Here is a 288358-nt window from a genome sequence, read left to right as displayed (position 1 = left end):
TTTATCATGCTAGTACCACAGGGTTAGTTATATTGGTTCCAATTTTTCATGCTAGTACCACAGGGTTAGTTATACAGGTTCCAATTTATCATGCTAGAACCACAGGGTTAGTTATATTGGTTCCAATTTATCATGCTAGTACCACAGGGTTAGTTATATTGGTTCCAGTTTATCATGCTAGTACTATAGGGTTAGTTATATAGGTTCCAATTTATCATGCTAGTACCACAGGGTTAATTATATTGATTCCAATTTATCATGCCAGTACTATAGGGTTAGTTATATTGGTTCCAAATCATCATGCTAGTAACACAGGATTAGTTATATTGATTCCAATTCATCATGCTAGTACCACAGGGTTATTTATATTGGTTCCAATTTATCATGCTAGTACCATAGGGTTAGTTATATTGGTTCCTTTCATCATGCTAGTACCACAGGGTTAGTTATATTGGTTCCAATTTATCATGCTAGTACTATAGGGTTAGTTATATTGGTTCCAATTCATCATGCTAGTACCACAGGGTTAGTTATATTGATTCCAATTCATCATGCTAGTACCACAGGGTTAGTTATATTGATTCCAATTCATCATGCTAGTACCACAGGGTTATTTATATTGGTTCCAATTTATCATGCTAGTACTATAGGGTTAGTTATATTGGTTCCAATTCATCATGTTAGTACCACAGGGTTAGTTATATTGGTTCCAATTCATCATGCTAGTACCACAGGGTTAGTTATATTGGTTCCAATTCATCATGCTAGTACCACAGGGTTATTTATATTGGTTCCAATTTATCATGCTAGTACTATAGGGTTAGTTATATTGGTTCCAATTCATCATGTTAATACCACAGGGTTAGTTATATTGGTTCCAATTCATCATGCTAGTACCACAGGCTTAGTTATATTGGTTCCAATTCATCATGCTAGTACCACAGGGTTAGTTATATTGGTTCCAGTTTATCATGCTAGTACTATAGGGCTAGTTATATAGGTTCCAATTTATCATGCTAGTACCACAGGGTCAATTATATTGATTCCAGCTTATCATGCCAGTACTATAGGGTTAGTTATATTGGTTCCAATTCATCGTGCTAGTACCACAGGGTTAGTTATATTGATTCCAATTCATCATGCTAGTACCACAGGGTTAGTTATATTGATTCCAATTCATCATGCTAGTACCACAGGGTTATTTATATTGGTTCCAATTTATCATGCTAGTACTATAGGGTTAGTTATATTGGTTCCAATTCATCATGCTAGTACCACAGGGTTATTTATATTGGTTCCAATTTATCATGCTAGTACTATAGGGTTAGTTTTATTGGTTCCTTTCATCATGCTAGTACCACAGGGTTAGTTATATTGGTTCCAATTTATCATGCTAGTACTATAGGGTTAGTTATATTGGTTCCAATTCATCATGCTAGTACCACAGGGTTAGTTATATTGGTTCCAATTCATCATGCTAGTACCACAGGGTTAATTATATTGATTCCAGTTTATCATGCCAGTACTATAGGGTTAGTTATATTGGTTCCAATTCATCGTGCTAGTACCACAGGGTTAGTTATATTGATTCCAATTCATCATGCTAGTACCACAGGGTTAGTTATATTGATTCCAATTCATCATGCTAGTACCACAGGGTTATTTATATTGGTTCCAATTTATCATGCTAGTACTATAGGGTTAGTTATATTGGTTCCAATTCATCATGCTAGTACCACAGGGTTAGTTATATTGATTCCAATTCATCATGCTAGTACCACAGGGTTATTTATATTGGTTCCAATTTATCATGCTTGTACTATAGGGTTAGTTTTATTGGTTCCTTTCATCATGCTAGTACCACAGGGTTGGTTATATTGGTTCCAATTTATCATGCTAGTACTATAGGGTTAGTTATATTGGTTCCAATTCATCATGCTAGTACCACAGGGTTAGTTATATTGGTTCCAATTGATCATGCTAGTACCACAGGGTTATTTATATTGGTTCCAATTCATCATGCTTGTACCACAGGGTTATTTATATTGGTTCCAATTTATCATGCTTGTACCACAGGGTTAGTTATATTGATTCCAATTCATCATGCTAGTACTGTAGGGTTAGTTATATTGGTTCCAATTCATCATGCTAGTACCACAGGGTTAGTTATATTGGTTCCAGTTTATCATGCTAGTACTATAGGGTTAGTTATATTGGTTCCAATTCATCATGGTAGTACCACAGGGTTAGTTATATTGGTTCCAATTCATCATGCTAGTACCACAGGGTTATTTATGTTGGTTCCAATTCACCATGCTAGTACCACAGGATTAGTTATATAGGTTCCAATTTATCATTCTAGAACCACAGGGTTAGTTATACTGGTTCCAATTTATCATGCTAGTACCACAGGATTAGTTATATTGGTTCCAGTTTATCATGCTAGTACTATAGGGTTAGTTATATAGGTTCCAATTTATCATGCTAGTACCACAGGGGTATTGGTTCCAATTCATCATGCTAGTACCACAGGGTTAGTTATATTGGTTCCAATTCATCATGCTAGTACCACAGGGTTATTTATATTGGTTCCAATTCATCATGCTTGTACCACATGGTTATTTATATTGGTTCCAATTTATCATGCTTGTACCACAGGGTTATTTATATTGGTTCCAATTTATCATGCTAGTACTATAGGGTTAGTTATATTGGTTCCTTTCATCATGCTAGTACCACAGGGTTAGTTATATTGGTTCCAATTTATCATGCTAGTACTATAGGGTTAGTTATATTAGTTCCAATTTATCATGCTAGTACTATAGGGTTAGTTATATTGGTTCCAATTCATCATGCTAGTACCACAGGGTTATTTATATTGGTTCCAATTTATCATGCTAGTACTATAGGGTTAGTTTTATTGGTTCCTTTCATCATGTTAGTACCACAGGGTTAGTTATATTGGTTCCAATTTATCATGCTAGTACTATAGGGTTAGTTATATTGGTTCCAATTCATCATGCTAGTACCACAGGGTTAGTTATATTGGTTCCAATTCATCATGCTAGTACCACAGGGTTAATTATATTGATTCCAGTTTATCATGCCAGTACTATAGGGTTAGTTATATTGGTTCCAATTCATCGTGCTAGTACCACAGGGTTAGTTATATTGATTCCAATTCATCATGCTAGTACCACAGGGTTATTTATATTGGTTCCAGTTTATCATGCTAGTACTATTGGGCTAGTTATATAGGTTCCAATTTATCATGCTAGTACCACAGGGTTAATTATATTGATTCCAATTTATCATGCCAGTACTATAGGGTTAGTTATATTGGTTCCAATTCATCATGCTAGTACCACAGGGTTAGTTATATTGGTTCCAGTTGATCATGCTAGTACTATAGGGCTAGTTATATAGGTTCCAATTTGTCATGCTAGTACCACAGGGTTAATTATATTGATTCCAATTTATCATGCCAGTACTATAGGTTTAGTTATATTGGTTCCAATTCATCATGCTAGTACCACAGGGTTATTTATATTGGTTCCAATTTATCATGCTAGTACTATAGGGTTAGTTATATTGGTTCCAATTCATCATGTTAGTACCACAGGGTTAGTTATATTGGTTCCAATTCATCATGCTAGTACCACAGGGTTAGTTATATTGGTTCCAATTCATCATGCTAGTACCACAGGGTTATTTATATTGGTTCCAATTTATCATGCTAGTACTATAGGGTTAGTTTCATTGGTTCCTTTCATCATGCTAGTACCACAGGGTTGGTTATATTGGTTCCAATTTATCATGCTAGTACTATAGGGTTAGTTATATTGGTTCCAATTCATCATGCTAGTACCACAGGGTTAGTTATATTGGTTCCAATTCATCATGCTAGTACCACAGGGTTATTTATATTGGTTCCAATTCATCATGCTTGTACCACAGGGTTATTTATATTGGTTCCAATTTATCATGCTTCTACCACAGGGTTAGTTATATTGATTCCAATTCATCATGCTAGTACTATAGGGTTAGTTATATTGGTTCCAATTCATCATGCTAGTACCACAGGGTTAGTTATTGGTTCCAGTTTATCATGCTAGTACTATAGGGTTAGTTATATTGGTTCCAATTCATCATGCTAGTACCACAGGGTTAGTTATATTGGTTCCAGTTTATCATGCTAGTACTATAGGGTTAGTTATATTGGTTCCAATTCATCATGCTAGTACCACAGGATTAGTTATATAGGTTCCAATTTATCATGCTAGAACCACAGGGTTAGTTATATTGGTTCCAATTTATCATGCTAGTACCACAGGGTTAGTTATATTGGTTCCAGTTTATCATGCTAGTACTATAGGGTTAGTTATATAGGTTCCAATTTATCATGCTAGTACCACAGGGGTATTGGTTCCAATTCATCATGCTAGTACCACAGGGTTAATTATATTGATTCCAGTTTATGATGCCAATACTATAGGGTTAGTTATATTGGTTCCAATTCATCATGCTAGTACCACAGGGTTAGTTATATTGATTCCAATTCATCATGCTAGTACCACAGGGTTATTTATATTGGTTCCAATTTATCATGCTAGTACTATAGGGTTAGTTATATTGGTTCCTTTCATCATGCTTGTATCACAGGGTTAGTTATATTGGTTCCAATTTATCATGCTAGTACTATAGGGTTAGTTATATTGGTTCCAGTTCATCATGGTAGTACCACAGGGTTAGTTATATTGGTTCCAATTCATCATCCTAGTACTATAGGGTTATTTATATTGGTTCCAATTCATCATGCTAGTACCACAGGGTTATTTATATTGGTTCCAATTTATCATGCTTGTACCACAGGGTTAGTTATATTTTTTCCAATTCATCATGCTAGTACTGCAGGGTTAGTTATATTGGTTCCAATTCATCATGCTAGTACCACATGGTTAGTTATATTGGTTCCAATTCATCATGCTAGTACCACAGGGTTATTTATGTTGGTTCCAATTCCCCATGCTAGTACCACAGGGTTAGTTATATTGGTTCCAATTCATCATGCTATTACTATTGGGTTAGTTATATTGGTTCCAATTCATCATGCTAGTACCACATGGTTAGTTATATTGGTTCCAATTCATCATGCTAGTACCACAGGGTTATTTATGTTGGTTCCAATTCACCATGCTAGTACCACAGGGTTAGTTATGTTGGTTCCAATTCACCATGCTAGTACTATAGGGTTAGTTATATTGGTTCCAATTCATCATGCTAGTACCACAGGGTTATTTATATTGGTTCCAGTTTATCATGCTAGTACTATTGGGCTAGTTATATAGGTTCCAATTTATCATGCTAGTACCACAGGGTTAATTATATTGATTCCAATTTATCATGCCAGTACTATAGGGTTAGTTATATTGGTTCCAATTCATCATGCTAGTACCACAGGGTTAGTTATATTGGTTCCAGTTTATCATGCTAGTACTATAGGGCTAGTTATATAGGTTCCAATTTATCATGCTAGTACCACAGGGTTAATTATATTGATTCCAATTTATCATGCCAGTACTATAGGTTTAGTTATATTGGTTCCAATTCATCATGCTAGTACCACAGGGTTAGTTATATTGATTCCAATTCATCATGCTAGTACCACAGGGTTAGTTATATTGATTCCAATTTATCATGCTAGTACCACAGGGTTATTTATATTGGTTCCAATTTATCATGCTAGTACTATAGGGTTAGTTATATTGGTTCCAATCATGCTAATTCCTCATGTGGGACTTCATGGTGCTAATTCCTCATGTTGGACTTCATGGTGCTAATTCCTCATGTGGGACTTCATGGTGCTAATTCCTCATGTGGGACTTCGCGGTGCTAATTCCTCATGTGGGACTTCGCGGTGCTAATTCCTCATGTGGGACTTCACGGTATGCAAACAACAAAAGTGGTAACATCTTATTCCATTCATTCTTGTTGTCATTACAGAACTTCCGCAACATTGACTTGAACGTCCCGTTAAAATGTTCCACCATTCCATTCGCTTGTGGGTGATAAGGCGTTGTTGTAACTCCATGGATACCCACTAGTTCATACAACTGTTTCAATAAGGTGCTAGTTAAGTTGGTCCCTTTGTCTGTTAAGATGACCCTTGGAAAACCAACACGGCTAAACAGCTCAATCAGTGCTATAGCTACACTCATTGCCTCCATATCCTTCAAAGGAAAAGCTTCGGGATACCTCGTTGCATCATCAGCCACAGTCAGAATGTATTTGTGTCCAGACTTCATTCTAGATAACGGTCCTACAATATCCATTGCAATTTTTGAGAACGGTTATTATCACTGGTGGGCAACCCATTGGTGCTTTGTCACCTGCAGTCCATTTTGCTGTCATCTGGCATTCATGACATGATGCACAATATCTTTTTACATTGGAAAACATTTCAGGCTAAAAGAACGATTGGAGAATTACCATTTTTCACAATCTTGCTGGTACAACAATTTGCTCCCCTCCATGCAAACCATCACCAGATTGCTATTTCCACTGCAAAATATCATTCTTCCACAAGAATGTCATTGGCTCCTCCTCAGCCTCTTCACGAGTAGCAAAGGACTTCTCTCTAATACTTTGCAGTGAAATATCCACAATCTGTAGTTTTGAAAACATGTCCGCATTCATTGCTGTATGTTTGTCAAGGATGCTGATCAGTATCTTTTGTCTCGATGCTCTTGTTGACAACTTCATTCTTATCCTCATCCTCACATTGGTCAGTATTTTCCACAGTCCTCTCATTGTCGAGTCCTTTTACCATTGACTTCATAAAAACAAATGACCCATTCTTGCTATATATATCCATCCCCAATAGGGCTTCAGTGGCAAAATTTGAAACAAGACCCACTTGTGTGTATAATGTAACTTTGTGACCTTCCAGCTTGCAAATCTTGTCAACACGATCGTCTCTTATCAAGGTCATATCAGAGCCAGTGTCCTTCGCAAACATGATCTCGCATCCATTTACACACATAGAGCTGGGTACTATGACAAATTTTGTAGTTGTATTTCTAGACATGATATCATATGTACTATGGTATACCGTAGTTATATTGGTGACCAACATTTTAATCATCTGGGGCTGAAGTTTGACACTTTTCTTTTCAAAATTTCCATCTGTCAATAGGTGGAAAAAATATCTTTGTTTGCTTTTATCGATCATTACCATTCTACCTCTGTTTGCATTTTTTGCCTCAGGCTCAACCAATTTGGGTATGTGAGAAAGCTTGCAAGTAGCTTCCCACGGGTCATTGGTTCGTTCCGGGGATTTCCAAATGTTTTTCCTCCACCAGTTATACTGTCCACCATGTATAGCCTATCATGCACTAAAAACATGGTATTAAACCGAAAACAATAACAACAACAACGTTTACACAATGAACAAGAAAACCTTTAGCGGACATAAGAAATTGCATAAAATTCATTTAGAAAACAACTGCTATAGTGAAATCTTAAGATGGTTTTGCAATCTTACAAAGAAATACATGACACATTGATATGTACATGAACTTAACACATTAACATATACATGAACTTAACACATTGACATATACATGAACTTAACACAGTGACATATACATGAACTTAACACATTAACATATACATGAACTTAACACATTGACATATACATGAACTTAACACAGTGACATATACATGAACTTAACACATTAACATATACATGAACTTAACACAGTGACATATACATGAACTTAACACATTGACATATACATGAACTTAACACAGTGACATATACATGAACTTAACACATTGACATATACATGAACTTAACACATTAACATATACATGAACTTAACACATTGACATATACATGAACTTAACACAGTGACATATACATGAACTTAACACATTGACATATACATGAACTTAACACATTGACATATACATGAACTTAATGCATTGACATATGCTAGTAAAAACACCTAAAACTTAAATTTTCTTTTTCTACATCCAGAATTTTAATGAGCTGAATTTGGCTCAAAGATCTTTCACAAGATCCTATTCGGCCACCAAGTTACGTTGCATAACATGTCTCAGATATGTGATTAAAGGATCATATATATAATTTTATTTGTAATGTTCAGAATAAATTGGTGACAAATACACCTGTTTTGTAGAAAGAAATAATAGTTTGAATTTTTGTCAAGAAAATTACAGCATGCTGTTAATAGCATTGAATTACTTGGGAAGTTTGATTCATTCCTTACTGTCAGAAACTTCCAAAGTATGGGTACGATGAAAAAGTACCCTGGTACATACCACAACTGCACACCTCTTCTATACTGTGTATGTGTGTGTGTGTGTGTAAATATGTAATTGATCATGCATAACATTAAGTTTCTCATGATACTCATTCATATTTATTCCTTTTACTTGCAGGAGTGGAAGGAACTGTATTAGCAAACCGCCAATTCATCATTTTTCTCTCTACAATTGTTATAACATTGCCACTTTCACTGTACAGAAACATTGCCAAGCTAAGCAAGGTACATGTTATGTTTAGTTTTGTCAGCCTGTTTAAACAAGAAACAAGTTAATTTTCACTACACCAGAAATCAGTTGTGTTAGGCAAAATGTAAGGGATGCCTAATTTATGTAGTATGATTTACCTGCAAGGTTGGGGTGGAGGGCAGTTTTGGATGTGTTTGTTTGATAAAAATAATAATTTAATAATAACTAAGACTCTTCAAAAACTTGACTTGGTAGACATGAAAAGAATATTGTCAGGATAATTTCATACATTTTTGTGTTGACTGTGTACAGTAACTATGTCAATATGTCACCATTTACAATAACTAGGAATGGGCTTGGAATAGTTGTCATGGAAACAGTTATCAGAAGTTTACGATTGATATTGCAGCATTTTGATGATATTTTATCTCGATGGAAATTCATGTTCTTCATTCACCTGTCATTCCTAACCCTAACCCTCCTCTCCCACATTTCTCAAACTTTGCACCATCTAACCTTTCTTTTTGTAAGCTATGGATTTAACTGTTTTGGAATTAGCATAATAATAAAATATATCCTGCCCTATGTTCATCAATTTTAAGCTGAAGAAAAGTCATCACAGTGTGTCTAAAAAATGACAGCCAATATAACCAATCCTGCCTTGACATTGAAAAGTACGTCACTTGTTGAACGGTGTTGATGATTGTATTCTGAAAGAAGTTTATCTCACAATGGATTTTATTCATTTCAAACAGTTGAAAGTTTTCCACAGTGGTCTTGAACTATGGATTTGGATTCATGGGTTTTACATTATACTGATCAGCAGAACACGTTAAGTATTTGAATAATGGGAGGTTTACTAAATTTACAACTGTTTGATGGAAATCAAGCCTATCTTGAGGATAGAAAATACGGTTTTATGGGACACAAAAAACAATAATAAAACATAAGTCTTTATTTCTATGCTTTTGTAGCATATTTGGGTATATTTGAGACACATTTATAGTCTGGAGTTTGGAAGGAGGGTTGGATGGCCCAAAAATCAGGACTTTGGAAGGAGGGTCGGATGGCAAAAAAATCAGGATTTTGGAAGGAGGCTCGGATGGCCAGGAAAATGTTTCTGCTGATAATAGGTTTCAACACATCAGAATGAATCCTCACACCTTTCCAAATCAATCTCTCACCTTTCCATTTACTATAATGATAACCATTTATGGTTCTACTCAGTAATTACAATTCATATCAGAATCAATCCTCTCATCTTTCCATTCTACTATTATCATAACCAGTTCTCGTTCTACTCAGTAGTTATGATGCATACCAGAATCAATCCTCTCATCTTTCCATTTACTATCATGATAACCAGTTATCATTCTACTCAGTAGTTATGATGCATACAAGAATGAATCCTCTCATCTTTCCATTTACTATTATGATAACCAGTTATCATTCTACTCAGTAGTTACGATGTATTTCAGAATCAGTCCTCTCACATTTCCATTTACTATTAACAATTATTATCGTTCTACTCAGTAGTTACGATGCATACCAGAATCAATCCTCTCACCTTTCCATTTGCTTTTATGATTGTTCTAGTTAGTAATTATGATGCATATTAGATTTTTATGTGGCTTCATCATTTTGAAATCATCAAAAAGCAAAAATTCCTTCTTGAGAAAATTGTCATGCTTTAGTTAGGCATGCCTAAAGAAGCTTTCAAACTTCCTAATTAGGAATGCCTAAAGAAGCTTTCAAACTTCCTAATTAGGAATGCCTAAAAAAGCCTTTAAAATTACCAGTATAAGAATACCTTGAAAAAATACCTCACTTGGAATTACTTAGAAAGCTTCGAAAATACCTGTATAGGAATACCTCAGAAAGCTTCCAGAAGACCTAACTAGGTATGCCTTAAGAAGTTCCAAAATACATAAAGATGCTTACAAAATAACGGGTGATTTCATCATTATGCAATTTCCACTTTTCCTGCATGATTTTATTTTATTTAAATAAAAATGTTGGAATTACCATGAATTTTATAATTCTTTAACTGTCTTATTTTTTTAAAGTTAGCTTGCTAATATATATATATATATATATATATATATATATATATATATATATATATATATATATATATATATATATATTGTTGATTAGGTAGTCAGATGTATAATATAGTATAAAATGAATATTTATGTGATTTGAGATTTATTGAGACTGATTTGTAGACTATTATTACACAATCTAATGCTGTAACACATATTTTTCAGTGGACATATTTTATATTTTTCAATGGGCATATCTTATATTTTTCAATGGGCATTTCTTATATTTTTCAATGGACATTTTTTATATTTTTAAGTGGGCATTTTTATATTTTTCAGTGGACATTTTTATATTTTTCAATGGACATTATGAATATTTTTAAGTAGGCATTTTTATATTTTTCAGTGGATGTTTTTATATTTTTCAATGGAAATTTTATATATTTTTCAGTGGACATTTTTTGTATTTTTCAGTGGACATTTTTATATTTTTCAGTGGACTTTTTATATTTTTCAGTGGACATTTTTTTTATTTTTCAGTGATCATTTTTTATATTTATCAGTGGACATTTTTATATTTTTCAATGGACATTTTTTACAGTAGGCATTTTTAGATTTACCAAAGGACATTTTTTTTCCAGTGGACATTTTTTATATTTTTCAGTGGACATTTTTAATATTTTTCTGTGGGCATTTTGTTTTATTTTTCATTGGACATTTTTTACATTTTTCAGTGGACATTTTTTATTTTTTCAGTGGACATTTTAAAATTTTTCAATAGACATTGTATTATTTGTTAGTAGGCATTTTTACATTTTTCAGTGGACATTTTTTTTTGTAATTTTTAGTGGACAATCTTTTAGATTTTTTAGTGGGCATTTTTTATATTTTTTAGTGGACATTTTTTATATTTTTCAGTGGACATTTTTTTTATATTTTTCAGTGGGCATTTGTGTCATTAGTGCTGGTTTTATTCATCCTAATCTGTATATGTATAAAGCTGGGAACTTTTGCCAAAGATATGTAAGTATGCACTCTATTTATACCTTATATGTATGTATATTGTGAGTATGCACTCTGTTTATACCTTATATTTATGTATATTGTGAGTATGCACTCTGTTTATACCTTATATTTATGTATATTGTGTGCATGCACTCTATTTATACCTTATATATATGTATATTGTGAGTATGCACTCTGTTTATACCTTATATTTATGTATATTGTGTGTATGCACTCTATTTATACCTTATATTTATGTATATTGTGAGTTCACTATATTTATACCTTATATATATGTATATTGTGAGTATGTATTCTATTTATACCTTATATTTATGTATATTGTGAGTTCACTCTATTTATACCTTATATTTATATATATTGTGAGTACTATGCACTGTGTTTATACCTTATATTTATGTATATTGTGAGTATGCATTCTGTTTATATATATTGTGAGTATGCACTCTGTTTATACCTTATATTTATGTATATTGTGAGTATGCACTCTATTTATACCTTATATATATGTATATTGTGAGTATGTATTCTATTTATACCTTATATTTATGTATATTGTGAGTTCACTCTATTTATACCTTATATTTATGTATATTGTGAGTTCATTCTATTTATACCTTATATTTATGTATATTGTGAGTTCACTCTTTATAATTTATATTTATGTATATTGTGAGTATGCACTCTATTTATACCTTATATTTATGTATATTGTGAGTTTACTCTATTTATACCTTATGTTTATGTATATTGTGAGTTCATTCTATTTATACCTTATATTTATGTATATTGTGAGTTCACTCTATTTATAATTTATATTTATGTATATTGTGAGTATGCACTCTATTTATACCTTATATTTATGTATATTGTGAGTTCACTCTATTGATACCTTATATTTATGTATATTGTGAGTTCACTCTATTTATACCTTATATTTATGTATATTGTGAGTTCACTCTATTTATACTTTATATTTATGTATATTGTGAGTTTACTCTATTTATACCTTATATTTATGTATATTGCAAGTTCATTCTATTTATACCTTATATTTATGTATATTGTGAGTTCACTCTATTTATACTTTATATTTATGTATATTGTGAGTTTACTCTATTTATACCTTATATGTATGTATATTGTGAGTTCACTCTATTTATACCTTATATTTATGTATATTGTGAGTTCACTCTATTTATACTAAAATATGTTGCTTATATGTTCAGGGATTTCACTATATTTTGCGAATTTCATGGGTGATTCTGTTCAGGTATGTATAGGATCATAGGAAGATGCAGTATCATTGTATACTGGTTTGTTGTTTTTGTTTTTACCTTGCTTTTATGGGTTAGGTATATGGCATTGTAAATTGATGTTCTTTTATGATTGCTTTTTTTTCATTATCCAAAATTACAAAATTAGTTTCAGATTTGTTTAAATCAGATTACAAAGAATTGAAAGTTCTCAATGAAATCATATTTACAAAATGTAATTGGACAGAATTTTGAAAAAAACAACACTACCTTGTTTTGCTACACAATATTCACATTTCAGTGTAGACTCAATTATAATCCTGTTAGTTTACTGTTTTCAGACCCCCAACACCAAATGCTTGGAGCTTTGCGAACAAAGATGTAACACAAGCAATAGGAATTATGGCTTTTGGTAAGTCTTTGATTTTGTTCTTGACTTTGAGAATGAGATGAGAATAAATGGTGTTTTGCGTTTGACAAATATAGCTTGTATTCCTAAAAACTGCAACAAACTTGATGAGCTTACTAAAATTAGTAAGAAAGTATATATCCACTAGCATTTCATTAAGAGTTTGTCAAGGGAGGCAACTCAAATTTAGGTAACTGATTATACCTGTTTGTGTGTGTGTGTGTGTGATATTCGGATTTTTAATGTAGCTTTAGCAATTTTTCAGTCATATCCTACGATGTCTGCAATGTGGCAGTTTATAGTGATGTCTAGCACTGGGGCATCATGCTGCAGAGATGTAGCTTGATGTCCCACCCATCCTGACACCACCTGACCAGTCCTAACACTAACTTCTTACTGTTCAGCCAATCACTGGAAACCTCATTTGCATATGTACCACCCTTGATAGTAGCCTTTAACATCAGGCTAAATCAGTAGATTACATTTTTATTTCTAGAATTCTATGAAATTAAACAATGGCTACCTATGGCAACAGTGTCTAAATATTAGCATAATTAATCATTTTAGTCTTTTAAATGTATGATATTTCAAAACATGGAATCATTGTAACATTTGTCTCTTATCGTCAGCATGAAGCCAAACAGGAATTTGTTCTACGATTAAGGAAATTGTTATCAATAACTTATTTAATTTTATTACCCCATCAAGTCTTGAAAGCCATAGTCTAATTGATAAGTGTCATTTACTGTACTACAGCCTATATGTGCCATAGTCTAATTGATAAGTGTAATTTTGTACTACCGCCTATATGTGCCATAGTCTAATTGATAAGTGTCATTTACTGTACTACAGCCTATATGTGCCATAGTCTAATTGATAAGTGTCATTTACTGTACTACAGCCTATATGTGCCATAGTTTAATTGATAAGTGTCATTTACTGTACTACAGCCTATATGTGCCATAGTCTAATTGACAAGTGTCTTTTACTGTACTACAGCCTATATGTGCCATGGTCTAATTGATAAGTGTCATTTACTGTACTACAGCCTATATGTGCCATCACAGCACTTTCCTGATTCATGCATCCCTCGAGAATCCTGCTAAGGAGCGGTGGAACTTTGTTACCCACGTCAGCGTCCTGTTCTGCATGGTGGTCATGCTGGTATTTGGTCTCGTCGGATATGCCTCATTCACAGGATACACTCAAGGTACATTCAGTCAGTCCACCCAGTCATGTTTACCTCACTATGGGGTCATCATTGTTTATAATATCGTTGCCAAAGAAAATTTGATTTGCTATAATGACTATAATTTAGGCATTCTTTCAAAATTGGGATGCTTGTAATAGATTTATTTTAAGGGTTTCAAAGGCAGCTATGGTAGAGGTTTAACTGTTTTTTGATGATGAAAATTGTGATTTGATGACATACAGGTTAAATATTCTGATTCTATTTTTATATTTCATTATCAACAAAATTAAAATTTAAGGACTGATTTTTATGTTGTGTTTTTTTCTTTTTAACTACAGCTTCTAATGAAATAATCAGCTTCCCTGTAATATTCATGTATACTGTAGTTTATATGTAAAGTTAGTGCATGTCTGACAACAAAACCATGCAGTGATCAACAAAAATCGAGGGAGCTGAAGATTATAAATTTTACTCTAATAATTTTTCATTTTGCATACAAAAAATATTTTTGTCATAGTTTGATTTTCATTATCCATACAAAGAATATATTTGTCCTTGTTTATTTATCTGGGTAAAGAGGGAATCTGACAATATGGATTAAATTACAGACTCAGTGCATGTTCATGCTTTTATTCATAGAGTGACAGAAATAATAGATCTGAAGTGTGCATTTCTTAAATGGACTTGGAGTGAGAGAAATAATAGATTTGGAGTGTGCATTTCTTAAATGGACTTAGAGTGAGATAAATAATAGATTTGGAGTGTGCATTTCTTAAATGGACTTGGAGTGAGAGAAATAATAGATTTGGAGTGTGCATTTCTTAAATGGACTTGGAGTGAGATAAATAATAGATCTGGGGTGTGCATTTCTTAAATGGACTTGGAGTGAGAGAAATAATACATTTGGAGTGTGCATTTCTTAAATGGACTTGGAGTGAGATAAATAATAGATTTGGAGTGTGCATTTCTTAAATGGACTTGGAGTGAGAGAAATAATAGATTTAGAGTGTGCATTTCTTAAATGGACTTGGAGTGAGATAAATAATAGATCTGGAGTGTGCATTTCTTAAATGGAATGTAAAACCATCAAATAACCCATAAACCAATGGATGTTAAAATTACTGTGACATTTATAAGCTATAGAAAGTTGAGGAATAACACTATGTACCTGATTGATAAGGTAAAGGAAAAATGCTATTGAAAGGATGTTGATGATACTAAGAGTACTAAAACATTGTTTGGAAGTGTCTAAAACAGCTGAACCCGTCCAGTATTTGTCATTTTCCCCCATGAATAAATAGAATTACTTATCAGCAGCTATATTTGTGGTATGCTGGCAGATTTACCGTTGCCTTTTTATGGTGTTTATAAGTTGAAATAAATTCTTTAAATCTGAAGACAAAAAATACATGCATAAACATAATGCAAATCATTGTTAGTATCTATATTTGTAATTTAAAAATTCATTTTGCTTCATTGTGCCTTGTTTGAAATGGTCAGTTTTGGCAGTCAAATATAGGAGAAACTGCCATGTTGCCCATTGTCCAGGTAAAATGGGCAGAATATTATCTGCTAGTGACCTTGTCAGGAAGCATCTATTAGGCAGATGATGACATATCAATTTCTGTAAATGGTAAAATTCATCTAAAAGAGTTAAAATTCCTGATGATAAATATTTTTCAGTAGCTAATTGTTGTTGGTTTCATGTAAATTTTCAGCAAACAAGTATAACTGGTGTAGGAAGAATCAGGGAAAACCCCTGGCAAGCTTTCTCACATACCCACATTGGCTCAACCCAAGACTCAGACTTGATATTTTCAATAAGCGGAGTATACATAACATTCTCGGGACTGAATGGTAATGGTCAATACATTCTTAAAATTGGTCAATACATTCTTAAAATTGATGCACCATTAATAACATTGAAATTGTGTGTGTGTGTGATTTTGATTTTTGACTTAACTTTAACCATTTTTCAGTCATATCGCTATGATATCTGCAGTGTGGCAGTTTATAGTGATATCTAGCACTGGGGCATGATGCCGCAGACATGTAGCATCATGTCCCACCAAGTCACATTATCCTGACACCAGGCCAACTAGTCCTAACACTAACCTCTTAACAATGAGCGCCAAGTGAGGCAGATGCTAATACCATATTTATAAGTCTTGGTATGACTCTGCCGGGGTTCGAACTCATAACTTCCCACATTCGAGGTGGATGCTCTAACCACTAGGCCACTGGAATGGTCCTAACAATGAAATAGCTATATTATAAAAATTGTTTGAAAAGCAAAAAGCTATGCAGGTCTGTGAAATTTGTGAAACTTTCTGTTTCTTATGGTATAATCAGGATAAAGACAATATCACCAATGCTGAACAGAACTCACCAAATTAACAGATCATTGGCTACAAGAAAGAGATAATGGTTCTTTGACTGAGATTGTTTTCATTGACGTCAAGAAACTCTTTGATCTCATTGATCATGAAAATACGGGTTTCATAATTTTTCTTTAAACTGCTTTAAATCACACTTAAACCAAATGTTTCAGCAAGTGACCACTGGCAATATTAGCTCACAGACTCATGCTGTTCTTTCAGGGGTCTCTCAGGGTTCTGTTTTAGACCCTGTCCTCTCTCTTATTTATGTAATTAGCCGAGACCCTCTCCTCTCTTTTATTTATGTAATTAGCCTTCCTCATTAAATGATGAATTCACAAATATAGATTTGTTTGTAGATAATGGAACCTTGAATACATCTTGTTCTGATAATGAAGTTTCCAAAACAAGATTAGACTCTGACTTTATTAGATAGAGTTCAAAGTTGGGCATAACAAAATATGATGGTAATTAATGAAGGCAAAGGAAAATGTATGATTTGGGAACATCACAAAAACTATTGTATTTTGGGAACCCATAATTATCTCTTTCAACAAATAATCATCAGTTAAAAAATGTCAAACATGAAAAGCTTGTTGGTGTGTCTGTAGATAATAATTTACAATGGGATGACCATCTTGATAAGCTTAATCAAACACTGTCGTCCAAAATTACTCTGCTCTGCAAAAACAAGAAATATGTACATAGAAAAACTCACATTCTGTACTACAGTTCATATATTCTTCCAGCAATGGATTATTGTTAAAGAGGTCCCGAGTGGCCAAGTGGTCAGAAGCACTCTCCATTTCAGATCACTCCCATCTGACCTATGTCTGTGTGGATTCGAGTCTCGGATTTGGCTAATGTGGGTATGTGAGAAAGCTTGCCAATAGCTTCTCGTGGGTTGGTGGTTCTTTCCGGGGTTTTCCCGGGTTTGCATTGTAAGGACTTCAAAGAATGAAATAATGATTACATTTTTAAGCACACAAGAAGTGTTTATCAGTTTTTTTTTAAAAACTAAAACTGTTCAAAAAACATATATGCTCAAATGAGTGATTTTTGGAGTAACTGTGCAAGTCTGATTTTTGAAGTACCTGTATGAGTCAGAATTTTTAGAGTAATTGTTCGGGTCTGATCTTTGGAATTCCTTTACGAGTCTGATTTTTGGAGTACCTGAACAAGATATGAATTAAGTGTAGTATTTGCTTGCCCTCTTGTTTGCTTTATATAGCCCCTTTCGATTTTAAAAATGAAAAGCATTAGTGACATAAAATATGCATTAAATTTATAATTCCACCAGAGGGTCCTTGACAGTTTAAACCAGTTGCATTTTTTGAAACCATTCATTCTACATCACAGACCTGCTCAAATGACTAGTCCATATTTTTTATTCTATCTGTAATGTATTTTATGATCGTAACAGATTTTGTGGGAGTTTTTTTTTTATGAAGACCTGTATTGTAGTTTATGATCGTGACAGATTTTGTGGGAGTTTTTTTTAATGAAGACTTTTACCTTTAGGGTTCTTTCTTGGCAATAGGTTCTAAAATTGCACATCACTTAAAGTCAGTTCCTATGTGGTTTTGCTGGTTCTTCTTGCCTTGACAGACATGCTTTGGTTAGACAGACATACTTTGATTAGACAGACATGCTTTGGTTAGACAGATGTGCTTTGGTTAGACAGACATGCCTTGGTTAGACAAACATGCTTTTGTTAGACAGATATGCTTTGGTTAGACAGATGTGCTTTGGTTAGACAGACATGCTTTGGTTAGACAAACATGCTTTTGTTAGACATGCTTTGGTTAGGCATACATGCTTTGGTAAGACATACATGTTTTTGTTAGACAGACATGCTTTTGTTAGACAGACATGCTTTGGTTAGATATATATGCTTTGGTTAGGCATACATGCTTTGGTTAGACATACATGCTTTTGTTAGACATGCATGCTTTTGTTAGACATGCTTTGGTTAGACATATATTATTTGGTAAGACACATACTTTGGTAAGACATACATGTTTTTGTTAGACAGTCATGCTTTGGTTAGACATATATGCCTTTGTTAGACAGACATGCTTTGGTAAAGACGTATGCTTTTGTTAGACAGACATGCTTTTGTTAGACTGAGGAAAGAATTTAAACTCTTGGGCACCATTCTCATTCCCAAACTCTGCCCTTGTGTCTCAGCAAATGTTTAAAATAAATAGCAAACTGTGTGTTATCCCTTTATTAATGGCTGAACATTTATGTGTGTCATCTCTATCTCTATATAAATAATTAAATTAGCAAACTGTGTGTTATCCCTATATTAATGTTTGAAATAGCAAACTGTGTTATCCCTAAATTAATGTTTGAAATAGCAAACTGTGTTATCCCTATATTAATATTTAAAATAGCAAACTGTGTGTTATGTCTATATTAATGTTTAAAATAGCAAACTGTGTATTATCCTTTATTAATGTTTGAAATAGCAAACTGTGTTATCCCTATATTAATATTTAAAATAGCAAACTGTGTTATCCCTATATTAATATTTAAAATAGCAAACTGTGTGTTATGTCTATATTAATCTTTAAAATAGCAAACTATGTATTACCCCTTTATTAATGTTTGAAATAGCAAACTGTGTGTTATCCCTATATTAATGTTCAAAATAGCAAACTGTGTGTTATCCCTATATTAATGTTTAAAATAGCAAACTGTGTATTATCCTTTATTAATGTTTGAAATAGCAAACTGTGTTATCCCTATATTAATGTTTAAAATAGCAAACTGTGTATTATCCCTTTATTAATGTTTGAAATAGCAAACTGTGTTATCCCTATATTAATGTTCAAATAGCAAACTGTATTATCCCTTTATTAATGTTTGAAATAGCAAACTTTGTGTTATCCCTATATTAATGCTTGAAATAGCACACTGTGATCCCTATATTAATGTTTGAAATAGCAAAGTGTGTGTTATCCCTATATTAATGTTTGAAATAGCAAAGGGTGTGTTATCCCTATATTAATGTTTGAAATAGCAAAGTGTGTGTTCTCCCTATATTAATGTTTGAAATAGCAAAGTGTGTGTTATCCCTATATTAATGTTTGAAATAGCACACTGTGATCCCTATATTAATGTTTGAAATAGCAAAGTGTGTGTTATGCCTATATTAATGTTTTATATAGCATACTGTGAGATCCAATTATCAATTACTGAAATAGCAAACTGTGAGATCCCACTATTAATGTTTGAAATAGCACACTGTGATCTATTTTTATGTTTGAAATAGCACACTGTGATATTCCTATATTAATGGCTACACTTTCTTGGTGTATATTGCAGGAGACCTGCTGGAGAATTATTGCCATGAAGACAATCTGATGTCTGCAGCTCGATTCATTTTTGCTGTTACTGTAATGCTAACATATCCCACTGAATGTTTTGTAACTAGAGAGGTAGGTTACATGTAACTGGAGGTATACTACATAAACTGTAACCTGAGAGTGTTTTACACTGTACATGTAAGTGGAGAGATATGTTACAGGTTTTGGCAAATTTTAATATTTGCTGTATCATTCTGAAAATGCTTCGTAACTAGGGCTCGGGGATCCTGAAATCACTGTATTTGCATTACGTGCAGGGCATATACTCTGATGAAAATGCTTTGTAACTAGAGATCAGAGATCCTGAAATCACTATTTGCTGGACATGCCTCATATATGCTCTGAGCAATGAGACACTGGTCATTAGGTATCTCAAATATCATCATATCAAATCATAATTGATTTGTTTATCCAATTAACTATCAAATAAATGCTTTAAGTAACAAAAATGTCAAGGTCACTAGGTCTAATTTTACAGATTGTTTCTTTGTGTTACATTCAATAATTATTTTTCACCAAAGAATTTTAATGTGCTTTAAAATCGTGAGAGAACTCATTCACTATTAAGCCAATAAAGCCATGTGACCAACCATAACTGCCATTTCTCATACTCAAAATTCGCCAGTTCTTTGTCTATGTCTACATTGCTAAATCATCTGAAGTTGATAAATTATAAAAACTCATTGTTGCCTACATCAATATCAGAGCCTTTACCTAAGTTAATGAAGCTTTCATAGTAGTGATTCTAATAGTGAAAACTTCAGAAAGTACTGAACGAAATCCGTGGCCTCCATTTTGGAGAGTGGAGAATCTGACCCAGTTACTTTAAAGAGCAGATTATGACTTGAGCTTAAACAACCACCAAGTGATTTGACATAATGGTCATTCACATCAATGAATGAAGTATTGAATAGGGGTTTTTCGCTAAAGGTGGTGCTATGAAAATCACCTCAAAATGGCTAATGTTGAAATGCACTCCCATGAGAATTGGGTAGAGGTATCCAAACATGCTTCCATGTGAATCGGGTAGAGGCATCCAAACATGCTTCCATGTGAATCAGGTAGAGGCATCCAATCATGCTTCCATGTGACTCAGGTAGAGGCATCCGAAGATGCTTCCATATGAATCAGGTAGAGGCATCCAAAGACGCTTCCATGTGAATCAGGCAGAGGCATCCAAACATGCTTCCATGTGACTCAGGTAGAGGCATCCAAATGTGCTTCCATGTGACTCAGGTAGAGGCATCCAAACTTGCTTCCATGTGAATCAGGTTTGAGGCATCCAAACATGCTTCTATGTGAATCAGGTAGAGGTATCCAAACATGCTTCTATGTGACTCAGGTAGAGGTATCCAAACGTGCTTCTATGTGACTCAGGTAGAGGCATCCAAACATGCTTCCATGTGACTCAGGTAGAGGCATCCAAATGTGCTTCCATGTGACTCAGGTAGAGGCATCCGAACGTGCTTCCATATGAATCAGGTAGAGGCATCCAAACATGCTTCCATGTGAATCAGGTAGAGGCATCCAAACATGCTTACATGTGAGTCAGGCAGAGGCATCCAAACATGCTTCCATATGAATCAGGTAGAGGCATCCAAATGTGCTTACATGTGAATCAGGTAGAGGCATCCAAACATGCTTCCATATGAATCAGGTAGAGGCATCCAAACATGCTTACATGTAAATCAGGTAGAGGCATCCAAACATGCTTCCATATGAATCAGGTAGAGGCATCCGAAGATGCTTCCATATGAATCAGGTAGAGGCATCCAAAGACGCTTCCATGTGAATCAGGCAGAGGCATCCAAAGATGCTTCCATATGAATCAGGTAGAGGCATCCAAACATGCTTACATGTGAATCAAGTAGAGGCATCCAAACATGCTTCCATGTGAATCAGGTAGAGGCATCCAAACATGCTTCCATGTGAATCAGGTCGAGGCATCCAAACATGCTTACATGTGAATCAGGTAGAGGCATCCAAACATGCTTCCATGTGAATCAGGTCGAGGCATCCAAACATGCTTCCATGTGAATCAGGTAGAGGCATCCAAACATGCTTCCATGTGAATCAGGTAGAGGCATCCAAAGACGCTTCCATGTGAATCAGGCAGAGGCATCCAAAGATGCTTCCATATGAATCAGGTAGAGGCATCCAAACATGCTTCCTTGTGAATCAGGTAGAGGCATCCAAACATGCTTACATGTGAATCAGGTAGAGGCATCCAAACATGCTTCCATGTGAATCAGGTAGAGGCATCCAAAGACGCTTCCATGTGAATCAGGCAGAGGCATCCAAAGATGCTTCCATATGAATCAGGTAGAGGCATCCAAACATGCTTCCATGTGAATCAGGTAGAGGCATCCAATCATGCTTACATGTGAGTCAGGCAGAGGCATCCAAACGTGCTTCCATATGAATCAGGTAGAGGCATCCAAACATGCTTCCATGTGAATCAGGTAGAGGCATCCAAACATGCTTACATGTGAATCAGGTAGAGGCATCCAAACGTGCTTCCATGTGACTCAGGTAGAGGCATCCAAACATGCTTACATGTGAATCAGGTAGAGGCATCCAAACATGCTTCCTTGTGAATCAGGTAGAGGTATCCAAACGTGCTTACATGTGAATCGGGTAGAGGCATCCAAACATGCTTCCATGTGAATCAGGTAGAGGCATCCAAACATGCTTACATGTGAATCAGGCAGAGGCATCCAAACGTACTTCCATGTGACTCAGGTAGAGGCATCCAAACATGCTTCCTTGTGAATTGGGTAGAGGCATCCAAACATGCTTCCATGTGAATCAGGTAGAGGCATCCAAACGTGCTTCCATGTGACTCAGGTAGAGGCATCCAAACATGCTTCCTTGTGAATTGGGTAGAGGCATCCAAACATGCTTCCATGTAAATCAGGTAGAGGCATCCAAACATGCTTCCATGTGAATCAGGTAGAGGCATCCAAACATGCTTACATGTGAATCAGGTAGAGGCGTCCAAACGTGCTTCCATGTGACTCAGGTAGAGGCATCCAAACATGCTTACATGTGAATCAGGTAGAGGCATCCAAACATGCTTCCATGTGACTCAGGTAGAGGCATCTAAATGTGCTTCCATGTGACTCAGGTAGAGGCATCCGAACGTGCTTCCATATGAATCAGGTAGAGGCATCCAAACATGCTTCCATATGAATCAGGTAGAGGCATCCAAACATGCTTCCATGTGAATCAGGTAGAGGCATCCAAACATGCTTCCATGTGAATCAGGTAGAGGCATCCAAAAGCTCTTCCATGAGAATGAAGTAGAGTCGTGCAAAAGTGCTTTCATTAGGTAAAGGGAAACTGTCAGATATGAGTGAAAGTTTATCTGTAGGAAGAATTTACTGAAGAAATAAAGCCACAGCTTGAAAATACAATATACAAATGTTCATGCATTTTATTACTGTTTTGGTCCAATTTTTTTAAATTAAAGCGAAACCCATAGTCACACATCCTACGACTTTGCATGTGTTACAAAGGGACCACTCTTCATCTTCAAAATTACATTTTCAATAAAGGATGCTCTGGAATATTTTAGTTCAAGCATTAATTAATTTTTAAAATAATATATTTCAGTTAATTCTTTGGTTTAAAAAAGACCGAGCCACAGTAGGTCAGTTGGTAAAGCATTACAATTGTAATCTAAGGTTTGCGGTGTGGATACTGCCAAGACCAGTTATAGTCAGCTGCTGTGATGTGGGAAGGGCACTTAGTTCCAATTTCCCCAGGATGATGTTGCCAATCGGGTGTAAAGCATGACATTGGGAAGGGCACTTAGTTCCAATTTCCCCAGGATGATGTTGCCAATCGGGTGTAAAGCATGACATTGGGAAGGGCACTTAGTTCCAATTTCCCCAGGATGATGTTGCCAATCGGGTGTAAAGCACGACATTGGGAAGGGCACTTAGTTCCAATTTCCCCAGGATGATGTTGCCAATCGGGTGTAAAGCATGACATTGGGAAGGGCACGTAGTTCCAATTTCCCCAGGATGATGTTGCCAATCGGGTGTAAAGCATGACATTGGGAAGGGCACTTAGTTCCAATTTCCCCAGGATGATGTTGCCAATCATGTGTAAAGCATGACATTGGGAAGGGCACTTAGTTCCAATTTCCCCAAGATGATGTTGCCAATCATGTGTAAAGCATGACATTGGGAAGGGCACTTAGTTCCAATTCCCCCAGGATGATGTTGCTAATCGGGTGTAAAGCATGACATTGGGAAGGTCACTTAGTTCCAATATCATCTAGGATGATGTTGTCAATCGTGTGTAAAGCATGACATTGGGAAGGGCACTTAGTTCCAATTTCCCCAGGATGATGTTGCCAATCGGGTGTAAAGCATGACATTGGGAAGGGCACTTAGTTCCAATATCATCTAGGATGATGTTGTCAATCGTGTGTAAAGCATGACATTGGGAAGGGCACTTGAAATAGCAAACTGTTTGCATTTCAGTCGTGTGTAAAGCGTGACATTGGGAAGGGCACTTAGTTCCAATTTCCCCAGGATGATGTTTCCAATCATGTGTAAAGCATGACATTGAACCAATCAAAAGAAAGAAAAAATTACATGGTTTCAACAACTGAAAGACATCATCTCATGGTCTGTCAATGCCATGTGGCCTAATGCTCAACAGTTGATTAACTAGTCATATGACTTGAGTAAATATTTTACTAATTACTATATCAACTCCAATTTCATGTGTTCATTATTTTTTAATTTTTGATTGATTTTTAATACTGCAGACTATCAGGATGTCTATAAATGTGTCCATATGGCTGTGACGACCCTGGCAATATGAAATAATTCAAGAGCCCTTGGGTCAAGATACATGATTCAGAAAGGGAAATAAATCAAATTGTGAGTCTCAGCAAAAAAATAAAAATAAAAATTGGGTCTTCTGTTTTGATATCCATTTTATATTTGGTTTCATTCATTGCAGTCCTTCAAAATTCTAGTTTTTGAACCGCAAGAAAAGCCATCATGCCAGGGTCAGTATTCTGAGTAAAATGACAGCCATAAGTCTGCCAAACTTGTAAGAGTTTTGGAAATAATTTTTTTATTTATTATTCTTGTATGCACTTTTTATTTATTATTCTTGTAGGCTTATCTAACTTCAAATATTGTGTGGTTGTCAATGCAGCCAGATGGGTTAGAAGGTAAGGGAGTAGGGAAGAAGGGGACACAGAAGAATTTATTTTATTTTCTAAGCGCCCAGAAAGTCATAACTCAAATACAGTATCGATTTATTTATTACATTTACATTTGCAGGTTATAGAACACGCTTTATTTCCAAGTTCCCAGCCAGCTCCACTTTGGCGCCACATAGTGGTTAGCTTGGTAATCGTCTTAACAAATGCAGCTCTCTCCATGACAACAGACTGTCTGGGAATTGTCCTGGAACTTAATGTAAGTAGTGACATAGAATTAATGTGTGTAGTGACATGTAGTTCCATGCATTCATAAAATTTGAATTTGTTGCCATTCTTTTCCACTAGAAATAAATATGCAAATCTCTAATTATAAATTATTATATATCACCATAAATGCTTGCATTTACATTAAAAAAAAAATTTTGCTGATAGTATGAAGTCGGCACTTTCCATTTAACTTGTTACAATATTCTTTCATATAGACAATCCAAATTTGACAATTTTGAGCTAAGTTAGAACATAAATAATGCATCAAGAAAACTATTTCCACATCTTAGTTTAAGAGGACAATTTAATGGGATTCTTTCCTTAATTCCTTTTTTAACGTTTTCCCTTAATACTTTTCTTAAAATATGGATGATTTTCATGTCAGATATGTACTAGCTAGGAAAAAGTCAAATGTGACAAGAATCGGCTATATCGTTCATTGTACAAGAAGACACAGGCTGATAAATAAAGCTAATGCAATGTATATAGTAGAAACACTATTCCAAGTTGGTAAACCACCATATATTTCCTCAAGTAAAAATAAGATCAGTGAGAGTGCCCTTCACGCTGAACAGTTCGTTCATTAGTCAGTCTCATTCTCTTCAATGGATTTAGCATTGGGGTCATCCTGCAGCAAGGTGGAATCCTAAACTTCAAGGCTTTGTCTCTCTGGTCCCAGACATCTGGGCCATTGATGTGCACTATCAGTCAGTTGGGAGGTTTTTGGGGCCTATACTTACTGCCATCCAGCCCCAAGTCTTGCTACTGAAGATAATACCGCAAAGTGATTCTCATTGCCCCTTTCATCATGCGTAATCTTACTGAAGTGGTATACTCTGACTAAATGACATACTTTTACTGAAGTGGCATACTCTTACTGAAATGGCATACTCTGACTGAAGTGACACTCTCTTACTGAAGTGGCATACTCTTACTGAAGTGACATACTCTTACTGAAGTGACATACTCTTACTGAGGTGGCATACTCTTAAAGAAGTGGCATATGTTTACTTGACTTACATACTCTCACTGAAATGGCATACTCTGAAGTGACATAGTCTTACTGAAGTAGCATACTCCCACTGAAATGGCATACTCTTAATGAAGTGACACACTCTCACTAAAGTGGCATTCTCTTACTGAAGTGACATACTCTGACTGAAATGGCATACTCTGACTGAAGTGACATACTCTGACTAAACTGGCATACTTTTACTGAAGTGACATACTCTAACTGAAGTGGCATACTCTGACTAAATAACATACTTTTACTGAAGTGGCATACTGACTGAAGTGATATACACTGACTGAAGTGATATACACTGACTCAAGTGGCATACTCTTACTGAAGTGACATACTCGCACAGAAGTAGCATACTCTTACTGAAGTGGCATTCTTTTACTGAAGTGACATACTCTGACTGAAGTGTCATACTCTGACTGAAGTGGCACACTCTGACTAAATGGCATACTTTTACTGAAGTGGCATACTGACTTAAGTGGCATACTCTGAATGAAGTGACATACTCTTACTGAAGTGGCATACTCTGACTGAAGTGGCATACTCTTACTGAAGTGGCATACTCTGACTGAAGTGTCATGCTGTGACTGACATGGCATACACTGACTGAAGTGGCATAATCTGACTAAATGGCATACTTTTACTGAAGTGACATACTCGCACAGAAGTAGCATACTCTTACTGAAGTGGCATTCTTTTACTGAAGTGACATACTCTGACTGAAGTGTCATACTCTGACTGAAGTGGCACACTCTGACTAAATGGCATACTTTTACTGAAGTGGCATACTGACTTAAGTGGCATACTCTTAATGAAGTGACATACTGACTGAAGTGGCATACTCTGACTGAAGTGGCATACGCTGACTGAAGTGACATACTCTTATTGAAGTGGCATACTCTGACTGAAGTGGCATACTTTGACTGACATGTCATACTCTTACTAAAGTGGCTTTGTTATGTATATTTGATTTAATTTATTTGTTGATTTATTTGAATTGTTTGTCTTTTTTAATTGTTTTATATTCCGTTACATGCTATTATATTGTAACTTTATCTACTGTATTTGATATTTGTTCAGAATTCAGTTCAGTTCTGACTGATCTTTTTTATACCTTTTGACGTAAACAACTTTATAGAGACATTGTATCTAATGCTGACCTAGTTCCAGACCTTAATTCAGACATCAGTGACAGTTGGAGTAAATAACTTTTTTAAAAATTTTAAAATTCTTTCCCCAGAGTAAAAAACCATTGATTTCAGTTAAGGACATACTGGGAGTATGTGACAAATAACATGTTTATTGTTACAAACTTTTGGTTTTCCCAGTAGGATGAACACTTGACCTCCATCCAGGAATTTATTTTGCATTGTAGTTAGACTTATTACTAATGTTTTGAGAAGGAATTGTAATTAGTGCCTTAGAACTGGAGACGTCCAGTTGTTTTATGTTGTGTCCATTTGGGCTAATTATTTTATTTTCTTCAAATTATTGTGAAGGAAAGTGATTCTTTCCCTTGGAAATACTAGTGCTCTAAATTAGTTCTTGGATAAGGACGTTTATCAAAATTTGTACAGAATGAAAAAGACTGGAATAATATTTTCTGTGATTCAGCAAGAGACTGTTGACACTGCAGCACTTCACAGGTTACAACAGATGTCATCATCTTCATTTTGGGTTTCGTTGGGATTCGAACTCACTTATGTTTTGTAAGAGCCTAAACATTTAACAGCATTGTCTTACTGAAGTGGCATACTCTTACTGAAGGGCATACTCTGACTAAAGTGGCATAATTTTCCTGAAGGGCATACTCTGACTGAAGTGGCATATTCTGAAGGACATACTCTGACTGAAGTGGCATACTTTTACTGAAGGGCATACTCTTACTGAAATGGCATACTCTGACTGAAGTGGCATACTTTTACTGAAGGGCATACTCTGACTGATTTGGCATACTTTTACTGAAGGGCATACTTTGACTGAAGTGGCATACTCTGAAGTACATACTCTGATTTGGCATACTTTTACTGAAGGGCGTACTTTTACTGAAGGACATACTCTGACTGAAGGGCATACTTTTACTGAAGTGGCATACTTTTACTGAAGATGATACTTGGACTGAAGTGGCATACTCTGAAGGGCATACTTGGACTGAAGTGGCATACTCTGAAGGGCATACTCTGACTGAAGTGGCATACTCTGAAGTACATACTCTGATTTGGCATACTTTTACTAAAGGGCATACTTTTGCTGTAGTGGCATACTTTTACTGAAGGGCATACTTTGAAGTGGCATACTCTGAAGGACATACTCTGACTGAAGTGGCATAATTTTCCTGAAGGGTATACTCTGACTGAAGGGCATATTCTGACTAAAGTGGCATAATTTTACTGAAGGGTATACTCTGACTGAAGGGCATACTCTGACTGAAGTGGCCTACTCTGAAGGGCATACTCTGACTGAAGTGGCATACTCTTAATGAAATGGTATACTTTACTGAAGTGATGTACTCTGACTGAAACAGTCTGAAGTCTCAAATGGTCAGATATGTGTCATGAAGATCACAGCTCATCAGATTAGAGTGATCTCTGCAAGCCTTAAATGTAAATGTAGCATTTTGAACAGAGACATAATAGAATACAGCTGTTGGCTGGCATGTCATGAACAAGTTGTTATCTTCATAAGCACAGACAAGAGTTGAATCTGGTGGGTCTGGTGTCTGTGGCCATGATAATCACCAGGCCCAGTTTATGTCCACATGTCTTATTATAGGTATCGGTTTAGCGCTTTCATGGATTTGCCATGATAGGCTATATATGGTTGCCAGTATTAAAGGTGGAGGAAGAACCTGGAAAGAACCAAAGACTCTCGAGAAGCTACTGGCAAGCTTTCTCACATACCCACATTGGCAGAATCCGAGACTCGAACATACGCAGACAGAGGTGAGATGGTAGTGATCCGTAACGGAGAGCGCTTTAGGCCACTCGGCCACTCTGGGCCCCATCAATGGAAGTAAAAGTTCTTTAGGATAAATGGAATCAATCAAAACTTGCCTCTACTTACTCTTGCCTAACACTTTATTTATGGGGTTTTATTGGGGTGGGGGTCATTTCTTGACTATGCTTATATTATTGTGCAAGATTTAATTACTTCAGGTGGTTCTGTATTTATCTATGTCGTAGATGAGAAGATACATTTGTATATAATTCTCTTGATGAATTATTGTTTGGTTTTATGATAGAGGCTTTCATCTGTATTTACTGTAAAATAGTAGCAGCAATCCATGTTAAATATGGTGTTATCTAACCCAATGGGGGATGTTACATATGGTGTTATGTAACACAGTGGGGGATGTTACATATGGTGTTATGTAACACAGTGGGGCATGTTACATATGGTGTTATGTAACACAGTGGAGGATGTTACATATGGTGTTATGTAACACAGTGGGGGATGTTACATATGGTATTATGTAACACAGTGGGGCATGTTACATATGGTGTTATGTAACACAGTGGGGGATGTTACATATAGTGTTATGTAACACAGTGGGAGGATGTTACATATGGTGTTATGTAACACAGCAGGTCATGTTACATATGGTGTTATGTAACACAGTGGGGGATGTTACATTCAGCAGTTTAGGCAGATAAGCAGTTGAAATAAAGAAACCTATTATTGGTGGGAAATGGTGTGTTTGTAGACATACAATAAATCACTGATAGCTATTATTGGTGGGAAATGGTGTGTTTGTAGACATACATTAAATCACTGATAGCTATTATTGGTGGGAAATGGTGTGTTTGTAGACATACAATAAATCACTGATAGATATTATTGGTGGGAATTGGTGTGTTTGTAGACATACAATAACTCACTGATAGCTATTATTGGTGGGAAATAGTGTGTTTGTAGACATGCAATAAATCACTGATAGCTATTTTTGGTGGGAAATGGTGTGTTTGTAGACAAACAATAAATCACTGATAGCTGTTATTGGTGGGAAATGGTGTGTTTGTAGACATACAATAAATCACCGATAGCCAGTTTCTCATTATAGCCAAACACTGAGATTTGTGACTGTTTATTGCAAACTTTGTAACTCTTTAAGTAGGTATAAAGTACGTAAAATTGACTTAAGTAGTTACATTACATGTTAGAATTGATTAGCTCGTAAGGAAATATTTCACAAGTAATTTCTACTTAAGATATCATTTTTGGAAATTGTAGTACTCATTGAAATCTTACTAAGGAGTGTGAATGGAGAGTGGCTATATGGCTGTAATTTGATTATAGAATTGTGCATTTTGATTTTTGTTTGAGTTAGGTAAATGTCTGCATTTAACACCATATGTTACCTCAGCATAATTAGTCTAGAAAAGCCTTCAGGGAATGCTTCTCTGAGGTCTGCTAAGGTCAGATCAACTAGGGTCATTCATAGTGTAGGAGAGAGTCAGTCTGTCAATTAGCATGTGGAACTGGAAGGTCTCATGTGGATTAAATGTTACATCAGATTAGGCACTCTAGGGGTTGCTTTGCCTATATTTTTTTAAAACATGGACTTATCTTTTGTGATTTGTGGAACGTTGTACAGAAGATTTTATTAAGTTACTGATTTAAGAATGTGTTATTTCTTCTTCTTCATAAAACGGTATTAGACCACAAATTATCTTACAGCCAGAGAACCAGTCTACTGGTGGGAAAATACAAACTAGAGTAATATTTATTCTGAGATACACCATTTACTTGTAAATGGATTTAAGATTTTTCCATTATACATTTCCATTATATTTCCATTATACATTTCCATTATATTTCCATTATACATTTCCTAGATTTTAATGTATATAGTATAGTTGACAACAAACTATTTACTTTTATTTTGATATCCTGTATTTAATTTCCTACTGGCAAAATAGCATCTGAACTCTTGGTGTGAGGCTAGGTCATTAGGTGCAGACAAGAAAAATGTTATGAAACATCAATATTTCAAGACTGAAGACAATTTCTCAAACTCTAATGAATTGAGCATGCATGGTTTGTATGCAAACCTTACAAAGAAGTTTATTTTTTATTATATATTAATACTAGGTTCCATGAGAAAGAAATTAGTGGCCAAATTTCTAAATTAGTATTTGAAAAGCAATCACTTGATTAAATAAGGACTTCAAGTGGACATAGTAAATATCATGCATTCTCTGTTCAGGAGGGACCATTGAAACCTAGTGGCAGAAGGATTTTACCCTTTCTTCCTTTACTCCCACCCTTTCTTCCTTCACACCGAACACACACATATCGTCTACTTTGGCCCATTTACATTCAACTGCAATTCTTATGCAATGACCTGAATTACAGATATAGTTTTAGCACTATGCCTTCATTTGATAATGGTAATAATAACAACAACAACAACAATAATAATAATAACATTAATAATAATAATAAACAGTTTTACAAAGATGAAACTCATCTTTAAATAATTGTTAACAATGTTTGAAGTTATAATAGCTTTCTGAAAGCTGATATAACACTTACCCCACCCCTCTCTTCACACTAGAAGTCTCATTTCAACCATCTACTTGCTACCTATAAATTAGCATAGTTTTTTTAATTCATTTAATTTTTTTTATATTTTAGGGTGTGCTAGCAGCCTGTCCACTAGCATTCATCATACCACCAGTGTGTGTGATGCGCTTGCGCCAAGAACCCATATTCTCCAAGTCAAACATTATCCCCATCCTGATTGCCACCTTTGGTACCCTGGTGGCCATAATAGGGTTCATCATGGCTATCTACAACTTCTCTGAGGGGTCACAGTGTAGCCATGGAAAGGAGATGGAATACTGCTTGATGGAGTCTCTAGCGGATCCTAACATGACAACTCCAGCATCAAACTTTACTCTCAGAACTTAATATAAGCCAGCTCTGGTCACTGTTCTTTGGATGTCTGTAGTCCATAAAATGTTCCAAAAAAGAAGGAACTTATATTATTGCAGGACCATGCTGAAGTATGTGTTATGACATTTTAGCCTAGAAAAAAAAATTGTCATTGTGTTAATGTTTTGAGTGGATGTTTAAATATAAAAAATAATACAGTTTACCTTGCCCACCTGACACATGTCACTCAAACAAGTAACTCAACATAATGGTCAATATTGCTTTTGTCTTGTGTATTTGGACCCCTCAGATAATTTTAAAAGTGGTCATATTACTTGTCAGGGCAGCAGGACAAGTATATCTTCATGATGGTGAGAATTGCTTCCTTTTTTTTTTAATTGGACCTATTATGTAATTTTATCAGCAATCTCATGACTTGTCAGGGCAGCTGGTCAAGTATATATTCATGATGGTCAAGGTTGCTTGTGTTTGTGTATTAATCTGTCACATAATTTTATAAGATTGGAAACACCCAACACTTGTCAGGGCATCTGGTTGAGTACATTTTCATAATGGTCAAAATTGGTGTTGTCATCAGTATTGGCACCAATCACAGAATTCTTAGGGCCTCTCATTGAGCTGTGTGTCACCATGGCAGTAGACATAATCATCAGGAAGATCAGCTTCCAAAGCAGCATGCTGTTGGTGCCAACATAATCCTACTGGATTGCCAGAAAACATAATAGTAATTTGCAGAAGTAAGATATATTTGGACTTCCATCTATCATTTCCACCTGTGAGTGTCACATCTAAATTGAAATATCTATGTATATGATTTGCTGTGAATATTCTTTTTGGGGACTTTATTTTCCATAGCTATGATCATCATCTTTGGTCTTTGCTAAGCAGATGTGTTACCTATGTAGTATACTGTACAAGTGTATCATGTTGCAGGCAATCATTGCCATATACTGTACAAGTGTACCTTGTTACAGGTGATACTGCCATATACTGTACAAGTGTACCATGTTAAGGTGATACTGCCATATTGTACAAGTGTACCATGTTAAGGTGATACTGCCATATACTGTACAAGTTTATCATGTTGCAGGCAATCATTGCCATATACTGTACAAGTGTACCTTGTTACAGGTGATGCTGCCATATACTGTACAAGTGTACCATGTTACAGGTGATCATTGTCATATACTGTACAAGTGTACCTTGTTACAGGTGATACTGCCATATACTGTACAAGTGTATCATGTTACAGGTGATCGTTGCCATATAATGTACAAGTGTACCATGTTATAGGTGATACTGCCATATACTGTACAAGTATATCATGTTGCAGGTGATACTGCGATATACTGTACAAGTGGATCATGTTGTATTTGATACTGTCATATATTGTCCAAGTGTATCATGTAACAGGTGATACTGCCATAGTGTCCAAGTGTACCTTGTTACAGGTGATACTGCCATATACTGTACAAGTGTATCATGTTACAGGTGATCATTGCCATATAATGTACAAGTGTACCATGTTATAGGTGATACTGCCATATACTGTACAAGTATATCATGTTGCAGGTGATACTGCGATATACTGTACAAGTGGATCATGTTGTATTTGATACTGTCATATATTGTCCAAGTGTATCATGTAACAGGTGATACTGCCATAGTGTCCAAGTGTACCATGTTACAGGTGATACTGCCATATACTCTACAAGTGGATCATGTTACAGGTGATCATTGCCATATACTGTACAAGTGAATCTTGTTACAGATGATACTACCATATACTATACAAGTGGATCATGTTACAGGTGATACTGCCATATACTGTACAAGTGGATCATGTTACATGTGATGCTGTCATATACTGTACAAGTGGATTATGTTGCAGGTGATACTGTCATATACTACTGTACAAGTGGATCATGTTACATGTGATACTGTCATATACTGTACAAGTGGATTATGTTGCAGGTGATACTGCCATAGTGTCCAAGTTTATGTTACAGGTGATACTGCCATATACTGTACAAGCCTCCCAGTTTCTAGGCAATACTGTCATACTGTACAAGTGTACTATGTTATAAATAATGGCACATTATGCTGTATAGGTTAACCACCAATACCATCTTCTTCTGTACAAGGCAATACCGCCTTATACTATATTAGTGTACCATGTTGTAGGTGATACTGCCTTGTACTGTATAATGTCACATGATCTACCACATTGTGCCATGTCTACCACAATATAAGTAGTCCTACCTTATACTGTGTAAGTCTACCACATTATAGGCAATACTGCCTTATGCCATGTGAGTCTACCACATTATAGGCAATACTGCCTTATGCCATGTGAGTCTACCACTTTGCCTTTACATGTATGGTACATTGTATATAAAATTATATTAGAATGGATTATTATAAGTCAAGAACTGAAATTAAATGAACAATTTTCTTCAGTAATGTCAGAATTAAAATGTGTTATACTCAATACTGGAATCCATGACTGTTAATTACAGGTGTTCTGTAATAAGGGACAACTAAGGGACTTTATTGCCAGGGATCTGTGATATATAATAAGTAACTATTGAGGGACTTTAAAGTCAGAGATCTGATATATTATAAGGGACTGTTTCTTAGGGACTTCATAGCTTAGGGGCTTCATTGTGGGGTCAAAGGAATAATAGAGTTTGTCTTGCATTTTATTACATTACTTGAAATCTTAAGTCCAATCTTATCTTTAAGCAATGTTTTTGAAAATCCCCTCTATTGTATTTCCTGCACTTTTTTCAGAGAGGGACATTCAGTTCATATCTGAAAAATTCTGCAACAGTGAATGGTAAATTTGAATCCTATCACTTTTGATACACTTAAGCTTCTGTCCTGGTATATAATTCTGATAAAAACTTTTTTTCCAAACAAAAATCTACATGTTTTTCCATAACAGTCTTTCAGTGGCCAACTGTGTTGAGTTTTTTTTTGTTTTGCTTGCCATGCATAGGCAAGACATAGAGATCATTTGAATCCATATTTTTTGTTTATTTACTTTCTTTGACACTGTTGTGTAGAGTCATAAAACTTAATGGGTGTATTCTTCATAGAGGGTACTGCTCACCATGGCAAAAGTAGGTTGCAGCATCCAGCTGTCTACATTACAGTGAATGAATAAAGTTTTCACATTGAGCTCCATTTCACATTGGCACTGTTGTATGTAAGTCCTAAAACTAGCAGAGTTTATTACTGAAGGGTATTACTCATGAGCTAATGTAGGTCACAATTGTCCACATTTAATGCTCCAATAATTTCATTACATTTGTAGTTAGCTCAGTTTCTCTAACATTGTTTTATGTCCAGCCAAGAACATTGATATGTATGTTTATTTTGAACAGTATTACTAAAACCATGGGACAAAAATAGGTCACAGTGAATTTTTACGCTCTAGCTTTTACATGAAGCTTTTGCATTGAGCTTAGCACATTGACACTGTTGTATGGATATATGAAAATTGATGGGTGTATTTAACTTGGAGGGTAATTCACATCAAAGCAAAAGTAGGTCATGTGGGCCTATTTTTAACACTTTATTGATACGTTAAGTTTTTGCATTGAGCGTGGTTTCTTTTATGCTGTTTTATGCGCAGTCATGAAACTGTGATTATATTCATTTTGGAGGTACTACTCACTGCTGGCAAAGTAGGCCACAGTTGCTATTCATGCAGTAGCCACTCTTTAGGGATTTTGGATTATGCCACAATGACATAGTAATCAGTGGATTGGCTGGAATCAGAAGGTGATTTTTTTTAGAAAATGGCTGTGAATACTTAGAAATGACAACTAATACCACCCAGGCAGGATAATTGTTTTTTTTTTAAATAATGCAAAAACTCCTGCTTTAAAAGTTAAGACTGCAGTATTGACACTTGTGAATGGCTTAGTTTAGCTTACTGCCTTTAAGTGTTCACAGTACAAAGTTTATGTAAATGATCTTCATGTCAAATGTGGCATCACTAAAAAGAGCAGAAGTTTACAAGAATTGCTCATAGCGCACATCACAAAACATTTATAAATAAAGCTGGTATAAAATTATTTAAACTTTAGAATTTCCTTAAAATGATTTGTTTGTTAGCAGAACCTTTGATTAATGGCACTTTATTTTAAATAAACTGTTTTAAGTTTGTGAGCCACTGCAAAGTTTTGTGGTCATTGTAAAAGGTATCCAATGCACATGGTCCTTTATCAGTTCTATCATATGTTACAGTTGGATACAATCACTCCAGTTCTGCGTGTATAAAACTATCAGACATATTCAACAAAAGTTTGTCTTACAAACTGTCAGACATACTCAGCAAAAGTTTGTCTTACAAACTGCCAGACATATTCAACAAAAGTTTGTCTTACAAACTGTCAGACATATTCAACAAAAGTGCATCTTACAAACTGTCAAACATATTCAACAAAAGTGTCTTACAAACTGACAGATTTATTCAACAAAAGTGTCTTACAAACTGACAGACATATTTAAGAAAAGTGTCTTACAAACTGACAGACTTATTCAACAAAAGTGTGTCTTACAAACTGTCAAACATATTCAACAAAAGTGTGTCTTACAAGCTGACAGACTTATTCAACAAAAGTGTCTTACAAACTGACAGACATATTTAACAAAAGTGTCTTACAAATTAACAGACTTATTCAACAAAAATCTTAAAAATTGTCAGACATATTCAAAAAAAGTAATTGTTACAAACTGTCAAGACATATTCAACAAAAGTAATTGTTACAAACTGTCAAGACATATTCAACAAAAGTAATTCTTACAAACTGTCAGGCATATTCAACAAAAGTGTGTCTTACAAACTGACAGACTTATTCAACAAAAGTGTCTGACTGACAGACATATTCAACAAAAAACAGCTTACAAACTGAATTCTATCATAACAAAAGGCAAAGGACATAAAACAGTTACAAGGTGAGCAAGGTTGATTATTATTTTCAGCAAGGTTGATCATTATTTTCAGCAAGGTTGATTATTATTTTCAGCAAGGTTGATCATTATTTTCAGCAAGGTTGATCATTATTTTCAGCAAAGTTGATCATTATTTTCAGCAAAGTTGATCATTATTTTCAGCAAGGTTGATCATTATTTTCAGCAAGGTTGATCATTATTTTCAGCAAAGTTGATCATTATTTTCAGCAAGGTTGATCATTATTTTCATTATTCTTAAGAGGCCATACATTTAATCACACAGTAATAGAAATTCTAAACAATTTTTTTTCTTTTTTTTCTTCTTCTAAATCTTGAAAAGTTGTAAAATCCTGCATTACTGCCCAGATTTCACGTTGATAATAAGTTATGAATTGCCCAAATTTTGTTTTCCCATTAGAACACAGAGTTTGAATAGCGTGTTGTTCAAATTTTGTCCTCTTAGAAATATGTGATTCAAGTACTAGAGTTATACAAAGGTCTCTAAGATTGTTTAAATATTTATGCTTTTACTGTCATGGACAATTTGATATTGTGAACGTCATAGGTGTGTGATTAAGTGTTGCAATTTATTTAAACCTGTATTTATATGTCTACCTGATTGTGTATACTTGTATGTACATCAGCTGAAGGAAAAGAACATATATGTAAATTACATATTGGGATCAGCTATAAGTGTTATTGTTTAAAAATAACACTTAAACCATTGTTAGAAAATAGCTTATTATTATTTATTGTAAAACTGTTAATATTCATAAGAAAATGACTATAGTTTATTTATTTTCAGAGAAAAATTTTAATTTAGCATTTTGCCAAAATATCAGTATGTTTTATCCAGTATAATGGAGATGAATGCTTTTCATTTTGGATTTCTTCTGCTCATTATTTAGTAAGAAGGCAATAACGTGACCAACTAGTTTGTACGCCTAAAATGAACATGATCAAATTATTTAGTCATTTCTGAATATGAAAAATTCATTATATTTTTTAACTATTTTAGTGGATTTACAAAAAGATATTTGTGTGGATAGGAGTCTAGACTCTTGTATTCCTCACTGGTAGATTTTTTGGCATGAAGTCTTGTTGAATAATGGCTTGTACCAATTGTGAAATCCACATGAAAATTAGAGTCTCAAGACTAAAGCTAAGTTGACAGTTTTTGAAACTAAAGAAATAGTTTGAATTTGGGATAACTTTTTAATAAAGTATGAATTTATTTGTGAATTTTTGTGGAAGCTTTACTGTTTCTTCATGAGCTAACTTGAAAAGACTGGTACATAGCATTTTTTGGCCCCACCATGAATCTCATTGTGTCAGTGTGATACAGTTGTCTGTCTATCTTTCTGTCTGTCTGTTTGTTCACCAATCTGTCCAGTAAAGTTCTTTGGTTTGGTCACAGGCACTTGGGTGGGGCACTCAAGTTTCATAAATCAATTTCTAAATTTTAATAAAATATAGCTGAGTTTGATCTCTGTTCTCTAGTATTATATCATATATGCAACTTAAGATTTTAAAGTTTAAAAAAACCCACTCATTAGTCCTCAGTTGTTTCATTAGTTTTTTTAAATAAATTTAATTGAATCCAGTTCAACTCTGTGTAGTAGTTTTGTCTATATACATGTATCATTTGTGATCTTGATAAAGTTGTATTCTACCTAGGAATTGAAAAATGAAATATATTTTAAAATATCTATCAAGTATTTTTCTGTTTTAATATTTATTAACCGAATGTAGTCTTTTTGAACTACTGCCCATTAAATGTGAAAAGTACCATGACAGATTTAAAAATATGTAAACTTATTTAAGATGAAATGTAAATTCAAACATGGGCATTTGCATTAAAAATATTTAAATTTTAAAATTATAAAAAGAGTTCTTTCTTATTGTCATTTTTAAGCATGTGATAAAAATGGACGTTTGATTGAGACAGCCAAAAGCAGGGATTATCCTCTCAAGGGGTCAAACAGAAATTTATCAGGGGTGGGGTGGGGGAGAAACATGTAGTGGTCAGCCATTAAGTTTCATTGGTGTGTACCAAAACATGTTTAGAGGTTAAATCAAAAGATCTGATGAAGTAGGATGCAAGTGCTCTCCCTTGTCACTATGTGCAGGCGCCATGTATCCTCTCTATTCATAGTAGTCAACCATTTGACCTCAGTTGTCAGCTAGTTGTCCTCAGTTGTCAGCTAGTTGTCCTCAGTTGTCAGCCAGTTGTCCTCAGTTGTCAGCCAGTTGTCCTCAGTTGAAGCCAGTTGTCAGCCAGTTGTCCTCAGTTGTCAGCCAGTTGTCCTCAGTTGTCAGCTAGTTGACCTCATCAGCCAATTGACCTCGGGTGTCAGCCAGCTGACCTCAGGTGTCAGCCAATCAGAGTTTGGTATATGTGCTGTTACATCTACTGAGTAACATTATGTGGCAATGTCTCCAGTGTACGTTTGATGTTTGTAATCTGTTAAAGTATAGGGTGAAAATGATACCCTTAAAAGCCTGGAAGACTTGTACAACAATATGTCCTAGAATAAATTAAAAACCATTCAGTTCATAATTGTCTGCATCTTGAAAATTAGAAGAAAAGTGATTTTTGATCATTCAAGGGATGTCAAACAGACTATACAGTAAAATATATTGGGTTAAGGTTCTTGAGTGTTAAACATTTACAGCATTGTGGCTTGATGATCAGTCAAGGTCCAGTTCATAATGTTAGCAAACAAAAACCACAATAATGACCAAAACCATTGTTCTTCTGACCTCAGAAAAAAGGATGCCCACCCACCCACCAATAGCTATTCTGATGTTTGAGGTTAATTTGAGAAATGATTTTTTTGAGAGAAGAAAAGAAAAATCAGACTGGAATCTTTTTAATGTAAAATGACATTTCCTTTCTTACTTTTCTTGTTTACAGCTACCCACCCACCCACCAATAGCTATTCTGATGTTTGAGGTTAATTTGAGAAATGGATATTTTTTTGAGAGAAGAAAAGAAAAATCAGACTGGAATCTTTTTAATGTAAAATGACATTTCCTTTCTTACTTTTCTTGTTTACAGCTACGATGGTAAACAGAGTCACAATGTAACATCTTTATTACTTTTTCTCTGTCTTCCAAGGCATTAGTTTTCCAGCAAAAATGGACATTTTTTAGTAATTGCTTTAATGTTATATTCACTCATTTATCTTTCCATCTCCCACATGGACCGGAGACCAATCATACAGAATCATCAGAATCCAGTTGAGTCTTCCCAAAATAGATAGGGGTTGTCCGCATCACAACTTAGCTGCACCAGAATTTTCATGGGGTTATGATTATATCTATGATGACTTTGAGTTTCTGATTCTTTCACTGCTGTTATTTGAAAGAAACTTGTATCTTGTTTACAGGAGAATGGCTGCAGGAAGCTCAAGTTTACATACACTGGCAAAAAAAGTTTACATTAGCCATTAGCCACTCAAGTTTACATACACTAGCCACTCAGTTTTACATGCACTAGCCACTCATTTTTACATGCACTAGCCACTCAAGTTTACATGCACTATCCACTCAATTTTACATGCAATAGCCACTCAAGTTTACATGCACTAGCCACTCAAGTTTACATACACTAGCCACTCAAGTTTACATGCACTAGCCACTCAATTTTACATGCACAAGCCACTCAAGTTTACATGCACTAGCCACTCAAGTTTACATACAGTGGCAAAAAAAGTTTACATTAGCCATTAGCCACTCAAGTTTACATACATTAGCCACTCATTTTTACATGCACCAGCCACTCAAGTTTACATGCACTAGCCCCTCATTTTACATGCACAAGCCATTCATTTTTACATGCACTAGCCACTCAAGTTTACATGCACTAGCCACTCAAGTTTACATACATTAGCCACTCATTTTTACATGCACCAGCCACTCAAGTTTACATCCACTAGCCACTCAAGTTTACATGCACTATCCACTCAATTTTACATGCACTAGCCACTCAAGTTTACATGCACTAGCCACTCAAGTTTACATACACTAGCCACTCAAGTTTACATACACTAGCCCCTCATTTTACATGCACAAGCCACTCAATTTTATTGGCACTATCCACTCAATTTTACATGCAATAGCCACTCAAGTTTACATGCACTATCCACTCAAGTTTACATGCACTAGCCACTCAAGTTTACATGCAATAGCCACTCAAGTTTACATGCACTAGCCACTCAATTTTACAGGCACTAGCCACTCAATTTTACATGCAATAGCCACTCAAGTTTACATGCACTAGCCACTCAAGTTTACATACACTAGCCACTCAATTTTACATACACTAGCCACTCAAGTTTACATTATCTAGCCACTCAAGTTACATACACTAACCACTCAAGGTTACATGTACTAGTCACTCAGGTTTTCATGCATTAACCACTAAAGTTTACATGTAATAGCCACTCAATTTTACATAAACTTACCACTCAAGTTTACATTAGCCATTAGCCACTCAAGTTGACATACACTTGCCACTCAAGTTTACATTAGCCTTTAGTCGCTCAAGTTTACATGCACTAGCCAGTAAAGTTTACATTAGCTATTTGTCACTCAAGTTTACATCAACCATTAGTCACTCGAGTTGACATGCACTAGCCAATAAAGTTTACATTAGCCATTAACCACTCAAGTTTACATACACTAGCAAATGTAGTTGTTCCAGTCCAACAGAGTAGTGATTTAAGATAATGACGTACAATCAGATTGTAATGACTTTGGTTCAACCAGTATTCAAAATTCTGAAATGTATAGGAATTTGGATATTAAATTTTCAGATCTACAGCCACAGTTAAAGAATGATGTAAAGCAGCTAATATGTGAACATGAGCAGTTCCAAGCTGTTCCAGCTCAAACAAACAAAATCTACCATGATGTTGAATTTATATATTCCATGCCTGTAAAACAACACCTTACAGGATGAATCCTCTGAAGCAAAAATGTTTGAGAAAGGAAGCTGAATGACTTTATTAAACCAAGCAAAAGTAACTGGAGTTCGCTGTGTAGTCTTGTGCCGAAACCAAATAAGTCTTTCTATATGTGCACTGACTACAGAAAAGTGAAATGTTAGCAAAACAGACTAATTTCCAATACCAAGAATCGATGACTGTATTGAAAGAATTAGAAATGCAAAACATGTCACGAAGTTTGACCTGTTAAAAGGATTATGGCAGATTATACTTAAGGATCGAGCACAATAAAGTTCGGCCTTTGCAACTTTAGATAGACTCATTAAAAAGTGATGCCATTGGTATGAAAAATTGTTCCTCTACATCCCAACGCTTAATGAACATGAAAAAATCTGCTATTGATGGCTGTGATGGCGCATATCGACGAAGTCATTATTTACGGCGATTCCTGGAAAGATCAAATGGAAACTATCTTCGTACGCTTGAGTGAGGGAGATTTAACAATTAATTTAAGTAAAAGTGAGTTTTGCCGAACCTGTGTCATGTTTTTGAGGCATATTGTGGGACTTGGTCAAGTTAAACCTGTAGAAACTAAGGTTAAAGCAATCTCTGAATTCCCTCCGCTTGTAAGTAAAAAGCAACTGATGTGATTTTTGGGTATGGCTGGCTATTATCGGATATTCTGCTCAAATTTTTCCGTAATTGCTGAGCCCCTGACCAATTAAAAAGTAAAACGACCAAGTTTTATTGGTCTGACATATGTCAGGAGGCGTTCGATAAATTAAAGGCCATACTTAAAATTGCGCCACTTCTTTCAGCTCCATATTTGAACCAGCCGTTTAAAATGTCTGATGATGCAGGTGATGTAGGGGTTGGTGACGTATTAACTCAGGAAGTTAACATGAGTAGTGAATAGGGGCACCCTAGCCTCAATGGAAATTAGCATTACAGGACCCCTTGGGCAAACCTAGCCTCAATGGAAATTTAACATGGGAAAAAATCATGGGCAAACCTAGCCTCAAGGGAAATTGAACATGGGAAAAAATCATGGGCAACTCTAGCCTCAAGGGGAATTGAAAATGGAACAGGGTCGGGACCCTATTTTAATATGGTCCCGACCTGATGGGTCTATGGAAAGGGAACAGGCGAAAATTGAAACAGGGAGGGTCTCTATTTTTTGTTTTTAAAAAAAATAAAAAAATAAAATAAAAATAAAAAAATAAAAAAGGGTAGGCAATTGAAAATCGATCTTTTTTCGAGAGATGTGGGTGGCCCTGAAAAGGGCCTTTGGATCTATGTTAATATGCCCTTAACATAAAGGGCATCTGTGGCATCTTCTTGTCCTCAAGCTGCGTCTTACTGCAGGGCCATAAATCAGAGTCCTCTTGAGGCATCCTTGTCTTTCCACATACACTCTTCGTATCCACAGACTCGTCTCTGACTTGTGGACAACTGTCCACTTGGATCGGACATACATTAGCATGTCCGTCCTGAACATCATCGAAGGAACAAGGGTGGATGATTCGACTGTGGTCCACATCTTGAGGCGCCGAGAACAGGTGAATCAATGCAGTGAACTGCGCTTATTTATAGGTAGAGGAAGGATTGAAACGAATTGAGTTCATTGACCAATCCAAACACGTGTTACATAATTCAGTCAGCCCGCATCCAATCTGAAGAGAGCAGTCTGTGACGTCACGTGGTCTATATAGATTCGCTAGCGCCTGTGTGCAGTCAATCTATGCGACGGTGATTCAACATGACGGAAACTCAGAAAACGATCCATTGGGGTGCACCAGCAGTGGAGACCACCCAAGGGAACCCGGACTTACTTTCAGAAGAGGTAAATTGGGATTTTGTGGATTTTCTTACCTCGCAAGAATTTGTTCCGGAACCTTCGTCACCTTCTTCATTACCGCACGTGGAAAATTTTAGACAGAGACAGAAAGAAGAATTGGAGAAATTTATACAACGACAAAAGGAAGCGGAACAAGCTTTTCTCCTACAGCAACAGCAGCAAGAAGAAGAGGTAAGAAAAAAACAACAACAACAAGTAGCAGCAAAGAAACAAGAGGGTGAAAATCAAACGGTCACGGTATTGTCAGACATTTTAGCGGAGTTAAGAAGTCTGAAACAAATGTATCAGACATCTTTATCATGACCGAAGAGAATACGACCTTCCTGAGCTAAACACTCCAACCCTGTGACTATGCCTATCGTGCCATCCTTAGTGATTTCAACCAAATCATCATCATCAACATTACGCAGTCCAGAAGTAGGCCTTGGCCGTGGCAAAGGCTTAAGGCAGTTAAAGTTGATTGCTTAAACTCACCCCTACACCAAAAAAAGATGTTATTGGTGGACGAGCTTCGCAGCAGAAAAACTAGTCTTGTCCGAATTCACAACCCTCAAGACCAGATGTGTTTAGCCAGGGCCATCGTGGTGGGACGAACCTATGTCAACAAGAACGACACGGTAGAATGGAAAAGAGCCTGGAAAACTATTCGTCAATCGGACCGAGCCAAACAACGAAACGAAGCAGAACTCCTGTTACGACAAGCTGGCTTGCCCAAAGACAAACCCTGTGGCATTCCTGAAATGCAAAAATTGCAAGATGCCCTAGCTCCACGCTACACCTTGAAAGTGCATCCTCAAGAAATGCGTGGGCCTCTGTTGTTTCGAGGGAAAGACTTTAAGGATGGAAAATACATTCACGTCTATCATCACGATGACCATTTCGATACCATTACCACTATCACTGGATTACTGGGATACAGTTATTACTGTGAGAAATGTGACTATGGCTATAACAATCGAGAGCAACACAAGCATTGTGGATCGAAATGCTCAGGATGTTTGGCCTCTCCACCCTGTCAGAGCGAAGGACAAAAACCAGTGCATTGTTTTACTTGTCTGCGCACGTTTGTCAGCCCTACATGTTACCAACAGCATTTGAAGACGCAAGGATCACAGAAGAAATGTGCTTGTCAGCTGCTGAGATTGTGCCCCACGTGTGGACAAGGCCTATGTACCAATAGTGCCAAGGGACACGTATGTTCAGGAAAGAAAAATGTCACATTTGTCACCACATCGTGGACTTGGAACACGAATGCTACGTGCAAAAATACCAACCCCCACCAGAGAAAGAGGATGGACACAAGAAGAAAGGCAATTTCATCTTTTTCGATTTCGAATGCATGCAAGAGACCGGCATTCACATTCCTAATTTCTGCGTGGCTCATCGAGCGTGCGAGAAGTGCATTCAAGAACCTATCTTCAGTCATTGCCCTCACTGCAGCAAGATTCCTGGAGGGCGTGAAAAAATCTTTCGGGGACCGAACACGCTAGCCGATTTCGCCCGATGGGTCTTAGACCCCATCGACAAGACGTGGAGCCAAGAGGACATCGAACGTTACGGAGATTGTCATCGTCATGCCACAGTGGTGGCTCACAATTTCTCCGGATACGATGGACAGTTTCTTTTGAGGTACTATACGGAACATGGCACCGAACGTCCTAAAGTGATTTTGAACGGAGCCAAAATCATTTTCATGCAAGTGGGACAAGTACAGTTTAAAGATTCGATGAGTTACTTAGTCATGCCTTTGAGTCGAATGCCTAAAACGTTTGGAATGACAGAAATGGCTAAAGGGTACTTTCCACACTTTTTCAATACGGAAGCCAATCAACACGCCGTTCTACCCCATTTGCCTGAGGCTCACTAATACGACCCCGACAACATGCGTACCGAACAACGAGAAGATTTATACGCTTGGTACCAGGCTCACGCCTCGGACCCTTTCGACTTTCAGGAAGAAATGCTAAAGTATTGTCGTTCCGACGTGGACATTTTACGGCGTTGCTGTGGAAAATTTCGAGAACTGTTCATGGAACACGGAGGGGTCGATCCTTTGAAAGAAGCTTGCACCATTGCTAAAGGGTGTTCCTTAGTGTACCGCCAACGATTCATGCCTGAAAACACCGTGGCTGTCATCAGTCCTCAAACGACCAACTATGTGAAACGTCAATACTCGGTCAAAGCCCTACGCTGGTTACATTACTTGTGCGACAAGGAAGACAAGTGGATTCAGCATGCCCGCAACGGAGGGGGCGAAAAGACCATCGGAACGCATTCGGTCGATGGTTGGGACTTAGAAAACCCCAAGATCGTGTACGAGTTCAACGGTTGCTTATTTCACGGATGTCCCGTCTGTTACCCTGACCGTAGCACTAAAAATCAGTTTTTACAACGAACCATGGAAGACTTGTACCAGGCCACTTGTCAGCGACGCCTAAAGTTAGAACAGGAAGGATACCAAGTGGTGGAAATGTGGGAACACGAATACGATCGCCGTTTGAAAACCGATCCCGAGTTTAAACGCCTCGTGGAAAGTTACCAGTTCATGGACCCTCTGAACCCGAGGGATAGTTTGTACCGAGTAAGGACCAATGCCACCTGTTTGCTGTACCAAGCTGACGAAGAGAAAGGAGAAGAAATGAAATACTTGGACGTGTGTTCGCTGTATCCCTACGTGTGCAAATATTGTCGCTTTCCTGCAGGATACCCACAATTGTTCACCGAACACATCGACCTGAAAAACATTCGACAATACGAAGGCTTGATCAAGTGCAAAGTTTGGCCTCCCACGAACCTATACCATCCCGTGTTACCTCACCATTGTCAAGGCAAACTGATGTTTCCTTTGTGCCGTACTTGTGCGGAAACGTGCAACCAAGATCAACCTTGCCATCACACCCAGGAAGAACGGGCATTGACGGGGACGTGGGTCAGCGTAGAATTGTTCAAAGCTTTGGACATGGGATACCAACTGTTAGAAGTGTACGAAATTTGCCACTTTCCCAAGACACAACAATACCACAAGGGTGACCCCACACAGAAAGGCATTTTCGCAGACTACGTGGATGCCTTTTTGAAACTGAAGCAAGAAGCCATCGGCTATCCGTCCTGGTGTCACACTCCCGAAGACCAAAGACAATTCAAAGAGAAATACCGGGAACAAGAAGGCATCACTTTATACCACATCGAGAAAAACGAAGACAGGCGATCGTTTGCCAAAGTGATGTTAAATTGCTTGTGGGGTAAAATGGCACAACGACCGTGTTTACCCAAGACGGAATATTTGACAGAACCTTCCCGCTATTTCCAGATGATTCACGACAAAACCAAATTCATGAAACACGTGGACGTCGTTCGAGAGAATTTGATCTTGGTCAATTATGAAGAAGATCTGGACTTTGTACAAGACGACCCCTTTGGAAATGTCATCATTGCGGCTTACGTGACAGCTCATGCTCGCTTAGAATTGTACGAAGCTTTAGAACTGTTAGGGGAACGTGTTCTGTACTTTGACACGGACAGTTGCATTTACATCCATCACCCGAGTCAACATCACCCTAACATCGAAGGAGACCGTTTAGGAACCTGGACAGACGAGCATCCCGACGACAAGATTCTAAGTTTCGTCAGTGGCGGTCCAAAAGATTACGGCTACGAATACCGGGACAAACAAGGAGAAGTGCACACGAAGTGTAAAGTGAAAGGATTGACTCTGAATTGTCGTACCAGTCGTGTGGTCAATTTTGGGGTATTGAAAGAAGCCTTGCAGTCTAGAGAAGATGAACACTTTAAAGTGATCACCTATTAACCCAACAAGATTGTACGTTTACCCACTCACCACATCGTCAGTCGACCCTTGGAAAAAGTCTATCAAATCGTGTACCAGAAGCGAGTGCGACTGCCCAACCACTTTACTTTGCATTATGGACATGTTGGTATACAACATTGGTTGTAAGTGGATAGCCACCCACCAGAAGGATGACTTCGCCACAGCAAGAATCGAGTGACAAACACGATGAGAACTCCAAGTTCAAACCCTACCATTTTCCGGTTTTCTTGTCTGACTATTGCGATTGTGCCCGTCGATTGGACACGTTTCAAGCATGGCCTACGGATAGGAAAGGATTACCTTCTTCGCATGTTTTAGCTAGAACAGGATTCGTCTACTTGGGACCTGAGTCAGGATTGGGATACGAAATGCAGTGTTTCGCTTGCGGACTGAAGTTACGAATGGATCTATGTATCTATAAAGACTCAGCTATTCTGGAACATACTCGATGGTCTCCGCACTGCCCTTACCTTTCTATAGCCTTTCCACCCATGACATTACGGTACAATGATGACGGTACCATAGAAACGGTACCTTCCAAAACAAGACATAAAAAAGGAACGATGTACAAGCTTGAGACTGCATTGCGACTAGTATAAAAAGGGGCTATGGTCAAGATCGATAGTTCATTGTGACTACCAAGACCAAGCGTACAAGATGAATACTTTCAGAGAAACACAAAACAAGTTCAGACAGGTACACTTCAAGTGTGGGACTTCTGAAGTGGAATGCGATTGTGAGCCTTGCGATGGGAACGATACTGTACGCTGTGACATTAGCGATGCCGTAAAGCATCGTGGGAACTTTGTTCTCACTAAACCTATCATGGAAAGTGATGCTGTGCGTGTCAAACCTGAGGGATGCGAAAGCGATGCCACTCGTCCTCTTGGACACTTTACTGGGTTTCGTTTTAAAGGTTAATGTTCACCTTCATGTCTACCTCCCTACGGATGTCATCCAGCCCTGAGCAAACTCCTATCCATGTCACCCAACCCTCATCGAAACGAACCTGTGAAAGACGAATATTCGTTCCCTGTGCGTTTGTCGGAATACTGCGACTTTGAAAATCGTCTTCAATCGTTCAAAGGAAAATGGCCTAAGTATCTGGGAGGACCGACCCCCGAAGAATTAGTCAGAGCCGGATTGTTCTACTTGGGCGAAGGAGATAAAGTCAAGTGCTTCAGTTGCGGTGTGTCACTTCATCACTGGGAACCGCAAGATTCGGCCTACGTAGAACATGCTCGATGGTCACCGAATTGTCATTACTTACCCTTAGTGGGACCGAGACATTGAAGTAACTTCTTACCATAATCTGTTTATGGATACTTTACAAGAGAACATTCGTGCTTTGCCTGTGGAGTTGAGAGAACGCATTTACCGAGAGCTGGTCAAAATACAAGTGAAACGTAAAGAACAGTTGCATCCGTTACGTCACCGGTGTTTGAACCACTGGTACCTGAATGCTATGCAAGGACTGATTGAGTTGAAAGTGTTCCATTGGACAGACATTGATCAACGACCCCCTGGTTATAAAAAGAATTGGTTTGGTATGGATGATTCTATCTACTACATTGTAAACGTACTGGATCCAATTCCAGAGGAAGAGTTAATGAATTACCAACATCTTTTACGCAATGTCAACTTAGTGAAAGAGGAAACTTCTGAACGAATTGTAATGTGTAGATTAGTGATGAAACGATTTAGATTCGACAATGAATTAAAACCATGTCTGTGCAAACGGTACATTTCTTGTGTCAGACAAAAGAGGATTTAGTATGACGTATTCATGGATACTTTACAAGAGAACATTCGTGCTTTGCCTGTGGAGTTGAGAGAACGCATTTACCGAGAGCTGGTCAAAATACAAGTCAAACGTAAAGAACAGTTGCATCCGTTACGTCACCAGATCTTTAACCACTGGTACCTGAATGGTATAAGAGGACTGATTCGTCAGAAATTGTTTCAGTGGTCAGACCTTGTTCAATACTTCCAGGGCCCCGATGATCCACGTGTTGATCATTTTGGTTACTTCGAGATTCACCTAGTGCAACGCATTGAGGAAGACAAGTTAAAGGATTACCAACATATTTTACGTGGAATCTACTTAGCGGAAGAGGAAACTTCTAAACAAACTCTGACGTTTAGGTTACAGTATGCAAGATTTAGATTCCCTACTGAAGAACGAAGATCTCCGGCTAGAAAGTACGGGTATTGTTTCCGAAACAAAGAGACTATAAAAACAGGCTGCCATGCCACGACTTATGTCACATGTAATTGAACAGATTCCGTGGAAGGAACTCAGTGACCATATTCAAACCGTGGATCATTACCATCAATTATTACAAGAACTGTAGCCATTCAATTTGGGTCGACAAGTGGTGTGTGTCTTAGTGACTTGTTTTCTGGGATTTCGTTTACCAGCCGATTCCTTGTGGACTCTTTACGAACAGTATTTACCACCCCATTCAACATGAAAGTGGTGCCTTTAAATGTTCACGAGAGACTCCTTTCGCTCAAAGCCTTACGTTTTCATCTGGATACTTCTCGACCTCTACGGGAAAAAAAGATTCGTCAACTTTTAGCTACCCAAGACGTGCATGACGATGTGTGTGTAGCTTGTGACTTACACCCTCATTGGATAGATGTCCGTGCCTGGAAAAAATGGGATTTTGAGGCTTGGACCCAAGAAGTGGCCCAGTATGCTCGAGAGTTGTGATCCTTCCTTTCAACGTCCAAAGAAAAAAGTTACTTTTCAACCTGTGTTAGAGACAGTACCAGAAGAACCCGTCACCCAGGACAGGACTGTCGTGGACAGGCCTGAAAGACCCTTTCGGGAGGACACTTGTGTGACTTTACCCCCTATAGAACTGGTCAGAACATTACCCAAAACATGTTGTACAGACACTTGTTTCTATTACACGTTGATGGTTATCATGTGCCTTTTATCGTTGTACTTAAGCCTTTGGCTTTTATGTATTTTTGTCATTCGTATTCATGTTTAAAACATTCAATAAACGTGTCCTGAAAAAAGTATATAAACTCTCGTCTTGTTTGTTTTCGTGTCACAAGTGACATTCCTAACACTGTGGCTACCTCTGCTGTCTCTGCTCCCTCTTCGTCTACTGTCAAAGTCATCGACGAACACTTAGATCGTGCCAGTTGGGATTCTTTGTATCTTCGCCATCCCTTTAACATGCTCATTGCTGGACCTAGCGGTTCAGGCAAAACCGAATTCGTCAAACGTTTGATCGAACATAAACATCATTTGATCGATCGACCACCTCAACGCATCGTGTGGTGTTAGAAAGAATGGCAATCGGCGTACAGCCTCTTGCGAGAAAGTCAAGGAGATTTCATCGTGTTTATGGAAGGCATTCCTAAAGAAGACGACGGAATCGTCTCTGACTCCCGTCAAACCCATTTGGTCATTTTCGACGACATGTTAGGAGAAGACGAAGAAGAAATTAAACTGGTTTACGCGCAAAGGGCATCATCGTAATGCCAGTGTCGTTTACATCACTCAAAATTTGTTTCAACAAAGTAAAGCCCATCGCATCATCAGTCTCAATGCGCATTACGTGGTCTTGTTTAAAAGCCCTCGAGACAAATCGCAAGTGCAAGTCTTAGCCAAACAGTTAGGGACACCTTGGCTGACTCAGGCGTACGACGATGCCACTCAAACTCCACACGCCTATTTACTCATCGATTTGAAACCTTCGACCCCCGAGGATTTGCGATTTCGTACCCACTTGTTTCACCACTAGTGCCAAGACGGAGGGCCTGTCCTGTACACGTCTCCGTCCTCGACTTAACTTCACTCCACAAAAAATCTATAAAAACCTCAGACGCTTTGCGTCTGTCTCACACAGCGTCAACATGACGTCCCTTCAATCGCATCTTCCCGTCAAATTGATTCGTGCCTTGTATGGCATCAGTCGAGAAAAAAATCCACAAATACGGGCTCGTGTCTTAGAAGCTAGTCTCAAAGAAGTCTTACGATGGTTCACGGTGACGGCACGTCAATTACTCCAAGGGATCATTCAGATTCCTCATCAAACCAAACGCTTTTTTGATCGAAACAAAGTCGCTTTGACCCAACTGGCCGATCCCCGCATCGACACTCAAACCAAAAAACAAATCATTTTGAAACCTGGAGGGAGCAGTACTCTAGGAGGGGTCATCATTCGCTCTCTCTTAAGATGGGATCCTAATGCCCCCAAAGTTCTCCCCAAGAAAAAAGTCAAACGAAGCTCCAAGAAGAAGAAAAAGACCAGGTCCCCAAGGAGACCCGTGTCTGCAAGAACTTCTCCAGTGGCGGGACCCTCCTCTTACCAGACACCACCCCGGAAAAAGAAAAGAAGCCCCCAGAAAAAGAAACAGAGAAAAAGTCCCCAGAAAAAAAAAGTCCACAGAAGAAAACTAATCGCAAGAGAGGCACTTCGGCCAGGACGCAACCTTACACTCGCAAACCACGACCTGCAAAGGCGGTGACCGCGTCTCCGGTAGCCTCAGGTTCATCCACTTCCCCGTTGATGTCACCAAGAACTGAAGAGTACTTGGAGACGTTGATCACACCAAGAATATCTCCGTTGATAACCCCAAAAACTTCCCCAGTGGCAGGTCCTTCCAATTTAGCGGCAGTGGCTGCTGCTCACAAAGTACCTTCTCCCAAAATCAAAGTTCAAGAGAGATCGGGCATGTTACAAAGTTTACTGGATTTGTCCAAGCAAGAACTGGCTCGATTTAGTCCGTTACGTACCTCTGCACGACGTGTCATGCCTGTCCTGAAGTTGATACATCGTAAAGACAACCAGTGGCGATGCGTTCCAGTATAAAAAAGGTGTGTGACCAAGTCGGGGTATCAGTGTTTTGGTGCTCCTGAAGATGTCACCCTTCAGAAAACATCCCTCTTCTAAACAATCCCAAGGAAAGAAAGGAAAGGACTGCCTCCACGTTTAGTCAAACACGGGGACATGTTATCTGTCCTGTCCAAAGCTTCTCCACCCCTATGAAAAAAACTCATTCAATCGGCCTCCAAAGAGGTCATCGATACCGTGTGCGAGTGTTGTTTGAACGTCTTGAAAGGCACGATCTCTTTGTCCAAACACCAGAAACAATGCTTAGGCAAACATCGTCACGTTCTTCGCCAAATGGTTCAAAAGAAAATTCCCATTCGTCAAAAGAAGAAGATGTTGGTCCAACGTGGAGGTATTTTACCCCTCTTGTTAGGTCCATTGTTGAAAGGAGTCTTGGGAACCATGTTGGGAGGACTGGTGGGAGCAAGATGAAAAGGCCCTCTGAAGTCCCAAGATCTCAGAATCGACCCCTGACAACCCCATGGAAGGACGAAAACTAGCTTTAGTGCCTTACAAACGATGGATGGAATACCATCGTTGGCAAGAACAACGCACCCCGTATTTACCTCCCAATCCCAATTTGAGCGAGATGTCCCAATTACAACAATAATTGCAGTCCTTGATGGATCGCCAAGATTTGTCCGAAACAGAAAAATCGCAAAAGTACGGTCAACTCTTGCAACGACTGCAACTCTTTCACCAAAAAGCTTTAGACGAAACAGCTCTACCCACTCTGAAAGATTTTAAGACCTTGATGAAAAGTCCAACACCGTTACCAGTACCACTACCACCACCACTACCAGTGACCAAGACAGGAAAAGGAGAAGAAGAAGAAGAGGAAGGGTTTCAAACTCCACCAGAAAAAGTACGCAAGTTAACAACACCACCTACCTCCAGAATTAAATGGATTAAAAGATGATGACCACCCCTTCTTCAAGAAAAAATATCCCCTGTTTCGACATCCTCCTCCTCCTCCTCGACACCTATTGCCGGTCGCACACGCAAAGCATTGCAATCCAAGAAAGTACCCCAAGAGAAAAAGAGTAGCATCTTCCAAGAGTGGGTGCCTTATTAACACACAAACAAAAAAATGGAAAAAGTGTTAGCCAGCATTTACTATGATCCCTCCCATCCTGCAGGTTACGCAGGAGTTCAAAAATTGTATCGTGCTGCCAAAACTCGACTGAAAAGTCTCCGTTTACCTCAAGTGCAACGATGGTTACAAGAACAAGCTACTTACACTTTACACAAACCCATTCGACGCAAGTTTTCCAGAAGTCGCACCCAAGTGGAAGGCATCGATTATCAATGGCAAGCCGATTTAGCCGATGTCTCTCATTTGGTCAGCTACAATCGTGGCTACAAATATTTGTTTTGTGTCATCGACGTCTTTTCGAAATTTGCCTGGGTCGTGCCCTTGACTTCCAAATCGAGCAGCGAGTTAGTGCGAGCCTGCAACGGGTGTTGAAACAAAGCGGTCGTCACCCTCTTCGATGGCAAACGGACAAAGGTACCGAATTTCTGAACCAAGCTTTCCAAAAAGAATTAAAGAAACGTGACATTCATTTTTTTACCACCGAGAATCCCGAAACCAAAGCCAGCATCGTGGAACGTTTTCAACGTACTTTGAAAGAACGCATGTGGAAATATTTTACGCATCACCACACTCTGAAGTACATCGACATCTTACCACACCTGGTGCAAGCGTACAACCAATCTTACCATCGAAGCATCGGACGTGCCCCGCAAGATGTGACTCCTGAGAACGAAGTGTTGGTGTTTGAGCACCTGTTTGTTACGTCCCCGACGAGGGCTGTCCCCAAGAAAAGTGGAGTGTTGGACGTAGGAGATTGGGTGCGCATTGGCAAAACCAAACGCACTTTCGACAAAGGTTACTTACCTAACTGGACGACCGAATTGTTTCGTGTCACTGGACGAGTGCATGGTCGTCATCCTGCCGTCTATAAATTGGAAGACATGAACGGAGAAGTACTCAAAGGAACGTTTTATTTGCCCGAGTTACAACGTGTCACCAATAAAGAAGACGACGTGTACGACATCGAAAGCATTCTCGAACGCAGAACCCGTAAAGTGGGCAAACGACGTGTCAAAGAAGTCAAAGTACGTTGGAAAGGATATCCACCCAGTTTCGATTCTTGGATCGACGCTTCGCAAGTCATCGACTATAAAAAGAAGTGACCATCATGCCCTTTCACACAGACGCAGCTACGTCGACCACTCCTTCACCCAGTTCTTCTCTGCAAGATTTACAAAAACAACCCTTGTGGGTGTGGTGTGGAGAACGTGTGCCTAAAACGCAAATCGTCTTTTTCTGCCAAATCTTCGTGGTGTATTGTGTCATCGGGGCAGCCATTGCCAATTTGAGTTTGCAACAAGGAGACAAACAATTGTGGACCATTTTATTAACCCGTAGCAGCAGTGACCCTTCTCCTCCTTTTTACGTTTATCACTTTAAAATTAACCCAGGCCATTATTTTAGTGGTCAACATCTGGTGGAGGCCATCGTTGACAAATTCCATGCAACATTTGACAAGGTTCTGACCGGACTAAGAAAACGTGTCACCATCGAGTACCATCAACTGTCTCACCGTCTACTCCTCAAATTTGAAAGTGAGGAAATACGTATTAAATTTTGCCCTGAATTGTATGACATTTTGGATGGAGACCTCAGTATGGTCACGGATAAGCAGACCAAACAAATTCACATCGCAGAGATTGACAACAACTTGCATTTTGCGAGGTATTTTCGTTTCCCGGTAGAACTGAACCAGGGACTGAATTTGATGTTTGTGTACTCCGATGTGGTGGAGTACAACGTGGTGGGACACACCTCCGTACCGTTACTGCGTGTCATTCCTTTCAAAGTGGATTCTGCCACGAACACTGACGAGAAAGGTGGAAACACTTATCACGTTCACCGCGAATTTGTACATCCTCACTATTTGCCTGTCAGTAAGTCTTATTTGGACACGGTCAACATTGCTATAAAAGGAGATCTGGGACAAAATATTGCATTCACCAAAGGAAAAGTCACGGTGAAACTCCATTTTCGAAAACGGTTCTCTAGCGACTCGTAAGTCATGTATCCAGTGTACCGAGGGGTTGCTCGACAGCGAGGACACGGTTTAGGAGATATGTTGAAATCGGCTTTTCGTTCGGTGGCTCCGGTGTTGAAACCGATGGTGACACGCGGATTGCATGCCTTGAAAGATGCGGCACTGACGCAAGGGAAAGAATTTCTCCAAAATGTCATCATCGACAAACAAAACCCTAAAGAAGCCTTCATGAGGGCAGGTAAAAATGTCTTGCTGCAAACGGGTAAAGACCTTTTGGGTCGACGAGAAACACCTATAAATGCCCTGCACGCTACCGAGTCAGGCATTCAGCAAGGACAAGGCAGAAAGAGACGACGAAGAAAACACCCTTTCACCAGACTTCACACGTCTAAAGCTAGAAAGGCAAAGAAAAGAAGAACCGTTCGAGACTTAGACGTTTTCGATTATTGAGACATAGCAACAAAAAAATGATGCACCGAGAGTCTTGCGCCTGTTCCAAGTCGGAACTGGATCTGTTTGCCATGCCCCCCCCCCCACCATGATGACGATGCAAGAATCCCAATGGGTGGAATTTCACCCCGTCTCCTCTTTGACAGATTCCGCTCCCATCGAGTTTGAAATCAAAGGTCAGCCCGAAGATTACATCGATCTGAATAGCAGTTACTTGTACTTGAAAGTCAAAGTTCTAGATAAGGATGATGGTGGAGTAGAAGACACTGAGAATATAGCTCCCGTCAACAATTTCATGCATTCCTTGTTCAGCTCAGTGGACTTGTACTTGAATAACAAACTGGTCAGCAGCAGCATGGATACTTACCCTTATCGTGCCTACTGGAAAATCTCTTGACGTACGGAATAGATGCCAAGAATACTCATCCCAATGCCTGTTTGCTATGGGAACCTGACGAAGCGAAGAAGTTTGACACAATAGATAAAAGCAATGACAGCTTTGAGGAAAGACGAAGCAAAATCTTAAATAAGAAGAGTTTAGAACTGATGGATCGTTTACATTTGGACATGTGGTTGCAAGAGAAATATTTGCTGAACGGGGTAAATGTTCGCTTGAGACTAAATCGTAGCAGTGCCGCTTTCCATTTGTTGGCTGATAGTACTGCCAAAAGCAAAATCGAGGAGGCCAAACTCTACTTACGACGCGTGGAAGTGTTACCTAAAGTGGGAAATGACATCAGTAACACGTTGAGCAGAACGACCGCCAAGTATCCCATACGACGCGTGGAAGTGAAAACGTTCACCATTCCCGCTCACCATCATTCCATGATCGAAGATCATCTGTTTCAAGGACTGTTACCCAAGCATTTAATCCTTGGTATGGTCCTGAATTCAGCCTTCAACGGAGACTTTACTAAAAATCCTTTCAACTTTCATCACTTTGACGTGAAGAAAATCGAAGTTAGTCGCGATGGCAAGACCTTGTGTACCCGGCCCTTTGAGCCTAACTTTGCCCAGAACAATTACTTGAGATCGTACTTGTCCTTGTACGAAGCCACTGGACAGTTAAGGACCAACACCAGTCACGGTATTTCGTACGACGATTATGCAGGAGGCTATGCTTTGTGGGCTTTTGATTTCACTCCAGACCAAGGCAGCGACGAGGGAAATTTCCACCCTATAAAATCTGGCCAGATTCGAGTGGAAATTCAGTTTGCAGACCCACCGGACGAGACAGTAAACGTCATTCTGTATGCAGAATTCGATAATACCATAGAAATCAACAGTTTGAGAGAAGTCATTCTAGATTATTAGAAGCCATGGAAGACTGTTATCCCTCTTTACCTAGTGGAGAAACTTTAGACATGGAATGTGAGGAGACCGTGGAAGGAGAAGAAGAATCCCAAGACAAAGAAGTTATCATGATGAAGTCGAGATGGCCAGAACAAGAAGCCCATTTAGTCTCCTGTTTTGCTACATTCCTGACAGATGTAATGAAAGAATTGATCAAGGAAGAGTGCTATGGATGTCACAACGATCATCCCAGTCAAATTCAACACGACAAATGTCTGATGTTGAGCCAAGAAGAAAAATTGGACGAATATCTGGACAAAGCTTGGGGTATCATCGAGATAGAATTCGTGTTGAACGAGTGGTATAAAGGCTTGGATAAACATTCTTCTCCTCCATTAACGTCTCTGGAGCGCCGTCGCATCGAGTCTCTCTTTGACCAGAATAAGAAGTCGGAGCCAAACGCCTTTTACTTGTCAGACATTTTCAAGCAAAAAGTCAGGATTGAATTGATGACTTATCATTACCTGTGAAGAAAAAAACAACACAAATCAATGGATACCTGGGAACTTTATTACCTTTTGAACCATAGTTCGTACACGGCTTCTTGGAATCCTGTCGTCTGTGCTAAAGATGAACTCCCTCATCGCAAACCTCAAGACCATCTAGCTTATGTGATCAACACGGACGACAGTCATCTCCCAGGAACCCACTGGGTAGCAGTCTACTTTCCTCAAGAAGGATGTGTGGAATATTTCGATTCGTACGGATTGCCTCCTTTGGAAGACGATATCATTGACTTTATGAGAAGAAATGCTCAGACCACCCGATTCAATAATGTGAAATTACAAGGCACAGATTCCTTGGTGTGTGGACAATATTGTGTGTATTTTCTGCATCATCGCAGCCTGGGCTATTCCTTAGAACATTTAGTGACTCATTTTGATCCTCGTTCTTCTTCTAGAAATGATGTGAAAGTAGATCAATGGTTTTGTGACCATTATGCTTATCTTTTGTCTCTAGCTAGGAAACGTAGTGTCCATCAATGGCCTAATGACTTCCAACAGTGGAAATCACAATTTCATTCACAACGTTGTCAGCCCTGTTTAAAGTAGAGTGTTAATTGAAAAAATGTTTGAGATTTGAAAAAAATGTTTGATGTTATATTGTTGGATTATTGTTAAAAATGTTAGAGTTGTTGGTTAGAGTTAAGTGATTTTGAATAAAAATGTTGTGTTTTTGAAAAAAAAATGCCTTTGTCTTTTGCTTGGCTATAAGAATGTTGATTCATGATTTGATTGCTTTGCGTATGTGAATAGTATATTGAAGTGATTAATGAAAATTTTTAAATTAGTAATAGGTAGTATAAAAAAGTGAGTGAGTGTTTCTTTTAGGTCCGCGCGTTGTTTGGTCATGATCTAGGTAAGATCAATTTTGTTTTAGAGGGATGTTTTCCTTCACGTCCGCGCTTTTAGTATAAATTGAAACTCGCTCGGCAGTCTAGCTACCCTTGTTGATTGATCAAGAGAATGAACATCAGACTAGCAAAACTGCTTGAACTCATGTACACCTGGAATATGCCAGGCGCATAGTGAATGAGCTGGCTGCAGAGGCCCTAGTAGAAGAGGGAAGGATGAAAGAGGAGGAGAGAAGAAACAAAGAAGAGGAGGAGAGAAGAAACAAAGAAGAGGAAGAAAAGGAGAGAGGAAATTTCAGAATCCCAGAGACAGAAGATTGGGGTTCTGAAGCCACTTATCCTGCCTCTGCTCTCCCCCCAAAAAGAGTGAAAGGAGACTGGGGAAGAAGATGTGTGTGTGGTGCCAGGCCTGGAAGGTGCCATCATTAACCAGGTGTCATGGAGTTCAAAAAACAAACAGCCCTTTTCAGGGCTACCCAAACCTTTAGAAAAGAAATAGTAATCGATTTTCCAATGTGTGTAGGTAGAGTAGTGTGAATATAAACACTGACTCTTTTTTCCTTGTGTGTGTGTGTGTGTGTGTGTGTGTGTGTGTTTGGTTGTAAGCGCTCACGTACGTTTGTGTGGATAGTAGATTAGGGGTTTCATTTTAATGCTTTGCGTGTGTGGATAGTAGATTTGGGGTTTGTTTATTGCTGCTTCACGTATGTGAATAGTAGATCATATGAAATGAGAAAAGTAGGGGGATGTTTTCCTTCACGTCCGCGCGTTTTAAGTGATAAACGAGGTAATATCAATTTTATGTTTTAGGGGATGTTTTCCATCACGTCCGCGCTTTCACTATAAGAACCCACAGTATTCGTCGTTCAAACCATTCTACAAAGAATAAAAAAGAAGATGGCATCAAACCAACTTGATAAAATGAAAACATTGCAAGACGTCCTGGACAATTTGGGCATGATGGAGCAAATGTTAGTGAGGTTAAACGAGGATCACTATTCTTATAGTCCCCATCGAGTGAAGATGGAGATCAACAATTTAAGAAAAGTAAAGGAAATGATAAGTGATCTGATGAAAGAAATAAAGGAGGAGAAGGAGGATGAAGAGGAAAGGATAAGGATGAGAGTATGGAACGAAAAAATTGAAAAGGAAAAAGAAAATGAGAAGAGGACGAAAGAAGAGGAGAAGAAGAAGAAAGAAGAGAAAAAGAAGGAAGAAAAGAAAGAAAAGAAGAGAAAGAGTGTAGGACAGAAAATAAGAAGCTGGTGGAGAAATAGAAGAAATTAAAAGAAGAAGAAGAAGAAACCCAAAGGCCCTTTTCAGGGCCACCCACATTTCTCGAAAAGAGATCGACTTTCAATTGCCTACCCTTTTTTATTTTTTTATTTTATTTTTATTTTATTTGTTTTATTTTTTTTAAAAAACAAAAAATAGAGACCCTCCCTGTTTCAATTTTCGCCTGTTCCCTTCCCATAGACCCATCAGATCAGGACCATATTAAAATAGGGTCCCGACCCTGTTCCATTTTCAATTCCCCTTGAGGCTAGAGTTGCCCATGATTTTTTCCCATGTTCAATTTCCCTTGAGGCTAGGTTTGCCCATGATTTTTTCCCATGTTAAATTTCCATTGAGGCTAGGTTTGCCCAAGGGGTCCTGTAATGCTAATTTCCATTGAGGCTAGGGTGCCCCTATTCACTACTAACACGGCTAGTATCATCTAAAAATTAAATAAACACATGAGAAATTATTCTACTATCGAGAAGAAATATTTGGCTTTGATGTTGGCTTTACAACACTTTGAAGTGTATATTAATTCTGCTCCGTCTCCAAATAGTGTATTCAGTGATCACTATCCCCTTTCATCAACAAAATGAAAATTAAAAATCAAAGATTGTTTAGATGGAGGTTGATGTTGCAAGAATACAGCATCGATATTCCACACATTCACGGTAAAGAAAATGTAATCGCAGATGCACTTTCACTTATATCGGAGTTCTATTGCTTTATTTTACATATTTTTGTATGCATCTTCCTGTGTCATAGAAAGTTTATTGAAAAATCTTTCGTTTCCAAAAGGAGGGGAGGTGTTCTATCTATCTATCTAACTGTCTGTCTGTCTGTCTATATGTCTCTGTCTATCTGTATGTGTGTGTGTAACTCATGGCACATGATATTTAGATAATTTTTCATTTTTATTCATGGCTGTAAATTGTACAGATTTGTTTTAGATTTTGCTTACTTTACAGAGTCTATTAATAGCGTAAAATTACATAGAATCTATAAATAGATGCTTATGTATGTGTTGACAATTACTAATAATAATTTTAATAATAAGACTTAATGACGACTTTGAGTTAACTTCCCATTGACTAATGGGGTTTGGGGGGTTCTAAAAGAATTCAGTAACTTACCATTGGTTGGGCTAGGTCGAGAAATTGAGTAGTAAGATCTGTTCGTGGGATACGTTGCGAAATATAGTCCTAATAGAAGTTGTATATAAGGAGAGAACTGAGCAATCAGATTCATTCCTATATTTGGAGTTATTTTCATTTTTTGTGTTCCTTTTGTAAGTCTGCAGACGTGTTGTATTTAGATATTATTCGAGAGAAAAAAAACATTTGTTTGGACTGTTCAGTGGAAAAAGAAAATGCTCATTATCTGGACTATAATATTATTTTGGAACTGTTGTGAATTCAAATTAGTTATGGACGACGCCATTTTTGCAATGTCACGATTCTTGGAGGACTAATAAATTTCTGGTTTTGAAATTTATACGGAACCTTTCATTCATTTGTACTTTCATAGAACTTTATCAGGATTTATTTTAGATTCACTGCACGATACTGTTCCTCTCAAATTTCCATTTATAACTTTGATAATTAAATTGTTTGCTAAGTTTTACAAAACATGTTGGTTTAGCTTCTTTATGTTACTTAGCTTGTGACCAAAGAGTCTTAGCAATATTGAATATTAGACTGCACCATTTTAGTTTAGATCATATTAATATCTTAAAATAATTTTTTGTGAATATTTTCATACTGGCTTGGGACGATCATATTATTATAAGAAGTTTTTTTTTAAAAAAAAACAATAAAAAAACGAAATCTTCATGTTGATGTGGCCATCTATTCCGAATGAGTGGCAACATCACGATTGTCAAGATACACGCTAGAATGATGGATCAATAACATTTCATTTGGGACAACTATACCTTGGGTAAATATGTATGTAACGTTTCATCGCAATCCTACGAGTAGTTATGGAGGAGTAGCGATATCAATCGTATTCCAATGGACGGACGGACAACGATAAAAGAGAATACGTCATCCCATAAGTATCATATGATCATCTGAGCTTTAAAAAACATCAAGCTGGTGAAAAAATTGTAGCAATACTACTACTATTACAACTGCTACTACTACTACTACTACTAATAATAATAATAATTATAATAATAATAACAACAACAACAACAACCAAAGACCAAAAATCAATGATTAATAATCATTCATATATTTATTCATAAAATTAAGGACAAGGTAATACATATAACCTTCTTGTTTATTACATCTTGACAAATACACTTTGGTCAATATTTTTAATGAACTCATGTACATTATTCCTTCCTCATACTTATGTTTTAACCATCTTGCTATTAGAACTGATCCTGCTTAATTCAATGTTATCAACATCGAATGTTATCTTTAAATCTGCAAATTTTTTTTTTGTTGCAACATTTGAGTATATATTTTATGTTTGCGAAAAACAAATGCTCATTTTTATTGTCTTTAGTTTATAATTCAATATAACCAGCTTTAACCACTCTTTAATCCCGTCCACATTTGTCAAGAAATATGTCTCTAGATTCCGACATTTTGCTTTCATGTTAAGCTCATCAATAGTGTATGTAACCTGTCTGAACGCGTTTTTAATTTAATGCACCTTATTTTTTAATACTAACAAGAATTCAATTTATGTTCTCTATGCTGTTTTCACCCTTTCGCAGTGCTCAAGACTATGACATTGCTCTGGTGAAAATTGATTCTTTGTAAACGATGCAGCCTCCTCTCACTGCGCTAGTGAATATTGATTTTGAGTTTTAACTCTTATACATCTATAGGAACTGATTGCACGTGGTGCTTTATTTTTTATTTTTTATTTTTTATATTTTTTAATATTTTTTTAGTCTTAGTGCTGCTTTTGCTTTCTATCTATATATACAGTGAACATCATATGGAAACTTTCTTGCACTTATCGTCTGGTCTGGATAAATCAGCGTCAAGTTATCGACTTTGAATCTCTTCGTGTCTGATGAAAACATACAGAAGGTCAGAGGTGCCAAATCCAGAATGGTACGTACCCTGTCAACGACACTGTTAACCGTGTTTGCGCGTTATGATTACATTAAACGCGGTTTTTGTTGTTGTTGTTGGGTTTAACGCCATTTTTCAGCACACAATAGTAGTGAAGGGGGCCACCCTAGCGACAATGGGAATTAGCATTACAGAGACCCCTGGGCCACTCTAGCGACAATGGAAATTTAACATGGAGAAAAATCGTGGGCCACTCTAGCGACAAGGGGAATTAACATGGGAAAAAACCCTGGGCTTGTCTAGCGACAAGGGAAATTTAACATGGGATTTTTTTTTTTTAAATTTTTTTTTAAAAAAAATTTTTTTTAAAAAGGGGTAGGCAATGGAAAGGCTATCTCTTTTCGAGAAATATGGCTGGCCCTGAAAAGGGCCTTTGGGTTTTCTTCTTCTAATTTCTTCTTTTCCTCCACCAAGTTCTTATTTTATCTCCTACACTCTTCTTCTCTTTCTTTTTTTTCTTCTCCTCTTCTTTCTTCTTCTCTTCCTCCTCTTCTTTCTTCCGCTTTTCATTTTCTTCTTCTTTTTCAATTTTTTCATTCCATTCTCTCATCCTTATCCTTTCCTCTTCATCCTCCTTTTCCTCCTTGATTTCTTTCAACAGATCACTAATGATTACCTTCATTTTTCGTAAATTGTTTATCTCCATCTTCACTCTATGGGGACTATATGAGTAGTGATCCTCGTTTAGGTTAACCAACATTTGCTCAAACATTCCTAAATTGTCCATGACGTTTTGCAATTTTTCCATTTTGTTAAGGTGGTTTGACGCCATCTTATTTGTATTCTTTGCAGAATGGTTTGAACAACTAATACTGTGGGTTCTTATACGAAAAGCGCGAACGTGAAGGAAAACATCCCCCTGAAACATAAAATGGATCTTACCTAGATTATGACCCAACATCGCGCGTACGTGAAGGAAAACATCCCCCTACTTTCTCATTTCATATAATATAACCCTAACTATACTCTCCACATTTGCTAAAAAACCCATAATCTACTATTCACACAAACATACCTTAGCTCTTACTAACACACCAACACACTAACTCATACCCTCACACTATCATAAAAAAGAGTTAGTGTTTATTTTTACACTACTCTACCTACACACATTGGCAAATTAATAGTTATTTCTTTTCTAGAGTATTGGGTAGCCCTGAAAAGGGCTGTTTTTTTAAACTCCAGATGCACCTATCTAATGGTTGCACCTTCCTGGCCTGGCGCCGCACACGCATCTTCTTCCCCAGTCTTCTTTCACCTTTCTTCTGGGGAGCGCAGAGGGAGGATGATTCGCTTCAGCACCCCAATCCTCTGTTTCAGGAATATTAAACGACATCCTCTCTTCTCTTTTCTTTTCCTCCTCTTCCCTCTGTCTTCTCTCCTCTTCTTCCTTCTTTATTCTTGCTTCTTCTACTATAGCCTCCGCTGATAGTTCATTTACTATCCGCCTGGCATATTCCAGGTGCATCTGGAGTTCTAACAGTTTCACTATTCTGCTAGTCATTCTTCTGGCTGTGTTGATCAATCAACAAGGGTAGCTGGACTGCCGAACGAGTTTCAATTTATACTGAAAGCGCGTACGTGAAGGAAAACATCCCCCTAAAAACATAAAATTCATCTTACCTAGATCATTAACCAGAACAACGCGCGGACCTAAAAGAAACACTCGCTCACTTTTTTATGCTACCCATCACTTCAATAGACTATCCACATACTCAAAGCAATCCAATCTAACCCCAAATATACACCTCAAGCAGCCCAAAAAAAACAAACTAACATCATTTTAATCTACTATCCACACCAACCTACTTTATCACTTACAATCACAATCACACAAACACATACCCTCAAAATTTTTAAGAAAGAGTTAGTGTTTATTTTCACACTACTCTACCTACACACATTGGCAAATTAATAGTTATTTCTTTTCTAGAGTATTGGGTAGCCCTGAAAAGGGCTGTTTTTTGTTTTGCTACGGCATTCTTTTTTTAGTTTCTAAGAATGCGATGTCCTCTGAGGATAGACTTTCTGGCAATAGGTCTGCTTCTTCGGAAAGAGAAGAAGAATTCTTTGGTGTCGATACGACAATCGACAAAGCCTCTGTCAGCTTCAGGTTGCTGCTGCTGTTGCTGTTGTTGCTGCTGCTGTTGCTGCTGTTGCTGCTGTCTCTGAAGTCTGTACTTCTCTGTCCATTCTTCTTTCTCCCTGTTCATTTCTTCTCTGAAGAGCTCTTCTATCAGGTCTTCAGTGATTTTTAACATTCTCACATTCTCTATTTCTTCTGGCTTCGGTATCAGACTGTGTCTGACCCTATGCAAATTCACGTAGGCTTCGTTGAGCTTAGCTAGTTTGGAGCACATCTTCTTAGGAGGATGAGTCGACAATGGATGGCTAGACTGGGAACAACCCCGGTTCTTAAAGTGAAAGCGCGGACGTGAAGGAAAACATCCCCCACACGGTTTTCGAGCCGCAACGTTCATGAGAGGGATAGTAAGAAATGAAAGAGCATCAATCCAACATTCTTCTAGCTAAACAAAAGACAAAGGCATTTTTTTCTAAACACAACATTTTTTATTCAAAAAATCACTTAACACTAAACAACAACATTTTTAACAATAATCCAACACTATAACATCAAACAATTTTTTTCAAATCACAAACATTTTTTTCTTCAAATACAATCTACTTTAAACAAGGCTGACAACGTTGTGAATGAAATTGTGATTTCCACTGTTGGAAATCATTAGGCCATTGATGGACACTACGTTTCCTAGCTTGAGACAAAAGATAAGCATAATGGTCACAAAACCATCGATCTACTTTCACATCGTTTCTAGCAGAAGAACGAGGATCGAAATGAGTCACTAAATGTTCTAAGGAATAGCCCAGGCTGCGATGATGCAGAAAATACACACAGTACTGTCCACACACCAAGGAATCTGTGCCTTGTAATTTCACGTTATTGAATCGGGTGGTTTGAGCATTTCTTCTCATAAAGTCGATGATATCGTCTTCCAAAGGGGGCAATCCGTACGAATCGAAATATTCCACACATCCTTCTTGAGGAAAGTAGACGGCTACCCAGTGGGTTCCTGGGAGATGACTGTCGTCCGTGTTGATCACGTAAGCTTGATGGTCTTTAGGTTTGCGATGAGGGAGTTCATCTTTAGCACAGACGACAGGATTCCAAGAAGCCGTATAAGAACTGTGGTTCAAAAGGTAATAAAGTTCCCAGGTATCCATTGTTTTGTGTTTGTTTTCTTCTTCACAGGTAATAATAAGTCGTCAATTCGATCCTGACTTTTTGCTTGAAAATGTCTGACGAATAAACGGTTATTCGTTCTGTTTCCTCACTCTGATTCAGGAGAGCTTCGATACGATGGATCTCTTGAGTGGTTAATGGTGGACAAGAATGTTCACGCAAGTCTTTATACCACTGGTGCAACACGTCTTTGTTCGAGATGAGACTCCAAGCTTCATCCAGATACTCGTCCAATTTTTCTTCTTGACTCAACATCAGGCATTTATCGTGTTGAATTTGACTGGGATGATCGTTTTGACATCCATAGCAATTTTTCTTGATCAATTCCGTCATTTTGTCGACCAAGTGTTTGGCAAAACAGGAGACTAAATGGGCTTCTTGTTCTGGCCATCTCGACTTCATCATGATATCTTCTTCGTCTTTGTCTTGAGATTCTTCTCCTTCCACGGTCTCCTCACATTCCGTCTCCAAAGTTTCTTCACTTTGTAAAGAGGGATAACAGTCTTCCATGGCTTTCTAATAATCTAGAATGACTTCTCTCAAACTGTTGATTTCTATGGTATTATCGAATTCTGCATACAGGATGACGTTCAACGTTGGATTATCATCACCGGAGTCTTTGATTGCAAACTGAATTTCCACACGAATCTGGCCGGATTTTATAGGGTGGAAATGTCCCTCGTCGCTGCCTTGGTCTGGAGTGAAATCGAAAGCCCACAAAGCATAACCTCCTGCATAATCCTCGTACGTAATGCCGTGACTGGTGTTGGTTCCTAACTGACCGGTGGCTTCGTACAGGGACAAGTACGACCTCAAGTAATTCTTCTCTTTAAACTTAGGTTCGAAAGGTCGGGTACACAAGGTCTTGCCATCTCGACTGACTTCGATCTTCGACACGTCAAAGTGTTTAAAGTAGAAAGGATTTTTAGTGATAGTTCCGTTGAAGGCTTCATTCTCGACGATACCAATGATTAAACGTTTGGGTAGTTGTCCTTGGAACAAATGATCTTCGATCATGGATCGCTGTCCCTTAGGAATGGTGAACGTTTTCACTTCCACACGTCGTATGGGATACTTGGCGGTCGTTCTGCTCAACGTCTGACTGATGTCGTTACCTACTTTAGGTAGCACTTCCACACGTCGCACGTAGAGTCTGGCTTCTTGGATTTTGGTTTTGTAATCGTCAGCACTAGCCAATAAATGGAAAGCGGTACTGCTCCGATTCAGTCTCAGGCGAACATTCACTCCGTTCAGCAAATATTTCTCTTGCAACCACATGTCCAAATGTAAACGATCCATCAGTTCTAAACTCTGTCCATCTTTGATTCTGTCTCTTCGTTCTACAAATCCCGCATTGTGTTCTTTGCCTGTATCAATTTCTAATAATTCAAACTGCTTTTCATCGTCAGCTTCCCATACTACACAGGCATTGAGATGAGTGTTCTTGGCATCTATTCCGTACGTCAAGAGATTTTCCAGGTAGGCACGATAAGGGTAAGTATCCATGCTGCTGCTGACCAGTTTGTTATTCAAGTACAAGTCCACTCCACTGAACAAGGAATGCATGAAATTGTTGACGGGAGCTACTGCTTCAGTGTCTATAGGACCTCCAGTCTTATCTACAACTTTGACTTTCAGGTACAAGTAACTGCTATTCAGATCGATGTAATCTTCGGGCTGTCCTTTGATTTCAAACTCGATGGGAGCGGAATCGGTCAGTGAGGAGACGGGGTGAAATTCCACCCACTGAGATTCTTGCATCGTCATCATGGTGGGGGGCATGGCAAACAGATCCAGTTCCGTCTTGGAACAAGCGCAAGACTCTCGGTGCATCATTTTTTTGTTCTGTGTCTCAATAATCGAAAACGTCTAAGTCTCGAACGGTTCTTCTTTTCTTGGCCTTTCTTGCTTGAAGTCTGGTGAAAGGGTGTTTTCTTCGTCGTCTCTTTCTGCCTTGTCCTTGCTGAATGCCTGACTCGGTAGCGTGCAGGGCATTTATAGGTGTGTCTCGTCGGCCTAAAATGTCTTTACCCGTTTGCAGCAGGACATTTTTGCCTGCCCTCATGAAGGCTTCTTTAGGGTTTTGTTTGTCGATGATGACATTTTGGAGAAATTCTTTGCCTTGTGTCAGTGCCGCATCTTTCAAGGCGTGCAATCCGCGTGTCACCATCGGTTTCAACACCGGGGCCACCGAACGAAAGGCTGATTTTAACATGTCTCCTAAACCGTGTCCTCGCTGTCGTGCAACCCCTCGGTACACTGGATACATGACTTACTTACGAATCGTGAGAAAACCGTTTTCGAAAATGGAGTTTCACCGTGACTTTTCCTTTGGTGAATGGAATATTTTGTCCCAAATCTCCTTTTATAGTAATGTTGACCGTGTCCAAATACGACTTGCTGACAGGCAAATAGTGAGGATGGACAAATTCGCGGTGGACGTGGTAAGTGTTTCCACCTTCCTCGTCAGCGTTTGCGGCAGAATCCACTTTGAAAGGAATGACACGCAGTAACGGTACGGAGGTGTGTCCCACCACGTTGTACTCCACTACATCGGAGTACACGAACATCAAATTCAGTCCTTGGTTCAGTTCTACCGGGGTACGAAAATACTTGGCAAAGGTCTCGTTGTCGGCAATGATTGGTAATTCGGGTTTTTGTTCTACTTTCTTCCTCAGCTCCATGTCTCCGCCCAACATGTCAAACAATTCAGAACAAAATAAGAAAGACATCATTTTACGCCCCTCAGGAAATTTTATCAGGAAGCGACGAGCTGTTTTGTGGTACTCAAGGGTGACGATACCTTTATTGGCACTTTCCAAAGCTTTCAGAAACACGCCATTAAACCTGGTGACTATGGTGCTGACCAAATGTTGGCCACTAAAATAATAGCCTGGGGGAATGAACAAGTGATAGGTGGTGTACTTTTGTGTACGGGTTTTCTTGTCATATTTGCTATGGGTATCCATCCACTGTTGCACTTGATCGTCATAAACTTCCACATCAAATTTATTTTGATTGGGAAGGACATTGAGGACTTGGGTCGGGTGAATCATTTCTACTAAAGCCACTTCCCAATGGGCTTCGTGATCTAAGGGAATGGCTTGAGGTAATTTGGCCGTGTAACAGCACAACGTGTTGTGGGGAAACACCTCCATGGAACTGTCACTGGGTAAGGTTAAGTAAAATTGGTTTTCGTGACTCATAATTCCAGAGTTCTGTGGCTGTCCGAGGGGTTAGTGGACGTCAGAGGCGTGTCTCCGCCCAAAATGGGGTTCTGGTTGTGGTTGTTGGAGTGGTGACTGACACTGGCACTGGACACAACGTTCCCGTTCGAGGAGAATTTCAGGGAGGGATTGGGAAGCAGGTAACCGATGCAACTGCTCAATAAAATGGTCCACAATTGTTTGTCTCCTTGTTGCAAACTTAAATTGGCGATGGCTGCCCCGATGACACAATACACCACGAAGATTTGGCAGAAAAAGACGATTTGCGTTTTAGGCACACGTTCTCCACACCACACCCACAAGGGTTGTTTTTGTAAATCTTGCACAGAAGAACTAGGGGAAGAAGGACTGGTCGACGTAGCTGCGTCTGCTGCTGTGTGAAAGGGCATGATGGTCACTTCTTCTTTTTATAGTCGATGACTTGCGAAGCGTCGATCCAAGAATCGAAACTGGGTGGATATCCTTTCCAACGTACTTTGACTTCTTTGACACGTCGTTTGCCCACTTTACGGGTTCTGCGTTCGAGAATGCTTTCGATGTCGTACACGTCGTCTTCTTTTTTGGTGACACGTTGTAACTCGGGCAAATAAAACGTTCCTTTGAGTACTTCTCCGTTCATGTCTTCCAATTTATAGACGGCAGGATGACGGCCATGCACTCGTCCAGTGACGCGAAACAATTCGGTCGTCCAGTTAGGTAAGTAACCTTTGTCGAAAGTGCGTTTGGTTTTGCCAATGCGCACCCAATCTCCTACGGTCAACTCTCCACTTTTCTTGGGGACAGCCCTCGTCGGGGACGTACCGAACAGGCGCTCGAACACCAGCACTTCGTTGTCGGGAGTCACGTCTTGCGGGGCACGTCCGATGCTTCGATGGTAAGATTGGTTGTACGCTTGCACCAGGTGCGGTAAGATGTCGATGTACTTCAGAGTGTGGTGATGCGTAAAATATTTCCACATGCGTTCTTTCAAAGTGCGTTGAAAACGTTCCACGATACTGGCTTTGGTTTCGGGATTCTCGGTGGTAAAAAAATGAATGTCACGTTTCTTTAATTCTTTTTGGAAAGCTTGGTTCAGAAATTCGGTGCCTTTGTCCGTTTGCCATCGAAGAGGGCGACGACCGCTTTGTTTCAACACCCGTTGCAGGGCTCGCACTAACTCGCTGCTGGATTTGGAAGTCAAGGGTACGACCCAGGCAAATTTTGAAAAGACGTCGATGACACAAAACAAATATTTGTAACCACGATTGTAGCTGGCCAAATGAGAGACATCGGCTAAATCGGCTTGCCATTGATGATCGATACCTTCCACTCGGGTGCGACTTCTGGCAAACTTGCGTCGAATGGGTTTGTGTAAAGTGTAGGTAGCTTGTTCTTGTAACCATCGTTGCACTTGAGGTAAACGGAGACTTTTCAGTCGCGTTTTGGCAGCACGATACAATTTTTGAACTCCTGCGTAACCTGCAGGATGCGAGGGATCGTAGTAAATGCTAGCTAAGACTTTTTCCATTTTTTGTGTTGATTGGCGTCTTAATAAGGCACCCACTCTTGGAAGAGGCTACTCTTTTTCTCTTGGGGTATTTTCTTGGATTGCAAGGCTTTGCGTGTGCGACCGGCAATAGGTGTCGAAGAGGAGGATGTCTGAGCAGGGGATATCGGTTCTTGTTTCACTTCTGTCTTCACTTCTGTCTTCACTTTCTTTTTCTCTTGTGAGGAAGAAGGGGTGGCCATCATCTTTTTAATCCATCCAATTCTGGAGGTAGGTGGTGTTGTTAACTTGCGTACTTTTTCTGGTGGAGTTTGAAATCCTTCTTCTTCTTCTTCTTTTCCTTTTTCTGTCTTGGTCACGGGTACTGGTGGTACTGGTACTGGTACTGGTGATGGTGCTGGACTTTTCATCAAGGTCTTAAAATCTTTCAAAGTGGGTAGAGCTGTTTCGTCTAAAGCTTTCTGGTGAAAGAGTTGCAGTCGTTGCAAGAGTTGACCGTACTTTTGCGATTTTTCTGTTTCGGACAAATCTTGGCGATCCAGCAAGGACTGCAATTCGTGTTGTAACTGGGACATCTCGCTCAAATTGGGATTGGGAGGTAAATGCGGGGTGCGTTGTTCTTGCCACCGATGGTATTCCATCCATCGTTTGTAAGGCACTAAAGCTAGTTTTCGTCCTTCCATGGGGTTGTCAGGGGTGAATTCTGAGATCTTGGGACTTCCGAAGGCCTTTTTATCTTGCTCCCATCAGTCCTCCCAACATGGTTCCCAAGACTCCTTTCAGTATGGGGCCTAACAAGAGAGGTAAAATGCCTCCACGTTGGACCAACATCTTCTTTTTCTGACGAATGGGAACTTTCTTTTGAACCATTTTTCGAAGAACGTGACGATGTTTGCCTAAGCATTGTTTCTGGTGTTTGGACAAAGGGATCGTGTCTTTCAAAACGTTCAAACAACATTCGCACACGGTATCGATGACCTCTTTGGAGGCTGTTTGAATGAGTTTTTTTCGTAGGGGTGGAGAAGCTTTGGACAGGACAGATAACAGGTCCCCATGTTTGGCTAAACGTGGTGGCAGTCCTTTCCTTTTCTTTCCTTGGGGTTTTCTGGAGGGTGACATCTTTGAGTCTTCAGGAGCACCAAAAAACACTGATATCCTACTCGGTCACAGGTCTTTTTTATACTGGAACGCGTCGCCATTGATTGTCTTTACGTCGTATCAGTTTGAGGACAGGCATGACACGTCGTGCAGGGGTACGTAACGGACTAAATCGAGCCAGTTCTTGCTTGGACAAATCCAGTAAACTTTGTAACATGCCCGATCTTTCTTGAACTTTGATTTTGGGAGAAGGTACTTTGTGAGCAGCAGCCACTGCCGCTAAATGGGAAGGTCCTGCCACTGGGGAAGTTCTTTTGGGGGTCATCAACGGAGAAGTTCTTGGTGTAATCAACGTCTCCAAGTACTCTTCAGTTCCTGGTGACATCAACGGAGAAGTGGACAAACGTGAGGCTGCCGGAGACGTTGTGGCAGGTCGTGGCTTGCGAGTGTAAGGTTGCGTCCTGGCCGAAGTGCCTCTCTTGCGACTAGTTTTCTTCTGTGGACTTTTCTTTTTCTGGGGACTTTTTCTCTGTTTCTTTTTCTGGGGGCTTCTTTTCTTTTTCCGGGGTGATGGTGGTGGTGTCTGGTAAGAGGAGGGTCCTGCCACTGGAGAAGTTATTCTTCTTGGGGACTTGGTCTTTTTCTTTTTCTTCTTGGGGCTTCGTTGAACTTTTGTCTTGGGGATAATTTTGGGGGCATTAGGATCCCATCTTAAGAGTGAGCGAATGATGACCCCTCCTAGAGTACCGCTCCCTCCAGGTTTCAAAATGATTTGTTTTTTGGTTTGAGTGTCGATGCGGGGATCGGCCAGTTGGACCAAAGCGACTTTGTTTCGATCGAAAAAGCGTTGGGTTTGATGAGGAATCTGAATGATTCCTTGGAGTATTTGACGTGCCGTCACCGTGAACCATCGTAAGACTTCTTTGAGACTAGCTTCTAAGACACGAGCTCGTGTTTGTGGATCTTTTTCTCGACTGATGCCATACAAGGCACGAATCAATTTGACGGGAAGATGCGACTGAAGGGACGTCATGTTCACACTGTGTGAGACAGACGAAAAAGGGTCTGAGGTTTTTATAGATTTTTTCATTGGGAGTGAAATGAAGTCGAGGACGGAGACGTGTACAGGACAGGCCCTCCGTCTTGGCACCAGTGGTGAAACAAGTGGGTACGAAATCGCAAATCCTCGGGGGTCGTAGGTTTCAAATCGACGAGTAAATAGGCGTGTGGAGTTTGAGTGGCATCGTCGTACGCCTGAGTCAGCCAAGGCGTTCCTAACTGTTTGGCTAAGACTTGCACTTGCGATTTATCTCGAGGACTTTTAAACAAGACCACGTAATGCGCATTGAGACTGATGGTACGATGGGCTTTACTTTGTTGAAACAAATTTTGGGTGATGTAAACGACACTGGCATTACGGTGATGCCCTTTGCGCGTAAACCACAATTTAATTTCTTCTTCGTCTTCTCCTAACATGTCGTCGAAAATGACCAAATGGGTTAGACGGGAGTCAGAGACGATGCCGTCGTCTTCTTTAGGAATGCCTTCCACAAACACGATGGAATCGCCTTGACTTTCTCGCAAAAGGCTGTACGCCGATTGCCACTCTTTGTAACACCACACGATCCGTTGAGGGGGCCGATCGATCAAATGATGTTTATGTTCGATCAAACGTTTGACGAATTCGGTTTTGCCAGAACCGCTAGGTCCAGCAATGAGCATGTTAAAGGGATGGCGAAGATACAAAGCCTCCCAACTGGCACGATCTAAGTGTTCGTCGATGACTTTGACAGTAGAGGAAGAGGGAGCAGAGACAGCAGAGGTAGCCATGGTGTGAGAAATGTCACTTGTGACACGAAAAACAAACAAGACAAGAGTTTATATACTTTTTCAGAACACGTTTATTGAATGTTTTTTTTCAAACATGAATACGAAAGACAAAAATACATACAACCCAAATAGTGATGTACAGGAATATAAAACACAGCAAAGCGATCAAAGTGGAATATAAACAAGTGTCTGTACAACATGTTTTGGGTAACGAAGATGTCCTAGGGACAGTGTGTAATGTTCTTACAGTCTCTACATGAGGTATTGTCACACAAGTGTCCTCCCGGAATGACCTTTCAGGCCTGTCCATGACAGTCCTGTCCTGAAGCGAGTGGTTGTTCTCGGTGACGGGTTCTTCTGGCACCGTCACTAACACGGGTTGAAAAGTAACTTTTTTCCTTGAACAACTCTTGTGCATACTGGGCCACTTCTTGGGTCCAAGCCTCAAAACCCCCCTTTTTCCAATCACGAACATCTGTCCAATGAGGGTGTAAGTCACAAGCTACACACACATCGTCATACACGTCTTGGGTAGCTAAAAGTTGACGAATCTTTTTTTCCTGTTGAGGTCGAGAAGTATCCAGATGAAAACGCAAGGCTTTGAACAAAAGGAGTTTTTCGTGACCATTTAAGGCCATGGAGGTGGTAAGTACTGATCGTAAAGAGTCCACAAGGAATCAGCTGGTAAACGAAATCCCAGAAAACAAGTCACTAAGACACACACCACTTGTCGTCCAAAATTGAATGGATACAGTTCTTGTAATAATCGATGGTAATGATCCACGGTTTGAATATGGTCATTGAGTTCCTTCCACGGAATCTGTTGGATGACATGTGACATAAACCGTGGCATGGCAGCCTCTTTTTATATTCTCTTTTTTTCGGATGCAATAGACGTACTTTCTAGCCAGAGATCTTCGTTCTCCAGGGAATCTAAATCTTGCATACTGTAACCGAAACGTCAGAGTTCGTTTAGGTGTTTCCTCTTCCTCTAAGTAGATTCCACGTAAAATATGTTGGTAATCCTTTAACTTGTCTTCCTCAATGTATTGCTGTAGGTGAATCTCGAAGTAACCATAATCATGAACATGTCGATCATTAGCGACCTCAAAGTGTTGAACAATGTCTGACCATTGAAAGAATTTCTGACGAATCAGTTCTCTTATACCATTCAAGTACCAGTGGTTAAAGATCTGGTGACGTATCGGATGCAATTGTTCTTTACGTTTCACTTGTATTTTGACCAGCTCTCGGTAAATCCTTTCTCTCAACTCCACAGGCAAAGCACGAATGTTCTCTTGTAAAGTATCCATGAATAGGTCATACTAAATCCTCTTTGGTCTGACACAAGAAATGTACTCTTTGCACAAACATGGTTTCACTTCAGTGTCGAATTTAAATCGTTGAGTCACTAATCTACACATGACAATTCGTTCAGAAGTTTCCTCTTTCACCAAGTTGACATTGTGTTCAAGATGTTGGTAATTCGTTAACTCTTCCTCTGGAATTCGATGCAGTACGTTTACAATGTAGTAGATAGAATCGTCAATACCAAACCATTCCTTTTTATAACCAGGAGGTCGTTGATCAATGTCTGTCCAATGGAACACTTTCAATTGAATCAGTCCTTGTATAGCCTTCAGGTACCAGTGGTTCAAACACCGGTGACGTATCGGATGCAATTGTTCTTTACGTTTCACTTGTATTTTGACCAGCTCTCGGTAAATGCGTTCTCTCAACTCCACAGGCAAAGCACGAATGTTCTCTTGTAAAGTATCCATGAACAGATGATTATGGTAAGAAGTTACTTCAATGTCTCGGTCCCACTAAAGGTAAGTAATGACAATTCGGTGACCATCGAGCATGTTCTACGTAGGCCGAATCTTGCGGTTCCCAGTGGTGAAGTGACACACCGCAACTGAAGCACTTGACTTTATCTCCTTCGCCCAAGTAGAAAAATCCGGCTCTGGCTAATTCTTCGGGGGTCGGTCCTCCCAGATACTTTGGCCATTTTCCTTTGAACGATTGAAGACGATTTTCAAAGTCGCAGTATTCCGACAAACGCACAGGAAACGAATATTCGTCTTTCACAGGTTCGTTTCGATAAGGGTTGGGTGACATGAACAGGAGTTTGCTCAGGGCTGGATGACATCCGTAGGGGGGTAGACGTGAAGGTGAACATTCCCCTTTAAACCCGGTAAAATGTCTAAGAGGACGAGTGGCATCGCTTTCGCATCCCTCAGGTTTGACACGCACAGCATCACTTTCCATGACAGGGGCAGTGAAAACAAAGTTCCCATGATGCTTTACGGCATCGCTCAGGTCACAACGTGCAGCATCGGGCCCATCGCAAGGCTCACAATCGCACTCGTCTGCAAACTCCGTTACGCAATTACAATGGTAACCACATGGACAATCGCAGTTTCCTTCCGGACATTTTCCGTCGCAATGCATGGGTCTTATCCATCCAGTATTAGTCACACTAGAGGAAGATACAACTTTTTTACAATCCCCAAACTGGAACGATGTCTTTTTCAAAGTATTCATCTTGTTCGCTCGGTCTTGGTAGTCCCAATGAACTATAGATCTTGCCTAGGGTTCCTTTTTTATATACAGACCAATACCGACGTGACCGTACGGTAAGGTGAAATGATTGGGAAGTCTCACTCGCTTCTGGTACACGATTTGATAGACTTTTTCCAAGGGCCGACTGACGATGTGGTGAGTGGGTAAACGTACAATCTTGTTCGGTTGGTGAGTGGTCACTTTAAAGTTTCCATCCTCTCCCGATCGCAAGGCTTCTTTCAATACCCCAAAGTTGACCACTCGACTGGTACGATAATTCAGAGTCAGTCCTTTCACTTTGCACGTCGTGTGCACTTCTCCTTGTTTGTCCCGGTATTCGTAGCCGTAATTTTTGGGACCGCCACTGACGAAACTTAGAATCTTGTCGTCGGGATGTTCGTCTGTCCAGGCTCCTAAACGGTCTCCTTCGATGTTAGGGTGATGTTGAATCGGGTAATGGATGTAAATGCAACTGTCCGTGTCAAAGTACAGGACGCGTTCCCCTAACAGTTCTAAAGCTTCGTACAATTTTAAGCGAGCATGGGCTGTCACGTAAGCCGCAATGATGACATTTCCAAAAGGGTCGTCTTGTACAAAGTCCAGATCTTCTTCGTAATTGACCAAGATCAAATTCTCTCGAACGATGTCCACGTGTTTCATGTATTTGGTTTTGTCGTGAATCATCTGGAAGTAGCGGGAAGGTTCTGTCAAATATTCCGTCTTGGGTAAACACGGTCGTTGTGCCATTTTACCCCACAAGCAATTTAACATCACTTTGGCAAACGATCGCCTGCCTTCGTTTTTTTCGATGTGGTCTAAAGAGATGCCTTCTTGTGCGTAGTATTTCTCTTTGAATTGTATTTGGTCTTCGGGAGTGTGACACCAGGAAGGATAGCCGCTAGCTTCTTGCTTCAGTTTCAAAAAGGCATCCACGTAGTCTGCGAAAATGCCTTTCTGCGTGGGGTCACCCTTGCGATACTGTTGTGTCTTGGGAAAGTGGCAAATTTCGTACACTTCTAACAGTTGGTATCCCATGTCCAGAGCTTTGAACAATTCCACGCTGACCCAGGTTCCCGTCAAGGCCCGTTCTTCCTGGCTGTGCTGACAAGGCTGGTCTTGGTTGCACGTTTCGGCACAAGTACGGCACAAGGGAAACATCAGTTTGCCTTGACAATGGTGAGGTAAGACGGGATGGTATAGGTTCGTGGGAGGCAAAACTTTGCACTTGATCAAGCCTTCGTATTGTCGAATGTTGACCAGGTCAATGTGTTCCGTCAGCAATCGCGGGTGCCCTACAGGAAAGCGACAATATTTGCACACGTAGGGATACAGCGAACACACGTCCAAGTATTTGATTTCTTCTCCTTTCTCTTCGTCGGCTTGGTACAGCAAACAGGTGGCATTGGTCCTTCCTCCGTACAAACTATCCCTCGGGTTCAGCGGGTCCATCAGCTTGTAACTTTCCACGAGACGTTTAAACTCGGGATCGGTTTTCATACGGTGATCGTACTCGTGTTCCCACATTTCCACCACTTGGTATCCTTCCTGTTCTAACTTTAGGCGTCGCTGACAAGTGTCCTGGTACAAGTCTTCCATGGTTCGTTGCAAAAACTGATTTTTAGTACCACGGTCAGGGTAACAGACGGGACATCCGTGAAATAAGCAACCGTTAAACTCGTACACGATCTTGGGGTTTTCTAAGTCCCAGCCATCGACCGAATACGTTCCGATGGTCTTTTCGCCCCCTCCGTTGCGAGCATGCTGAATCCACTTGTCTTCCTTGTCGCACAAGTAATGTAACCAACGTAGGGCTTTGACCGAGTATTGACGCTTGACAAAGTGGGTCGTTTGAGGACTGATGACAGCCACGGTGTTTTCAGGCATGAATCGTTGTCGATACACTAAGGAACACGCTTTGGCAATGGTGCAAGCTTCTTTCAAAGGATCGACCCCTCCGTGTTCCATGAACAGTTCTCGAAATTTTCCACAGCAACGTCGTAAAATGTCCACGTCGGAACGACAATACTTTAGCATTTCTTCCTGAAAGTCGAAAGGGTCCGAGGCGTGAGCCTGGTACCAAGCGTAGAAAGCTTCTCGTTGTTCGGTACGCATGTTGTCGGGGTCGTAATAGTGAGCCTCTGGTAAATGGGGTAGAACGGCGTGTTGATTGGCTTCCGTATTGAAAAAGTGTGGAAAGTACCCTTTAGCCATTTCTGTCATTCCAAACGTTTTAGGCATTCGACTCAAAGGCATGGCCAAATAGCTCATCGAATCTTTAAACTGCACTTGTCCCACTTGCATGAAAATGATTTTGGCTCCGTTCAAAGTGACTTTAGGACGTTCGGTGCCATGTTCCGTATAGTATCTGAGAAGAAACTGTCCATCGTATCCGGAGAAATTGTGAGCCATCACCGTGGCATGACGATGACAATCTCCGTAACGTTCGATGTCCTCTTGGCTCCACGTCTTGTCGACGGGGTCTAAGACCCATTGGGCAAAATCGGCTAACGTGTTAGGTCCCCGAAAGATTTTTTCACGCCCTCCGGGAATCTTGCTGCAGTGAGGGCAATGACTGAAGATAGGTTCTTGAATGCACTTCTCGCACGCTCGATGAGCCACGCAGAAATTAGGAATGTGAATGCCGGTCTCTTGCATGCATTCGAAATCGAAAAAGATGAAATTGCCTTTCTTCTTGTGACCGTCCTCTTTCTCTGGTGGGGGTTGGTATTTTTGCACGTAACATTGGTGTTCCAAGTCCACGATGTGGTGACAAATGTGACATTTCTTTTTTCCTGAACATACGTGTGCCTTGGTATTATTGGTACGTATGACTTGTTCACACGTAGGGCACAATCTCAGGAGTTGACAAGCGCATTTCTTCTGTGAACCTTGCGTTTTCAGATGTTGTTGGTAACAGGTAGGGCTGACAAACGTGCGCAGACAAGTGGAACAAGGCACTGGTTCTTCGCTCAGACAGGGTGAAGAGGCCAAACATCCTGAGCATTTCGATCCACAATGCTTGTGTTGCTCTCGATTGTTATAACCATGGTCACATTTCTCACAGTAATATCTGTATCTCAGGAATCCGGTGATACTGGTAATGGTATCGAAATGTTCATCGTGATGATAAAGGTGAATGTATTTTCCGTCCTTAAAATCTTGGCCTCGAAACAACAGAGGTCCGCGCACTTCTTGAGGGTGCACTTTCAAGGTGTATCGTGGAGCTAGGGTATCTTGCAATTTTTGCATCTCAGGAATGCCACAGGGTGTGTCTTTGGACAGTCCGGCTTGTTGTAACAGGAGTTCTGCTTCGCTTCGTTGTTTGGCTCGATCGGATCGTTGAATAGTTTTCCAGGTTCTTTTCCATTCTACCGTGTCGTTCTTGTTGGCATAGGTTCGTCCCACCACGATGGCACGAGCTAAACACATCTGGTCATGAGGGTTGTTAATTCGGACGAGACTCGTTTTGGTGTTGCGAAGGTCGTCCACCAATAACATCTTTTTGCGTCCTGTCCCTTGAGGAGGAGAGACGTGGGTCATGTCCAGTGTGGCTTTACCATCGGTGATGTCAAACTGATCATTAGATTGTTGTACGTGTTGAATCTTGTCCATGACTTTGGAAGCAGTCAATTCTGCAGGGGTGCTAAACTCGATCCAAACAGGGGATTTCAAACCGTCGTGTTGTATGGAAAGTCTCAAGCGATCGTCTTCTTTGGGTTGACATTGTCGCTTGAGTGCAGTGAGCAAAGAATCCCACACCTCGGTGATGAACACTTCTGCTTTCTCTAACGGCACTTGAGCCTTGAAATCTTTAAACTTCACCGTGTATTTGTAAGCCGTGGTTCTAAATTTTCTAGAGGAGCGCTTTTCCGTCTCTCGAATGGAATAGTACTTTTCAGGGTTGACTAAGGGTGGTGAACTTGGTTTAGAGGGTTCGGATTCTGGTTCACTCATGTCCTCTTCAAAATCACTGGCATGAATTTGTGCCAAGATCTCAGCCCTGGTACGAGGCGATAGATCACGTTTCTGCCTCTTACTTTCTTCTTTCTTCTCGAATGAATGGGATCGTTTCATCTTGAAAGCAAAAAGTCAAATGACTCAAGTTCAAACACCATAAACTACTTTATAGTCATAGCAGACCAGCGTATATAAAAGGGTGTGTGTCTTGTCCTTTCACTATTCATTTCACTCTCAAGCCGAGCACAACGATGGAAGAGACTGACCAGATGGAACGTTTCGTCAGAGCTTTGCGAGGGGTCATTAGAAAATTCTCTTCAGACCAGCCTACGGACTACTCTCCTTCCTTTAGAGATAAAAGTCAAGATACTTGCTATATCTGTCAGAAGAAAGGGCATTGGTCTTCAGAGTGTCCAGACCGTCAAAAAAGAAAAAAAACAGGGGATAAAAAAGACAAAAGTCAAGATACCTGTTATTATTGTAAAGAAAAAGGACATTGGTCTCCAGATTGCCCAAAAAAGAAACAAGAGGAGTCAGAAGAAAAGAGGAATTCTTCAGAAGAAGAGAGGGATTCTTCAGAGGAAGAGAGGGATTCTTCTGAGGAAGAAAGAAGACAGGTGAAGAAAAAGAAACAGGAGAAAAAAAGAAGAAGGGAAGAAAGCGAGGAGGAAGAAGAGGAAAAGAGTGTGACGGTGAAGAAATTCAAAAAACCGAGAGACTAAACAAGGAGAAAATTAATGAACTTTTTATTAAAGTGTTGTGTTATTAATTGTGAATTGGATTGTAAAAAATGGAGAAAAGAATAAATGAATGATATAAGGTAAGTGTCTTTGAGTTGTGATTTTAAAATAAGAAGCTACACTCACGCACTCATACACAGACACGTACTAAAAGGGTAACATGGGTGAGTTTTTTTTTTTTTGAGTTATTGGCAAATTGAAATTGTATTTCTTTTCGAGAAATGTGGGTGGCCCTGAAAAGGGCCTTTTTTCTTCATGGTGTAGGGGTGAGTTTAAGCAATCAATTTTAACTGCCTTAAGCCTTTGCCACGGCCAAGGCCTACTTCTGGACTGCGTAATGTTGATGATGATAATGATTGGGTTGAAATCACTAAGGGTGGTACGGTAGGCTTAGTCACAGGGTTGACATGTTTGGCTCGGGAAGGTCGTATTCTCTTCGGTCGTGATAAAGAAGTCTGATACATTTGTTTCAGACTTCTTAACTCCGCTAAAATGTCCAACAGTACCGTGACCGTTTGATTTTCACCCTCTTGTTTCTTTGCTGCTACTTCTTCTTGCTGTTGTTGCTGTTGTTTTTTTCTTACCTCTTCTTCTTGTTGCTGTAGGAGAAAAGCCTGTTCCGCTTCCTTTTGTCGTTGTATAAATTTCTCCAATTCTTCTTTCTGTCTCTGTCTAAAATTCTCCACTTGCGGTAATGAAGAAAGTAACGAAGGTTCCGGAACAAATTCTTGCGAGGAGAGAAAATCCACAAAATCCCAATTCACCTCTTCTGAAAGTAAGTCCGGGTTCCCTTGGGCAGTCTCCCCTGCTGGTGCACCCCACTGGATCGTTTTCTGAGTTTCCGTCATGTTGAATCACTGTCGCATAGATTGACTGCACACAAGCGCTAGCGAATCTATATTGACTACGTGACGTCACAGACTGCTCTCTTCGGATTGGATGCGAGCTGACTGAATTCTGTAACGCGTGTTCGGATTGGTAAATGAACTCAATCCGTTTCAATCCTTTCCGCCCCTATAAATAAGCGCCGTTCACTGCATTGATTCACCTATTCTAAGAGCCTCAACATGTGGACAGACGTTGAATCTTCAACCCTTGTGTCAACGATGATGTTCAGGACGGACATGCTCATGTATGTCCGATCCAAGTGGACCGTTGTCAACAGGACCGACACGAGCCTATGGATACGTAGAATTTACGTGGAGAGGCAAGGATGCCTGAAAAGAGTTTTAGTTTATGGACCTACCATTCGACGAAGCCTAAGAAGAAGAAGAAGATGTTGCAGATGCCCTTTATGTTAAGGGCATATTAACATAAACCCAAAGGCCCTTTTCAGGGCCAGCCATATTTCTCGAAAAGAGATAGCCTTTCCATTGCCTACCCCTTTTTAAAAAAAATTTTTTTTAAAAAAAAATTTAAAAAAAAAAAATCCCATGTTAAATTTCCCTTGTCGCTAGACAAGCCCAGGGTTTTTTCCCATGTTAATTCCCCTTGTCGCTAGAGTGGCCCACGATTTTTCTCCATGTTAAATTTCCATTGTCGCTAGAGTGGCCCAGGGGTCTCTGTAATGCTAATTCCCATTGTCGCTAGGGTGGCCCCCTTCACTACTCACAATAGGCTATACATGGCGGCCAGTATTAATGGTGGAGGAAGAACCCGGGAAAAACCGCGGAGAGAACCACCGACCCACGAGAAGCTACTGGCAGGCTTTCTCACATACCCACATTGGCCGAATCTGAGACTCGAACCCACGCAGACAGAGGTGAGATGGCAGTTATCCGTAACGGAGAGCGCTTTAGACCACTCGGCCACTCGGGGCCCAAACGCGTTTGTATGTATATTCTTGGATTCATGAGATCAAAAACTAGTTGGGGAAAAAAAACCGTTGCATATAATTTTTAAGACTTGATAAATGATAACTTTGCAACATCATACGTTTGTACTCATTCGCATCACATAAATTTAATTTGTTTCATCTTCTTATATGGCGTTGTTTAGCAGTGGTCCTCGTGTGACGTCAGAAATTATTATCTGAGTCATAGATAAAATAGAATGTAGCCCCAGCTTCGGACACAAAGATAATAATATGGCGGGCTAGTACCATTATTTAAATTATAAAATACCGTACTTAAATAAAAATAATAAAGCAAGTTAACTTCTAATCAACATAATGAAACAGTAATTAACGGCTTTGTAAATACTTGTCTTGCACCCCACCAACCTATAAGTTTGTTCTATTCTGTTCGTACGTGTCTTAAACACTATTTATAAACGTATTTTTGTGTGATTTAATGCAATATAATACTTAAGTACATAAACTATTATTTAAGATACATTTTAGAGTCGTTACAAAGTGTTCTGGTTTTATTGTACTTTCAACAATTTTAATATTTACTTTCTCATTTTTAATAATAGTAATACATTATTATAATTATTAGTATAATTTTTTTCGAATAAATTCAACTAATGTTAACGCAAACCACAAGATGTTAGAAGCACTAGGTACGAAATATCCCTGTTACGAAATGACGTGTACACCCCGCTCTCTCCCCCACCCCCCATTTCATTTTATTTAAGTATATGGTAACAAAGGATATGTGAAGTTATATTTTTTACGAGTCCAGGTCCTTACGTTTTTATAGACTTTTCATTTATTTGACATAATGACAATTAAATGATGAAGTAGCTTGTGCTCTAACATGGGGAAAATATATTTTCACTGTCGGTTAAATTCACGGGATTCTTCCTAGGTGTGTGTGGTGCTTGAGATTCAGTTTGAAAGGGTTAGTTTTTTTATATAGTTTTTTGTTACTCTATTCAAAATGGGATCGGTTAAACAGTTTATGTTATTAATATGGACTTAATTTTTTTTTTATTTCACCTCCAAAGATTTACAAAAGAATCGTACAAAGATCAAATTATAAAATCATTATTATTATTATTAGTAGTAGTAGTAGTAGTAGTAGTAGATGCAGTGTGTGTGTGTGTTGGATTTTTAACGTAGCTTTAACAATTCTTCAGTTATAATACTACCTACAGTGTGGCAATTTATAGTGATGTCTAGCACTGGGGCATCATGCTGCAGACATGTAGCATTTTGTCCAACCAGGTAACATTATCCTGACACCTGGCCGACCAGTCCTAACACTAACCTCTGAATGCTGAGCGCCAAGTGAGGCAGCTGCTAGTACCATTTTTATAAGTCTTTAATATGACTCGGCTGGGTTCAAACCCGCGAACTCCCTCATCCTCGGTGGACACTCTAACACTCCAACCTCCAACCCCAAACCTCTCGGGCAGCCACTATATTGGTCCAAAAGTTAATAAAATGTAACCAAAACATTTCCATAGGCGTAAAGGATTAGAATCTCACTCTTTCATACATAATGGCTACTCCATATTGGCTAATGCAGACTGCTATCTCATTTTCACTTGAATCCAAAAACGGAAGAGTACGTGTTACAAAAATCTTCACCTTATCGGTGACATATGACCCTTGACGTTACAGTATATCGGTTCAAACAGAGCTGAAAACATCTCATGCAATCTTAATTGACTAAAACATCTATTCTTGCACCTCTGACCATTACCTGGCGAATTGTCTTAAATCCATCGGAGATACAGATGTTTTGTTGTTGTTGTAGGGTTTAACGCCATTTTTCAGCACACGACAGGCTATACATGGCGGCCAGTATTAATGGTGGAGGAAGAACCCGAGAAAACCCCGGAAAGAACCACCGACCCACGACAAGCTGCTGGCAAGCTTTCTCACGTACCCACATTGGCCAAATCTGAGACTCGAACCCACGCAGAAAGAGGTGAGATGGCAGTGATCCGTAACGGAACGCTTTAGACCACTCGGCCACTCGGGGCCCCGATGTTTTGATTTCTAGTCCAAATTGTGATTTCTATCTCTACAAAACAATTGTTCATTAGATATCCCGTATATGCATATTTGAACGTAATTAGTACGGTCATAATACAGGAAGTTAACCTTTCTATACACACAAAAAAGAGCTTCAGCATGGAACCTAGAAAGATATCAAGATCGGTAGACGGATGTCAGTCCTTGTTGTCTAACCGTGACAATAACTTGTTGGGAGAGTCTGGAGTCTTTTTCAATTTTCATCTCTATTAACGGGGGGGGGGGGGGGGGGGGGTGCACACCCTCCCGCACAAACAGAGTGAAAGGCATACAAGACAAAGGTATGAGGGTTTAGAAAAAGAACATGCAGTAATCAGCACGCATTTACCACGCATTTACACACTAACTTCAAACCTGAACATTGACTACTGAGAGAGAGAGAGAGAGAGAGAGAGAGAGAGAGAGAGAGAGAGAGAGTCCAGTTGATTCTTATGAAAAGCCAATAGTTGCTCTTGTTATTGTTTTTGTTTTTATGTATCACTTTTTCCAACAAGATAAAACAGGTCAACCTGTGTTTGGCATATAAAACTATCTTCGAAATTTTAAGTTCTTAAATATTTTATTTCAAAACGTTTTCTTCTTTATAATGTATATATCTAGGAACAACTTGTCCCTCTGTCTACTCATGTCAGACAATAAAAGACACCAGTCCGGTCGAAGCAATAAAACAAACTGAAAGCAAATTAAGCATGGGAATGCCCAACTTTAAATAGGTTAGAGTTTCAAACCCACCCACCCACTTTTTCAAATGGGTTACTTGCGTAATTGTACCGAGGACATATCTTAAATCAGGCAAGAGACTTTAGGTGATCCATTAGTCTGAAACTCTTATATGAGCAAGGATATAAAGGGTTTGTTTAACTTACAGGTAGTGTTGTTGTTTTTGTTGTTGTAGGGTTTAACGCCATTTCTCAGCACATGGCGACCAGCATTAATGGTGGAGGAAGAACCCGAGAAAACCCCGGAAAGAACCACAGACCCACGAGATGCTACTGGCAAGCTTTCTCACATACCCACATTGGCTGAATCCGAGACTCGAACCCACGCAGACAGAGGTGAGATGGCAGTGATCTGTAGCGGAGAGCGCGTTAGACCACTCGGCCACTCGGGTTCCCAAACAGGAAGTGTATCAGCATTAAAAACCGGATGATACATGCAAAGTTGAAACGATTTTGAAGATCCCCCCACCGACCCCACTCCCACAGAAGAAAAAAAAAACGAAAGATGTGAAATGGAAAAGATATGATGAAACGTTCAGTAGCTGTGCACCAGCTGAAAATAGTATGCGAACGAACAAATCTATATCATCGAAGACAGTAATAAGGCAAATATAATAATCAAATAGGTTTGAGACTATAATTTGTTCTAGGCATGAATCGAACCTTCGCTCGTTTTCGCATGACACTTAGATCTGCAGAGTTGTTGTTGTTGTTATAGGGTTTAGCGCCATTTTTCAGCACAAGATAGCCTATGCATGGCGGCCATTATTAATGGTGGAGAAAGAACCCGGGAAAACCCCGGAAAAATCCACCTACCCACCAGAAGTTACCGGCAAGCTTTCTCACACATCCACGCAGGCAGAGGTGAGACGGCAGTGATCCGTGACGGAGAGCGCTTTATACCACTCGGGCACGTGGGGCCCCTTAGAACCGCAGAGCATATGTTGCTTTAAACATTGTCAGACCAGCAACGAAGACTTCCATTCTTCTCCCTAAAAGACCGAAACCTCTTTCTTGTGCGAGAGATCTCATCAGAAAAGAAAGGCGATGAGTTAAACCAATATCATACTAGTGTGGAATCATTCGCAACTTCGAGATCATTCCGACATGTCATCAGTCACTTCAGGCTGCTGAACGGGTCATTCGGAATCAAATGTAAGTAAATATCCGGTGTTTGAGTACTACCTTACTTGGCATTCTATACTGATTATATTTTTCAGGTCATGTTTCATTTGAATATAAATAGTTTTCATGCAAGAGTTTATATCTTATCATATGATTCAATTAAATATGTTTTTCATAATTGACAGGGCAACAAGGTCAAATCTAATCCATGTACACGGCACGTGCTGTCCGTTCCTTATGGCGATTGTTAGATTCGTAATACTGCAATATCTGTATTACATATTTTGAGTATTACGTATTAGCTACCGACAATTGGTTTATATAATAGTTTTAGAGCTTATCAGTTACCTTATGTACACTGGACACTTATTATGAACAGTCAACACCTTTTTTATACTTCTGATGGTCGACTACCTGTCACTAGCATTTTTCTACCGGTGAACTGAAATTCTGGTTGTACATATTTTTAAAATTGACATTGATAATGTTAAATTGTTGGTTCGTGCTATTTAAATATATTGTAAGTATGTGAACAGTGTTGAAGAAAGCAGGAGAGAGAGAGAGAGAGAGAGAGAGAGAGAGAGAGAGAGAGAACGGACCATTTGCTGGAAAGTCCATGTACGAAAAATAAAGCTCTCTACAAAAATAAAAAATACAAACGTAATAACCTCAAATCGAAGTCTCTTACCGACCGATATTTTCTCTAATTGGGTTAGCTCATTTTGTTACTGTATCTTTGTCGTTTGTTTTCAAATTTTGTATGTGTGTTTGTTTACCTTTCGGACACTCATTTGCGGTTGCACCCTCTCTGCTGCTGTCTTTTTATCCAAAGATGTTATCAAGACTTATACGATATCGATCGAGGATTATGCAAATTTATTGTTATCAATTCGCATGGAGTAGCTTGCGCTTTTGAAAAGAAATTTCTAAATGTAATCATATCCATGCCCCCACTATAGCATGTCTGGTGGATGTTTCGCAGAGTATGTATATCAACTCCATTAAACACAAAATATTGCAGTTATCTCTGGTCACTTTAGGTATTTGTGTATATCGCTAAGTAACATAAATCACGTCTGTATTGTTATGTCTGTCTCAAGAAAATATTCTAGCAGGACTTGATTGTCTGTCCAGCATCACATCATCATATACTACCAAATTATTGATAAATCCATCATAATCTACAGATGAAGCTTCATCAATATCGTTAATAAAATATTGTCGCCATTTTCATAAAAATAAAAAGCATGCACTTTCAGTTAAGTGTGTAAAATGTGGTACAAGCTAATACAGATTTATCTCCCTGACACATTCAGGACACAAAGTATCTGGAGGTGATATCGCTGCTTCACTGGGAAAATTACCAGGAGCTCCATGGGCTAAGTATCCAGGAGAAAAACATCTTCCTGGATATAAGTATTGTGGTTTTGGAACCCGACCTGATATCCGACTTGACAAAGATCAACCAAGACATAGAGATTATCCAATAAATGCAATTGATAAAGCATGTTACATTCATGATGTAGCGTATAAAAATAAGGATTTGCATCAACGACATATTGCAGATGTGAAGTTAATTCACTCGTTAAATTCCATTTTAAAAAATCTCTCAGAGAAAAACTTGCCGGCTTCTTGGTAAAATCTGCGATGAAAAGTAAAACAGAATTAGGGGTTGGTAATTAATTAACCAATTATTATTATAATGGAATCAATTTATTATAGCCCAAGAGGATATTGGAAAGGTAGAGCAGCAATTGGTAAGCTTGCTGATGCAGCAAATATTACACCTTCTTTTGCTGAAAAATGGTTAGCACGACAGTCAATATGGCAAATATATCTACCACCACCTGAACAAATTCAGTACGCACATTTTGATGTCAGCACTCCAAATGACGTTCATCAGACAGATATTTTATTTTTATCACACGATACCGTTAAAATTAGTAAACGTCAATCACGGACATACAAATACGCGTTGACTGTCGTTGACGTGAAGGAATGTCTTGGTGCAGTATCATCTCTGATGAAAAATCATAACGTCAAAATTAGACAAGACATACCACAATTCATCGTGATCAAGCAATTGTTGAACGATTTAATCGAGCACTTGCTTAGCGGTTATTTGGATATCAGTATGCGAAAGAAATAATTCAGAATGACAAGAGATCTCGTGAATGGGTTGCAAGACTACCAAGTGCGATAGCTGCGTTAAATAATTAAATTACTCATGCGATTTCTATGAAACCTACCAAAGCGATCACAAGAAACAAATGCTATTACAACATGACGTTTCAAAACAACCAGTACTATGTAAGGTGATGTAAGATATTTGTATCAACCTGGTGAACTTGAAGGTGGTAAAATAAAGAACGACTGATCCTATTTGAGTGTGAAGACACATACAATTTCCAGCGTGGTAAGATCCATGGGTAGACCCGCAATCTATAAACAAGATTCAACTGCTCCTGAGAGGTCTTCAGTAATGGCGGCTATAGGTGGAAGCTAGTAAAGTGGGCTCTGTAGATTTTGGCAGTTATAAGTGGTTATTTTTACAGTGAAATGGTTCATACTTGTTGAGATTATGTGTGAATATTCAAGGAATGCAGGACATACAACATTATTGGTAGATCTTAATCAATTTTGAAAAAAAAATGTGTTTTTCCACTCAAAATTCAAAAATGATGGAATAGAGATGGAAGTTTAGTGGTACAGTTTTGAGACATTCCCTACCTAATCTGTTTGACTTATTTACTTAGTTCAGTGTAATTTGCCTTCAGTTGTAAGAATTGCTTGGCACGTGGTGAGTAATAAATGTCAGTGTCACAACTGAGTAGTGAGAAAAAATTAGTCCAAACAAGATTATCTACAAGTATGAGTGGAAAGAAAGATCAAGGCAAGCAACAAATAAAAACCAGATTACAGAGTGGCTTTCTAATGGAGACATCTGACACACGTATGAGTGAATCAACCTTGAGTACAATCAGCTGGACTTGGATGAAATAAAGCTAAGTCTCAGAGGGAGCATTTCAAAGGCAGATTTTACAATTGCTATTGCTGACTTGGTGAAAAAAGATGACCTAACAGAAATTGTTACAACTATTGTGAGGAAATTGTTAGAGAATGTGAAGGAAGATCTGAGAAAGGAGATAGTAGCAGAAAGTGAAAGGGTAGTAAAGGAGAGGACAGGAGAGTTGATGGATAGGGTGGATTCACTGGAATTTGAAAACCACCAATTGCTAGAAAAATTACAAGAAGCAAAGAGGGAAAATGATAAAATGAGGATTGATACGAAAGATTATGAGAGGAGATCAAAGCAAGCAAGTGCAGCTTCAAACCAATTCGAACAATATTCAAGGAAGCTGAACATAAAAGTTTTAGGGCTGGAGGAGGAGGAAAATGAAAGTCTGAGAGAGAGTATTCCGAAATTGGTGAAGAAAGTCACAAAAATTAATTTATATAACAGGGACATAGTGGCTGTGCATAGAATTCCAGGTCGACAGGGACAACCAAGGCCAGTGATTGTCAAATTTTGGAGTCTGGATTGTAAACTTCCAATTATCAAGAAGCGGAAGGATTTTCTGCAGTATAAAGGACTTAGACTGGTAGATGATGTAACCAGGCTGAATACTGAACTTATCAATAAATTATCTAGGCATCAAGAAATTGACAGTGCATGGTACTTTAATGGATCTGTGTATGGTAAAACCAAATCAGGAAAAAGGATAAAATTTGACATCTATGATGAAATTGATGAGAAAATTAGATTATAAGTGTAATATGCAATTCTGTGAACTTATGAAATTGACCGAATAGGTATGTGAACCTTCGTTTTTATACTCCTTTTTCTACTCTAATTTGTTTTAATATTTTGTTTATAAGACACTTCTTTCCCTCACCAATTTTATCCTTATTAATGTTTGTTTATTTGCTGGTCCACTGTCATATCTCTCCCTAATAAATTCTCTCACTAGTTTATAAATCATCTTTCACTCTTATACTCTCATATACACATTTACTCAGTTGTTTACTCACTTTTCTCAACATTACTCTTCCACAATAAATCTCTCAGTCTCACATTTTTTGCTCATACATTCAATCACCCACCACTTCCATGTATGCGATCTTTCACCCTTTCTTTTCCTTCCCTTTTACCCTTTCTTTCATTCATTAAGTTGTAATTTATATTCTTTTTAATCTGTGCCGTTTGGTTTACAAAACTGTCTTAGCTCCGGAAAGATCTGTCAGAGGTGCATAAGAGTTATCGCAAATGGAGTTGTTTCACTTGTTGTCCATAGTATACTGTATCAATGTTAAACGCAGCCAAAGCTACAGCATTTACTGTAACACCATGGATGATTTTATTATGGATGTTTGTATTCTGTGTGAGTGTGAGTGTGAAAGCCATGCATATGATAAACTCAATGTGATAATTACTTCATAAATTCCTGTACAAGAATATGTATGTGTACAATTTCCGCTGTTTTCATGGATAATAACATAAAAATTATATCTATTAATGTTAGAGGCCTGCAAGGTTCAGTCTTAAAACGAAGGGATATTTTCCACTGGGTAAAACAAAAAGAATGTATCTATAATATGCTTGCAAGAAACTCAGAGTACAAAGAACGATGAAATATATTGGGCAGCTGAATGGGGATACAAATGTATATTTAGCCACTGCTCTAGTAAGAGTGCTGGGGTTGCAATATTTTTTAGAAATACTTTTGAATTTATAATTCATAGAGAAAGATGTGACAGTCAAGGGAGATTTATTATTTTAGATATTACAATTAATGGCAACAGAATAACCCTCGTGAATTTGTATGGTTATAATGATGATAATCCTAGCTTTTTTAGAAAGTTAAAGGAGGAGACTTTATTTTTTTGAGAACTCATCAATTATAATGTGCGGAGACTGGAATACTGTTCAAGACTTAGATTTGGATACTTGTAATATTTTACATGACAAACACCAACAGTCTAGGTCAGCGATTCAAGACCTGAAAAACGAATTGGAATTAATTGATCCCTGGCGAAATTCCAACCAAGACTTAAAGATGTATACCTGGAGGCAAAAATCTCCCTTGAAACAAAGTAGACTAGATTACTTTCTTGTATCGGATGACATTCATATGAATACAGCTGATGAATGTATCTTACCAGGGTACAAGACTGATCATTCAGCTATTGTTCTGAGTGTGGCGTTTTCAACGTTTCCAAGGGGAAAAGGATATTGGAAATTTAATACCCAACTGTTGAGGAACATTGAGTATACTGATTTGGTCAAAAAGTGTATAACTCACACTGTAAATGAATATTATGTAGGGGGAAATAAAGATGACTCTCTCCATGTTTCTCTTTCCTGTAACGACCAAATGTTCTTTGAAATTTTGAAAATGAAAATAAGATCTGAAACTATATGTTATTCTATTAGGAAATCAAAAGAGAAACGGGAAAAATTAAAGAAAATTGAGCAGGAAATAATAGGAATTCAGGGGGGACTGTCAAATAACATAAATGGGAAAATTCTGGAAAATTTAGAGAGAAAAAAAGCAGAATTAGAGGAATCTAGGAAAAAATACATGGAAGGTATTATATTAAGATCTAAAGCTAGATGGTATGAATTTGGGGAAAAAAGCACAAAGTACTTTTTAACAAAGAAACTGTTAATAAGACAATAAAGGAAATTATTTTAGATGATGGGACAAATATGTCTGACCAAATAGGTATTTTAGAAGCACAAAAACAGTTTTATATGGAATTGTTCAAAAGTAGAATTGCTCAGCTTGATGACGAGGCTACTCAAGAAACTCGAAATATATTTTTTAATCACAATATTAAACTTAGTCGAGAGGAAAGAGAATCATGCGAGGGTCTGCTTACAATTAATGAATTCGGTATGTCTCTAAAACGGATGGAAAATGGAAAAAGTCCTGGCTCGGATGGATTCACTGTAGAGTTCTATAAATTCTTTTGGAAGTCTCTGGGGGGATTTATATGTAGATCAATAAATTACGGATATACTGTAGAAAAACTTTCAGATTTTCAGACTCAAGGAGTCATCACATGTCTACCAAAGGAGGAAAAAGACAGAAGATATTTTAAAAACTGGAGACCTATATCACTTTTAAATACTGATTATAAGATTGCTTCGGGAGCAATTGCAGCTAGGATTAAAAAGGTTCTTCCATCAATAATCAGCGATACTCAGAAAGGATATATGAAGGGTAGATTCATTGGAGAAAACACCAGACTATTATATGATATCATGGACCAATTTGAGAATGAAAACAGATATGGTTTATTATTGTTAATAGATTTCGAAAAAGCCTTTGACTCAATTAACTGGATCTTTGTGGCAGAAGCTCTACAATCTTTTAATTTTGGTGATTCCATTTGTAAGTGGTTTAAACTGTTTTGTAATGACTCTAATAGTTGTTATAAATAATGGACATATGTCATCTTTTTTTAGACTTGAAAGAGGATGTCGTCAAGGAGATCCCCTTGGACCTTATTTGTTTATCATTGGGGTTGAGATTTTAGCTATAACTTTAAAGCAAAACGTGGATGTACGGGGAGTAATCTTTGACGCCAGTGAACATAAATTGGGTCAGTATGCCGATGACGCTTTTATTCTTCTTGATGGATCTAGTTTTTCTCTTGAAGCAACTATGAATATCTTGCAAGGTTTTTCTCCATTATCGGGACTTAAATGTAACATAACAAAAACAAAAGCTATTTGGATTGGAAACAGGAAATTTTCTAATGAAAGAATATGTCCCGAAATGGGCCTAACTTGGTCCTCTTCTAACTTTACACTCCTTGGCATAGAATTTTCTCCAGATTTACAACAGATGGTGGAAATTAATTATATGAAGAAACTAACAAAGGCAAAACGAATAGAGGCAAGCTGGAGTCAAAGACATCTGTCAATAGTTGGTAAAGTAATTGTTGTAAAGACTCTTGCTCTGCCCATATTCATACATCTTTTTTCAGCACTTCCTAACCCATCAGCAAATGTTGAAGCAGAACTAAATCGCACGTTATTTAAATTTGTATGGGATGGAAAAGTAGAGAGAATAAAACGTGATATACTAGTTTCCCCAGAAAACGAGGGAGGACTAAATATGATACACATATTTTCATTCATTAGGTATATTAAGATAAGATGGGTTAAAAGATTGCTGGAAAAGGAAAATGGAACGTGGTAGAACTTAGTCAATACAACTATACTCAGAAATAAAAAGGATATCTGGAATTTAGGGAGAAGGAAATTAGAAGAATTTACTAAGTTCATTAAAAACAGTTTTTGGAGAGATGTAATTTTGGCAGTATCTAAATGGAAAGAAGAACCTCAAAGTCCTAACGAGTATCTATCCAGGAGTATTTTAAATTTGTCCCCCCTAAAATGATCTATCAATACAAATCCTGGACAGAAGCTGGTTTTGAAATTCTGAACGATCTAGTAGATGATCACGGTAATTTAATACCTTTTGAGATAATAAAACAAAAAACTGGAAGCGATGATTTCTTGAAATACTTCTCCTTAATATCCAGAATTCCTAAAGCATGGAAAGATGCCATAAAAAACCACCTAGTACATAATAATTTTGATAAGCAGGAGGATAAAGTAACGAACTTGCAAAAACAATATTCACTCAAGTTTGTTTACAAAGATCTTTTACAGGAAGCTAAAAGGCAACACACTGCGAAGCAAGAAACTTGGATGCAAGTATTTAATAAAAATATAAGTAGTGAGGAGTGGTCTGATATATATACCGGGCAAAATGCTGTACCAAGGATACCAAGTTGATCTCTTTTAACTTTAAATTAATCCATAGAATAATCGCTACTAATGATTTTCTTAACATATTTGGGAGAAGGAAATTAGAAGAATTTAGTAAGTTCATTAAAAACAGTTTTTGGAGAGATGTAATTTTGGCAGTATCTATATATATGTATGTATGTATGTATGTATGTATATATATATATATATATATATATATATATATATATATATATATATATATATATATATATATATATATATATATATATATGTATAATGATTCAGAAAAAGAATAAATATAGTTGGGTAATGAAAGGTTCTACAACTCTCTGTAACAAAACCTGCGTAAATGCATTCACTTACAATTATACGAGGAGGGAGTTTAGGACCAAAACCGTGTTTGAAGTGTGGTGTTGGGTTTAGAGGAGAAACACAGTTGTGTGTGCACAATATTATGATTTAAAAAAATAACACCGACAATGACAAGGTCATACAAAACGCTGAAGACTCTCTCGCCAGATTTTCAAAATGATTATTTAGACAAATAATATTATTTTACAAAATGGAGCAAAATAATTTTGTAAAACATCCCATCATCAAGAATTATGAAGCATCACGTGATATTATCATCAGGAGTTGTCGAATAATTGTGTTGTCATCCATACTGGTTATCTTAGATTTTGTGCTGGGAAGAAAAATTATCTCTATCAAAAATTTGTCTATGAATATTTCCACGGACTTGTCACATAATTAGGCAAAAAAATAACTTGGTTTTGCCTTAGAACAATTTGACTATTTGTCGTTGTACAGGCGTACAACGTTATCTAGGGTGAATAAGTGTTTTCCAGGTAAGCGACTGTACTAACATGTACCTTGCCGGAAATTAATTCTAACAATACTATCTTGCAATGAAAGATTACATGGTTTTAATTTTCCATGCTTATCTTGAAATACAACCACTTCGTTTGGATCTACATATGCAAGATTTAATAATTCAGGTATTTCATCACTAATCTGTTTACTTACATTATCATGGGTTATTCCGGTAGTTTTCTTCTTTTTTTCTTGACTTTCTTTTTTGTGTATAGAAGATCTTCCGTAAATATCTACCATAATACTTTAAGATCTGTTTAAAACGACGGTGGACGGTTATACCGTCTATTATATACTCGTGCACGACTTTATGAGGTGTTATTGTTAATGACGATACAGCGTTGAATACAGCAATTACTTCACGGCCACATATTGGCGGATCGGTTATTGTCTGTGTTGGTAATGTCGAATACCAGATTGGAGTACTATGAAGATGAGTGTTTTTCACTCTGACGACATATTTTTTATAAATTCTTTTGGTGATGCTAACATATACGAATCGAAATAAATATTTCTACGTGGATCAACGTATTCAACCCAATGAGTACCAGGGCGGGAACTTATATCGAAACAAAATGATACCTGTTTCAACATTGTTTGGTTGTTTTTGGTAATTGGTCAGGCATAAAAATACCGCTGAAGTTTTTTATATTTAATTTTTTTTCAGCATCAAGTAAATCAAAATTGGACAGAGGGCGGAGAAGCTTTACGTTGTCTCGGGGAGTCTTAAACCCTTTCCGTACCAATGAGAAGTTCCTGGTAGTCTTAGACCTCGACCTTGTTTTAAGAAGTATTTATTTCTTTTCCTCCTCCTTTCTTTAATGTCATCGCAGCAGCAGTTCCAGCAACACCAAGTGCAGCTGCTTTTGCAGCAGCTGGGGGTTCAGCGGCTATTAACGCTGGTATAGCTGAAAGAAGTGGAAATATATCACCGTCTTAGCTACGGCTTTAATAGCATCAGGAGAAAGATTAATTCTAACGCCAGTTTTTTATTGTTTGGCTTTATTGAAGTGCCTGAGTTGACGTTCTGCCAATGATATGTATTTGGACCACCTGTGATTTGTTCTTTTTTAGTGATATTTTTATTCCACAACTCCTTTTTGATACTGATTGTAGTTTTGTAATCTGACCAGGAGTCAGACTAACACTAACTAACATGATGATATGACATTATAATATCATGAGCGATTTAATTGCATGTTTCCTTCTGGGGCAACAATGACTCTCATTCGTCCACAAAAATCTTCAAGTAACATTGTTTTATCACTGAGTATAACAGCATTAGCGGATAGTCGAGCTACACGAGATCGAAAGCGTATATCAATGACAGATTGCCTAAATAAATCTAAATGTTATTATCGGTCGAGTCATACCAAAGACTTAGAAAAATGGTACTAACAGCTGCCTCGCTTGGCAATCAGCATTAAGAGGTTAGTGTTAGGACTGGTAGGCCTGGTGTCAGGATAATGTGACTGGGTGGGACATGATGCTACATGTCTACGGCATGATGCTCCCGTGCTAGATATCACTATAAACTGTCATACTGCAGACATCGTAGCGATATGACTGAAAAATTGTTAAAGCTACGTTAAAAAATGTTATTATGAAAAAGATTGCGTTGTGAAATCCCGAGATATTTGCAAACCAGAATCAACATTCTGATCACGCCCCATGAATGTCATCAACCGATGATAAGCACGTGCAAAATGATTTTAATCAAAATTCAGCAAAACTTCAGAAACTGAAAGTGTGTCAAACACCCTTGGATTTCTTTCTTGCGAAACTACTCGGCATTTTCCTGAAATGCGATGAATATATGTCGTAGGGCTGACAGTACCTGCTCTGATGCTATCTGCCATGTGAATAACCCAGCAACATTACTTGAATAATGTATGTGGTCATTGTCAACCATGATAATGTTGATTTACCACCCGGATTCATAAAAGAGAGCAACCGTTGTTCTTCGTCGATCGATGGAGTAATTACTGGCATCCACAGCGAAAGGTTTGTTAGTATTACTTTACCAGCATAGACTGCGTTGGGTCGCCAGATTGCATCATTTTCGGTCGCTTTTCTGGCAAGTACTACGGCATGTTTAGCTCCAAAAATAACTTTTCTAACATTTCTACAGAATCCAAATATATGCGATAGTGGAATCACACATTAAAAATTTTCTTCTCCGTTTGACATTGATCTGCGTGCGGCAAATCATAAGTTGAAATCGTCATTCATCGATGCAACTGTGTCCCCAGCTGCATTTAGTCTCACGTTGCTACTTTCGGGGTGATCAGTGGTATCCTTTACAAACATCAGTGACGGATCAGCTGATCTCGAATAATCATCGCTGTATCTTGCCAGACCCAGTATCGTCGTGGCAACGTCGACGTTTCCAGGCATGAATAAATATTGTTTCCGTCAATCATGTACATGGCGCTGTTAAATAATGCCATAACACCATTGTTAAAAAACCCCAGGTCGATCTAAAAGTCCGTACTCTGTATCATCTGCCTTTAAAAGTCTACCTTCGCTCTCAGTGAATGCCTCAGCGGGTAAGAAATATATACCTCTATTCTGAACCTGTAATTCGATTCTTCCACGTGCGTCATAAGAATAATATATATATATATATATATATATATATATATATATATATATATATATATATATATATATATATATATATATATATATATAATCACGCACAGACTCATCTTGGACAATTGGTGTGTCCATGTCAAATGCTGGATCAGATACACGTTTGAACATTTAATTATAATTGTTATCGTGTAACACGAAGACCACTCCGAGAAATTCCATTTTCTGCTATCAGACTAGCTTTTAGATATTGTTCTTTTTCTGACATGGGTACACCAGCCAACTCCGCTAATTTTTTTATTTGCAGCTTCATTTATTATTTTACTAACATTTGTAGGCATAATTTCGATGCTGACTAATCTGATTGCGGTTTTCGTTGTATTAATCGTGCTCTTCTATCCTTGATTGCTGAGAATGGTTTACTAGCAGCATCACCTATAGCACCAATACCTTTTTCACGAAAACATCAATAGCTTTCATTCCCAGTTGCTTTGCAAACGGTATTACGTTTGGGGTTATACTTCAAAACTGACCCTGAACAACATCCCCAGTCCATTTACGTAGGTAACTTTGTATGTCGGTGATCGCGAATTTATTACACAGACCGCAATTGGTCCACGCTGAGCATTATGTATGATTATCTTATTTTAGTTATTGTATCTAATTTAATCACTGTGATAATCATCAGCGATTTCATCGATGAGAGACTAATAAACATTAATATCTATGATATCGCCTGTGAATAATCTTTGACAAATATCAGCTGCTTCATAAATGATTTCTGGGGAATTATTACCGGCTCGTCTTCCGCCAATCAGAATTTCTAGTCGATCAACATCGGCAAGGGCATTGATGGGACATGGAGTAATAAGACCACTTCCTCGTGTAACAAGATCACTTCCAGCTGCTCCTTTTGCTTCTTTCTTATTTGCTGAACGTAATCCATCCCTCGTTCGTCTAATTCCTTCAAATTGCAAATCCTACTCTTCCTCAATACGAGGTGGTCTGAATGGCGACATTTTGGGGATAATATATCTCCGGGTAAGGATGTTCTTCTTGCTTCTTCAACTTGTTTCTCAAATTCTGCAAATTTAGCCTTATATTTACTAGTGATTGTAAATATACCATAGTAGTTTGAAAATACAAAAGGGACCCATTTTCACCCCGCTGAAATATCAGAGTTGATTGGATCTAATAATTTACCACGATCTGGATATTCTGTTGCGGCAATCGCTACTGCGTTTTCTCGAAGTATTCTACGGCCTTTTTCGATAAATCGGGTTGGTGGTTTTGTTTCTGTTTTGGCGTAACAAGATCACTTACATTACCGACCTCCTCATGGACTTTGTCAATACTCTCAAGTACTTTTTGTATTTCTTATTGTAATTGTGGTTGAACAGCAGCTATTTCACCCAGAAGTTCTTGCAGAATCTTTTTATTTTATTTTTAGGTTCTTTCTGCTATTTATCCAGTTGCTTTAGCGGTTTGCTCCAACGTAGGATGTTGACTTTTACTAGCCTTTGTAACTCATTCGGTACCCTTCGTAACTCATTCGGTACCCTTCGTAACATGTTTAAATAATTGTTATGCACCTTCTGCAAATTCAGCCTGAGAATTTTGACGAGCTTGTAGATCCTGCTTGACAGCATCACGAACAGGGATATATTTCTTAATTGACTCTAGTCGCTCTCGAGTTAATCTAGCTGTACGAGATAATAATAATAATAATAATAATAATAATAATAATGACCTTATTTAAAGAGGGTAATACAATTAGCTAAAAACTAATCTACCTTGAGGCCCTCATACAAAGGAATTCATTTATTTAAGCTGCATCTCTGAAGCCACTGGATATATTGGGTTTGGAAGAAGGAAATAGAGTGGGCATTTCTAATCTAAGATTCCGTTATTGATTGAATAATGATTTAATTACTACATACTAAAGCAGCAGACGACCACAAATGAGTGTCCAAAACGTAAGCAAACACAAATACACAATTTGAAAACAAACGACATAGATAAAGAAACAAAATGAGCTAACCCAATTAGAGAAAATCTGGGTCGGTTAGAGTCTTTGGTTTGAGGTTATTACGTTTGTATTTTTCATTTTCTTAGAAAGCTTTTTTTTTTCGTAAATGGACTTTCCAGCAAACGGTCTGTTCACCTCTCTGCTGCTAAGAACGTTTCCAATGTAAAGGTGAATGGGCAGAAATGACGATACATCGACTAACGTATTATTTTTAATTATTCAAATCACACAGTGCCAACTAAAGCAGTTGTAATAGATAACTTGCAGAATAAATTAATGGCTGAGAAATCGGGACTCGTGCTTTCTCTTTATTTTACAACAGGTCATACATACATACATACATACATACATACATACATACATACATACAGTTGTAATTAAGGCTGCCATATTGGTTCAATCACATACATACATACATACATACATACATACATACATACATATAGTTGTAATTAAGGCTGCCATATTGGTTCAATCATATACATACATACATACATACATACATACATACATACATACATACATACATACACAAACACAGACATACATACATACATACATACACACACATACATACATACACACATACACACACATACATACATACATACACACACACATACATACATACATACATATATATATATATATATATATATATATATATATATATATATATATATATATATATATATATATATATATATATATATATATATATATATATATATATATATATATGCTTTCTCTTTATTTGACAACAGGTCATACATACATACATACATACATAGTGTCGTACGTGTTAAATTCCCGTTTGGACAATTAAAAGAGGCTGTAAAAAGTGTTTTATATATATATATATATATATATATATATATATATATATATATATATATATATATATATATATATATATATATATATATATATATATATAAATCCCAAAATATACACTTGCTCTTGAAATATTGTAAATGTGAAGTTTAATCTCTTTCAGGAATGTAGGGTGTCGGAGGTTAGAGGCAACCATGACTGTCGTGACTTGCATTTCTGTAATCCTGGACGTCCTGATGGGAACAGTGTGGGAGAATAGCACATGCTAACTGCTTAGACATGTATACAACTCAGCAAACATTGTTTACTTCTTGTATTGAGATTTGCCAATAACTGTCCCAAGATGAGAACACTCGTCTTCCTTTGCTTTCTTCTTGGTAAGTAACTTCATTATTTGCAACTTATCTTTTTTTGGACAAAATAATTTGCTTCATGTCTTGTAAGCACCTGAAATTAAAGAGATCTCGTAAGCAGGTTTTACTTAGGTAACACATACTTTCAAATGAAGAAATCTTTGTAATGGACCTAACTCAGCTCTGAATTTGTTACACGTTTGTTACTTTCAAATTTTTGTACGAGATCTATTAAAAAAGAGCCGAAGACAAACGGATACAATTTCCTGTTATCTTCGCATTCAACTAAGCAGAGTTACCCCTCCCTCCTTTTAATATCGTGAGCTTTCGAAAGAAGTTGTCACCAGACAATATGAAAATTATTTGTTGGTTTTTGTTTGTTTGTTGTTTGCTTCGATCTTGTATTTCTGATCATCTTTACTATTCCACTTAGATACAGTGCGGAAGGTCGCGGGTTCGAACACATGCCGAGTCATAACAAAAACTTAAAAAATTACACTAGCAGCAGACCCGCTTGACGCTCAGCATTAAGAGGTTAATGTTAGGACTTGTCAGCCTGGTGTCAAGATAATGTGACTGGATGGGACATCTTGATACATGTCTGCGGCATAATGCCTCAGTGTTAGATATCACTATAAACTGTCACACTGCAGACATCGTAGCGATATGACTGAAACGTTCGTAAAGCTACATTAAAAATCCAACACGCACACACACACACATACACACTCTCTCTCTCTCTCTCTCTCGCGTGCCGGAAACAGTGATGAATGTGATACGAAAACGAGCTTTGAATATTACCGTATTTACAGTATATATTGGGACACGATAAATAATTTTTTTTTCTGTCCCAGAGCCTAAGAAACGAAATAAATTTGTATTGCTCCCCAATGCATGTTGCAATAAAACAGACAAACAAAACGCTTATTTTATAATAAAAAGAAAGAAACTAACCTTGTATTTTTATCACTGGTTCCTTTTTTTCAACATTAGCATTAAAGAATAAAATATATTGTAGCGTGTATTGCTCATGCCCGATAACACACGCCACGTTGTTAAATGACATGAACATTGAGAAACAAATTTTGTTTGGTTGTGCTCAAAGGTTTGAATATGTTATCCGACTGAAAACAGAATCCAACAGCATCGCAAACAAGAGGAAAATAATCAACCGATATATTGAAGACAACTGTCATTCATGAATGACACGGTGTTAGGTGCAACATAATCAAGATTGAATTATATCATGGTCCAGGTCTACTGTACGACAGTAATCCACAAATAAAAATCATTATTTGAAAACACATTCATTTACCAGCATGGGTTACATAAGTATCATTACTATTTGCCCGCAAACATCAATGCTCCTTTGTATTATTACTATAGATGGTCAGCACATAGAAGCCCGGGTGATAAATAACACAACTGACAGCGAGCAGTAAACTCCTCCTTTGAATTTACCGATGGGACATTAAATACAATGGTTTTTTTATATTACAAAGCAATCTAACCTCAGAAGCCAACTTTGGTTACTTTTCTTTTAACGTATTGCAAAGCAAGACGACATCGGAAGCCGACTATAGATTCTTTTAAGAGTGCCGATTGTTTGGGGGAATATACAAAGACGGCCGAGATATGGAAGCAAATGTTGGTTTCTTTTCACAGGTATTCACATGAATTTTGAAAATAAATTGAAACAATGGAACAAATTTTAAAGTGATGCTGTAACGTCGCCCTCTTAATAAGAGGGGTGGTTAATTGGATTTGGCTGACGTTATCTAGAGGATGACCTTCCTCGATAATATCGCCCGGTGGAAGTGGAAGGATAGAATTTAAACAGGGAACTGAGTAAGACTATTGTGAAGAAATGATGCAATACGAGCTCCCTTAGACAAGAAAAATAACAAATTTAATCAAAACAAAGTATTAGTGACAATTCCAATTCAACTTAAGTTATGTCAACAGAATTTAATAAGAGTGTCTAATTTGGATTTATTTATTTCTGAACTCGTCACTTCTTTTTTCGGACTTCCTTCTTCGGACTGTCCCGTCTCTCCCAAGAAAGCTGAATGCTGTTCTCTTTAAGAAATTGTGCGTCCTAGCATTAAAACCCTGTCTTTTCTTGCAAGACAGCGACTTGATCCCCTTTTCTTGTTTAACAAGGAAAGCACTATTCGTTTTAGGCTTCCTCTGAGTCAAACTACTCTCAGGAATTATAAGACTGAAGAATTTCGACCAAGGTAGTCACTTTAAATTCACATTACTTCTAAAGTGTACGCCTTAATTTATTCTGGCCAATCGTAAGCAGCGGTTCCTAAACTATCCCAAGATAATCATTTCTTTCGTCAGATTTTAGACAGCATAGAAGCTGTGAACTACGGTGCATATCAATTTCCCTTTGAAAATGATAATTGGACATGGGTTCCTATCAAGCGGTTATGGTTGGTAGCTCAAATGTTTACTTTCTCAGGACAGCGTTGCAATTCCCTGATAAAATCTCACTGGGTCATAAATGGTAGCCTTTTAAATTTAACACTGACACGGGGGGGGGGGGGAGACAACAAGAAAGGTCGAAGTGATCCTTCACAAAGACTTTTCTCCTTTAAATGTGATAAAATTTAATTCTCAATGCATTCAACTTTAAGGTTCAATACAATTCAAAATTCGACACTTTACAGACACAATATAATGCTTCGTGCACGGAAGTCGATGATGCAGCGTCGTCCAGATTATTTCGCAAACGAGAGATAAATCATCAAACGATATATTAAAGCGAACTGCCATTCACGTATGACACTGTGTTAGGTGAAAAATAACCAAGACTGAATTATATATTTTTAAAGTGACACAATATAGTGCTTCGTGCGCAGACATCGTTGCCCAGAAGATTTTGAGAAAAAAATATCATTTGATGAATTCGTGAAGGCCAGAAGAGAAGATGATTTTGCAGACAATATGATTATTAACGTGGATGAAATTCTAGTGTACTTTGATCGCATTCCTGGATGGACTGATGATAAGATGGGGGTCAAAAGTGTGAGAGTTAGCAAGACTGGTGCAGATTTGAAAAAACCCGACTTTAGTCCTTGCAGTTTCCGCTTCAGGTGATGTGTTGCCTCTAACAATTTTTCACTGTATGAGAAAGCTAAAATAAATATTCAAGCACTGAACGAATGGATTGTACGTGTGCAGGAGAACGGTTTCATTGATGAGATGTAGTGGATTAAAGAGTTTTGTGTCATGTACACAGTTTTATATTTTTTTAAAATAAAGTTTCAGCTGGAGTGCATTTTCCGACATGTAATTATTGAATGATTTAAGTGCACAAAAAAATAAAAAATACTTTTAAAATTCATTCATGATGTGCCAACAAATACGATGTCCCAACATATACGGTAAATACTGTAACAGGAATTAAGGTAGCAAACTAGGTGAGGGAAAATTTCCAATGCATGTGACTAATGGGAAATCACACATACTAAAATGGTATGAAGGGCAAGTCTCTTATCTTGTAGATTTGAAGAGTTTATAAACACGTGTAAATTTAATCTTTTGAATCCAGATCTTTGCACTGCTTATTTAAAATGATGTTTTACACTTTAGGAGCACGTGAAATTTACACGTGTTTCTGCATTTTGCCGCAAACGAATTATACATTAGAAATAAGAATGCAGATGTTCTCCACAAAAAAAAAAAATGTTACTATTAACTCGTTAAAAATTGAAATATATTCAAACATGGTGAAATCTGTTTCATATAACAGCATAGTTAACTCGCATGAGTAGTATAGTGTGGCGTGGTGTAAGGGGTACTCATGGAGGGGTAGTACCTCTGGTGGGGGGTAGCAGTCGTACTCCCTCGGGGGTAGCTAGTCCACCTTTGGTCTCCACTTTGCGCTGAACTCTCACCTGTGGCTCCAAGAATCTGTAGCATGCGCAGCGGCCACACCACGGGCAACGGCTTCTACTGGCCGGCCAAACCAGGCTTAGGGTAACCGATGGGTTCCAGACCCCCGGTGAGTCAGGGATTGTCACCCACTGCATGTGAAGACTGGAACCGGCGGACTGCGCGGAGGAACCACCAGCTGGTCAACGGGCAGAAAGGCGGACCCAGCAATGCGATGTGGAACGCTAAGAGCACGGCAAGACACGTAGGACGCATTGGTCATCCACTGCATCCAGTCTCCATTCTAGCCGTCTTGACTACGTCTTGCAACTGGACAAAGTGGAGCCTGGACGAGAGAGTGAGTCTGACGCAGCGCAACTCTTCCTCACTTTAATCCAGCTCATGCGCAAGTCATTTATGTCATCAGCCGTACCCAAGTCCTGCGGCGATGGGCGAACTGCGATGCGGCAGGTGTGGATGCACTGGCAGCAGTAGTGGCGGACCTGCACGCAGGCGGCTTAGGATATATGGTCGTCTTCCATTGATCTGAAGCTGAAATGGATTTCGGCAGCCGTCTGAGCGACAAAGCAGACCTCTTCATGATAGCGCTGCTTACCTCCATAGCCTGAGGATGGGGCTAGAAAAGGTGCCTTAAAAAAGCCTCCTTCATCTACCCCGACCAGCTTACCGCGGCTGGAGGGAATCCCATTCTTGCGGTCGAAACACAAAGAAAACCCCAAAAGTTCCACTCACTCTTGGTGCGTGGAACATACGCACTCTGTTGGATCGTGCAGAGGCTGACATACCAAAGAGAAGAACTGCCCTGATTGCAAGAGAACTTGCTCGCTACAAGATAGAGATAGCAGCCCTAAGTGAAACTGGTTTGGCCGACGAGGACCAACTGACTGAAGTTAGAGCTGGTTACACCTTTTTATGGAGTGGACGTGGCACCGATGAACGTTGGGAGTCTGGAGTTGGATTCGCTGTCAAGTCAAGTTTGGTGAATAAACTCTCCACCTTACCAAAGGGAATTAATGACCGGCTTATAATGCTGAAGCTACCCTTACATGGAAGAAAGCAAGCCACACTCATTAGTGCTTATTCACCAACCATGACCTACTCGGAGGAAGCCAAAGACAAGTTCTACCAGGATCTGGAAACTCTGATTGCTTCAGTACCAAAGTCAGACATGCTGATCATTCTTGGTGATTTTAACGCCAGAGTTGGCGCGCACCACATCTCGTGGAAGGGAGTTATTGGTAGACATGGAATTGGCAACTGCAACAGTAATGGACATCTGCTCTTGTGAATGTGCGCAACATTTGATCTCCTGGTCACAAACACCATCTTCCGTCTGCCTAACCGCAATAAAACAACTTGGATGCAGCCACGGTCTAAGCATTGGCACCAGATCGACTGCATTTAGTTGGTAGGAATGACAGGCAGGACGGCCGTGTGACCAAGGCCATGTGTGGTGCTGACTGCTGGACAGACCACAGGCTACTGATCTCCAAGATGAATCTAAAAATTAAACCTCCCATACGCCCACAGGGAATTAAAGTCCCTAAACGAGTCAACGTCTCCAGACTGAAAGTCTGCAACAATGAGCAAGCTCTGTCTGAAGCTCTGACAAGCCAGCTAGAAACCACAAACTCTGATACCAACGACGTTGAGAAATGCTGGAAGGCCTTCAAACATCTGTTGTACTCCACTGCATCTGAAGCCCTTGGCGTCACTGCGCGAAAGCACCAAGACTGGTTTGACGAGAACTGTGAAGAAATACAGTCCCTGCTAGAGGAGAAGCATCATCTCCATTGTGCATACAACATCGACCCCAAGTCCGCTGCAAAGAAAGATGCCTTCAGCAGAGTCCGCCAAGCTGTGCAGAAGAAACTACGCGAGATGCAGGACACATGGCTGAGCCGAAAGGCTGATAATATCCAGTCCTTTGCCGACAGACACGACATGAAGAATTTCTATAGTGCTCTTCGTGATGTTTATGGCCCAGTAACAGCAGGCACAGCCCCACTCTTGAGCTCCGATGGCAGCACTCTCCTAACCGAGAAGGAGAAGATACTGGATCGCTGGGCGGAACACTTTGACGGTATCCTCAACAGACTCTCTTCCATCAACAATGAAGCAATCAACCGTCTACCACAGGTGGAGATCAACGATAGGTTGGCTGACCCTCCAACAGTGCTGAAAACTCATAAGGCCATTGAGCTCCTGTCTAGTGGAAAAGCTCCAGGAGCAGACTCCATCCCAGCTGAGATCTACAAGTCTGGTGGGCCTAAGTTAGTGGGAAGACTAACAGAGATGTTCTGTGACATGTGGAAGATGAAACGCATACCCCAGGAATTCAGAGATGCATCCATCGTCCACCTTTACAAACGCAAAGGCAATCGCCAGTTCTGCGAGAACAATAGAGGAATCTCTCTACTCTGCATCGCCAGGATACTGCTGAACAGACTCACAGAACACCTTGATCATGGCCTACTGCCAGAAAGCCAGTGTGGCTTCAGAAAGGAGAGAGGCACCATCGACATGATCTTTGCTGCCAGGCAGTTGCAAGAAAAATGTTTTGAACAAAATGTCCAGCTATATACCACCTTCGTGGACCTGACTAAGGCATTCGACACTGTCAGCCGGTAAGGCCTTTGGAAGATCATGGCCAAATTTGGATGTCCAGAAGTCTCCATTGAAATGGTGAGACAGTTTCATGATGGCATGCTTGCCAGAGTCCAGGATCAGGGTAATTATTCCAAACCCTTTGCAGTTACGAATGGTGTGAAACAAGGATGCGTCTTGGCCCCCACTCTCTTCAGCCTCATGTTCTCCGCAATGCTGATGGATGCTTTCAAGGACAGCTATGTTGGAGTAGGTCTCAGATACCGTCTGGATGGGAAGTTGTTCAACCTGAGGAGGCTCCAAGCCAAAACCAAAGTCCAAGTTGAGAACATTCGCGACCTGCTGTTTGCAGATGACTGTGCCCTCAACTTCAGCACGGAGGCAGGTATGCAACAGAGCATGAACCTTTTTTCCACAGCGTGCTCCAACTTCGGACTCAGCATCTCTACCAGCAAGACTGAGGTTCTGCATCAGCCAGCTCCTGGAGAAGATTACATGGAACCATCCATCACTGCCAATGGCCATAAGCTCAAAAATATAGACAGGTTCACATACCTCGGCAGCACCCTCTCACAAGCAGTCCACATAGACGATGAGGTCAACACTAAGATTGCCAAAGCCAGCATAGCATTTGGCAGACTCCGCTCAAATGTCTGGGATAGGAGAGGCATCAAGCTTGCAACCAAACTCAAAGTCTACGCAGCGGTTGTTCTCCCCACCCTCCTCTATGCTTGCGAGACATGGACTGTGTATAGCCGTCATGTTAAAAAACTGAACCACTTCCATATGAGCTCCCTGAGGAAACTACTGAAAATCAGATGGCAGGACAAGGTACCAAACAAGGTGCTCACTATGGCCGGCATGACAAGCATCCACACCATGCTGTGCAAGGCACAACTCCGATGGGCTGGCCATGTTGTCCGCATGCCGGTAGAACGCCTACCTAAGAAGGTCTTTTATGGAGAGCTACAACAAGGCAAAAGATCTCACGGTGGTCATAAAAAGAGATACAAGGACACCCTCAAGGCTTCGCTGAAGAACCTAGGCATTGATCCTGATAGCTGGGAGAGTGTCGCTGCTAACCGATCTGCTTGGCGCAGTCAAGTCAACGCAGGTGCGGAAGCCTTTGAGCAGAAAAGACTGGTGGACGCAGCTGAAAAACGTGATCTGCGCAAATCCAGGAACATCAGGTCCGCAACTCCCGGTCTTGGGACTAACTGACCCAATATTAAGTAAAGTCAAAATGCCCGTGAACAAACACGAAATTAACATTAAGCGCCAGTTTGAAAGTTTCTATCATAACAGTTTAGCATGAGGCGACAGAATACACTCGAACCGAAATACCATATAATGTCATACATTTCATCTGTCGGTATGGATGTACCCACCATGTCGACCAATTATGCGCGTCGGGTAATTATGCGCAACGATACGTCATTTATATAAACATTTGACCACGTGTATTTTTCTGTGTGCTCAAACATCCATTTTGTATCAAGAAAAAAAAAACGCTCGCACTTTAACTAAGGAATATGATATTCATAAAATGTACAAAATTATACCAGGTATCAACTCGAAATGCATATGAAAATGTGATTTCTAAATGACAACATGAAGACCCCCCCCCCCATGACCTTCTTGAAACTGTAACCCAGAAAATCCTATTTACTATATATCTGTTAGAATCTTACAAATACATACATTATATAAAAGATGGAAATGTATACGTTACAACAATTCTGCATCTTAATCCAAGTTCCAATTTTGCACGAAGTTGTCCCACACGTACAAAATCATATGCTACCCAACCTGTCAACTTGCCGCTAGAACAGGATTCTCAAGAAATTCTGTGGCGTATAATCTGTTCCTTAACTCTTTTGTAATTTTTCCCCATAAACAAGATTTTGTAAACTCATTAAACCCTATTCATTTCTTTTTATCTTCTACATAATATCTTACTTTTTTCAATAAAATATTGAACTTTACTAAAAATTTTCTCATATGATCGGTTTTGTTTGATTAATATCTTTTGCCATTTATTGGCATTGTTACGTTGAATTTTGTAAAACTAGCTATAAATCTGACTTAATTACTCGACTGAACTGCTGACACAAACAGTCCAAAGTAATGTATTTCATTTCTATAGCCCCGATGGATAAACATTATAATTTTTCAAAGCTGTGCGCAGAATAGGCCGATATATCGCGAATCATGAAAACACGGGGATGGTATCCCGTGTGTCAAACACTCGTATGATTTTGAACAGATTATTCTGGTCACATTTGCCTCTTTTCAAATGGTAAGCATTGCAGTTATTTTAAGTTCGTCAATCGGTCGAATTCGGTATGCGTTTCGCTTCAATATTGATGACAGCATTGTGCGTGTCGGTGAATCGTGTGCGTGAAATAGTGAAATAGTGCAATTTTTTAGAGAAAATTTTAAAATAAAATTTCAATATTAAGATTTTTAACAAGCCCTTCTCGTGTATAAATTAATATACCAAGCGGAAGGCGTATGGCTTGTCCCTTCCTTTTCAGGTACAAATACCTCTTATGTCACGTGTTTAGGCTCGAATAAACAGTAACACAAGAAAGTGTGAAAACAACAAGCTTTGAAAAATACAATAATCTATTTCCCTGTAAAGTTCTGTAAAAATGAAAAAAAAAATTAACTTAACGGTTTTAAGAATCAAATCCAAAATGATCCAAGAATAATCCACGAATAAAATTTTTGAAGTCCGAATAACAAAATGTTCTAATGATTTAAAGTTCAAGTCCCGACTAAGAATCCAAGATGGAAGATGATGACGTATGCTGAAGTCTGTAGTGTTGATGTCTACAGTTCCTTGTAGAAACAAGAATTATCATTCCGGTTTTGGAAATTTGAATAAATTTTTATAAAAACCGTCTTTGTTCAACAATTTCACATGAGCACATGTATTGTACAGGAAGAGAAAGAATTAATCCTTTTGAATCCAAATAATTTGAAATAACTCCGGTCCAAGTAATTTGAAATAACCCCAAACAGCACAACATACAACTTCCAGTGTAACAGCCCAACTTCTACTGAAATCTCTCTCCAGAACAAAGGTTATATCGTACTCTAAAACGCACAAAGGGGTCACGTGATCATGTTCTAGAAGAACGTAGAAATTAGGTACTTGTTAAAGATCACGTCCACCCAGTGTGGCCCTGACGAAAACCAATCATTTTACTCTAATAAATAACAAATAAATAAAAATTGTTTTCATTTTAAACATGTAGTCCCATCATGACCTCGACAACAACCAATCATTTTAAAATAAAAATATAACTTGTTTACGTGGTTGCTACTAATTTTGAATTAAGGTCATGATCTAGAGCAACACATGGTTGTTTACAAACTAACAGTCAAGGTCAAATTATTTTCTGAAAAAAAAATGATCAGCTCTAGTGAATAAATTTACATTACAACAGAATGTAATGAAAAATAAAAAATTAAAACTGACAAACAATTAAATTGAAATAAATATATATATTAAATCAGATATAATTAAATCAAATATACATAATATACCAAACATTAAATATGAGAATATTTATAAGGTTGACAACGTTGTAAAGCAGTCGGTTAGTATCTTGAGATAACGTTGTAAAGCAATCACTTAGTATCTTATGACAATGTTGTAAAGCAATCGCACCTTGTGACAACGTTGTAAAACAATCATTTAGAACCTTGTGACAACGTTGTAAATCAGTCATTTAGTACCTCGTGAAAACATCGTAAAGCAATCATTTAGTACCTTGTGAGAACGTTGTAAAGCAATCACTTAGTACCTTGTGACAAGGTTGTAAAGTAATCACTTAGTACCTTGAGACAACGTTGTAAAGCAATCACTTAGTACCTTGTGGAAAGGTTGTAAAATAATCACTTAGTATCTTGAGACAACGTTGTAAAGCAATCATTTAGAACCTTGTAGCAACGTTGTAAAGCTTAGTACCATGTCATTTTGTCATCGATGTACACTACGTTTCTCGGCTAGGGTTGGCAATGAAAAACAGGGACGGTCGGCCGACCGGAAACACATTTTCTTTTTTGCCTTGCACGGTGAGACAAAATTCATCGTTACTAACGACGTTAGAATCAATTGCTACCCACCCACCCCGGTCAAATACAAACCGTTCAGTTCAATGAAGGATAATAAAACTGGAAAATGTGCGAGTGGTTTGGATAGTTGCTGTTTTTCAGCAAGTCTCGGATGAAAAAATCTAGCTGGAAAGACAAAATAATACTTCTAGATATTTCATGCAATCAAGAATCATGTGTATTCTTTCAGTGTTCATGTTTATATGAGATTTATTTTCTTAAATGACTTTACAAAAGGAGATACTAAAACCAGAATATCTTTTTCTGGTGACCCTTGAGACTGTAGATACGTGTGCCATCTAAACCTAAGTGTGAATGCTGCTCCAACGAGCCCTATGTGCCAAGCGACACTCAAGGTGGCTCAGACTTTGTCAAGGAATTATGTTTGTCTCAGTTTTATAATCAGTACCAATCAATACATTCGTAAAGTTGACTTTTAGTTCATAAATGAAACTTATAAAAATTTGAGTGTTTCCCCACTTATTATAGAAAAATGTATATTTTTCACCGACCGTGACCCGAACTTGCAATGTCCCTCTCCCATAACTGCAACCAAATTAACCCACGGAGGTACATTATATATTTAACTGCACCGTCAAAACAATCCAATATAAAAATATTAACCATTTTATTTTGGGCATGTTCACTTTCTATAAAATGGGTACAGTCTTACATTTGGGAGCTTGCTAGAACAACGGAGACTCAATGACGTAGTCGCGCATTGTGTAATATCATTCATTTTTTTCGAAACGAGAACACCTGATAATCGTGAAGCTACCTACCGGGTGGTAAAACCATAAAACTAGAATTTCTATACTGTGTTTTAGTTTGTTATGGTACCGCTATGTCGCATATGTCATCTGCCTCAGTGGATTCTCCATATCCCAGGAAATTTTTAGTGCTATGTCAGATTCGCAAACACCTAAAACACGCTGCTTATGATTTACTGGTAACTGCTTGAGGATTACTAGAAACACTAAAATAAATTCACAAACCTAAATACACATATATTTTACCGTAATGCCAATGTAAATAAATATATTATGATTTGTGTGTTTTGAATAATGATGAAAAAAAGCAAACTAAAATTCGATCTCAGTAATTTTTATAGAAATTATTAACATTTTTCTATGTATAGCATCATTCGTTTACTGAAGTCACTCGGTCGTATTTGATTGGATAGTGTTTACCTCGTTTTATCTGATATGCCTTTATTTACTTTAAAATACATAAGTATATGACATTTCCACAGAAAATATATAAATACACATTTTGGAATCTCACAATCATAATCCCACTCCTATACTTTAAGTTCTGACCGATCCGCGATTTATCATACCTGTCCAATCTTGTAAAATAAAGTACGATCAAGTGACGTCAGTACATGGATTGCGTCAGAAATGGGGTAAAAAGTAAATATCAAAATCTCTTAAATCAAAGGTTGCTTTGCTTATTATTATTAAAACAATTACAAATAATATCAGGCTGCGTATTTCGGTAACCTAGTAACCGCTTCACTTATGGGCATATACATAAAGGCCAAAGCAAAAGAAGAAGAAAATGCCTTATACGATTCGTTATTGCCAAGTTGTTTTTTCTCCCAATATAAATACATACATAAATACACTTGCATCGTTGTCTATAATTTGTAACACTCACATACACGAACAGTTTGGGTGATTCGTACCAGAGTTTCCATCGTAATTCGCTACCCCAAAGCGTAGTCTTCTCCAAGCGGAGTCATTTGCATTGATTCATTCCATTTGTTATGTATTAATATTATGTTTCTAATTTATTTCAGCTTGCATTGAAAATGCTGTCGCCGAGAAGAGCAGAAGGGGTGGGGGTGACCAGTGTTTTATATCGCTTTTGTTTGTGGTTGGGGATGGGTACTTTAAAAATTATGTCACAGTCGCGGTTTAGTGTTTTTGGTAGGTGGATATATGATGACCATATAAAGTTTACCGGGAGATATTTATTTTTGAGAGGATCCATCCTTTTGTCATTAGGACCATAAAAAGTAATTGTTTCAGGTGTTGTCCCAACACGCACAGTTTGCTGCTAATGTCTGGTCATAGGAACTGATCTGCGATAATCCTAATTTCATTTAGTTGATTATGTGTGAGAAGTGTGGGAATTTAATGTTCAAAACATGCATGGCTTGTGGGTCTCCATTACTTACAAAGTAAAATGTAATGCTAAAATATCCATATATTTACCATTTTAGGGGCTCTATGATCTCTAGTGTGAAATGTAATGATAACAATGTCCATATATTTGCCATTTTAGGGGCTCTCATTTCTATTCTGAAATGCATTGGTAAAAATGCAAACAGGTTGTTTTTCATTAATTAGTCTAATTTTGTGTTCCTTGTGTCCAATACCTTACTTAGAATAAGTGAAGTGGGGTAGCGCTTTATTACTTGCAGTTCAAAATCACATATATGTCCATACCATGTTATCGAGTATTGTTAAGCAAATGTTTTTCCTTGTTTGATTATTATTATTATTATTATTATTATTATTATTTCTTAAGTAGTAGCCCGCGCCCAGCAACAAGGCCATCCCGGTCATCACCCTGACGGCTCCATCATGTGCTTCAGTGACCAGGACTGCTCCTGCATTGAAGACTACGATAGCGTCTACTGTATATCGAATAGGTGTGAGTGCTTGGGTAGGTCTGCATTACACATGCGGGAATTTTATGTGGATTTATTGAGCAGCAAAAAATTAATTAGTACAGAATGAGAGAAAAAGATCAATCTAGCTGGTTGATTTCCTTTCTATTACAAAAATTTACCCAACATACCCTCCGAGTATTCACATTACGTCAGCACAGCTTTCTAGTTATTCTCCCCCCGCCCCCATCATAAAAGCCAGTATTACAAATATAAAAACACATTCTAGTTGTAATGTTTAATACTCAACCTGCATAATATCTACAATTTAAACAAAATTAATCAAGATTAAGCGGTCGGTGGATTCCATTACATACTAAGACGAGTTTCTCTTTCCCTCTCCCCTGTTACAGCAATGAATTTACCGCTTCGGGGGCCTAGTGGTTAGAGCGTCCGCCTCGGATGCGGAAAGTTGTTGTTGTTGTGGGGTTTAACGCCATTTTTCAGCACATGATAGGATATGCATGTCGGTCAGTAATAATGGTGAAGGAAGAACCCGGAAAGAACCACCGACCCACAAGAAGCTACTGACATCCTTTCTCAAATACCCACAATGGCCGAATCCTGATACTGGAAGTTTCGGGTTTGAACCTCGGCGGAGTCATACCGAAGACTTACAAAAATAGTACTAACAGTTGTCTCGCTTAGCGCTCAGCATCAAGAGGTTAGTGTTAGGACTGGTCGGACTGGTGTCAGGATAATGTGACTGGGTGGGACATCATGCTACATGTCTGCGGCATGATGCCACAGTGGTAGGCATCACTATAAACTGTCACACTGCAAACATCGCAGCGATATGACTGAAAAATTGTTAAAGCTACGTTAAAAATCTAAATCACACACACACACACGCATGCAGCAATGAATTTGAAGGGAAACATTTCTTGTCAGACAGGTCTACGTTAAACGTGGAAGCATTTTATGATGATCAGTGGACAAGAAAACATGAATGGCAGCTTAGAATACGAAATTAAAATCTATATAGCTGGTTAGATCTATTTCTGTAACAAGATCTTACGCCAACTCTGAAAGGTCACGTTTCATTCACGAAAGTTTTCATTGAAAAGACACACAAACAGACGTACGCGCGAGCTTTTAATATGGACACAAAAGAACAACGCAACATGGCTAATGTATTGTGATAAAGTACATCTTGTGGAAAATATCAACCAAACTTTTTTTTTATTTATGAGATAGAGCAATCTGTGTTCTTAATTTATTAGAAACAAGTTTCGCAGACCCGACCCCCTAGTCTCTCTCTCTCTCTCTCTGTGCGACAATTTTGCGTGATTGATAATGAAGAATGTGAAGGAAATCATTTTGTCAGTATTTCAAGACAGTGTGTAATTTATATTTCAGCAGTCCGCCTCGGGTGTGGGAGGTCGTGGGTTCAATCCCCGGCCAAGTCAGACCAATGACTTACAAAAATGGTACTAACAGCTGCCTCGCTTGGCGCTCAGCATTAAGAGGTTAGTGTTGGGACTGGTCGGCCTGATGTCAAGATAATGTTACTGGGTGGGACGTGATTATACGTGTCTGCGGCACGATGCCCCAGTGCTAGATATCATAATAAACTGCCACACCGCAGACATCGTAGCGATATGATTGAAACATTGCTAAAACTATGTTAAAAATCCAAATCACATCACATATATTGCAGCTGAATTAGGCAAGCGTCAAGCTACATCCGCTCATACTGCAGCATGTGACCAAGGCAACGCATGTACCTGCTCAGACGGATCCACAGGGCATTGTTCCAATGAAGGCAACTGTCACTGCCGTAAGTAACGTGTACTTGAGAACCCTTATTATAAATCCAATTGAAAAAATGAACAAAAGCACTTATACCGAACAAAGGAAGAGAGAATTAAAGATGGGATGGTATGGAGGCCTTTGAACTATTATTAATGTCAAAACAAACAAACAAGCAAAAAACTTGCATTTTGCAGAATTAACACCTCTTGCCAGAATGAACGTATCATCTATCAAAATAAATAGTGCCAAGTCGGGGTTATATGAAAGGATGAGAATAGTTGCTAGATGGATGATTATATATATATATATATATATATATATATATATATATATATAGAGAGAGAGAGAGAGAGAGAGAGAGAGAGAGAGAGACAGACAGACAGACAGACAGACAGACCAAGCGGGAATATTCAAGGTCTGTTTCAAAGGCATAGTATAGTTTAGGCTGACAGGAAAGCTATTGGAAAAATGTGCAAAAAGGTAAAGTAGATATGAGATTCTTAAATGGCCTTAAAACAGTTTATCTTTATCTGAATATCATCTGCAATTTTATATTTGTTTCAGGTCATCAATGAGCACTTGATAATCGGTATATAAAACCAAGTACTTTCCGGTAAGCAAAGGTGTAAAACTGGAACGAAATATTCTTTCTCGGGATTGATAAATAATTTTTCTATTCTTTTTAAATGTTTGGAGAATTGTAACCATAACGGATATTGAACTTGTTCTTATACACAAACCTCTGTATTGTTCCATCTTTTTTGTAAGGTCGTGTGGAAAATTTTCCCTATTCATCAATGGTTCAAACTGAAAAATCTACACGAGTATCGACTCAGTAAATTTGTATAGGTTTTGTGCTTTTCACGAGTACTAGATAGCTTCAAACAGATTATACAATGATTGATCAGTACAATGACCATAACATGAACTGTTTTACAGCCACCCACTGAAACATCCGAGAGAAGTTGCTTTCTCAAACTTCTTTAATATATTCCCTTAAGCGTCAAGTACAAAAAAGGATCATAACCCTTGAAGAAAAAAATCGTGCGAGCTCCAAGATTTGACAATATGCGCATCTTTCGACGATGAACATGATGTGTATTAAGTTTCACAGTGATACTTGTAACAAAAAATAAATTGCAATTCACGTTGGGTTCACAACATTCTCTCTCAGCATCAAGATAAATGGGAACAACTAGGGCAAAAATTGCGACGGGACGGTAATCCTTCGAAGTACGCGTGTTTAGACGATTCATACAAGATAAATATGTAATGGCTATATATTAAAAAAATCTGCTGCAAGACAAAAGGGCAATAAATCTAATGAAAATTGTGGGAGGAAAGTAAATTGTGAATTGTGAATATGCTTGTTCTCAAATAATGACCAGAGAATGTACAAGATTTCACAGCAATTCACTGAAACCCGAAACTAGCTGCGTTTTCAGTATTCTGCCAGACACAATACCAGCCCCGCCACCGTCAAAAGGGGAATAGCCCTTAATAAATGTATTGGAAGAAAATGAGTCGATGATATGCACATATTCAACTGATGTTTAAAAGGTATGGCGGCAATCTGTCAAATACTGCTCGATTAGTTTCATCAACAAGACAGATAGAAAGACGAACATAAGGACTGTAGAGCAGAATTCACAGCGTTCATGCATTTAAAAACTTCACTTTCAAGTACAGAATAATAGCTCCATTCCCTTATCTTTTACATTCTAAAAATGTCCGCGATTATTTGTACAGTACTAACACTTTCTGCGATTGGATATATACTTGTCACAATTTTAAAAAAAATCAATTATGCTAATAAATCCAGACTTGTTTTTCGCTACATCATGTAAGAGTATTTCATTATAACATGACGTCATTGAAGGCGAAGGCGTAGTGTTCGAGGCATCCGTGCGCACGTCATTGCAATATTCACTACAGTGAGATTATATCGATGAATAATTTGCATTTTTCATCAAGTGACAAATAGGCTCACCCAGAAGGTAGAAATTATTCACTACTTTAATTTAATTTGAGATGCATACCCTCTACACATGCCTGATCGTGGACTTTTACTTTTCAGGTATGGAAGCTGGTTCATTGTATAAAATATTGTTTGTTATGGCTTTTCCTGTAAACAATGCTAATAAAAATTTTTTGTATTACACTGAATGTATTTTCTTTTGTGAACATTTGTTTTAACTACATGTTGTTGTTAGAAATTAGGGATGCTTATTCAATTAATAGTCATTGCTCATATGCTTAATATTCCCTCCACCAGAATAGATAACAAAACAAGCCATCATCATCATCCCCCCCATTCTCAAGATACAGAATATCTTCCTCTTTCACTTGGACCAAGACTAAACTCCGCCAGAGAGGGTTTAGTGTGCGAGTAATAGCAGTAAGTAAGCATTACACAACTCATAATTAATTTTACCCCACAAAACTAAATTTTAATAGCCATACTATATTGTCCGTTAATGTTGCATTACTGAATGTCTGCCAAGAGACATGGGGCCTATGAAAAGCTGTCAAGTGAATTGACCACTGTCATCGGTATTAGCTACTGCAGACTGGAGGATAACTTGACTTGTTGGGGTAATACTGTTGCCCCAAAATTGTACACACAACTGAGACAAAGGATTTGAGTACGATTAGGACCTTCCAAATCTTCGTCAGAAACTCCACTTGTAAAAGAATGCATACTACCCACAAATCCAAAATGAACGTTGTTGGGCCCATAAGAACATAAAAAAGGCTGGATTGTTGAGGATGAATTTTATGATGTGCCGTCTATACAGCAGCAAAGCAAAAAAAAAAAAAACTGACGACACCTGGTGTTATCAAGGGGAGGTAATGGGCAAGGGCTTTGTCTATTGATACAGACTGGTAAAGACACATTTTTGTCATTTAGCTTTGTTGGATTTGTGAGGTAGCAGGCTAATATTCCTAACGTAATGTGATTGGGGAACATATTCGAAGGAGACATCTTGTAAAAACCACATGGCAATATGACTTTCCATTCAGAAGGAGTAGAAGTAACAAGATTTTCAAGATGGATTCCATGGCAGTAGTTTTCTGACATTTAATGGAAGTATTTTTATTACACATTAGTTCTATTACACATACAGGCAAGTAGTCTATTACATGTAACAGACCTGTAACGGATAACATACACATCTTATTACATATAACATACATAGTACTATGACATGGCAACATATCTTATTACGGGTAACATTAGTCCTACTACATGTAACATTAGCATCTTAATGCATTTAACATTAGTTCTATTACACATACAGGCAAGTAGTCTATTACATGTAACAGACCTGTAACACATAACATACACATCTTAATACATATAACAGATGTAGTGCTATGACATGGCAACATATCTTATTAAATATAACATTAGTCCTACTACATGTAACATTAGAATCTTAATGCATGTAACATTAGTTCTATTACACATACAGGTAAGTAGTCTATTACATGCAACATAAATAATCTTGTTACATGTAAGTCTTGTTACATCCAACAGTAGTCCTGTAGCAGATAACATGCACATTTTATTACATATAACAGATGTAGTTCTATGGCATGGCAACATATTTTATTACATATAACAGATGTAGTTCCATGACATGGCAACATATTTTATTACATATGACAGATGTAGTTCCATGACATGGCAACATATCTTATTACATATGACAGATGTAGTTCCATGACATGGCAACATATTTTATTACATATGACAGATGTAGTTCTATGGCATGGCAACATTTTATTACATATGACAGATGTAGTTCCATGACATGGCAACATATTTTATTACATATGACAGATGTAGTTCCATGACATGGCAACATATCTTATTACATATAACAGATGTAGTTCCATGACATGGCAACATATCTTATTACATATAACAGATGTAGTTCTATGGCATGGCAACATATTTTATTACATATAACAGATGTAGTTCCATGACATGGCAACATATCTTATTACATGTAACATTAGTCCTACAACACTTAACATTTGCATCTTATGCATGTAACATTACTTTTATTACACATACTAATAAGTAGTCTTATTACACGAAACATAAAATCAACTATAAATAAAGAAAATAAGAGGGGGAAGATGTCCTCATCATTTCTACATCACCCACATCGTGTGTTTGTTAGTCACTTGGAATCTCATTTCAAGCTGGAATAGGGAATTACCTGCTGATCAGTAACAGTAGTATTTGTTGATGGATGCAAAATGGTTGACTTAAGTGTGTGTGTTTGATTTGGATTTTTAGCGTAGCTTTAACAAAAATTCAGTCATATTGCTACGATGTCCGCAATGTGGCAATTTAAAATGATGTCTAGCACTGGGCATCATGCCACAGACACATCATGATGTCCCACCCAGTCACATTATCCTGACACCAGGCTGACCAGTCCTAACACTAACCTTTTAATGCTGAGCACTCAGCAAGGCATCTGTTAGTACCCTTTTTATTAGTCTTTGGTATGACTTGGCCAGGGTTTGAACCTGTGACTTCCTGCATCCAAGGCAGATGCTCTAATCACTAGGCCACCAGAGTGGTCTGGTTGACTTAGGAATGTTGACTCACAAGTTCTCTACTAATGGCCAGGTAATCTACAAAATCATGGAATAAACACACAACGCTGGTACATAATTAGATTCAGAGAAAATGGCAACTGATGCACCCATTGTGAAGTGCAATATCATATATTCACAATTTAAGGACTTAAAATATTACTCGTTCAACTATGTAAATATTAATACACCAAGTTAATCAACTGTACAGCTGGTCATTTGGCCAGGTAATTCCAGAAAATGGTTTTTAAAGTCAAAATACTAAATAAAAAAAATTAAAAAATCTTAAGACAGCCTCAGAAAAACTTCAGAGACTGAAGCATCAGCTATTTAAACAAGTATATGTTGTGTAACCCAGTGTAGTACCTGCAGATATATTTTATATAGCAAATTTCTTAATCCAACAGTCTCGAGTCCAGCGATTTTTCTGATGCCTTATTGAAAAAATGAATCTTAAGATAAATAACAGCAACCAAAATCCTTGCTTCGCACAGATATGCAAAACCACAGGTACAAAAAGATGACCAGATATGACTCCATTGATACAATGAAAAAATGCTGCTAATAAACCAACATTGTCTTAATTATGTCAGAAATATACATAATCCCTAATACATGTGAGTTACATTAATATTTGAACAGTGGCTGAAATCTTATGTAACTGGAGTTATAAGCAAAAAATGCAAGGCAGAGGGCCCTGCTCAATGCCAATCACTCCGCACTGACTTAAACAGATACGAAACAGAGAATAGGTATATATGCACTAGAACTTCTAAATGACGATGTGAAATGCTGTAAATCTAAATTCATTGAAAATATGATAAATAAAGCTGCATGCCAAACATCTGGCTGAAATCCAATCCATAGGAAAGTATTTTGCAGTAATATAAACAGACAGACATAATACTTATTTACAGACACATGTTCCCCACCCACCCAAATATAAAATATGGACATGATCCTTAATATTCATACACATAGCAATATTTGTATTGAATCTTTACACTGATGTCATGAACCGCTGTCCACTCACTTACAACTGTAAGAAGTGTTACCAGTGACCTTAATCTTTGATCACCCTTGCCATCAGGTAACATTGAACAGTTTTTGGCTTGACCTTAACCTTTGATCACCCTTGCCATCAGGTAACATTAAACAGTTTTTGGCTTGACCTTAACCTTTGATCACCCTTGCCATCAGGTAACATTAAAAAGTTTTTGGTTACAGCCATGGTTGAGGATGTACCCTTTCATTTTTGAAGAAACCTTAAATTAAAACAATGCTCCATAATCAACAGCACATTTGCATTTTCAAAGTCGGCAGAAAATGGAGAAAACAAATCAGTACACAGTTGATCCACATTCATGGATGGTTGTTGTTGTTATTATTGTAGCGATCTCCACTTGTGTAACACCTGGATATTACAGTGCAGTGAGGTGCAAATCATTGGCAACTACACAGAATGGAGTGGAAAATGGTCAACACACTTTGTACTGTACTTATTAAGATATACCTTGAAGTGGTGAAAACCCAAAGAACTCTAATACTGGGTGGGCTTCAACTTGCATCAGCACATGCTAATTCTAGGATCTAACATAGAATCACAGAGCTGTGAAGTAAGTCCATGATACTGTGCTACCCAAAACCACTGGTGCATTAACTAATTTAACTGCTCCAGGGAAGATATAAGTCTGGATGACAGGTATCAAAGATGGTGGACATTTTTACAGCACTTGTAACAATGGTGACTTACTCTACTTTTTGTCATTTTTTACATATAAAAAGCAATAAAACTCAAAACTTAAGAGAATGTGCATATTTCATGAAAATTTTCTCTTTTTAATCTTTGAATGAAAAGTGGTTTGTTAATATGTATTTAAAAAAAACACTAGGTACTTGAGATATTGTTAGTTAACAAGGTGTCAACAGTGATACCCTAACATAACAAGGTGTCAACAGTGATACCCTAATATAACAAGGTGTCAACAGTGATCCCCTAATATAACAAGGTGTCAACAGTGATACCCTAATATAACAAAAAATCACCATGAGGTCCAAAATATTGTTGGATAGATAACAAGTGTAACTAGAGAATAACAGGATATGAACTTATTTTTTTTATTCAGCCTATTCTAGGAAAGTATTTCAAAACATTTATCTACATTATGGACTGCTGTATTTGAAGTTACCTCTCAAGCACTATTGCTGTTTATATACAGTATTTTGTTTTTCATATAAAAATCCTGATGATCTGTTTCTTTCAACCACTCTGGCCAAAGAACCTGAATAACACCCTTCTCTATCAAGGGAGATACTATTTTGCACCAACAACTTGGATGGTCCATATATAGTGATAATTTCTAAGATCAGCTCTGACCATCTCAAACAAAATTTAAACTTCACTCAACACCCATATAAGGCCTTTTTATTCCAGCATCCTTAACTTCCTTCTTCATCCCCAATATCATCTATGCAAACAAAATATCGTAGCATATCTTCAATCTGATTATGCTCTGTTGGTGAGGAGACTTCATCTTGAATTTCATGTTCTTGATCACCTGACAGTTCTGTCTCCTTTGCACTCTGCTTTTCAGGACTCTCTTCATTTGTTTCTGCATCGTCATAGCCAATTTCATCAATGCAAATGAACTCTGACATATCTACACCCAAAGAATCCTCTTTGAAATCTGATATCAGATCTTCATCTTCAGCAACAATTTTAGGAACGTTACTTGAACCAGATGGCATGTCAGTTTTAACCTCATCTTTAGTAGACTCAACTCTGCCTTTAACAGAATGCTTTTCTTTTTCTATTACATCTTCTACATCCTTTGGAAAAACAAGTGGCTTGGCTTCCATTTGAACTGTCACTGCACTGCTATCAGGCAGGACCTCTCCCAAAACACCAGTTTCTGAAAATATGAATTTCAGTTTTTACTGATGTTATGTAAAATTATGATGACAAATAGAGTTCTATTTATTGGGGAGTTTAAGGCATGGATATCATGAAGAATTTCTGTAGAACATTTCTACAGGAGAACAAACATGTTGTTAAGCCACAATGTTTTGCTTATACAGAAATTTTATCAATGCAGTGCTATACGTTTTGATCACACACAAGCTGTAATGCAAAAAAGGGTAAGTTAAGATCATCAAACATCATAGAAAACCAACAACAAATACGAAAGTTGTGACTATATTATTGAATGTATATCATCATGGACAATTTGGATTATATTTTGATACATCAAAAGGCACATTAGCACAACTCAGACCACAGGCACATCAACATGGCAAACATACCCAGTGAGAGACCTTATGACTGTCACTAGACACATGTCCCAGTGATCCACTGTTCTGTGACAGATCTTTGCTGTCTGTCCCAGTGTTGGATATCCAGTGATCCAGAACTGTGACAGAGCTTTGCTGAATGTCCCAGTGTCAGATACCCAGTGATCTGTGACAGATCTTGCTGTCACTTTACAGACTTCCTGGTTAATGAGCAATACTGGTCAGATGATACAGAATCTATTGGAGTCTTGTTCCATAAACTTGAATCTGACAAATAAAATATTTTATTCACGACCTACTAGCACAAGACAAAGCTCATACTTCATTTGCATCAGGGAGCTGGGGCTGGTGACTGCCCTATGCCAGGAAGTGTAACAGATTCTTCCCTCAGAGAACCCCCTTAGTGGAAGTTAGTGATTTCCTAACTCCAAACATTAAAAACAGGTTATCTCTATTCATCTCATACAGAACTTGTATTTTTCAGTACCCAATTTTCAAATGTGATTGGCTAGCAAATAACCATGTAACATTTACACAAAATGTGCAAAAAATTTTAACAAACTAAATTATACTATGAAAAATTATATTCTTATCACAATGTAGACCATGTTGATCTTCAAGCAAACTGAAATTTACAGACATCCCTTAATTTGGTAATACACAAAATAAATCAATGAATGACCCAATTACACGAACAGAAGCAATAGCAAGTCTTAAAAACATGCTTAACAATAAAAGCCCAGGACTGATGGATTTACAGTCAAGATCTTTAAAGTCATCTGTTGAGATATTGGCCAGGATTTCTTTAAGAAGAATCAATTTTGCCAATAATAAAGGCAAACTATAATCAACTCAGAAAGATGGAGTTATAGTGACTGGAAGGGATGTTTTTTCTTGTCCTTTAAATTAACCATGTCCTAAATTGAGATCGTTTCAAAATAAAATAATACAAAGAATTTTACCAAGAAATACATTTTTGAACAAAACTGGAAAAGTCCCTGCAAGCATATGCTCTTTATGTAAGAGAGACTTTATCATATCATTTTTGGAACTATTCCAGAACCGAGTCATTACTTACATCATTTGATTTGGTAGTAAGAAGTAAGAGTACTCATCTGCACAATTTTTAAGTATCCAAAAGAGAATTTATTCTTGGTATAATAGACCAAAACAAAAAAGATAAAATGATCCAGCTCCTTTTGTTGCAACTGAAATCATATATCTATAAATGTAGACTTAACAATGAATTAATGAACATGACCCATTTAAAAAAGAAATAAAGGTTTATAACATGTCAGAAAAATATTATGCATACATCAATTGTACATGGAAAAGGTTTGATGACAAATGGCAAGCAGTGTTGTTGGTATGACCTCATTTCTTTTGTTTTTGGGTATATGAGAATGTAAAAATGTTGTAATTCATTTATACTATAGGTAAATAGCAATTTCAGTAAATTGTTAAAGTATTAATTTAAGTAATTTGTGTATTTGTTTTATTAGGAGGTTGATAATTATAGAAAACAATCACTGAAAATGATAACAGAATCGAAATATTGTCAAATGAGTAAAGAAAATAGTTACTCTATAAAACTTGTAGTAACGTAATGCTGAATCTAGTAGTAACATGCATATGTGTGTGTGTGTGGCTGCAAATGTATAAAAGTGTTACAATAACTATACTTTTTTAGCACTCTCACTCTCTTATAGCCAATATTACTAAATTCTGTATTGAGTTTAGAATTAGAATAAAATACTGTGTATTAGTATTAGCCACTGTACTGAGTCTAGAATTAGAATATAATATTATGTGCTAGTAATAGCCAGTGTACTGAGTCTAGAATTAGAATATAATACTATGTGCTAGCATTAAACACTGTACTGAATTTAGAATTAGAATATAATACTATGTACTAGTATTAGCCACTGTACTGAGTCTAGAATTAGAATATAATACTATGTGCTAGTAATAGCCACTGTACTGAGTCTAAAATTAGAATATAATACTATGTGCTAGCATTAAACACTGTATTGAGTTTAGAATTAGAATATAATACTATGTGCTAGCATTAGCCACTGTACTGAATTTAGAATTAGAATATAATACTATGTGCTAGCATTAGCCACTGTCGGGAGTTTAGAATTAGAATATAATACAATGTGCTAGCATCAGCCACTGTACTGAGTTTAGAATTAGAATATAATACTATGTGCTAGCATTAGCCACTGTACCGAATTTAGAATTAGAATATAATACTATGTGCTAGCATTAGCCACTGTAGGGAGTTTAGAATTAGAATATAATACTATGTGCTAGCATTAGCCACTGTACTGAATTTAGAATTAGAATATAATACTATGTGCTAGCATTAGCCACTGTAGGGAGTTTAGAATTAGAATATAATACTATATGCTAGCATTAGCCACTGTAGGGAGTTTAGAATTAGAATATAATACTATATGCTAGCATTAGCCACTGTAGGGAGTTTAGAATTAGAATATAATACTATGTGCTAGCATTAGCCATGGTATTGAGTTTAGAATTAGAATATAATACTATATGCTAGCATTAGCCACTGTAGGGAGTTTAGAATTAGAATATAATACTATGTGCTAGCATTAGCCACTGTACTGAATTTAGAATTAGAATATAATACTATATGCTAGCATTAGCCACTGTAGGGAGTTTAGAATTAGAATATAATACTATATGCTAGCATTAGCCACTGTACTGAGTTTAGAATTAGAATATAATACTATGTGCTAGCATTAGCCACTGTACTGAATTTAGAATTAGAATATAATACTATGTACTAGCATTAGCCACTGTACTGAGTTTAGAATTAGAATATAATACTATGTGCTAGCATTAGTCACTGTAGGGAGTTTACAATTAGAATATAATACAATGTGCTAGCATCAGCCACTGTACTGAGTTTAGAATTAGAATATAATACTATGTGCTAGCATTAGTCACTGTACTGAGTTTAGAATTAGAATATAATACTATGTGCTAGCATAAGCCACTGTACTGAGTTTAGAATTAGAATATAATACTATGTGCTAGCATTAGCCATGGTATTGAGTTTAGAATTAGAATATAATACTATGTGCTAGCATTAGCCACGGTATTGAGTTTAGAATTAGAATATAATACTATGTACTAGCATTAGCCACTGTACTGAGTTTAGAATTAGAATATAATACTATGTACTAGCATAAGCCACTGTACTGAGTTTAGAATTAGAATATAATACTACCTACTAGTAATAGCCACTGTACTGAGTTCAAAATTAGAATATAATACTATGTACTAGTATTAACCACTATTCCTTGTAAAGTAATGTGTGATGTAGTTAGTGCAGACCTGCCAACCCCAATGAGAGTCCTCGAGGGAGATTTTGAAAAATTTTCAGGGAGATTTCAATTATTACAGGGAGGATTTCAGCAAGGGAGAAATATGCTGAACATTTTTACAAAAAGTGAATGGTTTTCAAATAAACATATACTAATTCAATTCTAAAATGGTTTATTTTTAGATAATAAATAACAATATATAAATAACAGACTGAAAAAAACTTAACAGTGAAGAACATCAATTAATACTACTCCTGGAGAGACATGGTTGTTGCTTCTTTGCATCTTTTAAGCATAACATTGTCAAACTGTCTCTGAGCAAACAATACCTTCTTGTTTAACAACAAGAATACTTTCTAGTGTCTCAGTTTTCATGCTGCTCCTGACGTGAGTCCTATTCTTACTCACAAAACTAAATATTCTTTAACAGAATTCATTGCTGTGAGGAATGGCAAGGATATGGCTCATCACTTTGATAAGAAGTCCAAATTTTGTTGATCCATGCTATCTCTGATCTCACCAGTCTTCACCCAAGTTTGGTCCATGGCAGCTGCTGAATTAGGCTCCAGCATTCCAGGGTGTTTCTCTTTGTCTGTGCAGATGTTAAGTGCTTGTGAAATAAAGTAATGAAATTTAAAATACTGACATGGAAACAAAAGATAACAAAATACAAATTGCATTCATTCACAAAAATGAATTGCATTTAATGTTTCTTACTTTTTATTAAAACTTCAGGCACAATTATGTATTTGTTTCTCTTCCAGATCTTAATATATATCTTAGGCAGGTAGATGTAGTTCTTAGGAAAGAGCTGATAAGTCTAAATTATTAAAGTACATTTTCAGGTTTATGGCTAAATAATAATAATAATAATAATAATAATAATAATAATAATAATAATGATGATAATCATAATAATGAAGTCTTAGTATTTTTAGTATCTGAAGATGCATCGATTCAATTGTCATTTATTCAACTGTACCTGATTTAACCGATCTATCAGTGTATCCTAATTTTGCTCAAGATGATAATAATTTTGAAGCTGGCACTAAAATTTCAACTTGCAGCATACAATTAAGGCCATAAAAATAAACAGTATGATTAAAAACTTACTTTTGAGACTGGAGACGTCGATGAAAATCATTGTTCCTGCCACTGGCAACAATGAAACATTGACTGCATGTCTTGCAAAATGCTGTGTGTTTATCACTTCCACGAGCTAGGCATGGAAATTCCAGGCAATAAGAAGCTTGGAAAGAAGTTTTATATTTTTTTTATACTTTCCAATTTCATCCGAATCTCTCTTTCTTTTAGACATTGTAGAAGAGATTACCAAACATATTAATTCAAATCTGCGTGCTTTTCAAAGAACTTCTGCTCACTTCTGGTCTTACACGCTAAGGGATTTCCAGAATGAAATTTTTTCTGGGAGAAAAAATAATGCAGGAGTGCAGGAGGTACAGTTGAATTCAGGGAGTCTCCTACAAAAAACAGGAGGGCTTACATGTCTGTTAGTGGGATATTTCCCCAACCCAATGCTACCCATATACAAGGAATAATAATAATAATAAAAATAATAATAATAATAATAAATAACCATGGTTCATAAAGCCCTGACAAGTACTTTTCAAGGGCTCCGAAAATGTATTTTGTGTTATGGAAAATAAACCATCTTCATATGTTACTTCGACAACTTCCTGTCTTGTTTAACTTATTAATTTTTAAAAAAAATGTCTTCAAAGTGCTAGAGAAAGAAATTAGCTATCTGCGATATCGACATCTGGAGAGGTAAACTATGTTTGGTTGCACACCACTAGGTGAAAACGTGCCATTTGCCTTCAGATGCTATTAGAGTGGAGGGCCATTGCACCTGAGGGATTCTCTCTACGACTGGTTGAGAGAATTGAATAAGTCTAAAGGCCTGTTTGATATGATTCAGACATGCAGGTTCAGGAGCTCCAGGCAGTAGTTCTTTTTTAGCAGATAAGGGAAGACCTGATGGTGGTTTTTCTAATCAGATTTAATTTCACTACCATTCATATCATGCTTGAAGAATTCAGATGTGGAACAGTTGCTACCCAAAAAAACAGATGTTACAACAAGAACGGTTAAATAAAAATTGTATACTGGGGCATCATGCTGCAGACATATACCATCATGTGCCACCCAGTCACATTATCCTAACACTAACCTCTTCATTCTGTGTATCAATCGAGGCAGCTGCTAGCACCATTTTTAAAAGTCTCTGGTATGACTTGTGTGGGGTTTGTGCCCACGACCTCCAGCATTCGAGGCAGATGTTCTAACCACTTAGGCCACCAGAGTGGTTCCAAGTTCAAGTAACCAATGATAGTCGACATCCTGAGTTATTTTGTGGAAATGAAACTGGTGGCAGATGGCTGGACAAAAACATAATAATAAGCACAAAAGCCATATAAAAGGGCATAATTCTGTCAATTTAAACCTGAAAAGGAAATAAAACAAACTTTCAAAGGCACATTTACCTCTAACAGTCAATTTACCTACCAAATGATATCCAGTTTTGTAAGGGTTGTACAGCTATGGTGGTTACAAATATTGTGAACTCAGACAAATGGACAGACAGTAAAAGACTTCATGCATTTTGATGAGGGTCCCTAACTGTTTATCCTTTGCTGTTCTGTAGGAAGACCTGCCAATCCTAACAAGACTTCTATAAAGCAGCAGAATTTTTGCCATAAAGTTAGAGCAGTTTCAGTAAGATGTAACAAAATATCATGTACCGCCATTTTCAAGCTGGAAAACATGCATTTAAAAGGTCAAGAGGTGTCATTCAAGACTGATGCAGTGTCGGTAAACATCATGTAAATTTTGTACAGTATACTTGGACCTTAATTACCTCGAGTACCATTTAAAAAAATGCAGCTCCAAACCCTATGGAGCTCCATGACTTCTTTGCTATTTCTCAATGACATGTAATCTTTAAAAAAAAAAAAATTCACTTGGTGACAGTAATTTCTTTCCTGCCATGAGACATACTCAAATCAACACACATAACCAATAAACATAATGCCCTTTCTACTTTTTTCCCTTATGTCCTATTAACTATTTTTATGAGGCTCATTGTCCCTTTTTTCATGAAAATGTAGTGTTTCTTGGATGTCATTTTAGAAAATTTTAATAAGCATCATCTTCATCATGCAGATGTTTTGCAACACAAAATAAGTGCAGTTTAAAGCATCTGGGATACTCCTGTAAAGTCAGTCTGGTTCCATGACCAAATGCACTAAATCTAATATAAAACACAGATCCAGATCAAACAGACAAGGCAGTATCGGGATTTCACTGCAATTGCATTTCTGTAATTTGTGCTTCTATTCCTAATGTCCATATTTTAAGGGCCATTTCCATGAGACTTATGGCAAAATCTTAAGGGTTGGCAGGTCCATTTATGGCCAGCTGTTCTAATGCCATCAACCAGAGACCTTCAGGTCAAAACCACCAGTAATATCCTGAAATCCTACGATATACAACTGCTATGCCAGTCTGAAAATGATTAGGAAAATTTTGACTGCAGAAAATGAAAATATTCATGCTACTACTGATATCTTTACAACACAATGATGTCGAAATTTCTTACAGTATATTGAAGAATTGACTGCCATGCTACATTCAGTGGGGCTATAATAATTATTTAATACCAGATAACTGATATTCCATTACCTGAGCCATCTGACTTAACCATTAAAATTAACTTCCTGTCCTCTGTTGGGAACTCTGGGAAATACAGCTCATCAGGATCCACATACTGGCTGTTAGTCTCCATTACCGTGGTGATTTTTGCTGCAGCAACATGTGAGGGCATATCATGCTGTTTCCGCACATGCATAAAAACAACGGACTTTTGAATGTGTTTGAAATCGCATACAGTACATGCAAACTTTTTTATCATTAGACCATGTCGTTCATTCCAGTGATGCTCCAGTAAAGAATAGGATGAAATCTGGACTGTGCTGCAGTTCTTCACTGGGCAAGGCATTCCTGGTGCAAATTTTAACCTGTTGGGATATCTTTGTTTCTTTTGAGCTGGCTCTGTGGCTTTCTTCTTTAACCTGGCCTCTGAAGTAAAAAAATAATTTTATAGCTCTTATAGCATATTCTGTATACATTTTGCAGCACCCTGTACGTTTTTATGCAATGGAACTCAAGTCCTGTCTTGCTAAACCTGTTCATATTTATCCACTAATTTGCAAAACACGTCGCCAACTGTCAGATTAATTCAAATGTTGCTATTGACAATGGGTGCACTGCTACCTACAATGTTCATGACATGGCTTAAACAGCGGAACTGTAGTTGGGAACCCAAAGTTAGCATAAGATGGGCATTCTGGGGCTATAACTCCTATCCATAAAACATCAAATGTAGGAAATTCAGGGGCTATAACTCATATCAATGAAAATATCAAATACAGGAAATTCAGGGGCTATAACTCCTATCAATGAAAACATCAAATACAGAAAATTAGCCTAATTCACTGATCGAAAACAAAAGCTTCATGCAGTGTTTAGCTGAAATCCAACCACTTTTGGCAAGTTAATGAAGCAGAAATCAAAATGCCAGGAAGATAAACAGGGCCTAAAAATAATGTTGGTCCAAAGTTTAGAACTGGTCTTTTATGGTCACAGACCTGTCATATGTTACCGGTATTTGTGTCTAAGACCACTTTTGTTATTTCTTAATTGTTCTTGTAAAATGAACACAATGTGCTGCTTGATCCTTTTAGTTGTATTCTATATGCTGTAGTTGTATTCTATATGCTGTAGTTGTATTATATACACAGTAGTTGTATTCTATATGCTGCAGTTGTATTATATACCCTGTAGTTGTATTTTCAACACTGTAGTTGTATTCTATATCCTGCAGTTGTATTATATACACTGTAGTTGTATTCTATATGCTGTAGTTGTATTATATACCCTGTAGTTGTATTCTCAACACTGTAGTTGTATTCTATATGCTGTAGTTGTGCTGTAGTTGTATTCTATATGCTGTAGTTGTGTTCTATACACTGTAGTTGTATTCTATATGCTGTAGTTGTATTCTATACACTGTAGTTGTATTTCTATATGCTGTAGTTGTTCTATATGCTGTAGTTGTTATATACACTGTAGTTGTATTCTATATGCTGTAGTTGTATTATATACCTGTAGTTGTATTCTATATGCTGTAGTTGTGTTCTATACACTGTAGATGTAATCTATATGCTGTAGTTGTATTCTATACACTATAGTTATATTATATACCCTGTAGTTGTATTCTGTGTTGTAGTTGTATTCTATATGCTGTAGTTGTATTTTATATTCTGTAGTTGCATCCTATACACTGTAGTTGTATTATATATGATGTAGTTGTATTCTGTATGCTGTAGTTGTATCCTATACACTATAGTTGTATTATATATGCTGTAGTTGTATTATATACACTGTAGTTGTATTCTATATGCTTTAGTTGTATTATATACACTGTAGTTGTATTCTATATGCTTTAGTTGTATTCTATATGCTGTAGTTGTATTTTATACACTGTAGTTGCATTCTATATGCTTTAGTTGTATTCTATATGCTGTAGTTGTATTCTATACACTATAGTTGTATTCTATATGCTGTAGTTGCATTCTATATGCTTTAGTTGCATTCTATATGCTGTAGTTGTATTCTATACACTGTAGTTGTATTCTATACACTGTAGTAGTATTCTATATGCTGTAGTTGTATTCTATACACTGTAGTTGTATTCTATACACTGTAGTTGTATTCTGTATGTTGTAGTTGTATTCTATACACTGTAGTTGTATTCTATACCCTGTAGTCATATTCTATATGCTGTAGTTGTATTCTATACACTGTAGTTGTATTATATATGCTGTAGTTGTATTATATACACTGTAGTTGTATTCTGTATGCTGTAGTTGTATTCTATACACTGTAGTTGTATTCTATACCCTGTAGTCATATTATATATGATGTAGTTGTATTCTATACACTGTAGTTGTATTCTATATGCTGTAGTTGTGTTCTATATGCTGTAGTTGTATTCTATACACTGTAGTTGTATTCTATATGCTTTAGTTGTATTCTATATGCTGTAGTTGTATTCTATACACTATAGTTATATTCTATATGCTGTAGTTGTATTATATATGCTTTAGTTGTATTCTAAACCCTGTAGTTGTATTCTATACACTGTAGTTGTATTCTATATGCTGTAGTTGTATTCTATATGTTTTAGTTGTATTCTATATGCTGTAGTTGTATTCTATACCCTGTAGTTGTATTCTATACACTGTAATTGTATTATATATGCTGTAGTTGTATTCTATACACTGTAGTTGTATTCTATTACACTGTAGTTGTATTCTATACACTGTAGTTGTATTATATATGCTGTAGTTGTATTCTACACACTGTAGTTGTATTCCATACACTGTAGTTGTATTCTATATGCTTTAGTTGTATTCTATATGCTGTAGTTGTATTCTATAGGCTGTAGTTTCTGAACCAATGCTTGAATCAAGTAGGCCCAATGCTTGAATCGAGTAGGCCCAGGGAGTGTAGTTTCCTACTGATCATGGACCATTGAGTCAGAAACAAGATTTTCTTGGTGTGGTATACAATTTGAGGACCTGAATTTTGTAAATGATGATGTGAGATGCTAGAAAAAAACTCCTTCAAGGTCTTATTAAAATATTTTTATTTTAATTTTTAATTCAATTTATAAAAATGCATCCTAAATTTGCTTGTAAACCAACAACCCTAAATAAAATTCAAGCAGTGCAAATCCAAGTTAGGAGTACCGCTCATCTGGGACCATACTTATAAATGCTGTTGTGGAATGCAAGAAATCAAACTAATTCATGGCCTCATGAATATTATGGGTAATTATTATTCATTGAGTTATTGATGCATTTCGATCACTTAAATATTGAATACAAAAGACTGTATTCTCTATTTTTGGTCTATTGAGTTCTAATCCACAAAATTAAATAAAAGCAAATCTACATTAAGAGGTTAGGACTGGTCGGCCTTGTGTCAGGGTAATAAAACTTGATGCCCCAGTGCTAGATATCGCAAAAAACAGACACACATTAGACATCATTGCAATATGACTGAAAAATTGTTAAAGCCACCTTAAAAACCCCATCGATATGTGTAAAGGATTTCCGGTTTTGTTGAACTAAAGGTACCAAAATAGCCAGTCTCATGGTACCGTGCATGTGGCAACTATTTCCCCCTCTTTGTATATCTGAGCTCATTCCGTTACTGTCAACTCGTAAAGCATTTAGCATTGTTTATTATAAAACATGTATTCTGAATTAGTTTTTTGAGGACACATTTGCTGCGTGGTATGTATTTTCATTCCTTCTTTTAATTTAACGATGGTAATTAACATTGGTATATACAGTATAAAAATGCCAGGTGTTCACTCATGTAAGTTTTTTTTGTGGGTATGGCGCTATAGCATATGAAGTTACAGCATTCGTAGTGACCATTCTTGGGAATGAAATTAATTGTGGATGATTTTATTGTTGTTGTTTTTTTTGTTGTTCTGCTTTATTTTTTTAAATTTTTTTATTATTGTAGAGGTAATAGAAATCATTAATTTATTTGAATAATGTTTAAACTTAACATTCTATTTAGTGAAGAAGTGAATTCTTTCTAGTAATTATTTTGTCACAACAATAATTTACAGGTGATACAACAGAACATGTAGGACTTTTCTTGTTTAGAAGAAATGAAAATCAAAGACATAATGTAATAATTGAAAGTTCTCTGCAAAAATTGGAAGATATTATGAAATAGCGATGTAGGCATGAAGCGACCTCAAAAATCGAGTTTTTTAACCTCCCTGTGTGAAAGTTGACAGGTATGGTGTAAGGTCACTTACATCAAAGCAAACTACAACTCAGCTTTTGCGGCATTAGCATAATTTTCGAAGCATTAATTCTGAAATTGTATTATTGTATTTTGGAGATATCATTAAAGTTTAGTGCAATGGTGCCCATGATTTGACTCCAAGGGATGTACTTAATTCAGTGTGTAATCAAACCTACACTGTACATGCAGTGGCGCCATTATGTAAATACATTCAGTACTGCCTAATTGTGAGCGTTGAATCAAACTGTATTGTTTGTCCATTGTGTTGTCATGCTGGGATTACATTTTAATGAGTTAGGCATTTACAATTTCAAAGCAAAGTAAAAACGTAATTACTGGTGCACTGATATGAAATGTCCAATGCAATAATGCATAGACAAACAATCGATTCAAAAGGGAGAGGTAGTGTTACAGCAACTCACGATTGCTAAATTCTTGTCATTGTTCAATCAAATTATACACAAATCTAAATTAGGCAGAAACAATAGGAAAACAGAAAATTCAATTACTTTTCAAACACGTTTATACCATGTCTTTTTAATAATCATGCATGCCAACCACAAGATAAGTATACATGTAATTTTTTAAAATATAAGTTTGCCTAAATAAATGCATTTAGAACTTACCTCATGCATCTTGATATGTATCAGAGTTGTAGGTCGGCTTATATGTGGGTCATGCACTTTTTAGTGTTAATACCTGTTCAGTTTGGGGGACAGCTTATACGCGAATGGGCTTATATGCAAGTATATACGGTACTCACGAAGATAACTTGAGTTATTGTGTGGAAATGAAACTGGTGACAGATGGATAGGCAACAACACAATACAATACATTCTACCTTATGGTGGAAATACAAAAGAGCAAATATTCCATTTAAATTGAACCTGAAAGTAAAATATTTTCTATCAAGCGTCATCCAATTATTTGTTTGGGCTGTAGAACTAAAGTGTGAACAGTCAGACAAATGGACAGACAGAAAAGGTGATCGCTACAGGGCCTCCTGCATTCTGATGAGGGTCCCTACCCTTTGCAGCTTTGTATGACCTGCTCATTTATTGTTATCAGCCACAGACCTTTGGTTCAAATAGTTTGGTAATATCCTGAAATCCTACAATATATGACTGTTATGGCCACTTGAAAATGATTAGGAAAATTTTAACTGCAGAAAATGAAAATATTCATGTTACTACTGATGTCTTTACATACCAATATGTCCAAATTTCTTACAGTATATTGAAGAATTGACTGTCATGCTACATTCAATGGTGTGTTATAATAGTTATTTACTGTAATATCAGTTACTGATATTTCATTGCATTACCTGAATCATCTGACTTGACCATTATCATTGATCTCCTATGATCTGTCGGCAACTCTGGGACATACAGTTCCTCAGGTTTCATATTAGTCTCCTTTACCGTGGTTATTTTTTTTTTTACAACATGTGAGGGCATACCATGTTCTTTCCTCACATGCGTAAAAACAATGGACCTTTCAATGTGTTTGAAATCGCACACAGTGCATGCAAACTTCTTCTGCATAACGGCATGTCGTTCATTCCAGTGTTGCACAAATGAAGAATAGGATGAAATCTGGACTGGGCTGCAGTTCTTCACTGGGCAAGGCATTCCTGGTTCAAATTTTAACTTCTTGGGATACCTTTCTTCCTTTTTGCTTGGCTCTGTGGGTTTCTTCCATAAACTGACCTCTGAAGTAAACAAATAAATTATTTTATAGCTCTTATACCATGGCATTAACACAGTGGTAAAATTCAACTTACACAAAGAATTGTGAGTACCAGCAGATTTAACTGACGTGATACTGATTCAGTAGTTCTGTCCTAAATTCAGTGACGTATGAACTATGACACTCTTTTGTAACTGATGTACAGTGTTTCATTAGTAATTCCAGCACAGTTGAAATGATCAGCTGATCAACACATTTTTCCACTCAGCAGGTGGTTGAAGCAGCAATGGCAAGCCTTTGAATTTGCCAACCAGCTACTGTGCATGTAAAGAGGACTTCTGCGTAAGTGATATTCTGCATCCAGGATTAAAAAAATGCATCCAAATATGCCTGATTAAGCGTCTCCGAGACCTCTATGCTACTAAAGTGAACATGCTGCATGTACATGAATGTTTATTTGTTAGGCTTAACTTTACTGAAATATTTCACCAACAACTACCTGTGAGCTCTTTGGACATACGGTCTGCACAAGGCAAATACTGATTGCAAGAGCTAGTGACTCAGTAGCAAGAGCTGTGTAGTGTCTCGGTGACTACAATTCTTTTGGTGCTATATAATATACTTGCATTGCACCAACACCAAACTAACCTCACAGGGCATACATCTTAAATGAACTCCCTGAGCTGATCTTTATTGTGAATATTGACACATATTCCCTCATTGCAAACCAAAACAAGAGTACTTCAATCTGTCTTTGTAAAGCATGTATAATTCAATGTCTTTGTAAACAGGTATCCCCTTATTGCAAACCAAAAGTACTTCAATCTGTCTTTGTAAAGCATGTATAATTTAATGTCTTTGTAAAATACGTATCCCCATATTGCAAACCAAAACAAGAGTACTTCAATCTATCTTTGTAAAGCATGTATAATTCAATGTCTTTGTAAAATACGTATCCCCTTATTACAAACCAAAACAAGAGTATTTCAATCTGTCTTTGCAAAGCATGTATAATTCGATGTCTTTCTAATATACGTATTCTCTCATTGCAAACCAAAACAAGAGTATTTCAATCTGTCTTTGTAAAGCATGTATAATTCAATGTCTTTGTAAAATACGTATCCCCTTATTGCAAACCAAAACAAGAGTATTTCAATCTGTCTTTGCAAAGCATGTATAATTCAATGTCTTTGTAAAATACGTATCCCCTTATTGCAAACCAAATCAAGAGTATTTCAATCTGTCTTTGTAAAATACGTATCCTCTCATTGCAAACCAAACCAAGAGTACTCCCATCTGTCTTTGTAAAATACATATCCTCTCATTGCAAACCAAACCAAGAGTACTCCCATCTCTCTTTGTAAAATACGTATCCCCTTATTGCAAACCAAAACAAGAGTACTTCAATCTGTCTTTGTAAAGCATGTATAATTCAATGTCTTTGTAAAATATGTATCATCTTATTGCAAACCAAAAGTATTTCAATGTCTTTGTAAAATATGTATCCTCTCATTGCAAACCAAACCAAGAGTACTCCCATCTGTCTTTGTAAAATACGTATCCCCTTATTGCAAACCAAAACAAGAGTACTTCAATCTGTCTTTGTAAAGCATGTATAATTCAATGTCTTTGTAAAATATGTATCATCTTATTGCAAACCAAAAGTATTTCAATGTCTTTGTAAAATACGTATCCTCTCATTGCAAACCAAACCAAGAGTATTTCAATCAGTCTTTGTAAAGCATGTATAATTCAATGTCTTTGTAAAATATATATCCCCTTATTGCAAACCAAAACAAGAGTACTTCAATCTGTCTTTGCAAAGCATGTATAATTCAATGTCTTTGTAAAATACGTATCCTCTCATTGCAAACCAAACCAAGAGTATTTCAATCTGTCTTTGTAAAGCATGTATAATTCAATGTCTTTGTAAAATACGTATCCTCTCATTGCAAACCAAAACAAGAGTACTTCAATCTGTCTTTGCAAAGCATGTATAATTCAATGTCTTTGTAAAATATGTATCCTCTCATTGCAAACCAAACCAAGAGTATTTCAATCTGTCTTTGTAAAGCATGTATAATTAAATGTCTTTGTAAAATATGTATCCCCTTATTGCAAACCAAAACAAGAGTACTTCAATCTGTCTTTGCAAAGCATGTATAATTCAATGTCTTTGTAAAATACGTATCCCCTTATTGCAAACCAAATCAAGAGTATTTCAATCTGTCTTTGTAAAATACGTATCCTCTCATTGCAAACCAAACCAAGAGTACTCCCATCTGTCTTTGTAAAATACATATCCTCTCATTGCAAACCAAACCAAGAGTACTCCCATCTGTCTTTGTAAAATACGTATCCCCTTATTGCAAACCAAAACAAGAGTACTTCAATCTGTCTTTGTAAAGCATGTATAATTCAATGTCTTTGTAAAATATGTATCATCTTATTGCAAACCAAAAGTATTTCAATGTCTTTGTAAAATATGTATCCTCTCATTGCAAACCAAAACAAGAGTATTTCAATCTGTCTTTGTAAAGCATGTATAATTCAATGTCTTTGTAAAATATGTATCCCTTTATTGCAAACCAAAACAAGAGTACTTCAATCTGTCTTTGCAAAGCATGTATAATTCAATGTCTTTGTAAAATACGTATCCTCTCATTGCAAACCAAAACAAGAGTACTTCAATCTGTCTTTGCAAAGCATGTATAATTCAATGTCTTTGTAAAATATTTATCCTCTCATTGCAAACCAAACCATGAGTATTTCAATCTTTCTCTGTAAAGCATGTATAATTCAATGTCTTTGTGAAATACGTATCCCTCATTGCAAACCAAACCAAGAGTACTCCCATCTGTTTTTACATGTATCCCCTCAATGCAAACCATAGGGTTAGAAGTGAAATTCAATTTTAAAATTTGAGTTTTTCCAAAAATGTTGTGGTCCAAGACAAAAACTAGTTACAAGATTATCTCATTGGTGAGCATAAAATGTATAAAAAATTTTGATCAAGTATGCTTTAGATTGAAAATGAATATATCAGACTACAATTGCATGACCATGTGATATTAACTGCTGATGAAGGCAAGGTGATATTGGCATACATTTCTCAATCTTAAGATATTTATGTTCTGAGTATGGGAAATTACTAATTCTGAGTATGGGAAATTACTAATGATCAATACATGTTGAGGTGTTGGAACTATTTTTCTTCTTTCACTCTGTGACCTTGATATAAAAATCAATTGGAATTTTCCAGACACCAAGCAAAAGCCATCCACAAAGTTTGGTAACTAAACAAGAAGACAACTTGAGTTAATGTGTGGAAATTAAATTGATGACAGATGAATAGGCAACAAAACAATACAGTATATTCTGCCTTATGGTGGAAATAAAAAAGGGCAATAATTCCATCTAAATTGAACCTGAAAGTAAAATATCAAGCATCATCCAATTATTTGTTTGGGCTGTAGAACTAAAGTGTGAACAGTCAGACACATAGGCAGACAGAAAAGATGATCGCTACAGGGCCTCCTGCATTCTGATGAGGGTCCCTAACTGTTTACCCTTTGCTACTCTCTATAACCAACTCTTGCATTGCCATCTGCCACAGATCTTTGGTTCAAAAATGTTGTTGTATGGTTTAACGCCATTTTTCAGCACACAATATACATGGCGGCCAGTATTAATGGTGGAGTAAGAACCCGGAAAGAACCACCGACCCATGAGAAGAGCTACTGGCAAGCTTTCTCACATTAGCTGAATCCGAGACACGAACCCACACAGACAGAGGTGATATGGCAGTGAACCGTAACAGAGAACGCTTTAGACCACGTGGCCACTCAGGGCCCCTTGGTTCAAATAGTTTGGTAATATCTGAAATCCTACAATACATAACAATAATAATAATAATGAGGATTTTGTATAGCGCCTAATCTTTAGAAGCTCTAAGCACTTTACAACATTAGACAACACTTATAACATTAAAAAACCACATATATAATGATATTATTACAAAAAACAAACACCATGATATTAAAAACATAAAAAACATGCTGAAAATATTTAAGGTAGGGAACATTATTAGGTCTTTAAGTTTGTTCTTGCAGTCGAAATAAGTGAGTTTAAAGAGCACTCTTGAATGGGGGTCAGTGAAATCTAGCATAGAGAACAAATTTTGTGTTTGATTCTGGATCGAATGGATAGCCAGTGTAGGGTACAGAGCAGTGGGAGGTGTGCTCTGATCGTGGTACTCTAAGTATGATCCGAGCAGCTGTGTTTTTGAACTTTCTGAAGTAGATATTGAGATGAACCAGACAGAATTGAGTTACAATAGTCCGGTCTTGAAATTACTAATGAACAAGTTTTTTAGTGGCATCAACTGAAAGATATCTGCGAATGGAGCTGATGCATCTCAGCTCAAGATATGCAGCCTTGCATATTTTCATGACATGCTGGTGCAATGTGAGAGTACTATCCAGAGTCACACCTAGGTTTCGTACTGACTGTGTGAATTTAATGTTGGTGTTACTGATATTTATTGTTTGAGGTAAAGGATGTGATTGAGAAGTCTTTGTGTTGTGAACAGAATGGCCTCGGTTTTATCATCATTCATCTGCAGCTTGTTACATGTCATCCATGATTTCAAATCAGAAATGTACCTCTCTACACCTTGGATGGTAGCATCAATTTCAGTTGGGTGGCTTGATTTGTATATTTGGTCGTTGTCAGTGTACAATTGGTGAGACACTGGATGATGATCTATGACACTTGAGTGCAGCTGAGTGTACAGAATGAAGAGAACAGGTCCAAGAAGAGACCCCTGTGGAACACCACAACACACATTAACTGGGCAGGAGTGTATTCCATTTGCAGACAGAATTTGTGTCCTGTTGACCAAGTAGGATTTGAACCAAAGCAGAGTTGTTGTTGTTGTTCTAGGGTTTAACGCCATTTTTCAGCACAAGATAGGCTATACATGGCGGCCAGTATAACTGGTGGAGGAAGAACCCTAGAGAAGCTACTGGCAGGCTTTCCCATGTACTCAGGCGAGACGAGCCTTGGACTCGAATCCAGAGAGAATGTCATTAACTACTTTTAGAAGAGTAGTTTCAGTACTGTGGCAAGGGTGATATGCAGATTGTACATTACTAAAAGGACTTTGAATTTAGATGAGATACAAGCTGGGATAGATTAACCTTTTCTAAGATATTTGATATGAATGGGAGATTAGAAACTGGGCGGTAGTTAACATGACTGTTATGTCTACTTGTAAATGCTTATGAAAATATTAACAGCAGAAATTGAAACTATTCATGTTACTACTGATGTCTTTATATCACAATGATGTCCAAATTTCTTACAGCATATTTAAGAACTGACTGTCATAGTTATTAATGTAATACCAGTTACTGATATTTCATTGCATTACCTGAATCATCTGGCTTGACCATTATCATTGATCTCCTACGATCTGTCGGTAATGTTGGGACATACAGCTCCTTAGCTTTCACACGAGTCTCCTTTACCTTGGTTATTTTTTTTTTAACAACATGTGAGGGCATACCATGCTCGTTCCTCACATGCATAAAAACAATTGACCTGTGAATGTGCATGAAATCACATAGAGTGCAAGCAAACTTCTTCCGCGTATGAACTGGGCTGCAGTTCTTCACTGGGTAAGGCATTCCGGGTGCAAATTTTGACTTATTGGGATACCTTTCTTCCTTTTTGCTTGGCTCTGTGGGTTTCTTCTGTAAACTGACCTCTGAAGTAAAAAAAAAAAATTAATTATTTTATAACTCTTATACTGTATTCTGCATACATTTTGTGGCACCTGTATCTTTATATCCAATGGAACTAGAGTCCTGTCTTGCTAAACCTGATCATATTTATCCAACTATCTTAAACAAAACATGTCTCCAACTGTCAGATTAATTCAAATGTTGCTATTGACAATGGGTGCACTGCTACCTACAATGTTCATGACATGGCTTAAACAGTGGAACTGGAGTTGAGAACCCAAAGTTAGCATAAGACAGGCATTCAGGGGCTATAACTCCTATCAATGAAAACATCAAATGTAGGAAATTCAGGGGCTATAAACTCCTATCAAGGAAAATATAAAATACAGGAAATTCAGGGGCAATAACTCCTATCAATGAAAACATCAAATACAGGAAATTCAGGGGCTATAACTCCTATCAATGAAAACATCAAATACAGGAAACTCAGGGGCTATAACTCCTATCAATGAAAACATCAAATACAGGAAATTCAAGGCTATAACTCCTATCAATGAAAACATCAAATACAGGAAATTCAGGGGCTATAACTCCTATCAATGAAAACATCAAATACAGAAAATTAGTCTAATTCACTGATCGAAAACAAAAGCTTCATGCAGTGTTTAGCTGAAATCCAACCACTTTTGGCAAGTTAATGATGCAGAAATCAAAAAGCCAGGAAGATAAACAGGGACTGAAAATAACATTGGTCCAAAGTTTAGGACTGGTCTTTTATGGTCCTTGACCTGTCATATGTTACCAGCATTTGCATGTAACACCACTTTTGTTATTTCTTAGTTGTTCTTGTGAAATGAACAAAATGTGCTGCTTGATCCTTTTAGTTGTATTCTATATGGAGTAGTTGTAATCTATATGCTGTAGTTGTATTCTCAATGCTGTAGTTGTATTCTATATGCTGTAGTTGTATTCTCAATGCTGTAGTTGTATTCTATATGCTGTAGTTGTATTCTATACCCTGTAGTTGTATTCTATATGTTGTAGTTGTATTCTATACCCTGTAGTTGTATTCTATATGCTGTAGTTGTGTTCTATACCCTGTGGTTGTATTCTATATGCTGTAGTTGTGTTCTATACCCTGTAGTTGTATTCTCAATGCTGTAGTTGTATTCTATATGCTGTAGTTGTATTCTATACCCTGTAGTTGTATTCTATATGCTGTAGTTGTGTTCTATACCCTGTAGTTGTATTCTCAACACTGTAGTTGTATTCTATATGCTGTAGTTGTATTCTATATTCTATATGCTGTAGTTGTATTCTGTATGCTGTAGTTGTATTTTATATGCTGTAGTTGTTCTAAATTCAGTGAAGCATGAGCCATAACAAGTTGCTAACCAAGGAGTTTGCAAGGAGTTTTCAAGGGCTTCCAAGTTCCGATGGTGTATTTTGTCTTATGAAAAGTAAATCATCTTCATATATCACTTTGACAACTACCAGTCTTGTGTGATTTCAATTGCCAAATTTTATCCAGTTTTATTTACTTTTATATATTAAACAATATGTCAATTTTGCACACATCAATGAAAGAAAAAAAAGGTAAATTACAAACATCAGTATGGCAGAAATACAAACCATTAAATACAGGTCTAATATAGGTCACAGTAGCATAGTTTTTACTGATGGCTGCATTAATCTTCATGAAACATTTACACTTAAAGTCATGTGACTTGCAATAGTTTACACTGGACAACAAATTTTTACAAAAGTCATGTTACTGAAATAAAATTAGTCAATTCTTATCAATTTTTATGTGCTGAACACGAATATGACAGTCAAATTGCAAAATTGGCTCTAGTTTTTTTGTAATCTGCAAGAAATTAATGTTTACATAACGAAATGCATTCCAATAGTAAAAGGTCAACTGTAATAGCCTACCTATAAAAAATCAAGTCATTGACTACATCTTAGATTTCTTCGCCTGTCTCTTGTACAGCTGTTCGGGAGCATCTCTGAGGAGTGTCCAGCAGTAGTCAGCCAGCATTGTAGTGGACCATTTTCCCTGGTATCTTTGTTCCATTGTTGCGATATCTTGATGAAAACGTTCGCCGTGTTCATCACTAACAATACCACAGTTGCTAGGAAAGAAATCCAAATGGGAATGAAGGAAGTGAATCTTTAGAGACATATTGCAGCCAAGTTTCTTATACTTCATCAACATGTCTTCTACTAGTTCCTTATAGTTTTCTGCCCTAACATTTCCGAGGAAGTTTGTAGAAACTAGGCGAAAAGCATTCCATGCTTGTTTCGCGTCACCTTCCAGCAAGTTGTTGAACCGGTCATCTTTGAAAAGCTCTCGAATCTGAGGACCCACAAAAACTCCCTCTTTAATCTTTGCTTCGCTGAGTCGAGGGAATTTTTCATGCAGGTATCGGAATGCTGGCAAAGTCCGGTCAATGGCTTTCACGAAGTTCTTCATCAAACCTAGTTTGATGTGAAGGGGTGGTAGCAAGATTTTCTGAGCCTCAACCAGAGCTGGGTGTTGGATATTCTTCTCTCCAATGGCTACATTCTGCCTGTGAGTCCATTCCTTCCTCATGTAGTGCATTTCCCTTGCTCGGCTATCCCACTCGCATAAGAAACACATGTATTTTGTATATCCTTGAGCAGCAGAGGGGGCGAATCGGACATTTTGTCCAATCGTTATTTTGCTTAATTATTACTTTCTGCACTCAACGGATCCGGTGTAGTCAGCGCTGGTAAAAAAAAAACGACGTCGGTCCATCCTACACGATGGTGACGTCATTTGGTTTAATTAACACCTTCTGCGCGTCGATCCCCAGCGTCGTCAGCGTCCGGTAAGCACATCGACGACCGCGTCGATGTCATCGCCCCCTCTGCTGCTATGATCTTACAAACAGAGTGATCACTAACTCCTCCTCTTGCAGATCAATTAGGTTATTTGACTGATCGGTAATTCTAAAATTAATTCTCGTTAAAAACCGATCATGGCATCGCATATAGACCGGATTAATCGGACTCTCAACGATTAAAAATCCCGGAGGGGCTGTTGGTGAAAATGAATAAAGGATATATCCCTGTTGAGCCTGATTTGATTGCTTGGTATCCACCTGGTAACTCCCTTCGATAACATCACATACTAGATTGATTGCTATCACCGATGCAATATTTACGTTGTATGGAGCAATATGCCTACCACCATCTCCGTTATCGTATCTGAGGATAGTTGATGGGGGGGCGTCCGCGGGTGGATTCTTAGGCCATCCTAGTATGGTTCTTATTGAACTGTTATAAATATCAACCATATACCCCGGTGTGCTTATTTCAATCGTCGACGATAACGTCGGTTCATGAACCGTAATAGCGATTTTTGATTCTTTTCCTGTGATCGATTTTATCCTGCGTTGAAATTCTTTATTGATTTGCTCTATTTGGTATGACCCAGTTGGTATTGTAACCTCCTCCCAGTTTGGGGTCCCATCGGGTTTATTTGTCCGTGCAAAAACCAGCGAGTTATTAGGTTGTTGTCCGTTAAATGCGTTCGCTCGAATATTAGGCCAACTGTGATATATTCGCAATTTTGCCAGCGCTATTTCCTTCACTGGAACCGGCGACGGGAAGTTCACACTGAATTCGGGTTTCGTTGACGTTATCGATATCATACTTGTTTGTACCGGAGTGGTGTTCTCCGCGATCCGCTGAAGTAATTGAGACCCTTCCGGGTTCAGCGACATTATTATTATTCGTTGTTTTTAGTGTCTAATTTTAACAACCAGGTGGTTTCGGCTTCCAGTTGAAAATCCTCGATTTTTGACATCGCGGAGCTATATAACTGGACCATCGTGGAGAATTCAACATCGGATACGAACAAATTATCAATCGATAACGAGATCAACCCGGATAATTTCGAGTATGCGTCGGATACTATTTGATGTTTTACTGTATACTCGTTGAGTTTTTTCTGAAAACACGATGATATCTTCCTAGTGATTGCGTTGGCAACTCCAGCAACTGTTGTCATTGCGGAGACAGCGATTGGAACAGCGATCGGGGCTATCGTGGTTACCGTGGATAAAATAACACCGGCGCCAGCTACTATGCCCGACACTGAGTACACGACCGCGTCGATGGCGGTTATTTTTCGGCGGTATTTTTTTATTTTTGCACGGTATTGTTCGGAAAGCGTTTTTAAGTTCGCGGAAAATTCTTTTGCGGTATCGAATCGATATTGATGTGACGTCGGTGATACCTCTGATTCAATTTCCTTGGTGGTCATTTTTATTTTAAAAGAACTAGTGTTTTTAATTACTTAGATTCGCTACAAATTCCACATACCATGTAATGTTTGCCCCGGCTAGATTTCTATCAACGGCATAAATTGTAAACTTTTCAGTTGCGTTCTTGTCTATAATTGTTGATATTGTATTGTTAAACCCGGATGAACTCGACGATAATATATTAAACTGCATCATTGAAATCAGTGTCAATCGATAAATGCCCTTAACAGTTGCGGTGATATTTACTGTATTCTGTGTAGGAGTCCAATCGAATGATCCATGCCGAATTGTGTATACTGTGTTGATGATGTTCTCATGAGGGATTTTTATTTTTTCAAATTGCTCTGCTACTCTCGGTAGCCCGTCTTTAATCGCTTCAACATCAGTTCTGATTATTCCTACTTCCTGCCAATGCGCGTCTATATTATTCTTGTTCGCTGCAACATTAGTTTTGATTGTTTCTATTTCCCGTGTATTCTCGGTCATACTTTTTTTGTTTGCTGCAACATCAAGTTTGATTGTTCCTATTTCATATGTATGCACGTCTATACCTTTTTTGTTCGCTGCAACATCAGTTTTGATTAATCCTATTCCCCGCCAATACGCGTCTACATTTTTTTTGTTCGCTTCGACATCAGTTTTGATTGTTCCTATTTCCTGTGTATGCGCGTCCACACCCTTTTTGTTCGCTTCAATATCAGTTTTGATTGTTCCTATTTCCTGTGTATGCACGTCCACACCCTTTTTGTTCGCTTCAATATCAGTTTTGATTGTTCCTATTTCCTGTGTATGCGCGTCCATATTATTTATGATCGTTGTAACATCAGTTTTGATTGTTTCTATTTTCCGTCCATGCGAGTCTACATTATTTATGATCGTTGCAACATTAGCGCCGATTATTTCTATTTCCCGTTCATGCGCGTCTACACTCCTTTTGTTTGTTGCAACATCAGTTTTGATTGTTTTTATTTCCTGTCCATACGCAGTGATATCATTTATAGTTATTGTAATCTCATCCGGCTTGGTATTTTTTTTACCAAAGAATTTATCAAAGTTGTCATCGATCCTGTTAACATTTTTTCGCAACGGGGGTAAATTGGCCGACATCTCCATAAGATCCGAAATAGCATTTTTTATTATTACAAGATTTGGTTCGTCTGCCGTCGGGGGTCCCCGAAAAAAACTATTGACAATGTCTCGCATTTCGCTGACGTGCGTTATCATCGACCTGAACTGTTCTCCATGAAAGTTAAATTCACCACGTAAACCCTTTAACGAATTTGACATGGTTATATAATTGTCGCCAAGTGTACTTATTTTTCCATTTATTGTCAAGATGGATTCACCCGGTTTGAGTCGTCCGTCGCCGGTATACAACGCGATAGTGCCCTCGGCGGCATCACGCTGTCGTATTAAAACGTCATTCAGCGACACATTACTGGATTTCAATTTACCCTGGCGGTCTTGAAATACAACTATTTCATCTGGGTCAACACTGGTTAAGTTCAACGTATCAGCGATTTCATCCTCAATTAGTTTTTTTATGTCATCGGTGGCGGGCGTTTCCGTGGGCTTTTTCAGCGCCGAAACCGGTCGTCCCCAGATATCAATCATCGTTATTGTAAAAAAAACCAGCGTTTCTAATTAACCCGCCGGGCCTCTACGACCCCACTAGTATATTCGTTTACAACCATATGAGGTGGTTTTCGCGATGATGAAATCGCCGCGAGTACGTTCAATACCTCACGGCCACATATCGGCGGGTCACTCAATTGCTGTGTTGGCAGCGTGGAATAAAAAACCCGGGCTGAACACGCCCGGGCTGAACACGCCCGGATATACCGCATAAACTCTTTCGGCGGAGCTAACCCGTATGAATCAAAATAGACGATCGCACGCGGATCAATCGCGTATGCAACCCAATGAGTTCCCGCTCCGGAGGACCCATCGAGGTTAATTATACCGGTTTCAATATTCCTTGGTTTTGTCGGTAATTGATCCCTCATAAAAACACCTCTGAAGTTTTTTATCGCTAACGCGTTTGCGGCGTCTATTAAATCAAAATTAGACATTGGAGTCATAGACTCTTGAGTTAATAAACGGTTCCCGGTAGTCTTAGACCCTTTCCCGAGTACCATGAATACGGGGTTCCCGGTAGTCTTAGACCCTTTCCGGCCACGGGTCGTTTTTTTTTGTAGCCTTTCCCGGTTGCCTTCTTCAATGCCATCCCCGCCGCGGTACCAACGGCTCCTAACGCCGCCGCCTTAGCCACTGCTGGTGCGGCCGCGGCAATCAATGCCGGAATCGCAGCTAACAGCGGAAATATCCCACCGGTCTTTTCCATGTTTTTAATTGCTGCGGCTGAAAAATCTATTTGAACACCCTTTTTATTCTTCATCGCATCATTGAAATGTTTTATTTGACGCGCCGTCAACGATATCTTATGATTACCACCCGCCATCTGTGACGGCTTCAGCGTTATTGTGATCCCGCATTGTTTAGCCGACTTTGATCGTAATTTCTTGACTTGACCATCAGTCAACTCTACACTGACGACACTATACGACATTTATTGTAAACGCGTTTGTGCTTTCAATTACATGTTTTCCACTGGTGCATCAATGATTCTCATTCGTCCACCAACACCTTCCAACAGCATTGATTTATCGCTGAGAATGACAGCAACCGCTCTGTAATTAACACCACCCGGGGCTATACGAGCTCGGAAGTGTATATCAACGACGGATTGTCTCGTTAAATCAAGATGTTCCAGCGAAAAATAATAAATCGGATACAGGTTTTTAAAATCAAGTTGTGATATTTGCAAACCAGTGTCGACGTTTTGATCACGACCCATATACGACAGCAATCGATGATACACACGTGCGATATGGTTGTCGCCGTAATTAAGCTGTATATCCTCGGATGGTTCCTGTTGTCCGTTTATTCTCAGCGAAACATCCCTGACTCCTAATTGATCAAATATCATATGGCTGCGTTCTTGACTGCCCAATCGTTCCCTATTCTGTAGCGCTATGAATATATGACGCGGGGCTGAAACACCCTGTTTTGATGCTAGGTGCCATGTAAACGTATCGGCGACGTTATCCTCTTTAGCATCAGTTGTTACCGCTAGCCAACTCAACAACGATTTTCCTCCCTGTTCCATAAATGCTAACAATCGTGCTTCCGTGGTAACTGATGGAGTCAGCACCGGCATCCACAATGCCATTTTAGTTAAAATGACTTTACCGGCAGCGACGCCAGCAGCATGCCATATTGCATTGTTATCATCGCCCCTTCGCGTCAGCGCGATTGTATGCTTAGCCCCATAGACAACTTTTCTGACATTTCTGCAGAATCCAAATATGTGATGGAGTGGAATCGCGCATGAAAACTGTCGGCGTGGTCCTTGCAACATTCCTACTCGTGCTGCGAATCCTAGATTGTAATCATTGTTGGTGCTTTTTATAATATTGAAATTAGCGCCTGGTCTTGCTCTGCGGTCTGGATTGGCTGCTTCAGCCTGTGGGTCAACTGCGGTATCTCTTTCCGCCAGCACGTTAACGTACTGAAGATGGTCAGCGTTATTGGTGGTGTCCTTCGAAAACATCATAGATGGGCCCGCCGATCTTGTATAATCATCCGAGTATCTCGCCAACCCAATTATCGTTGTTGCAACATCAACCTCGCGTTCTATTGATTCAATTTCTCGCCCGTCAATAAGATATCTGGCGCTCTCAAATAACGCCATGATACCGTTGTTGACGAAGCCAACTCGAACACGATGGTCATCTGCGTATGGTGCATTATCGGCGGCATTTGTCACGAGTTCTCCCTCGATTTCGATAAACGCTTCACACGGCAAAAAATATTTACTGGTATCTTGGACTTGAAGTTCAATTCGCGATCGTAGGTCGGGTTGCGCTGCATAATAAGAATAAAATTGATAATCACGGACAGAATCATCCCTGCGCACTGGGGCGTCCATATCAAACGCGGGATCAGCGGTTCGCGCAAACATTCTATTATTTATCATGTTGATGTTTTCAATTGAAATCCATCAACGTCGTTTTCGTCGTAAATTCTTTGAATTTAAACCACTTCCCGCTATCGCGTTCATGAGCGCGTTGGTTGCCGCATCGGCGGATGGCGAAGTCGCCAACGACTGAGTCGTCGCCAACGACTCTAGTTTTTCTTCCACGGCGTTATTTATTACTTTACTGACATTTGCAGGCATCACTGTCGTTGATGGCATTACCGGTGGTTTCTGTTTTCTTTTTGAAAATCTCTTGGATTTCACCAATGACATTAGTTTGTCCCGCGCGGCTGAAAGCGCCTTTCCGGCAACATCTCCAATAGCGCTGATTCCCTTATCACGAATAACATCAATAGCCTTCATTCCTAATTGTTTGGCTAACGGCGCTACTTTTGGAGCCATTCTTGTAAATAACCCCGCAATGGTGCTACCGAGACCATCTCCATAGTACGCGCGGTAAACAGGCAATCGCGAGTTTACCACGTAGACGAGTACTGGTTTATCGTGGTTGTAGTGTATGATCATCCTTATTAAAAACACCAGTTTTCCAATTAATCATCCACGAGCTCGTCTATGAGCGTTCGATATGCATTAATGTCCATAATACCGCCTGCAAATAACCGCTTGCAAATATCAGCGGCCTCATTGATTATTTCCGGAGAGTTATTTCCGGCTCGTTTTCCTCCGATTAGTACTTCCAGCCGTGATATATCACTGAGAACACTATTAGGACAGGTAACGCCGTAGGATTCTTTACCAACAGAGTATCCTTTTCCTTTTTTTGGTGTTATACTCTTAACTTCCTTGTGGAATGCGTCGTAATCGGATTTACTACGATGTGGTAATGCATCTTTATGTTTACTCGCTAAATACACTATTCTTGCCCAGTCCTTTAACGACTTTATATTTTTCTCGTAACCGCTATTGATATGCTTCTTATCTCGTATGCTCTTAGCAAAATTGTTGGCAGCAAAATTAATTAATTCTTCCCTGTTGCTGAAGCCTCTAATTTCATCTATTGTGCTCTTCTTGAGTACAATACGGGGTATATTCCCCTCTTTTTCTTCCGGTATTTCTTCTTCTGGTGTTTCTTCGGGTATTTCTTCTTCTGGTTCTTTCGCAGTAGCACCTAATTCTTCCTCGTCGGCCATTGTAACATAAGGTTCTTGTGGTTCGGTTATAGCGAGTGGTGGTGGCCTCCGTGTTGTAGCAGCCGCTATTTTTGCAGGGAGTGTTTCTAAAGACCTTTTTGTTTGTTTTGTCTCTGCCGCTATCTTTTCAAGCGCACCAAGAACGGGTACAGTTACCGCCGTAACATCCTTAGTCGCTTTAGTTACCGGGGCAAATAACTGTTCACTTCCAACAGCAAAATCAGTTTGCATTTGTTGTCGCGTTTGAAGTTTCTCTCTCACTCTGTCTCGTAACGGTATAAACTTTCTAAGCGCTGCTAGCCGCTCTCTGGCTAGCCGAGTAGTAAGTGATTCACCTACCATTATTGTAAATTGATCCGCAATTTTCTAATTTTCCGCCGAGTGTACCATCGGGGGCTCCACGGAGTTTTCGTCTATAATCCTTCTAATGTTTTTGATCTTACTAGAAATCTCCCGGCGTCGTTCATAAACACGTCCGAGTTTTTTTCGTATTATTTCAACGGCAGTGAATAGTCCAATGAATGCATTTGCGTCATTGTGGTACAGGTTCTCATTAATCGTATGTTGTAATCGTTTTATAAAAAAATACTCGCGGGCCAGGGTAAAACGCCCCCGTTTCGACTGTTCGTTAATAATCTCATAATCGGATACTATTTTTTCACTGTCGAGACCATCAGATAATTCAATTCCTTGATTTTTTAATTTTGAAATCTCGGCTAATATATTATTGATGTCTTCGATATTCATTATTCTTATAAAACATCTTGTTTTTAAATAAAAAGAAAAATGAAACCCCGTGTATCAATTCCGAAGGTGTTTAATAATTCGTTAGACGTGACCTCGTCAGCGCCATAGGCGCCGGTGACTTCATCACTCGCTGATTTCTGTTATATATGAAAATCGAATTCTATGCCCGGTCTTTTTTGAGATCGCTGAATTCTGTATTCCTTCTGCAACAAATCGTATTGAGGCGATATAAATGTCAAAATATTTTCCTGCCTCATTCATCGACTGAAATATTTTTTCCTCGTGAGTTGTTGTATCAAATGACTTTACGGGTTTTGCTTTCTTTGGGTATTTACCGGTTTGGCCTTTTTTGGTATTCTGACTTTGCGAGATAGCTTGCAAGTTTGTAAGAGAATTATCAGTCTTATTATTATTAATATGATCAATCACAAGCCCATTTTCGATTAATCCGTTGAATGCTTCAAATACAATCCTGTGAACATAATACTTCTTTTTTCCGGCACCAAACATCAAATACCCCTGATTATTTTTCCATCCAACCGGCTTCTTCAGTCTACGATTTCTAACAATGCCGTCGCGAGATGCCTCGTAATTGACGACCAGGGGATGCGGCTGAAATTCTTGGTCCATTTGTATAATAATACTACTTGTCTAATTTATTATTTGGTTTAATTATGAATCTTTCAACGTAGTCTTGGGGGGTTCTAATGACGAAATCGGCGGTGGGGTCAATGACGGCGTTTTTAATTCGCTTGTCATAATAGCGTTTTAGTTCCCTGTATCGCTTTCCGCCACAATTAATACACAACTGCGATTTTCCTCTTACACCGACGTGACAAACCAAGCACGGGAGGGGGCCAAGAGAACCATTACGAACGCTTTGTAAATGATACCCGCAGAATTCACCTCTACATGATTTATTGCACGGGGTTGTCGACCCAATCATCAACCATTTGCAGTGATTCATTATACTATATTCTTTCATTTAAATACTTGTTTTAATTATATGGATGAGTTTGAGAGATTAGCAGTAATTAAGCCCTGGAAAAATATTAAGTTCAATCTCGATAGAGTCCTCAAGGACACACCAAAAGCGTTAATAAACGATAAAACCCTGTTGAATAAAATACGCGATTGTATCAATGAATTCAAACGTGATGGTGCATCTCATAGTTGGTCAACATTTCGAATTGATGGTGTTGTTGATGCTACCATGAACGACAACCGCGCAGCAATGATAATATCACAACTTGACAGTAAAAGGTATTTCTTCAGAGTAAAATTCATTGTCCGGGTGGAATCAGGCGATTGGATCATACGTGATAAATTTGAACCAGTTTTCAGCGACAAGAAAACAGTCACTGTCAGCCGCGACTCCAAGCCGGGGTTGTTAACCGGAATTGACAGACCATACTATGAACGAGCGTATCCTGAAACAGCAGTTGTTTATGGAATATACCCGTTAAATAAGAAACCTGATATCGGAAAACTGAAACCGATGAAACAGTCAACGGGGATAAATTGTGTAGCAGAACGAATAATAGAGCATTTTACAAATGCATGTCGAGGAAACAAATTGACTGATTTACGACGTAGCAAAATCAACCAGTGGGAACTAACCGTAAAAGAGCGTGGAGCGACCATCAGCGACATAGCGAGATTAGAAACATCGCTGAGATTTCCAATAACCGTTACAACGATAACCGGTGAAGTATTACACGAATCAAAGTACAAATCAAAGGGAGCCCCAATCAAAATTATCGATCATAACGAACACGCATGGACGCCCGTGATCACAATATTTCCACGGAATAGAACAGTAAAGTATATCCCGGGGGAATTTTTAGGAGAGGACGGTTTTCTCGCGGAGAGGAAACTATTTGATGCTATTGCTTGCTTGTGTAAAAATGACCCTGTATCAGTGTGGTTACTTCGCAGCGCTGAAAACGACATGGATACCTTTGATCAGTTTGTAAGACCAAACGGCGAATTATATCGCACTGAAGCATTTCACAACAGGATGAAAAAAACCGCCATGGAATTTGAAGAGCATGATGAACAACTGCTAACAAATTGTTTTACGATTCCATCGGTTGTAGCTCATGTTGCAGCAAGGAAAAATGCGTGGAGACCAACGCGCAAGGAATTTCTACCGGATGTACAATCCAGTTGTTTGGAATACTATCACGGTGGACTATGGAACACTGAATACAACCGCGACGCTATGATTTCGGTTGATATGGTTGCCTGTTATCCAGCGAGTTTTCTCGGGTATGGATCCGCCGCTGAGTATTTCAAACGATTTGGACACCCCAGACATGAAATGACTCGTGTTGCTATTAATGGACCACTGCCTGATTTTGATTTAACCGGATTCGCTCGCATAGTATCATTTGAGTTCGCGGCAGGACTTCATCGCTGTTGCTATATTTGGATCGGTAGACACATGGCTGAAAAGAAGTGGTTGCCAATAGCGCTGCTACGGTATATGATTGATTGTAGCATGCTAGTTTCGTTGATTGTCAGTGACGCGATTATATCATACCGGGCGCAGACTGAAGTCTGGTTACCAGAACCGGAGCGTCTAGATAGCATAATTGACGAGTCCAGAAAAAACATTGATGCCGACGAGGAATATATCATCGAATGGTCCAGGAGGATATTTAACCAACGAAACAGAGAGGCAAAAGATCTCGGTAGAAGAATAATTGGTAAGTTTACACAAGGTGGAAAAAACCACGACTACAAACGATATTGCTCACGGCTGATTATAGATGACGCAGAATATGATTTCGTAATCAAGGACGCAGTGGCAAAAAATAGATACGTGAACTGCAAAACAGCTTTCTTGTCCAATGGAACAAGGTTGGGTACAGTTGTTACCTACAGCGACGGAGACAGCCCGGCGTATCCACATTTGAGAGCGTCTATGCTGGGTTATGCCGCTATCAATTTATTCTCGATGATAAATAGATTCCCCGATACCGCGGTTAGAGTAGCAGTTGATTCGTTTTATATTGACGTAGCGTATAAGGGAAACGTAGCCGAGTTTACTAGTCCGGACGAGAGTTGGGGTACATGGAGAATTAAAAATGAAATACGACGCGATTATTCCCCGTCAGCAGATGTCACCGTTGAGAACAACTACTTACGCGGTGATAAATTGTCGGAATGGTCTAATGCACCATCGTGTTCTGATCCAATTTGTAGACACAAGACGGTTTATTTAAGCGGCTGTGGCGGGTCAGGAAAGACGACTCGGGCAATTGAATTATTTCGAACGCGGGCAAGTATAATCGTGCTTACACCGACCCATAGACTAGCGCGAGAGATAAAACAACGAAATGTTGACGCCGTTACTTATCACAGCTTTTTTCGATACAGCGGCGGTGAGTGGACTCCTGATCGAATGGGTGAAAAATTTATTCCTGAAGTTATCATCTGGGATGAGATATGTACTGTTTCGTTAGATACTTTACAAATGTTTCTTGAGTGGTTGCTGCTCGCGAATACAGCGGTAATCATGTGTGGCGACCATGGCCAACCACCACCATTTGTCGGCGAACGCCCACATGATTGGTTAAAGGGTTTTGTGGACTATTATGAAGAAACCGATACTGATTACCGGGCACTTGATGAACAACTGCGCGAGGTTAAAAAATTAATCAGATTACAGCCGGATAGAGTTCAATGTGAAATAATCCGCGAGGTGATTCCGGAAACGCCGTTAAATGAATTCTGGGAAACATGGAGACCAAACGATTTGATTGTAGCGAGTAGAAAGATAGTCAGAGACACACTTCAGCGGAAGTTGTTTGCGTTGCATAAGGAAAAGTTTCCAACGCGTCCAGTGCCGTTGTGTTATAGACCCGCTGACACACGGCGGCAGAACATTGAAGTTGAGATTCCAGGCTCGACAGCGTCGGGGACAAAAAAACAAATTCTCGTGCTGAATGATATCGTGCTCGTTGATATCAGCGTCGTCGAGGACGCGCTACGTGCTGATAAATCCCCGTGGACGCTAGGATACGCAACAACAATACATTCCTCGCAGGGACTGACTATCACGGACACAATTGTTTGGATGGTTGATAATCGCATCGAATGGTCAAATCTAGTCTATCTTGCAGTGTCCCGAGTACGGAGGATAAATCAGCTTCGAAGAATTGTTATTGACGGAGTCAGTGACGGAGTCACCAACGACGAAGCCGGCGACAAAGTCACCATCGATGCAAGCGTCATTGATAGAAAACTCTCGGGTTACCGCCAACAGGATAAAAAAAAACAGCGGCGTTTTGATATTGATGCCGAATTAATAATTGCGTTACGACAACAACAGAATAATCACTGCGCAAGTTGTAATTGTGTAATGCGCTGGCGTTATTTGGATAAAGACGCTCGCCAATTTACCGTGGACAGAATCGATAACAGTCTCGGTCATGTTAAAAACAATGTGAGGTTGACCTGTCTTGAGTGCAATAGACGCAACGGCGCTAGTTAAGACCACGCGGGGGTAATTGAGTATCGTCAGGTATCACTTGTAGTTGCTCGCGTGTAAATCCGCGCTGTGGGGCAGCTGGATCCAGTCTATAGATCGGTGGTCTACCAGTTGATCGTGTTATCGTTGATATGTTATGTGTGGTAACACTCCAGATAGGATCAGTAGCTCTTTTTTTACCGCCTTCAAGCTCTCCTGGTTCATATAGATATCTCACGGTGACATTGCCGAGAATCGGCTTGGAAACGCTATTTATTTTTGATTTTCCGGGTATATACTCGTATTTAATCGCGTCGCTGGGCTTCATGTTGATTGCTCGGGTAATCTCGTTATTTAACGCTGCAATTACACCTGGCAACCTTTTGACCCATTCACGAGATCGTTTTTCTTGGATGAATTCCTTCGCGTATTGATATCCAAATAACCGTTCAGCAAGAGTCCGATTGAATCGTTCAACAATTGCCTGATCACGATGTAGCGCAGTATGACCTCGTCGTATCGCGACGCTATGATGTTTCAGCGTTGATAGAACAGCGCCGCGAAATTCACTACCGGGATCAACTTGTAATAGATTTGGCCAGCGCAGAGGGCCTCTTTGATAAATTCTTTCAAACGCAGCGGCTACTTCAGTTGCTGACTTTGTTTTTAACGGCTCCGCTTGTTTGTATCGACTCGCAACATCAACTACGGTTAGCGCGTATTTGTAACCGTTGTCATGCGGCAGAAATAGTATATCAGCCTGATGAACTTCATTAGGTACGCTGACATCAAAGCGCGAGAAGTTGATTTGTTTAGGCGGTGGTAGATAGATTTGCCATATAGCCTGTTTGGATAACCAATTAGCCGCAGTGGCCTTTGTTACTTTTGCAGCGCTTGCAAGCTTACCAATTGCGGCCTTCCCCTTCCAGTATCCTCTCGGAGAATAATAGATGGATTCCATGTTGTTATTAATTACCAGCGCCCACCATTAATTTACCTTTCATAGCCGATTTTACCAACCATGAGGCCAATTTTTCTTTGACGGATTTATCGGGAATAGCATTTAACGCGTGAATTAATTTTACGTCCGCGATATGACGCTGTTGCAGATCGCTACTTTTGTAAGCAACATCATGAGCATGACACGCCTTATCGATAGCATTTATTGGATACTCACCGGGTTTGGGCTGATTTTGATCATCGAGTCTGATATCTAATCGTGTTCCGGGGCCACAGTAGCTATATCCTGGGAGGTGCTTTTCTCCTGGATACTTTGCCCACGGTGTTCCGGGGAGTTTTGATAACCCGGCTGCAATATCACCTCCTCGCTTTTTTTTTAAAACATCCCCGGGTTTAATAGAAATAAATCTAAATTTCTTTGTACCGCATTGTGCACACTTGCCAGTAAGCGCCGATCTGTTATTTCTTGTTGTAACGGTTGTCATATCATTTGTGCCAGTACGCACTCTACACTTTACACAATATAGATCCATAATTTATGTATAGAGACATGAATATAATTGACTTTTCAGCGACTAAAACAAGAGAACCAGTTAAGCATGTTGCAGCGTTACCAAACTCGATCCGGATGATTATCATCGGACCATCTGGATCCGGCAAGACGCAATTGTTACTCAATTTAATAATGAGATGGATGAAGTGGGATAAGTTGTATTTAATCGCCCCTAGCGTAGATGATCAACGATGCTACGAGGTGTTGAAAGATTTCAACGAGAATGCATCAGCGATCGCTAAAAAAAATGTTATTGAGTTTATTACAGATATCAATGATGCACCAGGTATCGATGATATTGATGGCGACGTTAACAATCTAGTCGTGTACGATGATGTTATGTTAGACAATCAAAAAAACCCAGCTAGGATATTTTCCAGAGGCAGGCATAAAAACACTGACGTGATATATGTCACTCAACGATACACTCAGATTCCAAAAGTAATCAGAGACAACTGTAATATTCTTGCTGTATTCAACGGCGTTGATACACACACGCTACGAAATATTTGGCAGACATGGTGCGGCGGTGACATGGACTTTAATGTTTTTCGAAACTTTTTTAGTCATGCTCAGTCGACCCCACATGGATTTGTAACGATAAATTTACATGATCCTCGGACACGATATCGTATCGGACTTGACCAAATATTCGGTTAGTTGTAAATAATTTTCATTGTAAATAACCACTTAGCAGCAGGGGGGGCGATGACATCGACGCGGTCGTCGATGTGCTTACCGGACGCTGACGACGCTGGGATCGGCGCGCAGAAGGTATTAATTAAACCAAATGACGTTCCGGACAATTGTCGATTTGGCCCCTCGACGATGACAACGACGACGACGTCGTTTTTTTTTTTACCAGGCGCTGACGACACCGGATCCGCTGAGTGCAGAAAGTAATAATTAAGCAAAATAACGATTGGACAAAATGTCCGATTCGCCCCCTCTGCTGCTCCTTGCTGCAGTCCCATTAAAATGGCAACTACCTTCAAATCACCACAGAGGTGCCAGCTGTACTTGTTATACTCAATGGAATTCAGTAGCTGCCTTAAGTTATCGTATGTCTCTTTCATGTGGACAGCATACGCTACTGGAATAGATGGAAGAATGTTTCCATTGTGCAAAAGCACAGCCTTGAGACTCAGTTTCGAAGAGTCCACAAATAGTCTCCATTCTTGTGGGTCATGAGTGATTTTTAAAGCATTCATTAGGCCCTCAATATCGGAACAGAATATCAGATTACTTTCCTTTCTGAAGAAAGGCTCCAATTGCTGGTGGCGCTTTCGATATGCAGTAATTGTGACATCTTCTTCTAGAAGATTCCATTGTTGGAGTCTTGATCCTAGCAATTCTGCCTTGTTCTTTGATAAGTCCAAATCACGAATCAGGTCATTTAGTTCTTCCTGTGTTATTCTGTGTGGGGTTGATGATGCACCACAGTGAAAATCTGGATCACTGCATGCTGATGGACCAGGAGAAGAACAGGTCGACTCACCTTTGTCTTCGTCAGATGAATCAAGAGAATATTCTGCTGGAGGTTCTGGAATAGGAAGTCCCTCACCATGTGGAACTGGTCTCAATGCAGACGGAATGTTTGGGTAGACTATTCTCGACTTCTTTCGCTTCGTTATTCCGCCGGAAAGAGGAGGAACCAAGCAGAAGTAACAGTCATTTAGGTGGTTGCTTGGCTCTCTCCACACCATTGGGACTGCAAACGGCATTGATGACCTTTTGCAATTCAACCACTGTGAAAGCTGTGTTGTACATGTAGCACAGCATATATGCGGAGCCCAAGGCTTGTCTTGGTCACCAACCTTGCATCCGAAGTAAAGATGATATGCCTTCTTCACTTGAGAATTGATACTTTTCTTCTGGTTGGCAAATGTCACTTCCCCACAAATATAGCAAAACTTGTCCGCGGTATTAACACACTTTCGAGGCATTACTGTTCTTTATTGTACGTAAATGGATAAAATAATAAGTTTTATGTAACAGTAGCTTGAACTGTCTCGCACAACGTCTAAAATATTTTAAATGCTGAACCTATCTGATTGGGCTTTATATAGTACACTGCTTACGTCAGCTTCAGCAGCCGCCTGGCATTAGTATAATAGGCCTACACATGTATAGTACACTGCTGACGTCAACTTACTTCAGCAGCCGCATGGCATTAGTATTGCATTGCATCAGAAAATGATGCAATCAACTGTGGATGATGTGAGCATGATGGTATTATGCAATGTTACATCATTATTCCGGATGTTGCTGCAGTCCTACTGGAGAAATTTACACAGTGAAACATAGAAAATGAGGTATATGAATATCTTCAAAACGAGAGCCAATACAAATTTTTCACGGTTATATTCGTGTTCGGCACACCAAAATACTACAGATTAGGGCCTTTTCAAGTCAGTAATGATTTCACTGTTGACCAGTGTTATCAGAAAATGTCTTACTGTAAATGCAAACCCTAACCAGTGATTTGCCAGAAGGATGGATAGATGGATGGATGGATTGATAGATAGATGGATGGAATAATGGATAGATTGATGGATGGATATAATGATGGATAGATGGTCAGATGGATGGTTAGGTGGTCTTCTAGGCAGACTTCTTAATAAAAGCTAAATCTGCAATGAAAATCAGTATGAAAAATGAAATTAGACTGCATTTTGTTGTCTTATTACAATTTTACCTTTATTCTGATGATTCTCTGATACATAAGTCCTCAATTTTATATCCTTGTCACTACTTTTATAGACCCTCTGTGCTGTCTTGTTTGTTAAAACATTTTCTCTGTTGACATCTGCTAGTTGTGTACTTTCTGATGGTTTCATCTCGTCTCTAAGTCCTGTACAAGTATCTTCATCCATCTGCCCTTTTGACTCATCTTTCTCAGATTCATCTTTCTCTTCATCAAGCTTTCCAATCTTTTCTTCAGATTTCCTAAGTTCCTCAACCACATCAGTTGCCTCTTTAATCTTCCCACCATTTGTATCATAAGTGTTGAACTGACCTATCAAAAGACCAGAGATAACATTTAAAGTCAAACTGAACTGACCTATCACCTGACCAGAGATAACATTTAAAGTCAAACTGAACTGACCTATCACCAGACCAGAGATAGCCAGGCCTACTTATTATCACAGCATATCATGAAACCCTCCACCTACATATAGGGCATGGTCATCCTCTGGTGAGTGGTGCTTTATGACACCATATTTACCTTCATCTTATACAGTGTTTCCAGCACTGTTCCCTATACATTTTTTTGTACGTATTCAGTGCTTCCTGTCTGAATAAAATCTTCAAATGGAACGAAAACTCCTGTTCTATCAAGACTAGATATAACAAGACATATCAACATCTTCACTGTACAAGCTTTGCATACCAACATCTTCACTGTACAAGCTTTGCATACCAACATCTTCACTGTACAAGCTTTGGTGTAACACCTACTCAGGAGACTACAAGTGGTCATTTTGAAAAGGTAATCTTTATGTTGGTTGAATATACATGAATATTTATGATGAAATGGAACCTAACATACAACACCAATTATAAACAAATGGTTGCTATGTACATTATGTGTACAAGGTTTGAGTAACTACTAAAACTGGAAAAAATGTATAAAACGAATACAGTAAAACCCGTGTTAAGATGCCACCTCAGGGAAGAAAAAAAATGGCTTATTAAGACTGGTGGCTATTCAATATAGGGTTGTTTATTTTAAAATGTTGTGTGGCCTTAAAAGATATGACATTCATGGTAAAACTGATTATATTTTATCCTTATTCAACAGTTCAATATTACTTTTGAAATCCATTTTAAATTTATATTAATTTTGAAATCTACTCCAATTTTATATTACATTCTAAAATCTGCTAATAATTTTCTTTGTCATTATTGCATTTGCTCTGTACACTGCACAGACTAAGATCAGCTGTCACAATATACACTGGTAGAGCAGTATCTAAAATGCTTTGTAAACCCAGCACATTATTAGAAATTCATTTCTTTTCATTACTATCAATTTTCATGATTTTGGAAAAAATATATTCTCAATGGTGCTTGAATTTAAAGATAATGGAAAAGGTCCTATTTTCATGGAAGTATGACCAAAGGGACAGTTTGTGAAATATGTTCGACTTAGAAATATACTCTTAAGAATTCATGGTTTTAGTGTCAGTATAACATGGAAGAGATATATACGTAGACATCACATATGATCATTGGGCATGAATACCTAACATAACATCTTGTGCATGCATTTTGACTTTGAATTCTGACAACTAAATCTGAGCAGTTCTGTATTTTGTGTGTTGTTGCATACAAAAATGAATTCAACAAAATTCACGCATGATTGAATCTTTGGTGATAAAACAAACTTCTCTATATAAGCATGTATGCTTGCAGTGTATTCATGAGCAAATAATGGCCATATTGTTAGCCAGGCTGTTTTTAAATCTACTGTTATTTTCTGTTTAATGCCATTTTTCAGCACATGATGAACGATACATGGCAGCCAGTATATATATATATATATATATGGAAGAAGAGCCCGGGAAAACCCTTGGAAGAACCATTGGTCCATGGAAGCTACTGGCACGCTTTCTCACATGCACTAGCTGGCCAAGCCCGACACTTCAACCCACGCAGAGAGAGGGGAGAAAGTCAATGATTTGTAAAGACGAGTGCCACAGACCACTCGGCCCTACAGGGACCTGCAGAAAAATGTAATGATGATTTCTTCTGTTCTTTAAGTTCTGAATAAGTAGCTTCAAGCATCTATATTTTTATTCAAGTATCTTCAAGCATCTATTTTTGTATTCATTTTTCTCAGAATTTTCAAGTTTCCTGTTTTTCCTATGCTGAAGAGTCTCATCAATATTCACGCCATTAGTCTGTCCTTGTTTCACATGCTCTTCAACCTTATGCTGTTTATTCTTTGCTTTCTCAGCACTCTGGTTACCCTTCCTCTTTCCACGATATCAATTTCACTATGATCTACTGTTGTGTGTATTGTATTTATCAGCTCTTTCTGTTCATCCATCTTTCCAATATTTTCATCAGATTTCTCTAGTCCATCTCTTTAACCTTCTCACCATCTTTTGTACCACGAGTGTTGTCTACATTTTCATTGACACTTGCCTGATTTTAACCTAAGTTTGTATCTTTGGTCCTGTGTATGCTTTCTTTGTGTCCATCTAAACCCATTCCTCTTTCTTCATAATCTAACTTTTCCGTTTTCCCTGCATTTTGCTTGTCTTTGATCCTGTTGTAATATCAATTTTTGCCAGTAGCTTCTCATGGGTCGGTGGTTCTTCCTGTGGTTTGCCAGGGTTCTTCCTCCACCAATTATACTAACCGCCATGTATAGCCTATCTTGTGCTGAAAAATGGGATGAAACCCTACAACAACATCAATTTTAAGACTATGCTTTTATGTACAGTAGTTCCCCTCTTATAAGGCCACCCCTATTGCAGCAGGGAAGTGGCCTTGTAATGAGGGTGGCCTTTCTAGAGGGTGATGACAAAGGCAAATAGTAAATACATATGAAGAAAGTCACAAGTACATTTAATATTTTCATTAAAAAATCACATGCATGTTGTGAAATAAATGTAAACCAAACTGTTTCATCATTTTCAAAAGAATGTTATGAATAACCACTGATATAGTTTTAAAACTGTCTTTATAATTATGTTACAGATTACATCATCTGTCACTTTGTTGGTAACAGTCTAAAAAACAAACCAGTTTCGTCACAATTAAAATTATCCTTGCTGTCATATCCCTTGCATATATCGTTTAGTCTTTTATTCCAATCTTTGACAACTTCATTATTAACATCAGCTGATTCTCACTAAGGACAGAACACTTGATATTGTGTCACACTTGAAATCTGTGCAACCATCCGTTACTTGCGGTAAAGTCGTCATATCCCAATTCAACTGACCAAATTGTTGCTTTTTCTTGTCATTCAAATCAGGAAACAAACATCTCCTGGCTCAAACAATCTTCCTTTCTCCATCCATTTCACCTTCCCACTTCTGCAGAATTGTTTCCTTATCTTTCATGATATTGTTTATCTAAGTCTTTCCGACATCAGTTTTCTGCAAGGATCCTCGACCCCCACACCTCAGTCAGTTGAATTACTTTCACTTTCTCTTCTAAACTGAGAATTTTTCTTTTTACTTGATAACATGTTGATCTTTTTGCAGTAAGTTATTCATGTTGCCAACAACAATACTGATAAAACAATTTGTTATGCATCTAAACAAATTGCCGTGTGTTTTTAAAGGAAGTGATCTTGTCACGTGATTCGTTAGTCGCAGTCTGGTACCCTATTGTTTTTATACATTTTTTTACACTAAGTGAGAGAAGCCAAAATGGCTTCGACATGTACCATTAACGTCACGCAGATTTGACCTCACGGCCGTTAGGATTTGTAATTTTGACAATTACTGTCAGTAGTAATAGCCACTAATTATCAAAGTGAACAAGCTCAACATCTTACTAAGGGAAGCCATAAAGGATATCAAACCATTTTCCTGCTGACTTGTGTATTGTACATCGATACTGCCACTTCTCAGCTGTTAATACTGTTCAATTATTGTAATCTTAACAATTATTAGAGTGACTAAACCAGACATCTTATGATAACACAGCAGTAAGGCTAATTGGATTACATGTACTTACCCTTTTGTATGGATTAAAATTTGAGTCTTTCTCTGTTTTATGGAATAAATGAGGCTTCTTGTGAGGCGTAAATGATATAATATTAACCTTAGTGGTACATGTACTTTAGTCGACACATCTTTTAGTAACAAAAACCTGACATCGGGAAACAGAAATCAGATTACTTAACACACGTTACGAATAAAATACTGGTTCTGGATACATAGTCAAAGAAAATGTGGCCATATGCCAGCCGTTGGTCACGTTACCCGGGTGGCCTTTCGTGAGGGGTATTTTTGAACGCAAACTCGTCGGTGCCAACGGATTCTGTCCATAAGGAGTGGGTGGCTGCTGGTTATGGGGGCCGTTCAAGAGAGGGACTACTGTATACTGAATTTATATTATGTACAAAACTTATGTCCATGACTGTTTGTACTCTAGATTATGGTTACTTGTAAATAGCATTTTTAAGCAGCATTTTTTAAATTCAAGGACAGTTTTATTTACAACTAGACAGGGTTTTTCTACTAGATTACTTTACATCTTGTTACAATAGAGGTCAAGTGAAATTGTGCATTAATAATAATAATAATAATAATAATGAGGACTCTGGATAGCTCCTAATCTGTAAAAGCTCTAAGTGCTTTTACAACATTAGAAAATACCTATAACAATAAAAAGAAAAACAACAACCCCATATATAATTATATGATTACAAAAAACAAACACCATGAAATAAAAAATGTAAAACATACTGAAAATATTTAAGGTAGGTCACATTATTTGGTCTTTAAGTTTGTTTTTTAAGTCAACTTGCAGATTTTCAATCGTGATTGGCCATGAAATAATGATGGTTCACAAATCAATACCAAGTTGCTAAATATGGAGTTTGCAAGAAGTTTTCAAGGGCTTCCAGGTTCTGAAGGCGTATTTTGTCTTATGAAAAGTAAATCATTTTCATATACCACTTTGACAACTACCAGTCTTGTGTGATTTCAATTGCCAAATTGTATCCAGTTTTATTTACTTTTATATTTTAGACAATATGTCAATTTTGCACATACCAATAAAAGAAGAAAAAGGTAAATTACAAACATCAGTATGGCTGAAATACAAACCATTAAATACAGGTCTAATATAGGTCACAGTAGCCTAGTTTTTACTGATGGCTGCATTAAACTTCATGAAATATTTACACTTAAAGTCATGTGACTTGCAACAGTTTATCAGAAAATGTCTTACTGTAAATACAAACTCTAACCAGTGATTTGCCAGAAGAATGGATAGATGGATGGATGGATTGATAGATAGATGGATAGAATGATGGATAGATGGACTGATGGATGGTTAGGTGGTCTTCTAGGCAGACTGTAAATGCAAACCCTAACCAGTGATTTGCCAGAAGGATGGATAGATGGATGGATGGGCTGATGGATGGATGGATTGATTGATGGACTGATGGAAAAATGGATGGATGGATAGAATGATGGATAGATGGTCAGATGGATAGATGGTCAGATGGTCAGATGGATGGTTAGGTGGTCCTCTAGACAGACTTCCTAACAAAAGCTAAATCTGCACTGAAAATCAGTATGAAAAATGAAATTAGACTGCATTTTGTTGTCTTATTACAATTTTACCTTTATTCTGATGATTATCTGATGCAGACATCCTCAATTTTATATCCTTGTCACTACTTTTGTAGACCCTCTGTGCTGTGTTGTTTGTTAAAGCCTTTTCTCTGTTGACATCTGCTAAATGTGTACTTTCTAATGGTTTCATCTCATCTCTAAGTCCTGTACAAGTATCTTCATCCATCTGCCCTTTTGACTCATCTTTCTCAGATTCATCTTTCTCTTCATCAAGCTTTCCAATCTTTTCATCAGATTTCTTAAGTTCCTCAACCACATCAGTTGCCTCTTTAATCTTCCCACCATTTGTATCATAAGTGTTGAATTGACCTATCAAAAGACCAGAGATAACATTTAAAGTCAAACTGAACTGACCTATCACCTGACCAGAGATAGCCAGGCCTACTTATTATCACAGCATATCATGAAAATCATACTTGTTTCTTTTGATACAATTTTATGAAAAATGGTTGAAATTGTTGTTATGCTCACAATATATAGTGACAGTCATATAGGTTGCAGATCATCAGGCCTATAGGCGACAGAGCATCAGACATTTACATGACAGATATCAGACATTTACATGACAGATCATCAGACATTTACATGACAGATCATCAGACATTTACATGACACATCATCAGGCATTTACATGACAGATCATCAGGCCTTTACATGACAGATCATCAGGCCTTTACATGACAGAACATCAGGCCTATAAGTCTGAGCTTTAGGTCCATACATGGCAGACTCCCACAGGCCTTCTCTGGGCAGGGCATGCCACCCTCCACCCCCATGAAGGTCATGGTCATCCTCTGGTGAGTGGTGCTTTATGACACCATATTTACCTTCATCTTATACAGTATTTCTAGCATTGTTCCCTATACATTTTTTGTATGTATTCAGTGCTTCCTGTCTGAATAAAATCTTCAAATGGAATGAAAACTCCTGTTCTATCAAGATTAGACATAAGAAGACATATCAGCATCTTCACTGTACAAGCTTTGCATACCAACATCTTTACTGTACAAGCTTTGCATACCAACATCTTCACTGTACAAGCTTTGCATACCAACATCTTCACTGTACCAGCTTTGCATACCAACATCTTTCCTGTATAATCTTTGGTGAAACAACCACTTGGGAGACTTAAAGTGGTCATTATGAAGAGATGACCATTATATGGGCTAAATATACATGTATGGAATGGAACGTAATATACATGACCATTATACACAAATGGTTGTTATGTACATTCTGTGTATGGGGTTTGAGTAACTACTAAAACTGGAAAAAATGTATAAAAGGAATACAGTAAAATCCGTGTTAAGCTGCCACCTCAGGGAGGGAGTGTGTGTGTGTCCGAAATTTCGATTTTTAATGTAGCTTTAACAATTTTTCAGTCATATTGCTACGATGTCTGCAGTGTGACAGTTTATAGTGATGTCTAGCACAGGGGCATCATTCCGTAGACATGTAGAATGATGTTCCACCCAGTCACATTACCCTGACACCAGGCCAACCAGTCCTAACACTAACCTCTTAATGCTGAGTGCCAAGCAAGGCAGCTGTTAGTACCATTTTTGTAAGTCTCTGGTATGACTCGGCCAGGAATTGAACCCACGACCTCCCGCATCCAAGGCGGACACTCTAACCACATAGGCCACCGAAGCAGTTCAGGGAAGGAAAAAAAAAATCTCATTACAAATCTGATCAAGTATGCTTTGATTTAATTTCTAAATAAAATATAAAAATAGGATAAATTGAAAATAAATATATTGGACTGCAATTGCATGATCATGTGACATTAATTGCTGATGAAGGCAAGGTGATATTGGCATAAATTTCTAATTCTAAATGATCAATATATGTTGAGGTGTTGGAACTATTTTTCTTTGTTCACTCTGTGACCTTGATATAAAAATCAATAGGATTTTTCCATACACCAAGCACAAGCCATCCATAAAGTTTGTTAACTACACAAGAAGACAACTTGAGTTAATGTGTGGAAATGAAACTGGTGACAGATGGATAGGCAACAACACAATACAGTACATTCTGCCTTATGGTGGAAATAAAAAATATTCCATCTGAAAAGTTTAAAAAAATTCTATCAAGCTGCATCCAATTATGTGTTTGGTCTGTAGAACTAAAGGGTTTACAAAAAGTGTGAACAGTCAGAGAGACGGACAGGCAGAAAAGTTGATTGCTACAGAGCCTCCTGCATACCTATGAGGGTTCCTGTTTAATTTGAATAAGCATCATCTTGATCATGCAGATGTTTTGCAACACAAAATAAGTGCAGTTTAAAACATCTGAGATACTCCTGTAAAGTCAGTCTAGTTCACTGACCAATGCACTAAATCTATTAAGAAACAAAGATCCAAATCAAACAGACAAGTCAGTATCTTGATTTCACCGCAATTGCATTTCTGTAATTTGTGTTTCTATTCCTAATGTCTGTATTTTAAGAGCCATTTCCATGAGACTTAAGGCAAAATCTAACGGTTGGCAGATCCATTTATGGCCAGCTCTTTTATTGCCATCAGCTACAGACCTTTGGTTCAATTAGTTTGTTAATATCCTGAAATTCTACAATACATGACTGTTATGGCCACTTGAAAATGCTTTGTTGTTGTTGTTGTTGTTGTAGGGTTTAACGCCATTTTTCAGCACACGATAGGCTATACATGGCGGCCAGTATTAATGGTGGAGGAAGAACCCGGGAAAACCCCCGGAAAGAACCACCGACCCCACGAGAAGCTACTGGCATATAGCCACAATGGCTGAATCCGAGACTCGAACCCATGCAGACAGAGGTGAGATGGCAGTGATCCATAACGGAGAGCACTTTAGACCACTCGGCCAATCGGGGCCCTCCTTGAAAATGCTTATACAAATATTAACAGTAGAAAATGAAATTATTCATGTTACTACTGACATCTTTACATACCAAACTACTGACATCTTTACATACCAATGATGTCGAAATTTCTTACAGTATACTGAAGAATTTACTGCCGTGCTACATTCATTGTGTGTTATAATAGTTATTTAATGTAATATCAGTTACTGATATACAACTGCATTACCTGAATCATCTGGCTTGACCATTATAATTGATCTCCTATGATCTGTCGGCAACTCTGGGACATACAGCTCCTCAGCTTTCACATTAGTCTCAGTTACGGTGGTTATTTTGTTTGTTACAACATGTGAGGGCATACCATGCTCTTTCCGTACATGCATAAAAACAATAGACTTTTGAATGTGTTTGAAATCGCATACAGTGCACGCAAACTTCTTCAGCATTAGGGCATGTTGTTCATTCCAGTGTTGCACAAATGCAGAATAGGATGAAATCTGGACTGGGCTGCAGTTCTTCACTGGGCATGGCATTCCGGGTGCAAATTTGAATTTCTTGGGAGACCTTTCTTCTGTGGCTTTCTGTAAAGTGACCTCTAAGTAAAAAAAAAACAATATTTTATAACCCTTATACTGTATCTGTACATTTTGTGGCACCTGTATCTTTTTATCCAATGGAACTAGAGTCACGTCTTGCTAAACCTGTTCATATTTATCCAGCTATCTTAAACAATACATGTCTCCAACTGTCAGATTATTTCAAATGTTGCTATTGACAATGGGTGCACTGCTACCTACAATGTTCATGACATGGCTTAAACAGCGGAACTGGAGTTGGGAACCCAAAGTTAGCATAAGATGGGCATTAAGGGGCTATAACTTCTATCAATGAAAACATCAAATACAGGAAATTCAGGGGCTATAACTCCTATCAATGAAAACATCAAATATAGGAAATTAGTCTCATTCAAGGTCTAATGAAAGCTATATGCATGAAATCAAAATGATAGGGCCTGAAAACAACATAGGTCTGATGCTTTTTTGGCCACAGACCTGTCAAATGTTATCTACTAATTAGACCACTTTTATTATTTCTTTTGTTCTTTCTTAACTGTTCTTATAAACTGAATACAATGTGCAGTTTAATCTTACTGTACTTAGTCCAATGCTTGGATTAGGAAGATGGGGAAAGTAGTATAAATACATCCGAGTCCTAAATTTGATTGAAAACCAACAATCCTTAGTAAAGTCATGTTGTGGAATATTGTCAATCTGGGACTATAATTCTTGTAAAAGCTGGAAATTAAACCCATTCAAAGTCTATAAAATCTCAAGAAGATAAAGCAACATGAATATAAAATGGACTGAAATTCATTCATCCTTGGCAAAGTTCTGCTGCAAGAAACAACTGTCAGAACAAGTAAAAGTGTAAACGAAAACTAAACTTGTTTAAAATCTTGTTAATATAAATAATACTGAATGCCAAATTTGGTTGAAATCAAACAATCCTTGTTAAGCTGCCAAATTTAAAGTCAGGAGAATGTGCATACCAGCTCATACTCCACTAAATGATGACAAAGACAACATGTAATTATACTCAGATCAGACTCTGCCAAGTGAAGAACAGATGACTTAAATTTGAACCCAGATCATACTCCATTAAATGATGACACAGACAACTTATAATCAGACCCTTTCAAAGTCTCACCATCATAAAGCTGGATGCCAAAATCGGGTTGAAATCCAACACATGATAAAGCCATGCTGCAGAAATCAAATCCTACAAACCCTGATAAAGACATGCTGCAGAAAACAATATCTATAACCCTGGCAAGGACATGCTGAAAAAGCAAATCCTACAACCCTGGCAAAGACATGCTACAGAAAGCAAATCCTACAACCCTGATAAAGACATGCTGCAGAAAGCAATATCTATAACCCTGGCAAGGACATGCTGCAGAAAGCAATATCTATAACCCTGGCAAGGACATGCTGCAGAAATCAAATCCTAAAATCACGGTAGGGACATGCTGAAAGAGCAAATCCAACAATACTGGCAAGGACATGCTGCAGAATGCAAATCCTACAATCCTGGCAAAGACATGCTAAAAAAGCAAATCCAACAATACTGGCAAGGACATGCTGCCGAAAGCAAATCCTATAATCCTGGCAAAGACATGCTAAAAAAGCAAATCCAACAATACTGGCAAAGACATGCTTCAGAGAACAAATCCTACAACCCCTGATAAAGACATGCTACAAAAAGCAAATCCAACAATACTGTCAAAGACATGCTGCAGAAAGCAAATCCTACAACCCCTGATAAAGACAAGCTGCAGAAAGCAATATCTATAACCCTGGCAAGGACATGCTGTAGAAAGCAAATCCTACAATCCTGGCAAAGACATGCTGAAAAAGCAAGTCCAACAATACTGGCAAAGACATTCTGCAGAAAGCAAATCCTACAACCTCTGATAAACACATGCTGCAGAAAGCAAATCCTACAATCCTGGCAAAGACATGCTGCAGAAAGCAAATAGTACAACCCCTGATAAAGACATGCCACAGAAAGCAAATAGTACAACCCTGATAAAGACATGCCGCAGAAAGCAAATAGTACAACCCCTGAATAACTTTCCTCCTATACTTCCATGCAAAATACTGTAGCCACAGCGAAAACCAACAAGATAACCTCATCTTGAAAGCACTGGTCAATTTTTAAAGGTGAAACAAAACATTTTTCTTACCAATCTTGACAGTTTCAGATAAAGCTGTGGAGGTTGAATTTTCAGATTTACTGCTTTTCCCAAACCAATTACATGTGTAATTCCCTGGGTCAATGAATGATGGATTCTCAACATCTACAAATTGGATTTCCTCTACAGCCCTGTCAAGTTCTTTCCCCACCAAATTGTGACAATGCTTTATATGGCTAATCAAATAGGATGTTTGCCTGCTTTGGTATGAGCATTTTGGGCAGGCATGGTTCTTTAAATATCTCTGTTCATGGACCATCTTCCAATGTTGACAATACATGGTCCAGGATTGGTACATTTTGGAATCACAATTGTGGATAGGACAGGTCATGTTGTACTTCCATTCTACAACTATCTTTGGCATCTCTTTCTCTGACGTACTCGTTGAGTCTGAAATAAATTCCTAATGCATTAATGTCAGTTGCATTTATCATTTACTCCTCAAATAAATATTAAAACAAATATCAAACATTAATACAGTAACACTGGCTCCTGAAACTTCCTGCATTGTAATATATTACGTATATTTTGGAACACACAAAAGCTGCTTTTCTAAACTACAATTTTTTTAATTTGTCATTTCCATTTGGTTCACATAGTAATTATTAGGTACAGTGAATGGCATGTTATACACTTGCCCCATGTTTAAACAATACTAAGTAGGTACCAGTAAGACATCACTGACTTGGGAGATTATTAACCAAAGGGACTCAGTGAGCTGGAACTAAACTCACTGTGCTGGAACCATTGTTTCTGTTACTCTTACTATAACTGTACCCACTGATCCTTGAACCACATATTCTATTACCCACTGATCCTTGAACCACATATTCTATAGGTTTCTCTATCATACAGAGTGAAAGCAATTCACAACGACTGACCAAGGGCATTACTCTTAAGCAAAAGTTACTCTGATAAAATCATTTTCTATGAACTACAATGACCTTAAATTCTGACTTTTCAACTCCTGAAGTCAACAGGACTCCTCCACACCTTAAGTACAAGCCCTCCACAAACACTGGTCAAGGTGTGTGGTCTAGAATTGAAGTTTTTACCCAAAACCTTTTTATGTGAACAATGACCTTGAACTCTTGAACTCAAAAAAAGTTTTCTATCTTACCAACATGCAAGTCATCCACAAACTTCAGTGAACATTTTGACTCCAAAATCGAAAAAGGCTACCTCATTATTCCAAGTACAAACTACTCACAAAATTTGGTCCAACAGTAAAACTAATATTGTACAGAAACAATATTTCTCCTTTCAAATACAGTGACTTAGACTTCTGACCTCTTGACCCCAACCTGAAAAGGCTTCTTCTTTCCCCATGTGTGAGCTGTCCATACAGTTCAATCCAGTTCTGTGATGTTATTGTCCTGAAACCATTTTCTTTTCCAGTCATTATGATCTTGACCTGTTAACCCCCCACAACTGATAGTCTTTTTCCTTACCCAAAGTACAAGGCCTCCCACAAACAATGGTCCAGATTTTTAATGCTGAACTAGTGTTAGTGTGACCTTGACATTTGACATTTTGAAAACGAAATCAGGTTCCTCCTTGCCCAAGTACAAGTCATGGACAAAGTTTGGTAACAGTAAATGTGAAGAACTCCAGTAATTGTGCAGAAATGAAACTGGTAAGATACAGGTAGATGTATGGCTGAATGGAAACATGGATGCACATAATTAATTGAATTGCATGCACAAAAAATAAATTACACATCTATGCTATATCATTAGAGCTGTTCGATTGAAACATACTTGTTACCAAAGAAGGCAGTTTTAGAAGAAAAAAATACATGCTAGGGTACTTTGATTTCACAGAGTTCATTTTAAGATGATAGGTAATTTCTAAATTGCATTTACCCCCCCATTGGAACCCCACTTTAAAAGTGCCTTCCCTGGGTCCCATGTACGTTTTAATGGAACAGTGCCTTCCCGGGGTCCCATGTATATTTGAATGGAACAAAGCCTTCCCGGGGTCCCATGTATATTTGAATGGAACAGTGCCTTCCCAGAGTCCCATGTATATTTTAATGGAACAGTGCCTTCCCTGGGTACCATGTATATTTGAATGGAACAGTGCCTTCCCGGGGTCCCATGTATATTTTAATGGAACGGTGCCTTCCCGGGGTCCCATGTATATTTGAATGGAACAGTGCCTTCCCAGAGTCCCATGTATATTTTAATGGAACAGTGCCTTCCCTGGGTACCATGTATATTTGAATGGAACAGTGCCTTCCCGGGGTCCCATGTATATCTGAATGGAACAGTGCCTTCCTGGGGTCCCATGTATATTTGAATGGAACAGTGCCTTCCCGGGGTCACACATGTATATTTTAATGGAACAGTGCCTTCCCTGGGTCCCATGTATATTTGAATGGAACAGTGCCTTCCCGGGGTCCCATGTATATTTGAATGGAACAGTGCCTTCCCGGGGTCAGATGTATATTTGAATGGAACAGTGCCTTCCCGAGCTTTTGCTGAATTTCTAATTAAGCATAGATCATAACTTTCATTTTTGATGAAAAACAGTTCACTTTTGTCAAGTGTACAAAACCGTTTGAGAAGTAACAAAAATCCCCAGAAGACACTATGGGCCACAAGAATTTGCAACAATTCAAGATAAGATATCTTCTTCTTTTTAAATGCTGAATACTGAAACTGTCTTGTGGACATACTTGATGCAAGATGGACACCAGATTTGATAAGATGTCTTTCTGTTTTTGGTGAAAATTCCATCCATTGCGGGAAAGTTGTTATAACAACATTATCAGGAAGTCACCATGGTGGCCATACTAAATATCAGAAACTTTGTTTTCATTTAGGACTAGCTACAAGGTTCATACAGATTTATGTGAAAAAATTCAAGGACAATTCAATTAAAATTCAAGGACAATTCAATTAAAATTCAAGGACAATTCAAGTAAAATTCAAGGACAATTCAAGTAAAATTCAATGACAATTCAAATAAAATTTGAGGACAGAATTCTCAAGGAGTAACACAGATAGAAGTTAAATGCCCATAAAATAGGTAAAGAAAATTAAGACAAAATAACTGAACTTCAAAGCAAGTTGCATTTACCATCAACTGAGTGGAACTATACGTAATACAATTTTTGCAATTTCTGCAATCCAAACTGTCATTTTGTAATACCCAAAAAAAGAAACCACACAAATTCCTGAGTATAAAAGTGAAAAAGGGTGTTGGGGAAAGAAATTTCTTACATGGAAAGCAGTATGCTTTGTTAGTACTTCTGTCCCATTTTGAAGTCAATCTCTAATTTCATTCTTTTCAAGCTATGTAGTGAAAGCAACAAGAATCTAATATAAAGCGATAGCTCATGCTTGATCGGTCACTTGGTTTTACTTCCTGGCCTTTTCAAAAACAGCTTAAATTGCCAGTAATTGAACATGCAGTACACCCTTTATGAAGTTTTAAAAAACTATTCCCAGAATGCATCTGCTCCAGGATGTTGTATACAGGTGACTACCTGCACACAATTAGCATATGATACTTTCACTTACTGTCCACTAAAAACTTTGAATGCAGATTTTTATCTTCAAAATATCAACAATAAAGCAAACAAAACAAAACTTTCTCATTTAAAAAAAACTCATATATTCAAGGACAAAGTTGACATTTAGTCACAATTCAAGCATTTTTAAAGGCACAAAAAGCGATTTGAACTCCCAAGGATATTTAAGGTGTGTACAAACCCTGAACAAGAAGACATAAAAAAAATGTTCTTGTGAAAAGCCCACATCAAGATGACTTTCCATTTAGCAGTAACAATAACATTACTGTGGCAAGTTGTAAAGTATCCGTCAGCAAAATGTAATTATTTCATTAGAACAAGATTAAACATACATGTCCCCACATCAGTGTCGCAGGGTGAAAATTGGCTTTCTTAAAAATCTTATCATTTATTATCATATGAAAAGACATTTAAGAATGGAAACTAAGTGATAGCAAGTTGAAATAAAAAATAACTAACTTTCAAATCCATTCATGAAATGCATTTTCTTGCATTCCATAAACTATCTATCATTATGCAATTCGAATCTGCAGTTTCCATTTCTTCAAAGTATATCCATTCTGCATTCCATTAATGTTCCTTCTAGATTCTGTTTCCATTCATTCTTCATTTGCACTGCATTCCATTTTCATAACACTGGCAAAATTACCCATTAGAAGTAGCAAAGTGAGCTTTTTACCTATTTTTGTCCCCTTTAGTTCCCCGTCTCCTGCCTCTACTCCCAATGACATAGTCCATACATGACTGTTCCATGTTTATTAATTGTAATTATGCACACATGTCAATGGGAGTAGAGTCTTCAGTGCTTATAGGGTTTCCAAAACTCAGCCTTTGCTACTACAGATGTGACCAGACGTGGTTGAATATGGCACCGATTGATACGGGTATTGTCTGACCAGATGTGACCAGACATGGTTGAATATGGCACCGATTGATATGGGTATTGTCTGACCAGATGTGACCAGACGTGGTTGAATATGGCACCGATTGATACGGGTATTGTCTGACCAGATGTGACCAGACGTGGTTGAATATGGCACTGATTGATACAGGTATTGTCTGACCAGACGTGGTTGAATATTGCACCGATTGATACGGGTATTGTCTGACCAGACGTGGTTGAATATTGCACCGATTGATACGGGTATTGTCTGACCAGCACAATGAATGAAGTATTGTAGCAGCAGCAGCAGCAACAAGTATGTTTCAATCAATAATTAATTTTGCATATAAGTGATATAAATAGCCCATAATAAAAATATGGGGTACTAAAATTGAAGGTCATCGCTAAGGCAAATCACGATATACAAACTGAATTTGCACCAGTCATTAAAGAATTCGCCAGCATTGCAATATATCCAAGATTTCTTTTGCAAACGTGCTGGAAATAGCCAAATGATGGATATTGCATTATTTTCCTCGTTATGGGAGGGGTTATCAGATGCTTCCCCAGGCAATTTCTTGACATCAAATATGAGAATTCTCACTCAGGTTATCAATACAGTCAGAGGTTTTGGAGTTACAGTGTCCAACTTTTAAACACAATCTTTAGTTGGGTCAAGTAGAAATAAATCATTTATTCATTTATCTTGTGCAGTGCATGTGCAGCGATTTAGCATCATCATCATCAACAAGGTGCTGAGTGCAGTCCACCAGGGAACTTTGTCAGTGGACAGTTGTTCACAATGTGTGACATGGTCTGTAGAGCTCCACAGCAACAGGATGAGTCAGTGGCCACGCCCTATTAGACAAGGTTGACTGCACAACAACCCTGTCCTGTCTGAAAGTGATTCAGCGTGGTCCACAGATGATGTGGAAGGTTCAAGCCAGGAGGGCTGACAGATGGTTCAACTACAAGGGATTGGTTTACAACACCTGTTGAAGACCATTCAACACTCCATGCCGAAATAGCTGTTAGATCCTCTGGCAATGAACCTAACCAGATTAGATGTCTCAAAGTCAAGCAGATTGCTGGATCATTGTGATCACCAATGCCAACTCAAGGTCGATCTGGAATCATTGCATGTGCATGTGAAAAAACTAAGCGTTGACTACAGCAACAGATGCAAAAGCACCCTGGGATTGTTTCTACAATGGTGAAGTTGCATTCACTGATGGTTTCTAAACCCATTACGTTCACCGTTGAATGTTTTAAAGCAATAATGACTCGACTGAGAAAAGAACGATCTGAACTGTTATTAACAAGGACACACTTGTTTGGATAACAGTTATTGGGCAAAGAGGATTGTCAGATTAAAAGGTATAGGCATAAACCCAGAATGCACAATCACTGGAGATTAAGTGTTCCCAAGGCAGAGGTTTTTACATAATTGTATGATAATTGTGCCAATGAAGAAGAATACTGCACCTATAATGATGAGACTAGACAAGGCCTGCCTGGCATACTATTAAAATACGTGATTGTATTATTAACAGAACTATGATGGACCCTGAATCTTTCCAATGTGAAAAATAATTGAAGCAGAACAGCAACTGCGAGATGAAATTGCCAAGATAACCTCGCTGACAACAAAATACAAATGCAGGTGTTTGGTCTTGGATGCTACTGTGGTCTTGCTGCGGCAACAACTGTTGGTCTTGTTGTGACTGGAATCATGACACAGCAACAATATGTATTATTGCCCGAGCTATATTGAGAGTAACTGTTTTCTGGTGGTGCTAGCAAATTAATTTCAATGTGACTGCATTGACGAGTATGTGTAGATTCCGAATTGTTAGCAGCCACACAAAGCAGTCTCATTGTGATCAGTAAACTATATTCAGTTGCAATCGAAGATAAAGTAAAGAGTGCTGCTTAGTTTGAGACTATGCCGGCTAAAATTGAAAATCAGTTATGAGAATAAATAATAAGCATCGCAGATTTGCAACAAGTAAAAGTCGAATAAAAAATAAACAATTTTCACACAGTAGCCTGATTATCAATAGAAACAATGGCTGCCACAGCATTGTGCTGGTATGGTAGTGCTTGTATCGAGTCCCTGGCTCTACCCTTTACAACTTGGTCATGTGTGTGCATAATTCAAATTGATAAGCATGCAATGGTCACATATGGGCCAACTATGTCATGGGGTGGGGTAGAGGCTAGGATGAGTGGCAGGGACCCAAAGGGAAGGGAGGCAAAATGCCCACACTGCTACTATTCCATTTCAGAGTTTGTATAATAAAGTTACTTCTCACAAAAACATAGTCATACCATTCATATTTGTACAGCATTCAAAAAATGTCTTAAAATCCTACCATTTACTGTTAAATCTTGAAGTGCACCAAGTTGTAGTACTATTTGCTTGCTCTAACTACAAATTAACACTGATATATAATCAATCAGGTGTCAAGCTTCACCAATTAACTACTGCATCAGGCAATCTACAACACTAACCAGCCAATCAAATCCCACTAAGTAGCAACTTTCCTCAATGGCTGCTAAATTCAGATTCGTCTATTTTATAGTTTTTGCACTTCATTGTTCTAAACCTACCTTTCTCATCTTTCTTCTGTATAGCTGATGCAGACTTGGAACCATCGGTACTTTTAGCTACCTCGACCAGCTCAGAGAAACATCCTTCTAAGTAAAATGGATCAGGGTCCACAAAATGGCAATTGGTGCTGTGCCCTATGCTGACATTTTGCTCTATTGCGGGATATTTCATTCCATGTACATTCTCAATATGCCAGTATACATTCTTAATATACCAGTATGTACTATTCCTTGCAGTTTTCCCTAAGTTACAAATCTTGCATATATAGTATTCCTGAAATGGAAGATGTTTCTTTCTCCAGTGCTGTTTAAATTTTGACAGTTTCGTAAAAACATGTGTGCCACATTTATCGATGGGGCATGACATGTTGTTAACAAACACTACTTTTATGGGTTCTTTCTTCCCCGCTGCTGATTTGGATGTGAGACATTTAAGTCTAATCTCTTGATTTTCTGAAGATGAATTTTTTGTCGATTCCACTGATGCTTGACTGGTGTCTATAGTGACTGAAAGATTAACACAAGAACGACATCGTTAGAACACATTTTAAAGAAATGCACCAACTCCAAACCTGTGTTCAAGCCAAAAATGTGCAGGCAGATAACATTACTGCAAGGGAGGTAACTTTTAATATAAAATCAATGAGGTTATCTTGCATTATGTAACTTTCATCGTCTCTGATGTTCATATGGCTAAAGTGGCCATAAGCAGGTAAATATAAAGACAGAAGTCAATACAAACCATATTCTATAAATACTTTGTTTAAAATCTTGCATCTTAAAAACACACCAAAATTATATTGTGATCAGCTTCCATGTGATACTGATATTATTTCATCTAAAGTAAAACTTGTATTTTTCAGTACCAGATTTCAAATTATGATTGGCTAGCAATAAAGATGTTTCAAACAGCACTGCCAAAGAGTTTTCAAGTGCTCCTAAGATCCAAAGGTGTATCCTGTCTTATTATATGCTCATTTTTTTCACTGTTAACTTTACATTGTCAGAATCATTCAGTATTTTATAATATTGAACTCATGTGCACTTCATGTTGCACTCATAAAGAATCTACTTTCTATTGTAAACAAACAATGGATACAGACACCAGCACTTTTGATTTGTAAACAAATCATGTACATTCATGTAGTAGGCGTGTTAAGTTTAGGTTGATTAAATTTGTTTCTGAACGAACTAAAGCAGATGTTTCGTGGACTGTCACATACTAGATGCTTTGCTACATCCCGCATCAACTTTTTTGATACAACGTTTTGAATTTAGACAGGCAACTGACACCAGATTTCAAAATTGCTGGGTACCTACAAATAACATGCAAGTGACAAGGCATAAACCGTATTTAACTGGTAATAAGAATGGCAAAAAATATACTTACAGTTTTACATCCTGAATTTCCTCAAAATGTACTTTCTTAGTTCTGCAAATCTGAATTACATGAGCCATGTCATGGGTTCTCAAGCTTGATTACACATTTCAAAATTGTACTGTAATTTTGACACTATTCCAAGTGCAATTACATCCTCCTTAATGCACTCAAAATGAAATAAACATTATATTCAATAGCGTCTTTTTGATAATTGCAATTGAAAGACTTCATATTTTATCCATTTATGATTTGGATATTCCATGACAGAACAGAAACAAACCTGAAGATGTCATCACACTGCTCCATGAACGCAGAAATCTAGTCAATAATCACAAAATTTCATACAAATGACAAAAATCTATTAATTCCAGATCAAATGGAAAAGTTGTTGCAATGCTCATTCATTCACAATATGACTCCAAATTTCAATTTTAAGTAGACCAAAATGTCATTTTGTCTCAAAAGTTATGTCTAGCGTACCACAAAGTTCCAATTTATCTGGGCGGAGTTATGTGCGCATTAATATTGTTGTTGCATAATGATGAATCTGCACTTGCGTATTTAGTTTGGAATACAGCATAAATTCATTTTTGTTTACATCATTAAGCCTTAATAGGTAGAATAAAAAAATAAGCATACAATAAAAAGGTTACTGCATTTGTATGGGAAAATATGAACTCGTTTTGTCCGATGGATATACTGTACTCCCAAGGTTGTGCAGTATTTCCAGCTGAAAAACTTGTTCATATTTTCCCATACAAATACAGTAACCTATAATTATGGAAATTAACGATTCTTCGTATGTTACTTTGACAACTAAAAGTCTCGTGTGATTTGTATTGCCAAGTTATATCCAGTTTTATTATTTTATTTTTTTATACAATATAAAAATACAATGATTTATCAAAGCATCTGCTCAAATACAATGATTTATCAGAGGCGTCTACTCAAAAACAATGATTTATCAAGGCAACTAATCAAATACAATGATTTATCAAGGAATCTACTTAAATACAATGATTTATCAAGGCATCTCCCCAAATTCAAGTTGTTTTCAAGGCAACTCCTTAAATTAAAGTTTTCAAAGAATCTCAAAGTTAAGAATTTTTCAAGGCATCTCAAATTCTATGTCGAGTTTCCTCTGACCCTTGCCACCCCATTTTTGATATTTGGACATGTATGTTTAGGCAAAGGGTCAGAGTAGATTGTGGAATTCACTGACAGCATTTGGTGTCAGAATAGGGTAGCCGCTTACTAGTCGGTCTAGCAAATGACATTTCATCGAATATGATTTATTTTCTCAGAAATTGCGAGTATAACAAACGTTATGTCTTTAACCCTTTAAGCCCCGATCCCGTCTGTAGTCGTGATCCGGTTTCTGCATTCAATGGCCGATCCCGCCTGTACTCGTGATTTTTTTACTGCATTCAATGGCCGATCCCGTCTCCAGGCGTGATGAATGTGTGTTAGATTCAACGTCTCTAATTGGTTACAAATGTTGTTTATCCAAGAAGTAAACAACTATTAAACCAATCAGAAATGATTTTACTTTCATCTGTGGAAATTTGAATTGTTCAGAAGCCAAGGGTTACCGCTTGAGAGCAGTTTAACGCGGTCTGTTCATGAAAAGTCGAAAATGATGGCAGACGTAAGAGTAACTTTTGATGATGATGAGAGCGAAAATGAGGAGTTTCTCGGGTTTGATCTCAAAAATATTGAGCAAGCAGAGGAACGTTATGCTCGGCAGTTGGATATTTTGCGAAATGTAGATTTAGAATCGGATATAGAAATTTCTGAGATTGAATCGTCAGAAGAGGAGGATGCTGATAGCGATGATGATATATTTCTTGCTGATCTAGCAAATTGGAACGATCATCTTCGACCTGTCCAAATTGTTGATTTTATTGGGCCAAATCCCGGACCTACAACAAAAATGGACAAGGAAAAAAGAGAAATTGATTTTTTTCATTTGTTATTTCCAGAGGAACTGTACTCCGACATTGCAAATGAAACCAACGCATATGCCCAAAAATGCATATTAGTGTCACCAAACAAAACGTGGTATCCAACAACACCAGACGTGATAAAAGCTCTGATTGGGGCTCATGTTGTTATGGGAGTTCTTGAACTGAAATTTAGTCGTACAAGATTTGAAAATCTGCAAAAATATTTTCATGTGACTGACACCAGCAACAACCCACCACGAAGAGCACCTGGTTACGACAAACTGGCCCATGTTCGACCAATACTGGAGCGTATTCGCAAAACATGTGCTAGAGAATACAACCCACATCGTGAGGTGTCCATTGATGAAGCAATGATTGGATTTTCAGGACGACTGGGATTTAAGCAGTATGTTCCTTTAAAACCGACCAAGAGAGGCATCAAAGTATGGGTTTGAGCGGATCCTCATAATGGTTATGTTGGGGACTTTCAGGTTTACACTGGAAGGAATGACAACAATCCAGAATTGAATCTTGGACAAAGGGTTGTTCTTGATTTGATGGAGCCTTTGTTTCATCTTGGACACCATGTCTACATTGACAGTTTTTTTACATCTCCAGACCTATTTCTTGAGCTTCGACAAAAAGGTACGTATGGCTGCAGAACAGTTCGATCAAATCGAAAGGGTCTTCCATCTGGATTACACAAAATAAAGCTGAAGGAGCAGGGCCAAAGCATAATCAAACAGAAAGGAGACATAACAGTTACAGTTTGGCGTGACAAGAAGAATATCACTATACTGTGTACCAACTGTGACGACGAGGCCACATCTGTTAGTCAGAAGCAGAAAGATGGTTCCATCAAGGATATTCCATGTCCACTGCCAGTCCGACTGTACAACATGTACATGAATGGAGTAGACCATGCGGATCAAATGCGAGCAACTTACAACACTGGTAGAAAGTCCATGAAATGGTGGAAGTATCTGTTTTTCTTCCTTTTTGACACTTCAATAGTAAATTCATATTTGCTGATGAAAGAATCAGGAAACCATAATATCGTCACCAAAAACAACAAGGAAAGAGCTAGAACCCAGTTGGATTTTAGAATGAATCTGGCACATCAGCTACTTGGAGACTTTGTAGGTAAAAGGAAAAGGGAAGTATTAGTTCAATCCCCAATCCAGCAAGGTCAACACTGGCCAGTGGTCATGCCAAAGAAAAAAACCTGCAAAATGTGTACCCTTAACAAAATTCGATCTGAACCAACAACTGGATGTGAACAGTGCCAAATAAATTTATGTGCAAAATGTTTCAAACCATATCACAGTTTAAATTTTCCTTGTTTATTTCAATGAAATTAAGGGCTGGTGACGTGATATTTCTAAAAATGTGGCACATAATTTTGTAAATAGTATATAAATAAGTTGTGAAAGACCTGGACAAATAGGAAAGAAATAATCACTGTGTAGACAAATTCATTGGGAATAATTTGTGAAAATTGTTTGGATTTTTATTCGATACAAGAAGAGAAATTAAGGTAAGAGTGAATACATGTGCATGATATTTACAAAAAATACATCACTGTGTAGACAAATTCATTTGGAATAATTGGTGAAAATTTCATGGATTTGGATTGGATAGAAGAAGAGAAATTAAGGCAAGAGTGAATGCATGTGCATGATGTTTACACAATTTTCCAAACAGGTAAAATCTCTCTGGGGCACAAGCAGCTAGACACAGCTTAGTGCTGCTGGGACATAGCAGCAGTGATACTGATAACAGGTCTGGGGCTGAATGAGTTAATGCACTAACAGCTAGAAGAAACTATAGAGCTGATGAAATTTTACCTAGTCACATGATCAAACAAAACTTGCGACCTACATGTCAATGACAACAGAAGTCAAATAGTCACATGGTATCAACAATAAACCGTTCTTAATGTTGCCGTAGGAAAACAAATCAAACATAAATGAAAGTGATCATAATATTTATAGAAAAATGAAAGAACATAAACTTAAAATATTTATTCTGAAAACAATGACAGAAATCTGTAAATGTTTCAGCAACTTGCAAGAAAAAAAGATTCACCATGCAGAGAGCAAAGGTCAGTGCTGTAGTCAGGTGATACCAACAAAATACATCGCTGACACATGTTTAGTACTTGGTGAATCTGGTTTTCTCCACCTTGCTGCAATACCAACAGGTTTCTGGTCATTGTTCTCAGAATAAATATGCTGAGTATCAATTGTGTATTATATTTATTTATAAACATTACATGATGTTTCTTTATTATTTTCGAATTTTATATACAACTCTGGAAATGGTATATCGTTGATACCACGTGACTATTGGACTTCTGATGTCATTGACACGTAGGCTGCGAGATTTGTGTACTCGTGCAAATAGGAATGCAAATAGCAAGTTGTCAGCACATTAACACATTAACCCCTTTGCGATGAGTTAACGTGGCTGGAGGTAGTAGCCTACTGCCAAGCTCTGTAGCATCATTGTCGTGCATGATACACTAAAGTGGGTGGTATTATAGAAAGGTAGACAGATGTAGCTCTACAATGATACCAAATAATCTGGAATATCTAGTTACACTACAAAATACAGAAAAAAAATTTCATTTTTTGGACCCGATTTTTTTCTAACCAAAATTCGCTCGTGGTCGGAATCCGATTTTTAGACTTTTTGGTTTGAGATCTAAGGCAAACCGGTATGAACTGCAAACAGACAGATGAGCCTTTGCAAAAAGTAGGATAAGATGAGAATTTGGAATAAAGAGTGGTCTCAATACAAAAACAATGGCTCCGTTTAGAAAAAAATAATTATAAAAAAAGAAAATCCAACTTTCACCCTTCTGCTCATGCACGAGTCAAATAGCCAATGAAAAACGATGTTTCTAACACAACTAGGCAGTATGTTATTGAAAGATCACCGGGGATTGGGTGTTTTCAGATGTATTCAGAAATAGCTTTCAAAATGCGTTTCCTACTCGATTTTCAGGCAAAATTCACAAAACCTCCAGGGGTTAATGTGTTTAAGATATGTTATACTTAAAATTTCTGAGAAAATAAATCATATTCCTATCGACTTCATGCAGGTATATCTCAATGAAAGATCGTTCAAGTTTGCTATGCTGGCTAGTAAATAGCTACACTATGATGACACCAAATGCTGTCAGCGAATTCCATCTTTTGGTCAGGCAATGGACTCCGAACCTATACCCCAACATAAATGTCCAAGTATCAAAAATGAGGTGGCAAGGGTCAGAGGAAATTCGGACTATTCAATTTCAAGAAGTTTTCAAGGCATCTCAAAACTGAAGAACTTGTCAAGGCATCTCCTCAAATTCAAGGAGTTTTCAAGGCATTGCAAATTCAGGAGTTGTCATGGCAACTCCTCTGTATAATAAGTTACTTTGATATAAACAGAGCCTTAACTTTGCATGATTTGTACTGCGTTTACTGTTAAACATCATACCAAAGCATACATGATTTTTACTCCATTTACTGTTAAATACAACTAAACCATGTGTGATTTGGACTGTATTTGCTGTTAACTCATTCAGCCTGTGTCGTCTTCACCTGAAATGTGACTAGAAAACACATTTTAGGGGCTATTTCTGAATACATCCTAATGCATCCACTTCCAACATATTTTCCATTAGTCTTAAATGACCTTGATGCTGCAGAGCTCGGAAGATGGGTACTGCCTCATCATGTCTACAGGCAGGACTGGGGCTGAATGAGTTAACCAAGTTTTTGGAAATTTCTTAGAAATTGTCAAAGAACGGCAATTTTTGTAATTTATGTGCAATACTGATGCACAAATGATGAAATTAATTAGTAATATTCATATTTGGTGATGCCAACCAAAATTCACCCATTAACTCATTCATTCAGCCCTGGAGGTTTTTGTTGTCTTTACCTGAAATGCGAGAAGGAAACGCATTTTGGAGGTAATTTCTGTATACATCCTAATGCATCCATTTCCAACAGATTTTCCATTAGACTAATGCCAAGTTGTATTAGAAACATCATTTTCCATTGGTTTATTTTGCTTGTGCATGAGCAGAAGGGTAAAAGTTCTTTTTTTTTGTTGCTTAACAGACCCATAATTTTCGTATGGAGGCCACTCTTTATTCCAAATGCCCATCTTATAATATTTTTTGCAAAGGTTCACCTATCTGTGTGCAGTTCTCAGACCAGTCTGCATTAGATGTGAGGCCAAACGGTCTAAAATCTGGACACAAAATCAGATTCCGACTATGGGTGAATTTTGCTTGAAGAAAAAAAACGGGTCAATTTTTTTTTTCCATCTGTATTTTGTAATGCAATGAGAACATCCAGAATATTTGGTGCCGTTGTAGAGCTATATATGTCTGCTTTTTTGTAATACCACCCACACTGGTGTATCTTAAATGACCTTGATGAAGTAGAGCTCGGATGTAGGGTAGAGCCTCATGACACCTACAGGCGGGATTGGGGCTGAATGAGTTAACAAAGTTTTTGGAAACGTCTTAGAAATTGTCAGAGAATGACTATTTTTTTAATTTATGTGCAATACTGATGCACAAATGATGAAATAGATAAGTAATATTCATATTTGGTGATATCACCAAAATTTACCCATTAACTCATTCACTCATTCAGCCCTGGAGGTTTTTGCCATCTTCACCTGCAATGCGAGCAGGAAACACATTTTGGGAGCTATTTCTAAATACAACCTAATACATCCATTTCCAACAGTTTTTCCATTAGCCTAATGCCTAGTTGTATTAGAAACATCATTTTCCATTGGTTATTTTGATCGCTCATGAGTAGAAGGGTAAACGGACCCATAATTTTCCTATTGAGACCACTCTTTATACCAAATGCCCATCTTATCCTACTTTTTGCAAAGGTTCACCTGTCTGTGTGCAGTTCAGACCGATCTGCCTTACATCTGAGGCCAAAAGGTCTAAAATCCTGATATAAAATCATATTCCGACCAATGGCAAATTTTGTGTGAAAAAAAAAAATTTGGTTTTTCCGTCTGTATTTTGTACTGCAACCAGAATGTCCAGATTATTTGTTATCCATGTAGAGCTATATCTGTCTGTTTTTGTAATACCAACCACTTTGGTGTATCTTAAATGACCGTGATGCTGCAGAGATCAGAAGTAGGCCTCATAATGCCTACAGGCAGGATTGGGGCTTTTTGAGTTAAACATCATACCATGCCAACAAAAATACTGTTAAACACAACTATACCATGTGTTATTTGGACTGCATTTACTGTTTAACATAGCCATACCATGCATGATTTGTACTACATTTACTGTTAAACACACAGCCATACCATGCAAGATTTGTGCTGTATTTACTGTTAAACATCATACCATACTAAACATGATTTGTATGCATTTACTGTTAAACATCATACCATACCATGCATGATTTGTGCTGCATTTACTGTTAAACACATCCATACCGTGCTTGATTTGTACTGCATTTACTGTTAAACATAGCCATACCATGCATGATTTGTATGCATTTACTGTTAAACACAGCCATACCATGCATGATTTGTACGCATTTACTGTTAAACACAGCCATACCATGCATGATTTGTATTGCATTTACTGTTAAACAGCCATACCATGCATGATTTGCACTGCATTTACTGTTAAACACAGCCATACCATGCATGATTTGTATGCATTTACTGCTAAACATTATACCATACCAAACATGATTTGTATGCATTTACTATTAAACACAGCCATACCATGCGTGATTTGTACACATTTACTGTTAAACACAGCCATACGATGCATAATTTGTGTTGCATTTACTGTTAAACATCATACCATACCAAACATGATTTGTATGCATTTACTGTTAAACATAGCCATAACATGCATGATTTGTGCTGTATTTATTGTTAAACAGCCATACCATGCATGTTGTTGTTGTTGTTGTAGGGTTTAATGCCATTTTTCAGCACAAGATAGGCCATACATGGCGGCCAATATAACTGGTGGAGGAAGAACCCTGGAAAACCCAGGTAAGAACCACCGATCCACAAGAAGCTACTGGCAAGCTTTCTCACATACCTACATTAGCTGAATCCAAGACTAGAACCCACGCAGACAGAGGTGAGATGGCAGTGATCTGTAACGGATAGTGCTTTAGACTACTCGGCCACTTGGGGCCCCTGCCATACCATGCATGATTTGTACTGCATTTACTGTTAAACATCATGCAGGCATATTAGCTTGCTCTATCTACAAATTAACACTGAACAGATAATCAATCAGGTGTCAAGCTTCACCTATTAAATATTGCACCAGACAGTCAACAACACTAACAAGCCAATCAGATTCCAGTAAGTAGTAACTTTCCTCAATGGCAGCTGAATTCAGATTCGTCTATTTTATAGTCTTTACATTTTAGTGTTCCAAACTTACCTTTATTTTCTTTGTTCTGTATACCTAATGGAGACTTTGCAACAATGGTACTTCTGGCTACCTGAGCCAGCTCAGAGCACTTTTCAAAGTAAAGTGGACCTGGATCCAGGAATTGGCTATTGGTGTCAGACACTTTGTAAATATATTTCTCTATTGCGGAGTACTTGATTCCATGTACAGTCTTAATATGCCAGTATGTGCTCATCCTTACAATATTACCAATTTTACAAATCTTGCATTTAAAGTGATCCCGAACTGGAAGATGTCTCTTTGTCCAGTGGTCTTCAAAGGCTGTCAGACTGGTAAAAGCATGTGTTCCACATTTATCTACGGGGCATGACATGTTGGAAACAAACTCTACTTTTATTGGCTCTTTCTCTCCTGCTGCTGATTTGGATGAAAGCGATTTAAACCCAAGCTCTTCATTTTCTGAAGGTGACTTTTTTGTGGATTCCATCAATGCTTCAATGGTGTCTGCAGTTGTGACTGAGAGATTAAAATAAGAACAGGATCAATAGAAGACAAAATCAGAGTTGGAGTTTTGAAGTCTTCTCATCAAATTCGATTAGTTTTCAAGGCACTACTCAAATTCAATTTTTTTTCAAGACATTACTCAAATTCAAGAAGTTTTCAAGGCACTATTCAAATTCAAGTTATTTTCAAGACACTATTCAAATTCAAGTGGTTTTCAAGACATCTTCAATGCAAGTAGTTTTCAAGGCACTAATCAAATTCGTGTAGTTTTCAAGACACTACTCAAATTCAAGTAGTTTTCAAGACATCTCAAATTCAAGTAGTTTACAAGGCACTAATCAAATTCATGAGTTTTCATAGCAACTCCTCATATTCAAGTTTTCAAGGCACTACTCAATTCAAGAAGTTTTAAAGGTTGTGTGAACAAAAATAACATGGTACAGTCTCATCATGTGAATCCCCTTAAAACTCCCAATTTTTAAAAAGCTACAAATATTCAGACTGTCCAATCAAGTGGTGAAAGTTTGAATAAAGGGAATCATTTGTATTTTGTCATATCCTATAATTTTGCAGATGATTGTCATATAAAAATAAAATTGTATGAACATCAAATTCTACTGGGGTATGCAATAGAGGCTTCAATTACAACAGTGGCACATTTTTGGACAAGGGGTATTTTTCAAACATAACAAAATTGAAACATAACAAAAAAGGCATACTGGTATTTTTCAGTCAAACAAAATGGGAATATGGGTATAAGCATTTTTTCATTGAAATCCCGCTACTTTTGGTCACAAACTCTCATTCATTTAAGTTTTCTACATTGAATAAAACAGTAATTAATTAATTGAAGATTAATCGAACATAGCAAAGTTTAAAGTATGTATTTTAATGACAATGTGTAGGGGATGCTAGAAAGGTAAGAGGGAAAAGGCATTATTGATAAATAAGGTCGTAACATCCCTTTATTTATATCTTATTTCAGTACTTAGTGCCAGACTTAAGGATCATTAACATTATAAACCACCCAGCTACAAAATTAATTTTAGATAATGTCCACAAACCATGAAATAGTCCCAAAGATCAATGACTGAATGACACTACCCAGAAGTAATGAAACGATAAAGATGGAACATTCATCACTGATTTCACAGTGTCATTTTGTGGATTAAGAAGAAAATTATCACATGTGGTTATATGATAAATCTGGCGTACAAGATATTTTGCTTTTGGGGAATCGATTATGATTTTATTATGACAAAGTATTCAACAGGGTGAATATCATCAATATTGAAACATGGATAAATATCAGCAAATAATTTTCAATTAAGATGAATATTAATTAAGATGAAGGATATCTTAATTGGGGACAGTCGTCAGTGGTAGTGGGAATATGTCTCTGAAATCTTGACAGTCAAAAAGATGTATTACATATTTTACTAAAATAACAGCCATATAAAATGCATTCCATTTGTAATTGTACCACTAACTTTGTTAACTTGCCCCATCACTGAAAAGGATGACATAAAGACATAATTGGATGTCTTGAGAAACGTACTTAATTAAATCTGCAACACTGTCCCCAAAAAATTATATTTCACAGAAAACAGGCTTTCAATAGTAAAAAGAATTGTAAATTAACTTTTGAAAATGAAGCCAAATAATGGGTGGATAAATTACTGTATTTGCCTAAAACTACTTAAATGATTATCATGTATTATGAGCCTCTTAACATCTGTTAACAGACAGAAAATCTTTACCTCATCTTTTACCTTTCATTAAAATTTAGTTTTACTGACTTCTTATGTTATGTGTTTAGGCTCAAATAAACAATAACAAAAGAACGAGTAAAAACAACAAGCGTTGAAAAATTTAACAAATAATTTATTTCCCTTGAAAAAAACACTGTAAAAACGAAAAAAATAAGAACAGTTTAAAGAATCAAATCCAAAAATAATCCAAGAATAATCCAGGAATAAAATTGTAGAAGTCCTTATAATGAAATGTTCTAATGAATTTAAGTTCAAGTGTCGAAGAAGAATCCAAAATGGAAGGCAATGACGTGTAACGTAGTCAGTATAGAGTTGATGTGTACAGTCCTTTGTTATTCAACAGTCAATGACGTGTAACGTAGTCAGTATAGAGTTGATGTGTACAGTCCTTTGTTATTCAACAGTCAATGACGTGTAACGTAGTCAGTATAGAGTTGATGTGTACAGTCCTTTGTTATTCAACAGTCAATGACGTGTAACGTAGTCAGTATAGAGTTGATGTGTACAGTCCTTTGTTATTCAACAGTCAATGATATTATGGTGTTTGAATCTCCAAATAAAATTTAAATAAATGTCTTTGTCCAAGAACTCTGCATGCGCACTCAGATATTTCCAGGAGAAAGAATTAATCTTTTAGAATCCCAAAAATTTGAATAAAATTTAAAATGTAATTCTCAAACTGGTCATAAACTGAAGAAAACAACTTGACATCAAGTGTTTAAAAGCCCAAACTGAGAGAGAGATCTCTAAGCATCATTATTAAAACTAACTAATGCGCAATTTCGGAAAGCCCAGAACTGCTAAATGGATGATGTTTCCTTTAAAAAAATCACGTAGCCCCAGTATGACCTTGATAAAAACCAATCATTTTACTCTGAGAATAAAATAAAAAATTTGTTTACTTCTCTCACCGATTTCTAAATCAAGGTCGGGAACAAGGTCAGCTTTAGGTGTTTACAACTGAAGAATCAAGGTCAAACTATCTTCTGAAACAATATTGAGTTCCTAGTAAACAAAATTACATTACCGTATTTACTGTATGTTTTCGGACTGCAACAAATAATTATTTTTTTTGTCGTCCAAATACATATTAAATTTTTTAATTAGGTGTCTGAAAACATATAGGTGAAGATAGATTTATTCACCCACCACGTCCGTAACAAAGTTACTATTAGCTCACATGATGACGTGCTGCCATGAAGTAAAACAAGTTTTTTGTCTAACATCACAGAAAGGATAATGAATGAAAAACAGGCATTACTTGCCTATTTTATCTATTTCATACATGTCCATCCATCAGAAAACACAGCTATACAAGTATCAGAGCCACGATTGTGTGCATATTTTCCAAAGAACTGCCATATTAGCAATCTTGCAATCCATAGTTTAACCCTCTGCTAATCAGTGATTATTAAAATCTACATTACAAACGCAGCAAGCTTTATTTCTGTGTAATTAAGATATTAATACAAACTAAATAAAAAGATTTTGTAATTTTAATTCTTAAGACATTTATGACAGAAACATTTTAGTATCTGGAGTAGAAATGCCGGTACATGTATGATGGCTAATCTTAGAGCACCAAGGGTGAGAGGCTCCAGATGGGGTGAGCATAGGAAGGGTAAAAATAACAAGCAATTTGCAATATACAAGGTGGTATTTTAATAGATTATCTCATGAAAGGCATCAAAAGGCGTCATCATGCAGTAAAGGGGTTGGTGTCAAAAGGCAACATCATGCAGTAAAGGGGTTGGTGTCAAAAGGCAACATCATGCTGTAAAGGGGTTGGTGTCAAAAGGCAACATCATGCTGTAAAGGGGTTGGTGTCAAAAGGCAACATCATGCAGTAAAGGGGTTGGTGTCAAAAGGCAACATCATGCAGCAAAGGGGTTGGCGTCAAAAGGCAACATCATGCAGCAAAGGGGTTGGCGTCAAAAGGCAACATCATGCAGTAAGGGGGTTGGTGTCAAAATGCAACATCACGCAGTAAAGGGGTTGGCGTCAAAAGGTGTCATCATGCAGCAAAGGGTTAATCAAGACTAGTTATGTTTGCAAACCCACAATGTGAAATAATATGCATGCATTAGCATTGTATAGCACTTCAGCACAGTAGTGGCTTTCTGGTGCCAACTTAAATTAAACCCATCTGGTATTTGTGTCATATTACACATGTATCATAGCACTCTATGATATCATGATACCATGTAAGGCATAATGTCTGTGGGGCATCTGGATACCATGTAAGGCATAATATCTGTATTGTTGTTGTGGGGTTTAACGCCATTTTTCAGCACACGATAGGCTATACATGGCGGCCTGTATTAATGGTGGAGGAAGAACCCATGAAAACTCCGGAAAGAACCACCAACCCATGAGAAGCTACTGGCAAGCTTTCTCAGATACCCATATTAGCTGAATCTGAGACTTGAACCCATGCAGACAGAGGTGAGATGGCAGTGATCCGTAATGGACAGCGCTTTAGACCACTCGGCCACTCATAATGTCTATGGGCATCTGGGTGCCATATATGGCATAATGTCTGTGGGCATCTGGATGCCATGTAAGGCATAATGTCTGTGGGCATCTGGATGCCATGTAAGGCATAATGTCAGTGGGTATCTGAATGCCATGTAAGGCATAATGTCTGAGGGGCAACTGGATGCCATGTAAGGGGCTTAATGTCTGTGGTCAGTTAGATACCATGAATTTCTGAAGTCCTAATAATGAAATGTTTTAATAATTTCAAGTTCGAGTCCCGACGAAGAATCAAAGATGGAAGGTGATAATATATGCTGTAACCTGTTCTGTGTTGAAGTCTACAGTTCCTTGTAGAAACACAATAATTAACCATACAGTCTTGGAAATATAAATAAAATTTTCAAGAAATGTCCTTGTTCAAGAATTCTGTATGAATACAATAACATTTCCAGAGAAACAAACTAATCTTTTAGAGTCCAAATAATCTGAAACGAATTAACAAATAACTCAAAAACTCAAAAATTCAATACTGATCACAACAGAAGAAAACAACTTGACATCAAGTGTTTACAGCCCCAAAACTCTGAGATCTTTCTATACATCATTATTAATACTAAGTATTTTGCAATTTTGGAAATGCAGAATTGCACAATTGAGGATCAAATGATCATGTGCACATATTAAAAAATTCACGTAGCCCCTGTATGTCCTTGATAAAACCGATCATTTTACTCGGAGAATAAAGTTCTTTACTTGACCTTCAATCAAGGCCTCGAACTAAGTCAAAAATAGAAACAAGAGTTTCTATTATTAGGTATTTATGGAAAGATTCAGGTCAAACTGAATTTTCTGGAAAATATAAATTCCTAGTAAACAAAATTACATTACACTGACATGTAAAGAAAATAAAAATATTCCATAACCTACAAACAATCAAATATAAATTAAATCAACTATATGTAACCATTAAAAAACAAAAATAAATGGAGTTTTTAGTTATTTTCTAGCAAATGTTAATGTGTCATTATATTTGAATGATCCTAAAATTCTCAGTAGAGCAGTTGTTTTGTTTGAATTTTATGTAATTTCTCAAATCCACTAAATATTTTCTAATTTGTAGAGTCACTGTGAGTTTCCTGGACCTCTCTGAGAGAGTATGTTTTCTTCCAGATATTGACTTGCTGAGTACTTCTTTAAAACAGGACCTATCTCAGAACATCAATCTATTGGTCTTTTGTGTATAATTGTGGTATACCGTAGTATCACTACATGTTCATAAATTATGTGGAACAAAATTTTTCTTGGTACCAAGCTATACTGCTATCATCTGATGTGTTGACAAGGATACATTTATTTTCAGTGATGTTCAGAAAATCACAAATATAATGTGGTATATTGGCATACAAGAAAAGTAAATTCAATACTGATCACTGTTCTTAACAAGGACATGGAAACAACATTCTGATCTGGAATGGACATAGTACTTGAAGAAAAGACGGGGCATCAAACTAAACAAGAATCCCTTTAAAAGACTGGTGCTCTAATGGCTGAAAAGAATTTCCATGAATTCAACATAAGACCATTTCTTCTTCTTAACTGCAGAGTGTTTAAACTATCATTGCTATTTTTAAACAATAACAAGATTTTCAAATTACTTGCTGTGATGGACATACAGGATGTCAGGCACATCATTAGAAGTCTTCTGGTCAAAATCTAATATCATAGTGATCTTCCATTCTGGGTTACTAGTGGCAACAATCAGTTTCACAACAGCCATACAGGATGTATGACTGGTTCAAGTTTCAATTAGTTCATTCATCAGGTGAAGTAGTGAAAACAAGATTTTCAAGAAAATCACTGTGGTAGCCAGATAACATGTGCTGGATAAATTGAGAGATCTCTATCCTAGAAAGTGATATCACTATCCCAGAATGTGATTTCACCATCCCTGTATGTAATATCTCTTTCCATGTATGTGATATCACTATCCCAGAATGTGATATCACTATCCCAGAATGTGATTTCACCATCCCTGTATGTAATATCTCTATCTCTGTATGTGATATCTCTATCCCTGTATGTGTTACATCTGTCCCAAGATGTGAGATCTGTTCCACTATCAACCAAATGGTACATTATATGGTAACATGATTATATACTTACATCCTTGTTTTACATTTCAATAGCCAAGTCTTTATTTGACACTTCTGGCACATGCAAGTGTACACAGCCATTCATTAGCATTGATGGATTTCTACCCCTCAAAATCCAGTTCACACCAATCAATAAACTGTTATGTTGCACAAGGTATCTGAACTGTGCTCTAATATTATCACAAGATATCAGAACTGTGCTCTACTATTAACACAAGATATCAGAACTGTGCTCTGCTATTAACACAAGATATCAGAACTGTGCTCTACTATTGACACACGAGATCAGAAATGTGCTCTACTATTAACACAAGATATCAGAACTGTGCTCTACTATTAATACAAGATATTAGAACTGTGCTCTACTATTAACACACGATATCAGAACTGTGCTCTACTATTAACACAAGATATCAGAACTATGCTCTACTATTAACAAAAGATATCTGAACTGTGCTCTACTATTAACATAAGATATGCTGTTGTTGTTGCAGGGTTTAACGCCATTTTTCAGCACACGATAGGCTATACATGGCGGCCACATAGCTGCCAACCTTCCAGGCTCGCAATTAGCGAAAATAGGGATAAAAAGTAGTGAATTTGGACATGAATTAGTGAAAAATACCATGACAATAACTCCATCCACTCTGACCGTCAATACTATACCATATCAAGATCGCAATATAAAACTAACATACTACATATATGCAGAAATAAATCTGCATTTCTATTTATTATGGTATCATAAACTTCACTTGTTCTTGTGGTTATTTATCAAGACATGATACTGTGGCAGACTTGAACTTCCTCAACTGATTGATCATAAATTTGTTTTCTAAACAGTTGCCTGCTGCTGGTTGATCTTGGTGACAAATTTTCTGTCACTAATGAGGCCCTAAAGTCTGCCTTATTTTTCCTCACAAGAGAAAATACTCTCACTGTCACTGTTGCTGTGAGGAATGCAGCACTTTTGGTTCTACCATAGGAATATTTGGAAGCGATCTTCAAGTCCGGGAACATTTGTCAGAACAAATGTTTAGCATGGTCTCCAGCTGATAAAGGTAGATTGTGTTCAACAAGAAAACTCACAAATAATGCTTCAGTGTTGGTAGCTTGCAGGTCTTCCGCCGATGGCTTAAGATATTCCAAAGCTGAAATCTGCAAATTCTTAATTTTCACAACTTCTATGTGCTTTTTGCTACAATGTGCTTCCTCACATCATCTCTGCCACCATGTCCAATACTACAATTTGTGGCACACTGTGTGAAAAAAACATGATGTATATCAATGTTTAATGGCAGAATGCACGGCCAATTTTTGATACATTCCAAATTAAACTTCACTTTTTGAGCAATATATTTCTTTTTCCTTGGTGGTGAAGACATTGTCAAGATCTTAAATGCGATGCTGAACAGTAACTCAAATCAGTGTTGGTGATGCATGTGCAGAGCACAATTCTGGTTAAGCCCCAGTTTCTCTCAAAAGCATTTGTAAAACTATTCTTATACATATAGATTAAGATAGGCTAAAATGCTTGCTACCGGGCCAACTGTACTAATCAGCTGTAGTTCTACTAATATCACAACCAGCAGTACCAGACCATTTCGGCAACTGCTATTATCATGACTAGTAACGGAAAATCAGTTATTTTATTAAAGATTTAAAATAATTGAGAATTTGTGAACTTTTGGCTTGCGGCATGAATCACTGAAACGGTCATGAAATTCATGCCAAATTCGTGAGGATTGGCAGCTATGTGGCCAGTATTAATGGTGGAGGAAGAACATGGGAAAACCCTGGAAAGAACCATGAGAAGCTACTGGCAAGCTTTCTCACATACCCACATAGGCTGAATCCGAGACTTGAACCCACGCAGACAGAGCTGAGATGGCAGTGATCCGTAATGGAGAGCACTTTAGACCACTTGTCCACTCAGGGTCCCCAACATAAGATATCAGAACTGTGCTCTACTATTAACACAAAAAGAAACCACACAGAAGATAAATCTATATAGCCGAATAACACAGAAGATAAAGCTATACAGCTGAATAACACAGAAGATAAAGCTATACAGCTGAGAAAAATAGCAGATAAAGCTATACAGCTGAATAACACTGAAGATAAAGCTATAAAGAGATTTAACATAATAAATCAAAGCATTTTACCATCTGAAGCCGGCTCAGAAGGTCTGGTCTCAGAATCTGAAAGGCTGCATTCTCCCTCCTTCTCTGTACCAGAAGACCCAAAATAGTAACCCTCTGTATCTTTGAACGCTGGATTCAAAACTTTTACAACTTTAACATTTGTCAAAGCTGTCTTTACATCTTTCTCTGCATGAATCCAATGATGAGATTTCAGATGGTTCTCAAGTTCTGATTTTTGGATGGCCTTGAAAATGCACAGAGAACACTGGAACATGTTGAGCTCCAAATGGTGTGTCCTTATCCAGTGATTGGAGAAGGAGTCAAGGGTCAGGTAGGTTTCAGATCCACATGCCTTAACAGGGCAAAACATGCCTACCATCCAGGTGATCTTTCTGGCTCTCTCAATTTCCCCTTTCAAATCAGCGCCAAGGCCCATTTCTGTAAAAGTGTTTTAAAAATACTCAATACAATTCTGGAAAGGTAATGAAAATTTCTCATCAATTTAACACGAAAATGCATGGAACTGGAAATACGTCCATATACCAAAGCTGTTCTTATCAATGTGATATAATTAAAACATGAAGTTAAAGTCAAATAGGGGTCATAACTCCATTAAACTCTGCAGAAAATCAGTAAAATTCAAACTCGAAATAAGTCTTCTTGATATAAAACCCTGTGCAACATTTAGTTTCAATCCATGATATTCAGCAATAATCAATTAAAAAAACGCTTTTCAAGTCCAACAGAGGTATAACTTGATTACATTTTACAAAAGGGGCTCCCAAGTGGCCCAGTGGTCTAAAGCGCTCTCCGTTATGGATCACTGCCATCTCACCTCTGTCTGCGTGGGTTCGAGTCTAGGATTTGACCAATGTGGGTATGTGAGAAAGCTTGCCAGTAGCTTCTCGTGGGTCGGTGGTTCTTCCCATGGAAAGTATGCATGAAAACAGCAAAAATCGAAAGTGATCAATGTATTCATAACATATAACCTCATACCAAATATAGGTTCAATCGATAAAGTCCTTCAAAATTTTCTGAGCAGAAACAAATTTGAACGTCCAAGCTGAAAGTCAATGTTGCACCACAGCTCCATAAAATTTGCCAGAAAACTGTAAAAACTATTTGACCTTACCATAAAGCTTGCCACTAAGTTTAATTTCAAACCAGCAGGTCCTTCAAAAGTAATGATCATGGGAAATGCTGGAAATCCAACTCTAGGTCTCATCAATACAACAGGGCATGATAAATCGGGTTGAAATCCAAAATTTCTTGGTGTCGTTACAATGAAGAAACCGTAGTAACATGGAGGGCAAAAACCATTCTAAATGACAAGGGATATAACTCTGCCCTAAATGGAAAGAATGAAATAAACCAATAAACTCACAGCTAAATTTAATGTTCTTACCAAAATCCACCAGAATATGTTGAATGATATTTGCTGACTACAAGCAATATTTCATGTTTTCAATTTATTTGCTTGACATGGGATATAATATAACTCTGTTCAAAATGGAGCAGAGCCGAAAGCTATAAAAAGGCACATGCAGGTCTATGAAACAACATTCATATCAAATTACATGAAAATCTGATGACTCGTTCTTGAGCTATAGGCAGGGCAACTTTCAGTTAAATCCTATACCGCAACCAGCCAAACACAATAAACAGGACAATGGTACACATGTATAAATGCAGTACAGAAGAAGTGGGTGGAGTGGGTGGGGTGTCCCATGCTGCTTTCTTACAACTGCATTACCCACAGCTTAAGGCATTCTTGAATGCACACAGAACCAGAACAACAATTCCATAATAAATTATTATCCTAACACTGGTCACTAATAGAGGGGTTAAAAACAAGAAACAGGTTGACAACAAGGTGATCAAAACCCTCAAATTCTCTGAAATTGGGCATAAAAGGACAGGAGAGAAAATTATGATTGTCCACAAAATTCTTGAAAGAAACTATTATATTAACTTGTAAAAAGCTTATTCAGCTGGTTTCACCAATGTTGCAAATTGTCATTTATTTTCCTTACTGGCAACAAAATATACCAAATGGCTAGTTTTTTTTCCAGACATTATTGGTCGTTTAAACTTTTATATACCATCTTGGGTTTGGACTAATGAAATTCAGAGGAAAGGAAGCTGAAAACTTGATATAGTATGCAGTGGAATTTATTTATTGGTTGTTAAACAAAATTCTTTGCTCATATTAACAAACCATTTTAACAGTAGATTATTATATCATATTCTGCTTATTCTGACATCTTGCCATAGTACCTGTGTGCTGTGATCTCCACATTTTTTTTACTTTAAAAATATTTCTTTCGATGTTTCTGTTACCGCAAATCAACTGGACAAGATACCATCTTATAATGGATCTTTTGGTTGAAACAGTGTCGGACTTTTGGCTACTCACTAGCAATTAATATATGTATTTAGACTGAACTTTGTATGTGAATGGTTAGTAAAATTCCTCTTACTTTCCATCACGGAATTAAATCCTTCAGAACATTTATATTTTCTGTAACAATCAATGTCAAAACAGAACACGTTGGCCTTTATTTTAAATTTCTGATGCATGAGTGGACGGCAGCATCACTCCACTAATAAAATGTCACAAAACAAACAAAATAACACAAAAAGAGGTATCAACTTGTTGGTTTATCCAATAGTGATGCTACTGGGACTAGCTGAAATTGACCAGCATTTGAAGGCTGGAACAGTAGCCATTACAACTGAAAAACGACAGATAATTTCTTTTGCTGAAACTTCAAAGAAAACTGATTACCTTTGAAGCAAAGATCGTTTTTTTAATAAATACATGTACTAGGCAAATGAAGAAAAAAATTCAGTCTCTTTCAAAGTTCTATAATTATCTGATGTTGCCATGACAATAAGAAACAATAAGAAATGGACATCTGTTTCAAAGCTGTCCTTGGCAATAACTTCAATGACACATGAGCCCTTCATAAAAAAATAAGACTACAATCTACAGTAACACAAAACTAAAACTTTCATGAAAGAAGTCAGCACCAAATTTAAAATCAAAGCAATGGAATCTTATGGATTGTTGCATTTTACAAAGTGATTGAAACACATTTATTGTGCCATGAAATTTTTATTTCTGCAGGGAATAAATATGCTTTTGGTCCTACAAATAGTGACATATTAAATTTCCAATCTTTTGAAACCACAGATATCTGGCTGTCACGTTAATCCTGAAAAGATGTTTGTTAAACATTTTAATTTGTTCATGTTTTCATTTCCCTATCAATAGCCATATCTCCTGGGTAACATCAACAGGATGACAGGCCAAATTAAGTACATGTACATGTATTACGTAAACAACTATTTCCACATGCTATCTGCAACAGTTGTAGTGACAATCAGATATAGATGAAAATGAGGACAACCTATTTTTTTTATATGTGTGCTATTTGTTTTCTAACATGATGTGAGTCATATATGAATTTTATAACATGCAGCCTATACTAGAATTCATGGATTTCTTATATACATGTACAGTACTTAATAGATTATGGATTGTACTACATAAATGTAAGTTGTCAGTATTCAGGTGTTTTTCAGTCTAGCTTACTTTCATTTAAACAAAAGCACATTACTTTGCACCCACTTTTATTATCCACCCCATCCAACCTCTGGCTATATTTAAGGTAAATGCATCATTTTCTTCAGCTAACAGACTTGGTTGGTTATAACATGGTTTGGTCTATAACACGGTCAGATTCTATGGACCCCAACTGACATGTTAAAGTGGGATCACACTGTACTGCTATTAAAACAATTTGTCTTCTTTCAGTCACAGTGACCATTATGTTCAACAAATAAAAAGGCTTCCTCCTTACCCTACATATGAGCCATCCACAATTTTGGGTCTAGGACAGAACTAATGATAGTGTTGAAAACTTTTTATTCCTTCAATCATTGTAACCTTGACCCTTGGACTTCAAAATCTACAGGGTTCTTCCTTAGCCCAAGTATTGTTGTTGTCGTCATAGGGTTTAACATCACTTTTCAGCACAAGATTGGCTATACATGGTGGCCAGTATAAATGGTGGAGGAAGAACCCAAGAAAACCCTGGAAATAACCACCAACCCAGGAGAAGTTACCGGCAAGCTTTCTCACATACCCACATTGGCTGAACCCGAGACTTAAACCCATGCAGACAGAGGTCAGATGGCAGTGATCTGTAATGGTGAGTGCCTTCGACCAATCAGCCACTATGGGCTCCCTTAGCCCAAGTGCAAGCCATCAGCAAAGTTTGATAACTGTAGATAATGCAAAACTTGCATGATTATGCAGAAACCATCTGTCTTCATTCATTTACAGTAATAATTGAGCCATAAAATAAATGATTCTTCCTTTCTCTAAGTCCACAACATCCATAAAATGAGCAACTGAAAATGCTGAATGAGTTATTCTGTATGAACTATTTTTTATCTTTTTACCAAAATCAATAGGGTTCTTCAACAGCCCAAGTAAAAGCAATCCACAAAGTTCGGTGACTACTGATGGACGATAACTTTGTGGAAATGAAATTGGTGACAGACGAATGGACAACAGCATCATATAATACACTCTGCCTTATGGGGGACATATAAAAATGCAATAATTCTATCTAAATTGGACCTGGAAAGAAAAACAAAAAAACTTCCAATTATTTGTTAGGGTTGTACAGCTATGGTGTTTACAAAAGGTGTTTACAGCCAGACAGATGGACAGACAGAAAGGTGACTACTATATGGCCTCCTCCATTTTGAAGGGGGTCCCTTTGCTACTCGTTATTCTTTGCTGAAAATAAAATTTACTACTGATGTGACTGGATCACAATGGTGTCAAAATTTCTTACAGTATATTTATGACTTTATTGCCATGTTACATTCAATTGTGTGTTATTTAATTGTTTGAGTTATCACATGTTACAGTTATTCCACTGCTACTCCTTTAAAGTTAGTCTGGTTCCCTGGCCAACTTCACTGAATCTAATATGAAACCTAGATCTGAATCAAATACAGACAAGCCATTATTTTATTTCCATAATACTTGCATTTATTCCACAAGTCCATATTTTATGGCTCGCTTTGGTAGTACTGAGTATCTTAATAGTATCTCAAGAAAGGCATCAAAAGGCAATATCATGCAGTAAAGGGGTTGGCGTCAAAAGGCGTCATCATGCAGTAAAGGGTTAATCAAGACTAGTTATGTTTGTAAACCCATAATGTAAAATAATATGCATGCATTAGCACTGTATAGATGACATTCAGCACCGAATGGCTATCTGGTGTCAACTTAAATTAAACCCATATTGTATTAGTGTCATATTACACACGTATCAAAGCACTCTATGATATCCTGATGCCATGTAAGGCATAATGTCTGTGAGGCATCTGGATGCCATGTAAGGCATAATGTCTGTGGGGCATCTGGGTGTCGTTGTAAGGCATAATGACTGGGGGGCATCTGTGTGCCATGTAAGACATAATGTCTGAGGGACAGATGGATGCCACGTAAGTATTAATGTCTGTGGGCAGCTAAATGTCATGTAGACATAAATGTGGGCATCTGGATGGTACATAATGCACAATGTCTGTGATGCATCTGGATGTCATGTAAAGCATAATGCTTGTGGGCATCTGGATGCCATGTAAGGTGAAATATCGTGCACATTATCTGGGAAGGAGGGGCAGCATCTCAATGTCACTGGATTTCATATAATGCATAATGTCTTAGAGGGCATATGGATGTCATGTAATGCATAATGTCTTTGAGGGAATATGGATGTCACATACTGCATAATGTCTTAGAGGGCATATGGATGTCACATAATGCATAATGTCTTAGAGGGCATATGGATGTCATATAATGCATAATGTCTTAGAGGGCATATGGATGTCATGTAATGCATAATGTCTTAGAGGGCATATGGGTGTGTAATGCATAATGTCTTAGAGGGCATATGGATGTCATGTAATGCATAATGTCTTAGAGGGCATATGGATGTCATATAATGCACAATGTCTTAGAGGGCATATGGATGTCATATAATGCATCATGTCTTAGAGGGCATATGGATGTCATGTAATGCATAATGTCTTAGAGGGCATATGGATGTCATGTAATGCATAATGTCTTAGAGGGAATATGGATGTCATGTAATGCATAATGTCTTAGAGGGCATATGGGTGTCATATAATGCATAATGTCTTAGAGGGCATATGGATGTCATATAATGCACATTGTCCATGTGTATCTGTGTGTATGTGATCCTGGATGTCATTTAAGACACAATGTCTCTGGGACATCTTGATGTCATGTAAGGCACAATGTATCTGAGACATCTGGATGTCATGTAAGGCACAATGTCTCTGGGGCATCTGTTTGTCATGGAAGATATAATGTTTGGGGGGAGGCATCTGGATGCCATATAAGACATAATGTCCAAGGGGAAGGCATCTGGATGTCATATAAGGCACAATGTCTCTGGGACATCTGGATGTCATGTAAGGCACAATGTCTCTGAGGTATCTGGATTTCATGTAAGGTACAATGTCTCAGGCATATGGATGTCATGTAAGGTACAATGTCTCTGGGACATCTAAATGTCATGTAAGGCACAATGTCCATGGGGGAAGGCAACTGGATGCCATGTAAGACAAGATGTCTGGGGGAAGGCATCTGGATGTCGTGTAAGGCGTAATGTTTCTGTGACATTTGGATGTCATGTAAGGCACAATGTCTCTGGGGCATCTGGTTGCCATGGAAGATATAATGTTTGGGGGGAGGCATCTGGATGCCATATAAGACATAATGTCCATGGGGGGAAGGCATCTGGATGTCGTGTAAGGCATAATGTTTCTGGGTTATTTGGATGTCATGTAAGGCATAATGTCTGGGGGGAAGGCATCTGGATGCCACATGAGACATATTGTCCAGGGGGAAGGCATCTGGATGTCATGTAAGGCATAATGTTTCTGGGACATCTGGATGTCATGTAAGGCATAATGTCTCTGGGACATCTGGATGTCATGTAAGGTACAATGTCTCTGGGACATCTGGATGTCATGTAAGGCATAATGTCTGGTGGGGGGAAGCCATCTGGATGCCACATGAGACATATTGTCCAGGGGGAAGGCATCTGGATGTCATGTAAGGCATAATGTTTCTGGGACATCTGGATGTCATGTAAGGCATGTCACTGTCACAACAGTCATACTACCTGAAGAGCACCCCTTTAGGACAAGTTTGCAAATACAAACAATTGTAACATTCTCAAAAGCAAGTGACCACTTCTTCCTGTGACGAATGGGAGTATATACTAGTAGATTGCAGTCATTCAGTATGTCTTGTCAAAGATGAAAGATACTGCTACCTAATGATGCTCTGTACTATGGTGTTATGAACCATGGTACAGTTTCAATGTACTGGTGCTTTGGCACTTTCAGTCACTAAGGAATGTAATCCTGTCAGGAACTTGAGGTTATTAATAGCATGTTTTCATTTTACATCAAAAAAACTTTTTTCTCTCACATACCAGGTATTATATGCTCATTTTTTTCTCCGTTAACATTACATTCAGTATTTTACAATACTGCACTCGCACACAACTTCATATTGAACTCACATGTGCCCAATAGTGTATTAGAAACTACTTTGAAAACAAATCATGTACATTCTCGTAGTAGACACTTTACATTTTGATTGATTACATTTGTTTCTGAATGAAATAAACAAGATGTTTTATGGACTGCCACATACCAGCTGCTTTGGCACATTCCGCATAACGCATAAGCTATTTTGATAAAATGTTTCGGATTTAGGCTAGCAATATATGCCAGAGAGGGTCCTTACAAATAACATGCAAGTGACAAGGCATAACATGTCTTCTTTAGCTGATAATAAGAATGGCAAAAAATGTACTTACATTTTTACATCCTGAATTTCCTCAAAATGTACTTTCTTAGTTCTGCAAATCTGAATTACAAAGCCATGTAGTGGGTTCTCAAGCTTGATTACACATTTTGAAATTGTACTGTAATTTCGACTCTATTCCAAGTGCAATTACATCCTCCTTACTGCACTCAAAATGAAATAAACGTTATATTCCATAGTGTCTTTTTTGATAATTGCTTTTGAAAAACTTCATTTTTTCCCCAATTATGATTTCAAACTTTCAATGACAGAACAGAAACACAAATGCAGATGTCAACACGCTTCTCCCTCCATGCTTCAATCCAATGTATTTCATGTAGAATTGGAACAATCTGGTCCATAGTCATGCAATTTCAAAAAATCGAAAAAAAAGTACCAAAATCTATTCATTCCAGATCAAAATGGAAAAGTTGTTGTTGTTGTTGAAGGGTTTAACACCATTTTTCTGCACAAGATAGGCTATACATGGCGGCCAGTATTAATGGTGAAAATGGAAAAGTTGTTGCAATGCACATTCATTCACAATATGGCTCCAAATTTCAATTTTAAGTAGACAAAAAAGCCATTTTCTTTTGAAAGTTATGTCTAGTGTGCAACTAAGTTCAAATTTATCTGGGTGGAGTTATGTTGTTGTGTAACGATAAATCTGCGGTTGAGTATTTAGTTTGGAATACGGCATACATTCAGTTATTTTCTTTCTTGTAGTGTATTTTTGTTTAAATAATTAAACCTTAAAAGGCATATAGAAAAAGAGCATATAATGAAAAGGTTACTGCATTTGTATGGGAAATTATGAACTTGTTTTGTCGGATTGATATACTGCACTCCCAGTATCATGCAGTATTTCCATCCAAAAAACTCGTCCATATTTTCCAATGCTAATGCAGTAACTTATAAATATTACAACTATAATTCCATTCATTTTAATGATAGTTAGGTTACATTGTGGTGGCCAAATGGGATGTTGTGAATGATATTCAGTTTAAATCAAAACTTTTGTAAATATTATTATCTTCTAGCAAATGTCATTGTATTCAAATCATCCTAAAATTCTCAGAAGAGCACTTGTTTTGTTTGAACTTTATGTAATTTCTCAAATCCACTAAACATTTTCTCATTTGCAGAGTCACTGTGAGTTTCCTGGACCTCTCTGATAAAAATCTTGCCCATAATGGATATGATCTTGTGTTGTTTTTTTTGAACAAAAGAAATCAGAGCAAGATGTTTTCTTTCATATATTGACTTGCAGAGTATTTCTTTAAAACAGGACCAGGTCCATATCTCAGAACAACAATTTGTTGGTCTTTAGTACAGAACTAACCAGGTATCATAAGAAATTTATTGGTGAAAATCCAATGTTGATATAGCCATTCATTATTGGTGAAAACCCAATGTTGATAAAGCCATTCATTATTGGTGAAAACCCAATGTTGATATAGCCATTCATTATTGGTGAAAACCCAATGTTGATATAGCCATTCATTATTGGTGAAAACCCAATGTTGATATAGCCATTCATTATTGGTGAAAACCCAATGTTGATATAGCCATTCATTATTAGTGAAAACCCAATATTGATATAGCCATTCATTATTGGTGAAAACCCAATGTTGATATAGCCATTCATTATTGGTGAAAACCCAATGTTGATATAGCCATTCATTATTGGTGAAAACCCAATGTTGATATAGCCATCCATTATTGGTGAAAACCCAATGTTGATATAGCCATCCATTATTGGTGAAAACCCAATGTTGATATAGCCATTCATTACTGGTGAAAACCCAATGTTGATATAGCCATTCGTTATTGGTGAAAACCCAATGTTGATATAGCCAATGGGAGACGAGATAACAATATTTTAAAGATAGTTACCAAGGTAGCTGTTTGAGTCATTTTTCATTTCAGACCAAGTAAACACCATAGGAGCTGATGAAAGCCCCAAAAATGACTTTCAAGATCTCCGCATACTGGACCTTAGATCAGTACCATTTTCATTTTAGATTAACAAAACATTAAGAAGTATTTTAGTGAAAACCTCATGACAATACGAATCATTCATTAGGCGAAGTACTGATAATAAGATTTTCAAGAAAATCACCATGGAAGCCAGATTACATGTGCTGGATAAATTGTGAGATCTCTATCCTAGTAAGTGATATCACTATCCCAGAATGTGATATCACCATCCCTGTAGGTAATATCTCTTTCCATGTATGTGATATCACTATCCTAGTACGTGATATCACTATCCCAGAATGTGATATCACCATCCATGTATACAATATCTCTGTCCCTGTATGTGATATATATATCCCTGTATGTGTTACATCTGTCCCATGATGTGAGATCTGTTCCACTATCAACTAAATGGTACATTATATGGTAACATGAATATATACTGTCTTACATCCTTGTTTTACATTTCAATAGCCAAGTCTTTATTAGACACTTCTGGCACATGCAAGTGTACACAGCCATTCATCAGATATCAGAACTGTGCACTACTATTAACACAAGATATCAGAACTGTGCTCTACTGTTACCACAAGATACTAGAACTGTGCTCTACTATTAACACATTAACCCCTTTCAACGAGTTAACATGGCAGGAGGTAGTAGCCTACTGCCGAGCTCTGTAGCGACTTTTTTCTACCCAAAATTTGCCCGCGGTCAGAATCCGATTTTGTGTCCGGATTTTAGACTTTTTGGTCTCAGATCTAAGGCAAACTGGTATGAACTGCAAACAGACTCCAACCACAGGCGAATTTTGGGCAGAAAAAAGTCAGGTCCAAAAAATGAGGTTTTTTATCTGTATTTTGTAGTGCAACTAGATATTCCATATTATTTGGTATCACTGTAGAACTACATCTGTCTACCTTCATATAATACCACCCACTTTAGTGTATCATGCATGACCATAACGCTACAGAGCTCGGCAGTAGGCTACTACCTCCTGCCCCGTTAAGTCGTCACTAGGAGTTAATGTGTTAACACAAAAAGAAACCACACAAAAGATAAAGCTATAAGCTGAATAACATAGCAGATAAAGCTATACAACTGAATAACACATAAGATAAAGCTATAAAGCTGAATAACACAGAAGATAAGCTATACAGAGATTTAACATAAATGAATCAAAGCACTGTACCATTTGAAGCTGGCTCAGAAGGTTTGGTCTCAGAATCTGAAAGGCTGCAGTCTCCCTCCTTCTCTCTACCTGGAGACCCAAAATAGTAACCCTCTGTATCTTTGAATGCTGGATTCAAAACTTTTACAACTTTAACATTTGTCAAAGCTGTCTTTACATCTTTCTCTGCAAGAATCCAATGATGAGATTTCAGATGGTTCTCAAGTTCTGATTTTTGGATGGCCTTGAAAGCACACCGAGAACACTGGAACATGCTGAGCTCCAAATGGTGTGTCCTTATCCAGTGATTGGAGAAGGAGTCAAGGGTCAGGTAGGTTTCAGATCCACATGCCTTGACAGGGCAAAACATGCCTACCATCCAGGTGATGTTTCTGGCTTTCTCAATTTCCCCTTTCAAATCAGCGCCAAGGTCCATTTCTGTAAAAGTGTTTTAAAAATACTCAATACAATTCTGGAAAGGTAATGAAAATTTCTCATCAATTCAACATGAAAATCAGCCAAAGACAATAAATAGGACAATGGTACACATGTATAAATGCAGTACAGAAGAAGTGAGTGGAGTGGGTGGGCTATCCCATGCTGCTTTCTTACAACTGCATAACCCACATCTTAAGGCATTCTTGAATGCCGAATAGAAAAACTATATATAACACACAGAACCAGAACAACAATTCCATAAGAAATTATTATCCTAACACTGGTCACTAATAGAGGGGTTACAAACAAGAAACAGGTTTACTATCAAGGTGCTCAAAACCCTCAAATTCACCAAAATGGGGTGTAAATACATGAAAATAAAGCAAGGACAGGGTAGAAAATCACAAGTACAACACACAAAGAATATGACTGTCCAAAGAAATGCCAGAAGCCTCTTGAACTATTAAGCACATGATGTCAAAGGAAACACTCCATTTGTCTTAAGTGAACTAAGGAGATATTCATTATTCCTTTTACTAATTGGAAGAGGTAATAATCTACTTGGACTGCTGTTTAGTATCAAATATAGCAATGCAATAATAGCAAGAAATATATTACTGCTATTAAAACATTTTGTCTTCTTTCAATCAATCAATCAATCCTGACCTTCAACAAATCAATAGGTTGCCTCCTTCACCTACATGCAAGCCATTAACAAATTTGGGTCCAGGTACATGACATAGAACTAATCTTACTATCTGGTGACTGTGTTTATTCTTAAAGTCATTGTGGCCACAAATTTGGGGTCCAGGTACATGACATAGAACTAATGTTATTGTTTGAAAACTTTTTATTTTTTTAATCATTGTAACTTTGACCTTTGGATTCCAAAATCTACAAGGTTCTTCCTTAGCCCAAGTGCAAGCCATCAGCAAAGGTTGATAACTGGAGATGATGCAGAATTTGCATGATTATGCAGAAACCATTTGTCTTCATTCACTAAAGCTGTACCAGTTAATCGGCCATACTCATAATCAGGCTGATTATTGGAACAATCCATATAATCAGTATCGGCAGAAATAATCGGTGCCGATGGTAAACAAATTTCCAAAATATAAATTCAGTCATAACATTCATCTTGACGTGACTTGAATTTTAAATCAGAATTAAACAGTGGAAATTAAGGAATAAACATTTGATTTGGTGGTTAATTGAAATACAGTATATTCTTATAAGTACTTTTTAACATGCTTGCTGTAAACTACCGCTGATTGTCTGCTCACAACAAATTATCAATACCATGCATGCACTCATCCCAATCACAGCAGCCAACCAGCCAATGAGGCCTCGTGTGGCTGTTCAACTTCCAGCATACACATTGCAGGGATGGTCCTGGCTTTTAAAAAGTTGTCGCCAAACAAATTCACCAATCTCAATATTTTGTTGCCAATTTTCAAAAAATGTTGCCAGAATTAGTGAATATTTTTCCAAGACTATTAATGTAATAGGCAATGAAAATTGAAAAAGATGGGATAGTTATTACTTTACTGACAACAAGCAGTACAGACATAATATTACAAAATAAATCATTACATGACTGTTTGCACTACTTCCATGGTATTTGCATTGCACATCACCATTAGTGCATAGGTCTAACTTTTGTCACCTGAAATAAATGCATTATCAAATGTAAAATATCTACTTTTCTACAGTCTCTCTTTTTTTAACAGAAACATCAGGTATTAAGCTAATCTATATTATGTATATTATTTTCCAAATAATAGTTTTGTAAGAAACTTTATTTAGATAATGACATTTTAATACTAAAACCCTATGATCGTACTTTGCAATGTAAGATAAGTGACGTATAGTGTGACTGTCAATTTCACGCATTCAGGAATTAAATGCCCCCCACCCCATTTTTATGGCTAGCTTCACAAAATACATCTCTGTCAGCCAGGAGTTCAGAAATTTATTTTTGCCACGCTTTACATGCTTTGCTTGTTAGTGAATGGCTTCCTAAATCCCATGAATAATCACTGAATGCTGTAGATTTTTTCTCAACAAGCAAATTATGATCTCCATTCCCACCAATGAAATTTACACGAGTCAACTTGACCTGGCATTGTTGTACCATATGTATAAGCACTGATTACCATCATTAAATTAAAAGAAGGAATGAAGAAACATATCACAGAGCATATGTGCCCCCCCAAAACTAATTTGGAATAAATATGTTATTAAGTAAGTAGTATTATATGCATATATGAGTTAACAATAAGAAATAAAGTGGGATAAAAATGTGGGAAATAGTTATCACATGTATGGCAGCTTGAGACCACATTTGAACTGATATCATAAATCTGTACCCATTTTAGGCATATAATAATTACTCCTGATAGCTTTTTAGCCACAATGATCTTGACATTATCATTTCAACCTCAAAATAACAGACTTCTTTTAAACTTTCCTTAAGTGCAAGCCCTCTACAAACTGATCATGGATTCTAGTTTTAAACTAAAGTCATTAGGCAAAACTATTTTTCTTCATTCAGTCAATAACCTTGACCTTTGACATTTTGACCCCAAAATCAAAAGGATTCTTCCATACTTCATGCCATGCACAATGGTTGGTACCTGTGGATGCTGGGGAATTCAAGTTATAGTGCAGAAACCTTTTATTTTATTTTTGGTCATACTGATTATGTCCTTGAGCATTTTTACCCTGAAATCAACATGGTTGTTCCTAAGCATTAGTGCAAGTCTTTCACAAAGTTTGGTAACTGTAAATGGTGGGAAACTCAAACTGCTTCTCTTTTTAAGTCAGGGACTTTGTCATTTCAGTTCTTTAAGTAACAGTTGCTATGGTGGCTCAATCATTAGTGTGCTGAACTCAAAGATTATAAGGGTGCTGGTTAAATCCTATCAATGATCCAGCTTGGTTCAGCTACCGTGTTGTGTTCTTGGGCAAGAGTTTTTACTCCAATTGCATCTGCACTAAATAACCTACTTGTGTTGTTGTGCAATAAAGCACAAAAAAAACCCCAAATCTTGTGGCCCCAAATTTATAGACTTCTTCCTTACCCCGAGTGCAAGCCATCCAATACATGTGGTGACTATAGATCGTGGAGAAGTTACTGTGCAGAAACTATTTTTCATCTTCAGTCTTAATGCCTTTGACCTCTGATTTAATATAAACTGGGTTTCTTTGTCTTTTATCCCAAGTGCATCAAGTCTGGTAATTGTAGATACCAGTGAATTCAATAATGCAAACAGTATTTTTCTTCTTTCAGTCACAGTGCCTTTACCTGTGGTCTTATGTTCCCAAAATGTAGAGGGTTCTTCCTTATCACATGCTAGCCAAGTGTGGTTGAGGTACATGATGTTATTGAGGTACATGTTATTGGTACATGATGTTATTGAGGTACATGTTATTGAGGTACATGATGTTATTGAGGTACATAATGTTATTGAGGTACATGATGCTATTGAGGTACATGATGTTATTGAGGTACATGTTATTGAGGTACATGATGTTATTGAGGTACATGATGCTATTGAGGCATGATGTTATTGAGGTACATGATGTTATTGAGGTACATGTTATTGAGGTACATGATGTTATTGAGGTACATGATGTTATTGAGGTACATGATGTTATTGAGGTACATGATGTTATCGAGGTACATGATGTTATTGAGGTACATGATGTTATTATACAGAACAGAAACAGTTAACAGAAGGACATGTATCATAGTATATCATACTCACCAAAATGGCGGATGTATAAGACAAAAGACTTGCATTTAAAAAACTTACATAGAAACATAAAGGAGATCTGGACAGATGATAGGAAAACAATTTAACAATCAAGAAAGAATAGGATATATGTATAATGTATGATAACTGGGAGTTGGCTTCATTAGAAAGTTTAAATGTTCTTGTACAGTGTAATTACATAGATTAACAAGTATATGTACAGAATTTTTTTCTGTTAAGACAAATTTTAATATAGAATAAATTCAGATTAAAACAAATTGAAAAACATAATGAAGTTTCATATGAGAAAATTGAACTTTTGTGTATTTTGATTTTTTAAAATTATACTATCTTTTGACATATATATTAAAGTTTTATTTCCTGTTTTTGATGAATATTTCATATGTGACAGAAAGTCTATTAGTCTTCATTTTATCTGCACTAATGAAAAAAGCCAACTGTCAAAGTTTCATCAGACTCTTGAGATAGCTCTCACAGTGCCATCAACATTTATTACTTAGAACTAGTTTGTTTTTCTTGGATAGACATCTGACTATACTGTCTCATGTCTGAATATGTGGTAGCGGAAATGAAGCAGCATGCTGCGCTCTGGTGTAAAGTGTAAGAATGTACTTAGCTTATTACCATGAAGCAATGTTCTTCACTGTAGTGGAAGGTTTATGAATGTACCATATTCACCCTAATACAATGTAGTGTAAGGTGTATGAATGTACCATATTCACTCTAATAGACTGTAGTGTAAGGTGTACGAATGTACCATATTCACCCTAATACAATGTAGTGGAAGGTGTATGAATGTACCATGTTCACCATAATACACAGTAGTGGAAGGTGTATGAATGTACCATATTCACTATAATATACTGCAGTGTAAGGTGTATGAATGTACCATATTCACCCTAATACACTGTGGTGGAAGGTGTATGAATGTACCATATTCACCCTAATATACAATAGTGCAAGGTGTATGAATGTACCATATTCACCCTAATACACTGTAGTGCATGGTGTATGAATGTACCATATTCACTCTAATATACTGAGTGCAAGGTGTGTGAATGTACCATATTCACCCTAATACACTGCAGTGGAAGGTGTATGAATGTACAATATTCACCCTAATACACTGTGGTGCAAGGTGTATGAATGTACCATATTCACTCTAATATACTGTAGTGCAAGGTGTACAAATGTACCATATTCGCCCTAATACACTGCAGTGGGAGGTGCATGAATGTACCATATTCACCCTAATACACTGTTGTTGTTGTTGTGGGGTTTAACGCCATTTTTCAGCACGATAGGCTATACATGGCGGCCAGTATTAATGGTGGAGGAAGAACCCGGAAAACCCCGGAAAGAACCACCGACCTACGAGAAGCTACTGGCAAGCTTTCTCACATGCCCACATTGGTTGAATCTTAGACTCGAACCGCCGCAGACAGAGGTGAGATGGCAGTGATCCGTAATGAAGAGCGCTTTAGACCACTCGGCCACTCGGGGCCCCAATACACTGTAGTGTAATGTGTACAAATGTACCATATTCACCCTAATACACTGCAGTGTAATGTGTATGAATGTACCATATTCACCCTAATACACTGTAATGTAAGGTGTACAAATGCACCATATTCACCCTAATACACTGCAGTGGAAGGTCATGAATGTACCATATTCACCCTAATACACTGCAGTGTAAGGTGTACAAATGTACCATATTCACCCTAATACACTGTAGTGCAAGGTGTATGAACATACCATATTCACCCTAATACATTGTAGTGTAAGGTGTATGAATGTACCATATTCACCCTAATACATTGTAGTGTAAGGTGTATGAATGTACCGTATTCACCCTAATACACTGTAGTGAAAGGTGTATGAATGTACTGTATTCACCCTAATACACTGCAGTGGAAGGTGCATTAATGTACCGTATTCACCCTAATACATTAGCATGCTTTAAATAGTGCCCATCCCTCTTTTTGGTCAAAATTCATGAAAAATATACAATGCTAAATTTTTGTCTACTTGTCTGCTTATGTGAATAAAATTTCTAGATATATACTTGCAACCTGATGTCGCTTTCTTCCTGCTTCACTATAAATCTGAAGGTCACCTCAGGCAACTAGTTGACAATTTCCAAACTCCAATTATGAAATTTTCGACACTTTGAGTGCTGACCATGCATGCCTTGTTTTCATTTAGCTCTGTCATTTAAATAAAGTCTTGACAATACTGGGAGTGCTGACCATGCATGCCTTGTTTTCATTTAGCTCTGTCATTTAAATAAAGTCTTGACAATACTGGGAGTGCTGACCATGCATGCCTAATGACTTGTTTCCATTTAAATAAAGTCTTGACAACACTGGGAATGCTGACCATGCATGTCTAATGACTTGTTTCCATTTAAATAAAGTCTTGACAATACTGGGAATGCTGACCATGCATGTCTAATGACTTGTTTCCATTTAAATAAAGTCTTGACAATACTGGGAGTGCTGACTATGAATGTATAATGACTCGTTTCCATTTAAAGCCTTGACAATACTGGGAATGCTGACCATGCATGTCTAATGACTCGTTTCCATTTAATGTCTTGACAATACTGGGAATGCTGACCATGCATGTCTAATGACTTGTTTCCATTTAAAGTCTTGACAATATTGGGAATGCTGACTATGCATGTCTAATGACTTGTTTCCATTTAAATAAAGCCTTGAAAATACTGGGAATGCTGACCATGCATGTCTAATGACTTGTTTCCATTTAATGTCTTGACAATACTGGGAGTGCTGACCATGCATGTCTAATGTTTTGTTTCCATTTAATTTTTAATGGTTAAATCAAGACCGATGTGTGCTTGACAATAATGAGTGAGAATGAACCTCCTCAGTAGAAAGTTCCCATCACATATGATAGGGATACTGTGAATACTATATTACATGTACTACTACTGCAGCCAAAACAGGTTATGTTTCCATGGGAATGCAGAAACGTGTATATTATTGTAACAAATACAATTGGCACCCATTTTAAATGATAAAATAAGTATATGCTGCTGTCCAGGAAATGAATAAATGTTATAACACCTCTAACTGGTATTTTCACATTTTTGAGCTTCAAACTCGACAACGTTTAAAGTTCAAAGCCCAAAATTTAGACATTTTAAAATTTCATTTGATTCAAAGACAAAACAATACTCTTAGAACTTTGAGTCTGAGCTACAGTTCTGTGCTTAAGAAAACATGGAGCTAGACACAACAGGATTTCAGTTTTTACCTTGACTCAGCTGGTCCATACTATTGGTGAAACAACAGACATGTGCCGTGTATCAATAATATTCATGATACACAGTCTTCGATACATACATATCAATACACATGTGCCGCGTATCAATACTATTCATGATACACAGTCTGCGATACATACATATCAATAAACATATGAATTTGGTAGTCTTTCCATCTTTGGAAGGTAGGTGATGCCCTTTCATGTATGTTGGCATTCTTGGTTGTATTTCCAGTATGCAGACTACAGACAGACATATAGTTATCATATATTTATATGCAATTCTCACTGATGAGAAGATATCAACAATACTTTCAAACTGACTGCCTGTTGGTTGCAATAAGTTTTTATCCAATGTTTTAGGCTATTTAATGGTGGCTCCATTTAACTCCCATTTGTTTTATACAACATGAATGATTTGAAAACATATTACCAATTTTGTGTCACAGTTACACATGGAAGACATTACGATGTTATCTTCAAAACAGAAGAATTATTGCAATTTCCTCATGCAACGAAAATATCATCTAGAACAAATCCGTGCATTGGTACTAAGGCTGAATATCAACAAAATCTATAAATTTCCAGCAGATGCAAAGACTGCTGCAGCCACAGGTACTTGTATTTGTTAGTGAAGAAAGAAAACTATTGACTACACCCAGTCCTATTCTACAATTTTCTTTTAACTTACACAAGGTGATAAATTTGAGCAGTTTGAAATCTGCCCCATCACTTGTTCCATGCTAATTTCATTTATTCCATCAGCACCGTCATTGGTTAAATATCTCTGCATAAGAAAGAAATTCCAAATTTGTTTCCCATGTACAATTTAAGGAACAACGATGCAGGAGTTTATCTTAAGGGAGACCTCCCCCTTTGTCAAAGATAAAAAGAGGGGAGGAAGAAATGGTCACAGGTCATTATTTATCTAAACTTCAGTATCTGTTTCTCTTTCTTCCTGCTCCACATTCTTACAAAGGTAAGCTTTGTCAGCTTGAATATGCTGGGAAACTGATCTTTGTGACTGTTATATACAATTTTCCAGAGATCATTACTGGACACAACTGCTTAAAAATAGAATTTTTCACTAACGTAAACTTCCTTTGTTAAATCATTTGTTTACTGACTACTATGCCAAATTTCATATCTGTTCCATAATGCTGTATAAGGGTATTTAGTCCATCAATGCTTGTGCAGACAGAGGTATTAAAAAATATCTGTACTTCTTAATTTCATTTTATAACCCTTATTTTATTAAATTTATCTTAACCTTGAAATGGAAACATGTATATGGTTTTGTAGCATATGACCCGCAGGGCAAATCTGACTAATTAAAAAAAAGAAGAAAAACTGCATTATACTTTTAAATTGTATTTTAATTACTGTATTTGCCATCCTATAAGACGTTACTTTTTTACCAGAAAATCTTAGCTTCGTCTTGTACTCTGAATCTACTTGTATATGGATTTTGTCATCCAAATCGCTTTATCGTATGTAACAACTTTTTGTACAGAAAAAATTCTCCAAAAGTACAAAAAATGTGGGGGCTCCCGAGTGGCCAAGTGGTCTAAAGCGCTCTCCATTACGGATCACTGCCATCTCACCTCTGTCTGCATAGGTTCGAGTCTCGGATTCGGCCAATGTGGGTATGTGAGAAAGCTTGCCAGTAGCTTCTCAAGGGTCGGTGGTTCTTTCCAGGGTTTTCTCGGATTCTTCCTCCACCATTAATACTGGTCGCCATGTATAGCCTATCATGTGCTGAAAAATGGCATTGAACCCTACAACAACAACAACAACAACAAAAAATGTGTAAAAACATATTTCATTTTGGGGAAGAGATCGTGTATAAAATAATATTGGACTCCACATTGAGGATTTGAAACAATTACATGATCATCAGTATTAGAACTAATTGATATCAGATGTAATTGCACTAAAGCAGCATGAATTAGTAATATATGCTGTTTGCAATATACGTTGTTTAACTTTGATACGGATGCATTAGAATTGAAAAGTTAGAAGATGAATAACCATGATATAGACAGATATTGTATCACAATTTTCTTACTACATGTTATGATCAAATAAAAATTATGCCCCATATGAGAGAGAGATTAACGAATGTAAAGTAAACTTTTATTGTTCATTTACTTGATGACTGTGATCATACTCATGTACAAAAGTGCAGTACCATATTCCATTTTCAATTAATACCACTAGGTAACAATTGTGATCAAATAAAAATGATGCCCCATTATGAGAGAGAGAGAGAGATTTACGAATGTACAGTAATCTTTTATTGTTCATTTACTTGATGACAGTGATTATAATCATGTACAAAAGTACAGTACCATATTTCATTATCTATTAATACCATTAGGTAACAATTCCTTCAGTTTTAGTTATCACTTCCATGTTCATGAATCACGTGGCTTTGTAGTGGTATGTACATGCTAATTAAATATGCTACAACGGTAGTCAGGTTTTCAAAAGTTAACACCTGTCTGAAGTCAAGATTTTGCATACCAGATTAGATTTTAGTGAGGCTACCAATAGGAAATGAGGCTAACCATGGGTATTATGAATATGGTACTATATAATGAAAGAAAATGCCAGGTGTTACTCGTGTAAATTTCTCAACCAGTGACAGCTTTTGAACTTGCCAATACAACTGACAGTAATTTACAGTAACATATAGCATAAGCAAAGATCAAAAACAACTGCCGCCCAAGTACAAGAAGAGTACATGAATGTGTGTGTGTGATTTGGATTTTTAAAGTAGCTTTAATAATTTTTCAGTCATATCGCCACATTTCCGCTGTGTGGCAGTTTATAGTGATGTCTAGCACTGGGACATCAAGTTGCAGACATGTAGCATGATGTCCCACCCAGTCACATTATCCTGACACCAGGCCGACCAGTCCTAACACTAACCTCTGAATGCTGAGCACCTAGCGAGGCAGCTGTTAGTACCATTTTTATAGCCTTTGGTATGACTCGGCTAGGAATCGAACCCACAATCTCCCGCATCCAAGGCGGATGCTCTAACCACTAGGCCACCGGAGTGGTTAGATGCACTTGAAAAAAATAATCTTATTTGTTGGGAATGGAGAGGTCATTATACTTGCAAAGAAAGGGGCCCTGAGTGGCAGAGTGGTCTAAAGCACTCTCCGTCACGGATCACTGCCATCTCACCTCTGTCTGCATGGGTTCGAGCCTCGGGCTCAGCCAATGTGGATATGTGAGAAAGCTTGCCGGTAGCTTCTCGAGGGTCGGTGGTTCTTTCTGGGGTTTCCCTGGTTCTTTCTCCACCATTAATACTGCCCGAATTGTATAGCCTTTCTTGTGCTGATAAATGGTGTCAAACTCTGTAACAACAACAACAACTTGTAAAGAAAATTAGACATCATGCGAAATAGTAATTCTTGGGATTTAACCATGTGATAGATACTTGAAAGAGTATGGTACGTATTTTCATAGTTCACATTTACTATTTAATTTTTATTAATTTTTTTCTCTCTTTGACAAAAGCTTCAGCTAAACTGGGGCAATAACGGGAAGGAAAAAACCCCCACAAAGACCTGAAGTCTCTCTCTCATTTACATATTGGGCCATATTTTATTCTGATCATGAGCGCAAGAAGAATCTGAAGGAATAAATATGCATCTCTTTCTGTATCTCTCCCCCACCCCCGTAAAAAAACAATTATGTGGAAAAAGCATTTTAGCATTAATGATGCAATTTTCCTATTAATGGTAATCTGAAATAGCAACACTGATGTTTTTAATATTTCTAAAACTGAAAGTTGTTATAGTTTAGTTCCAAAAAGCATCGCAAATTTTATCCTATCTGTAACTCAATCAATTTTCAGGTCAGCGTCATTATATGTAGCTAGAAGTACATAATACGTTTAAAATATTTCCTGTGAAACAAATTAGGTACATTTATTGACCCAGACCAGAAAGGTTGCCGATTGCCGATAGGATAAAATTTGCGATGATGTGAGGAACAAAGTGAGAAACAAAGTGAATGTGAGCAAAGTTTGCATGATTCGTGCAATGGCACACCCTGACAGCATCTCTGCTTAAGTACTTGACATATCTACTGACTTTCCCACAAAGTTTCTCCATTGCTCTGCCGATACTTCCTGTTTGTCATGCAGAGAATAAGTTACATTGATTTCTGATTGGTGGTTATTGTTTAACCTGGAATGGAACAAGCAATAACCACAAATGAGAATTCAATGTAACATATTTCACCATGCAACAAACCGGTAGCATAGTTTTCAAATTGACCAAAAAAGTCCAGATACAAATCAAAGTAGAAACTTCCCGTGAAAGTGGTTATCAAATGATGAGTAAAGTACTTCATTAAACATTTGGAATGCGTTTGGAATGTATAGTATATGCTGAACATACTTCTGGGTCAACATAATTAGCATAAAATGGGGAAGGAGGCTGTTTTCTTTAACTTGTAGGCGGAGAGTGGGTATTCTCAAATAATCTTTTTCGTTTTTACTAATAAATATGAGTGCCTGTGAATGCAAATGTTGTTCCAGATGGATTTTAATTTTACTAATGACAAGGCAACTAATAATAATTATTCATGACAGCTGAAGACTAAAATAACATGCATATGGTAATTATTGTTTTGTATCAATTCTCAGTCTCTTGTATCGATGTGTATCGTTTCAGCAAAAGTATCGAAGTTTTGATATATCGATGAATCATTTTACCCCTAGTCTATACACCCACGATCAATACATTACCTTTTTTCTCTGACAGTGAGGTGTTTGCAATGTCAGTTTGAAACTGCTTAGCTTCTTCCATCTCTGACAAACAGTAAAAGCCAGGATCTATGTATCGGTTGTTTTTGACCTTCACACTTTGAATCTGGTTGACCTTGGCCTTGACCATGGCATCAGACATCTTGTGTTGAACTGAAAGGTGAGCAGTGATGTTTGCTTTGGTAATGTTGGTGAATGTACACAGGGGACATTTGAACTTCAAGACGTTTATGTTATGGATGTTTTCCCAGTGGCTCCGGAAGGACAAGATAGTCATAAAGTAACTTGCACCACAATTCATCACTGGGCATGACATTCCTGAGACCCACTTGACTGGAATAAGATCTTTTGATATTTTCTCAGATTCCTCATTGGCTTGAATGCCTGTATCTTCTGCTTCCTTGAGTTCATGGATGCCATCTGGTCCTGCTTCAACAACAACAAAAAAGTGGATTATTTAACATTTTGACATATAAACATTACATTTTTTGTACTCAAGTGTTCAATGCATCAAAAAATGTTTTTCAGCAAACAAATTACCATCTCTAATATAGGATTAAATGATCATGGTTTGGTATTTATCAATGTGGAAATTTTACCTAATCACTCAAAAATTTAACATAAAGTTTTATCCAACCATGATCATTTAATCCTTATAATTCCAATTTTGTCCTTTCTTCGTCAAATCAACTTATTCCATCAACAATGCATTCCAATTTAAGCAGCGTGTACCTTCCTTTCATTCTCCGCTTCACATCACCCCATAATACATAACCTGTACAGAATCTCACGAACATATTGACTACTGTCAGTTACATTTATTCAGAAACTTCATACTTTAAATCTTAGCCAATGGCTACTGATGGTTTCAACACATCTAGTTCATTTACAACATTCTTGTTCAAATTTAGTCAGTTCCATCTGCTATATCAGATGACCATGACCTTACATAATAACAGCTTATACGGAATGAACTAGTGTGCTGGATTAAATTTCCACTCAAACCTTAAATCAAATGGATTTTTATCAATGAACAACATGGAGATATGAACAAGATGATGCTATCCCTTGCTAACATAAAGGTAACAATGAAATAAATTGTATATAGAAATAACGTTATATCATTCTCAACAGCATTAATACTTGTGAAGACCTGTTCAGTGATCTAATTAGACCAACATGTTCCGCCACCAGTCAAAAAAAAATGGTGGAGAACAACTTGTTGGTCTATGATGTAATGTCAGATGAAAAGTAACTACTGTCACAGTTACGTTTATTCGACAACTTCATACTTTACATCTTAGGCAATGACTACAATGTCAGCACATTTCTTTTCATATAAAAAAATAACATTCTTTTTTATTATTATAGCATGTCCTATACGGGAATAACATTTTATATCTTTTTCACCAGCGTTAATACTTAACAAGACAATTTCAGTTATCTAATCAGAAATTAAATGTGCAGTTGTTAAATGTAGAGTTGCTTGCAAAACCGGCCATATATTTTGTTTGGTTGCATAGTTGAGTGCTGGAGTGCTGGAAGGAATTAATGACTATACATCCAAAATAATTTAAATTAGCAAAGCAGTCACCTTTATGGATTATTATATACATTTTTCAATGGTGTTAAGTCACACTGGTGGAGATGGTAGCTTTACCATTTAAAAACTTTATTTAGTCTTTGAATAATGGTCTCATAAATATTTATTTTTATTTTTGTTGTTGTATGGTTTAATGCCATTTTTCAGCACACAATAGGCTATACATGGTGGCCCATATTAATGGTGGAAGAAGAACCTGGGAAAACACCGGAAAGAACCACGACCCACGAGAAGCTACTGGCAAGCTTTCCCACACACCCACATTAGCCGAATCTGAGACTCGAACCCATGCGTACAGAGGTGAGATGGCAGTGATCCATAACGTAGAGCATTTTAGACCACTTGGGGTCCCATTTTTATTTTTGTATAAGTGGTCCTATTCACCAAACAACCAACATCCATGCATGTTTCACATTTTTTAAATAAGCAAACAATTTTTTTTAAAAAAAAGTATTTAAACAAATTACCATTAAAAACACCCATTTTGTGTTTCGTTTAGCAGCCTCTGAGTATTATTGTTGTTGTTGTGCATGGCTAGGGTGATTGAGGTCATGGGGTGCTGTGTGAGGTAATTTATCAATCTCTGTTGTTCTGTTTCATTTTCAGCATTTGTAACTTCCATCATATATATTAGTCAAATCCATTTTCATCTGCTTCAATTGCTGTTATTATTTCTTTTAACCCCATGTCATCTAATTGTTAAAAAAACTACACAGAAAATTGCAGTGAAAAATCACCGTAATCAGCCATTTTGCGTGACTGTGTAGCAGATGAACACCATATTGTAAACAATGCATTTCAATCAAATAATTATTTGAAAAAGGGCATAACTTCTGTTTATTTGCTGAATAATAAATTTAAAAATGAAACAATGGTTTCACAATGACGTGTCTGCAATGTTTATTTATACTGCAAACAGTACAAAAACTAGAAGTAGTCCCAGAATTTATCAATGTGCAAAAATTTTCAGATCAGTATCACATGACCATTTACAGCCAACTGTATTGCGGAAATTCCATTTCATTTATAAAAATTGGAATTATAATAACATAAAATCCTAACTTTCAGTGATTGGATAACATCGAAGTTTGCACTCGACCAAGACTGGCAGTTTACTCTAATTGCTAGGGTACTCTGGACAAATGCTGCAAATGAGTTCCCAGAATTTGAGTCAGGTAACCTCCAATAAAGATGCAATGAGTTCCCTGAGTACTGGTTAAGTACCTGCAACTAAAGCTACAGTAATGTCCCTGAGTACTAGTTAGGTACCCTCAAACTAAAGCTACAATGAGTTACTGGAGTACTGGTTATGTACCCATCAACTAAAGCTACAGTGATGTCCCTGAGTACTAGTTAGGTAACCTCAAACTAAAGCTGGATAAGTTCCATTAGTACTTGTTAAGTACCCTCAAATAAAGCTGCAAAGAGTTCCCTGAGTACTGGTTAGATAACCTCAAATAAAGTTACAGTGAATTCCTGAGTACTGGTCGGGCAACCCGAAAAAAAGCTACAGTGAGTTGCCAGAGAACGGATCCGGTAGCCTCAAATAAAGTTACAACGAATTCCTGAGTACTGGTCAGGTACCCACAAAAAAACTACAGTGAGTTCCCGGAGAATGGATCAGGTAGCCTCAAATAAAGAGCTAAAGAGTTCCTCGAGTACAAGTCAGGTTAATCTTAGACTCCGAGTCCAATTTTAGGACTCGAGTACTTAACAAGAAATGATAGGTTACCTGTAATTTTGTTCACTTAAGTGAATAAACTTGCCTTTGGCCAACCCAGGGACTCTCATAGTCTACACATAATAATATTAAGAACACACACAGCATGTAAATCTCTAACTACTGAAGCCCTATCTTACATAGCCACACTTTCTGCAGCAGTAAAGGGACCGTATCAGTCATTTCAGAGAGGGGAAGTATATGTATGTGTATGTACTAAGACAGCTACATGCAACTTCAAAGCATCCATTATCTTCATTAAAAAGTAACATTAGCCATTAAAAACATCCTATTGTTTTAGGAATATACTGATTTCAAGAGAACATACATTAATATTTCTTGATTCTAAAGTGTGAAATTTGAGTGGAGTATTGTGAGCATGTGCACTGTAAAACCATTCAAAAACATTGTCAGTTAAATCCTGGCATTGCTTGGCATTTCGAATCCTTCTCTTTCCATTTACTCCATATTCCCACTACTGCAGAATATTCTCATTATCTGTTATAATGTTGTTTATTTGTGCCTTTTCTGCGTCAATTTTTTCCAGCATGAACTCCTGAACTCTCCCCATTGTTCAGTCGATTAACTTTCACTTTTTTTTAAAGTAAGAATTTTCCATCTACATGAAGTTTTGCGATGATTTATTCCAAAGTAGCTAATTGTACTACAACTTAACAAAAAACTCAATCACAACTATGTTTATCACATTTCCTGTAAATGTCATCATTCGTTGATAATGATATAATATTTGCTGCAGTGTTGTAATGTACTTTAGACAACACTGATCATGGTATTGAAAACCTGACATTTCGAAACAGACATGGTAGAAATACATGTAATTCAACATATGAATTAAATAATATTATCCACTGACAAACATACGATACAACCTGCATGAAGTAAAAGAAATATACTCACAGAATATATACATTCCAGGATGGAGACTAATCACAAACAATTAGCACAAGTACACTGACATGTAGGTTCCAAGATTTGTATAGTCATGTGACTCAGAATGCAAATGGCCAGATCCAGGTCAAATTTCAGCAACGATGTACTTTTGTCTCGTCTGTCAGCGGATTAAAGACATGACGAATGCTATGCTTACGATTTTTGAGAAAATAAATCACATTCCTAACGATTTCATTCAGGCATATCTCAATAAAAGGTTGTTTAAGTGTGCTTCGTTGGCTAGAAAGCGGCTACCCCATTCCGACACCAAATGGCAGTGTTTCCCTTTACGCACATTTGTGCATCAGGGATGCACGCTGGAGAAAATTGACACACACATTTTGTTACCGTGCGTTTTTTTGACGCAAAGGATTTTCATAACATGATCAGGATTTATTTAATACCCAATGCATTGGATGATGGATGGCATCGTATGTACTTCGAGTATAGGCACTGACTGGTCCCCCGCTTTGTTTGCTCCCTGCCTTGCGCTCCTCTATTCGTATAGCAAAGTGCAACGCAGGGAACATATAAAACAATGAACCAGACTAGCATAGGCAATGTTATGACGGAGTAGCTTCCCCATATCTCGCAATTTCCATCAAGCTCAGCAAGCTGTCATCTAGATGTTTTACCTCAAGGCTCTTTGCACTAGAAAGTGATCTCCAGATTAAAACGTCATGCACTAAAAAGCATTAGCGAAGAAAGTGAAAGAAGCAGAACACAAAAGAGTAACTTTAATAAAAAAATAATTCCCTTGACTGGAATATGGCACATTCATTATGATTACCGGTGTGACTTCCGATCACGTGATTGCAAAGACTGCAAAAGTGAATAATCCTTTCGTGACAGGATTTTAGAATTTTTAAAAATCAGCCCTCGTTCACCATAAGATATCTGGAGAACACATTATAACCTAAGACATTATTTCACAACAAAGAAATCAGTAAACTTGCAGAGACAAATGCGTTATTTGGATTACAAAGTCAGTGGGTCATTGCAGATTTTGTTGGTTTTTAACTTTTACCGCAATAAAAGATCTTAAAGTTCAAGTGTAACTTATTAGAAAGAAGATGAATCATTATCCTCCTTGATATTTGGATAAATGTGTTCTAGGATGAAGTACAATGAAACCTATGATAGTACACATTTTATGATTCATATTGATTATAAGGAGACTGTTAAAAGTACGACTTTAAAAGAAAAATGAACTAATAAAATTATTCTTTGAATGGACAATGCATTTGTTAATTGTGCATGTTAGTGTGTTTGTATGCTTAGAGAAAGAGAGAGAGAATGTTGTGCAAGTTGCAATATCCTATTTCAAGCTGACAAAGTACAAGTTGTATGAAAATTTGTCAGTACATTTATGACCCCCATATTTTTTATTTGACCCCCAGTTTTGACACCAAGGTTTTTTTGTACCCTCAATTTTACACCCCTGGGGGATACAATGCTGGTGGCGATATCCAACTTTTCAACAGGGAATGTGCTCTGACCCTACACCCCATAATAAATGTCCAAATACCAAAAATGGGGTGGCAAGGGTCAGAGGAAACTTGGACTAACCCCAGCCAAGTCATACCAAAGACTTTAAAAAAATGGTACTAACAGCTGCCTCGCTAGGCACTCAGCCTTAAGAGGTCAGTAGGTGCTCAGCCTTAAGAGGTCAGTGTTAGGACTGGCCAGCTTGGTATCAGGATAATATGACTGGGTGGGACATCATGCTACATGTCTGCGACATGATGCCCCAGTGATAGGCATCACTTTAAACTGCCATACCACAGACATCGTAGCGATATGACTGGAAAATTGTTGAAGCTAGGTTAAAATTCTAAATCACACGCACACAAACACTCACTTCCTAGCCCTAAATGTAAGTTATCCACCAAGATTGGTATAGATATACAATGAAGAACTAATGTGACTGACACAAATTTTACCAAAGAGCATGTCAGGCATAATGCGGGGGTGGGGGGGAGGGGAGGGGGGATCTGTCTATCAATGTATCTATGTAAGATATAATGTCTGATAGCATTTTTTAAGTCATTAAACTATTGGTGCATTTTTATATTATTGATGTCTATTTTGTCATATGAATAAATGAATCTTATATTCGTTCTAATTTTTAATTAAATGTATGAAATAATTACTATCCCCAAGACCTAATGCACACAGTGGTGACCACTCCAGTAGTCTAAGTGGTCAAGACATCCACCTCGGATGCAGGAGGTCATGGGTTCAAACCCCAGTCATCATACCAAAAAACTGGTAAAAATTATACTAACAGCTGCCTCGCTTGGCGCTCAGCTTTAAGAGGTTAGTGTTATGACTGGTCGGGGTGGTGTCAGGATAATATGACTGGTCAGGGTGGTGTCATGCTTAGATAATCATTTTCTATTTTGTAACCTGCTGAAGACTGAAGCACATGTACCTTGCACTGGAGATGTGGTGGCTGTTGTTTTCCTGCTAGGCATGCTAGACACATCCCCAAAGTAAAACCTGCCTGGGTCTTTGTACAGAGGGTTGCTGACATCCACTATCTTGATCTGTGATAGGTCCCTCACATCGTTGGTTTTTACTGCATTGTGTGAAAGTCTCAGATGGTCTCCTACCACCTCTCTTTGTGTGTTTTTGTATTGGCAAATAGGACATTCAAATTTTTTTATGTATGGATGGTGGACATTTTCCCAGTGGTTATGAAATTCACGCGGTGAAACAAAGTTCCGGGGACCACAATTTTTTACAGGACAGGACATTCCAAAGAACCATACAACTTTCTCCTTTTTTGGTGACAATTTTTTGCTGGATTCACCTGAAAATTGCATTTCAACTCTAACAGTGTCTTCCTCCTTTGGACCCTCAACTTTCATGTCTGTAATAAAAATAATTAAAAAATGAAAGTATTAGAATAGGAAATGATATAATAAACTGTAAGACTCATCAGTACTGTTATGACAATTTCCTTCTGAAACCAGAAGACCAAATTTGGACAAAATGTATGTCAATCAGGATGTCTAGTGTGTTTAGTCGATTACTTTTTCTTGAATAGAAATGAAATATAAGGGGGCCTGATACTGTTCACCTACGTAGCTGACATGTGTCAGGTTGTTAATACAAATTGAACAAACTACAGAAACTATGAACATTATTATTGACATCATCTTCTTACAAAGACCTAATATACAGAATCGCTTTCTCAGCATGAAAAGAATAGGCCATTTAGACAACCAAAATTGTCCCCTGGATCCAGACTTCTTTCCGACCCCGAGATCTATGCCCTGATTTATGACTCAAAAGCTGTTCATAGCCCCAACTAAAAGTTATATACACTTACCTGGCATTACAAGAGTTAATCCCCACTCAAGGGAGCTGCGTTGACCCTAGGGTTGAAACGATACACCTGTGCCATGTATCAATATGATTAGCGATACATGGCCCATGATATTTTATATGAACTTAACGATCTTTCCATCTTTACAAGGCCTGCCTTTTATGTGATTTACTGTTTGTATTTCCAGTATGCAAACTACAGACAGACAAACACTTGGCCTCTATTTATATGCAATTCTCGTCCATGACAAAATAACAAAAAGGCTTTAAAACAGTGTTAGCAGTCAGTGATTTTTATTCAGCATTCTAGGCCATTTAAGGTTGCTCCATTTGATGCAGTGCTTACCTGTACCATTGGACAAAAGTAATTTGATCAAATAAACATCTTTACTTCTTATTTCATTTTTATTCATTCTTTTTTATTCAGTTTATCTGATGGGAATATATAGTTTTTTGTAGCACCTGATCCCGCAGGTCTAAATTGTTTGAAAAAGAAATGAAAAGTGCATTCTACTTATAAATTGTCAGTATTTTAATATGGATTGGTATTCTGCCTTTTGAACATTTGCTGAAAGGGCGACTGACTGGCACACTGTCTATTTTTGTCCATCCAGCATGTTCATTGTAACCATATTTAACTCCATTTTTAGGCTCAAAATCACTCATTGGTATGTCCATTAACACTGTTCCAGCTCCAATAATCTGATACATCATAACTTTAAAAATTATTGTCATTGGAACTATCATCAGCAATTATTTGTTAACAAAATCGCCATCTGAAGAACCAAACTGGGCCATTCATTGATGCAAGGTTCAAACCATGACATAATGTAAGTTCCAAGGCACAATGTGGCAGTCAAATTTAATTTAACAACCATTCATGTCAAAAGAAGAGCCCAGATGCATAAATAGTTGCCTACCCAAAAAAAGAGATTCTGCGACAGGTGCTACATTTAATGGGGTGACAAATGTCATGAAAATCACAAGGGTAAATGGTTAAACCAAAGGCAGGCTGTAAATTATGGACATTTTGACAAGTGAATTTTTAGTAGGTGTGGGGTTCCCTACATGTACACATTTGTTTAGTTTTTGATGCCTTGATATCTAAGATTGTTAAATGTAGTTTGACAACCTCTAAACCACTTTACTTAGATCTTGTCACCAAACAATCACGACTTTGCTAAATGATCTAGCTGAATTGGGAAAACAATTGGGTTATGAAGGGGAAAAACTTAGGAAATTCATAAATGAAAAACAAGCAAAAGAAAAGGATCATCAGGTAGAAGAAAGAGAACTGGAAAGGGAAATATTGGAAAGGGAACAACAACTCAAAAGGGAGAAAATAGGATTTGAAAGGGAAAGATTGGAAAAGGAACAACAACTAGGAAAGGAGAAAAGGGAATTAGAGGTGTTAGTGTCCAGCATTAGTGACCATAGCTTTGTTTAAACTCAACAAAAGCAAGTATTTGAGTAGGATGTAAACAGAAAATCCGGATTACTGTATAACCAGTGTAGATATTGTAAAGCAACATCAGTAGTTATCTTCTTTTATTCTGTAAAAGCTACACAAAAATGTACATTTTTCTCTAATGGGAGAGGAATCTCACCTTCATTACATGAGAATATAGGAATCACATTTTTGTTTTCCTATTTGTGAATGTTTGTGTAATGTAACCGAATGAGTTGTATGTTTATAGCATTAAAGAATCACACTGTATTTGTAGAGTATATACATATTTTTATTAATTCATTTCATAAACGTCCATTTTTCATCACATTGTGTTAAGTAGTCATTTGATCCAAGCATCCATTCAGATCTGTTCTGTTACAACTGTAATAATGGGTTATTACCTATTATTGTCATATAGATATTTACTATTACTAAAATGGGGTCATTGACTATTATGAATGGGCCATTGGCTATTATTATAATAAGGCTATTTTTTTACGATCATGGTGCTATTTATTAATAATCAGGACATTTACTATTATTATAACGGAGCCATTTACTATTATTATAATCAGGCTATTTACTATTATTATAACGGAGCCATTTCCTATTATTATAATCAGGCTATTTACTATTATTATAACGGAGCCATTTCCTATTATTATAATAATGCTATTTACTATTATTATAATGGAGCCATTTGCCATAACTATAATCAGGCTATTTACTGTTATTATAACAGAGCCATTTCCCATTATTATAATCAGGCCATTTACTATTATTATAACGGAGCCATTTTCTATTATTCTAATCAGGCTATTTACTATTATTACAATGGAGCCATTTCCTATTATTATAATCAGACTACTTACTATTATTATAATCCGGCTATGTCCTATTATTATAATCAGGCTATTTACTATTATTATAACAGAGCCATTTCCCATTATTATAATCAGACTATTTACTATTAAGTCCGTCAGGAATAAGTCAGACTGGATGGGAGAACTAATGCATGAAATCTGAATGAATATATCAAACATATTTTGTACGACATTTTTAATATTTTAATACAAACACTACTTCCTAACATTTGACAAGACCTGACCTTTCTTCAAATGTGAGGATGGACGGATGATAACAAACACACCATAATACAATAAACCCAATTAAGACTGGTGGATAACAAACACACCATAATATAATAAACCCAATTAAAGATAGGTGAACAGCAGAACAAGAAAACAAATGCACTATTTCCAGCATTTTATCACATGCAGTGCCCACAAAAACAATTTTTATCACCTCCATGTAAAATGACTGTTCCCATTTCTTACATTTCTACAATAATGGATATCTGACCCATTCTACAATGATGTCACACAGCACCAAACATTGTTTGTCAAGGGAAGCAGGCAGTGCAGTCATGTAACTTTGGACCATTAAAATCATCAATAATTTGAGCGCTTAGTTTCAGAATCTTGATTTTTTATATACATTTACTTTTGAACAAACAACAAAAACAATTTGCTAACTGACAATTTTCTCCATATCTGGGACCGCTCCAGTGGCCTAGTGGTTAGAGCAACCGCCTCGGAAGTGGGAGGTCATGGGTTTGAACCCGGTCTAGTCAAACCAAAGACTTACAAAAATGGTACTAACGGCTGACTTGCTAGGCACTCAGCATTAAGAGGTTAGTATTAGGACTGGTTGGCCTGGTGTCAGGATAATGTGACTAGGTGGGATATCATGCTACATGTCTGCAGCATGATGCCCCAGTGCTAGACATCACTATAAACTGCCACACTGCAGACATCGTGTGCAGCCTATGGTGTGCTGAAAAATGGCATCAAACCCTACAACAACAACACAATCAACATTCTATTAACACGTGACTAACAATCAATACTCCACAGTACCTTTGTGACTAACATCAATATGACAAGGAACCATTGTAACTAAAAAGGAATATTCCGCAGTATCTTTGTGACCAGCAATCAATACCCTACAGTACCTTTGTGACTTAAAATACAATACTCTACAATGCCTTTGTGACTAACAATCAATATTCCACAGTACCATTGTGACTAACAATCAACCGTGGTAACTACAGTAACTTTGGCTAATGCTTGCTTGACAAATACTGTCCTCACCTTTTCCATCTTTTTTTTCATCAATGTCACTCTCAAAGGACATTTTTTGCTTCTTGATCCTTGCCTTTAACTGGCTGGTACTCTTTCTCTTACTAGATGTCTCAGGTGTTGAGTCCTCTGCTGCTTTGGGTGCAGACTCTAATTTAATTAATGACATTAGTTCTAATAGAACACGTCTGTGTCTCACATTATGATCTATTTTTAAGTGACGACGAATCTCCATTTTTCTTACATCTTTAAAACTGCAAGATGGACACTCAAATCTCTGAACCGACGACTGATGCTCGGCTTGCCAATGTTTGTAAAACGCTTTCAGAGAGTCATAGACCTGGTCCAAACATCCTGATCCTGGGCAAAGCATCTGTCCATCCAAAAATATTGGTCTGACAACCGTTTCAAGATCTTCAGCCTCTTTTGCCTCATCCAATTCAGAATCATCAGTCACAGTAAGGTCTTGATCTGATTCATGACAGTCCCTCTGGTCCTCAAGGTCAAATTCACTCTTGTCATCATTGTCATATTCACTCTTGTCATCATCATCAAATTCACTCTTGCCATCATCATCAAATTCACTCTTGTCATCATCGTTAAATTCACTCTTGTCATCATCGTCATATTCACTCTTGTCATCATCGTCATACTCACTCTTGTCATCACCCTTTCCAATTACAGTATCATTAGAAATGTAAACTCCAGGTCCTTCTTTATCATTCACTGTTTCAGTTTCAACTGGAGGATTGATTTTTTCCTCATCCTCACTTTTTCTTATCCTAATGCAAGATGATTCAGGAATCTCAGTAATACTTTTATCTGTTTCTTTTCTGATTCTATCACTTGGAATGTCGTGAAAATTTGATGCAGAATCTCTTTTAGTTTCTATTTTCCTTGCAGTCTCTGATCCCTTCAAAGACGTCGTTGAATCAACATCTCTCTTCATCTTTATATCAGAAGTATCAACACAAACTGATACTTGTGTGTCTATTGCTTTATCCCTATCTACAGAAGCTTTGTCAACATCTGCAATTTTTCTCATGATCTGTACAGCACTTTCTGTTACATTCGTAAGACATTCTGATACCTGTGTGTCAATTGTATTTTCACTCTCTATGGTGCCTTTGCTCTTGATCTCTACAGCACTTTCTGTTTCTGTTCCCATTACCTTTGTAACACATTCCAATACTTGTGTGTCTATTGCTTTTTCACTCTCTACAGTATATTTTAGAACATCAGCAACTTTTCTCATCTCTACAGCACTTTCCGATAACTTAGTAACACATTCCGATACTTGTGTGTCTATTGCTTTTTCACTCTCTATAGTAACTTTGTCAACATCAGTAACTGTTCTCTTGATCTCTACAGCACTCTGTTTTACCTTAGAAACACATTCCGATACTTGTGTGTCTATTGCTTTTTCACTCTCTACAGTAACTTTGTCAACATCAGCAACTTTTCTCTTCATCTCTACAGCACTTTGTGTTACCTCAGAAACACATTCCGATACTTGTGTATCTATTGCTTTTTCACTCTCTACAGTAACTTTGTCAACTTCAGCAACTTTTCTCTTCATCTCTACAGCACTTTCCGATAACTTAGTAACACATTCCGATACTTGTGTGTCTATTGCTTTTTCACTCTCTACAGTAACTTTGTCAACATCAGCAACTGTTCTCTCGATCTCTACAGCACTTTGTGTTACCTTAGAAACACATTCCGATACTTGTGTGTCTATTGCTTTTTCACTCTCTACAGTAACTTTGTCAACATCAGCAACTTTTCTCTTCATCTCTACAGCACTTTGTGTTACCTTAGAAACACATTCCGATACTTGTGTGTCTATTGCTTTTTCACTCTCTACAGTAACTTTGTCAACATCAGCAACTTTTCTCTTCATCTCTACAGCACTTTGTGTTACCTTAGAAACATATTCCGATACTTGTGTATCTATTGCTTTTTCACTCTCTACAGTAACTTTGTCAACATCAGCAACTTTTCTCTTGATCTCTACAGCACTTTCTGTTACCTTCACACATTCCGATACTTGTGTGTCTAGTGCTTTTTCACTCTCTACAGTAACAATGTCAACATCATCAACTTTTCTCTTGATCTCTACAGCACTTTCCGTTACCTTAGTAACAGATTCATTTATCTCAGTCTCCTCTCTTTCTAACACAGCAACAACTTGTTTGTCATTAGAAACATTATCTTCATTTGATATTGCAGCTGCTGTGTCTATTTTCAATCCGACTTGTAATATTCTTTTATCCTGAAAACCAAAATCATCTGCATGCTGTTTGTTGTCAATCCGAATACTGTGAGCTGATCCCGACTTGCCAGCAACAGCTGGGTCACTGAAGTCTGTAAAAGATAAAATAAAGACTAAGAAATGATGTAACATTATACTTTGACGTTTTGTCCCAGAGATCATTTTGAGATACCACCTGTAAACAAGCAGAAGTATGGACATAAGCCGTTCTACTTAATCATGGTCCAATGCATTGCCTTACAATGACAGAAGCCATACTGCTCCTTACAATGACAGAGGCCATTATACCTAACTGTGATCCCCATGTCCATCCTTACAATGTGTTATGTATATCTGTATTATGTGTCTTATTTTCATAATAATAGTTTTAGTAAGGGACATTTAGTTAATGACATTTTTAATGATGATGTCCTATGATCAAAGTCTGCATTTTAAAGACGAGTCATGTATAATGCATAAATTGTTTCATTCATAAGTTTCAAGGATGAGCAGAATCAGTTCAAGTAATATTACGTGTATATAGGTCACGGGTATTCTCAAAAGACCCCTGGCCTATTTCCTGATTAGCTGGCATAAATCAGCTGAGTTGTTTATCGATTTTGTATTTTGAAATACCAAGAATGATTCATTTTAAAGCCTCGTAGTACTCTGTATCACTACTGACACCGCTAGCTTTCTATATAAGTGAATTATTACGTGGAATTATTCATTCTGTTGATCTTGGAAAAATTACACTGAGAGGATTGATTCATTTATTAAATTTAATATCATTTGTTGGAGCTCAGATCTAACATTCATTTAAAGGGCATTTGGATTAATAGCTGAATTGGAATTACCATGAATTTATTCAAAGACATTTTGGGATTATATATGTGGTTTTTTCTGTACTGTTGATAAAACAGTAATGTAGCGATATTATTTGTAATACCTTTGGAACTTATTCAAATTACTAGGAAATACTGAAATCGTAGAACTTTGATAGAACTTTTAGGATTATAGGAATTCATCCACCATACTGTAAGTTATTTTTAATTCCTTCACTCTGTATTTTAGGGAAATAAATTAATATTATAAATTCTACAAAACTTGTTCAATTCGCTTTTTCTTGTTATTTAGCTTAAGACCCTAGTGTCATAACAAATGGTAGAGGCCATTTTATTTAATGGTGATTCCCATGTCTTGCCTTATAATGATACAGGCCACTACACTTGATTGTGATCCCCATACCTTGCCTTAATGATAGAGGCCATTATACTTTGTTGTGACCACCATGCCGCTCCGTACAATGACAGAGGCAGTTATAATAAGTTGTGATCTCCATACCGCTTCTGACAATGTTATGATCCCCACGCCTTGCCTTACAATGATAGAGGCAATTATACATAATATGTCTCCATGCCTTGCATTACAATGATAGAGGCAATTATACATAATTATGATCCCCACATCTTGCCTTACAATGATAGAGGCAATTATACATAATTATGATCCCCACGCCTTGCCTTACAATGATAGAGGTCATTATACATAATATGTCTCCATGCCTTGCATTACAATGATAGAGGCAATTATACATAATTATGATCCCCACATCTTGCCTTACAATGATAGAGGCAATTATACATAATTATGATCCCCACGCCTTGCCTTACAATGATAGAGGTCATTATACATAATATGTCTCCATGCCTTGCCTTACAATGATAGAGGCAATTATACATAATTATGATCCCCACATCTTGCCTTACAATGATAGAGGTCACTATACATAATTATGATCCCCACACCTTGCCTTACAATGATAGAGGCAATTATACATAATTATGATCCCCACATCTTGCCTTACAATGATAGAGGCAATTATACATAATTATGATCCCCACGCCTTGCTTTACAATGATAGAGGCAATTATACATAATTATGATCCCATGACTTACCCATAGCTGCCAACCTTCCAGGCTCACAATTAGTGGAAATAGGGATAAAAATGAGTGAATTTGGACAAAAGTCAGTGAAAAATACCATGACAATAACTCCATCCATATCAAGATTGCAATATAAAACTAAAACACTACATATATGCAGAAATATATCGGCATTTATATTTATTATGGTATCATAAACTTCACTTGTTCTTGTGGTTATTTATCAAGACATGATACTGTGGCAGACTTGAATTGCCTCAACTGCTTAATCGTAAATTTGTTTTCTCAACAGATCAGACTTCTTGCATACTGGTTGATGTTGGTGACTAAAATTGCTGACAAATTTTCTGCCGCTAAGGAGGCCCTAAAGTCTGTCTCACTAGAGAAACTACTCTTTTGCTGTCACCATTGCTGTAAGGAATGCACAGGAGCTGCACACTTTTGGTTCTTCCACAGGAAAATCTGGAAGCAATCTTCGAGTCCAGGAACATTTGTCGGAACAAATGTTTAGCATAGTATCCAGCTGATAAAGGTAGATTGTGTTCAACAAGAAAACTCACAAATAATGCTTCAGCATTGGTAGCTTGCAGGTCTTCCGCCAATGGCTTAAAAAATTCCAGAGCTGAAATCTGTGAATTCTTAACTTTCCCAAGTTCTATGTGTTTTTTGCAACCAATGTGCTTCCTCACATCGTCTCTGCCACCATGCCGAATACTAAAATTTGTGGCACACTGTGTGCAAAAAGCATGATGTATATCAATGCTTAATGGCAGAATGCACGGCCAATTTTTGTTATAATCCAAATGAAACTTCACTTTTTGAGCAATACATTTCTTTTTCCTTGGTGGTGAAGACATTTTCAAGATCTTACACGCGATGCCGAACAGTAACTCAAATCAGTGTTGGTGTCGCATGCACGGAGCAAAATTCCAGTTAGGCCCCAGTTTCTCTTGAAAGCATTTGTAAAACTACTCTTATACATATAGATAGATATAGGCTAAAATGCTTGCTACCTGATCAACTGTACCAATCGGCTATAGTTCTACTAATATCGCAACCAGTAATACCGGACCGTTTTGGCAACTGCCAATATCATGACTAGCGCTTAATGGGAAATCAGTTATTTTATTAAATATTTAAAATAATTGAGAATTGGAGAATTCATGAATTTTTGGCTTGCGGCATGATTCCGTGAATCGCTGAAAAAGTCGTGAAATTCACACCAAATTTATGAGGGTTGGCAGCTATGCTTACCTTACAATGATAGAGGCAATTATAATAATTATGATCCCCATGCCTTGCCTTACAATGATAGAGGCCATTATACATAATATGATCCCCACACCTTGCCTTACAATGATAGAGACCATCATACTTAATAGTGATTCCCATGTCTTGCCTTATAATGATACAGGTCACTATACTTGATTGTGATCCCCATACCTTGCCTTAATGATAGAGGCCTTATACTTAGTTGTGACCACCATGCCACTCCGTACAATGATAGAGGCATTTATAACAAGTTGTGATCCCCATGCCTTGCCTGACAATGATAGAGGCAATTATACATAATTATGATCCCCATGCCTTGCCTTACAACAACAGAGGCCATTATACATAATATGATTCCCATGCCTTGCCTTAATGATAGAGGCAATTATACATAATTATGATCCCTGTGCCTTGCCTTACAATGATAGAGGCAATTATACATAATGTGATTCCCATGCCTTGCCTTACAATGATAGAGGCCATTATACATAATGTGATTCCCATGCCTTGCCTTAATGATAGAGGCAATTATACATAATTATGATCCCTGTGCCTTGCCTTACAATGATAGAGGCAATTATACATAATGTGATTCCCATGCCTTGCCTTACAATGATAGAGGCAATTATACATAATGTGATTCCCATGCCTTGCCTTACAATGATAGAGGCAATTATACATAATTATGATCCCCATGCCTTGCCTTACAATGATAGAGGCAATTATACATAATTATGATCCCCATGCCTTGCCTTACAATGATAGAGGCCATTATACATAATGTGATTTCCATACCTTGCCTTAATGATAGAGGCCTTATACTTAGTTGTGACCACCATGCCACTCCGTACAATGATAGAGGCATTTATAACAAGTTGTGATCCCCATGCCTTGCCTGACAATGATAGAGGTCACTATACATAATTATGATCCCCACACCTTGCCTTACAATGATAGAGGCAATTATACATAATTATGATCCCCACACCTTGCCGTACAATGATAGAGGCCATTATACATAATTATGATCCCCACTCCTTGCCTTACAATGATAGAAGCAATTATACATAATTATGATCCCCACACCTTGCCTTACAATGATAAAGGCCATTATACATAATTATGATCCCCACGCCTTGCCTTACAATGATAGAAGCAATTATACATAATTATGATCCCCATGCCTTGCCTTACAATGATAGAGGCAATTATACATAATTATGATCCCCACGCCTTGCCTTACAATGATTGTCTTAGGTAAGAACAAACATTCTAATATGCAGTCACTACACAAAACATGTAAGTGACCCCTCTGATATGAAGTTATATAGTCACCTGTCTGTTGTGTGCTATGCTTTTCTCCACCCGTGATCTGTTTCATCTCCGACACTTGAGCAGCAGACAATCTTGGCCTTTTTGTCTTTCCCACTGATCCTGATAAGTCATGCACCTTTCCTCTGGGACACTGCACAGTTCCTGGATCAATGTATTGTTGATTTGGTAAGACTTCTGTCTTCATAATGGATAACATAGCCTGTAAGGCAGTCTTGTCAACCTTGTGTTTTAATCGCAAATGTCGCTGCAACTGCAGTTTGTCACTCTGTTTAAAGCTACACAGTGGGCATTTGAATTCCTTGATGGTGTCAATGTGGACCTGTTTCCAGTGAGCTTGGTAAGAATTAAGGGTGTGAAAGTGCTGAGACCCACATGCTGGAACAGGACATCTCATTCCACCCTCATGCCAGCCTTGATCTGAAAGCAGTGCAGCTTCCGATTTTTCCTTCTCCGTCTCTGTGATGAAACTGCTATCTGATATCCCTCTCTCACTCTCTGCATCTGAGACTGAAATATTCTGTGCTTCTGTTGGTAGAAAAACTTTCTTACTCTGGTGAGAATGCGAAATGTTGTCATTTCTGGAGGTCTGATCAGCATGCGAGGCATTTTTGTCTGATCCCTCTTTTTGTCCTCTCTCAGATAATGGTATGATGGGAAGTCTTTTGATCTCATCAGCACTGGAAACATCTTTTGCAACATTACATAAGGAAACTTCAAGATCAGTTTCTGAAATGAAATGCAAGTAATTATTTAGCATTAAATTCCAAACCACAAATCCTCCTCTCATAAAAATTTTAAATTTTCATATATGTAATGATGTCTCAAGAACGCATCTACTTATGTTCTGGTCAACACACTGATTAAAATAGCAAAAGGCAAAAGCTGCAACACAAATAAAGTTCGGAAAAAAAAGCCAAACCTACTTTAGTCTTAAACTGCCTGTTTTTGCTCTTTTTATGAACATTCTGTGTGCTGGTTCTTAGAACCAAGAATTGTGTAGTAAATAAAGTTGAAATCAATCTAAGATCTACTTGGTTCTAATGACAGTCTAATCAAGGGGTCAGCAACCTATGGCATGCATCAAGAGGTTTTGTGTGGCAAGTGAAAGGCAGCCAAAAATCTCAATTTTAACAGTGGTACTCTCTTACTGGTGGCACGCGCTCGTTTAATTTGTAATGAACCCTGGAAAAAGTGGCACACTATGTAAAACAGTCTGCCGATCCCTGGTCTAATCTCATTAACTGGACACATTTAATGCTGACCCCTGGTCTGATCTCATTAATAGGACACATACACTGCTGACCCCTCGTCTGATCTCATTAACTGGACACATATAACGCTCATGAAAAGGAACACAATATGAATAATAGCGGACATTTCAGTGATGTTTTATTAGTGATAGATATATACAGATCAGGTAAGTAAGACTAGACTTTGTCTATTTTGAAATGAGTTTTTTTCTATGAAGCTATGGATAAATAATCTGTCAGAATTTTGCAGCTCTGTGGTCAGCAAGCTGGACTCAGGCCAACAAACTTCTCAGAGCTATTAAATATAGATTCTGACAAAGAAAATAACTATTAAATTTAATCTCCTATTACAAATAACTAATAAAAATAATTTCATTAAACAAATAACTCTTATTTATAATTTCATAAAACAAACAAGTTCTAAATCTAATTTCATAAAACAAACTCTTAAGTTTTATAATATGCTTAATTCAATTTCACAGGTGATAAAAAATTTATATGCAATATGTGGTTGTGTATCTGACTTCATTAGTTATATATATATATATATATATATATATATATATATATATATATATAAACACACACTGATAATGTCAGATGAACCTAAAGTTTGAAGTTGACATTTCATCACAGATACTTTAACAGCTTAAGTAATTTTCATTCAGTCACAGCAACTATATATATATATATATATATATATATATATATATATATATATATATATATATATATATATATATATATATATATATATGTATATATATATATATATATATATATAGGTCATGCTACCAAGGAAAGTGGACTATGTTTCCTAAAGAATCTAAACTTTGCCTTCTTCTGTTAAGGAAGCAAAAACGATGTTGCCCTGTTATTTTTTAGATGTACACTGAATGACAGTAGTTTAAAACTTTTAAGATGGTCTGTCATCCTAGTCAGGTGGTTCCAGTGTTGTGTTGTAGTCTTTGGCAAAATTTATTGAAGGCATCAAATAGCTGGTGTTGATATAAACTACGCTGATGAACTCTCGCACATACACAGGCGTGTATTTAAATAATTGACTGACCCTTTCCCAAGCAAGTTATCACTCCGTAATTTCCACAAGTTACTATCTGATGATCAAAACATACCATTACCAACTTTTGTTTTGAAACCTAAACATCAATGTGTAAATAGCTATTTGTGGTTTAACAAAAGAATTGGTGACAAGCACTTTCTAACTTCAAGGCGTTTGTATCATTTCTTCATGACATCTGTTTGAAACAATAAGTGGCTTGTCATGGGAAAATAATGGCAGACATTACTGTTTCGTGGAAGCACCACTTCATTAGATTGTCTGTTTTCGTCTATCGTTGAGCAAATATGTTAAGAAAATATCAAATAAAATAAAAACAAGTCTAAATAATATGTGGCTAAAAATTTAATTACGTAGGATAGAAACGTAAGAAACAATGCTTTGTTGTGGAAGGTCAAGGTTGTTTTCTGACCTCACCAATTTTTTTGAAAATATGAGAAAAAGCAGTGAAGCAAATGCATGATGTTACTACCAGTACATAGACAAATAATAAAACCATAATATATTTGCAATACATAGACAAATAATAAAACCATAATATATTTGCAATCCTATCAATGGAATGTTGTAACAAAGACAGAAAGTGAATGGTTACATTAAGAAAACCCCTCTTTCTTAAAATAGATTCACTCACATGTTGGCTGTGTCAATTCGGTTGGAAATAAGAATCTAGTTCATTCATGTATTTATTTTAAATGCTTCAGAGTGTTGACAATAAATAGTTAATGTTTTAATGGCAGCAATGAAATCTGGATAAAGATACTTGTGTATTTGCTCTTACATACATGTTATAAGGATTGTTTCAAACTAGCTTAGAAATTTTTTCAAATGCCATTTTATAGGGAATATACAGAAATTTTAAACAAATGTTTTTAAAGTAAGTTGAATAAGCATTTTACTAACTTACAATTTCAGTACTGTAATCTTGTTACTCCTATTAATTAAAATACATTACAATGTATAGCTTATACTGTGCTCTATTAAAGTCATGTGGCCAAATTACAATACATATATTTCTCTATCCAAAAATACTTTCAAGCACTGTATGAATACACTGCATATGAATAGGATGATTTTTACAGTCATGTACAAAATGTTTTTATATAATACATAATCCATTGCTCAAAGCCCAATGCCAGTTTTTGCACCATTCTTCCAGTCTAACTAAAGTTTGGAAGGAAGGAAATGATATGTTAAAGAAGCTATCTCACATTAACATTCTTTGAAACAATCAAAATCCAAGGTTTAAACGCTGTCCAAAGATTCTATTTAGAATTAAGAGGTGCCACCATTTAATTCAGTCACTGAAAAAACTTCCATTCATTTTCTGGAGTGCTCCAATTGGGATGTGATACATTCAACACATTCCATTAGTGACAAATCTAATTATGACATTTGTAGATGCAAATAAACTGATTCATGGGGAATGAAGAGAGGCAGGCCTGCTTTTTTTAAAAAAAGTAGACCTGAGAATAAAAAGCATGCATGAGATAAAAATAAGACTCAGGTGAATACTGGTGATCAGCTGGTTGCTGCAATACTTTGAAGAGTGAACCTGGTCTGAAGACAAACTCAGCTTTTGTGGATTTCCATATTAATTGGTATGATTAATTGGTAAGCATATAACACTGACTTATAAAAAATAATGTGTCAGTTGTGCATTAGAGAACAAAATACTGTAATGCTACGCCAAGTATTACATCATATTAAACTCAATGAAAATAGTGAATCACATAAGGATATATTATAGCAGTGTTCTCTTATTACATTTACAAATGTGACATCACCAAATATTGTATTCTAGCTTTGGTCTGAAATCAGTTGAACAGATGTCAGTCATCCATCAACATCGGCTTAATTCGTACATGTGGAAAATGGCCAGGTTTCTCAGTTCATGGGAGAAATTACATGGCTCATAATGTGACGAAATATTTTCTGGCTTTAATGGACCCAAACAATGTTTAGTACCAATATCTCTCAACATTCAGTATTATTCCAATGATTTGGCATATAAAGGTGGTATTGGAGCTTTAAAACCATTGTTATATGCAACTATGCATAATGAGAAATATAGGACTTGATTCAAATAAGAGAACGAAGGCAGATACCCACACATACATTGAGTTTCTTGCTTTGCTCCCATTTCTCTCTGTTCAGCTCTCACTTCCAAAAGTATGCCACTTCCCCCTAAAATTAAGGTCTAGCTTAACCCCCGATATATATATATATATATATATATATATATATATATATATATATATATATATATATATATATATATATATATATATATATATATATACATATATATATATATATATACATATATATATATATATAAAAGATAGTTATATCAATATCGCTCAGTAATTTTCCCAGATGAATATATGGCAGCACATTAACAGAACAACAAACACTGAAATGTTAAAATATAAAATGCATCAAAGATGAAGCAAATTTTATGAACCTTCTTTTACCATTTTCCTTTAAGAAAAAACAACAAAATTAATGTTCCAATCCATGAAACTGCACATAAAAGTGATGATTTGCTATTATGACTTCCAATAATTGCCTTTAAAAAAAACATACTTCACAAGTAAACCATTTTTCAACTCTAAATATTATTCAATACAATTGGGGGTGGGTGGGTGCAGTGGTGTAGCAAACACTAAGCAAATCCTTTAACTGTAGAGGGCCCAACGTACTTTTTTATAGGATGATCCAGAATTAAGTTTTAGGTTTGCTGGGGATGGAGAGGGACAGAGCTGGGGATGGAGATGGGGGAGGGGGCAGAATTTGTTGCTATGTTGCTACACCACTTTGGGGGGGGGGGGAGACATTAAAACTAATTTTAATTACGTGATATTGACCTGCTACTATTTACGGTACTGTTTTTCTTTCCTGGGATTCACAGTCCCCTGTCCAAGGTAATTATTCTGTCCTCCAATTACTAATTAGGGCACAGAAATGATAAGGACATGATCCTAGTCCAGTTCCTCAGTCACAGCCAACATATGGAATACAATCCTCCTTAGCGCTGGACACTGACTACACAATTTCCAACTGAGGCGGGAGTCTTTGCAACAGCAACAAGTAAGAGTAACTTAATGAATATTTGCATATACTCCCTCCCATCCCAAACAACAGTAATAACAGTAATATATTAGCTACAACTACAGCATTGCATCTACCAGTTAGGAGGAAGACTTATGACCTCAACATAGAAAACTATTAGACTTGCCCCTGTGGAAGGAGTGTTCACTACTGTAAGTTGGTATAAGGCTTGACCATGTGATATGGCAATGCTATAAGGCCGAATGAATAAATGCCCACACTTTGATGAACCATAGGTCTAAGGCAAAAGAAGATGGTAACATGAGAACGCCAGAAGGTACTAGAAAAAGTGAGTTTATTGTTCAGTGTCATAGTCCTGTGTTCTTTTTTTTTAGATGTGCATTGAAACCCAGTAGTTTTACCACTTATAAAAGTCTCCATCACCCTAGCCAGGTAGTCTCCATCACCCTAGCCAGGTAGTCTCCATCACCCTAGTCAGTAGTCTCCATCACCCTAGCCGGTAGTCTCCATCACCCTTTACCGGTAGTCTCCATCATCCTAGCCAGATAGTCTCCATCACCTTAGCCAGGTAGTCTCTATCACCCTAGCCAGGTAGTCTCCATCACCCTAGCCAGGTAGTTCTGACAGTGCCGTTGTAGAAATGTATGCCATGCTGATACCAACAGCACCGACAAACAATACATAGGCACGTTTTAATAGCTGATTGACCATTGACCCTTTCCCAAACAAGTTTTCTCACATACCAACATTGGCCGAACCTTAGTCTCTAACCCACACACACAGAGGAGATGGCAATGATCTGTAATGGTGAGCACTTTAGACCACTCAGGGCCCCAATATGTAAATAGTATATTCTTTTTAAAGAATAGGATTGGTGAAAGTACTTTCTAATTTAAACCCCCAAAAATAAAGATTTTAATTGCATTTGTCATGTGTTCTTTATAAAATCAGTATGAACCCACAAGTGAAACCGTTAATGGCAGACACTACTGTGTTAAGGAAGTACTACTCCATAAATCTGTTTTCATAAATCATTGCACAATTTGTTTTCTTAAATTCATAAAAATCAAAGTTTAAGAAGACTCAGCATAAAAATGTAATCAAGAAGAAAAGAAACATGAATTCTAGAAGTGCGGTAAGATCAAAGTTGTTTTCTGACATCACTCATTTTTGTGGAAATATGCAAAATGGAGTGAAGCAAATATTATTTAACCAACGCACGTAGATAATATAAATTTGCAATCCTATCAATGAATTGTTGTAATGAATATAGAAAGCTAGTTACATTACAAAAATCTTTCTAAAAATAGATGTGCTCACATGGCATATATGGCACCGTAGGCTGATGGTTGTGTTGATTCGGTCTCGAGTCTAGTTCATACATATATCAACTTTAACGCTTCAGTGTGCCATCTACAAATAGCTACTGTAGTAATGTTATATTGGCAACAATGAAATTAGGTATGGTACGAAGACATGCTCTCATGTTACAGTGGCTTTTTCAAAGTAGTTTAGAAATCGTTTGATTGTGAACATTCACAAAGTAAAAATACAATAAGTAATACTGAATTAAGCATTTTTTTTACCAAGATGCGATTTTAATACCGTAATCTAGATAGTCCTAATTAATTACAATGTGCTCTTTGAAGTCATGTGGCCCAAATACAAAACATAAATCTATTCATTCAAACATACACACTTTCAAGTACGAATACAATGGGTATGAACTCGATAGTTGTTACACACATGCAAAATAAATTTATAATAAGCATATGACACAGAATTTTCAATTTGAAATAAAGCACTGCTTAAAACCAATATTAAATGAAAATATCCATACTGATAAAGGTATGATTAAAATAAGAGAACACACACACACTCACTCACACACACACACACTCACACACACACAAACACACACTCTCACACACACACACACACACACATTTCATTTCTTACTTTGCTACCACTTCTCCCTGTCCAGCTCTCATTACTCCCTATCCTATCTAAAACAGTACACATAGTAAGAAATGAATTTCTAATAGTCTAGATTGAGATTTGGAAGTACCTGTATAAGACCATGATACACTTTTAATAAAGCGCTGACCTTTTCTTCATAAAGATAGACTGTGACCTCAATATGGATGCAAAGATTGACTGTGACCTCAATATGGATGCAAAGATTGTCTGTGACCTCAATATGGATGCAAAGATTGACTGTGACTTCAATATGGATGCAAAGATTGACTGTGACCTCAATACGAATGCAAAGATTGACTGTGACCTCAATATGGATGCAAAGATTGACTGTGACCTCAATACAGATGCAAAGATTGACTGTGACCTCAATATGGATGCAAAGATTGACTGTGACCTCAATATGGATGCAAATATTGACTGTGACCTCAATATGGATGCAAAGATTGACTGTGACCTCAATATGGATGCAATTCTTGAACTCTTCAACTAATATGAGCTGTCTAACATTATCGTAATCTTTATCAACCGTCTTGGCTGTGTATTGTTATCGTAATCTTTATCAACCATCTTGGCTGTGTATTGTTATCGTAATCTTTATCAACCATCTTGGCTGAGCACCACCTGTCAAATAGTTGTTCCTTTTACTTTGAAAATCTGAGATGGGTCTGTCTAATTTCTTTTCTACAATTCCATAACCCTTGGCAATATGTCTCAGGTAGCAGCTCATAACCCTTCAAGATACTCAGTACTTTGTTGTATTGACTGTTAAACTTCACAAGCTTTGCCATTAAGTACACTTTGTAATAACAAAGTCCAATGCTCTCTTGGCCATTTCAAGTTGTCAGCAATTTTCTCAAAGTGAGGATTTGGATTTTAAAATTTTTTTTAAAGTAGCTTTAACAATATTTCAGTCATATCACAACAATATCTGCAGTGTGGCAGTTTATAATGATGTCAAGCACTGAGGCATCTTGCCGCAGACATGTAGCATGATGTCCCACCAAGTCACCTTATCCTGATACCAGGCCGACCAGTCCTAGCACTCACCTAATAATGCTGAGCGTATAGCGAGGCAGCTGTTAGCATCATTTTTATCAGTCTTTGGTATGACTTGGCCAGGGTACGAACCTGCAACCTCCTTCATTTGAGGCTCAAACCTCTGTAAGCTCTACCTGTCAGTTCTTATTTTCTTAATCTATGTTATATTTCTGTTTCTTCTCTCTGTATTTGTATTTCCCTGCCCTCTTTTTCTTCATTAGTATATCTCCTTTTCTCTCTCTCTTTACATTTCTGTTTCTCATATTACATGTTTAGGCTCTTACGAAATTAAACAGGAAAAAAGTGAAGACAACAAGCTTTGTAAAATTTAACAAATAATTTATTTCCCTAGAAAAACAAGGTAAAAATGTGAAAAAGACCTTACAGTTCTATGAATCAGATCCAAAAATAATCCAAGAATAAAAAACATAGAAGTCCTAGTAATAAATAGTCCTAATGAAACTGAGTTCGAATCCTGATGAAATCCAAAATGGAAGGAGATGATGTATGTTGTGGTCAGCATCGTACTTATGTGTCAACAGTTCTTTGATGAATCACAGAAAATAATATTCCACTGTTTGAATTCTGTGTAAAGTATGATAACTGTCCTTGTCCAAGATTTATTTAGAGCACAAGTATTTCCAGGGCAAAATAATCTCTTGGAATCCAAATAATTTGAAGAAAAACAAAATAATTAGCCCATAAACTGGTCACAAAATAAAACACATTAACTTCTCAAGTGTTATGGCACTAATTACTATGCTTTCTCAAAACATCAATAATAAATCTAGCTACAACACAAAACAGATGCCCACATGCGAGTCAATCCTCTGGAAAAACCTAACTGATACATGTTATTTGTCACGTACTCTAAGTATAGCCTTGATTCCACTTTATGAATTTTACTCTAAGAAAGAATTAAAACAAAAATTTAAAAAAAAGTTGTTTACTTTAACTCTTACTGGTTCTGAATCAAAGTCAGGAACTAGGTCAGCATTAGATACAATGTCTGTATAAAGTTGTTTACGACAAAAATAAAAAAACATTCAGAACTGAACAATATCAAATCCAGTAAATAAAGTTACAATAGCATGCAATAGAATAAATGGAAAAAAAGTGAACAATAAATTAAATCAAATATACATAACACTCATCTTTCACTCTCTGCATCTCCATTTCATCTCTGCATTTCCTTTTTGTCTTTCTACATTAGCCTTCTCTGCATTAGCCTTCATTCTCTCTCTCTCTCTCTCTCTCTCTCTCTCTCTCCCATTTGCATCTTCTTATTCTAATTCTGAATTTGCATTTCCATCTTTTCTTTCTGAAGATGAAGCCCTGTTAATTCCAATTCCATCGGTTTTTTTTTTTTATAACTGTAATTCTTTTAATTTATTATCAAAACCAGAGACAGACTTACTAATCAAACTCCAAGTATTATCATCCAAAAATTTCCTTTCCTACCAAAAAATAATCGAGAATAGTCATCTCTGACCTTGACCTTTTGCTCCAGAATGATCTGGAAAGCACAAGCTACTCATCTATTTCGTAGACTCTAGCCCTCGCTGGGTAGGACTTGAAACAAAGTTCTAGAGATCAGAAGACACAGTGAGTGCTTGCTGGTTTAGATTTCTCAAATGCTTGAATTTAAAATCTTTACCAGGGAAAAAGAAAATTCTGAAACAAACTTAAAAGACAATTTTTTATATTCTGAAATATTTTAAAGAAAATCAGATCCCTGATAAGCCCTCAACTTCTGCGACAACCCTATGGTGTTAAACTAAGTAACAGAAAGAAGCTAAATCAATAAGTACAGAAAAATGAACAAATAATTTACTTCTCTAAGTTATAAAGTGAGCACTTAAGAGAATCAGTACCGTAAATCAAAATCCCAAAATGATCCTAACGAAATGTCCTACCAAAAGTCCAAAAGTTTATAATATTCCGAAAGAATTCCAATAGTCTTGAATGCCCTGATGTACTAATCTCTTGAATGTCCTGATTTACCAAAATGATAACATGTACTTTTCTCATACATGAAAAAAAAATATTTTCTTATTATCAGTTTTGTGTAAGAGATCGTGCATAAATTCTAATATGAGTGTGGCATGGCTCCTGCAATTTGAGATGCATGTATTTCTCTTGTAAACGAAAAAGATTTTTCTTCTTAAAAGTATAAAAATAATGTGTAAAAAGTTTATTCATGCTGGGCTTTGCCAATGTTGCAAAACTGGTATTTACATTCCTGACTGGCAACAAAATATACCAACTGGCGATTTGTTCCCCTACATTACTGTTTAAATTTGTATATACAACCTTAGGTTTGGAGCGAAGAAATTCAGAGGAATATCCCTCCTAGCATATCTCTCTGCCAAGGTAGATGTCAAAATGGGGTTGCACTCATTCTGAAACTGCTCTGGAGGTTGGGGGGGCACCGGACTAACCCTACTGTCAAACTGGAAAAGTGAACCCTTTTGGATCATTTCAATGGTGAGTGGGGGACAAACTCCTTTTTGTTGGCCTAGGCTGGAGTGGATGGGGCAGGTCCATGGCTGCCCAACCTTGAAGCAAAGGGAGGGACATACATGGTACCATGGGGGAAGAGGTCCCCACATCCAATAGGGATAAAAAGGGAACAACAGTGCGTGTGTGTGTGGAAAACAATCCAACCTCACCTCATAGTATTCACATACATTCCAACTCCCTTCCGGAGCACACAATGACACAGAAACCGAGTATCCACAAACCAATCATTAAACCCCAATGACCAGTGTTAGAAGCCCAGTGGATGACTGCTGACCAGAAACTGGTACCTGGTCACCAGACAAAAATCTGATGGCCAAGCCCACAGCAGATTATCCAGAGGTAATTGCTTCTCTTCCCTCTCAGGCCAGCATGATTTGCTAATTTTAGTCATCAGGGCAACAACATTGAGAGGGTGCAAAAGCAGGAGGCAAAACTAACTCTTACATGTTCTGCTTCCCTTGGGAGGGGCCAAGTACTGATCCCACATAAGCACTGATAGCATTGTAACGAACATCAGGGACCATGGGTGATTTCTGAACAATGGACATCTAAGAATGCTCTTACCCCACAAGCAAATAGATCCAGACCACTCTCGGAATGGAGAGGTCATTCACTGAAGATGTTGGGGGATAGGGGACATACTTCATCCCCCTGTATATGTGGTGCCTTTCAGCTAAGCCCCAAACCTGATTAGACCAAAGATGACAAACTGGACAGCCATCAATGTATGCACACTAAACAGATGAGCCATCTTGTGCTCATACTTGTAACATTACAAAGTCTGTAAGATAAAAATATACAAAAATGAAACAAAATCTGGAAGAAAAAAAAAGAGTAAAAAAATCCTTATCCTTGCACCAAAACAATGTAGATGGATACAACTTAATGATGCAACACTAACTAAGCATGTACAAAAACCCCAACACATTACAAAAAAGAACAAAGATAACACTCAAATAAGCCAAAGACTGAAGGGACAGACACAAGTTTGATACAAAAAGATAAAACAAAAGAAATCTGCTTAAAACTGAAAACAATGCACATATTGATAAGCAATATAGCATATATGTACATGTAATTATCTAAGAAAAAAGAGAATAGTATTCAGTTATGTTGGCTGCGATGCAGAAGTCAGACTGGGATCATGTTTTTTTTTTCCTCCTTGCCCTTGAATAATAGCTGGAGGAGGACATAATTAGCATGGATGGGACCCCACAAGTCCCAGAAAAAGAAACCAATGCATTAGTAGCATGTAACATATTACTGCAAGTATTTATAAAAGTCTCCTTCTAGATGTCAACTGTATGATATACATGTATACATTCAAATATACATTACACTGTATACAATTTGAGTTGAAAGAATATGTTGAAAGCGTTTTACAGATTTTCAAATTTATTACAGACTGATTTAAATAATATAGAGGCTGACAAGAATGACCTGTCTGTTACTTTTTTCATAAGCACAGTTATTAGAAAGTACCATGACCACTTTAGGAAAGTAAAATAGTCATGGTGGTGTGCATGTATTACACATGCTGGATATAAACAAAAGAATTCTTCAAACCGAAGATACAAAGTGCAAGCCGACCTTTCTTTTCACGTGTTCGGCACAATTGTGATTATTCAACAGAAATGGTAGGTGGACAGGTCAGTCTTGTTTACTAATATACAACAGTACATTCTTTAAATCTGATAATGTGCAAAATATCATCATGAACATAAGAATAACCTAACCAAATAATACATAATCCCGCTCCCTACATAACATATGTACCTATTCACAAATCATGAAAATCTAGAACAATTACTGAATTTACAATTACAAATGTCTGTGAGTCAATCTAAAACCTTCAGGTAATACAAATAAAGCCTCATTCCTAAATACCAAATCCCTAACAAATTAAAACCTGGAGGAAACGATTACCTGCAGTTGTCATTGAGGAATTATCTTCATCCTGTTTGCATTGGCTGTCTTGTGACAGTGACTTCATTCTCTGTCTTTTTGGTCCCAGTTGGGACTCAGAATTTATACTCTTTCTCTTTGGACATCTTTGGGTGCCAGGTGGTATGAATTCTTTGTTGGGAATCAGCTCTGTATGGACACTGGCAATGACCTGGTCCAGATCTGACATCTTGATCCTGTGCATTTTGGTCAAATGTGTTGCAAAATAATTTTTATTCAGACTTTTGTGTGGACACTTTGGGCAGTAAAGTTGTCTGAGCTGCTCATGGTGCTTTCTCTTCCAATGTCCCCAGAAGGTGGTCAGGTTGACATAGAATCTGGTACCACATCCTGTAACAGGACACACCATCCCACCGTCCGGCCATTCTGGGCAAAGATCATCACCTGTCTCATTTGCATCATCTTGGTCTTCTTCATACGGGTCATTACTTTTCTGTGTTGCATAAGAATCTGTGCTCTCCATACCTTACAGTTTCTAAAACAGTGTGAAACATGATAAATGATGAACTATTTATTCAGGAAAATAAGAAACAAATTAAAAATGTAAAACAACCAAAAGACTCTTACTTTATTTTCCCTGGGCAAAAAATTAACCAAGCACTTTTTTTATATTCAGCTTGTTTTGCCTTTCTGGAAGAGAATTAGATCTCTTTACACCTCTCATGTAACACATGGCATTTTTTTCTCTATTTCATTTTGTAGTCTTATCACCCGTCCAATACTGTCCTATCATCTGTCCAAAACAATCCCCTATCACCTGTCCTATGCTGTCTCAACAATAAACTACTACTAACACCATCTTGTAGCATTATTGCAAACCCCATTTCATGGAGTCTTTGGGGTCAAAATAGAGTCCTATCCATACACTATATACATCATAATCCAATGCCAATTTTACCCCTGCAGATTTCATGTTCAATTAATCTAGTTCCTTCAAAAACTCATGGACTAAAATGTTCCACTCCCAATCTTCCTACAGAAACATCTATGATGCATACAGATCCTATCACACAATGAATGTTGCATGGATTATTTCTTTACCATTTCAAAAGTTCTTAATCTTAAAGTAAGAATCCAATATCTTATAACCTTTCGCTTGTAAAGGCAGCACTCATAGTGTTTATAATGTTTATAAGATACCAATTCTTTTGATTGAGCTGTGAATTTAGTACATGTACTTTTTCTGAGTCAAGAAGAGTTTTGCTTCTTCCAGTGAATGTTTCACCTTAATCCCTTACCTTGTAAAGGTAGCACCCTCTTTCCCACTCACCCTAGGACAACCCTTTGATCGAGCCGCGAGTCTGATACTTGATCATTGCCATGTAACAGAGGATGGTTATTTGAACTCCATATGCTCTTGGTGTACAATTTAAATATGTTCAGTTACAGCTTCAATAGATTTCACACTGAATGATCAAAGCATTACTTACAGAGGACAAGCTCACCTTTTACAGTGAAGCCAAGGAAAATGAGTTGGACCATATTTATGATGACTCGACAATATCAATTTACAATGACTAGATGAAAATGAATGATTTCAGAATTCTATGAGACAACGAAATGAATTCTTTGACTTTGTACCAGATGACATTAGATAGTTTGACATTTGTACTGTAGATCAAAACAATGTGGCTTCATTTTCAAGATATATGTAATTAACTTACTAAGGGATATTGTGAATCGGATAATTCTGACCTATTTTTATACTTGTACACCACTCCCTCAATAATCACACCCTGATAACTTGCGTACCAGCTTAAAATGAGGGTCAGGCAGGGATCCCATTTTTTAAAACTAGAAATTACAACAAAAATTTACCCCTATATGTTGAATTTGAATATAATCGCAATCACAATTGGTAACTGAAACTTATATCTCACTGAAATTTTAATCAACACTATGAAATTATCAACTTTTAATCAGATGTGATTATTTGGTTACATTTTATTTCCAAGCGACTTTCTTAGAACACTGTAAATAACAATATTCAATGAAATTTTGATCAAATGAAAATGTCACTTACGCCTACTGGAGGCAGTACTTTAATAAATAAAAATCAATTAAAAAAGTTTTTCAAGTGAAATTTGTGTCCTACTTCTATCTTTCAGTTATGTTTAAGTGTAATCATCATAAATGGAATGTGCTATCTTGTATTAAATTGTAAAATGTGTCAATCTACCATATCAGCTACATCCATTAGCATTTCATGAGAACCCAATTAAGTGCTAACCATGTTTTCATATAGAATTTGCAGAAGCATTTGTTGTATTGTTGCACTGAACTAAAAGCTGAACTCCTTTCTATTACCCAGTTAATCACGTCTTTTGTATCAAACAAAGGATGTGAAATAAAAGAACATTTAAAAGCCATGCAAATCCTACATGATTAAGATCTAGCGGCCACTGTTCTTATGTCGGGTGAGCTCATTTCAATTGATTAATCGAACAGTTATAAATATTATTATTTTCATAATATAATTTGACCAATTTAAATTAAGCTACTCAATCATAAATGGTTTCAAAGATAGCAAGGAAACCAAATGAAGTAAATAGTTCATAAAAAAAAAAAGATCTTTGTTTCACAAATACAAATCATTATGGAGAAGCAAGTTTCTGAGAATTCCTGAATTGGTAGTTTGAGATATCATCAAGGATAACAAGTTTTATTATTACTTGCACTGAAATCCTGGCATCAGTATTTTACTAACTGAACAATACAATATTTAGCTTCAACGAAGACAAATGTTTAACTAAATAAAAGACACTAGTTTTTCAAACAAAGGAATCTCGTTTCATGCTGTATCAACAGATAGTCTGGTTCCCTGCTTCACACACAACTATAACATAATAAGCAAGTATCTAAATTAAAGAACAACAACAAAATTCAGTGCCAAAATATACTCAAGTTAAGGTTGTCGAAAATAGTTGGAATAATATGTTGGGCATCTTGAATAACAAACAACTTTCTTAGAAAAAGCACTTTATTGACAATTATTCTCAAAGCAATTACAAAACGAGTATTTAGCCATTAAACAGCCTGTTTCCCAACCCCATGGTTTTATCGATGTCCAGCAAGGATGGCATCACTTCTTATTTTACAGAAGTCCCTCATTAACTCGTGCCCTCACTTATGGCGCAGTCTATGCGTTGTTGTGCTCAAGTTATCGAGGAAGAGGTGTTTGAGACATATAACTGAATTCATGGATTTACCATGCAAATGGCCTTAAAATGTCAGGCATTCTAGATTTTATTAGATTTAATTTATACAAATTTTAAGCTGTCAATTTATTTGTGAAATATTCCAGTAATACAATTATATTTTACAATGTTCTGTCATTATTTATTTATCTATCCATTTGGAATTGCTTATTTTTCCAAAGTTCATATGCCTATGACAAATCTCCACTTCAAAAAGACCCGACTTGCAAAACACACCCCAACTTGGCTTTTCTAAAAGGGGGAGAGGGGTCAATTTATAGTCGAGTTGACTTGTAAGTTTGTATATACAATACTTTCTGAAGTCTCTTCTCTTGACCAAGTTATTTGTGATTGTTCTCTCTTGACGTCATAACAGTTCTGTTCAGAGGTGGCAGCACACCTTGAAAATGTTCAACTGTATGTGAAAGATGTACCAATGGCTTATCAATTATATAAATATTGAGCCACATTGTTCAGTACAATTCTAGATTAAACAACTGCCACAAATACACACTTGGAACAAATCTGAATCGTCTTCTTTACATTTATGTTATCAGTGGCAGAGCATACTAATGGGATAAAATAGTCAGCATGGAACTGGTGATAGGATGGGCAGATTTCAAATGATACGAGTTGGTCACTTTGTGATTGCTAATTTGAAGAAGCAAAGTGGGTGATGTTAAAAATAAATCTTTGGTACCACACTACCAATATGTCAAGATGAATTCTCTACTTGAAACAGCTTATCATTATTCATGATTAATGAAGATTAAAGTAACTTATATTGGGTATCGTTTTGTACCGTTTCTTCACCTCTTATATCGATATGGATTAAATACTGAATAATCATTTCATCACTATTGTCAACATTATCTGCCAAGCATGCGAGATATTCTTTAAATTGGCCTGTACCTGCGCGATCATCTGCCTTGCAACATGCTAGACATGACTTCTTCCGATCATAAATATATGGGTTGTTATCTTATACTATCGGACTAACTGAAATTTTATTTAAAAAATCCTTGAAATTGCCGTCAGCCCCAAACCTGGATTCCTTGTTTTGCAGAAAAGGTTCAGAAGAGCTAAAAGTCCACGAACTGAGATTGCATTTCACGCACAAACATCACGAAACTGGGAAAGAACTGAGCTAGGCATATTGCATTGTAATTTTCTGCTTTGCGTCATCGCGATAGTTATGTAATGGAAGCTGCCATACGATATAGGTCTTTTTTTTTTCAGTCATACCTGTAACCCGGTGGCTATCAAACGTTTCATTAATAAAAGTAAAATGTTGGTTGTTAAGGTTAATAGCGAGGACAAGTCTTTAACATTCCTGAAATACATACATACTATGAAATTACTTATTTACTTGTCTACATTTCTTTTCTTTTCCTCACTTATTTAACGTATGTAGTTCTGTAAATATTAATCCGCCGAAGTTATTATCAGTCGTTCTTTCTTAATACCCGTTTCAGTATTATGACATCTACCTGTCATTAGCTAATTGTCTAAAATAAACATTATATGTATGCATACATGTGATCTTTATTGAAATTTACTGCAAGTATCAAAATTATTGTAGCCGTGGCATGTGTTTTCTTTAGTAGGTGAGAAGGCAGAGTCTGGTCCTAGTCTGGTTCCCTGCACTCCGCTATGGTCGCGCTCTACAGTTTCGTACTTTAGAAATTTAAAGAAAAAGAATTACCCCTGGTTTCCTCATTGGTTATACTGACTATTTCAAAAAGACCTGTATATCCTAGGTATTGTTCAAATAATCTTTACTTCCCTTAATTTTGGTTATGATTGATGGGTGTAATATGGGTTAACAGCTTGGCCTTACTCCAGATGCGCATCTTTGAAAAACTGCTAGCTCCGCTTGGATCATCTTCACTTCCCAGACTTCAGAGGTAAAGTGTATAAAAAAAAAGATCCGATAACTATTTTTTTACATTATATATATATGTAGTAATTCATTCATTGCACTTTCAGAAGCTGGTATTGCCCAAAGGTGCTTGACGCGAGCTTGATGTTGAGAAAAAAAAACCACAATAAGCTGAAAGAAAAAAATCATACAGAGTGACATAAATACCTTAGATTACCCCCTTGAACCGTTCTCACATAGGACCCTCTCTATCATAATATATAAGAGAGAAGGTACGTAACTTCCAAATACTTCGTTCCACCCATGACCCTCGATTTCCTTCTTCTATTTCCGTCTTTAAAGGCACATGTCCATACTATATGGCTTGTTTTACACCTGAGATATTTTTATATTCATCAAGCCATGATTGACTTTTCTACGTTATACCAAACTGAAGTTACGGGCTCCGAAACGTGCGACTTTGCGGAAATTTATTTTTTTAAAAAGATTTCAATGTATAAATCTAAAGGGAGTCATTCATGCCATATTGTAGAAGTTTTGTACGACTTGTATGTAACATGTTGCATGAAACGATTTTAAAACGTTTAAATGGATCCATGAAAGCCAAAAAGCCAAACAAACAAAAAAAAATTGCTGCAGGACTTGTAACAGCGATACCAGGTACGGACAGATGAAATGAAAGACGCGCTTGTCATCCCACTTCCAGAGAAATGTGAAAATTAGATCAAGCGGTTTGTCTAAAGAACGCAATACACCCAAAGACTGACACAAAACACTCTCAGCTACCCATAACACATATATACAGTTTAATCCAAACAATAATATTTTAAAATTTTACCAGTTTTATATTTTGTTGACGAAATTATCGAGTAAGATCTGTATATTTTTTTTCCTTTGTCGGTAATCACCAAGGGAAAGGTATATTCCGCTCTTAATCAAAGGCAGGCAAAAGATATTAGGTCACGCTTAAAAAAGAAAATGTACTTAAAATTACGTTTAATGTTTATGTCTGATAAATTTAAGTTAACTTAATGAGCTGTCAGTTCCACCTCCCTCCCTCCCCCCTTTCTCTCCCTCTCTCTCTCTCATGTTATTATATATATAAAAACTTCCTTCTAAGTTGCTGAGAGACTATTTATTTCAAAACCAAAGTTAATTGACTACACTTGAAAATATCCTAAATCATTCCAAAAGAACTTGTAAAGAACAACAGAAAACCCATCAGAACATGGACTCATAACTTTTCGTGTTCTTTTTTTAAGGCAGCCAAAGCCTTGGAAATATTGCTCTTTTATTATTGGCTGTGTTTTATATTTAGTTTTGGAGTATTAAGTTGATATCTATGTTTTAGGCATATAGACTTTAAGAATAGAATTGTGTCTCTTCAAGCATTTCTTTGTCTTTGTCGCTTTTTTTTTGATACTTCTCACACATTTGAAAATATATTTACGATTTTCTAAGTTGCAAAAGTATTTTGTCATTTTCTCACCACCCCCCCCCCTTCAATCCATCTAACTTTAGACCTAGTCATAAGTTTTTCCTGACGCAATTTTTGTAATTCATTTTGTTTTTGACCTATCACATTAGTATTAATTATTTCATTATTATCTGATAAATTATTAATCTCTTTAATTAAATCTTTCTCTCTATTCTCTCTTTTCCTTTTCATGAAAGAAGAATAAGATATTCCCATTAGAAGAACCTCAAAACATAATTGGTCATTTATCTTAAATTGTATTTCATCAGTTGGAATATCACCGACATCATTGTGGATATACATATCTGACAAATATTGTAATTTATGTTTTAATTACTTCTTTAATATTTCAATGTAAGCCATGTCATTAAGTGGCGAGTTATTGAACTTACAAAATGATTTTCCCTTCTTGAAATTCACAATTGTATAGACTAACTTTAAGAGAAAATTGTCTATTATGCATCCTGGTACAAAATCTCCTGCTTCAATATCTAAAAGCAAATTCTCCGAAACCAGGAAAAGAAACCAAAGACTTGCTCTATTGTTTCTACCTCTCCAAGTTTAATTTTTCTTTTCTCCATGAATGTCTCTCCGGATATTGATCAGTTCATTCGTGATCTCTAAGAGTTTCTCTCTTGATCTTGGGTTGTTTAGTCTGACATGTATCATACTGTTGAGTCATAAATAAATGAAAATCTCCTCCAATGATTACCAAGTTATACCGATAGTCATTCAAATAGTTTTCAAGTGTTGATAACAAAAAAAAAATTCCTTTTATTCATCTACAATGCATTATGTTTAGTCATTGCTCAAACAGTATCCGACACACGTGTGCTCTTTAAACTTCATTTACAACCAAACACTAAACAATGCGGTGATTGATAAAAGATTCTCACTCGAATTTATAAATCAATTTATGTACACTGCTAATCAAGGTCTATTGCAGAGCTTAAACGTGTTTCAAATTATGGGGCAAAAATTTGTAAAACGTCACAAAACAAAAGCTGTCAGCATATGCGTAGGGCTTGACAGTGTTGCTAGACGAATCAGTGGACCAATGAACATCGTATATTCAATGAACATCGTACATTCCCTAGAAAAAAATGGTCTCATTGTTGATCGACAGTTATTCTTACTGCAGTCATTCAAAAATAGGTGTAAATGGTCAATTAGTTGACACTGACAATGGATAAAGGTACACAAATGTAAAGCTTTTGATGTTAAAAAGGTTGAAGCCTTAAACAATCACAATTAGCCATGTTCAAATTCTTCAGTTGAGGAATGCTTTAATTTTGCAAAGAGTTTCTTTTATTTTATGATTTGCAGATACAATTTTGTTGCAGTATGAAATGTGTACAGTCACGATTTACTGCCGTTTGGATGTACTGAACCATAAACGGGCTTCAACTTTCGTTACATGTTTTTGCTATTTTGTCATATTGAATTCAGACATATGATCTATGACAAAATTATTCAACAGATTAAATCTGAATGCAAATTTTGGATGGAATTGTATGTATTGTGGATTCACTGCAGGTGACAAGATCGGCAGATGATTATACTCTATTCATGCTAGATATTAGACATGTACATATAAATGGCACACACAAACACACAAATTCGTGGTTTGCTGAATAAAGTAAACATTATATATGCAATCTGTTTTTACTATATGTGCATTTCTCATTTATTTTTGTGACCGCTTTTATTATTTCACCCAAACTGCCATTTTTCTGGTACATGCACCAGCTTCTTCATCTGACTTGGTACATAATACGGTTAGGTTTTATGGACCCTGACCATTGTATTATAAAGGGGTCACACTTTAGGAGGACCAGAGCAGCAGAGAGGGTGAACAGATCATTTGCTGGAAAGTCCATTTATGAAAAATAAAGCTTCCTACGAAAATGAAAAATACAAGATCAATAACGTCAAACCAAAGCCTCTAAATTACCTTTAGTTTCTCTAATTGGGTTAATTTTTTGTTACTTTATTGCTGTCATTAGTGATTTTTAAAAAGTATCCGCGCGTGTTTACCAATACGACGCTTCAATGAGGTCGCACCCTCTCTGCTGCTATAATTAAATCCTTATTATATCAACAACAGATTTTATCAAAACTGATACGATATCGTGATCGATGATCATGTAAATTAATTGTTATAAATCCGTGCGTAGTAATTCGTGCTTTTGAGAAAAAGTTTTTAAATCTAATCATGTCCATATCTCCACTACACCAAGTTTGATGAATGTTTCGCAGAGTATGTGTATCAACTCCGTTAAACACAACTAATATATTACAGTTATCTCTGATTACTTGTGTAGTTGTGTATCGTATCATGTATTGGCTGTTCATTTCTTATGTGTTTCTCCGTCTGCTTGTGTTGGAAATGAGAACAATTAGACTTTTTCTCAGCTGTCTTCCTCCACTGCTACAACTTCCTTTGTTGTTGAACAACCCGTTTATGCTATGATGGACCCTCATTAATTGCTTTAAATGATCACTCCTTGGCTCTCCACACTACATTGTACTCTAAACTAAACGAACTGGGACTACATTCATTATTATTTAAATGTAAACGGAAGCGAAAAAAGAAACGTTGTTTCAAAGCTGGCCGGCGTAGAACATGGAAGAAGAATTCCAGTTATCTCCCTTATACCCTTTCTGGCTCAACAATTTAAAAATTCGACGGTTAATTTAGATAACCTATTTCAAATCCCTATTAAATCGTCAACCTTTGTGTCAACTATCCATGAGATACCTCTGCGTATTGCATTATTCAATGCCATATCAGTAGGACAAACGGAAAAGCGCACAGAAATAGTCAATTTTCTCAATGACCAGAAGGGGACCCAAGTGGACGAGTGGTCTAAAGCGCTATCCGTTACAGATCACTGCCATCTCACCTCTGCGTGGGTTCGAGTCTCGGATTCGGCCAATGTGGGTATGTGAGAAACCTTGCCAGTAGCTTCTCGTGGTTCGGTGGTTCTTTCTGGGCTTTTCCCGGGTTCTTCCTCCACCATTAATACTGGCTGCCATGTATAGCCTATCGTGTGCTGAAAAATGGCGTTAAAACCATACAACAACAACGAGTAGAATATCGACGTCTTTTTCCTGACAGAAACATGGCTAAAACATCACGCGATGAGCCCAAGTGCGTGGATCTAACACCCATTGGTTACTCCATTAAGTCGTTCCCCCGCCACTCTCGCAGAGGTGGAATTGCTGTCATCACAAAGAACTCCATGATCAAACGTCGTAACCACACTACAACTTTCAATTTCTACCACACGTAGTTTGAACTAGTCCAAACAACACTCACAATGGGGCAAAGGTATGTCTATTTTTTCTGCTATACCGCCCTCCTCCAGTAGAAAAACAAGCTTTCCGAATCTCCTGGAGTATGGAAATTCGATAGGTGGCAAAATGATTATTCCTGGAGATATCAAATTTCACTTTGACTGTCCCGGAAATCCAAACACATCAAAACTCCTAGATTCCATTAATGTTTTCAACCTCAAACAGTCAGTTAACCAACCGACCCATAAACATGGTCACATTTTAGACTTGATTTTTCTAGACCTGATGAGAATATTCTACGTTCCTCCCTGGTATCTCATGACCTTGCATCAGATCACCTCTGCATTATATGCCATCTTGACATATCAGTCCCTAACCCTCCACCTTTATCTGCTACTAAGAGAGCATCCGTATGATAAATAGAACCAAACTAATGCATGACGTCCAAGCAAACCTAACAACTTGCTTACCTCCTACAGCAGAACAACTCCGATAACTGCCTGCTTTCATTGCTCGACAAACATGCCCCAGCCACCAAGTGCAGATTATCAATTCAAAAGTGTTCTCCATGGTATAGCAGTGTTAGGGACCAGCTTCGCACTGCTAAAAGAGACCGCCGTAAAGCTGAGAGGCTTTGGTTTTCCATCAGACTCACTATTCATAAGCAAATCTATGAAACAGCTAAGAAGAATGTCACAAATTTAGCCCATGCAGCGAAATCAGCCCACTACAGTATTAAGATCATGGAAAGTTCCAGCTGCAAAAGAGCTCTTCGAGATTACTAACAAGCTAATGTCAAGGAACAAATGTACACCACTTCCAACTACTTTCTCTCCAGTCAACCTTCCGGACCTGTTTGAAAATTTCTTCCGTGACAAAGTACAAACCATTAGAGATAAGCTTGACAACACAATTTCAGTTGACTCGTCGTCACCATGCAGTTGGGATACAGAATTTCAGCGGCAACTATTAGCAGCATTTGAACCTGTCTCTATGGATTTCGTACGTACAATCCTGATGAAGTGTGCACCAAAGTCATGTGAAATTGATCCAATTCCAACATCACTGCTGCTTGAGTGCTTAGATCAAGCATTGCCTTCACTAACCGATGTTATTAATGCATATCTCTCATCCGGGGTATTCGCATCATTTTTCAAAACTGCCATTGTAAAGCCTCTGCTGAAGAAACCAACACTCGACCATAACGATTTAAAGAACTACCGCCCAGTTTCTAATCTTCCATTCATATAAAAAGTCTTAGAAACGGTTGTTCTATCCCAGCTGGAATGTCATCTGAATTCAATCAGTCTTTTTAGCAATGTACAATCTCCATACCGCCTTGCCACAGTACTGAAACTACTCTTCTGAAAGTAGATAATGACATTCTCTCTGCTTTGGACAACGGAAAGATTACAGTCCTCACCCTCCTTGATTTCTCTGCAGCATTTGACACAATAGACCATGATATATTACTTCACCGTCTCCAGCATGTATTTGACATTTATAATACAGACTTACTGTGGTTCAAGTCCTACTTGGTCAACAGGATACAAATTGTGTCTGCAAATGGAATACACTCCAGCCCAGTTAATCTATGTTGTGGTATTCCACAGGGGTCTGTTCTTGGACCTGTTCTCTTCATTCTATACACTCAGCCGCTCTCAAGTGTCATACATCACCATCCAGTGTCTCATCAATTGTACGCTGATGACACCCAAATATACAAATCTTGCCACCCAACTGAAGTTGATGCTACCATCCAAGGTGTAGAGAGGTGCATTTCTGATGTGAAATCATGGATGACATGTAACAAGCTGCAGATGAATGATGATAAAACTGATGTCTTTCATATCACAACACAAAAACTTTCTTAGTCACATCCTTTACCTCAAACAATAAATATCAGCAATACCAACATTAAATCCACACAGTCAGTACGAAACCTAGGTGTTACTCTGGACAGTATTCTCACATTGCACCAACATGTCATGAACATATGTAAAGCTGCATATCCTGAGCTGAGACGCATCAGCTCCATTGGCAAATATCTTTCAGTTGATGCCACTAAAACACTTGTGTGTTCATTAGTACTTTCAAGACCGGACTATTGTAACTCAGTTCTGTCTGGTTCATCTCAATATCTACTCCACAAATTTCAAAAAAGTTCAAAACACAGCTGCTCGGATTATACTTAGAGTACCACGATCAGAGCACGACCGCTGCTCTGTACCCTACACTGGCTATCAATTCGATCCAGAATCAAACACAAAATTTGTTCTCTGTGCTACGTTTCACTGACGGACTCCAGTCCAACATACCTTTCCGACCTCACCCAGTGTACACACCAGCAAGATGCTTACACTCCTCCTCTGACAATCGTATACTCAAATATATAAATCTATTTCTACCAGTAATGAAATTACTGGCGGTGGTGATATCGCTACTTCATTAAGAAAATTTCCAGGATCTCCATGGGCTGTATACCCTGGAGGAAAACAGCTTCCTGGATATAATTATTGCGGTCCTGGTACCCGACCTGATATTCGACTTGATGAACAAGATCAACCAAGACCTGGAGAATATCCTATAAACGGTATTGATAAAGCGTGTCATATTCATGACGTAGCTTATAAAAGTAAAGATTTACAAAAAAGACATTTCAGATATCAAGTTGATTCATGGATCAAATTCTATATAAAAAAAATCTTTCAGAGAATCATTAGCAAATTGGTTGGTAAGATTTGCTATGAAACGTAAATTATTATTCGGAGCTGTTAATTAATCATCTGATTATTATAAAATAATGGAATTTATTTATTATAGCCCAAGAGGATATTGGAAAGGTAGAGCAACTATTTGTAAACTCTCTGATGCTTTAAATCTTTCACGTTCTGTTGCTGCAGCCTAGTTAGCATGTTAGGCAATATGGCAAATTAACTACCACCACCTAAAACAATCCACATGCACATTTTGATGTCAGCACCCCTAATGAAGTTCATCAAGCAGATATTTTGTTTTTACCACATAATACTATTAAAATTGGTAGGCGTCAATTAACATAAATATTCGAGTTAACTGTCGTTGCAGGTAGATATAAGGATTCAGAGCCATTATCATCTAAAACAGCAACTGATGTTTCTTCTGCTTTTAAACGAATTTATCAACGAGGATCCTGACCACAAGGTGGTCTATGATGGCCACAACTATTACAAGCTGATCCTGGCAAGGAATTTCTTGGTGCAGTATCGTCGTTGATGACAGAAACATAATGTCAAAATCAGACGAGGACATACTGCAATTCATCATTATCAGGGAATTGTTGAACGGTTTAATCACTCACTTGCTGAGCGGTTATTTAGATATCAATATGTGAAGGAAATAATTCAGAAAGATATAAGATCCCGCGAATGGGTTGCAAGATTACCAAGTGTGATAGCTGCGTTAAATAATGATATTACTCGAACAACTGCCATCAAGCCTATTAGTGCGATTACAAGAAAAAACAAAAACATATACCAATACAACGACATGAATTTTCAAAAGAACCAGTATTAGGAATTTTACTATAAGGTATTTATATGAACCTGGTGAACTTGAAGGTAGTAAAAAAAAGAGAGCGACTGATCCTATTTGGAGTATTATAACACATACAATTTCATGCCTGGTAAGATTTACGGGTAGACCTGCAATTTATAGACTTTCAACTGCTCCTCAACGTGGATTTGTACGAGAACAATTACAGGTAATTCCTGAAGACACACAATTACCACCGCATTCACCTTTGTAAACTGGCACAAGTGACAGCATCCCTACGTCGATTACGCTCAGACAGGTCAGCATTACATATTCGCGTGTATGACCAAACTACTATTAATTCTCTCTACGGTAAATTGTCTTGGATTATGAAGAATATTGTTCCACAACATTACTGTGTTGCAGCTCGCACAATGATTATTCTGTTGTTGTTTTAGCGTCATGGTAAATTTAACATCAAGATCAAAAGTGTATTTTTTAAATCACACTTTATAACTAATTTTTTTCTTATTATTATATCATCAAAAGCAACTTCATTGTTGTCTTCGAGATTTTCTGTAAAATTTATGATAACCCTCCACAGCTGAGATATTCTTCTGACTCGAGATACTGCGAGATAAACTAAGTTTGACCATTCGAAACGATCATCGACGATCCAAATATTTGTACCAGAGGTGGAAAATCCTTGTGACGAATGGATTGCTATAGCATATCCTAATGTCCATGTAGTTTTGTCCCTTACTCCGTCAGGTGTTAACGCGCTCTCAGCAATACTGACAGGAACTAAAACAATATCATTTAGTACAAGATTTTGTTTTTCTGACGATCCTGGAATTTGAACTTCAATATTTTGTCGTCGCGTATCTGCTGGTCGATAACACAATGATACAGGTAGATTTGGACATAAATAATTGTTTTGAAGTGTATCACGAACCATCTTTCTACTTGCAACTATCAAATCACTTGGTTTCCACATTTGCAAACAATCGTTAATAAGTTTCTAAAATTATCCCGTGCATTATTTCACATTGAATTTCATTTGATTGTAGTCTGGTTCATTTCTTAAACTCTCTTAATTCTGGATCAAGTGAACTATGATCATCAGTTATTTCTTCATAATAATCCACAAGTTTTTCAGCCATTCGTGTGGAAACAATCCAACAAAAGGTGGTGGTTGACTATGGTCGCCACACATTATTATAGCAATATTCTTCAACAATAACTAATCAAAAAATATTTTTAGTGTTTCTAGTGACACTGTACATATCTCATCCCAAATAATAATCCTTAGAATATATTTTTCACCCATACGTTCTGGAGTCCATGCGCCTCCTTTCCATCGAAAAAAAAAAGCTATGATAAGTACAAGAGTTTACTCTTCGTTCGTTCATTTCTCTGGCGAGTCTGTGTAGGTGTTAAAACAATCACGTAACACAACTATGACGAAATAATTCGATCACACGTGTTGTTTTACCACAACATCCAGGCTCATTGAGATAAACAGTCTTATGTCTAGCCACAGGATCATATACAGACGGTGCTGATGACAATTTTGATATTTTATTATTTTTGTAATAAATATCTTTAATCGAAACATCAGCGGATTTAGAATAACTTTTCTCGTTTTATTCTCCATTCGCCCCATGATGCATCAGCGCCAATATGTAACTGTTGTTGCAATCCTGTATTCTTGCTGACATAAAATGAATCTGTGGCGACTCTAACGGCAAATTTAGAATATCTGTTCACCATTCATAATAAATGTATCGAAACTTACGCGAGCATTGAAGATCTTAAACGACTACACTGCGGTGACTCACCATAAGTGTAACTAACAATTGTACCTATTTTACTTCCGCCTGATAAGTTAATATTACTTCGACTTATAAACGTATTTTTCTTCATTGTATCAGCATTTATAAAATCTAGTTCAGCATCATCTATAATTAATATTGTACAATCTCGTTTATGATCCTCCTTGTGTGAATTTACCTATTATATTTCTGCCTAGATCTTTTGCGATACCTATTATATTTCTGCAAAGATCTTATGCGATTTTGTTCTCAAAATCGATCATATCAGGATTTTCATCATCAGAATATTTCTTATGTTGTGGTAACCAAACTTGTTTCTGCGAACTATATGATATAATTGCTTCACTTACAACCAACGATAGTAGTGAAGGGGGATCCTATAGCCTCAATGGGAATTAGCATTACAGACCCCCTTGGGAACATATAGCCTCAATGGAAATTTAACATGGAGAAAAATCGTGGGAACATATAGCCTCAATGGGAATTTAACATAGAGAAAAATCGTGGGACGATATAGCCTCAAGAGGAATTGAACATGGGAATTGGGACTGTATAGCGTCAAAGGAATTTAAACAGGGTGGGACTGTATAGCGTCAAGGGAAATTGAACATGGGAATAGAGTGTGGGTCTATCTAGGGACTAGGGGAATTTAACATATGGAAATTGAACATGGTGGGTCTGTATAGCGTCAAGGGGAATTGAACATGGTGGGATTGTCTAGGGACAATGATGGTAGAGGGTCAAACACAACAGAGACAGAAACATACATACACTAGTACAAGCGTGAGATTTATATATAAAGCATTACCAAGACCTGAAATCTTGCTGGGGTGTTCAAAAATTTGCATAATTGTAATGATGCTATAAATAGCTATAATCAAGGAAATGCTCAACGACAAAATGGATGTGACTAAAAGTAACGCTAAAATGACGAAATTGTCCCAGAATTTAAAGGAAAATAAACATATCCCCGAAAATTAAGTTACAATGGTTTAGACTAAAATGGATAAAATTAGTAACTACTTACAATATCAACTTCTGTGACGATCGTGAATAAATACCTATGTATCTATAATCACCTGAAATTCCTATGAAATCCCACTATCTATTTATAGCTCCAACTTGTGGGTTTTTCCTTTGGAAAATCCCACTATCTTTTTATAGCCTCAGCTTGAGTGACGTTCCTGTTTATGAATTCTAGTATATATGTATAGCTACAAAATGTGGAAATCCCCAAGTCGATATTTATAGTCTCGAAATTTCCAGCGTCAGTGACGTCACTGTACTGAACACTAGGGGATAAATGGCAACAGTGTTGCAAGTGGCTGACCTGAATACGCGCTACTGTAGGTAGGTAGGTAGAGTGTATCTGATAGGGATAAAGTGAGTTTTATACGGACAAACAGAGACCAATAGACACACACAACGTACGCGCGCAGACACACACACACACAAACACACAAACACACACACACACACACAACGTACGCGCGCAGACACACACAAACACACACACACACAACGTACGCGCGCCGACATACTCACACACACACACATACTCACACACACACAGATAAACACACACACTATAAAATAGATAAAATTAGTAACTACTTACAATATCAACTTCTGTGACGATCGTGGATAAATACCTATGTATCTATAATCAGCTGAAATTCCTATGAAATCCCACTATCTATTTATAGCTCCAACTTGTGGGTTTTTCCTTTGGAAAATCCCACTATCTTTTTATAGCCTCAGCTTGAGTGACGTTCCTGTTTATGAATTCTAGTATATATGTATAGCTACAAAATGTGGAAATCCCCAAGTCGATATTTATAGTCTCGAAATTTCCAGCGTCAGTGACGTCACTGTACTGAACACTAGGGATAAATATCAACAGTGTTGCAAGTGGCTGACCTGAATACGCGCTACTGCAGGTAGGTAGGTAGAGTGTATCTGATAGGGATAAAGTGAGTTTTATACGGACAAACAGAGACCAATACACACACACAACGTACGCGCGCAGACACACACACACACACACACACACACACAAAAACACAAACACACACACACACACAACGTACGCGCGCAGACACACACACACACACACACACACACAACGTACGCGCGCCGACATACTCACACACACACACACATACTCACACACACACACATAAACACACACACTATAAAATAGATAAAATTAGTAACTACTTACAATATCAACTTCTGTGACGATCGTGGATAAATACCTATGTATCTATAATCAGCTGAAATTCCTATGAAATCCCACTATCTATTTATAGCTCCAACTTGTGGGTTTTTCCTTTGGAAAATCCCACTATCTTTTTATAGCCTCAGCTTGAGTGACGTTCCTGTTTATGAATTCTAGTATATATGTATAGCTACAAAATGTGGAAATCCCCAAGTCGATATTTATAGTCTCGAAATTTCCAGCGTCAGTGACGTCACTGTACTGAACACTAGGGATAAATATCAACAGTGTTGCAAGTGGCTGACCTGAATACGCGCTACTGCAGGTAGGTAGGTAGAGTGTATCTGATAGGGATAAAGTGAGTTTTATACGGACAAACAGAGACCAATACACACACCCACACAACGTACGCGCGCAGACACACACACACACACACATACACACACACATACAGAGGGAAGAGGAAAAAACAAACCCCAAATATACTATCAACACAGAAGGGAGATGATACAAACCCCAAATAAACTATCCACACAAACGTACGCGAACGCATACAAACCCCAAATATACTATCAACACAGAAGGGAGATGATACAAACCCCAAATAAACTATCCACACAAACGTACGCGAACGCATACAAACCCCAAATATACTATCAACACAGAGTGAAGAAGTAAAAGTTTTTTGAAAGCACCTAAGCCCTCACCTGCAATGACCAACTCTGCCAAACACCTACACCCCACCCCACCCCACCCCCACTTCCAACACTACAAAACCCATTTAACCCGTTATTTTATGGCATCAGTGTGTGATTTAGGAAACATCAAGACACAAAATAATGGAGGAATAGACTGACTATTGTTTACCGACTTGCAAGCCTAAAGAGCGTGCGTGAAGGAAAACATCCTTCCATTTCAATTCTAACTAAAACATGATCCAGACGGATAGAGATAGGTGAAAGGGCACAATTTCATAAAGTGTGAGTAGAAAACAAAACACGCCATCCTTATTATACAATGTCAAGACCAAGAGACACTTACGTGTTCTTTCTGGTCTATTCTCTTTTAGAAGGTAGTATGAAATTTCACATCAGGGCCAACGCATCGGCTCACATTGTCAATTTTTCCATTTCCATGTCTTTACTGGCACAAGTTCTTCATCATCTTCAATTTCTTCTTCTTCTGAATCCCTCTTCTCTGTTTCGTCTTGTTTTTGTTTATTCTCTTTTCTCGTAGGGCACTCTGAATTCCAGTGTCCTTTCTCCTGACAACGATATTAGGTATCTTGACTTTTGTCTCTCTTTCTTAGACGAAGCAGGTATTCTGGAGACAAATACCCATTTACCTTTGCAGATATAGCAAACTTCATTAGCACTTACACACTTTCGTATGACTCTCATCAAATCAACGACCAAAAGAGTAAGTTTTATTGCCACTTTCGCATGTGAATTATGCTTTCGTACGACTTTTAGCAAATATTTGACCAGCAGGTCGATCTGTGCTGACTCTTCCATCTTTAATCATTTGAGAGCGGAATGAATACTCTGACGCTAAGACACTCTCCTTATATACAGAGACCTGCTGCGTATGAAACCTAGTCAAATGTAATTTTGCAATAAGATGAAACGATTTCATTGAGGAAGTAAAAGGCAATGATGTACCGTATCGCCTCACACAAAACCTGAAGTGTTAGTTCAAATCCGTGTCAGCGATTTCGAAGACGACATAACTGGGCTTTAATCAATGTTCTCCATTTCTGCCACGAAACCACGAGTCCTGATTCACGCCAAAAGAAATTTCGTTCGGTCCATAAAAAATAGTATCACATCTGAGAAACGCAAAAACGAACTTCCAGAAAACTGAGAACGACGGCTTACACCTACAACGTAAATGTATGAGTTCAAGTAGTGCGTAAAACTTAGTCAAATTAAATTTTTATAGTCAAGACGAAACGATCTCTTTTCGAAGAAGAAAGCAGACACCAAACGACAATGGCGATCCGTGTCACACAACACTTTTCAAAATGTGTATGATCAGAGGTTTATTTAGCGATCTGCACGGTTAAATTAAATGTTGATGTATTTTGCAATAAGACGGACACAATTTCCATGGGATCGCCCATGGTACGATTGTTCGTGCATTAGTTTAATTTTTAAAAATATTTTTTTATATAAATCGCCTATAGGATAGACCCAGTAAAGCATGGCCATTCTCGTCACTGTCTGAATAGCTACTCAAGTCAATTCGAAGCGAACGCGGTAAGAAAATAAGTATAGCCAATGAAATGGCTTACAACGGGTGATGCATTGTTTTGTTCTAGGACTGTGTGGCATAATAATCCCTATGTTCTTGCGTTGTTACCATTACAGTGCAGACACTGAAATGTGAACTTACAAGCCCAATTTGTGTGTGTGTGTATGTTGTACCATTTCCTCTTACCACATCAAAATACTGAGCGTCACAGTATTGGTTCGCGTTTTCAAGCTGACCATTTTTTTATATCTCACTTAAACATTTCGACATAAACACTCACACTCACATCGGTAGAATCAGAACAGACGTGTTACAGTATTGAGGGGCATGTTATCTTTTTTTTCAAACCAATAAATTTGGGTTTGTATGAAGTAAAGAACCAAAAGTACAGTGAAACTCAAGGATGATGACCCAATCTGTCTGTCTATTGATGCATGTATTTACTTAAGAAGAAATATGAACTCTAAAACACAAAGAGATACGGCAAGCATGATTAGATTAAACACAACGATGTTTTTCCTTCACGCCTGTGTAATTTAGAGTTTCAATCGTCTTTGAACACAAACTTGGTCTCCTTTTGTAGGGCTTGAAATAATAAAAGAAGCTGAAAAATCTTAAGCACTTTGCTATAGATAATTTCATCAACAGACTAAACAACATAAATACCGTTACAACAATAGAAAGCCTTAAATCTTCTATCAAAAAGAAATGCATGAAAAAAAGTTAAAGATTAACGATAACTAACCAATGAAACCGAATTTAACAAAGGCAATGACATGTGAAGAAATGCCTCTCACTTTGGAAAGGTAGGCGAATGTACTCTGTCATGCACCATCAACTTGAAAAAAATTATAAACAGAGAGAAACCTGAATTCAAAATTCAGTTGTTTTTTTTTTTTTCTTCAAAATTATTTCGTTTCTTTTTTCTTTTTTTGGGAACAAATCTAAGCACTAATATAGAGTGGAAAAGGGAAAATGCACATACAAGCTTTGATATTTCTGAAAAAATGAGGGGATATTCCTAACGTTCATAACCACCTATATATGCTTGGACTTGTCTGTGACTTATCCACAAAACAAGATGTACATATTTCTGGTCAAGCTGCAAGTGTGTGCGTGTTTTTGAAAATGGTAAAAACTTGGATATACAATTTTCTCGTGACACTTATAAAGTGAAGAGTCTGTGCAAGTGTCAAAAGCCAAAGTCATATAAGTTTTGTATTTTGTACGGCTTGTAAAGATTTCCACTTTAGGAAATGTGAAGTATCACAAGTTATTATCACAAACAGAAGTGGAACATAGGGGCTTGCAAGAAAGAAAATAACCCAGACAGTTGGTGTCATCAAGAGTGCTAGAGACGGTACCCGAACTTGCTTGCTTGCTTACTTGAATTAAAGTGATTTTCGCTCTAATGGAGCATGTATCACTGGTTTAATAACGCACCGCGTGATTTTTAATTACTCCTGGGGAAGGAAAGAGAGCCTCATCCCCCCAGGCTTTTATGTACTCACAGACTACTTTTAAATTTAGCCACTCAGGTGTAGGACTAACTAGTCCTTAACAACCTGACTGAAAGGCTTTACACATGAGTGGGAATTGTCTCACCACACACTCATTTTTCTGTCCGAGCGTGGTAAAGGAGGAAAAAGGTGCTCAGCAAGACAGCCATGGATGTTAAGTACTCACCAAAACGCTAGCCCGTACTTATTTCAGATCAAGTCGTGTCACCAAAAAAGACGACGTGTACGACATCAAAGGCACTGTCAAACGCAGAATGCCTCAATGCTAACTGGCTAGGTCTGCATTTCTTGCTCCCGCTGCTGTTGCGTATATTTCTTCCCTCCACACCGAGTTCTGGGCCTAATTCTTTTAATTTCGTTGTACCCGAACTTACATTATCCATATTATCACCAACAAAAAAAAACAAAAAAAACCGCACAGACCTAAAAGAAACATTCACTCACTTTTTTACAGAATATTACTATTTTTAAAATTTTGATAATCGACGGAAACGAACAACTTAGAGTCACACTTTCTAACCAAGATAAAGAAATCATGTGCTGATAGACTCACTTCTGTATTTTTTCTTCTAACTGACTAACATATCATAGGCAATGGAATGTTATTTCTTTTCGAGAGTATGGGGTAGCCCTGAAATTTTTTGGGAACTTGACGCTATGGCGATCGCTTAGGTTATAAGATGGCGGCCTCCTCTGACGACAGGCTTTCTCACAGGATAAGGTCTGCTTCTTCGGAAAAGAGAAGAACTCTTTGGTGTCGATACGACAACTCTTTGGTGTCGATACGACAATCGACAAAGCCTCTGTCAGGTTCATGCTGCTGCTGTTGCTGCTCTCTCTGCCGTTTATGATGTCTGTACTTCTCCATCCATTCTTCTTTCTCCTTCTTGAATTCCTCCTTGAAGAGCGCTTCTTTCAGGTCTTAGTGATTTTCAACATTATGATATTGTCTATCTCTTCAGGTCTCAGTATCAGACTTGTCATGACCCTATGCAAATTCACATAGGCTTCGTTCAACTTGGCTAATCTTGAGCACATCTTCGTAGGAAGATAAGTTAACAATGGATGGGCAGACTGGAGACTTCCCCGTTTGTATTGTCAAAGCGCGGACGTGAAGGAAAACATTGCTACACGGTTTTCGAGCCGGAACGTTCAAATAGTGTTATGGGAGGGATAGAAAGAAGTCAAAGAGCATCAATTCAACATTCCTATAGCCAAACAAACCACAAAGGCATTTTTTTTCTTCAAAACACAACATTTTTTTATTCATACTAACAAACAACTCTAACATTTTTTTAACAATAATCTAACACTATAACATCAAACATTTTTTTCAAATACCAAACGTTTTTTTTAATTCACACTCTACTTTAAACAGGGCTGACAACGTTGTGAATGAAGTTGTGATTTCCACTGTTGGAAGTCATCAGGCCATTGATGGACACTACGTTTCCTAGCTTGAGACAAAAGATAAGCATACTGGTCACAAAACCATCAATCTACTTTCACATCGTTTCTTGAAGAAGAACGAGGATCAAAATGAGTCACTAAATGTTCTAAGGAATAGCCCAGGCTGCGATGATGCAGAAAATACACACAGTACTCTCCGCACACCAAGGAAACTGTGCCTTGTAATTTCACATTATTGAATCGGGTGGTCTGAGCATTTCTTCTCATAAAGTCAATGATATCGTCTTCCAAAGGGGGCAATCCGTACGAATCGAAATATTTCACACATCCTTCTTGAGGAAAGTAGACGGCTACCCAGTGGGTTCCTGGGAGATGACTGTCGTCCGTGTTGATCACGTAAGCTTGATGGTCTTTAGGTTTGCGATGAGGGAGTTCATCTTTAGCACAGACGACAGGATTCCAAGAAGCAGTGTACGAACTGTGGTTCAAAATGTAATAAAGTTCTCAGGTATCCATTTTTTGTTTTTTTTCTTAAGTCATCATTTCGATCCTGACTTTCTGCTTGAAAATGTCTGACAAGTAACCGTTTTCTTCGCCTTGTCTCCCAACTCTGATCCAACAGAGCTTCGATGCGATGGATCTCTTGAGTTGTTAATGGAGGACAATAATGTTCACGCAAGCCTTTATACCACTGTTGTAACACGTCTTCTTCCGAGATGAGACTCCAAGCTTCGTCCAGATATTCGTCCAATTTTTCTTCTTGACTCAGCATTAGCATTTATCGTGTTGAATTTGACTGGGATGATCCTTATGACATCCATAGCAATCTTTCTTGATCAATTCCTTAATTTTTTTTCTGTCAAGACTATAGCATAACAGGAAACTATATGTGATTCTTGTTCTGGCCATCTAGACTTCGTCATGATGACTTCTTCGTCTTTGTCTTGGGGTTCTCCTTCCTCAGGATCTTCACATTCCATGTCCAAAGAATCCCTACTATACAAACATTGATAAAAGTCTTCCATGACTTCTAATAGTGTAGAATGACTTCTCTCAAACTGTTGGCTTATATCGTATTGTCCAATTCAGCATACAGGAGGACGTTCACCGTATTATCTGCGCGTAGATTTTCTGCAAACTGAAATTCCACACGCATCTGGCCGGATTTTATAGGGTGAAAATGTCACTTGTCGCTGTCTTGACTTACAATTCGTTAGAGAACCGTTTTCGAAAATGGAGTTTCACTGTAACTTTCCCTTTGGAGAAGGGAATATTTTGTCCCAGATCTCCTTTTATAGCAATGTTGACAGTGTCTAAATACGACTTACTGACGGGTAAATAGTGAGGATGTACAAATTCACGGTGTACGTGATAGGTGTTTGCACCTTCCTGGTCATTGTTTGTGGTACTATCCACTTTGAAAGGAATGACACGCAGTAACGGCACAGAGGTGTGTCCCACCACGTTGTACTCCACCACATCGGAATACACAAAGATCAAATTAAGTCCTTGGTTCAGTTCTACCGGGTTTCCAAACGCTCTGTAAAAATCCATATTACTTTTGATCTTGGGGCTCATATTGTTTGCGACCATTTCTGCATGTCCACCCAAAATTTCAAACAAACTAACATTGAACCTGAGGGACAATGTGTCCGTATCTTGAAATTTGATCGCGAGACGATGAGCCACTTTATGGTACTCAATCTTCACACTTTTTTTGGCTCTGTTCAGTGCTTTGCCAAAGGCTAAGTTGAACCTGTCCGCAATAGTGTCCACCAAATGTTCACCACTAAAATAATAACCTGAAGGAATTTTCAAGGTGTAGATAATGAAGGCTGGATTGCTGGCTGCTCTTGTGTCCCCTAAAAACCCGATTTTGTTGATTTCTTCCTCCAATTGGGCATTCAGGATTTCCACCTCGAAAGTGTTTTGCTTTTCGGTGATGTTTTTGATTTGTGTAGGGTGAATCATTTCTACCAAAGCCACTTCCCAATGGGCTTCGTGATCTAACTGGATGGTCTGAGGTAATTTGACCGTGTAACAGCACAACGTGTTGTTGGGAAACACCTCCATGGAACTGTCACTGGGTAAGGTTAAGTAAAATTGGCTGTTATTGCTCATAATTCCAGAGTTTTGTGGCTCTCTGAGGCGATACTGGAAGTCAGAGGCGTGTCTCCGCCCAAAATGGAGTTGTTGTTGGAGTGGTGGCTGGCACTGACACTGGACACAAGGTTCCCGTGGTTCCCGTTCGAGGAGAATTTCAGGGAGGGATTGGGAAGCAGGTAATCGATGTAACTGCTTAATACAATGGTCCACAATTGTTTGTCTCCTTGTTGCAAACTCAAATTGGCGATGGCTGCCCCGATGACACAATACACCACGAAGATTTGGCAGAAAAAGACGATTTGAGTTTTAGGCACACGTTCTCCGCACTACACCCACAAGAGTTGTTTTTGTAAATCTTGCAGAGAAGAATTGGGTGAAGGAGTGATCGCAGTAGCTGAATCTGTGTGAAAGGGATGATGGTCACTTCTTTTTATAGTCGATGACGTGCGAAGCGTCGATCCAAGAATGATAACTGGTCGGATATCCTTTCCAACGTACTTTGACTTCTTTGACGTCGTTTGCCCACTTTACGGTTTCTGCCAGTTAGCACTCCACCCACCTCGAGAACACAAATAACATCTAGTCAACAGCCGACTATACCTAACAAACAACCCCTCCCGGAAAGAGTGGTGGCAAAACAAAGGTCCAATTATCTTAGACAAACGGTATGGCAAACTCAAATGTAATTATCGGAGGCACTACGTTCTTTTCTCACTCCGATACTACAGGCAATCTCAGCTGAAATAACAACCACAACAACAATAACAGCGACAGACACCATAGCCGCGGATTTGAAAATATCTGAAAAATTAGTATCAGAACCAGAAAAAAAATTGAGGCGGTTGAGGAGGAGGAGGGGGACGCTGACCCTCGTTGAAAAGTACACCGAAATGGGGCTAGATCAAGCATTGTATGACGTCAACATAGCAGGGCAGTTTATTAGAGCCATACAATACGTTGCCTACAGATCTCTAGACACCTTTAAACCAAGACCTTCTCAATGGGGATTAGGGGTCAGAGTTCTTCCCCAATTCTACAGACAAACCTACACTGGATACCCCCTCAGTCAACTGGTAGAAACCGCTGCTTACATTACCGCCCATCATGGCTACGCATTTCCTGATATCAAGAATCATGTGACTAGGAGTGCGGGAAAGAACGTGAAAGCAAAAGAGAGACGTGTTACCTTCTAACAGAAAAAACAGACTTTTTTAAGGCTCCAAAAGATTGCTTTTTATTAAATAGGGAACCATATTTGGCTTGGTATCCCTCCTTGACTAAACTATTCTCGAAACAAACTTGACCCATTGGAACACTCCAACAAACTTAACTTTTTAAACCTAACAGTGACCAAACTGGTATATGTCGCTTAGACATAATAATTTAAATAAGATCAGTATGGCTATTTTTATGTACACTAAGTACTAATATTAGACAGATATGTTAGGAAATTTAACAGACTCGTTAGATTTGAACTAATTGCACAGGTGGTTAACACATTATTGGTACTTATTATTGTCGATTAGCAAAAAACAGGACTTGATTTGAAATAAGTACGGGCTAGCGTTTTGGTGAGTACTTAACATCCATGGCTGTCTTGCTGAGCACCTTTTTCCTCCTTTACCACGCTCGGACAGAAAAATGAGTGTGTGGTGAGACAATTCCCACTCATGTGTAAAGCCTTTCAGTCAGGTTGTTAAGGACTAGTTAGTCCTACACCTGAGTGGCTAAATTTAAAAGTAGTCTGTGAGTACATAAAAGCCTGGGGGGATGAGGCTCTCTTTCCTTCCCCAGGAGTAATTAAAAATCACGCGGTGCGTTATTAAACCAGTGATACATGCTCCATTAGAGCGAAAATCACTTTAATTCAAGTAAGCAAGCAAGCAAGTTCGGGTACCGTCTCTAGCACTCTTGATGACACCAACTGTCTGGGTTATTTTCTTTCTTGCAAGCCCCTATGTTCCACTTCTGTTTGTGATAATAACTTGTGATACTTCACATTTCCTAAAGTGGAAATCTTTACAAGCCGTACAAAATACAAAACTTATATGACTTTGGCTTTTGACACTTGCACAGACTCTTCACTTTATAAGTGTCACGAGAAAATTGTATATCCAAGTTTTTACCATTTTCAAAAACACGCACACACTTGCAGCTTGACCAGAAATATGTACATCTTGTTTTGTGGATAAGTCACAGACAAGTCCAAGCATATATAGGTGGTTATGAACGTTAGGAATATCCCCTCATTTTTTCAGAAATATCAAAGCTTGTATGTGCATTTTCCCTTTTCCACTCTATATTAGTGCTTAGATTTGTTCCCAAAAAAAGAAAAAAGAAACGAAATAATTTTGAAGAAAAAAAAAAAAACAACTGAATTTTGAATTCAGGTTTCTCTCTGTTTATAATTTTTTTCAAGTTGATGGTGCATGACAGAGTACATTCGCCTACCTTTCCAAAGTGAGAGGCATTTCTTCACATGTCATTGCCTTTGTTAAATTCGGTTTCACTGGTTAGTTATCGTTAATCTTTAATTTTTTTCATGCATTTCTTTTTGATAGAAGATTTAAGGCTTTCTATTGTTGTAACAGTATTTATGTTGTTTAGTCTGTTGATGAAATTATCTATAGCAAAGTGCTTAAGATTTTTCAGCTTCTTTTATTATTTCAAGCCCTACAAAAGGAGACCAAGTTTGTGTTCAAAGACGATTGAAACTCTAAATTACACAGGCGTGAAGGAAAAACATCGTTGTGTTTAATCTAATCATGCTTGCCGTATCTCTTTGTGTTTTAGAGTTCATATTTCTTCTTAAGTAAATACATGCATCAATAGACAGACAGATTGGGTCATCATCCTTGAGTTTCACTGTACTTTCGGTTCTTTACTTCATACAAACCCAAATTTATTGGTTTGAAAAAAAAGATAACATGCCCCTCAATACTGTAACACGTCTGTTCTGATTCTACCGATGTGAGTGTGAGTGTTTATGTCGAAATGTTTAAGTGAGATATAAAAAAATGGTCAGCTTGAAAACGCGAACCAATACTGTGACGCTCAGTATTTTGATGTGGTAAGAGGAAATGGTACAACACACACACACACACAAATTGGGCTTGTAAGTTCACATTTCAGTGTCTGCACTGTAATGGTAACAACGCAAGAACATAGGGATTATTATGCCACACAGTCCTAGAACAAAACAATGCATCACCCGTTGTAAGCCATTTCATTGGCTATACTTATTTTCTTACCGCGTTCGCTTCGAATTGACTTGAGTAGCTATTCAGACAGTGACGAGAATGGCCATGCTTTACTGGGTCTATCCTATAGGCGATTTATATAAAAAAATATTTTTAAAAATTAAACTAATGCACGAACAATCGTACCATGGGCGATCCCATGGAAATTGTGTCCGTCTTATTGCAAAATACATCAACATTTAATTTAACCGTGCAGATCGCTAAATAAACCTCTGATCATACACATTTTGAAAAGTGTTGTGTGACACGGATCGCCATTGTCGTTTGGTGTCTGCTTTCTTCTTCGAAAAGAGATCGTTTCGTCTTGACTATAAAAATTTAATTTGACTAAGTTTTACGCACTACTTAAACTCATACATTTACGTTGTAGGTGTAAGCCGTCGTTCTCAGTTTTCTGGAAGTTCGTTTTTGCGTTTCTCAGATGTGATACTGTTTTTTATGGACCGAACGAAATTTCTTTTGGCGTGAATCAGGACTCGTGGTTTCGTGGCAGAAATGGAGAGCATTGATTAAAGCCCAGTTATGTCGTCTTCGAAATCGCTGACACGGATTTGAACTAACACTTCAGGTTTTGTGTGAGGCGATACGGTACATCATTGCCTTTTACTTCCTCAATGAAATCGTTTCATCTTATTGCAAAATTACATTTGACTAGGTTTCATACGCAGCAGGTCTCTGTATATAAGGAGAGTGTCTTAGCGTCAGAGTATTCATTCCGCTCTCAAATGATCAAAGATGGAAGAGTCAGCACAGATCGACCTGCTGGTCAAATATTTGCTAAAAGTCGTACGAAAGCATAATTCACATGCGAAAGTGGCAACAAAACTTACTCTTTTGGTCGTTGATTTGATGAGAGTCATACGAAAGTGTGTAAGTGCTAATGAAGTTTGCTATATCTGCAAAGGTAAATGGGTATTTGTCTCCAGAATACCTGCTTCGTCTAAGAAAGAGAGACAAAAGTCAAGATACCTAATATCGTTGTCAGGAGAAAGGACACTGGAATTCAGAGTGCCCTACGAGAAAAGAGAATAAACAAAAACAAGACGAAACAGAGAAGAGGGATTCAGAAGAAGAAGAAATTGAAGATGATGAAGAACTTGTGCCAGTAAAGACATGGAAATGGAAAAATTGACAATGTGAGCCGATGCGTTGGCCCTGATGTGAAATTTCATACTACCTTCTAAAAGAGAATAGACCAGAAAGAACACGTAAGTGTCTCTTGGTCTTGACATTGTATAATAAGGATGGCGTGTTTTGTTTTCTACTCACACTTTATGAAATTGTGCCCTTTCACCTATCTCTATCCGTCTGGATCATGTTTTAGTTAGAATTGAAATGGAAGGATGTTTTCCTTCACGCACGCTCTTTAGGCATGCAAGTCGGTAAACAATAGTCAGTCTATTCCTCCATTATTTTGTGTCTTGATGTTTCCTAAATCACACACTGATGCCATAAAATAACGGGTTAAATGGGTTTTGTAGTGTTGGAAGTGGGGGTGGGGTGGGGTGGGGTGTAGGTGTTTGGCAGAGTTGGTCATTGCAGGTGAGGGCTTAGGTGCTTTCAAAAAACTTTAACTTCTTCACTCTGTGTTGATAGTATATTTGGGGTTTGTATGCGTTCGCGTACGTTTGTGTGGATAGTTTATTTGGGGTTTGTATCATCTCCCTTCTGTGTTGATAGTATATTTGGGGTTTGTATGCGTTCGCGTACGTTTGTGTGGATAGTTTATTTGGGGTTTGTATCATCTCCCTTCTGTGTTGATAGTATATTTGGGGTTTGTTTTTTCCTCTTCCCTCTGTATGTGTGTGTGTATGTGTGTATGTGTGTGTGTGTGTGTCTGCGCGCGTACGTTGTGTGGGTGTGTGTATTGGTCTCTGTTTGTCCGTATAAAACTCACTTTATCCCTATCAGATACACTCTACCTACCTACCTGCAGTAGCGCGTATTCAGGTCAGCCACTTGCAACACTGTTGATATTTATCCCTAGTGTTCAGTACAGTGACGTCACTGACGCTGGAAATTTCGAGACTATAAATATCGACTTGGGGATTTCCACATTTTGTAGCTATACATATATACTAGAATTCATAAACAGGAACGTCACTCAAGCTGAGGCTATAAAAAGATAGTGGGATTTTCCAAAGGAAAAACCCACAAGTTGGAGCTATAAATAGATAGTGGGATTTCATAGGAATTTCAGCTGATTATAGATACATAGGTATTTATCCACGATCGTCACAGAAGTTGATATTGTAAGTAGTTACTAATTTTATCTATTTTATAGTGTGTGTGTTTATCTGTGTGTGTGTGAGTATGTGTATGTGTGAGTATGTCGGCGCGCGTACGTTGTGTGTGTGTGTGTGTGTGTTTGTGTGTGTGTGTGTGTGTGTGTCTGCGCGCGTACGTTGTGTGTGTCTATTGGTCTCTGTTTGTCCGTATAAAACTCACTTTATCCCTATCAGATACACTCTACCTACCTACCTACAGTAGCGCGTATTCAGGTCAGCCACTTGCAACACTGTTGCCATTTATCCCCTAGTGTTCAGTACAGTGACGTCACTGACGCTGGAAATTTCGAGACTATAAATATCGACTTGGGGATTTCCACATTTTGTAGCTATACATATATACTAGAATTCATAAACAGGAACGTCACTCAAGCTGAGGCTATAAAAAGATAGTGGGATTTTCCAAAGGAAAAACCCACAAGTTGGAGCTATAAATAGATAGTGGGATTTCATAGGAATTTCAGGTGATTATAGATACATAGGTATTTATTCACGATCGTCACAGAAGTTGATATTGTAAGTAGTTACTAATTTTATCCATTTTAGTCTAAACCATTGTAACTTAATTTTCGGGGATATGTTTATTTTCCTTTAAATTCTGGGACAATTTCGTCATTTTAGCGTTACTTTTAGTCACATCCATTTTGTCGTTGAGCATTTCCTTGATTATAGCTATTTATAGCATCATTACAATTATGCAAATTTTTGAACACCCCAGCAAGATTTCAGGTCTTGGTAATGCTTTATATATAAATCTCACGCTTGTACTAGTGTATGTATGTTTCTGTCTCTGTTGTGTTTGACCCTCTACCATCATTGTCCCTAGACAATCCCACCATGTTCAATTCCCCTTGACGCTATACAGACCCACCATGTTCAATTTCCATATGTTAAATTCCCCTAGTCCCTAGATAGACCCACACTCTATTCCCATGTTCAATTTCCCTTGACGCTATACAGTCCCACCCTGTTTAAATTCCTTTGACGCTATACAGTCCCAATTCCCATGTTCAATTCCTCTTGAGGCTATATCGTCCCACGATTTTTCTCTATGTTAAATTCCCATTGAGGCTATATGTTCCCACGATTTTTCTCCATGTTAAATTTCCATTGAGGCTATATGTTCCCAAGGGGGTCTGTAATGCCAATTCCCATTGAGGCTATAGGATCCCCCTTCACTACTAACGATATCAATATTTCAACATCAAGCATATATCCTAATAATGCTATTGGTGCCCACATTTTCTCTGAAAAGTGTTTGCCTAACCAGACATAACAATTCATATGGATATCTTCGTCAAACTTAAATGGCTCGATACAAGCAAATCCAGTCAAATCAAAATCTGGTAGAGGTCCATTTATTGATACACTGGTCATTTCGTGGATTGGATATCCAAATCTGTTAAAATATTTCGAACATTTCCCCATTCCAAGAAAACTTGCGAGATAACACGCAATCATATCATCCGAAATAACATCCTTTTAATCGTATGTAGTATTCCATAATCCACCATGTCCGTATTCGACACAACTTGATGTTATATCATCTAGAAAATCAAATCGAGTCGGTTTCCACGAATTTTTCTCTCTAGCATAATGAGCCGCAACAGATGGAACAGTAAAACAATTACTCAGCAACTGATAAGCTCTGACATCTTCAGGGACATAGGTATATTTCAACGCAAGATTTTACATTTCTTTGTGGAAAGTGTACGATAAATGTCTCCATCAGGCTGTACAAATTAATCATCTGAACTTTGAAATAACCATACTGATACATGATCATTCTTACTTATTTCGTTAATAAAATCAAACATCACCGTTATAAAATTTAAGTTCGATCTTGAGGAAATATTGTCACCGCAAAAGTCCAAGAGTGCACATTATGATCAACGATATTTATCGGAGCTACCTTCGATTTATATTTCGATTTAAATAATACTTCTCCTGTTATTGTTTTTACTTTTATTGGGAATTTTAGTGTTTTTTTTTTCTATCATTTATTGTAGCTCCTTTATCCTTGACTGATTTAGCCCATTTGTATATTTTTCCACATCGTATATCTGTAGTTTATTTCCACGTACTATCGAGTTTGTGAAGTGTTCTGTAATTCGCTCGGCATTACAATTTAATGTCAAGAACGAAAATTTCATTGGTTTGAGATCATTATATATATATTTGTCATTCAGCGGATACATTGCAAAAATACCTGCGGTCACAGGATACGCTTGCTCATATTACGGTTTGTCAAGGCAATATTTCTGGTTTGGAATTTTTATTTAACGTAACAATATTTCCATTGTGAACACGGACAGGGTCATCTTTGTCACGGATAATCTAAGTATCGTCTACTTCCACAAAAAATTTTATTCTAAAAATATATCTTTGATTGTCGAGATTTCATTATTGTTAAGAGATAGCTCTGGGTAGCGTAATTAAGTAATTGTTGCTATTTATTTTTTGTGTCGTCTTATTTATTGTTACAAGGTATTTTATGATTCTGAATGGAGATAACTCTGTCAAGGATACATAGAGCTGTTCAAGAGTTTTCTCGCCTGTATTTTACAATAGTATTCGCTTATAAATTATTTTTTATTTTTTTGGTGGTCTTTTTCCCCATCGTGTTGCAAATAATATAACCAAATTGGTATTTTCAATGCAATACAAAGATAACCTACTTCAAAGTATAACTCTATTGTAAGACAGAAATTCAATGTCAATGACCGTCATTTATATGATCCTTGACCAAGTCCCGGATATAATCAGGGGGAATAACTATGTTAGATGTAGCGCCAGTAATCTTATAAAATAATTTTATTTTTTTGATCAGCGTTTTTTTTTAAAAAAAGAAATATTATCCTTATTTTTCTGAATCATTCATGTTTCTTGCTTCATCTAGATTTTGTCAGCCATAATAATTATTAAAAAAACAAACAGCAAATATGCCACGCAAATTTAGCGAGCTACTTTTGGATTTCGAAATATTAGCTTATATAGCATAGGACCAGTTTACCTTCGTGGTCTTCCCATAATTATTCGAAATTTTACAGACAAGCACACCCTCACCACATGGTGGGTACTCTTTTGCACTTTCCTGGGTAGATTTTGGGGGAAGGTGTGCAGAAATGTTGAACGTAAAGAAGGCCCCGTTTATGTATTATGTCCATAGAATTGAGTTATAAGTATATAAAATTGTATGTTGTGCAGTCCATAGAATTTAGTGCTGTGCAGTCTACAGAATTAAATAGAATTTAGCATTGTGCAGTCTATAGAATTAAATAGAAGTTAAGTGTTGTGCCATCCTTAGAATTAAGTTAATGTTGTGCTGTTCTTAGAATCAAGATTGTACATAGTACTGTAAATAGCTTAATACATTGCTGTAAATCTGCTATATGTAACTTGTCGTCCTTAGAATTAAGACTGTATATATTTTGTCCCTCTGAACTTTGCATGAATGTCGTATGGCAATCTAGGAGTTCAAATGGGAGTTGTGTTGTGCAAGTATTTATTTTAAATATATATATTATGAACTATGAAAATATTAATGTTATTATTTCTGCAATAAAAATCTTAAAACATGAAGGCATAAAAATATCAGATGAACTTAATCCTGAAAAAAAATTCCGAATTTTAATCATTACAAACACGAAAATTTAAAGATATACACTACCATCAGAGTACAAATTTAACGAGCTACGTTCCAATCCTTGACAAATGAACAAGGAAAGACAAGTTAAAAACTCTGTATCCCTCTCAAGTGTGATTGCTTCTAATCTTACTCGAGCTAATCTAGCTGTGTAAGATTCCCTACCTGGTGTCATTATTTACATAATGATTTAATTAGAGTGTGCTACCTCAAAGAAGCATCACAGTGGGTAAACACACGTGCATACTTTTTAAAAAACAGGAACGACAGCAATAAAGAAATAAATAAATTAACCCAATTAGAGAAACTCTTGGTAAGTTAGAGGCGTCGGTTTGATGTTACTAACCAGACATTTTTCATTTTCGTATGAAGCCTTAGTTTTCATAAATTGACTTTCCAACAAATGGTCTGTT

General features: G+C 37.4%; 3 protein-coding genes across 10 annotated transcripts in view; 2 read left to right on the top strand and 1 right to left on the bottom strand.

Moving 5' to 3' along the window:
• LOC149781011 (putative sodium-coupled neutral amino acid transporter 11) overlaps positions 1 to 39448 on the top strand; it is a 135000-nt gene extending 95552 nt beyond the window's left edge. For 2 of the 6 annotated variants that reach the window (XM_089938127.1, XM_089938128.1), the window contains 7 exons: positions 8467 to 8573; positions 11527 to 11606; positions 13207 to 13277; positions 14323 to 14484; positions 20178 to 20290; positions 25528 to 25665; positions 32335 to 39448. In XM_089938127.1, the coding sequence (XP_089794253.1) occupies positions 8467 to 8573; positions 11527 to 11606; positions 13207 to 13277; positions 14323 to 14484; positions 20178 to 20290; positions 25528 to 25665; positions 32335 to 32610 (947 nt within the window). In that variant the 3' untranslated portion in view covers positions 32611 to 39448. The remainder of the gene's footprint in view (positions 1 to 8466; positions 8574 to 11526; positions 11607 to 13206; positions 13278 to 14322; positions 14485 to 20177; positions 20291 to 25527; positions 25666 to 32334) is intronic. The other 4 variants (XR_016415194.1, XR_016415193.1, XR_016415192.1 and 1 more) reach the window with 4 other exon arrangements.
• A 62435-nt stretch (positions 39449 to 101883) lies between these two features.
• LOC149781010 (uncharacterized) lies at positions 101884 to 119305 on the top strand. Of its 3 annotated transcripts, none has more exons than XM_089938124.1 (5): positions 101916 to 102093; positions 115246 to 115380; positions 117045 to 117164; positions 117704 to 117752; positions 119217 to 119305. In XM_089938124.1, the coding sequence occupies exons 1-4, from the start codon at positions 102060 to 102062 to the stop codon at positions 117712 to 117714; spliced, it is 300 nt and encodes a 99-aa protein (XP_089794250.1). In that variant the 5' UTR covers positions 101916 to 102059; the 3' UTR covers positions 117715 to 117752; positions 119217 to 119305. The 3 variants fall into 3 exon arrangements, with proteins under 3 accessions (XP_089794252.1, XP_089794250.1, XP_089794249.1); XM_089938123.1 differs by having other exon boundaries at positions 115243 to 115380; XM_089938126.1 differs by lacking the exon at positions 115246 to 115380 and having other exon boundaries at positions 101884 to 102093.
• Positions 119306 to 120183: 878 nt separating this feature from the next.
• Positions 120184 to 258641, bottom strand: LOC149781009 (uncharacterized). Its single transcript, XM_089938122.1, has 18 exons — positions 258585 to 258641; positions 253999 to 254512; positions 241129 to 241854; positions 234333 to 236687; positions 229831 to 230271; positions 223105 to 223551; positions 210850 to 211266; positions 199769 to 200185; positions 190727 to 191212; positions 180943 to 181449; positions 173900 to 174298; positions 171380 to 171748; positions 168297 to 168617; positions 162674 to 162994; positions 143441 to 143776; positions 137642 to 138028; positions 132106 to 132501; positions 120184 to 124668 (listed from the first exon to the last, which is right to left on the bottom strand). Exons 2-18 carry the CDS (start codon positions 254498 to 254500, stop codon positions 124196 to 124198), a joined length of 9300 nt encoding a protein of 3099 aa, XP_089794248.1. The 5' UTR covers positions 254501 to 254512; positions 258585 to 258641; the 3' UTR covers positions 120184 to 124195.
• Positions 258642 to 288358: the final 29717 nt, after the last annotated feature.

The sequence above is a fragment of the Sinohyriopsis cumingii genome, chromosome 16 (genome assembly GCF_028554795.1).
Source record: "Sinohyriopsis cumingii isolate HCF-2022 chromosome 16, ASM2855479v2, whole genome shotgun sequence".
Classification (NCBI taxonomy): Eukaryota; Metazoa; Mollusca; class Bivalvia; order Unionida; family Unionidae; genus Sinohyriopsis; species Sinohyriopsis cumingii.
Note: the sequence above shows the minus strand (reverse complement) of the source record. Positions and strands in the feature narration are given on the sequence as shown.

Excerpts from the sequence above, each read along its gene's own strand:
- LOC149781010 (XM_089938123.1), top strand. The coding sequence starts at position 102,060 with ATGAGAACACTCGTCTTCCTTTGCTTTCTTCTTG. Across the intron at positions 102,094-115,242 it reads CTTCCTTTGCTTTCTTCTTG|TAGTAGCCCGCGCCCAGCAA; the intron begins GTAAGTAACTTC and ends TTATTTCTTAAG. Across the intron at positions 115,381-117,044 it reads GAATAGGTGTGAGTGCTTGG|CTGAATTAGGCAAGCGTCAA; the intron begins GTAGGTCTGCAT and ends CATATATTGCAG.
- LOC149781009 (XM_089938122.1), bottom strand. The coding sequence starts at position 254,500 with ATGGAGAGCACAGATTCTTATGCAACACAGAAAAGTAATGACCCGTAT. Across the intron at positions 236,688-241,128 it reads GCATAGCACACAACAGACAG|ACTTCAGTGACCCAGCTGTT; the intron begins GTGACTATATAA and ends TATCTTTTACAG. Across the intron at positions 191,213-199,768 it reads TTCTGAGCCGGCTTCAGATG|TCACAACTGCAGACACCATT; the intron begins GTAAAATGCTTT and ends TTAATCTCTCAG.